General features: G+C 49.3%; 5 protein-coding genes and 3 long non-coding RNA genes across 16 annotated transcripts; 2 read left to right on the top strand and 6 right to left on the bottom strand.

The window, feature by feature from the left end:
* Positions 1-27,587: 27,587 nt before the first annotated feature.
* Positions 27,588-44,767, top strand: ALDH3A2 (aldehyde dehydrogenase 3 family member A2). 2 transcript variants are annotated; one of them, XM_072938490.1, is made up of 11 exons: positions 27,588-27,731; positions 28,079-28,239; positions 29,805-30,036; positions 30,735-30,820; positions 32,436-32,644; positions 33,722-33,839; positions 35,506-35,647; positions 37,260-37,426; positions 38,723-38,822; positions 40,870-41,105; positions 44,013-44,767. In XM_072938490.1, the coding sequence occupies exons 2-11, from the start codon at positions 28,087-28,089 to the stop codon at positions 44,025-44,027; spliced, it is 1,458 nt and encodes a 485-aa protein (XP_072794591.1). In that variant the 5' UTR covers positions 27,588-27,731; positions 28,079-28,086; the 3' UTR covers positions 44,028-44,767. The 2 variants fall into 2 exon arrangements, with proteins under 2 accessions (XP_072794591.1, XP_072794590.1); XM_072938489.1 differs by lacking the exon at positions 27,588-27,731 and adding an exon at positions 27,780-27,983.
* Positions 35,050-36,676, bottom strand: LOC140686040 (uncharacterized). The gene is made up of 2 exons (XR_012059466.1): positions 36,109-36,676; positions 35,050-35,402 (listed from the first exon to the last, which is right to left on the bottom strand). It is a non-coding gene; the product is annotated as an uncharacterized lncRNA (long non-coding RNA).
* A 1,609-nt stretch (positions 44,768-46,376) lies between the features above and the next one.
* LOC102535536 (multidrug and toxin extrusion protein 2) lies at positions 46,377-67,324 on the bottom strand. Of its 2 annotated transcripts, XM_006213832.4 has the most exons (17): positions 65,995-66,322; positions 65,076-65,177; positions 64,773-64,841; positions 64,009-64,157; positions 63,285-63,327; positions 60,905-60,949; positions 60,636-60,733; positions 60,106-60,203; positions 59,089-59,202; positions 58,433-58,500; positions 57,461-57,569; positions 56,855-56,930; positions 56,422-56,491; positions 48,780-48,912; positions 48,614-48,708; positions 47,472-47,556; positions 46,377-46,908 (listed from the first exon to the last, which is right to left on the bottom strand). In XM_006213832.4, the coding sequence occupies exons 1-17, from the start codon at positions 66,115-66,117 to the stop codon at positions 46,688-46,690; spliced, it is 1,698 nt and encodes a 565-aa protein (XP_006213894.2). In that variant the 5' UTR covers positions 66,118-66,322; the 3' UTR covers positions 46,377-46,687. The 2 variants fall into 2 exon arrangements, with proteins under 2 accessions (XP_006213894.2, XP_072794589.1); XM_072938488.1 differs by lacking the exons at positions 65,076-65,177; positions 65,995-66,322 and adding an exon at positions 66,345-67,324.
* A 13,904-nt stretch (positions 67,325-81,228) lies between these two features.
* ALDH3A1 (aldehyde dehydrogenase 3 family member A1) lies at positions 81,229-89,917 on the bottom strand. Of its 6 annotated transcripts, none has more exons than XM_072938483.1 (11): positions 89,813-89,917; positions 87,103-87,266; positions 85,507-85,738; positions 84,956-85,041; positions 84,533-84,741; positions 83,756-83,873; positions 83,118-83,259; positions 82,372-82,538; positions 82,024-82,123; positions 81,503-81,633; positions 81,229-81,423 (listed from the first exon to the last, which is right to left on the bottom strand). In XM_072938483.1, exons 2-11 carry the CDS (start codon positions 87,259-87,261, stop codon positions 81,409-81,411), a joined length of 1,359 nt encoding a protein of 452 aa, XP_072794584.1. In that variant the 5' UTR covers positions 87,262-87,266; positions 89,813-89,917; the 3' UTR covers positions 81,229-81,408. The 6 variants fall into 6 exon arrangements, with proteins under 6 accessions (XP_072794584.1, XP_015103112.2, XP_072794587.1 ...); XM_015247626.3 differs by lacking the exon at positions 89,813-89,917 and adding an exon at positions 89,571-89,625; XM_072938486.1 differs by lacking the exon at positions 89,813-89,917 and adding an exon at positions 88,016-88,364.
* Positions 89,918-99,183: 9,266 nt separating this feature from the next.
* LOC140686039 (uncharacterized) lies at positions 99,184-103,246 on the bottom strand. Its single transcript, XR_012059465.1, has 3 exons — positions 101,904-103,246; positions 100,704-101,319; positions 99,184-100,582 (listed from the first exon to the last, which is right to left on the bottom strand). It is a non-coding gene; the product is annotated as an uncharacterized lncRNA (long non-coding RNA).
* A 2,814-nt stretch (positions 103,247-106,060) lies between these two features.
* Positions 106,061-170,180, bottom strand: ULK2 (unc-51 like autophagy activating kinase 2). 2 transcript variants are annotated; one of them, XM_072938481.1, is made up of 28 exons: positions 169,630-170,180; positions 168,631-168,723; positions 167,502-167,543; positions 157,473-157,505; positions 157,112-157,148; positions 152,996-153,169; positions 151,972-152,045; positions 150,160-150,261; positions 148,606-148,664; positions 147,175-147,257; positions 143,944-143,991; positions 143,525-143,613; positions 138,505-138,673; positions 131,276-131,336; positions 127,480-127,617; positions 124,269-124,414; positions 122,471-122,551; positions 120,363-120,649; positions 119,336-119,523; positions 118,863-118,966; positions 114,875-115,012; positions 113,400-113,590; positions 111,602-111,780; positions 111,081-111,199; positions 110,572-110,729; positions 108,499-108,634; positions 107,592-107,695; positions 106,061-107,425 (listed from the first exon to the last, which is right to left on the bottom strand). In XM_072938481.1, exons 1-27 carry the CDS (start codon positions 169,717-169,719, stop codon positions 107,637-107,639), a joined length of 3,078 nt encoding a protein of 1,025 aa, XP_072794582.1. In that variant the 5' UTR covers positions 169,720-170,180; the 3' UTR covers positions 106,061-107,425; positions 107,592-107,636. The 2 variants fall into 2 exon arrangements, with proteins under 2 accessions (XP_072794582.1, XP_072794583.1); XM_072938482.1 differs by lacking the exon at positions 122,471-122,551 and having other exon boundaries at positions 106,061-107,695.
* Positions 170,181-177,698: 7,518 nt separating this feature from the next.
* Positions 177,699-181,726, top strand: LOC140686293 (uncharacterized). The gene is made up of 3 exons (XR_012060009.1): positions 177,699-177,811; positions 179,401-179,635; positions 181,395-181,726. It is a non-coding gene; the product is annotated as an uncharacterized lncRNA (long non-coding RNA).
* A 5,536-nt stretch (positions 181,727-187,262) lies between these two features.
* On the bottom strand, positions 187,263-232,682 carry AKAP10 (A-kinase anchoring protein 10). Its single transcript, XM_031685916.2, has 15 exons — positions 232,451-232,682; positions 225,384-225,431; positions 220,997-221,179; positions 217,867-218,421; positions 214,514-214,612; positions 211,128-211,212; positions 210,208-210,331; positions 205,854-205,990; positions 204,267-204,411; positions 202,396-202,569; positions 199,730-199,839; positions 196,858-196,940; positions 192,303-192,355; positions 191,596-191,691; positions 187,263-189,071 (listed from the first exon to the last, which is right to left on the bottom strand). Exons 1-15 carry the CDS (start codon positions 232,536-232,538, stop codon positions 189,066-189,068), a joined length of 1,986 nt encoding a protein of 661 aa, XP_031541776.1. The 5' UTR covers positions 232,539-232,682; the 3' UTR covers positions 187,263-189,065.
* Positions 232,683-233,828: the final 1,146 nt, after the last annotated feature.

The raw sequence follows: 233,828 nt of genomic DNA, 5'->3' as shown, positions 1-233,828 counted from the left end.
CTCTCACAGGCCATCGCCACTAGGGGGCGCTGCCAGCGGGGATGCGAGGACAGCATCCGTGGGCGCTCTGCACCGTCTGCGAGACTCTCCTCTGAGCCTAAAACTGATCTACAGGTCTTTTAAAAATGGGCAAAGGATCTGTACCACCATTCCTCCAGAGATGAGATACAGACAATAAACACACGAAAAGACGCCCAACATCTCAGCCATCAGACAAACACAAAGCAGACCCCAAGGCAGGACCGCTCCACGTGCCCCAGGGGCTGCGAGACAGAACACAGCCAGCCTGGCGTGTGTTGGGGGAGCTGGCCCTCATGCACTCCCGGCAGGGAAGGAAAATGCTGCAGCCGCCGTGGGAAACTGAGACAGCTACAGCGGTACTGCTGCTGGTGTACCCCCAAGGGAATTTAGAGCACGTCCACACAGATGCTTCCACGTGAATGTGCCTAGCAGCATTATTCACAATAGCCAGAAACTGTTCAAAGAAAATTTAATATTAAAAATGTCCAGTTTTCAATACAAATTACTATGTATGCAAAGAATCAAGAACGTATGGCCTTTAGTAGGAAGAAAAGATTAGTAGAAACTATCCCTGAATGTGCCAGACAAGGCACAAAGGAAACCAAGAGCATGGCGTCCCAGCAAGCAGAGTATCGGCAAAGAAACAGGACGTACAGGAGCAAAGAGAGATCCGGGGGCGTCTAACAAGGCGGCTGAAGCGCAGCCGTCACCACGGGGCCCTGCCACGGGCTGAGTGGGCCAGAGCGCGCGCCGGCGAGCCCCGAGGGGGACGGTTCCTATACCAGTGATCTGACAGCAACTGGGTGTTTCCCTGCTCAGTTCAGTTCTGGCACTGAGTCAGCACCAGATCCCACAAGTTAAATAATGTCTCTAAAAAGACTGTACTCCTGATGCCAGCCACAAGTAGCCAGTGAGCACGTTAAAAGATACCCAACATCATTAGCCATCGAGGAAATGCAAATTAAAACCACACTGAGATGCCACTGCACTCCTGTTATGATGGCTATAATCAGAAAGTAAACATCTTTCATGTAAAAGTTGGCGAGGATGTGGAGAAATCTGGACTCTTGTGCACGGCTGGTAAGGATGTAAAATGGCGCAGCTGCTGTAAAAAAGTCTGGAGTTCCTCAAAAAGGTAAACACAAAAATACCGTATTATCCAGCTGCAAATCAAAACTACAATGAAGTATCACCTGACACCAGTCAGAATGGCCAACATTAAAAAGTCTACAAGTGACAAATGCTGGAGAGGGACTGGAGAAAAAGGAACGCTCCTGTGCTGCTGGTGGGAATGTGAACTGGTGCAGCCACTGCGGAGAACAGTATGGAGGTTCCTTAAAGAACTAAAAACAGACTTACCATGCGATCCAGCAATCCCGCTCGTGGGCCTATCCTGGAGAAGGCGAGTTTCCCCAAGTGCTAAACGCACACGAAGGAGCGCCACTCGGCTCTGAGGGAAGGGGCCTCCAACGCGTGCTGCGCGCGGGCATGTCTGCAGAGCATTACGTGGAGTGAAACAGCCAGATGCAGAAGGACACACGCTGCAGGATTCCACTTCCACGAGGTCCCCAGAGCAGGAAGCTTCACAGCGACAGCAGAGCAGAAGGCACCGGGAGCTGCGGGAGGAGACGTGGGGGGCTGTCACTCAGTGAGCGTGGGGTTTTTGTTTGGGATGGTGAGAAAGGTCTGGAGATGGATGGCGGTGATAGCTGGACGACATTCTGAATGTACTTAATGCCACTGAAGTCTACACTTAAAAACGACTAACGTGGCATCTTATGCTCTGTATACTGTAGCACAACAAAAAAGATGAACGGCAGAAAAATTAATGCCAATGTACATACTGCTGTTTTTGGAAAAAGGAACAGAAGAAATGGAGGAGAAAATACTCAAACACGCTGCAGCACGAAGTGCGACCACAGGTGCCCTGCACAGACAGGTCAGTCCCCAGGTGCAGCCAGAGGACAGCGGTGCTCTCTGATGGGTGACTTCTCGACCTTTAGGAAGGAGGGGCAAATCACCCACAAAGGAAACAGTCAGGGCGGCTCTGGGATCTCCACGTGGCTGCATTAGTTTCTAGCAGACAGCACAGCAACGCCTGTGAAGTTCGGAGGCAGGAAAACCAAGCCAGGACCACCCGTCCCTCGGATGCTGAATGAAGCCAGCATATAAATGTCCTCGGACATGCAGCAACCCAGCACCCCTAGTTGTTTTTTTTTTTTTTTCATGTGTGCAAAAGAACTCATTGTGATTGAGAACATGAATCAAAACCATTCAAGAACTGGACTCCCTGGTAGGTGGGCCAGCCATGTAGGAATGAGGAAACAAGGCTTACAAGCAACATGAACTGTGATCGTAGAACAGAATTCAGTGTAACTGAGCCCTGACAACGGGAAACAATGCTTTCTGAAAACCAAGAGGTAGGGGAAGGAAAAGAGGGGTAAAGTGTGAAGACTCTAATTTCCTGCGTCTTCACATCAGTAAATCCTGTGTGAGGCTGAGACCTGTGGTGTAGACAAGCTTCAACTGCTTGTTTTCAAAGTAACTTTGTTTTTCAGTAATTGATATTTTAATTAAAAGCCGCCGCCTCTTATGAAACCTCATGTAAAATTCAGGAATCCAGTTTAACCCTAGTCTTCCTCGCCCATTGGGTTTAAGGGTGAACCGAACGCCCCCCCCCCCCCACGCACTTACCGCCCACCCTCCCGCGCGCGCACGAGCCGCGCCTGCCGTCACGGCCACCGGCGTCTGCAGTCAGCACAGCTGCCTCTCCGGGGGCGTCTGGGATTTTCTCCCTTTGCTTTGTACGGCTATGTATGACTTTCGTTTTAAAGAATAGATCTATGTCGTTTTTACCGACCACCACTGAAGTTACTTCCTTATAAGAACTGCCCCTCCATGCCCCAGGAGAATGTGTTTAAGGCCATGAAGTGCTCAGGAACTTTTCAAGGCAGCATTTCTCACGGAAACGAAGACCACAGCAGATACCTCCATCTGCGCTGACCCCAAGCAGGGGCTCACAGTTTGGTGACGGTCCCCTGACACTTTGAAGGCCAGAGTGTCACAATGAGATCTCAGATTCCTTTTTTTTTTTTTAAGTTTGTATGACAGAGGCTCCCAAATTTTCTTGGTTTATGGCACCTTTGCTGTTTCAGTGTCTTCTTCATGGCGCCCCTAGGCCAAAAGCAGTACCTGTGTAGCGGTTAGGTCTGAGCAACTTACTTACACCCAACAACTTAATAGGAGGTTAAATAATGTACATAAATTGGGGGAAAAATACCCAGTATTTTTTGTTTCATTCTTCAATAACCACCACTATGGCGCCTGCACTGGCTAGCCCCTGCACAGCTTCACACTCAAGTCAGGCTGGGCACTGCCACCCTCATCTTCCACACTGGCTGTTTCACACTGACTTTCACACAGTGACTCTTCTTCACAGCAACTGCCAAAAACGTGGTTTCACAAAGATACGGTATCATTAAAAAGTACACACTGCATTCTGCTGTTAGCACCATGAATGTACCTTCAGCTGAGAGCTCACATGGAGTCTGACAGGCATCAAGCCTCATTCTGCTCCCCCTGAAATTTTAAAATACCCTGAAATGTGCCTGTGAATTCACTGTTGTCCCCACAGCACCTTGGCCCAGAGTTTGGGAACCAACTCTGTGAGTATATACAAAGAAAAAAGTCTCAAAGTATACAACACACAACTGCTGTGTGACGGTGTCACAGATAGTTTTTACTTCTCTATACTTTCCTGTATTTATTGAAAAAAAATGCGTTACTTTTACAATCAGGAGAAACAAACAACTAGGCAGCTAACAGATACCCCAAGTTAACGATTAAAGCAACTTCAAGTTTGTCAAGGATGTGACATAACAGGGACTCACACACTACTAGCGAGAGTGTTAACTTCCACCACCACTCTGGAAGGCAGTTTGTGTTACCTAGTAAAACTGAAGATAAATAAATAAAGCCTATGACTCACTAATTCCATTACCAGGCGCAGCCTCCAGAGAAAGCTGTCCACCCGTGCCCGTACGGGCCGTCACTGCAGCACTGGCTGTAACAGCCCCAAACAGGATAACCCCACAGCCTGTCTGCGGTGGGACAGATAACTGGTGTGCGCACTCAGTGCGACCCTACACAGAAGAGGGAATGATGAATTTCGGACACGTGCACTAATGTGGGTGGATTTCACAAACGTAAAGCCAGGTTAAAGAAATAAGGAACAAGAGACAGACAGCTGGCCAACAAGTACATGAGAAGATGTTCAACAGTGCTAATTATCAGAGAAACACAAATTAAATCCAAATGAGGTATCACCTCACACCAGTCGGAATGGCCATCATCAAAAGTCCATGAACAACAAATGCTGGAGAGGCTGTGGAGAAAAGGGAACCCTCCTGCACTGCTGGTGGGAATGCAGTTTAGTGCAGCCACTGTAGAGACCAGTATGGAGGCTCCTTAAATAACTAAAAATAGAGCTATCATGTGATCCAGCAGTCCCACTCCTGGGCACACATCCAGAGGGAACTATAATTCGAAAAGACACCTGCACCCCAATGTTCACAGCAGCACTAGTTACAACAGCCAAGACACGGAAACAGCCTAAATGTCCATCGACAGATGACTGGATAAAGAAGCTGTGGTATGTCTATACAATGGAATACTACTCAGCCATAAAACAGAATAAAACACCGCCATTGGCAGCAACATGGATGGACCTGGAGATTGTCATTCTCAGTGAAGTAAGTCAGACAGAGAAAGAAAAGCACCACATGATATTGCTTACGTATGGAATCTAAAAACAAAGGACGCAAACGAATTTAACTCCAAAACGGAAACAGACTCACAGACACAGAGAACTTACAATTACCAGAGGGGTACGAGGGTGAGAAAAGATAAACTGGGGATTCTAAACTTGCACGTCTCGGAGAGTGATGGAAATGTTAGCTGTCGTGATTGTGGTGGTGGTTTCATGGGTGTAGACATCTATCAAAATTCATCAAACTGTATATTTGAAATACATGTAGTTTACTGTACAGGAACTGTACCACAATAGAGGTGTTAAATTTTTTTTTTATTTAAAAAATAAAATAAATAAGGAAGAAGAGTATGTAAGAACAGCTCCATTTAGGAAAGAGGAAAGAACAGGCAAAACCAAAGGAGAGGACAGCCTGTTACGGAAGCATTTCGCCTACTGAGAAAATGCGGAAAAGCTCAACAATTAATCACTAGAGAGAACAAGAGGTTGCACAGAACTTGTCAGAAGACAAGGTCAACTTCCAAACACCAACGGCTTTCCCACACACCATCAGTTACCAGTTAGAAACCGGCCAAAAAAAAAAAAATCACGTTCAAGGTAGTGAAAACACCCCAGCAGCAAGCCTGAATGCCGAGGAGCGCGACCAGCGCGCAGGGGCAGAGCGCGGGGACACCCGTGTCGGTGTGCACGGCGCCTCCCCTCACCGGGCCACGTGGCGGCGCCACCCCTGCCCCTGGCTCCCCTGCCCTGAGCCACACGTGCTCAGCTCTCTGCCTCTGTCCCCGGGGTCAAAGGCAACAGAACCAACAGACGTCTCCGCCCCTCCTCCCGGCCCGGCCTGGGGGCCGCGGCCTGCCCCGTGGACTTTGAGCTTGGGCAGGGACAGCAGCGTTGGGGAGGCCACCCCTGGAGAAGCAGACGGGAAGAGGTCTGCGCACCTCTGCTCCCCGCCCCGTCTCTCTGGTTGCTCCCTGGTTCATACAGCACAGTTCTAAGACCAGGCGTCAAGTGAAACACTGAACTCTACTACTTGGGCAGAATTTCTTAGGAAATAGGTGGTGTTGATCAGTAGAGCCAGAAATAGATCTCTGGAAAATTACTGAACATTTTTCTGTCTCGATTAGTCTTAGTAGCTGTTCCAGAGTTATAAATGTCAGTGATCTCAATGCCACAGGCATGTAGGATTACCTGAAGCCTTAACTCGACCTCCTTTCACCCAAGTTTCTAGGTTATCTCAGCCAGTGCCGTTACTAAGTAAACAGTAAGATTTACCACGGTTCCCACGGTTCCCAGAGTCTGGCACTTGTGCTCAGAGGAAGACTCAAAATACTGACTCCATCAGTTCTTAGCTCTGTGTCTTTATACAAGTTCCTCACTTTCTCAGTTTGCTCAACTGAAAAGTGTGGACAATGTATTCCCTACCCCACAGCATTTTAGGGACCATTACACAAGATGATTTGTGCAAGCTCTATAGCAAACTGCTTACAGCAAAGCAGAAACAAATGCTAGCAATGATTACTTAGGACATCCTTATTTACTAAACATGCATCTGTAAAATGGACAGATGCCTGAAGTCCGGCACCCCTGGGGCAGAACAGACAAAGCGCAAACCCCCACCCACCCCAGCAGAGCTCTCCGAAAACCAGTTCTGCAGGAGAGCAGGCGGTTCCCCGGGGGCAGGGGACACATCAGAAGTTCCTTCCACTCCTAGATGGTTGAGTGTTGCTTTTTTACCATAAACAGGTACTGAATTTTGTCAAATGCATTTTCTGCATCAGTTGAGGTGACTGTGCAGGGTTTTCCCCCCTCGTTCTGTTAATGCGGTGTATTGATTAATTCTTGTACATTGCATTTCTGGGATAAGCCTCCCTTAGTAAATGGTATATGTTTTCAACACGCTACTGGGTTTCGTTTGCTAGTGTTCTGCAGAGCGTTTCTGCATCAATGCTCGTAAAGAACACTGGCCTGCAGTCTTCTCGTGATGCCTCAGTCTGGTTTGATACCAGGGTAACGCTGGCTTCACAGGATCACTTAGGAGGGATTCCATCCTCTTCTGTTCTCCTCAAAGACTTCGAGAAGGACGGGTGTCAACTCTTCCTTACGCGTTTGGCAGAACTCACCAGTGCAGCCATTCGGTCCTTCGTTTTCAATGCAAGCTGTTTCCTTCCTGAACCAACCTCTTTCCCTGTCACAGGCCCTCTCAGACCTTGTTCTTCTTGGGTCAGTTTTGGTAGCTGGTCTGTCACAGGGATTTTTCTGTTTCATCTACGTTATCTAATTTGTTGGCATAAGATTGTTCACAGTGTTCTCTTAAAATGATCTTTATCTCTGTAAGGTCAGTCAAGAGCAATGTCCCTACCTTCATATCTGATCTGATTGTGTGCTTTCTCTTTCTCTCATCGTCAGTCTAGCTAAAGGTCTGTCAAGTCTTCTCTCTTCAAAGCAGCAACCTGCGCTTTTGCTGGCTGCACAGCTGCTGTCCGCCCGCCTGGACTCTGGCCTGCATGGCCTCCTCCCTCCTCAGGCCTTCGCTTCCCCTGGTCCCCAAGGGGCGATGCGAGGCCGCTGCCTCGAGGTCTTTCACGTTCCTAACACGGACACTCGCAGCTGGGACGCCCCCGCGAGAACTGCTCTCACCGCGCGCTCTTAAGCGTTGGTTTGTTGTTTGTGTCAAACTGGCTTCTAGTCTCCCTTGTGACTGCTTCTCTGGACCAGGGAGGGACACGAACCACCCTCGGACCTGACAGACACCCATCCTGCACCAACCGTGGCAGGATACACGCTCTTTCCTAGTTCACACGGGGTGTGTTCCCGGATAAACCACAAGTCAGGCCTTAGGATGATTCTTAGCTAAAAAGACTGATATCAGGCGTGGGGGAGGGTGTAGATCGAATGGTAGAGCGCATGCTTAGTGCGCACGAGGTCCCGGGTTCAAGCCCCGGCAGCTCCATTTAAAAAAGAAAAAGAACAATAAATAGATAGACCCAATGACCACGCACCAGACAGACACCGCACACAGTATCTTCCACGACAAGGACAGAACGAACCTCGAAATCAGCGACAGAAGGAAAACCTGAAAACTCACAAACATGTGAAACCTGAACCGCCGCAGGCCCGGGTCTGCCAAGCCTGCCAGGGCACTTCCCACAGCGCCGGCCCGCCTGGCGCCTCTGCGAACTGTTCTGGTAGTTCCCACAACACGTTCAACTTGACAAATCCCTACTGTGTTTGTCACAATGACCTCTCACGTCACTACTGTAATTCCTTTGGCATTTATTTAGCAATAAAGGATGTTAAAACTCAGGTATGTAAGTTTTCTTCAGACACACTACTACTTACCACACACTTACAAGGGCACAGTGTTGTGTAAACACAACTTTCATGCGCAGAGAAACGAGAAGTTTACGTGAGCCCCAGTTCTGTGCCACCCACTTCCCAGAGGCGTTCGGAACCAGAGCCACAGGGGCCCCGAGGTCTGCCTCCACACGCAGGCGGCCCCTGAACAGCAGAGCCCCCTCCTTGTAACTGCCACAAACCACACCTTCACACGGTGTGCCTGTTAGCGCGTGTTTGTAGTGCTGCTTTTATGCGTTTATCTTTTAAATTATACCAGAAAAAGAGCAGAGCAGACACAGCGACACTGGCTTTCACACTTAACGCCGCAGTCACCTGTGTCCGCGACCGTCGCTCCCCTGCGGCTCTGCGTCACTACCCAGGGCCCCTCGCTCCAACCTGAGAGACCCCCGCAGCATCTCTCGCAGCGGGCCTACAAGTGACAGAGCCCCGAGCTCTCGTTCATCCGGGAGTGTTTTGCTGTTCCTGCCGTCTGGATAGCCCTCCAGATACAGAGCTCCTTCCCCAGCACCTTCAACACGTCCCCCAGCCGCTGGCCTCCATGGCACTTGCTGGGAGAGTGGCTGTCAACGCCCCTGAGGCTTCCCGTCTACACGGCCAGTCACGTCTTTCCTGCTTGCACAGTTCTTTGTCTTCAGACAGTCTGACTATGTCTCGGCGTGGTCTCTGACTCTGTCTTGCTCTGGGCTGGCTGAGGCCACCTGATTTGCAGACCCCTGTGCTCCACCGCTTTGGGCGGGTTCTGACTTCTCTTCCAAGCTCCCATCTCACCTCCGCCGGCACCCTCGCCGCGGACCCGCTGCGAATGCCGGACGGGGCTCTGCTGGCCGCTGTCCTCACGGGGTCGGCTTAGTCGTCTTCAGTCTTCAGCCTGTCCTCGTTCTCCTCACGCTGGATAACCTCTGTTGACCTGTTCTGATGCAGTTAAGAGTACGTCTTGACTTTGACCCCCAGTTCCTGGCACGGAGCTCTGAGAACCTTTGGAATCCCGAGCGACAGGCGTGTCTGCATCATGAGGTGGCACGTGGTGGGACCCTCAGAGAGCTTCAGGATGGGGGCTGGTCACTAGAAAAGCCAGCCCCATATTTAGAAGGTTGCAGTTTCAGCCTCACCTCCCCAGCCCTCAGGGCAGGGAAAAGAGCTGGAGACTGAGCTGTCATGGGGCCAGTGGTGTAATCAATCATATGTACGTACGATAAACAACAAGTTCACACTGCACAGCACAGGGCACTGAATTCAGTAGCTTGTAGCAACCTATGTGAAAAAGAATATGAGAACGAACGTGTTCCCATACGACTGAAGTACTGTGCTGCACACCAGAAATGAACACATTTTAAACTGACTATACTTCAATAAAAATATATATAAAAAAAATAAGAGAAAAAAGAAAAAAAACCATGTGTATATAATAAAACTCCATATAAAAAACCTGGACAAGAAGACACAAAGGGGCTTCCTGGCTGGGGAACACTCGGTCAGCCGGGACGGTGACGGGCCAGGCTCCTGGGGGAGGGGCCCGGAAGCTCCGCGCCATCTGTGGCCCCCAGACTGCCTCCTGCGAGTCTTCCACCTGGCAGCTCCTGGGCTGTACCCTTTCTAAGACGCATAGCCGTCAGCACAGCATTTCCAGCAAATTCTGTGACACATCCTGGCCAGCTGCAGCCTGGAGGAGGCTGCAGCACGTGCTGACCTGACAGCCGGCTAGGCAGTCGGCAGATGTCCTGGGAGCCCACTGGTGGCTGGGATCTGCAGGAAGTACAGCTGGCTGAGGACGCTGCCCGTAGCTGTGGGGTCGGAGGCTGACTCCAGCTGGCTGGTGTCAGAACTGAACCGAGCTGAAGAAAACTCAGCTGGTGTCACATCGTTTGTGCCCGAAGAGTCCTTCCTTCAAGTTTGGTGACTCTGTCTTCAGCCTGCTGCCGTCTGCTCCTATACCCACGAAGCTGCAGCATTACTCAGCGCCAGGATTTCTATCTGGCTCCCACACTTCCTGTCTTATCAGTATTCTTCACTTGTCGGGACGCCATGCTCGTGGTCTCCTTTAGTCCTCTGAACATATTTAAGACTCTGCGTTGGAGTATTTCTCAGGGAAGGTCACCGTCTGGGCTCCTTCAGGCACGGTGTCTACGGGCCTTTTCTTCTTGTGAAGGGACCATACACTTTCGATTCCTGCATGCCTAGTAATTTTGCGTTGAAAATTGGGAATTTTTACTATTACAATCTGGCAGTTCTGTTACCGGACACTCTCCACTCCCAGTGCTTAGACGGGACTTTTTTTTTTGGACGGTTGTTTACTTTCTGAAACTACTTTTGTTAAAACAGTATTCTTTACTGTGTACGGCCAGAGTCTCTGGTCCAGCACCTCAGTGGTCGCCTGGTGATGTGGCAGGAATTTTCTTACACGGTTTTGGCTACTTTGAGTAGTGCTGCTAGGAGCACCCACGGAGGCGTTTCTGCTGTCTTGGATGCAAACCCAGGTCACATGGGAACTCTGCTTCACCTTTTCAGGAGCTGTGAAATTGTCTTCCGCAGCGGCCAAACCATTCCTCCGAATCTGTGCCGACACTGGTTATTACCTGTGTGGGTGTGCTTTCCTCACTGCCACCTAGTGCGCTGGCGTCTCCTTGGGTTTTCACTGTGCGCGTCGGTGGCTAAGATACTGAGCATCTTCATGCATGTGCTTACTGTCCACTTTCATATTATCTTCACAGGCATGCTGATGCAGATCCTTAACCCATATTAAAAGCAGATGGTTTTTAGAGCAGTTTTCAGTTTACAGAAAAATTTCACAGGAAGTACAGAGTTCTGATAAACGCCGCCCGCCACACACCCATATAGTTTCTTCTATTACTAACGCTGTGCATTAGAGTAATACATTTGTTGCAATCACTGAATGAATATTGCTGTATTATTATTAACTAAATTCCACAGTGAGTCAACCAGGGTTGAGTCTTTACAACCCCCAGTGCCATGGCTTTTGTTGGCAGATGTGTGCGGGGCACACAGCACTGTGCGGAGTCAGAAATGCCCTCTGCCCTGCCCCGGCAGCCACGGGGCGGCCTTTGCGCAGCCTGCCGCCCCTCCTGTCGCCCAGCTGCAGTCACACGCACAACACGGAGCCTTCTCAGACCGCCTGCTTTCACGCAGTGACGCGAACTCACAGTTCCTCCGGGTCTTTTCATGGCTCGACAGCCCTTTCCTTTTCACTGCGGAGTAGAGCCCCGCTGCACAAACGTAGGGCAGTTTGTCTTTCCACTCACTGACTGAAGGCTGCTTCCAAGTCTGGGCAATTAAGCACAAAGCTGCTATTAACATCTGTGTGCAGGTTTTGTTGTGTAGGTGTAAGTTTTCAGCTCATCTGGGTGAACAACTGTGCCATGAGCCCTTGACAACGTGCTCAGCCTACGCTTGGCTTTGTAAGAACCTGTCAGACTCTTCCAAAGTGGCCACCCCAGCCTGGGGTCCTGCCAGCAGGGCGTGACAGTTCTGTCGTTCCACAGCTTCCACAGCACTGGGTGCTGTCAGTACGCCGGGTCCAGGCCGCTTTGATAGGTACACAGTGGTGTCTCGCTGTCTTAACTTGCAGTTCCTTGAAGTCTTTTCCTATCACACCCCCTCATTCACTGTCTGTCTGTGTTCTGAGGCAAGATCTCTGCTCAGATCTTCTGCCCGTTTTTAATTGGGTTGTTTCCATGTTGATGAACTTCAAGTGTCCTTTCTTTTGTATATCTTGGAGACCAGTTCCTTTTCAGATATATTTTTACAAAGATTTTCTCCTAGGCCTTGTCTGTTCATTCTATTAACAGTGCTTTTCTCAGAGCAGTTTTCAATTTTAATGAAGTCCAACTCTCAATTTGGCAATATCTTTACTGTCTAAATCATCAGGCATAATTCCAGTTATTACTTTAAAATGTTGTATGTCACATTTCCTTGTCAAACTTCCTTGCCAATTGCATCTATTGTTTAAAATTGTGAATTCCCATTGAATCTTTAACCATGGTTATTTTTATGTCTTTTGTCACTGACAGTTTCTGCCTCTGATGCTTCTCTGAAAGCGTTCACAGTTACAGGGGGTGCTTCATCTTCAAGGAGAGGCATGGAAGGGACCCTGACAGGAACTCAAGAATATCGGTTTCTGGTAACTTTAAGATCGTATTACTGACCTGGGTAAGAATTTCTAGAACTCTAATCAAGAAACTGGTTCATAACACCGCTAACCCAAGATAGAGCAAAGTAAAAATTACATGTGACAGAGTGAACTGATGTGGGTGATTATAATTTTTGCACTTTTTGTTTGAAGCACTGTTGGTCATTTAACGTTTTGTTTTCCAGATTTATGGAAACTTTCCCCCCTTTTTCTTAAGCTATCTACAACTCACCACAATTTAATAGATTACACTATTTAAAATAAAAATTAAATTATAGAAATGCATGAAATATAGGGAAATGTTCATAATATTAGGTTTAAAAATGCCAAGTATAGGTATACTGGGAAATACGTGAAAACTGTGTGTGCATAAAGTCAATAAATTAAAAAGTAAAATTCAAAAATGAAAAAAACAAAACAAAACAAAATTAAATTCAATAAAAATTGAAACATGCATCTTTTCTCTCTACCTGATCCCTCCAGGACTCAGAAATCCTTAGTGAATATTCTCATTTCTACGGCAGTATATTTGTTTTAGGTTCATTAATACTCTGTTCTCCTTGTAACAGCACAACATTGGAAAAATTGGTTTATTACCGAGGTTTTTACTACAATATCCCATTTGACCTACATGTACACAGAATCAGACATCATCCGACAGATTTAAGGAACTAACGCTGACTCTGCAGAGCCAGCGCATAAAAAATCCCTTGATATCCTGGCCTAGTGTCTTGTTTATAGAATTCTCAGGCTTACAGGTGAGTAAGGGTGGTCACTTCCTGGCAGGCTCAGGAAACTTAAGATACACTGGGGACCTCAAGAAGAAAGGAATTCACCCAAGCCTACAGGTGCACAGGTGAAGTCTGGCGGTAAATGTCTGGCTTGTCAGCCTAAACTTGAAAGGCTCTTGAAGGTCCAATCCTCATTCCTCATTAGAAGTTCCAACAAGGGCGACGTGAAAAGAACCTATTATGATAAATCTCTGTTCTTGCTGCATTTATGTAAATAATCAGGCCAGGATAACTAGACTAAACTTATCTTACAAACAAGTTAGTCTTACAACGATTTCATTTGGGAAAAGTAAGATGACCATAGGGAGAAAACTATGTTTCCATAGAGAACGGTCACACACCCCACTGTGGTTATCAGATCACAGCCCTGTCCGTTTTCTTTGATGTTTTGTTACCTACTTGTAAACTGGACTGGATCCTGATTATTCTAGCTTCCTCCAACATCTAGCCACAACTGCCCAAACTAACAATTCCAATTATGGTTCCACTGTTCAAACCTGGAATCACTACGAATTAAGACTGTCCTCTTCCTGAAACACTAGAAGCTAAAGCTGGATCACATGATACAACCTTCAGAGAAATCGCCACAACAGGCCACGCATGGGCAGCCTTCACGCCTGCTGCCGTGTGGCTCACTAAGAAAATTCACTACAACACACAGTTCCATCGACAGAGACATTCAAACTGCAAACCAGGAGATTCATCCAATTACACCTGCCATCCTCATTCCACGATCTGAAGATGCTCCACGTTCAAATCCAGATAGTTGGACACGGACTCCCACCTGCACCACTGCCTCCGGAGTAAGACACAACAGGTAAACGGCACTGACCCGTGATCCAGACTAACAGACCAGTGTGGCGAGCTCAGTGACAACCTGCCAGCCCCGCTTCTGGACTGCGAAGCTTCTCGAGCACGTTCCACAGTGGGAGTGCAGGGGAAGAAAGACGCCACCAGAAGATGCCACCCCAAATGCACCGCTTTGGCACGGGATTATTCTGCACTAAAGGTACTTGAAAAAGCAGATTTTTTGCTGTTGTTGTTGGAAAGGCATTAGAAGATCACATTCTTTTTGAAGAGAGAACATAAAAGCTCATGTGTGAAAGACGCCATTCCTGTACCAGGAGAAAATACGCCTCGGAGGGGAGCTGAAGCTGAGAGACTGCTTTACGAAGAGACCCTGCAAAATAATTCTCATCTTCCTTTAGCCTCTCCACACAGTTTAGATACTTTCCCACAACTGTCTCTCTGTTTAACTTCACATGAAAACGTGTGGATTTTGCCCCACCTTTGCATCTTTCATTTCCTTATGAGAGTTCCCATGTCACATAAAAATTACACAAATGTGTACACTTTCCTCCTGTTAATTTGCCTGAATGTCAGTTTTATTCTCAGGCCCAGATAAAAAAACTCTAAGAGGGTGGAAGTAAACTTCTGCCTCCCCTACAGGCGCGATGACTTCTGGACCACTTAACCCGTCAGGTGGAAAAATGCACTGTCTTCTGTCTAGTTTTTATTTCTTCCATAATATTTTTATATTCCAACAGCACTTCATTGTTTTTGACAGTTTTGGAAATTGATTCTCAGACATGACACCAAAAGCACAACAATAACAACTACAACAAAAATAAAGTGGATTTCATCAAAATTAACACCTTGTGCAAGAACTCAATTGCAAAAAAACCACATAAGTCATGGGGATGTAATGTACACCACGGGGACTAGAGTTAATCACACCGTACTGAATGCAAGTAGCTAAGAGAGAAAATCTTAAAATCTTTCCTCACGAAAATTTGTATGGTAACGTATGTTAACTAGACTTACTGTGATCATTTCACAGTATACACAAACATCAAATCATTACGTTATCAACCACAGAAAAACATAAATGAGGAAAAAACAACAGCATGGAGCCTAAACAACAGGCTACTGAGAAACCAGTGGGTTAATGATGAAATCAAAGGAGAAATTAAAAAAAAAAAGACAATGAAAACACAACCACACAAAATCTATGGGACACAGCAAAAGCAGTCCAAGGAGAGAGGTTCACAGTGATACAGGCCTTCCTCAAAAAACAAGAACAATCTCAGATAAGCAACCTAACCTCCCACCTAAAAGAATTAGAAAAAGAACAGCAAACAAAACTGACAAACTTCTGGCCAGGCGCACCAAGAAGAAAAGAGAGAGGATCAAATAAAACAAGAAAGGAAAATGGAGACATTACAACCACCACCACAGAAATATAAAAAAATACTATGAACAACTATATGGCAATAGATTGGACAACTCAGAAGAAACGGACAAGTTTCCAGAAACACAGAGTCCACCAAGACTGGATCAAGAAGAAACAGATCATTTGAACAGACTAATCAGTAGAAGTGAAATAGAATCAGCAATAAAAAGCCTCCCTGCAAACAAAAGCCAGGACCAGACAGCTTCACCGGAGAATTCTATCAAACATACAAAGAACGCATATACCAGCCCTTCTCAAACTCTTCCAAAAGACTGAAGAGGAGGGAGCACTCCCAAACTCATTCTATGAAGCCACCATCACCCTGATACCAAAACCAGACAAGGACACACTACCAAAAAAGAAAATTACAGGCCAATGGCACTGATGAACATAGACACAAAAATCCTCAACAAACTACTAGCGAACAGAATCCAATACCACACAAAAAAGATTACACACCATGATCAAGTTGCATTCATCCCAGGGACACCACGATGGTTCAACATACGCAAATCAAACAATGTGATACACCACATCAACAAGAGGAAGGACGAAACCACAAGATCATCTCAACAGATGCAGAAAAAGCATTTGATAAAATTCAACACCCACTTATGATAAAAACTCTCACCAAAGTGGGTATAGAGGGAACATATCTCAACATAATACAAGCCACTTATTACAAACCTACAGCCAGCATAATATTCAACAGTGAAAAACTGAAAGCCTTCCCACTAAAATCTGGAACAAGGCTGCCCACACTCACCACTTCTGCTCAACATAGTCTTGGAAGTCCTAGCCGCAGCAATCAGGCAAGAATAATAAAGGGGATCCAAATTGCAAGAGAAGAGGTAATAGTGTCACTATATGCAGATGACATGATACTATATATAGAAAACCCTCAAGGCTCCACACAGAATTTACTAGAGCTGATAAAAGAATTTGGCAAGGTAGCAGGATACAAGATTAACATACAAAAGTCAGTTGCATTTCTTTACAGTAACAATGAAATATCAGAAAAGGAAAGTAAAGCCATAACCCCTCTTACAATTGTGTCCAAAAAAATAAAACACTTAGAAATAAATCTGACCAAGGAAGTGAAAGACCTATGTGTGGAGAATTATAAAACACTGACTAAGGAAATTAAAGATGACTTAAAGAAATGGAAAGATATTCTATGTTCTTGGATTGGAAAAATTAATATTGTTAAAATGGCCACACCGCCCAAGGCAATCTATAGATTTAAGGTGATCCCTATCAAATTATCCAGAACATTTTTCACAGAACTAGAACAAATATTCCTAAAATTTATATGGAATCACAAAGACCCAGAATCGCCAAAGCAATGCAGAAGAAAAAGAACGAAGCTGGAGGAATAACCCTCCCAGAATTCAGATAATACTACAGAGCTACAGTAATCAAAACAGCATGGTATTAAAAAAAAAACAAAAACAGACATAGGGATCAATGGGACAGAATAGAGAGCCCAGAAATAAACCCACAAACTTTTGGTCAATTAATCTTTGACAAAGGAGGCAAAGAACATACAATGGAGTAAAGACAGTCTCTTCAGCAAGTGGTGTTGGGAAAACTGGACAGCTGCATGTAAATCAATGAAGTTAGAATACTCCCTCACAACATACACAAAAATAAACTTAAGTGGCGTAAAGACTTAAACATAAGACAAGACATGATAAATCTAGAAGAAAACACAGGCAAAACATTCTCTGGCATAAATCTCAGCAATGCTTTCCTAGGGCAGTCTACCCAAGCAATAGAAATAAACGCAAAAATAAACAAATGGGACCTAATTAAGCTTACAAGCTTTTGCACAGCAAAGGAAACCGTAAGCAAAACAAAATGACAACCTATGGAATGGGACAAAATATTCACAAAATATGCAACTGACAAGGGCTTAATTTCCAGAATATAAAAACAGCTCATACAACTTAATAACAAAAACCCCACCCAATCCAAAAATGGACAGAAGACCTAAATAAGCAATTCTCCAAGGAAGACATAAAAATGGCCAATAGGCAAATGAAAAAATGCTCAATATCACTAATTATTAGAGAAATGCAAATCAAAACTACAATGAGGTATCACCTCACACCAGTCAGAATGGCCGTCATTCGAAAGTCCATAGATGACAAATGCTGGAGAGGCTGTGGAGAAAAGGAAACCCTCCTACACTGTTTGGTGCAGCCGTTATGGAAAACAGTACGGAGATTCCTCAAAAAACTAAAAAATAGACTTACCATATGATCCAGCAACCCTACTCCTGGACATATATCCAGAGGGGAATGTTAATGCAAAACGGTACATGTACCCCAATGTTCATAGCAGCACTATTTACAATTGCCAAGACGTGGAAGAAACCTAAGTGTCATTGACAGATGACTGGATAAAGAAGTTGTGGTATATTTATGCAACAGAATACTACTCAGCCATTATAAATAATAAAATAACGCCATTTGCAGCAACATGGATGGACCTGGAGATTGTCATTCTAATTAAAGTAAGCCAGAAAGAGGAAAAAAATACCATATGATATCACTTACACATGGAGTCTTAAAAAAAAAAAAACTTATATACAAAACACAGACTCAAAGACATAGAAAACAAACTTATGGTTACCAGAGGGGGAAGGGGGTGGGAAGGATAAAATAGGAGTTCAAGATATGAAGATACTAATATATATAAAATAGATACACAACAAGTTCAAACTGTACAGCACAGAGAACTATACTCAATATCTTGTAGTAACTTATGGTGAAAAACAAGGTAAACTGACTATACTTCAATAAAAAATATATCTATACAAAAAAGTCATTATGTTGTAAACCTGAAACTAATATAATTTTATGTCAATTTTATCTACTTTTTTAAAAATTTGTGCAACAGAGGATACTATCAAAAAGGGACAAAACAGCACACAGAATGAAAGAAAATACCTGCAAACCATACATCTAATAATGGTCCAGAATGTATTAAAAAACCTCTTACAAATCAACAACAAAAAGAGAAACAATTCAATTCCAAAATGGATAAAGGACCTGAACAGACATTTCTACAAAGAAAGATTTTGGCCAACCAACCAATGAAAAGATGCTTAGCATTAATCTGCATTAATTAGAAGTGCAAATTAAAACCATATTTCACACCCATTAGGATGGCTATAATAAAATACAGTATAATAATAAATTAAATAAATCATGACAATTAAATAAGTGAAAATGTACTAAAATAAAGAAAATTAATAAAGCCAAAACTTGGTTCTCTGGTAAGATCAACAAAACTGACAAACTTTTAGCTAAATGGACTAAGGAAAAATAGGGAAGACTCACATAACTAAGAAAAGAAAATTAGGGCACCACAGCTGACGCTACAGATATAGAAAAGGTTCCGAGCGAGCACTGTGATGAACTGTGCGGTGCTCAACCGGACAGCCTATTTAAAGTGGACAAAGTCCTAGGAACACCAAACCTACCAAGACTAGATCACGAAGAAAGAGAAATTGTGAACAGACCTGTAGTTAGTAAGGAGACGGAATGATGCAATCAAACAGTCTCGACAAACAGCCCTGGACCTCACGGCTTCTCTGGTGGATACAACCGAACATTTCAGGAGTAACCGATCTTTACAAACTTTCCCCAAAAACTGAGGAAGGAAAATTTCCTAATCCATTCTATGAGACCAGCATTGCCTGATACCAAAGCCAGACAAAGACACTACAGACAAAGAAAAGCACAGACCATCATCCCCAGCGAACATTAATGAAAAATACGTCCAACAAAATAGCAAGTCAAACTCCACAGCATATTTCAAAGGCTTATGCACCATGATCAAGTGGGATTTATTCCTGGAATGCAAGAAAGGCTCAACGTAGGGAAACCCATCAGTGTAATACACCACATTACAAAATGAAGGGAAAAACCATACGATTCTCTCAACTGATGCAGAAAAAGCATTTGACTAAATGCAACAGCCTTTCGTGATTAAAAAAATACTCAACAAACCAGGAATAGAAGGAAAGTATCTGAACGTAATAAAAGCCAAACATGAAAAACCCAGCAAACAGAACACTCAATGGTGAAGGACTGAAACTGTCCCTCTAAGATCAGGAACAAGGCAAGGATGCTCACCTTGGCCACTTCCACTCAATATAGCATTAGAATTTCCAGCAAGAGCAATTAGGGAAGAAAAAGAAATGAAAGGCATCCAAATTGGAAAGGGAGAAGGGAAGGCATCTCTGTCTGAAGATACTATGATGTTACGTGAGGAAAACCCTAACGATTCCACAAAAAGCTGTGAGAGCTAATAAATAAATTCAGTGTCACATACACACACACACACACACACACACACACACACACGTTGTATTTCCATTCTATACACAGTGAACAATCAGAAAAGGAAGCTATGAAACAATCCCATTTACAAAAGCATCAGAAGGAAAAAAAATACTTAGAAATTAACTTAATCAAGGAGGTGAAAGACTTGCACAAAAATTTTCAAAATCTTGAAGAAATTCAACTAGACATAAATAAATGGAACTGCATCCCACGTTCAAGGACTGGATGACTTTTTCTTGTTAAGATGGCAATACTACATAAAGCACTCCAGATTCAAGGCCAACCTCTATAAAAATCTAAAGGACGTTATTTGCAGAAATAGAAAAATCCAACTTAAAATTCATGTGGAATCTCAAGGGACCCAGAATAGCCAAAACAATCTCTTTTTTTCACCCTTAACAGAGGCACCGGGGACTGAACCCAGGACCTCATGCCTGCCAAGCATGTGCTCTACCACTGAGCTATATCCCCCCACCGCTGCACCCCAAAACAATCTTGAAAAATATGAAAGCTGGGGGGTCACACTGCAAAGCTCCAGTAATCAAAACAGTATGTTACTGGCATAAAGACAGACTTACAGACCAATGGAACAGAATACAGGGCACTGAATAAACAAACCCTTGCATATATGGTCAAATGATTTTTTGACAAGGATGCCAAGACTTTTTGACAAATGTTTCTGGGGAAATTGGGTAATCACATGTAAAAGAATGAAGCTGGATCCTTACCTAACACTACATAGAAAAATTAACTCAAAGTGGCTCAAGACCTAAAACTATAAAACTCTTAGAAGAAAACATAAGGCAAAATCTCCATGGCCCTGGATTTGGGAATGATTTCTTGGATATGACACCAAAGACACAAGCAATAAAAGAAAAAACAGACAAGTTAGACATCATGAAAATTAAAAATTTTGCTCCTCAAAAGACATTATCACATAGCAGCACTAGTTACAACAGCCAAGACATGGAAACAGCATGAATGTCCATCGATGGATGACTGGATAAAGAAGCTGTGGTATATTTACACAATGGAATACTACTCAGCCATACAAAAGAATGAGGTAATGCCATTTGCAGCAACATGGATGGACCTGGAAATCGTCATTCTAAGTGAAGGAAGCCAGAAAGAGAAAGAAAATACTATATGATATCACTTATATGTGGAATCTAAAAAAAAGGACAAATGAATGTATTTACAAAACGAACAGATTCACAGACATAGAAAACAAACTTACGGTTACTAGAGGGGAAAGGGGGTGGGAAAGGATAAATTGGGAGTTCAAGATTTGCAGATACTGATATACATAAAATAGATAAACAACAGGTTCAAACTGCACAGCACAGAGAACTATACTCAGTATCTTGTGGTGACTTACGATGAAAGAGGCTATGAAAACGAATATATGTACGTTCGTGATGACTGAAGCGTTAGCTGTGCACCAGAAACTGACACACTGTAAACTGACAATACTTCAATTGAAAAAATACATGTACACATATATACACACACACACATATACAGAACAACAAAAACCAGTATCAATGAAGTAAAAAGGAAAGCCACAGAATGGGAGAAAATATCTATAAATCATTTATCCGATAAGGAGCTAATGTCCAGAATATACAAGGAACTCCAAAAACTCAACATCACCACCACCAACCTGGTTAAAAAATTGCACAAAGGACCTGGACAGACACACCTCCAAGGAACATATATACAAATGGCCAGGAAGCACACGGAAAGGTGCTAAACACAGCTGGTCATTAAGGAAACACAAAGCGACACTGGGATGCTCCCTCACGTCCACCGGTTAGGATGGCCATCATTAAACAAAGCAAAACAAAGCAGACCAGAAAACAGCAAGCACTGACGAGGATGTGGAACACTGATCGGAGTGCAAAGCGGTGTGTCGGCATGGAGGATAGCGCAGCGGTTCCTCACAGCACTGAACGCAGGCTGCACGTGGCCCGGCACCCCACGTCTGGGCCCACACGGGGCAGAACTGAGGCAGAGACCCAGGCCCGCAGGACCATCACGCACGCAGCAGCACTACTGACAACAGCTAAAACGGGACCGCAAACCAAGCTTGTGTTCACGGGGGGACAGACAAGCAGGATGCAGCGCGTGTATATGGCGGCATATTATTCAGCCTTAAGACGGAAGGAAATCCTGACACAGGCTACAACGTGGATGAACCCTGAGGATGTTACACTAAGTGAAAACAATCGAGTCACAACAAGACAACGTGCAGACGACTGCCCTCAGCCACAGCGCTCAGGGCAGTCGGAGCCGCAAAGACAGAGCGCAGGGCTGCAGCTTCCAGGGTGCGGGAGACGCCGCAGGAGGGCTCGCGGTCTCTGAGAACTCGCTAAAGTCTGTGTTAGAAGTGCAGCAGCAGCCAAAGCTACTCAGCACGGGAGACTGCTTGTTCCCACAGCTGCAGACGTAGCGCATTTTCTGCACTGTGCCCTCTGCGTCCCTGAGCACGGAGAGAAGGAATGAAGTCCAAGGTCTGATGGTGCAACGGGACGTCCCGCACACCGTGTTCCCTCCGCAGGGCACACCGAAGACGGGAAGGACAGGCCACGTCACCACGAGGAAAGTCCACGGGGACAAGACGCATCAAGGCTGGCCAGACCCCAGGCGTCCTCATCAGAACACTGCCCTGAGCCAGCCGCCCGCCCCTCCTCTGACTCCGACGCAGTAACGGGGCCCAGGCTTGCCCAGAGATGCCCAGAGGGTCAGGAGCCCAGCCCGCTACCCGCAGGCTGTGGCTCTGCCCCCAGGACCGGCCGCTGACCACAGGCACTCAGCAGTTTGCTTTTAGCAGAGCAGGGACCAAACGACTTTTTTTAAAGGTGCCTAGACAGCAAATCAGAAAAATAGGGGTGTTTGTTTTCAGTAAGGTTAGTGCACCAAAACAGCAAAATATTTCCAAAGCTGGTTTTTCCCTGGTTGAAACAAACACCACCACTGTAAAATTCTTAAAGTATTAACAGAATCCAGCAGCTCAATAAAAGGACAGCACATAATACTGCACGTAACAATCAGGACTGTTCAACACGAGGCCAATTCATCTCACTCACCACATAGCAGAGTGAAGGAGACGCTTACAGGGCCGTCCACACAGGCCTTAAGATGTCCCCCGAGGGGGAGGGTGTCGTCCAAAGTGCTCACCATGGTTGGTGTGCACAAGGTCCTGGGTTCAATCCTCGGTACCGCCTCTCAAAAGAGTAAATAAGAAATAAACCTAATTATACCCCCCTAAGAAAAAAACTAAAAAAAAGTCATTTGACAAAATCCTCAATCATTCTTGTTGGAAACATTCAATAAAGCAGACCCAATGGACACTTCCTGGATGTGATTTTTAAAAAGATGCAAACTTATTTACGTGTGTATGCCTGTGTCTGTGTGATGACACACTTAGGATCATTTAAAAATCAAAACAGACTAACTATGGTTCAGGCCCCTCACAGAGCCGGGTGCCCTCCGAGCATGTGGTCTCAGACACACTCCTGCAGCACTGACAGCCAGAATTTCCTGGGCCGTCCCACATCCAAGGACCCCACTAGCCATTCTCACAGCAACACCTGCTGCCAGCTGCCAGCTCATGGCCCCCAGGTCTCCCCCTGGAACTGTGCCACCATACAGACCTCCACCACCCTTGCTTAACCATTGCCCTCACCTCTTGCCAGTCCAGTCCTCACTCTGGACAAACAGCGTACGTAACAGTGCAGTTGTCGCTTTATGAGCCTCCCCCAGCGTGTAGTCTGTGTCTCCCAGGCTAGAGTTCCCAACTTGCCTCAGATAAAACTCTCCCCAACTCCCCAGCAGTGTTTGCTGATTACTGGCGTCCGCAGTGTGTACGTCAGTCTGAGACCCTGCACGCTACTTAGCAGGGAAACATCAGCATTATCTCTATTTTTTAAAGCTTTAAGATCTTCCACTCTGCAGTGGATTCAATCTGAGGCCCTGGATGACATCGTTAAGTGAAGTGTGGCCACTGTATGGTGTTTACGTCTCTTTTGGTAGCAGGCAGCAAAAAAATTCAATTCAAACTGTAGGTCCCTAACATTTGGAAATGTATTATTGGCTTGCGGAGCCGTGAAGATGAACTTCACAGAAGTGCTTTTAGCGTCAAGCCTTATCTGGACACAAATAATCTCACCAGGACTGTCTCTGGGCTCTGCCTTCCCCTGATCAGCTTTATCCTCAGCAAGCCACTCCCCTGGGAGTACCGACCAGTCAGCCCCAGGCGGCTCTAGGAACACCGCAACCCTAGAGCTAGCAGTGCCACGGGGGGAGCACGTCTCTTCCACGACAGTTCTAACTGAAGTCCCAGGGAGGGCTGACCAGTTAGGCGTGGGGCACACTCCTGAATCCATCATGCGGCGAGGAAGACTGGACACTCTGACAAGACAGGTGACCAGGGTGGTCTTACGGAAACCCTGAGGTTGTGATGGGGAGGGGTCATGGTGGGGACCACCCACGGTAAAGAAACATTAACAACAGAAAAGGGAGGAAGGGCTAGGAAAAGGGTGGTGGCCAGGCATCCTCAAAATCCCAGTCTACTGCGGTCCCTGAAAGGAATGCCGTGCGAACACTCACCGCAGCCTCCTGGGTCTGGCCCTAGTGCTCTCACTGGCCCACAGCTGCTTCGCTCAGTGAGCACATCCTGACCCAGAGCTCCAAAGGGAGAACGTTTCAACTTGGGAGCGGTCCTATCTTCAGTTTTATAAACACACCACCTTGTTCTGTTAAAGAATTTGGATGTGGTTTTAAAACATGCCCATCAAAATGCCATCCACTGATTTCTTCAATTAATAGAGAAAAGGTCCAAGAGTTAGTGAAAGAGTCAAACTCTTGGTCATTGTGTCATTAGAATCTCACTACAATTTTTTCTTAAGAGGGGAGCGTATAGCTCAAGTGGTAGAGCACAGGCTTAGCATGCATGAGGTTCTGGGTTCAATCCCCAGCACCTCCTCTAAGAATAAAGAGATCAATAAACCTAATTACCTCACCCACTAAAAAAAGAAGAAAACAAGGGAAACCCTCTGTCTAGTCAGCAGCATCAGCAGCAGGAGAAGCAGGCCTGCTACTCCGACCAGGCTGCCGTAGGTGACACTGATTCCTGCTCTGTTCTCACTCAGCGAATTATGCGTGTTGTCTACATTTTAAAAAATCATAGCGTGATTCATGTCTCAATTCAGTGTCTTTAGTATCTCAATTCATATCTAGTCCCTTATGTAATGTTTACTAGCTCAGAGTTTAAAATGATCACTTGGATTAGACCAGATGAAAAGGACAGTGCAGTATACCCAGGGGTGAGCTCTGAGCCAACTTAAACATTGCTACGCAATTCTAGACACAGTCTGCTCCTGCTTTTTAAAAGCTCGCTTTACACCGCTTTGCTTTTACTAAAGATCTACATTAGTATCTGCTTTCACTAATAAGAAATCCAAAGGAGATTTTTGCTTTTATGAGAAAAGGTGGCATGTGAAAGCAGCCCTCAGCACCTGTAACTGCTTCTTCACTCCACCCAGTTCCAGCTCAGGAAGGGTTGCACAGGAACGCTCCTCTGCAGGACGGCAGGAGCACCTGTGCCGACACTGGACGGCGGGCCTGCAGTGCACACGCGGCCCTGGGGTGCAGAGCTGGTTTAGACGTGGAACGAGCTGGAGGCCACCCCTTGCCTGGTGCTGTCAAAGGCCTGTTCACTGGCATCCTCCCCTCTCACCACGGTCTCTCCATGTGGACTCCATTTTTTTTTTCCTGCCAAAAGAAGGCAAGGGAGAAGGTGAAGGAGAGTTTGATGGTCATGCCAACCTCTTTCCTTCCCTCACCAAGAATCTCTTTAAAATTCTCAAACTACGGTGGCTGCTGAGAACACCACAAACGTGGACAGTGCCCAGGCCAAGACCAGAGTATCTGAGAGAGTATCATTCATTCGTTCCATAAATATTTACTGAGTACCTACTACTGGCCAGGTTCTATACCAGGTCCTGATGCTACAGTGAATGGGAAAGACAGATGTACATCAATGAACTGAAACAGGGTGAGGGCACGGGAGCAAGGTCTGCTATCTCAGGCATGGTGGTCAGCGAAGGCTTCTCCAAGGAGGTGACATTTAAGCAGAGACTGAATCAAATGAGAAAGTTAGCTGAGCGCTCCAGGCCAAGGAGGCAGCAGAGAGCGAAGGCCCTGACGCGGGGAGGGGCTCTGTGCTCTGCAAACAGCAAGGCCAGCACTCCCACCGCGTGGGAGACTCATACAAAATGCAGCTGGAGAGAGGGCTGCAGGCCCGGACACGCAGGCTCACCAGACTCGGTGTGGCTTTGGGTTTTCTTCTAAACGTCAGGGTAAGCCACTGGAAAGTTCTGAGCAGGGAGCTAACATGGTCAAAAATCTCGTGTGAGGCTCACTGACAGCTAGGTGGGGGACAGGCTCTAGCAAAGTGTACCAGTCAGGGTCCAGCCAGGAAGACAAGCCACTCTAATCACTGCAGGCAGTGCGAGTCTGGAGACTAATGTCAAAAGGAAGATGGCGGTGGTGTCAAAGATTAGAAGTTGCTAGAAATACCCCTGTGTGGAACCCACAGGGGCTGCCCCAGCACCTGTGCCATCTGGAGGTGCTGCCATGGTCACCCTGGATTTTCTGGAGAGGTGCCACCCTGACCGAGGAAGGAACTGCCAGAGCCTGGGATCATCCAGCACCACTTCCACTCCAGCAATGGCCAGCAACCACCACGCCGCCGGGTCCAGAAGCAGAGAGCTGCTGTGCTCCTGCGGCCTTCTGACCCCTGCCCACGCCTCCTACTGGCAGGCCTCGACTGGAAGTCAGCAGGCGCGAAAACACTCTGGGTCTGGGTAGGACAGCTTATAAAAGGGCAAGTGTAGGACTGAGAAATGGCACAGCAGTGACCTGCAGAGTCCACAGGAGACGCAGGGAAATGTGCAGGATGAAGTGCAGGTGAAAGGCACTTGGCTTGGACCAGGTAGAAGTGCTTGCATTCCATGTAGTTTCTGAAGCTCGAGCCTGAGTCAAGGGTGATTGCAAGGAGTTTGGCCGAGTACGTCGGATAAAGGATGGTACCATTTATTGGGACTAGGAACACCTGAGGAAGTTTGCATCGAATCTGTTTAGTGGGTGGGGACAAACCAAAACTTCCACGGACGGTTACCCATAAGATGCCGACTGTGAACCCCAGGAGAGATGAGAGGACGCAGCTGAACACACCCGCGGGAGGTCAGAGGGAAGAGTGGGCCCAGAGACGGGTCTGAAGCCTCCTCTGACCGCCATCGGGGGGATTAGATGAGGCCGTGACTGTGACACGAGAAGAGGCCCAACGGTGGAGCTTAGGGCACCTGAACACTTAAGGAGGCCTGGAAGGGGACAACGTCCCAGAAAAGGAAAACCCAGAGGACTCAGGAAGGCCAAAAGAGAACCGGCAGCGCGAAGGGTGATGGCAACCAAGCTGCGGCAGCGTCTCCGGAAGGTGGAAACCGCAGGCGAGGCCAGGCCTCGGCTAACGGCCTACACCCAGAACAGAAGCGAGCTTTCCTCCAGCCACGCTGAGGACTGGCGTCCGGGAGCGCGGTCTCCACGTGCTCCTCGGCGCAGAGCTGCATTTTCTCGGGACAAAGAGCCACCGCCAGAGCCGACGGGACACGCGCGTCGAGGCTTCAGGAGAGCCCGAAGGGCAGGTTCTCGGGGAGCCGGCTGCCCCTGGCGCCCGAGCGGACAGCCTGTCCCCCAGGACGGTGCGGGCGGAGCGACGACGCCCACACAGGCCACGGCGCCCCGGCCCACGGCTGCAGCCTCCCCCGGGAAGACCGCGCGGGAGCCTCCGCGGGAGGAGCCGGGGGGCGGGGGAGAGTCTGGGCGGAGCGGCCCGGCCCCCGCGCGTCCGGCCAGTAAGCGCAGGCCCGGCAGGGCGGTCTTCCACGGGCGCCCGGGGCGGGCGCGGCGGGGGCGGCGCAGGGGGCGCGAGGGGGCCCGGCTTCCGCGCGCGCGCACCGACCTTCACGGGACGCTGCAGGCCGTCCGCGGCGGCTCCCGGGTGAGGCGGGAGGGGGAGCGGGAGCGGGAGCGGGAGCGGGAGCGGGAGCGGCTGTCCCCCGGCCCCTCCGCGCCTCGCGCCGCCCTGGCTCTGTCGGCCTCCGCGGGCGGGGGCCCCGGCTCGACGACGTCCGGCTGCGGGTCACGTGGGCCGCGCCGGCAAATAGGGGCGCGGCTCGGGGTGGAGCCGGCCCGCGGGGCAGCCGTCCGGCAGTTGGCGGCGGAGCGAGCGGGCGAGCGGCCGGGGACGGAGGTGCGGCCGGGGTCGAGGCTGGGGGTGGCGGGGAGGCACCCTCGCCCCGGCGTCCACTCGCGCGCCACGACGCCCGGTCCCCCCTTTCCCCTCAGGATCCACAATGGAGCGCGAGGTCCAGCGGGTTCGCGCCGCCTTCCGGTCCGGCCGGTCGCGCCCCCTGACGTTCCGGCGGCAGCAGCTCAAGGCCCTGCGCCGTATGGTGCAAGAGCGCGAGAAGGACATCCTGGCGGCCATCACCGCCGACCTGAGCAAGGTGCGCCCGCCGGGGCTCCCGATCCCCCCGCCCCGCCTCCGCGGGCCTCCCGATCCCCCCGCCCAGCGCCCCCGGGCGTCCCGGACCCCCTCCCCCCGCTCCCCGGGCCTCCCGGATCCCTCCCCACGCCCCCACGCCCCCGGGCCTCCCGATCCCCCCGCCCCGCGCCCCCGGGCGTCCCGGACCCCCTCCCCCCGCTCCCCGGGCCTCCCGGACCCCGCCCCCCGCCCCCGGGCTCCCCGCCTCCGCGGTTCCCCTTTGTGGATTACCTTTCCCGTTCTTGCGCGTTTTCTTGCTGCATTCACGGTCCCTTCCCTGGCGTTCATAGGAGTCCTTTGTACGTGCCGGTCTCGGTAATTTGTCAGCTTCGTGTACGGCAGATACCTTCCTCCAGGACTGTTTCTTGTCTTCCCTTTGTCTGTGGTTTCCTACAGAGGCAGAGGCTTTGGGGTGGTCGCTGTGGCACTCACATTTCCCCCAGGACTTTATGTCTCTGGCCTGTGCTCCTCCAAGTCCAGTGCACTGGCCAGGCCCCCGGGGATCTTGTTTAAGTGCGCACGACGGTTCAGTAGGTCTGGGCAGGGGTCTGAGGACCCGAGTTTCTAAGGAGCTCCCAGGGCATACCTGCTGCCTGTTTTGGAACCATGCTCTGAGTAGCAAAGTTTTGGGTAGTGTTTAGGGGCTAAATATATTCCCCTGCGTTTTGTAGTAATATTGTTACCATTTTGTTTTTACTTTTTGTCTTCATTCTAGGGGTAACAAGCCTTGCTCTGGCTTTGTGAGACCCCCTTCCTCACTGACCCCCCAAAGATTATTCTGCGGGGTAGTAAATGTGGGTAGTGACAACAGTAACTATGAAATTTCCTTTGTGGTAGTTTGGGTGGAGAGACTGTGACATCTAATAAACAAGGTGGGTTAAGTAAGACTCCAGAAAGTCTGGATTGTTTATTTTCCAAGCATTTGTAAGCATATGTATAACAAAGAAGCACAATAAATGTCTTGCCCCTGAGGGTTTTACGTTTGGCTGGGGAACAGAACATACACAGGTAAATGTGAGTGTAGCTGTAAGCCAGCATAGTAAGGTTGAAATACTAAGATACAAGTGAAAGCATAGTTGCTGTGATTGATAAAGGGCACACTTATGAACTAGGGAAGTCTTCCTGAAAGTTCATTTTTTCTTAAATTGAAGTGTAGTTAGTTTACAACATCATGTCAGTTTCTGGCCTGCAGCAGAAGAGTTCAGTCAGACATGTACATACATAGAATTGTTCTCATGTTGTTTCATTATAGCTTACAACAAGATACTGAATATAGTTCCCTGTGCTGTACATTATGAAAGAGTTACTGTTTAAGCCTGACTTTAAATGACCGATTTAGAGAAAGTGAACATATTACAAAGGGAGTTAGCAAGTCTTTACTGTGGGCTTGGAGAGTGCAGGTGCAGCCTGCCTGGCAGACCAGCTGATCTGATAATGCCAGCTGTCCCCGCGGGTGTGCCTAGCCACGGGTGTTTGACGTTCAGGGCTGAGTTTATCATACTCATGGCTGTGATTCTCTCGCAACAGAGTGAACTCAATGCTTACAGTCAAGAAGTCATTAGTGTTCTTGGGGAAATTGATCTCATGCTGGAGAAGCTTCCCGAATGGGCTGCTGCGACACCAGCCAGGAAGAACCTGCTCACCATGCTGGACGAGGCCTACATTCAGCCTGAGCCCCTGGGGGTTGTGCTGATCATCGGAGCCTGGAACTACCCATTTGTTCTCACCATCCAGCCTCTGATAGGCGCCATCGCTGCAGGTCTGGTGTCAGTGTGTCTCCTGCCTTCTCAGAGGGAGGGGCTTGTCCTCTCAAGGCGGTAGTAAATTAAAGATAGTGTGTAATTAAGTACATCGCTGTGGCGGCTTGCCCTGGTTTGCTTATACACGTGTATTGAGAATTCATTAATCCTAGTATTATGCATTCCGTGAGCTCCAGAGATTTGCACAGTGACTGTTTTTTGAAGCACGTGGGGATGAACCTGTGAGGGTGTAGAGGCATGCGTGAGTTGACAGCCCAGGAGTCTGGAGTCAGGCATCTGTACTCTGACGTGGTTTCCAGTGCCGGCTCTGCATTTGCATGAACCATTTGGTTCTGCCTGGCCAGTCTCATTCAGGTGAGGGCTGTGGGAGCATTGCTAGCTCAGATGTACAGCACCTGCGAGAGACTAGCTTCTCACTTCTCCAGTATCTAGATCAACAGCTTTGTGTTGACAAGGCTTGTTTGCCCAGTAATTCCAGGGTGAGCAGGAAACTCCAAGGGTGGGCATGAGTAAGAGGGAAGGAAAGCTGGAGGCGTCGGGGAAGTGATAGAGCCTCTTGTCCCTGGGCATGGTCGGGGGGGAAGCGGAAGCAGGGGCAGGAGGAGGGGCTTGGCAGTGTCGGAGTACTTTGTCCTCACGTGGCTGTCAGGGTTACTCAAAAATGAGACAACACTGCCCTGCTTTCTGTTCTGTTTAGGAAATGCTGTGATTGTCAAGCCTTCTGAAATCAGTGAAAATACAGCCACTACCTTGGCCGAGCTCCTCCCTCAGTACCTAGACCAGGTAAGAGCGCCTTGGCCTGTCTTCAGCACGTGTGTCTGTCGCGGCGAGCCCACGTGTCGCCTTACGGCCGGGCCTGCAGGTGCAGTCCCCTGGGGCCGCCCTCCGTCGTCTTAGTAGGAGAAAGTAAGTTGAAGATGAGCTGTGAGAAGCTCAGCTGTTTACTTACACGGTTTCCGTGGAGCCTCCTCTGCTGCTTGAAATTTGGATCAACCTGTTTGATCGAACAGGATTTCAGGTGCATTCACTTTGTGAATGACTTAATGAGGGACTGGTACTGTGCTGGGCGCTCTTTGTCTTAATGGCCTGTGGTTATGTAAGAACACTTCTGCTCTTAAGTGGGCATGTTTGTGTGTGAAAACTCCAGAAAGTGGCTTCCTGAACCAGAGTGTGGACCCTCACTCAGAGTCAAGGTGACAGCGTTTAGGTTTCAGAAGCCAGGTAGAGAAAACCGTCTCTGAGCCAGAGTGTGGTCCCTCCACGCAGGAGGCTGCAGTGCTGTGTCAGGAGCACGGGGGGGGGGGGGGGGCTCCGTTTTCTGCACTGAGGGGCGGCTGTGCGGCATCGTGCCTGCTGTTGTACGGTTTACTTTCCAACAGCCCCAAAACCAGCCACGGCTCTTGGAGAAACAGCGTTCTCTGCTGTCTCGTCACCGCTCCGGCAGCCCGCGGGGCAGTTTTTCTCTAAGAGCTGTGGGGCCCAGCTCAGAGGCATGGCGGAGACAGTGAGATGTCGTGGACTGAGCAGGATCGGGAACTGGAAGACAGAGGTTGCAGGGCCTTCTCCGCCCCAACGGGAGAGCGGCTCCTGCCCTGCCCACTCTGCCTGCTGGGGGATCAGCCCCACGTGCTCCGTAGGCTTAGCCATGGGCAGGAGAGAAGGTGAAGCACTTGCTGGGCAGCTGAACTTCGAGTGACGGAGACCGAGTGGCAGCGTGAGGTCGCCAGCTGGCTGGGATCAGCACCCACGCCTGAGATGCTGCCTGCCGCCCTTGGCTTCCGTTCTGGGTCACCACTTTTCACGTTGTTGTCGTCTAAGATGTCCCTCCCCTCTACCAGAAGCTCACAATAGCACAGGGCACGCGAGGCTCAGTCCAGAGCCCTGTGACTTCCCCCGGTGACGAGGGAAACGCAGGCTTGGAGGTGCCAGGCAGCCTGCCAGAGGGGTCACGCTGGTGGCTGACGGGGCCGGGCCTGACCAGCCAGACTTCCACACCGTCCAGTTGGTTCCTACCTTGGGCTGAGCCCCGCACTGTCCAGGCTGGGACCGTCCCCCGTGGCCCGTGCCACAGTCACTGACAGCAGCCTTGTTCTCGCAAAGTCCGCCACTTGCATGGGCTGTCTCTTGTGCTTCATCTGCTCTCTTCTCCTTTGTGTCTCCATTGCTGGGCTCGGGGGGTAAACACTGGGCTCTGGTCAGTCCCACATGGGTTTGGTTCTCAGATGCCACAAGACTCTTCTCCCCGGGCCCCCCGTCGGCCCTTCTTCCGTTCTCCCAGGGGCCAGTCTCCATTTTCTCGTGGTTTTACTGAATGCTTCGTGTCTGTTTTGAAGAAGTGGCTCACGTTAGACGATAGGTTTAATCTGGTGACACACAGATTTGTTTTCCCTTCTTTAAGGACCTATACGCTGTCATTAACGGTGGTGTCGAGGAAACCACAGAGCTTCTGAAGCATCGATTTGACCACATTCTTTACACGGGAAACGCCACTGTTGGAAAAATTGTCATGGAAGCTGCGGCCAAGCACCTGACCCCCGTGACTCTCGAACTGGGAGGGAAGAGTCCGTGCTACGTTGACAGAGACTGTGACCTGGACGTCGCCTGCAGGTGGGACTGGCTCTCTGGTTACCTAGGCTTTCCCAGCTCAGCAGAGACCTTCCTGACGGGCTAGTGTGGGCTCTTTGCGCCGGACCCCGGCGCTCAGGTGGTTGGCGTCTTCGCAGAGAACAGCACTCTTGCACAAAGTCCCCTGGTGCTGCTGCCAGGAGAGGTGAACACTAGGTCTTGAGGCCACGTGTTGTCCTTAGGAGGACTAAAAAGCTCTCTGTGTTCTCGGGATCGCTGATCTGGTGGGAAAGCTTCACTGTTCTGCTTGTAGGTGGTCCAAGGAGACGATGCAGAGTGCTGGGTGTGCCTCATGAAGCCCTTACGTTCCCAAAGAAAGGGCGTCATGCTGCGCTCTTAACTGAGTTCCTTTGTTGAGAAAGCCAGTTCAACTCATGTTTTAATTCCGAGTAGCATCTTGCGTCTGAGAGCTAGGAAATGAAAGGTCTTGGGTCTCTCTGCTAAGGCAGGTTTGGCTCACAGCAAACCCACAGCTGACCATGCTCGGGCGATGCGCTGTCTCTCCCCCACACCGCCCCCCGACAAGGGAGGCGGGCAGGCGGCGTGGGCTTTAGGCCGGGGTCCAGGCTGGCCTCGTGAGTAGACGTCTCCTTGCCGGAACAGGAGCCCCTGGGACAGTGGACTCCCGTCCATGCTTGGACACGGCTTTCCACGGGGCGGGTTCCCGTCCTGCTTGGCCCCGACACCCTGGCAGCAGCCCTGGAGCCCCAGCCAGAGAGCTGCAGTCGTGCGCCGCTCCTGCCCTCCCCGACATCCTCTTGGCTGGGAGGGAGGATGAGGGCGTGGGGCTGCTGTCTTTCCCTGCCCCAGGGAGCGGCGCTGCTGCCGGTGAAGAGCGGCCCCTCGTGAGCTGGCGGAGGCCTTATCTGCTCCTCAGAACATCCTGTCGGCTGAAAATGCGTTCAGAGTTCCAGCCACCTGGTTTGGAGCTGAGTGTTTGAAACGCTTTTGTTTTTCATAAAGATCACCAAGCCAGCTTAGGCACACAGCTAGGTGACAGACGAGAGCACGCAGGGCCGGGGCAGGTGGCTGAGTGCCGTGCCTGTGTGGTTTCCGCAGACGCATCGCCTGGGGGAAGTACATGAACTGCGGCCAGACCTGCATCGCCCCCGACTACGTCCTCTGTGAGCCGGCCCTCCAGGACCAAATCGTGCAGAAAATGAAGGATGCCGTGAAGGTCTGTGTTCAGCGCACCTCAGTCACTGTTTCCTTAGGGAGCAGGGTGAGGCCAGCTCCTCCAGGCGCCACCCCTCCCCCGGCCCCTCCCCCAGAAGATTCCAGCCGCGCCTGAGATGAATCAGTTTCCTGGCTGATGAGCAGTGCCCCGCGCACCTGCCGTAGAAGGCCTGTGGGCGCGGAGTTGGGCTGGTGGTGCGTGCCCTGAGACCGTCCGGGCACTAGTTCCCGATTGATGCGTTAGCTGTAGCACTCGCTTTAAAGACAAGCTCAGTAACCACGTGGTCGGGAGGGCGTCACCAGCCCTTCAGGTGCAGGCCCTTGACAGATGTGGCCGTTACTGGTCAAGGGTCAGTTCTCAGGTGTGCAGAGGGCCAGGGAGGCCAGCAGTCCGGAGGAGTGACTTAAGTTAAACACCTCTCCACAGCGTGCTCTTGACGCAGCCGTCGGTCCTTCTGGGTGTTTGAAGTGACGGTCTCGAGTGAGGGAGTTGAAGGCCGCCTGGTGGTGTCCCAGGCCGAGCCTGACGACGTGCAGGGTTTGGGCTGGAAGGGAGGGTGGGAGAAGTTGCGGGAACAGCGCAGCGCCCCCAACCAGGTGCTGCCTGAGCGCCAGTGGGGAGGCTCAGGGCCCCGAGGCGCACGGCTGTGACTGGGGAGGGGAGGTGCGCGAGATGCGGGGGTCTGAGGGGGAAGATGGGCCAGACAAGGAGACCGTGGAAGGGGGCTCGTCCAGGCTCCGGGAACGTGGGGCTCCAGGATACTCGTGGGACTGGAGACTCCCGGGGATTAGAGACGATGTGCCTGGTAGAGTGCGGTGCTGAACGTGGTTCTGAATGCAGTTCGGGGGGAGGCCCCCTGCCTGCCTTTGAGGCTTTCTGCTCTCAATGCAGGGCTTTTCCACCGAGGTCAGCTAGGAGCCCTTGAGACAGTGTCCAGTCCTCACCCTCCAAAGAATGTGATTCAGGGGCCTGGGGTCTGCAGGGGACTCTGAGGTGCAGCCCATGTTGAAAACCACTGTGATGGCCCCAGAGCTGGGGCCCAGGAGTGGTTTTCACCAGGCTGCCCCGGGCCTTCTCATCACACAGACGAGGCTGGCGGGCGGCGGGCAGTGCTCACTTCCATCAGGAAGTTGAGAGCTCCCACAGGCTTTGAAGTGACTCCACAACTCAGAAGCCTGGTGTTTGTCTTATGTAATAAACACTGATTGAATGGTTTTTGAGGTTCTTTTACTTTGAATAATTTACCAAAACTGTGTTCTGACTTGTTGAGTGGTTTCGCGATGATCTGTGCCATGTGGAGATTCCAGTCTAGAGAAGATACAGTGCGGTGAAGTGCAGAGCTCGGCAGAGGGTCCCGCAGAGCGCCCCGGGGTGGACACTGCTGGTGCAGGGGCAGCGGCTCCCTGCTGCGGGCCCCCAGCTCCCGGCGCGGGGAGCGGAGCCGTGGCTGGTGCGCGGGTGCACGTGCAGCCCTCTGCGCCCCCCGGGTCGATGGGGGATCTGTGTGCGTGCTTCAGCCCTTATCCTTGACCTGCCAAAAAACTTGGGGGTGGGCGTTGTATTCTGTGGACAGAAAACCCGATTCGGGGGCGTGAGTGAATTTTATAATTACTGAAGAAATTAACGTGTGGGTCTTTCATGACAATTAAACACTTATTTTAAACAGGAATTTTATGGAGAAAATATAAAAGAGTCTCCTGACTACGAGAGGATCATCAACCTCCGCCACTTTAAGAGGATTCTGAGTTTGCTGGAAGGACAGAAGGTGGCGTTCGGCGGGGAGACCGACGAGGCCACGCGCTACATAGGTGACGGGAGCCTGCTTGCTCGGGGTGGGGGGGCACTTCCACAGGTTCGTTGACACTGGTTACTGACCCTAAACAAACTACCAGACGTGGAGTGTTTAACGCTGCTTTCTGGTCTGCTGCTTCCTTGTAAACCGTGCAGAGAGGAGTTTATGTGCATGTGTAATGATTGCACCTCTGTTGCACCTGCCATTGATATTCACACACATGCTTTATCTCGCTTTTTCCTTCCTGGCAGCCTTGAGAAGCAGAACTAAGCTGTGTCATTATTTCCAGTTTCGGGCTGGGGAAAGGGCTCAGGGAAGGAGGCAGCTCGGCCACGACCCTACAGCTGGCAGGGGCAGTTCCCGTCCAGAAGCACCGTGCTCCCCTGTCACGCTCGGCCCCATTGCGTGTTTACTGTCTTTGTCGTTTTTATCTTTAGCCCTGAGTAAGCAGTGCTTCTAAATCTTAAACACGCTTACCTAAAGTAACATACGAGGGGACAGAAGAATCACACACAGCTGGGAAAGCGTCTCTGTGTCTCTCTGCTTGCCCTGTCTTATCAGAGGATGCACACGTCACGAAAAATCCCCGCTTCTGAAAAGCAAACTTAAAGGACGTAGATTGCGTGGAGAAGCGTGAGGAGCAGTCCCAGAGTGCTCCTGGGAGTCAGTTCAGTGGCTCAGTCACACCCTCAGGACCCCCATTCTTTTATCTTGTGTCCTACCGTCCTCCACACGTGGACTCTGCCCCCATCTCCACTGGTCAGTGGCCAGAGGTCTGTCATGATCAGCTCAGACCAGCTGGGGACTTTCCCCTGACCTGGGGTCCGGGTCCTCTACACGTGGCTGTGTAGAGCGGGATGGACACCCAGACCATCTTGGTCCTCCAACCCAGGGATGCAGCAGGCAGTGCGCTTGGGGGAGCAGCTGTGCACCCCCGGAGTGTGCTGGAAGGAGCCGTGCTCCGCCACGTGGCCAGGCCAACCTAGTAGAAGAGCGAGGGCGAGCAGAGCAGGCTTGGTGTCGGGTGTCCTCTCCTGCCATTGAACGCCCGCCCGTCTACAGGGGCTCTCTGCACACTGCGGCTTGGGGGCGCCCTTGGTGTGGACGCTGGAGCTCTGCAGAGCTCTTGCGCATCCGTGCGGCCCTCCTCTGTCGCTTCCCCACAGTGCACGGAGCGCTGAGCTAAGGCCTGGGGGACCCCACCCTTTAACTGTTTTCCAAACTTGGCAGAGCTCTGGTACAGTTCAGAGAGCTCATATGCAGGAAAGCACTTGAATTAAGAAGTGTCGGCTGGACCCACAGAGGGACTGTCTGCCTCCCAGAAAGACCCGTCCACGGAAAGATGTAACCTCATGCACCTGTCAACGTGCGAGGGTGGCGCTGACAGGCTGAAACACGAACAGGACTTACTCTCGTCTGTGTCTCTGCCTTGGTTTGCACAGGGACCCCCGGTGCACGTGCTGGGAGATGTGGACTGTGCACGGCTCTTCTGCGCTCTTGGACTCTGTTCAGCAGACACTTGGGTGGGAGTGGGAGGGAGCTGTGGTGACCCAGCGAGGCAGAGCTGCCTGAGGGCTGGCCTGTCTCTCTTCTCCATCAGTGCTTTCGTTTTGCTTGTTTCTTTTCAGCCCCAACAATACTCACTGACGTTGATCCTGGAAGCAAAGTGATGCAGGAAGAAATTTTTGGACCAGTTCTTCCGATAGTGCCCGTGAAGAGCGCCGAGGAGGCCGTGCGGTTCATCAATGAGCGGGAGAAGCCCCTGGCTCTCTACATATTTTCTCAGGACAATAAGGTAAACTTCGCAGCGGACAGGTGGCTCGCTGTCATGAGCCACGATCAGAAATCGTGCTTTCTTTGCCGTAAAGCACATGGTGATTGTTTCTGTGACGCTGGAGGCCCGCCAGCGAGGCTGTTCTCCCGGAGCACCGCCTTGGGTAACGAGGCCCTGGGGTTTTCGCCGTAACCGCTCCCACACTCCCTGGGGCGAGAGCCGAGTCTTCAGCGTAAATGTCACAAGTCTTACGACCCTAACACCCCCTGGTACTTGGGAGACTTTCACAGGCCCAGACGAGAAGCCCTTCTGCTGTGAACCACAAACCCTTCCTGCGGAAGAGCCGTGCCCTCACCCCGTGGTGTCCACGCCCCCCCGGCGGGGCTGTGCGGGTCAGAGATCACCTGTACCGCTGTGGAAGCGGTCGTGAGGGCTCGGACTCGAGTTTCCACAGCTGCCTTACCTTGTTGTTGGAGCGGTGGCCACACCACGTCACACCGGGCCGAGCAGCCCTTCCTCCCCTCTGTGTGGCTTGCTCATCCGTACCCGAGGTGACTGGCTGCTGCGAAGGGACAGTGGCCTCACAGGGGGCCAGTAGGTACCGGAGTCCCCTGAAGAAAGGGGAAAACTCAGAGCGGAAGGTGCGGCCAGGCAGGGTCTGAGGAGTCCCCAAATGATGGGTTTCCTGCAGAGCCTCCGATGGCAACGTGCAGGTGGGCGTGGCAGCTTGTAGAGCGCGGTGCTGGCGGGACCCGGCTCTCAGGCCCGCCAGGTGAGACGAGCATGTGGGGCTCAGTTCAGAACAGGTCAGTAACGCAGCGGTCCGACAGTTTAAATGCCCAGAGAGAGCAGTGGGGGGGACGTGCAGTGCCACAGTCAGCGGTGGCATTCACTACGAAGGACTCTCAGCTGGTTGGTGGCAGGGGATGTGACGTTTACCAGTCAGGTGTCGTTGCACCTCTTTGGGTCTTGGGCCAACCAACAGTTTTCTTCAAAAACAGGATGCCAAATCTGAAACTGGAAATATTTTTCACATTCAATAAACATGAAATGGTATCTGTTAATCATGTGCTGTCATTTAGGGCAGAGATAGAAAAATACTAACATTTTTAAAAACCAGAGTGTAGTCTGAACTGTCCCTGATCAGATGGCTGCAGCCGTGGCCTCCCTCCAGGGACTGGACGGGCATCCGAGCATCAGCTATCCATCACGGTCACTGAACGGACCAACTGTAGGTCCCTGGTGTTGGGCTAGCTGCCCCCAGCCTGGAGGGGGCCGCAGGCCTCGAGCCAGGACTGCGTTCTGTTCTGTCCCCAGCTCACCAAGTGGCTGATCGACCACACGTCCAGCGGGGGTGTCACCGGCAACGACGTGATCATGCACTTCATGCTCAGCTCCCTGCCCTTCGGAGGAGTGGGTGAGTGCCCCCGGTCCGGCCCCCCGACCGCCTGCACAGCGCACCACCCCTCACGCAGACATCAGGTGTCACATGAGTTGATGAGCTTCCTCTTTTTTTTTTTCTAACGGGGACTGAGTGACAGGCTCACCTGCCTGGAGCTGACAGAAGCCGAGGCTTCTGCTGTCCCTCTGCTGGCTGCTCGGTGCCCACCGCGCCACCCCCAGCCCTCCACCGGGAGCGGCTGCTCCTTGAACTGTTGCACGGCTGAGGAGAGCAGGGCTCCCCGTGCTCTCGGGAGGCCGGGCAGGAGGAGAGTCGTTCTTGTGAAGCTCAGGGACACAGCCTGGTGCCCACTGCCCCCTCTCAGCTGTGACCTGTCTTCCTCTCACCCCCGAGATGATTGATACAACTTCTTTTCTTTCCTTCAGGCCATAAGGTGGTAGACTTGTTTGTTATCTAATAGAGATATTCCAAAATAACAAACACATCAAAGTTCTCACAACAAGAAGCAACCGGTATAAAAGCTTCCATCTTAAAAGCTCCTGCTTCAACTCTCCCTCTGTGTTGCACAAACGATCACTCGCTGGGGGTGGGGTGGCCCAGTGTAGCAGGACCACCTGCTCCTGATGGAGGCAGGCCTGTCCCCTGGTTCCCCTGGTAGCCACGTGTCCCTTCCGGGAATGTGAACATACTGCCAGCGTCTGGCCCTGTGCTGGCATGTGTAGGGGCAGGGGAGCTGGCAGGTGCAGGGACAGGGCAGGACCAGGCTGGAGCTGGCGATGCAGGGAGTGGAGACTGAAAGGAAGGAAGGTTGGTGGGGTGGGGGCTGGAGCGGCCATCATCCTGCTGCCCCGATACTTAAAGGATTAGACTCTGCCGCCCCGAACCCACCTCACCTCACCACTGCTGCACTGGGGCTCCCACAGGCACGTCCAGTGACTCTCCTCCGTCACCAGGAGGCTTGTGGCAGCATTGCCGTAGCCTCTCCTCTGACAGAACACACCTTGTTCCCTGAAATGCAGAAGGAATATAGCCTTTTTAAGAAAACTTGGCAAAGATGGAAGAGCCCAAAGGGTAAACGCACAGGTCGCCCGCACCCTGCTAGCTGAAGGTCACCCCTCTCCCTCGGGCGTGCGGAGTGGTGCGGCATTCCCGCGCCAGCATGCTTGTGTCTCCGTCGTCCTGGCTACTCACTGTGCCAGTGTGAACGCGGCACATTTGCTTGACTTCATTCCTGTGTTGTTTTTTTGCAATTTCAGGGGCTTTGGGGGGGTTTATTATGATTCTAATATATTTGGAGGCAATTTCTGACCATTCCCTTAGGAAAAGCGTCTAGAAATATAATTGCTGTACATGTTTTAAATGAAGTACATTTTTACTCTCATTCCAAAAGTAATACAGGCCTCTTGGGTAAGGGGGCAAAACAGGACTGAAAGGCATAAGGAAATGTGGTGCCACCCTGCCCAGGCGTGTGCACGGGTAATACTTTGGCACTTAGTTTAGTTTTTCTTTGACGTGCTTATATTTGATACACATTGCCAAGCTTCCCTGCGGCTTCATCTGTCCCGTAACGGATGCACCAGAGCCCAGGCCCCGTGCACACCGCGGAGCAGAGGAGTGAGCCTGCCCCAGGCACAGCTTTCTCAGCGGGCTGGGCTCCACCCACGTGTGGCCCGCACCCCGGGCTGGGTTACTTCCCCGGAGCCCGGAGGGGAGGGAGCCGTGGCCCAGCCACGTGTGACGGTGGGGAAGGGCACACGCAGCCCTCAGGGTCGGACTGGCCTGGGCTCACGTTCAGACTTTGCACTCTTCACCCTGGGCAGGTCACCTGACCCTGCCCAGCCCCCTTTCCACTCAGGAGTCGGGGTGACGATGCTGTGTGCAGCGGGGTGGGGGGACGGTGAGCCTGGGCCGGCACAGCGATGGGGACCCAGGGAGCTGCGGCCCCTGTGACGGGGTCACCTCGCCGGGGTGCGGGGAGGTTGTGCAGGGCTGGAGGAGTCAGTGGCCGACCGTGGCGCTTACACCCACAGTGGAGCCTGTCCCCTCTGTTCCCTCGTTGCAGGTTCCAGCGGGATGGGAGCTTATCACGGGAAGTACAGCTTCGATACCTTTTCTCATCAGCGTCCCTGTTTATTAAAAAGCTTAAAGAGAGAAGGTGCTAACAAACTCAGATACCCTCCCAACAGCCCGTCGAAGGTGGACTGGGCAAAGTTCTTCTTGTTGAGACGGTTCAGCAGAGGGAAGCTGCGCCTCCTGTTACTCACACTCCTGGGCGTCCTGGTGGCCGTGCTCATCAAGGTGAGTCCCGGGGCTGCCGGCCGCGTCTCTTCTGTCTCAGGGGTGCCTCTGCTTTTATAAGTCAGCTCTCTCCTGCTGCCTCTCGGGCCGGTGAGCTGCAGCCTGCCGGCCAGCCCCAAGCCCTGGGAGCGTCTCTGGGCTTCTGTCCCCAGCGGCAGAGCCAAGCCCTGCGGCCCAGCAGCCTGGTCCCCGGGAGCCGCGTGCGGCCCCAGGCTGAGCGTTTCTGCCCTGGAGGCCGCGCCTGCGGGACTCTGAGCATCCTGCACTGCTGGTGTCTGTTTCAGTTTTGCTCTTTAACGTGCATGAACCCACAGGCCGCGCCGTGGACGGGAGGCTGCTGGTGACAGGCGCGGTGGGGACGCAGCTTTGGCAGAAGCAGCTTGAATGTTTTTCCTATCAAGTTGATGGCCACGTCGAGCTTGTCTTTGTGCCCGGACGTGGGCAGGCCGCGAGGCCCTCGAGACACCTGGTGTCCCCAGGACTACTGGCGGCCTCGTGGCTTGGAGAACGCCCTGGGTGACGGCAGCTGAGATGAGGTGGGGGCGGTGGTGCCCTTGGAGCTCCCGGCCAGCCAGTGAGACACGCGGAGGATTCTGATGACGTCCGTGAACAACAGGCTTGGGAGAGAAGCGAGATCCAAGCAGTTAATGCGAACAGCTGTTTATCTCGTATTCTGTTTAAAATCTGGATGGAGGTTGGCTCACCCTGCAGTTATTACAGCTTTGGTGGAACCAGAGGTCCCAGTTGCATTTGAAGTCCCTTGGGTTTTCTCAGAATTACCAGTCTGAGCTGCAGAGAAGGGCCCTGGTGACTTTCCTGGCGGTTCACAGACGGGGCCGCCCGCCGGGCACTGTCAGCCCAGCTCCATCTGCTGAGAGGAGGTGGGGCTCCTGCCTCCCTCGCTTCTGTGACGTGGGCCCACGGGGGGGCACGCTTCCTTCTAGTTGTTTGCTCGTGTACGCTGGGAGGCTTACAGCTTATTGAGAAAAGGGTGTTTACCTTGCTTGTCAGACATCTGGGACCTGGGCCTGGAAGGAGTGTTAAAGGTTAGCCACGGCTTTTCAGGGTGAGGTGGGTTGCTGGAATCCTGAGAAATGTGCAGGCACAATGGCTGGGTCCGGGCAAAGCGCAGCTCACTTCCAGAAACGGACAGTCACGTGTGCACCAGCCGTCCTGGGGGAAGTGCTCGCTGGCCCGTTCAGACCTAGTCTCCATTCTGTTTCATAATTTGAGGATAATCATAAAAAACTCTAAGTCACTTTCTGTTTTGTTTTGGTTTTTAAGAACAGTTCAACTTTAGAGCTCATGTAGCAAACTTAGTGAATCAGAACATGTGGGATTTAGAATTTTCTGTTCTTTTTGCTGCGCCTTCCTGAGAGGAGGGGTGTGCTTGGGTCGCTGGTCACTATCTGCCTGTCTTGCTCTTTTCCTAAGACATTGGTCTCAGGCATCTTCTTGGTCAGGATGGAATTTCTCAGCCTCCTGGAAAACTCAGTGGTCCAGGCAGGCGTGCTCCGCAGACTGGCCACGTTCCCAGGAAGGCCCCGCAGGTGACGCCCATGCCAACGGGGGGCAGATGGCCTGCCCAGAGTCCCCGAAAGGGTTTGGCAGACAAGCCTTTCTCTGTTAGTGTCTGGGAAGTAGCAGCCTATAAAAACAAGAAAATACAGCTCTGAGGCTGACCTAATTATGGCTGTGGGCAGGGCCTGTTCCGAGGCCACGGCCGGCCGCAGCCCGCCCCTCTGCGGAGGAGGGCATGGGCACCCGGTGCCCGGCCGGCTCCCTGCCCCCCTTGCTGCTGCGGCGGTTTGGGCTCAGTGTGAGGCGAAGACAGGTCTGGGGTTCTCCTCTCCGCTGCTGCTCCGCGCTTCTCTCTGCACCCCTGTGCTCTTCTGATCGAATCGCCTTTAAAGGAAACGAACCTAAATTGAACATTTACTTGAGGAATTTTTATTGGTTATAACTGCAAACAGTTTTCTGTAATTGCTTTTCTGCTCTTAGTTACTTAGTTTTGTGCTTGGATGTGATTTTAGTAGTTCAGTTTACCAGAACTGGAATGGCTTTGGAACATTTTAAAATGGGAAATTGAAAGCAGCGATGATCAGTCTAAAGGTAGCACGTTAGAATCTGAGCAGAGGAGTTTTCTGTGTGCTTTTGAAAGTACAAAACAGCAAGGTCCACTGTCTGACCTACAGTGGAAAAAGTATAAAGGGAGCATCTGCGTATGTATGTGCACAACTGAACCACTGCGCCGCACACCAGAGGTTAACACAGCATTGCAGATAGACTGTACTCCAGTAAAAAGTAAATAAACGTATACACAGAAAGAAAGTAGGCTCCAGTGAAGCCTGTCGTAAGCTGCAGGAGGCACCGTGCGGGTTTTAAAACGCTGAGGAACATTAAGGTTTAAAATGGATAAATGTCACACGACCTTGGAAAATTAAATACGACCTTTGAACTCAGGTTGTGGCTCGCCTCTTCAGCCTCGGGGGGTTTCAGTTAAATTCATTGCTACTTGGAAATTTGAGAAGCAGAATTTTGTATCAGTTTTCAGATTTCATGTGGAAACTTGAACCTCCTGCTTAACAATGCCAAGACAGTGAAAAAGTATTCTCAATCCTGTCCCCACTCTGACGGCGCTCCTTGGCGCCGGCCAGACCCCGACCAGCCCCACCTGCCTTGTTGCTGTTGTCGGGGGCACAGGGGGCGGTGCAGTCTCTCCTCCTCAGCCCACCCCACCCCACTTAGACTCCTTAGGGACCCATGGGCTGTGTTTCTCCAGCGCATTTAGAGTCTCTTAGGATGGGACGTGTTTGTCAGAGTCCCGATAGTGGGCTCGTTTCCAGGGCTGGCTGGGTGGGTTTTTAAACCAGCATAGTAACCTGGATTCCTTTCTGCTCTCTGCAGGCTGGACACTGCTGAAGAGCGATCCTGTTCCACCTCCTCATCTCTACTGAATTATTCTTCTTTTAAATAATTAATGAGCCAATGATTTTTAAATCCTACCAAAAATAGAAAGTATGCAAATGCACTGTAATTGAACCTAAAAGTCATTGCCACTCACCATTAATCAAACCTGCCATCTCAACCAAGCCCCAGCACTCCCCACCAGAAGCGAGGGTGCTCTGAGGATCCGCATTCCACGGTGCTCCCCAGATCCTGGAGCTCTGGGCTGGGGAGGAGAGCATGCTGGGTAAACCCCAGCTCCAGAACCTGCTCCGTGACTCCTGCACTCCAGTTGACGGAACATGGGACCCCTGCCCCCACTGGCATTGCTCTGTGAAGCCGTCCAGAGCTCAGCTGTCCAGGGTCCAGAGCTCAGCTGTCCAGGGACGTGAGGCGAGGTCTTTCCAGCCCCGCATGAGGTTCGAGGACTAGGAGTGGGGGGTGGGGACGTGGGGACGTGGGTCCCTGTCCCTCACCTGCTGGGACTTGACCTGTCCTGCAGGAGGCGGCCCTCCTTTCTCGTCCATTCTCCGTCCTGCCTTGTGTTTGTGACCATCCGTTGTGGGGTCCACTGTGACTGATGTCCCTCAAAGCATCTTGTAAATCCTCGGGTCTCCTGGAAGACAGTTGCCAATTTCATGCAAGTGTCACCTGTCATTTTTATGGTGCCGAAGTTGCAGAATTCTGCCCCTTATTAAAACCTAAATGGCATTTTTTTCATGTTGTAATCAAGGTACTTACAATAGTACTTACCCTTCATAGGGCCTTAAAGTTGCAAGTTAGTGGGTCTTCAAGGACAAATCTTTGTTTCTTATTTCTGTAGCACAAGGGAAGTGAATTTCACTTTTTTAAACTTGAGAGCAAGCTTCTGAATAGATTGGGTCCACAGAACTTACCGAGGGGACTATCTCCCATCGTGGCCAGGAGGTCTTGGATAGTCACCACTGCAGCCTGAGAGCCTCAGGGGGGGGGGGGTCTCCTGGCTGCAGGGCCCCCCTCCCCGCCCTGAACACTCAGCAAGAGAACGTAGCTCACCTTCCACTGCGTGTAATCGGCTCTGTGGAATGAATCTGTTCCATTACCGCTGCCTGAAGCATGTCACGTCTTCATCACGGGGTGAGGTGTCAGGAATTAATCACTAGGCTAGTTTAGGGAAAATCTGCTTAAACATGGCTTTCACTATCAGAATAATCAATCATAAAATGTCTTAAACGTCAAAATGGAATTTTTGTTTGGTATACTAAATTGTACATTACAATTTCTAGTTAAATTATTGGCTTGTCTAGTATATTTCTGCTTCAAAATAAATATATTTGATAAAATTGGCATGAACTGTAATAATATTCTTACTCAGATATGCCTTGTTGGAGCCAGTTCTTTGAGCGTAAGTTTTCTCCAACCCAAAATCCATTTTTTGCCTTTATCTATTGGTCAACTTTAAAATATGTGTTCTCATTTTAAATTCTTAGCTAAGAAGATTTTCACAAGATTTACTTAGTTATTTGTGGAGTTTTTTTAAGTTATCTATATAGTAAATAGGTTTTTTACAACTCATTCTTTCCCATTTGCTGCTCTAAAACAAGTGTTCCTGTAAACTCATGCAAGGACACCAGGCCCGTAAGATCCCACACGCAAGCTGGCCCCGGCACCGACCCTGTCTTGCAGGGGTTTGTGAAGCACACCGGCACGTCACAAATCGGGGTCTATAACTGAGGAGCTCCCATGTGTTGTCTGCTGAGTGCACTTGAGCGTGGAGTCCCTTTTCCTCAGTGCCTGTCAACCTTAGAACGCACGGCATGGCTTGTCTGCTCTGTCTCTGCGGCGCACACGCTAAGGTATGTGTGTTGCTACCGAGGACACAGGCCTCTCTGCCTGTGGGCGGGGCCTGGGGCTGGGTCCACGCTGCTGACCCTTCAGTGCTGGGGTCGCACTCTGCTTCCTTTTCTCCTCCTACCGCAATCAGGAAGTGTTTAGTGAACGTGTATAGTGGAAAGCTATAAGCTACGGACGCTGAAGGGCCTGCCCCCACTGCCTGAAAAGTCACCAGTCCCAGCCTCGAGCATCCTAGGATTTGGATCAGCCTCAGATTCCATCCCGCGGCTACGGCCAAATGCCCTTGTCTCTATCATTGCTACTGTAAACAGGTGTTTCTCAAGGCCTGTGACAAGGGAAAATGCAACAGAACTGGAGCAAAGGTGCAGGCCCGGACCCACGGGCGCAGGGGCAGGACGCACGGGGTCACGGCGAACTGGGCGGCATGCGCCAGCCCCACCGACCCCGTAGGCAGAGCTTCGCAGAGGCTGTGACCAGACCAGGGTGGCGGACTGCCTGGAAATACGTATTTTTAATGTTAACAGTGGCGTTTCCAATTTTGATTTGAAGCCATTTACGTTAGTGAGTAACACTAGGACCCCAGGAGTGTCCGGCGCCCGTGCTGACGTCCTGAGGGCAGTCCAAGCTGGAGGAGGAGGGCAGGTCCGCCGGCCTCAGTGCACGCGCCACACAGGCGCCTGCTCCTACAGAGGTCTGCTCCTACAGAGGGGTCTGAGGGCCCGCCTGCCCCCAGCCCCTGTGTCAGGGCCCAGGGGGGTTGGGTGGGGGCGGCCGCCCTCCCTCCTTGCATCTGGAGCTGTTTGCTAGGGCCTGGCGGTCAGGGCCCTGACGAGCAGCCCCACGATCAGTGCGGCCAGCGCTGCCCCCAGAGCAGCCCCCCGGCGCAGGGCCAGCTGTTTGGCTGGCAGCCTGCTGGCAGGGGCTGCAAGGGCCTGGGCTGCTTCCGGAGTCCTGAAGAGGTCCAGCTGGCACCCGGGCCTGGAGTATGTCGTCAGGGTCACACCCAGGCAGCCACCCGAAGCCACTGCAGAGGCACAGAGGCACGAGCTCAGCCACACAGCCGCACTCAGCAGCCCAGCTGTGTGACCCTCGGTGGACGCCGCGCCTCATGCTGGGAAAGGCCTTCCTTTTCCCCACAGCAGGCTCAGAGGAGGGGGTGCCATGGGAAGGCACCCTAACTGTCAGTCTGGTGAACAGATAAAGCGATCAGTGAGGAAGGGATCTGCCTGGTGATGCATCGAAGGCAGCCTTCACCCGTGGCTCCAGAGCATGTGTTAACTGTTCGGTCCATCTGCCGCCCACGTTCCCTCGCGACAGTTTAAGCTCCCAGAGAGTCAGCGGGCCCCTTACTTCATGGGCCAGGGCACAGCCGGTGACGAGAGGAGGTCACTGAGATGACTGAGGGCCTTGGGGCAGCAGAGCCCTGGGCCCGGCCAGCAGTTGATCACCAAGGCCCTGGGTCTACACCAGAGGTGCCTGTCTGATTAGCATGGACATCACTGTCATGCGCAGAGGAAGAAAGGCAGCTTCGGGCTCGCATGGTTCAGGACAGCCAGGGGCAATGTCAGAACCCGGCAGAGGTGTTACCTGAAGACACGACAGCTTTCTCGGGCCCAGGCCCGGGCGCCATGCTCTCGGTGCTCGGTGGCGGCAGCCCCACGTGCTTCTGAGCCTAAAGGAGGAAGAGCATGTTTGGTTTAGCCAGCCGCCTCCCGTCCAGCCCTGGCCGCAGCCATGCCTGCCTGTGAAGCCCTGCAGGCTAACACAGGTCATGTCCACACACGGGCAGCCTCGGATGCTCCAGGCCACCGCACAAAGGCGCACGTCACAATACAGCAAGTCACGTGCATTTCCGGTTTCCCAGGGCATCTTGAAGTTAGGTTTGCTCCATCCCGTGTTCTGTTAAGTGTGCAACAGCATTGTGTCTAAAAAGCATTGTACGTGCCTTTGTTAAAAAATACTTGACTGCTAAGAACCCTATCACTGGGCCTTCAGTGGGAGGTACGTTTTTGCAATAGTAACGTCAGAGATCCGCGATCACACATAGCCATAAAGGGCGCAGCGATACTGGAAAAGCCTGAAGTGTCGTGAGAATCAGCAAAATGCGACACAGACGGGAAATGAGCTGACGTGTTGAGGAAGTGGCACCGCAGACTTGCCTAACACAGGGTCGCGACAAACCTCCAGTTTACAAACAGTGCGGCATCTGTGGAGCAATACAAGGTCTGCCTGTGTTCCCAGCGGGCCTCACGCTGGTGCTGTTTTAAATCTGCGTCTATCCGTTGTCTCAGATGCCAAGAGGGCTTGATCCACATGCGAGGGCAAAACCATCCCCTGCGACTTGGAGTCTAAGAACCCCCTTCAGGCTCAGCCTTGAGACTGGGCTGTGCCCTTTTTGTGCCCGGGAAGCAAACACCAGCCTGCCCTGCTTGAAAAGTTCTTCCGAGAGGATGGTGGACAGGGTGGCATCGTCACATCTTCCAGTCAGGGCGCACCCTTGGGGCTCACCTGCGTTCAGACGAGTATGACGGAGCCCCTTGCCTGCTTGGTCTTTACCGGCGGGCGTGGCCAAGGACAGTGTCTGGTGGGGTTTCTCTTTGTAACTAGAGGGTGTTCCTCTTGACACTGGCAGCGTCTGGGGTCCAGCCCCTCTGTGACTCCCCCACACCCCCACCTCCAACCGCAGGTCTCTGCCGGGGCCCCAGGCCTTCTGGGGAGCGGCCTCTCACCTCCTCTGCAGCCTGCTTCCAGTCCATCCGGGCAGCATAGGTGACGAAGGCGGCTGCGGCCAGGAGGACACAGACCAGCATGCCCAGCCAGAGGCCTGCAGGACAAGGTGACAATGGCAGTGTCCAGCGACCACTTGGCCTCGCCCCCTCCCTGCACGCCACTTACCGGTGATTCCCATCCCGGCCACGAAGGTCAGCACGATGCCCAGTGGGAGGCCGATAACGTAGTACATGACAGCGTTCACGATGGCCCCGAAGGCCTGCCTGCCTGTTCCCCGCAAGACCCCGCCGTAGACACACTGTGGGGGATGCAGACGGGGCAAGGGGTTGGTGACAATGAGACTGATGGGGGTCTCGCCGCCAGGCCTCATTCGTGCCCGTGGCGCTGGAACTGGGCCATGCCCTCGTCCCCCTTCCCTCCGAGGGGCTGGGGCCGGGCCCACTTGCCCAGCTACACAAGAGCGGCCCCGGAGCCCCGTCTGGGAGGGAGGTGAGGCTGGGGGCCACCCTCCGGCCGGGAACTCGGACAACCTTCACAGAGTGCGCGTGCTGCTCGCCCGCAGCCGCTGCAGCAAGTTACGGCAAACCAGCGGCTTCAGACAACACACGTGTATGACTTCACAGTCCTGAGACGAGAAGGCTGAAGGGGGCTCCCTGCGCTAAAGGTTCCTCCTGGAGGCCCCCGGGGAATCTGCTCCTCGGCCTCTTCCAGCTTCTGGAGCTGCCAGTTCCTGGCTTGTGGGCCCCAAGCAGCAAAGGCATTGCTCTGAACCCTTGATTCTGTCATCACAGCCCCCCACTGCCTCCCCCTCACTTCTCAGGACCCTTGTGCATACACTGGGCCACCTGGATGATCCAGGACCGCCTTAAACTGGCCCTTAGGGTTCACAAAGTCACCTCTCATCTCTGTGGCCCACTGTTGCCATAGCAACAAACCCCTAATAAATTCCTTTCCTGTTCTCAAAAAAAAAAAAAAAAAAAAAAGCAGGGCCAGACTCTGAATGTGCCCCAGCCCACACCTGGATCCTTCGGCAGAAGATGGAAGCCCTACCAGCTGTCAGGGTGCCTGAACATAACTCCCAGTAATCGGCTGAGCACTGAGCTATGCAGACCTAGGGGTGGCCCCATAGGAAGCTACGTTTAAAAATAAAAACAAGAAAAAGAGCAAAATACAAAACGGGCAGAGACAGCAGCTGCAGTCTGCGGAGGAGGCAGGATTCACAGAAACAGTCCACGCGAGTCACTGAACAAAGCAGCAGCCCTTGGGGAAGGGGTGCTCTCAGGGCGGGCCTGTCCTGGGTCACAGCCAGGTCTCAGCACGTTCAGGAAGACCGACTTCATCCAAAATGCGCTCTCTGACCACAACAGAGTTAGACTGGAGAAGCCTACCAGAAAGGAATCCAGGAACACTCCAACATTTGGACATTGAACAGCACTCTAAACCCACGAGTCAAAAAATAAATCACAAGAGAAAGTTTAAATGTCTCGAATGGAAAAACGTGTCAAAATTTAGTAGACGTAGCTAAAGCAATCCTCAGAGGGAAATGTGTAGCTTTACACGCCTGCACTAGGAAAGAAGGACGGACTTGGCTCAGCAGCCTCGCATTCCACCCTAGGAAACCAGGCGAACAGAGCAAACTACTAAATAAAGCAGCTGGCGGGTGAGAGTGGTGGTCACGGTGACAGCGGTGGACACAGACAACAGGGAACAACAAAGGAAGCCCAGGAGACCAAAAGATCCCGGTCTTTGGTAAGAGCCGCGAAGCTGAAAACACTCAAGATTTGACCTTGGCAAAAATAAGGCCAGGAAAACAGGAAAGTGAAGACACGAATTACCAAAATCAGGAGTAAGGAAGGGGCGTTCCTCCTGACCGCAAAGAAGAGTGCTGTAAGGGAAGGTTGGGAGCAACTTCACGCCAAAGGTGCAGACAGGTTAGTTCAAGTGAACAAATTCGCAGAAAGACACAAATCACTAAAACTGACCCAACAGGAAACAGAAAGTGAATAGACATGTAACAAGTAAATAAACGAAATTAATTTTAAATCTTCTGACAAAAGTCCAGGGCCAGATGGCTCCACTGGCGAATTCTATCAAATATTTAAGGAAGAAATCATCCCAGTCCTTCCCAAGCTCAACACGTGTGGGAGGGAGCACGCAGAGTCCCTGTGCGAGGGCGGCGTTGCCCGGGAGCCAGCGCCGGCTCAGAGCAGCACAGGGAGAGGCTACAACACGGACCCATGTCCCTCATGAACGTAAACACAGAATCTCTTTTTTTCAACTGAAGTATAGGTGATTTACGATGTGTTACTTTCTGGTGTACAGCAAAACGATTCAGTCATGTATATGTATATACATATATTCTTTTTCATATTTTTTACGTTATGGTTGATTATAGGATATTAAGTATAGTTCCCTGTGCTGTACAGTAGGACCTTGTTTATTTTATATATAGTAGTTTGTGTCTGCTAATCCCAAATTCCTAATTTATCCCTCCCCGGCCCCCTTCTCCCTTGGATAGCTATAAATTTGTTTTCTGTGTCTGTGAATCTGTTTCTTAAATGCAAAATCTTTAACAAAATATTAGCAAACCAGATTCAGAAATGTACAGAAAAGAAAGGTATACACCAAGGTCAAGGGGTTTATCCGAGGAACGCAAGGTGTAACATCTGAGAGTCAGTTAATGTAATTACACCATTTTAACAGCATAAAGGAGAGAAACCACAGGGTTATCTCAGTAGATATGAAAAAACAGACAAAATCCTGCACATTCATTAGAAAATGTTAACAACAAATAGGGGTAGGAGGGCCCTTCCTTGACCTGCTAAGGGGCATTTACAGAAGACCTACAGATGACGTCTTTACGCTGAAAGACGGAGTGCCCTCCCCCAGCCTCGGGAACACGGCAAAGACGGGCTCTCGCCACTTCTTGTCAATGCTGTACGGGAGGTTCTGGCCGGACGGGAAGGAGAAGTGAATGACGTGGTCCTCCGTGTAGAAAATCTTAAGGAATCCACACGCCAAAAACCTACTAGAATGAGTTTCACAAGGGCACAGGATAAAAGATCAGTAAATACAGACCAACTGCATTTCTATAAACTTGCAACGACCAACCCAAAAAAGGAATTTTTAAGAAAAGAGATACATTCCGAATAGCATCAAAAAGAACAAAGTATTTTGGGATAAATTTAACAAAAATTGGACAAGATTTGTCCATTGAAGACTACAAAACATTGCTGAGGTAAATTTAAAAAGATCTAGACAGCCGGAGAGACGCTCGGCGTCCATGAACTGGAGGCCTCAGTGCTGAGACGACAGCTCTCCCCACAGTGCTCTACCGACTCAACAGTTTTTTTCAAACCCCAGCAGGCCTTTTAGTGGAAATTAACAAGCAGACTCTAAAATACATACGGAAGCACGAAGGACCTAGGAGAGAAAAAGCAATTTAAGGAAAGAGGACCAAGCTGAAGATTTACACCACCTGATTCCAAGCTCACCATACAGCCGCGGGAGGTGTTGGCACAGGACAGAGGTGTAACACCGGGACCGCACTGCGCCTTTCGGGATAAACCACTTCATTTATGAGCAACTGACTTTTGACCAACATGCCAAGAAAATTCACTGGGGAGAGGCTGACCTCTCACCCACCAAGAACAGATGTCCGTAAGCAGAAAAAGTAATTTAGACCCTTTACCTCACGCCTCACACAGAGATGCACCACAGCGAGCTACAGCGGAGTCTAGGGCCTGACACTCACCCGCAGGAGATCTCTGTGACCCTGGACGCCAGCCAGGGCGTGAGCCATAAAGGAGAAGAAACTGGGAAGCTGGGCTGCAGAGAAGCGCAAGCCTTTGCAGCTCAAAAGGCAAGACATGAACGTCCAGCCGCAGGCCAGGCTTGCAGGTCATGTGTCCCACAAGGACTTGCGTGGAGAGGAATTCTGACAACTCGGCACTAAGAAGGTGGCTGTCATGCGTTGGATTCTATCCCCCAGAAGATAAGAATGTGTCCTTAATTGGAAATAGGGTCAGGAAGGGCCATGTAGCTCAGGGGTAGAGCATGTGCTTAGCCTGCATGAGGTCCTGGGTTCAATCCCCAGTCCCTCCATTAAATCAGTCAAAAGACATACAGACACAGACCACACACCCTTCACAAAGAAAGTGAGATGAACCTTAGACGACAACACAGGAGAAGAATCTAGGCGGCTCGGGCCTGGTGATGACTTTCTAGACATGGCACCAAACACATGTGCTGTGAGAGAAGAAAGTGTCAAACTGGACGTCACTAAAAGCAGATGACAGCTGCTCTGTGAAAGACACCAGGAAGAAGACGAAAAGCCAAGCCACGGACTGGGAGAGGAATCTTGGCGAAACGCACAGTGATAAAGGACTGGTATCCAAAGCACAGGAGAGCGCTTCACACGCAGCAGGAAGACAGCAACCCGACGTTAAAACGGCAGCAGCTCTGAATGGGCAGCTCGCCGAAGAAGGTGTCCCTGGGGCAACTAAGCACAGGCAAGGATGCTACATGTTACTCGTCACCAGGAAATTACAAACTAAAACGGCAGTGAGGCACCACCACACGCTGAGGAGGAGGACTCAAATCTGAGACACTGATGACACCGCGTTCTGGCAAGGATGACGGGAAACGGGAATTGTCACTGGCTGCTGATGAACGGCGCAGCCACTTCGGGAGACTGTGGGGCGGACTCCTACAAAGCTTAACGCAGTATTTCCACACTAGTCAGCGATTGCACACCCAGGCGGTGACAGGAAGAGCTGAGAACTATGTCTGCATGAAACCCTGCACAATAGCGTTCAGAGCTTCATTCATAATTGCCAACTGGAAGCAACCACAGCGCCCTTCCGCACGTGAGTGGATGACCTGCGGTAAATCCAGACCATGAAATATCGGGGCTAAAAAGACAGGAGCCATTGGAAGACCCAGCGGAGGGAGCTTACTCAGCGAAGGGAGCCAATCTGAAAGGCTACACGTTGTGCAACTCCAACTGTAAGACATCGGGAGGGACAATTAGGTGGGTGATGGCCGGGCTGCGGGAGGGGCGACATCTGGGGAAGGGGAGGAATGAGCAGGTGGAGCAGACGATTCCTATGGAAAATTACTCGTGTGACACTGAAACAGTGGGTACCTGTCATTATCCATTCGTCAAAACCCCCAGAACACACACCAGGAGTGAACCCTAACGTGGACTGCGGACTCTGCTCAACAACGATGTATCAGTGTTCTTTCATCAGCTTAAACGTGCTGCACTAACACAAGATGTGAACAGCAGGGGAAACGAGGGGAGGAAGAGGGGGCTTATGAGAGCCCCGTATTTTCTCAACTTTTCTATAAACCTAAAACTGCTCTTAAAATCTATTTTTAAAAAGTCTTAAGATGTATACATCAATCAAAATTCATCAAACTGCACATTTGAAATAAATGCAGTTTGCTGTACAGGGACCACACCACAACGAAGGTGTTTAAAGGAAAAAAAAAAAAGAGCATATACCCCAATGGCAACAACGCAGGCCTGTTGTCAGCTTTACCTGACAACGCCAAGTTGTAACATAGTGTTTACGTAACTCATAAACAATGTATATAATACAACATATACATATAATGTTCATGTGCTACGTCAGCACCAGCATTTAATTTTGTTGCACTTCTTAATTTTCACCACTCTAATGGGAATTAAATGATATATAGTATTGCTTTAATTTGAATGTTACTGATTACTAATAAGGTCGAACGTCTCTCAAGAAAAAAAAAGTTTGAAGACAAGCACTACCAGGACCTGGCGAGGAAGCGGAGACGCCGGAATCCTCGTCCTGTTGCCGGAGGAGCGCAGAATGAGCCAGCCACTTGGGAAAAGTTCGGTGGCTTCTTAGAAAGTTAAACATAAACTCACCCTTAAACTTGACACCTCAAACCCCTAGGCTTCTGCCGAGAGGAATGAGAACCCATGTGCACACAGTGGCTTGTCCGGGAGCACTCCCAGCAGCTCGTAGCCGCAAAAGCCAATGCCTGAAACAGCTCAGATGGCCCGCGACGGACCAGCGGGGAGACAGACATGCCAGAGCCACACAACGCGCTGTTGCTCAGCCACGAAAAGGAATGAAGTCCCAAAAAATGTTACGACGTGCAGGAACCTCCAAAACATTACGCTAAGTGAAAGAAACCAGATCCAGAGGACTGCGATGCTGTGCAGTGTTCACAAACAGCAAGTTCCCACTGGCAGAGAGCAGATCAGGGCACTGCCGCTCCGGCCACGGGAGCAGGGGCTGGGGGCAGGGCAGGCACCAGGGGACTGGGGCGGGGGTGGTGAGGAGAGTACTCTACAAGGGGGCTGCAGTGCTGGCTGCACGAGTACGTATTTCTGTAAAATGACTGAATTCTGCACTGAAGATGAGGATATAGCTCAGTGGTAAAGCATGTGCTTAATTAGCATGCACAGGGTCCTGGGCTCAACCCCTAGTTCCTCCATTTAAAAAAGTATAAATAAATAAATAAATAAACCTAATTACCTCCCCCTCCTAATTTTTTTAATAAGTAAAATGAGGGAATTTTATGGCATGTAAATTCTAACTCAAGAACGGTATTAAAAATATAAAGATTAGGTCCATGGGAAGCATAAATGAAGAATAACGTAGCCGGGAGGAAAGCCAGGAGGAGGCAGACTCAGAAGGCACCATGCCCCTCACAACCGTGAGCTGCAGAGTGGCTTCCGAGCCACCCGGCGGGCAGAGAGTGCACCGAGGAGCTGCCCTGGGAGCGGGCAGAGGGGCAAAGCTCCCCCAACACCTGAAGTTGCAGGAGGAAGTTCTCAGCTGCAGCCTGAGAAAGCTTGAGAAAAAGTAATACTAGTGTCCTTAACATGAGTGTCCTGGGACGAAAGCAGGAACAGAATCTAAGGCGGCTGCTTGAATGTTCTGCGTTAGAAGGCAAGGCTCTGACGACAAGGCCCAGCCTGGAGCACAGGACCAGAAGTGCGCTCCAGGCACGCTGCCTTCCGAGAGCCCGGGAGGCTGCAAGGCCAGCCCCAGAGCACGCGGCAACGGGGACAGGGCGCGCTGGGACTGCTGCAAGATCCCTCCGTGAACACCACCTCTCCCGCGGGGTTACTGCTTTTCACAGGAGCTGGCCGCAGTCCTCGGCAGGGGTTCTGCCTCCGTGTTCTGTGCTGGTGAAGACACACTCCACGCGGAGACGTGGACTTAACACCAGGGGTACCTGCCTGGGGAGCTCACGCGACCCAAGACGTCAAGCAGAAGGCAGGACTTCAAGTCCTGCTTACCAAAAGAGAGCCTAGTGTTTGCTTTTTTAAGGTCCTGCCTTGAAGAATTCACCTAGTCCCCACTGCACTCACCGAGGCCTGACCTAGAGCGACCAGAGGGGCAGGAGGCAGCCTTGAGCGACCAGAGGGGCAGGAGGCCGCCCGCCTGTACCCGGGCTTGACTCAGCCCTCAGAAACGCCCTTCGCGCTGCACCTGGCGCGGCTGCTCCTGACCGGGAGAGGCCTGGGTCCGCGCCGAGGCCCCGGCTCCCAAGGAGGCAGGGAGGAGAGGGTCCGCAGACTTACACCCGGCGAGCGTTTAGCATCTGGCCAAACTGCCGGTGTCTCTGAGTTGCTGGCGTCGCAGAGGAGAAGCCAGGTCATTGCCTTGAGTGATAACAGACCCAGCTGGGCAGGCAGGCGCTTTGGGCACTTACTCTAGGGTCAGCCCTCTCTGTGCACTGCCGGGCTAACACCCCCGGCCCTGACCAGCCTCGGGCGGCCCGCGAGCACGGGGCTCAGAGTGGGACTCACACAGACGGCCTCAAACAGGTGGAAGACGACGTAGAGCGGCAAGACCTTGTTCACCAGGGCGACGACGTCTCTGTGGGAGACACAGGAGAGAGCGTTCCCGCGGGGAGCCGAGCCACGCCCACACCCGCAGAGCCCCTTCACAAAGGCCCTTCTGTCCCGCCGCTCCCCCCAGCTTTCGGAGTAAAGGTGGTCACCCCGCGCCAACCCAAACAACACTCTTCACCCACGGGAGCCCCCGCAGCTGTGCACCGCCCTTCGACAGGTGCCTTGTCTGTGGTCAGGCCAGGGGTGGAGGCCCCGGCCCAGGGACAAGACGCTGGCTTCCCCGCAGTGGGAGCACAGCCAGGGAGCCAGGCCGAGCGACTGGTCTCTGAGGACCAGCAGGGACGTGCCCGGCATCCCCCAGAAGTGAGGGGAGAGGACGTTCACCTACTTGTCACTGGTGAAGATGTGCCCCAGCTGCCCTCTCAGGGCGCTCAGCAGGGTCCCCACGAGCAGCGTGGTGCCGACTGCAGGAGACAAAAGGCGTCGCTGTGGAGGGTCAGCCCAGCCCCGCCTTCACCTGCACTAGGGCCCTCGTTTGTGGCCCCGCAGGAAGGGTCACACAGAAAATGCTTTTGCAGAACACCAGCATCCCCTGGGAGCTGCTTGGGAAGACAGGTTCTCATGCTCCATCCCAGCCCACTGAATCAGAAATGGCTGGGCGGGGCTCTGTGACCTGTGTTTCAAGCCAGCCCCCGGGGCGAAGCCCGACACCTCTGCTCTCCACATGAGCAGCTCCGATCTGTCAGCCTCAGAGGGCAGAGGCGGGCGCGGGGTCGGGCAGGCAGGGCCCAGGCTTCTGGGGATGCGGGGAGGGCAAGCTCGCCCCCACCAGGGTCACACTAAGTGATGGAAAATGACAGCCCAGCGCCTGCGGCAGGGGAGGAGCGGGAAGGGGCCCAGCAGGTGGGAGACGCATGTGCGGCCCATCCAACGGGCTGCTCTGGGCCCCATGGCAGGTGGAGCAAACAGGTCTGGAAGGCCGCGACCCACCCACCTACGCAGAGGAGGCCCGAGACAGCTGACCGCTTGGCTTGCACCGTATCTGCAGCTCCCAGGGCCGTCCCCACTCGGACGCAGACGGCGATGCCGAGCCCCATGGGAATCTGGAATCAGAGACAAGACGGTGCTGTCGACGGAGCCCCCACCCGCCCCTGGGCCAAGAGCAAGGAAGGCGGCAGGAGGAGACGGGGCGTTTGTGACTGCTGGGGACGGGCGGTGAGGCCTGAGGCTGGGAGATGCAGCCGGGGTTCCAGCCGAACCCACCCCCGCTGTTCCGTCAGACATCACAGGCAGACTGGCCTTGCAACCAAAATCAAGGTGTTGCCAAAAACTCATGAGTAAATGCATTTTAAAGAGGTGAATGTGGTCTGAAGCATGCCAGAAAAGCTGCCTGCAAGAGAAAAAAAGGTTCTGTGGAAACCTTTGGTGAAAATAAGAATCACCTCATAAATCAGTTTTGTCCACGTAGATTTTTGTGACTCCCTTGCTTAAAGCTGGAGCCACAGACTGCGTGCCCCAGAGGCTGGCAGACACACACAGGACAGTGATGCGGGACAACCCACACCTCTGGGAAGAGGGGGCTGCCGGCACCCTGTGGAGGTGAGGAGACACCGTGTGAGGGGCGCTGTCCCCCAGAGCCCAGCAGCCGGCCGTGCAGGGAAGTGGGCTCGCTGCCACGCGGGATGTCCCATTTTTCACAAGTCTGGGGTTTGGTGTGAAATCTCCCAATTTGAAACTGTGCTAATTCATTCAAAAAAAAAATGTGAACATCGTGGGTTCAGTGCTACCCTCAGCAGAGCAGCCATGGGACACATGCAGGGGTCTGGCAGGGCCTGGGCCTCCTGGGCACAGGGGTCCTCAGGAGACAGGAGGCCTTTGTGGGGACAGTCTCCCCACCCTGAGACCCCCAGGCCATCAGGGGGCTGGGTGAGGGGGGAGCTGGGGAAGCACCCCCAAGGAGCCTCACCATGTAGGTGACGGTGGCCACTTCATAGATGACAGCCTGAGCAGAGAGGTCCAGCACGCTGAGCAGGCCTGCGGGGAGCACACGGTGAGCAGACGGCCCTGCGCAGACAGGACGCCCCTCACTCTGGGCCAAGGGGCAAACAGTTTCCAAGAAAAGTTCCTGCTTGGCCTCAGCCTTCGGGGAAGAGCTGCCCCACTGCTGTGAAACTTCCCGCAGGCCGCTCCCCGTGTGGTCAGGGTCAGGTCTTTCCTGTGGGGGGGCACAGCGAGGGAGGGGGAGTCCGGACCAAGCTCAGGGAGCCTGAGTTCGGGTCTCAGCCCTGCCAGGGTATGACTCTGACGGTCTCTCTTGGGCTTGTGGCTCAATTTTCTCATCTGTAAATGGGGGTCGGGGTGGACGGCAAGGTCTCTCCCAGCCGCTCAGCCCTGACTGTTTGGACTCTGTGCCGAGCGTGCTGATGAGCACAGACGTCCAGGTGATGCCCCGCACCTGCTCACGTGCCAGCAGCGCCCACTCAGTGCCAGGCCTACGCCGGGTGGTGCGGGGCCCAGGCCTGCCTCCTGGGAGCCCACAGCCTGGTGGCGAGACGGCCGGGCTGGTGAGTGGCCCACCCTGGGGAGAGGGCTGCCCAGGCGGTTCCCTGCGCTTCCACGTACCCATGAGGAAGCTGCCGATCTCGTAGGCCCACCACTCGATGCAGGTCATGAGCATGCTGGGCACGGCCAGCGAGAAGAAAGGGCCCCAGTCCTGCAGGCACTGGCTGGACCAGCCTAGGAGCAGAGGCCCCCCGCTGAGCAGCTGGCCGCCCTGCGCCCACCCACCACCAGCCCCGGGCCCTGCCCCCGCCACTCGGCAGCTCGCAGGGTCCGCACAGGGGGCAGGCCAGCCGCTCAGGCGCTGGCAGGGTCGGGTCGGGGGCGAGGAGGCTGCCGGGCTGGTGCCTGGATGGCTGGGGCTGGGAGCCTGGGACACTGCAGAGCCTTGGGCAACTACCCTGCCCCTTCTGGGCCCCATCTCCTCATCGGAAAATTTCAGTTCTTATCTTTGCCCCCCTCCCCAAAGGGTCGTGGAGTGGGTGGCATGACACCAAGGACGCCAGGTTTCGCAAGGCAGGTAGGGCTATGCAAACACAGGGCCTCCCCGCCCACGTCTGGGCCCCAGACCAGGAGAGCTGTTCCTGAATTGCCTGGAGGCGGAAGCCCCGCTCTCAGGGTTGGGTGTCAGGGGCTGAAAGCTTGCAGCCCGAGCCTGGGGGAAGGTCTGCGTCCAGGCCCCACCATACATCAGCTCTGGCATTTGGGGCAAATGACTTAAACTCAGTCTATGCTTCCTCTCCGTAAATAAAAGGGGCAGATAAGGTGTCATCTGAGATAAGGAATGTGGGCCACTGCTTCCACCTAGGATTCTGCCCATGTTATTACTCCACCCTGAGTAGAGCCTGCCAGAAAGCTCCCTGGGCATGGTTCCACCGTGCCCACACGCTGGGTGGGGAGACCTGGGCCTTTGAGGGAGGGGCTGCAGAGGGATGTAGCCAAGTGGACGGGCCCCGAGGGAAGTGGAGGTGCGCCTGGGACAGGCTCCTCCAGCGGACTCCAGCTGGGCCCCCACCTGCAAAGTAGCCCCCAGGGCCCTCCTGGGGGCCCAGCCACCCCACGCTCACTCAGCCCCTGCACCTGCCCACGTCTCCCGGTGCAGCTTCTTCAGGACGATGTGGAGGAAGAGGAAGGCGGTCTGGGCAAACTGGGAGAAGATGTTGGCGTAAGCAGAGCCCCTGGAGGAGGAGGGAGAGCAGGGCTGGGCGGAAGGACGGCCCCCTTCAGAGGGGGACTCCTCTGCTGGAGCGGGGGGCACGGGGAGGAGGGACACAGGGGCACAGGCATGGCTTGATCCGCACCCCCATCCCGGACCAGCCTCATCCAGGAGCCACCAGGGTCCTGGCATCGTTCCTCCAGTGTCCTGGTTCCCACTCTCAGCCTCTCCTGGAAGACCAGCCCAGGGGCTGTGGCACCTCTCCCATCCCCTTGGTGGGGAGTCCCCAGAACCTGAGGGTCCAGCAGCCCCCACTTCTGGATGGCAAGGGCCACCCCCACTGTCCTTGTCATGGGTAAGGCCATGACAGTGACCCGCCTGCCCGCTCAGGGGTGGTGCTTAGTGGGCCGTGCTCCCGGTCCGGCCCCTGCAGCCCACCAGCCCCAGGGCTCACCTGACCCCCCAGCCCAGCACAGAAACCAGGATGTAGTTGGCCAGGCCATTAACACAGTTGCCCACGATGCCGCTGAGGACCTGGGGCCAGACGACGCCCTGAAATGGGTGAAAACCGGCCTCACTACCTGGAGGCGGGGCCAGGGGGGCTCGCTGGGCACCCGGGGGGTTGGACAGGGGCTGGGGACACACAGCTCCTTGCAGAGGTCCAGAGGGGAATAGCAGAGGAGGGACCCCAGGGGCCCCTTCCCCCAGAACAGGGACCTGTACCTGATTTTGCAAGTATTTTGCCAGCAGGCCATAAAGAAAATTCGCCTGTATAAAATAAACACATGCACACAAATCAACAGCTACCAACACAACACCCAACCAGCAGGAACAGTCGTTTCTTAGATGAGTTTAGGGCAACCGCTTGGCCAGAGTGTCAGGGACGCTGCGCCGCCGCGGGCTGGGTGCTGACTCTGGCCAGGGAGGCCCTGGGGAGGGGACCAGCGGCAAGGAGGGAGGCAGGGAGAGGGCGGCTTCAGCGGAAGAGACAAGAATCTGGAGGTGGGTGCTGGGGACAGAGCGGTGGGTCTGTGGAGGACAGAGGGCATGTGTGCCTGTGTGTGTCGGGGTCGCCTTTCCTGTCCTCCATCAAAGCCTGGCCCAGGGCCTGCGCCCCTGCCCCGCCACCCCCTCAGCCCACCACCTCTCGTCAGGGATCGGGATCCAGGAGCCTGGTTCAGACACTGGCCCTGCCTCTTGTGAGCTGTGTGGTCTTAGGCAAGTTACTTAGCCTCTCTGTGCCTCGGTTGCCTCATCTATAAAGGGGATGATAGCGTGTGTGTGTGCTTAATATTCATTCGTACATATATATGCGAAGCTAACATCGCAAAGTGATTTCAAAACAGTACCTGGCACTTTTAAATGTTCCAGGAGGTCAGGTGAACGTTATGTGAGGGTCACTGGTCGTCACTATCATCATTATTACTACTTTATCGACTAAGCTTTGCAGTGCTGTCGTCTGGGAGGGACTTTGTTTATCTGATAAAGGAGTTGCCGCAGGGATAACTTGTTTCCCCCGAAGCAGCCCCAGTGGTCTCATCTGATAAGATACTGTCACTTGGTCTGAGGAGTCAAAGGCACGGAGGAGAAAGACCAGAATTTCCGGGCGCTTCCACTGATACAGGAGAAATCTGGAGCTGGCTGGGCCCCAAAGGGCTAATGGCACTGGCCTGACAGACGGGACGGTGTGGCTGGGCTCACCCTGCCAGGCCTGGTGTCCCCCTCGGGGCATCCACCCAGCCCCTCCCTTCCCTGCTCCCCCCTCAAGAGCTCCGTGCCCAGGGCTGTGCTGTGGAGGATAAGGGGGGTGTCAGAGGTGGGAAGGTGAGCTCTGGTGGAGAGGCCACCTGACACAGCCCCGCCACGTGGTAACTTGTCACTCAGCACCAGCAAGTCAAACAGTGCAGCATGGACTCAGGGTGGACGTGCAGACCACTGCTTCGGGCTAGAAGTCTCAGAAACCAGTCTGAAGGTATGTGCTGCTTACTCAGTAGTTAATAAATTAAGAGGCAGGGGTACAGCTCAGGGGTAGAGCACGTGCTTAGCACGCACACGGTCCAGGGTTTAATCCCCAGTCCCTCCATTAGAAAAAAATCAAGGACCTCTTGCCCATAAATAGAGGAAGGAGAGAATATTCAATAGTCTTAGAAAAAGTTTGTTAGAAAGAGGGGTGAAAGTCTTAAATGCATAGAAGGGTTCAAAGAAAATACAGGCAAACATGTCTACAATCTTGCGATGGGTTAAGTGGTTTTGAGCTCAGACAGACACCATCAAGGGTGGGGTCTAAGGGTCTGTCGTGTAAGCACTGAAAATCCTCCAGGCCAGAAATACCCAAAATTAAAAGACAAGTGAAGGACTGGAAAACGTTTGTGACTTACATGACAAAGGGCTGAGGTATCGTTTGACAAGAGTGATAACAATTAAAAGATTACTCCACTAAAACAAGCGAGGGATGTTGCCAGTTCACAGAAACAGGACAAGTGATCGATAAACGCATGAAACCACACTCAACTCCGTCAGCAATAAGATGCGTGAGGAAACAGCATCTCTAATCGGAAAGAAATGTTCGTAATAGTCTGTGCTGAAGAGGGTGTAGCTGGCAGGGGCAGCACTGGGACAGACTGGGGTCAAGAACCACGGACAGAGCATCTCCAATTCCGATGGTGCATCGCGAGGAAGTCATTGCAGACGTTCACAAAGATTTCCCTATTGAATCACATGCAGAGACTGACGACATGTTTGAAAGGGAAGATTATAAAACAGCCTACACACACGGCCCCGTTTCAAACTGCACGTGTGCCTGTGTGTTTACGAACAGACATAACCCCAGAGAGACATTCACTTGCGTTCCCTCTGGGTGGTAGAGTTACAGGAAAGTTGAGCTTTTTCTTCCCTATGCGTTCCAGAATTTCTCCAGTAAACAGTTTTCTAATCAGAAAAATGTGTTATGCTGCTTTTTAAACGTTCAGTCTGCACCGACCTGAACAGGAACTTTTCTCCAGTCACTGGCATGGGGGCTGATGGCTTCCCCAGCTGATGGGGGGAAAGGCAACAAGCCAGAACCCAGGGGAGTGTGAGCACCCCAGCAGACACAGGCACTTACCGGGAGCGCCGGGATGTAAATCTGCACGTACTCCTGGGTCAGCCTGCGCGACAACCACAGCTCTGAGCGGCCCAGCCTGCGCCCCGCGGCTGGGGGCTGGGCGGCCGCCCCAGGGACACCTTGGGTACCCCAGGTTTGAGGAGAGGCTTCACCCCGAAGGCCTTGGCCAAGACAAGTGGAGCCTCAGCAGGCAGGGTGCTGCTGCCTTGTGCGAGGAAGGTGCCAGGAGGCGGGGTCCAGGGACCCCCACCGCGTGGACTCTGGGCTGGGGAACCCAGACTCGGGGGGACATGAGGTTTGTAAGGGGGGAGAGGCTGTATCGTATTCAGAAAGAACAAGATGTAGTGCACATAATATAAAGCAAACAAGGGGTGCCCATGCGGAGATACATCTAAAATTAGTAACAAGCCATCTAACTCATCAGACGTCAGCCCAGCCCCTTCTCCTGCCCGGAGCACAGGGTGGTGCGCACTTCACTGCTTCAGAAGCAACCGCCAGGCCCCAGCCACAGGCTCCGGCTGCAAGCACCCTGCAGATCCCTGATTTTCCTCCTCAGTTAAAACTGGTCGCTTGCCTGCCCCCTGCTGGTCAGCAGGCTGTGCGGGAGAATCCCCAAACCACGGAAACGTCCCCAGAGGAGATGGGCTTGTGACAGCTCCGCCCTGGAGAAGCTGGGGGCGGGGGGGAGGGGGTCCCCGGGGTCCCTTGGGGGGCAGTCTGGCACCTGGACACGGCCGGGTCCTGCCTGAAGAGCAGCAGGATGTGCTGGGTGTTGAGGAAGAGCGCCCAGCAGGGGAGGCAGCAGAGCAGCAGCACCAGCACACCCCTCTGCAGGATGACCCCCACGTGCTTCTTGTTGGGGCTGCCGAAGCTCTGGAAAACAGCCGGGAAGGCCGTCTGCGCCCTGGCACCTGCCTCCCCCGCCCTCTGTGAGCCCAGCTAGGCTGTGCCTGCGCCGTGCTGGGCGGCCCTCCATCACACCCAGCGGCTTCCTCCGCGTGGGCTCAGCCCGTTCGCCAACGACATCCGATGCGGGAGGCACTCCCCAGGCCACAGGGGCTCAAGAGCTAAGTCTCCCTGGGGTGAGAGGGAGCCAGGGCCAAGCCCAGGTCCCAGACCCTCCCTGAGGCCGGAAACCCTGGGCCCTGAGCCGCGCTGGGCTGAGGGCCCCCAGGGGTGGGAGGCCCCATTCGTGCACCCTCAGCATGGACACCCAAGGTCAGGGGCTGTCTTCCCTCCCATGACGCTCTTGCCCACCTGCCCAGACTACTTTCAAGGGGAGGGTCTGGTCCCTGACGGCATGTGGTCCTCGGGGGTGAGCTCTCCTGGACAGCTCTCCTGCCCAACCCCCACTGCCCCCGCAGCCTACTGACAGGCTCCCACATCCAGGGGGCACTGAGAGGGCTTCGGTGGGCCGCCAGCCCTGCCGCTTCTGCAGCAGCTGAGGGACTGGCTCTGCCCCTGCCCAGCTCCTGGACACCCACCTACCTGGGACATTAAGGTGTCACAGGCCGAGGACAAGCCGAATCCGATGGAAACTCCACAGACATTAACAAACTGGAGCCACATGGGAGAAAACACAGGCTGTCAGGTGGAGCCGAGGGGGAACCCTGCACCTGAGGGGCCACTCAGCACCCAGAGACCCTCCTGGCCAGGCCCTGCCTGCGCACGCTGGGTGCCTACAGTGTGCGAGGCCCTGAGGTCCAGCTGTGACTGCAGTTGGCAGGTCTCAGGCTGTGTCTTCTCCCAGGAGCCCAAGGGAGAGGTCCCTGCAGGCCCGGCTTTACTCACAGCCACCGAGAGGGTCACCGCTGCCAGCTCCACCTTGCCCAGGTGCCCGCAGAACATGGAGCTCACGACATAGATCATGAAGTTCAGCATCTGGAAGAGGAACTGGAGGCCGGTGGCCGGGGTCAAGGGACCTGCCTGGTCTTGTCCCAGCTGCCAGCACACCCCATACCCCTACTCACACAGGAGGTTCTCCAGGTCCTGTGGGGCCAAGCTCAAGACCCGCAAAAGCCCCTCGCAGCCTCCAGGGAGTCGCCCCAGCAGAGAAGCGAACGTGTGGCCGAGGCCCTGCCCCCGCCCCCGGCAGCAGCTGCACCAGCCTGAGCCCTGGTTTCCCTGCACGAGGAGCGCCCAGCGCAGAGGCTGGAGCGGGCACGCTCGGCATGTGGCTGCTGCGGCCGTCTCGTCAGGCCGCCAACCAAGAGGGACTCACACACACCAAAGCCTTAGGAACGGCCCCGCCCAGGTGGTGGGATTAGAAGTAAGTTTCTTCTAACTTTTTGTTTTGTGTGAATCTCTTACAGGAAGCACACATTTATTAGTCCTTAGGGCCAGAAAAAAAAAGTATCAAAAACCACTTTCCCTTTGGAAATAAAACAGGCAGAGGCCCCCCGTCCCCTGCAAACGCCCCACAGGGAGACCCCCAGGCTCCTCACATCAGTGGACCAGACTTCCCGTGAGCTTCCGAAGGAGGACACACTCGCTTCTCCTGTGGGGGGCCGCCAGCTGCTGAGGGAGGCCAGACCCCCCTGCACCCAGGGACTGTCCAGGGACACCTGTTCTGCATCACCAGGCTCTAGGGGGCGGCCCCTGGCACCACCTGGACCTGGTCAAGGGGGTGGTCTCTGGGGAAGCCTGTGAGTGCCCCGGCCCCCTGCGTCGTGCCTGGACGGCAGCTGGTCCCCCAACCCCGCCTCCTTACCAGGGGTCCGGAAAGGACAAAGAGCGTCCACGCCTCAGCTCCAAAGCCCACGGGGACCAGCCTGCGGAGCGCAGGGCAGCGGCGCCCTTGGTCTGGGGGGACCGTGTCTGGGAGACTGTCCATTCCAAGCCCCGCCACCAGCCGCCCTCCACGCCTGAGCGCTCCCTCGGCCGACCTCGCTCAGCTGGCCTGGGTCACCCTGCAGCCTGGCTAATGAGTAAGGGGCCGGAGGAGGGGCCTCCGCGGCCACCTGTGGGATGGGCCCTGCGGCCCTGCCGCCCAGCCCATTGGCCCCAGCGCCAGGGAGGACAGGACAGAGCCCTGGGCCCCCAGCAGTCAATTAGGCTGACCTCTTCCCGGGGTTTCAGCAGCAAAGGCCCGGGAGGAAAAGGTGTAGGGCAGGGCTGAGGTGCTGGGCGCCTTACACCTCGGCACACAAGGGCCTCCAGGACTCCCACTTCACAGATGAAGAAATGGAGACTCAGAGATGCAGCAACAGAGCCCAGGTTCCAGCCAGGGGCCGAGGCAGGAGGCGCAGGGACACAGGGCCCGTTCTAATGAGGGGCAAAATGCTCTCTGCCCCTCCAGCCGGAAGGCGTTCAGTGTACAGGTCGGCAGCAGCTTCACCACGTGGGGTCAGGATGTCCCTGGGTCCCCGCGGTGCAGGGCAGCTCGAGGTCAGCTCATCGCCCAGAGGGCAGGGCCTCGGCTGAGAGTCCTCCAAGTCCAGGCCCACAAACAGCCCCCGGAACTGTTCCGATGTGAACTCACGACTTCCTACTGCTCCTGGGGAGGCTCCCTCGCGCCCCTTTCAGGCCTGGTCAGGAACCAGAGCAGGGCCTAGGGATTCCGGACCTTCCACCAGCGCCGCGCTCCCCCCGGGCACAGGGCTTCGGGGCTCCTCCTGCACCGGGGGGCCTCCCGGAGCGCCCGGAGGTTGACTTGCAAACCACTGTGCCTCCAGCCTTTTTCAGTGAACTCCCTCCTCTCGGGTGCCGTGATTGCAGATTCAACCAGCACCACATTCAGTGGCTGCGCCTCAGCCCCCCAGCATGGTTTTCCAGGATTCGGACCCACGGAAGCTGACAGGCGTCTAGGAGCAGAGCTGCAGCCCGCCTAAGCTCGTCCCGCGGCCGGGCGAGAAAGGCGGGGCCACTTCAGGAGCGCCGCGCAGCCCTGGCCCTGCGTCCCCGCCGCTCTCAGAACCCGCACCGCGGAGATGGGCGGCAGCTCAGCTCAGCCCCTGGGACTGGGGGAACCTCACCCTTCCCAGGCGGGGACTTGTTCCTGAGCCCTTGTTCCCTGGGCACAGCCACCTCCCAGCTCTCCCTTCTGCCAACACTGGTGTCAATCACACTTCACTGGTGGAAAGAGAAGCGACCTGGAGGCCGCGGGGAGGGCGGGGCACTGGCAGGTGCTCTACAAGGAAACTCAGCAACTGCCCTGAGAATGAGAAACTTGGGGTCTTGAGGGCACGCCCGTGAGATGACTCAGCAGCAAACAGCTTCAGTCCCAGAGGCAGGATGACCCGGGCAGAGCCAACCCGCGAGGGGAACAGAGGGGAGGGGTGGGAGGGGTGGGGAGCGGGCAGGTTGGTCACCCAAAGGATGGGATGCCGAACAGATGAAAGCTGGCATCGCCTGTACACCCTGCATCATAAATGACCCCGCAACTTAGCGTCTTGGATCAGCCCCCGCTCATCTCTGGGGGGTTCACTGCCCCTTCACTGTGTGAGGTCACCCCGGGGCTCGCCAGGGGCACAGTCTGTGGTGGGCGCCTGCAGTCAGCGAGTGCTCTGCTGGGGCCCCGTCTTCCTTCATGGGCCCTCTCTGGGCAGCTCGGGCATCTCACCACGTGGAGCTGGCCTGGAGAGGGAAAATTCCAGAAGCGCCAGAGGAAGCTCTGGACCCAAGTCAAGACCCAACCAGGGAAGTTACACAGGTCACTGCTGCCTGTCGGCCAGAGCCAACCACGGGTGCCTCAGGATGGGGAAGGTGGAGAGGCTGCAGCTTCTGGGATTCACCTTCACTCCTGTCTCCTCTCCCGTCCACCCCTCCTCATGCCCCAGCCCTGAGCGAGGGCAGAAAAGTAAGGGGTCAGGACTGCCCAGAACTCTCACAGGGAAGAAGGAGCCAAAGCTACTAGCTCCTGGGGTTGAGGAGGCTTCCAACCAAGGAGAGGGAGGCTTCCTGGAGTTGGTTCCGGTGCCCGGCAGCCTCTGTGTGCCCTGAGACACTGGAGCATGCTGAGAAGGGCTTAGCAACTCACTAAGGAAGCACGTGTGGAACTGGGCCAGAAGCCACTGACCCAGGCACATCGGGTGGCCTAGCAACCCCGGGGGGCCCTTGGGCTCCCTCTTGCCACAGACCAGCTGCAGCGAATGCCAGCAAGGCCACCCCAAGAGGACTCCGTCTCCAGCTGCAACACCTGCAGCATCAGGAGGTCAAGTCTCCCTGGGGGGCCCTGCCCTGAGGAAACTGACAGCCCAGCATCCTGCCAGGCACAGCTGGGGCTGGGCCCCTGCGAACCTTTCTTCGCTTGGTTACACTTTACCAGGCCCGAAGCCACTGCATTTGCCCTTTGGCTGCCCTGAGCCCTGCACCCCCCCAGCCAGGGGGCCGATGTCCCTCTCTCTCTGCCCCCTCCTCCCTGCCCCGTGACTGCCCAACACCCAGCTCTCCACTGGGGAGGGGGGCACTCTGGCTTGGTCTCTCAGCTCCACATACATCTTCAGGGCAAAGGACAGCAGGGCAGGACCACGACCTGCAACATGCCTGAGGCCACCCCACCTCCCATCCCTGGCTCCTAGACTTTGGAGGCAGCTTCCCTCTCTGCCTCCACCTGACACCTCACACCTCCACCCCTCACCCCTCCCTGCTTTCCTCCTCTAGCAAGACTTCACTGGGCACTGCACCCTCCTCCACAGAAATACCTGGGCTGGGTCCTGGCAGGACATCAAGATGGGGATGACAAAGCCAGCCAGCCAAGCCTCAGCAGTGACCCGAGTCCCTCTCGAGGGACCTGCCAAGTGTAAGGGCTCCCAAAGCCCAAAAGACAGGGATGCACATCCAGCCAGGGAGGAGTTTACAAGGATGAAAATGAATACCATTCAGTGCCAAAAAGACACGGATTAACAAGCCATGAAAAGACATGTAGGAACTTTAAATGAATATGATGACATGAAAGAAGCCAATCTGAAAAGACTACGTACTATGTGACTCCAACCACATGACATTCTAGGAAAGACAACACTCCGCCGCCTCTGCGGCCTTGGGTTGAGAACAGACAGCCTTTCTGAGCACTGGCTCCGTGCATGGCTGGGCCACAGGCCAGGAGCAGGGCTTCTATGGTGCCCTTCCACGTGAGCATTCCAGGTGGAACTTAGGGATTCTGACATCACAAGACAGATGCATTCCTTAGCTTCGGGGCAAAATCTTCTGCAGCCTTGTCCCAGTTCTCGGGGGTAAAGGTTGCAAGTTGCAAGAAAGTACAACTTAAGAGAAACAAAAGAGCTAACGTGTCCAACAGAGGATTGGATAAAGAAGATGTGGTGTTTTATACACATGGAATACTACTCAGCCATAAAAAAGAATAAAATAACACCATTTGCAACAACATGGATGGACCTGGAGATCATCATTCCAAGTGAAGTAAGCCAGAAAGAGAAAGAAAAATACCATATGATATCAATTACATGTGGAATTGAAAAGAAAAAAAAAGACATAAATGAAGTTATTTGCAAAAGAAAAACAGACTCACAGACATAGAAAACATATTTACGGTTACCAGGGGAGAGAAGGGGTGAGAAGGGATAAATTGGGAGTTGGAGAGTTGCAGATACTCACTACTATATATAAAATAGATAAACAAGTTTCTTCTCTACAGCACAGGGAACTATATTCAATATCTCATAGTAACCTATAGTGAAAAAGAACATGAAAACAAATATATGTATGTATATGTATGACTGAAACATGTTCTACACCAGAAATTGACACATTGTAAACTTACTATACTACACTTAAAATTTTTAGAAAGAGCTACCCTGCTGATCCCTGGACCTGAACGTCAATAAAGGTGAGGCACTGAGCTTAGAAAATACAGACTCCCAACTGAGTGGCCATCTCGGGGGCATGTGGCTGTGGCCGGCCCTCCACCTGGCGGGGATTCTCAGCACAGGTCACTCCTCCTGGACGGTCTGTGTGGGCACGGGAAACCTCATCGAGAGCCCTGCCCATGCGGGGTTCCCCAGGGCCACCCCCAGTTACCACGCTATAGCTGGGAGATGGACATAAGAGGATGTGAGTGGTCCTCTTCTGGCTGAACTTGAGATTCCCATGCTCAAATCTCTTTGCCTCCTCTGCACCCCAATTTCCAGATTAGTCTCCCCAAGATACCACATTCATCTTGCTGGGAATTGTCATCGGCTGATGGCTACCAATCTGTCACGAGTACTCTCTGGTCTGTTTGTCTCTACTCTGTGGAAGGTAACCCCTGCTACGTGTTTTCTGTTCCTGGGGAAGCAGGGGGCAGTCTGCTCCCCATCACCCCAAACTTCCTCCTCTGTAAGACAGTTGTCTCACGGACAGTTTCATCTCAGTAAAGCAGACTGCACATTCAAATCATCTGGGAAGATGTTTTTAAATTTCCAGGATCTGGCCTGGTCACCTGCATTTTTTCAGTATTCCCTAGGTGTTTGCAATGATGGGAACTTAGCAGCTCAACAGTGCCTGAACTCCCGTCAGTCAGTTCATCTGTGCTCCCTGGCCTTGCCTTCATGACTACCAAATGGCTGCAGCAGCTCCGAGCACCTCATCCCCCGGATCCCCCAATCCTATAATGACACCCATATTCATATATCTGTCTCAGACCCCTGTGGGGAGCAAGATAACTTTCCCAGAAGTTTCCCAATCAGCTTCCTCTAATAGCATAAACACCCACGCTGAGACCCATCTCCAGGGGAAGGGATCACCCAATTTAGAGTTAAACTGGCAATTCTAACCTTTCACTGTACTTCAGAATCACTTGGGAAAACTTTTTCAAAAAAATACCACTACTCAGGCCCCACCCCAGATGTTCTGACTTAAGGCCCTGGCAGCTATTTCTTTTCCTTTTTTCTTTAACTTCTTACTGAAATATAACACTCACACAGACAAGCACACATATCATGGGTGTGCAGCTCCACGAACTATCATAAATTAAATGCACCTGAGTTACAAGCAGCCAGCTCACGAAACTGAATTTTACTAGACTCCTCTGAGACCCCTGGTGACTTCTTCAGTCACTATCCCCCATTAAGAGTGACTAGGGAATTGACTTTTAGCACCAGGGAACTCTTCTGCCGAGCATTACTTTAGACCTGCCCAGGTAATATTCCCAAGTGAGGCTGGGGCTGAGAACCACTGACCTGGACACCTCTACCCACCTTCCCAAGCACACTGCTGCCCTAGCCGACCTCAGTTAGTTTTCTCCACAAAGATGAAGGGGTTTGGTGGCACCAAGTTCAGTTCTAAGTCCTAGGCCTGTGCCATGTGGCAGGGGCCTCCTGAGTCCGCCTACTGTTCCTTCTCCCTGCTGACACTAGTTGCTCCTGATTAGGCCCTTCCAGAAGCTGCCAGAGCTGTCAGGGCTCAGTGACCTGATACTGCCTGCCCCCCCACCTCAGCAGCCCCCTCTCGATGGAAGGTTTGGAAAGCACATGGTGAGCCGGGAGAACCCAGCACTCAGGAAGGCTTATCCTGGAGGAATGCATGGCTAGAAGGCAGCTGCTTACGTGCTGGGGGCGCCTTCCGGGACTCCTCAGCCTTGACAGACGGACGGGCTCTGTCCAGCCCCCACAGGTGCCGTACGGGGAGGGCTTGGCACCCGGCCACAAGGAGCCCTCCCCAGCGCGAACCCCAAGGCTCGAGCCACTGTCGCCAGCAGGCAGGGAGCGGCTGGCCCAAGACAAGGGTGTTTCTGAGGTCAAGGCAGGCCGAGCCAGCGCACGGCCCCGGGGGCCGGAGCAGGGCCCATCTGGGCGCACAAACAGGAAGCCGAGCCTGGGCTGCAGGCGGCCCACGTGGGATTAACCGCCTTGATTTTAAAACGAGCCTTAATTCAGACCAGCCTCGAGCGCGGACTACCGAGGTCTGTGCACCCCTCTGGGGAAGCCACAAGCCAGTCAGGTGTCCGGCAGGGGCAGCACTGAGGCTACCCCGCCCGGCGGAGCCCGCGCCCCGCAACCACCCGGCGGGAAGACCCGGCGGGAAGACCCGGCGGGAAGACCCGGCGGGAAGACCCGCAGGCCCCGCCCACGGCGCCGGCCACGTGACTGCCTCTACGCCGCCGCCGCTGCGTTTATTGGCCGCCTCACCAGGCTGGGCCAATCAGATTCTTCCCCGGGACTTCGAGGGGCGTGGAGACGGGGGTGAGGGAGAAGGCGGGGCCGACACGGCAGGTCTGCGCAGACTCAGCCGGGCTCCAGGCCCCCGCCAAGCTGGAGGGGCTCCCACACCGGAGGCGCAAGGGGCCCGGGGCAGCGGCGCAGCGATGTGGGAGCAGAGACGAGAGGGGCAGAGATGGGAGACGCTGCGCCCCCTGAGAGAGGGGGACACAGTATCGTTCATCCATTCATTCACTTGTTTTTTCCAGTGTCTTTCCACGTCTGGTCACTCTGTGGCCTGGCTGCTCCTTCCACCCCCGTGATTTACTTGAGATGACCTAAGTGAAGGGCTGCTCCCGGCAACCCTGTGCCCCTGACTATGGAGAGCCAGCCAGGAAGCCTGCAGTCCTCTCCCACCTCCAGCCTCTGTCTTCACAGTGACCCCGCTGAGCAAACCCCAGCCTCAACTGCCCTCCACACGGGTCTTGCTAGGAAGGCAGACCTCTCAGGAAGGGCCAGGGACGCTCCCAGACCACCTAGCAAGGCCCTTCCTGACCCATCAGGTCACAGCCTGCCTGGGACAGACGAGGACACCCCCTACTCTCCATACCTGCACCTCTTTTATGAGGTGGTTTGCTGAACCCCACTGATTGCTCGAGGGAGCGTTAAATTAATTAAACAAGGATGCCTCTGTCAGCAAACCAAAACTCAAGACTGTAAATGCCTCGAGGTGAGGAAGTCAAAATCCAAGGGCAACCTGTAACAGCCAAAAGGTGGAGGCAACTGAAGTGTCCATCCAGCGATGGATGGATAAACAGTGTGGTCTATGCATACAATGGACAGTTACTCATCCTTGAAAAGGAAGGAAACCCTGACAGATGCCACATGACATGTGAACAGTGTGAACACTGAGAACATCATGTTAGGTGAAATCAGCCAGTCACCAAGAGACAGACCCAAGCTCAGAGAATACAGAGCTTGCCCAAGCAAACAGCAGGGCCAGAGCAGGAGGCCAGGTCTATGTCACGTCCCAAGTATGCGTTCCTTCTGCTCCCCCTGGGATGGCGAAGAGCTTTTCTCCAGCCTGCCAGCTCTGCTAGTGGTGAACCTCAGACAGTTCGGCAAAAGCGATCAGCTCGCAATGTCTGCCGAGGCAGGGGCAGAGGAGAAACAGCCTGTGTGCTCTGCTGCTGCCTTTCCAACCCATGTCACACTAAGCCCTTGTCTGGAGCAGAAATAGGAAGAAAACTGTCATGTGTCTGTCTGGCCCCTGTTGGCCTGTTCTCTGAGAAAGAGCTCAGGGTTGCAACCCTCTCCTGCTGGGCACCTACCTCGCGTGAGTCTTCTCTAATCTCCCTCCCTCCTCACGAGACAGAGACCCTGTTACGCCCGTGCCTACCAGTCCCCAGCCCTGTCAATGCCTCCCAGGAAGATAAGCTTTGGGCAAAAGAGAGCTGTTGTCTTTCAAGCCAGACAGCTCCCAGCATGAACATGTCTTTCCCAGAAGGTCACACGAGGACTTGTGAGCTCACGGCCGGCCCTGGCTCAGAGGACAGACGGTGCGTGCATGCCGTGCCCTGGAACCAGGCCTGGGCAGCGCTCCCAGGATGGCAAGGCCGCCCCCGGGGAAGCTTGGCACCTGTGTGGCATCACTGTCACATGAGGGAGCCAAGGGTGTGAGCTTTCTCCCCACCTCTCGACTTGGAAGTTTGTGTCCAGCCAGAGGGCTGAGAACACCTCCTCCCTGAGCCCTGTCCTCCTCCCACCCAGCCGGCCATGCCTCCCTCTCCTCCTGCTTTGCTAAAAGGCTGCAGCCAGTCGGAAGAGTTGACAGACGCCTGGAGGGAACCGTCAGGCCCCTGAGTACCTGGCAGAGAACTTCCTGCTAGGCCTGGGCCAGAGCCCAGGCAGCGGCCTGGCCTGTGGTCGCCTCCCCTGCACAAACCATCTCTGCTGCCTTTAAGAAATTGAGCAGCTCAGGCCACATCCACCTTGTACTTTCCAATTTTCTTATAAACAAATTAACTGTGCAGCTTATGTAATACCCCTTGATGGAAAGTCAACAGTTGCTGGCATGACGAGCGGCCAGCGGGAGCCTGGAGGGCAGCGTGCGCAGGGCGCCTGGCGCTAAACCAGGGCCTTGGTCGTCTGTGGTTGTGGCTGGGCCAGCCTCTCTAGGCCATGCGTTCTAGACTTTCTCAAGCAAATTCTCCACCAAGCGAGTGGCCACCGGAGCCCATTTCAGAGCAGGGCTGGAGAACCACGGACTGGGCGGGAGGAGGTCTCAGAAGCAGCGCCGACGCTGACTGGCCCTGGGAGGGCACGGCAACTCAACCTGCCACCTCGCTGACTCCTCACAGTAACCCTGGGAGGTAAGCGTCGAGGTTCGATCACTTGGGGATCAGGAAGCCACTTTGGAGTGTGGCACAGACCCCCCCCATTCCCTCTTCCCGCTAGCTGCTTTCTATGTTGCTGAAACCTGCCTTTCCCAGACGTCTCTGCAGCCGGGCCTCTAGGTGAGAGTTCATTTCCCTCCTTTAGATGCCCTTGTGCAAGGCTGGCTGCTTGGGTTGCAAAGCCAGGGCATGGACGCGTGGGGTTTTCTCCACCAACCATCACGTGTCCAGTCACCACTTCGGTTGGGGTCAAGAGCAGTGATGGCGGCAGTGAGTTCCAGAGGTGATTCCCCAGGCAGAACGCTAACTCTCCGGGTGGGTCGCTCTCCTGTGTCCCGGCAGCCCTTCCTGGAAGCCCCTCCCAGAGCCTGCAGCTCCGGCCCCTCCCGTGTTTCTGTAGAGACCTCGTTCCCACAGCTGAATCTCTTTCTATTGAAAATACCTGCAGTGGTGTCCGTTTTCTGTTCTGACCTGGCTCATGAGGCCCGGGGGAGACGGGAGGCATGGGTCCAGCGGCAGGGCCTCCTCCTGTCTCCAGATGCCCCCTCCGTCTCTCCTGTGGGCTCAGAGCACGGAGCCTGGGGGCCTGAGAGACATCAATATCATATATCTCTTGCATGTGGAATCTAAAAGAATTGCACTTATTTACAAAACAGAAACAGACTCACAGACACAGAAAACAAGCTTAGGGTTACCAAATGGGAAAGGCTGGGGTAGGGGAAGCATGTCGGGAGGGGTAAATTAGGAGTTTGGAATTAGCAAATACCAGCTACTATATACAAAATAAACAACAGGGTCCTACTGTACAGCACAGGGAACTATATTCAATAGCTTGTAATAACACACAATGGAAAAGAATATATATGTGTATGTATGTGAATCTCTGTTGTCAGCTGAAATAAATGCACAGCCTAAAAGCTGAGTTACGGTTTATTTGATGGACGTTTCTGGGGACTCGAACCCCTTCGAGCCCAGGATGCCAGCCTCCCAGATGGCTCTGAGGGACTGCTCCGAAGAGGCAGGGGAGGAGCTAGGATATACAGGAGCTTTACAACAAAGACCAGGGAATTGGAACAATAAAAGGTTACTTGTTAACTAAAGAAAACCAGGCATCTCAAGTTAAAGAATTTAGCGCTTTTCTGTGTACGGGAGGGAGCCAACATTTGGGCTCAGTGAATTCATTCCTTTGACAAGCGCCTCGCTGTCTAGGGCCAGTGTCCTGCCCTTTCTTGTTCTGAGTCCCCTCAGGGTGCACCACTGTGAGTGGCTGCAGAGGCCGGGCTGCAGGCTGGTCTTCACTGGGGGGTGGGGCAGCCGCTGATGACATGATGGCTTCAGCATTCCTTGTTTACTGATGTGGTTTGCAGTATTTTTCGTTCACACTATGCTGTACACCTAAAACTAACACAACTTTGTGAATCAACTATACTTCAATTAAAATAGCAAAAAAAAAAAACCCCAATAATAAAAAATTAATAAAGTAAAACTGCTCTAAGAAATAAAGTCTGTCAAACATTTGTTTTTAAAACCGAGGGTCCTCGGCACTAGTATTTTTTCAGAAGTTCCTAAAATTGTTGCACTGTTCCAGCACGCTGTCAGGGCTGAGGAACTACTGGTTTAGACTATTTGAGGTTTGTCTCTGAGCTGGGGACAAAGTGACTGTCCCTGGAGGCAAATATATGTGCGACATAAGGGGAGGTGTTGGACTTTGTACAGGCAACAAGACACCTGTACCCTCACCAACGTCCATGTGGTCGGTCCAGGCCAGGCAAGGTGACTCCAGAGACGTGCTGGGAAATGGGAGAGTCAGAAAGGGCCGTCCTGATGTTGGCCGGAGGGTAACACTGGCCCCGGAAGAGGCAGAGCTGGGGACAGCCCACCCCAGCACCCGCCCTCCCTCTGGAGTGGGAGACGGTGCATTTCCCCGCTGCTCAACCTTGAGTGGCATCCGAGTGGTGGGGTACAGAGTCTGAGATGCTGCGGGGAGGGAGGCGGGTGGGAAGCGGGGAGGAGGGACGGAAGTCACTGCATGCCCAGGGTAGCTCTCAGGGGCCGGTGACAAGGGGAGCCGGACCTACCTTCCCTCAGCCAGCTCCTCACCTGGTCCTCTCTGAATGCCGGCAGGGTCCCCGTCTTCTGTGTGGCACCCCTTTGCCAGGGACTTTCCTCGTCTGCTTATTCATGTGTTTATTGTCTCTCCATCCACGTGGCAGACAGTGCCTGTCCAGGAACGATGTTCCTCATCTTCCTGCTGGGCAGGGAGGCGAGAGTGGGTGTGGACCACGGGATGTGACTGGTGGTGACCTGTGTGCGCCCCTCTGCATCCTCCTCCCCTGCTTCAGGGGACCACCACGCCTGAGATGATGGGGGCTTCGTTAGTCGGGGGCTGACAGAGCCCCCGTCACGTGAACTGCAGATGCCCCGAGACTAGCGTGTTACTGTAGCGCCACCCAGTCTCTCCTGAGACACCCCAATCAAACGCGGCTCCTTCTGGCTCTTGCTTTTTAATGGAGGAACGAGGAGGTTGAACCCAGGACCTCATGCACGCTAAGCACGCGCTCTGCCCCTGAGCTGTCCCCTCACCCCGAATGCAGCTCCTTGAAAGCACAGACCTTATCTGTTTCTTCCACCACTGCCCCCAGCACGCGGGACAGTCCATTTGATAAATATTTGTTGAATGAACGCATGAGTGGAAGAAACCTTCCCTTGTTTTATAACAACAACGAAAGAAGAGACCGTGACCACAACAGACTGCTCGTTTTTCGTCTGAGAATCTAAACAGGCGAGAAAGCAAACAATGGAACCAAAGCTGATTGCTAAGGTTTGGCTCCTGGGCCGTGAGTCAGAAGTCACAGGCGCAGACTGTGCCTCCGCCCAGCGTGATGGGGACTGTGACGAGACGAGACGTCCGGAACAGCACCTGCCCTTGCTCGTTTGGGACAATAGCAATGTTTATGTTTGGAAAGTTTGAATCAGTTGTGCAAATATTTTTTGTTGGGGCGAGACCAAGGGTTTTGTTTTCTTTTTCCATTGTTTTCTTTTGAGTTTCAAGCTAGTTTGGAAATAGGATTAGTCCAGAACAGGCCACGTTTGGGACCTCATGAATAAATCAGGTTATGTTGTTAAGTGTTGTAATAATGGTACTAAATGGGGAGGAAAGGAGGAGGGAGACAGACAGTGGTGATTTGGGAGATTTTTCGCATAGGCGCTAATCTTCCTCCTGGACCAACACCAGTCAGGTCTCTGGAAACCATCTCCTCTTCAAGCTGAGTATTTCTGCCCTCTCAACATGCCCTCAGGCAAGGGTTTTGAGGAGACACTCAAAATGTCACACCAGGAATTAACACAATGTTACAAATCAGTTATACTTCAACTGAAGAAAAAAAAAAGAAGCCTGCAGGATTCAAAAGAGGGGCCACCTGCCCCCACTTTCTCAAACCAAAGGAAAAAAAAAGTCGGGCAGGCAACACCTCTGCGGTGTTGGGAAGGAGCAGAGGTTCCAGGGACGCCTGTGGCCGGCACGGCGATTCCGGGCGGCGGTGCGCCCCGAGCCTCAGTCTCCTCGTCTGTAAACGGGCGCACAGGGCTGTTGAGGGGTGCGTGGAGGAGAGAGGGCTGGGTCCAGCCAAGGCTCCCTCCCTCCTGGCATGTCTGTCTGGCCGGGCGGCGGCTCCGCCGCGGGGGCGCAGGGGCGGCGCTGGAGCGGGACGCCGTCTTTGTGGTGCTGCGGGTGGACACCGGGCTGCCCCGCCGCCGCCGGCTCAGGTGAGCTCGCAGTCACCCAGAAGCGGGTAACTCCAGGCGAGACCATGGCAGGAAGAGGGGGATCTGGCCCAACACAGCACCAACAAGGAGGCCATTTACTTACATCCCCTGAAGCAGTAGTTGAGCACCTACTACGTGCCCAGCGGACACAGTGGCTACAACAGACAAGGTCAGGGCTCGTGTCCCCCTGGGAGACTGGGGCAGACGGAGAGACAAATCAGCGAGGTGAAGACGGAAGCCAGCAGCCGTGGGAGGCAGCAGAGCAGGGCAGGCGATGAGGGGGAGGTCAGAGCTGAGGGGCGCCACAGGAGGAGCCGGCCCGGGAGACACTGGGAGACAGAGGGCCCCAGCCCCAAGGAAGGGCACGGCTCGCAGGGGCCACGTGTGCGGACCGGGAGTCTGGCGTGGGCGGCGGGCGGGGAGAAGGCAGGGCAGGGTCCTAAATGGGCCGCCGGCGCCGCTGCACGGGTGAGTCCGCCACGCACAGCCCGTTCTCACCCGACCTGGGACTCAGCCACCTGCGGCAGCTAAGGGGCTTGATCTAGAGATGAAACAAACTTCTACTGTCAGTCCGGGAGGTGGTCCTGCACCTGGGACCAGGCACGGCAGCCCCCTCCCCACGGAGAGGGGGGCGCCCCTCACGGCTGGCCCCCAGGGTCCCTGGGGAGGATTCTGAGCGCGTAAAGCTGGGGAAGCCTTGCCTGGCCTCTAGAAAGACTCACCCACGTACCAAAGAAGACGGACACAGAGCACGCAGTGACACGTTTTCTAAAGTAGCTGCTTTAAAAAAGGGAGGGGAGAGGAGAGGGTGTAGCTCAGTGACAGGGCATGTGCCTAGTGTGCACGAGGTCCTGGGTTCCATCCCCAGTCCCTCCACTAAATAAGTAAATAAATAAATACATAAATAAATCTAATTACCTCCCCCTCTAAAAAAATTTTTTAAAAAAAGGGAGGGGAGGGGACCCCTTTATTTCCAACGGGGTGGGTGGGTGGGTGGGGTGGAGCCTCTTGCTTTTAATCACTTGTCCTTGAAGTGGGGTGTCTGCGTTTTGTTTTAGGAATGTCGTCTGGGTGTTCAGGGAAGAGTGTACTTGCTGGTGCTTCGACCAGGGCAGGGATGGGGACAAGGCGGATCTGGACACGGGGGTGGTGGCAGCTACAGGCCCTCCCAGGGGGGCTTGCTGAAGGAAAGAGGGGAGTCGAGGATGCCTCCTGGTTTTGGTGAGCGAGTCTCCGGAGGGTGAAGCCACCTTGGAAAGGGATCGCTTCGAGGGGAAAATCAGGGGTTCTGCTTTGGGCTGCGTTCAGTTTCTGTGGAGAGGCCGAGTTCATGTGTCAAGTCAGCAGTTGGACGTCAAGGAGGCAGGGACCTGTCGCCTAGAGATTTCTTTAAAAGTTTGAAAATGAACCTGTTTGAAATTCACGTCTAGTTGGCCTCAGGGGACACTTCAGCTCAAGTGACGGAAAAAGCCACCCTGGAGGAAGGACCACATAGTTCAGGGTCCCTGGTTGCACGATCTTGTTTTTGCAGAGTGATGGGTCCACGGAGCAGAACAAACTGGAAAGCAAGTGGGAAAAAGGTAGCCAGTGGAAAGAGGACAAGGCGCACCAGCGGAGACAGATGAAAGGACCCCGCTGGCCGGGGGGCCCCAGAGAGAGAGTTCTTACATCAGGCCGCCTGGGCTCACATCTGCCCCTCTCAAGCGTCTTTCCCTTTTTTCCTTTTTTTGTTCAGGAAAGCAGCTTTCACTCTGCCTCTTTGTCTCTGCTGTGAATTCCTTCACGGCCAGAAGACAAGAACCCACTCTTTGGGGTTCTCCCCCTTTTAGGGGGCTTCTCTGCCCCCTAACAAATGCGTGAGTCAGGAGCTCAGGGATGGGGCCACAGAGGCTTCCACTGGGAGGAGAAGGAACTGGGGATGCAGAGGAACGGAAGCTTGGGGTCCCAGGAGCCCAGAGATGAGGGGTGGTGCTGGAAGGAGGGGTGGCTGACGCCGAGATGGGCCCGCCCACACAGGGTCTGCACCCAGACGAAAGCGGGTCCAGCAATGGGGCTCACCCAGAGGGCGAGGAGAGGAGGAGTGGTCTCTCGCTGGGAGGGAGGGAGGGAAATGAGGCAGAGGTGGCAGGTCTTTAGAAGATTTTGATTTTATCCAATTCGTTGGATATTTGCAAAATAAGTAACGGGCACATGGTGGACATCCTGTGACACAGAACCTTTCACTCTCGACCTGGCCCCCTCCCCTCCCCCTCCTAGAGGGGAGGAAGCACAGGTTAACAGCTTAAGGGCTTTGGGGGCTGCCCTTTGGCTCTGGGGGATGGGGTTAAGTAAGATGTGAGATAGACTAGGACCGGTCCAGCACAGAAGGGACTGAGGATGGAGGAGGGGCGGTCATGGGGATGAAGGTCTGGAGCAGGTGGGGCTGGGGGAAGCGACATGGGGGGGGCGGGGAGGGTCCTGAGGCCGGGGCTGGCGCGCCTGGGCCGGCAGCCTGGGGGCTGGCCGTGCTCTCACAGTGAAGTCTCCCGCGAGCACCCTCCCGAATGGAGCTGATGTCCCCAAGCCTAGGGGCTCTGGAGGCTAAGTGAGCCTTCGGGGAGATCTTTACTGCTGGTCCGCTGATAGGGGGCGCGGTTTGGGGGACAGAGGGCTAGGAGCGGAGGGGAGTGGGGTGCAGGGCTGCAGAAGACACACACATTCCTTTGCTGCTTGGAAGCTTTTATTGGTCTCTATGTCTAGCTCAGGGGTGGGGCTCCGGGAGGCTAGGCCCCAGCCATGGGAGCAGGGGCTGCACTGATGCACACAGAGCAAGGAGGGGGTACCCAGGAGCGAGCATTCGAGGGCTGGTGTGCGGGCGAGGGTGCAGTTCGGCAAGGCCACGGCAGAGTTTCAGTGACGGGGCATCTGCGAGGGGACACGAGGGGCAGTGAGGCCTTTGCCCTGCGGGCCCGGCAGCTCCCAGGAGCCCCAGCCCGCCTCTCACCTTGGCCGGGCTCGGTGGGTATCTGGCTTTGAGGGACTCCTCGTTCAGCAGAGGCCTCACCAGGCAGGAGCGGCGGTGGGAGAAGGTCTTGAAGCTCTCCCATCCGCGGTAGGACCCCATGCCACTGCTCCCTGCGGGAGGAGCCGGCTCAGGCCCGGGGGCCTCGAGACCCCAGACCTGCCTGGCAACACCCTGCACCCCTTCTCCAATCCCAGGGGTGTCTGCCGGGGCAGCCATGCCCGGAATGACAGAGGAAGTTTTGTCCCAGCTCTGCCACTAGATGGCTCGTGACCTCTGCCCTCTGGCCTCTCTCACGGCCTCCGTGAAGCAGGCCCCATGCCCCAGGTGAGCTTAGGGAACCCTCTGGGGTCTCAAAGTTACATGTGGATGAGGGACGTGCCAGTCGGGAGAGGGTGGGGGAGTCTGAGGCCCAAGGCTGCTCTGGCCCCTCCTCAATTCCCGGCCCAGGGGTCGGGGCACCTGCTGGGGGCAGCAGGTAGTGAGCTCAGCCCCAGACTCACCCACGCCCCCGTAGGGCAGAGAGTGCACGGTGCTGTGGACCATGATGTCGTTGGCTGTCACCCCACCACTGGATGTCTCTGCGATCATCTTCTTAATCACCTGCAACGGCCCGTGGCCCACCTCAGTCTCCGGCCCCAGGACAGCCCAGCCCCTCCCCACCCTGCCTGGGGCATCCTGGGTCCTCAAGGACCGCAGAGCCCTGGCCTCCGTCTGCTCCCCTGAGCCCCAGTCTGGGTGTTCTGCTCCCCCTGAGAATCAAGAACTTTGTGGGAAACGGCCACAGCAGCAGGCCCCACCCCAGTGCAGTCCTGTTTGCCTCAGGCCCCTGGAGGGGCCACCGGGCCCACCTTGTCGTTCAGGGAGAACACGTAGAGGGCCAGGGCCTTCTCGCGCTGGTTGATGAACTGGATGGCCTCCTCCAGGCCGCGCACACACACGATGGGCATTATGGGCCCGAAGACCTCCTCCTGCATCACCTGGGACTGCGGGTCCACATCCATGAGGATGGTGGGGGCTGAGGCGGGAAGAACCGGGTCAGCCAGCCCCGAGACCCCACCCGCTGGCACGTCCAGGCATCTGCTTTCTCCTCCAGCTCCTTCACAGCGCAGCCAGGGGCAGGCATGAGGCCCTCTCGCCTGGGCTCCATCTTGGCAGATCATGAGGGGAGCCCAGGGTCCACACTTCAGGGGCAGGCACTCGCCCCGCCAGACCCCGAGCCCTGCTGCATGGAGCTCTTCAGCCTCCTGGCAAACTGGGGGCCAAGCGGGCCCCGTCTGCTGACCCCCAAGCCCAGGCTGGGGCTCCTCCAGCCCGGCACCCCTGGGCTCCCGTGGTCTCCGCCGCTTCATCCCCTGCGGATGCTGCAGGGGTGTGGCGGAAGAGAAGCCCCTCTATGGGCCTGCTGGGGAGAGGGGCTTCCAGGCTGGGGAGGGGCTTCCCAGACCCCGCCCACCAGGAGCCCGGGGCCAACCCAGCGGCCACGGTGAAGGTGCTTCACAGCCACCACAGGGCCTGTCTGCTCATCAAGCCCCCGTACTCACTCTGCCACCAGCTCATGGGGAGCCGGGCGGCCCCCGAGGGCCAGCGCACGCACCTATGTACCGCGTGGCCGCATCCCCGGCGCCTCCGTGGGCGACCTTCTGGCCCTCCATCAGGCCCATGATCCTCTGGAAGTGCTGGCAGTTAATGATTCTCCCGTAGTCGCGGGACTTCTTGGCGTCCTCCCCATAGAACTCCTGCGGAGGAGAGACACGGGCTCCAGGTACGGACGGGGCCCCTCGTCATGGCCAAGGCTGCGAGGCAGCCCCGCGACCCCCACCTGCCGACCCTGGGGCGCCCGCGGGCACCGCCCGGCCGAGCGGCGGACAGCGTCACAGCGACAGCGAGACCCGTGGGGGTCGCCACACGTCTGGGCACCCCTCCACCTCCGGGCACATGGAGGCTGCGAGACAGCCTTGTCTGAAAGGAACACGCGCGCGACCATCTGGACGCTGTGTACGGGACAAACAAGAGGGCAAACGGGGGGCACAGCAAGTTAGCTGCGACCGTCTTTAGGTGGTGGGGTTCTGGATGGAGCTTTTTCTCTTCTTTCTGATTTTTAATCTTTTCCCAATTATCCACAGTGAGGGTGGATTACTTTTACAATCAGAAAAAAAAAAATCCAGTATTTTCTGAAGTCCGCACCCACCTCACTGCCCTACAGCCTCATTCAGCCCAGGGGCCAACACTTACTTTCAGGGACTTTTTGAGCTTCTCCACGATTTGGTTCTGGATGGAGGGGTCACAGAGGATGTAGTCGGGGCCCACGCAGGTCTGGCCGCTGTTCATGAATTTCCCCCAGGCGATGCGTCTGTGGAGAGCCCAGATGAGGCTGCACTCCGGGAGACGCCTGGGAAGCGCTCGGTTAGCCCAGGGTCAAGGCATAAGGGGCCGGCGCTGGAGACACCGGGGCTGAGCTTTCCCCCGGGAGCAGGGGTCCCCTGAGCGCCCACTGGTTTCTTGACTCGGTGCTGAGCAGACCACAACCCTGGACACAAGCGGCCTTCGTACCCTTCTTTTCGCACCCTTGAGCCCTGTACCACCGAGTGTCACTGTGCTCGGGGGTCCTCGCCCCCTAGAAGGCCACGTACGCACGTGGGATGTGAAGGCGTACAGAAAGTGGGGGAGGGTACAGCTCAGCGGCAGAGCGCATGCTTAGCATGCGTGAGGTCCTGGGTTCAATCCCCAGGCCCTCTGTTAAAAACATAAAGAAATGAAACTTATTCCCTTACCCCCCCCCACCAAAAAAAAAACCCTGCAGAAAAGAAAGTGGACAGAGCCTGGCTAGACCGTTTCCCTGCAGGAAGCCTCTCCTGTGCCCCTTTGTGAATGTGGGCCCCCCTCCCCAGGGCCTGCCCAGGACTGCAGTGCCCCGAGGGCAGGAGATGTCAGTCACTCGTGAGCCGCGGTCCCCCGGGCTGGGAGGCAGCCTGCACAGCCACTTGCTGCAGACGGGCTGAGCCCCCTCACCTGCAGGCAATGTCCAGGTCACAGTCCTTGTCCACGTAGCAGGGGTTCTTCCCCCCGAGCCCCAGCGTGACAGGGGTCAGGTGCTTGGCCGCGGCCACCATGACGATCTTCCCCACCGCAGTGCTCCCGGTGCACAGGATGTGGTCGAACCTCTCCTTGAGCACCTCTGTGGTCTCGGGGATGCCCCCGCAGATGACCGCGTACAGATCCTTCCACGCGAGGACAGAAGTGAGGCTCAGAGAGGGCCATGGCCCCTCCTCCCCACCACCCGGACAGCTGCCACCCAGTGGACCCCCTCTGCTGGCCTGGGGGCTGCGTTCACACCAACAGGAGAGGCCTGCTGTCCTCATCCCTGGCTGCAAGAATCCACTGCTTCTCACCTGGCCCCAGCCGGCTCTCCCTGTGCCCTGCACCGCATCTCACCTTGTCCAGGTACTGCGGGATGACGGCGGCCAGCAGGCTCGCCGTGTTCTCACTCAGCTCCGAGGGCTTGATGAGCACCGCGTTCCCTGCCAAGCACACAGGGTCAGGGCTCCTCCAGAGGACACCCCAGTGCTCTGCCCGCCCAGTGACCAAGCCTGGGGCCTCCCTCCATCTCCCATGTCCTTGGAGGGGTGGACAGAAGAGCCACCGTTGCTGAGATGGGCGGGGAAGAGGGGAGAAGACGGGGCGGAGGAAGAGCTCGGGGCTGGTGGGAGCGCAGAGCTGCCCCGCCTGGTAAGGAAGCCCTGCTACATCTTAGCTGAGAGCAACCCAGCCCTAGACACACAGGCAGGCTGCGTGGACATGTGAGCTCGGCTGGGCCTCAGGCACCTGGCTAAACACTTCGGTCCTTGCAGCCTGCTGTGAAAGACAGACCCCCTAAACCTGACCCCAGGCCCTGTCTTCTCCCAGGCCTGAGCCCCTGACCCCCAGCCTGCAGTGGGGCACGGTGATCCCTCGTGCTCCCTGCTCCGGAACAGCGCCCACGGTACCTGCAGCAATGGCGCCCACCATGGGCTGGATGGTGAGGCTGAAGGGGTAGTTCCAGGCGCCGATAACAAGCACCACGCCCAGGGGCTCCGAGTGGATGTAGGGCTCATCCTGCTGGGTCTGGGGCGTCTTCTCCACGGGCTCGTCTGCAGCCCACTCAGGGAGCTTCTGGATCACATAGTCAATCTCCTCCAGGACGTACACAATCTCCTCGTAGTAGGCGTTCCACTCGTTCTAGGGCAAGAGGGTTCCCTGTGACTTGCTGGCCCCCAGTGAGGGACGCGCAGCCAGGGCTCCGAGCAGAGTCACCAGGGCTGGCGGTGGATCCTGGCTCGCTGCTTCCTAGCTTTGTGACCCTGAATGAGCTTCCAACCCTCGGTCACCCGATCTGTGAAATAGGAGCATGATCTGTACTGCAAAGATCGTCAGCGCTCTGGGAGGGCACACTGGACAGAGCCGTTCACCTTGGGCTCCCTAGTCCAGGGGGCTGGGCCAGGGAAGGTACTTGGGGGGAAGAGCTGAGGATGAACCTTTGGGGGGTGGGTCTGCAGTGGCCCCTTTCTACCAGTGCTGGATGCCCAGGCAGGTTGGGTATGTCGAGTTCAAGGTGCCAGAGCAGGTCTCAGACCCAGGCAGTGATGTGAGGGTCATTAGTGAGTGAGGGGAACAGAGGATGTCTGGGAAGGCTTATAGATTAAAATGAGACTTGAACCCAGGAAAGATCCCTAAGAGGACCACCCTGAAGAAGTGGGTACAGGAAAGAGGCCAGCAAAGAGAGTCAGAAGAAAACGCAGGAGACCCTCGGCAAGAAGTGGGAGGGCCCGGGCAGCGGCGGGGAGGAAGCCAGTGAGCCGGGGTGGGGGTGCAGGGAGAGAGGTGCAGACAATGGAATAAGCAGCTCTTCCGTGAACTTTGGCTGCAAAGAGGAAGACAAAAGTTGTGAGGTCAACAGTGGGGTTTCTTGCCTTTCTGTTTTAAGATGAGAAATCTTGAGAGATTTAAAAACCAGAAACAAACAAACAAAAAAAAACAGCAAAGTGCCAGGAAACAGTAGGGGGTGGGCTCCAGCCCCTCTGTTCCTCTCCCAGGCCAGACAGAAGGGCGAACGCTGTTCCAGGCGACTTGGGGGCAGTGAGGGGAAGGGGCTGAGAATTTGGAAGGGTCACATTTTGCTCCGGGAGCGGGAGCGGGAGCGGGATGGATGTGGAGGGAGGGGGGACACCCTGCAGAGCAGCACCAGCTGTTCCCTGGTGTGGAGGACCTGGTAGCTGTGTGGGGGGCTGAAGAAGGGGGACCAGAAGCTCAGGATGTCATGTTGGCAGGAGATGGCTGAAGCCGTGGCCCCCTGCTCGGGGCTGAGCGGAGGAGAGAGTGAACCCAGGAGCGCGGATGCGGACCGCGGAAAGGGGTCGAGGGCTCTGCGCTAGGGCGCCACGCGGCACAAGGAGAGGCCAGTGCGCCCAGCTCAGTGGCTGCGCTTTCCCCTCCACAGAAGGGTCCCGAGGTGCGCAGTGTGTGGGGGACTAAGGGGTTCTAGGTAAAGAGCGCCGCGCGGAGCCCCAGGCGCGCAACAGATGCCCCGCGCGCCCTCACCATACCTTGTGGAGGTCGGCGGTCAGCGCGCCCACGAGGTCCTTCTCGCGCTCGCGGATCATGCGCCGCAGCCCCTCCAGCTGCTGGATGCGGAACTGCAGCGGGCGAGCCTTGCCCGAGTTGAAGGCGGCTCTGGCCCGCTGCACGACCTCGCTGATGCTCATGGTGCCTGGGGACAGAGAGCTCGTTGGAGCGGGGAGGAGGATGCACGCTGCCCACCGGCCCCTGAGACCTGGGGGCCCGCGGGCAGCACCCACCCTCAGTGCTCTCCGCGGTGACGATTTCATAGGAAGAGGAAGATGTCTCCAGGAGCACCGAGCAACGGCATTGTTTTGCCTTCTCAGCTCCCTAACCCTGTTGTCCGGACTCCAGCCGCCGGGACACCCCCGAGCAGACAACAGACGCCCTAAGTATGTCTACAGCCCCTGATGGTGGGCTCCTGGCAGCGTGCCGGGGCAGGCCCCGGCGTCACTCAGCGGCCCTTCCCACCTCCACCTGCAAAGCTGGGATGCTCGCAGGCAAGCACTGCAGGCTCTCTGCACAGCCAGCCAGGCCACCCGCCAGGCCCCCGTGGTGCTCCACACCCATGCCAAATAAAGGAAAGCTGGCGTCAGAATGAATACCTGTGCCCACTTTCTGGCTAAGCCGTCACTCCCCCGAGCACTGGTTGCTTCCCAGACAGAATTGGGCTTGGTTTTTGAACCAGTGTGTGCCTGTGACAACTGAGACACAGGGTGACTCACAGCCTCAGCTTCCCGCCTGCAGGTGCAGAGGGGATTCCTGCTGCCCAAACAAGAAAGCAGGCTGGCAGAGTGGGATGGCTCTGCTGAGGGCCTTTGGCCACATCGAGCAAAAGCCTTTAAAGCGTATTTCTCTGTGCCGTTGTAGGCCCACCTGCAAGAGCTTATGGACACTAACGCGTTCCTAAACATTCATGAATAAGAAAGTTGGTCAAGTTCGCGTGTAACAGCGGTGCTGGGAACGTCTTAAAGGGCCGGCAGCAGGAACAATCTCAGTGCGTCAGCTGCACGGTGATGGCGACCGGACAGTAGCTGGGAGAGAGACGGGGCAGGTGTTTCAGCACCTTTACAAGTTCTTTCTGTGCCAGGTGTGTCCTGGGCACGAGGGATAAGAAAGAAGACAGGTTACAGGACAAGAGACACACTAGGCGTTCAGTGTGTCCGCTCACGCAGGAGACCCGAGGGGTGGCCGCAGCCTGGTGACCGTTGGTGGGTGTGGAGTGCTTGGCTTCTCTGCAATAAGCTTGCATTTTAAAAAAAGTTAACTTTTTGAATATGTTATACATGCTTTTGGTAGAAAATATAAAAGATACAAGAGGGACACAGGAAAAGTAAGTGTCCCTCCTCCCTTCTCCCCCAGAAATCCCCACAGTCCTCCAGAGATTTCCACCCACTTTCAGACAAGGCATAACCTCTGATGTCAGGAAAAAACCACAGTGAGGTTATTTCCATTTTGCGAAAAAATTGAACATACCATATAGATACTATGTATGTAAATATATGTATATGTGGTATATACAATATATGGTATATGTGCACAAAGAATATATGTGGTTTACATAACTTTTTGCAAAATGGAAACAGCCATTAATACACATGTGTATATGTGTGTGTGTGTGTGTAGATAATCCTGCCTGAATTCCAGCAGGTGTCTCTGATCTCTTCCATTGCCTCCCCTCTCCACGGTGCTGACCCCCGGCCACCCCCACCTTGATGATGTCCTGTACAGAGAGGAGGGGCCCTGCAGGCATCCAGGGCGCCCCAAGCCTGGGCTGCAGCGACTCCCTCCTGAAGTCTGACGGGAAGTGGGAGGGAGCCCTCTGGGACCTCTTGGCCCACTGCTGACGGTGACCCCAGCCACACAGCCCCGCAGGAGGTGCCGCTCCCCTCCCCCACCTGTGTGAGCAAAGCGAGGCTGGGGCACCGAGGCCAGGCGGCCCAGAGGGCGGAGCCAGGTGTGAGTGGGACCGGGAGGGCTGGCAGTCAGCTCAGCGCTCAGAGCCTCCACTGTGGGCACTGTTACTGACAGTATCACTTCACGGTCACTGCAAAGATTAATGGAGCTGCAGAGCATCTTACGCCGCACCTGACACCCCAGAAGCAGCTGGACTTCCTCTCCCAGGACCAGTCCCCCTCCACATCCCTGCGTCCTGCCTGCCACACCTGTGCCCCCCGACGTCCCCAGGGGTGGGTCCCCCTCCATCATCCCCTCTGAGCCTCACAATCCTTGCTCTGTAGGGGTGCCCATGAAGAAGGAACTGTTACCAGTCCATTTTACAGATGCAGAAAGCGAGGCCAGCAGACATTCAGTGCTCTGTCTTTGGTCTCACAGTTAGCAGGCAGCAAAGTCAGGTTTTGAACCTGCTTCTGTCTCTGTCTGCCAATCTAGATTTTAGCTACAGGGGTCTGCTGCCTCCACATGAGTGAATCAGTGATCAGGGCTTCTCACCCACCGTGTCCCCTCGGTCCCCCTGCTCCGAGGATCCCTGGGGCCTCCACCTCCTGGGGCTGGGGGTGGCAGAGCTGCCAGGCCCAGGGTGAGCTTCAGACCCTCTGGGCACCCAGCCCCGGAGTCTCAGGAGAAGATGCTTGCCTCCCGGGATGGGAGGACCAGCCACGGAGGTGGACCTGCTTCTAGTCAGGCTGCCTCTCCACAGTCCCACCTGCGGGGAAAGAAGAATGGGGAGAGGATTACCTTTGACACAGGCTCTCCTCGCGGCTGGAGCTCCCGGAATGGGTATCAGCCTAGGGGGCACACATTTAAGGCCCTTCTCCCCGCCCACCGGGCCCTGGGAGCCCTTGCCCAGGAAGTTTGCGTCACAAGAAGGGACCAGCACTCAACCGTGGGTGTAGCAGTTCGGCCCTCCCCTCCCCTCCGCTCGGGGCCGGGCCTTGGGCTGTCTGCTTCTGTTCTCTTCTGAAATGCAAGAATGCGTCTGTGGAGGCTTGGGTGGGGCTCAGATCCAGCCTTCCGAAGGAACCCATGTGTTTGCCCTGGGCGTGGGGGCTACTGATCCCCTCAGCCTCACGTGGACTTTCCAAATTTCCAAAGGGCCGTTGCCAGAGGCTTCCTCCTGACCTCCCTGGTTACATAAGGGCAGTGCGAGTGAGTGTGCACACAGCTCTGTGCCCCAAAAAGGCCCAGTCCCCTCACGTCCGGGGCACCCTGTGCACACATGCCAGGGCCCCATCGAGGCAAGAGCTCCAAGCCTGGGGAACCGTGGGTTGGGGGCTTTCTACATGAGGCCTCACTGATACATGAGTCTCCCTCGTGTTGAACAGCAGAGAAGAGGGCCACGAATCAGTACTGACTGCCAGGAACCTCCCTGTCGTGATTGCCCAGGGAACCAGAGATGCTCGGGCAAAAGGACCCTGGGGATGGAGGCAGGTGTGGAAAACCTATCTGGCCACTTCTCACACCTCCCGTGACACCACGGACTCTGGGTGCCCTCCCCCACCAGCCGCACTGGGGGTCCGCCCACCCCTAGTCCTCTGAGTTGCAGAGACGCGAGAGGCTGCAGGCTTGCATCCTGGAGGAGTCTGCGGAAGGAGCAAGAGGGAGCTTCCCCAAAGATGCTGCGAAGGTGACCGTCCCCCCGACCCCGACCTTCCCTCTGTGCTGGTCTCCCGGAACGAAGGGCTGCAGCAAAGTGCAAGTCACGGTGAGTTGGGCATCTCTGCCTGGCCCGGACCCCGCCTAGAGCCCCCAGCCTGCTGGAGGGAGACGGCCGGGCAGGCGGAGGGCAGGCCTGGGCCCGCTGCCCGGGCTCCTGCCCCTCGGAGTGTGGGAAGCCGCACCCCGATTACTGACAAACGCATCGTGTGCACCCCATCACACACGGAGTCTGTTTACCTTCGAACGGCAAGGATCCTTGTGTTTTATTTCCGCACAATGCACACACAGAGACAACTCTGCCAACTTGCATGAGTGTGATGCCTGTTTTTCAGACCAGTCTTTCACACTTACCCGGCCTGCCTCTCCCCTACCCCAGCACCCCGTAAAACTCCAGTGTGCATTCCGTGTTTTCCCCAGCATTTGTAAAATATCCAATAAAGCTGAAATGTCCACGACATTTCATGGACACCTGTTGGAGGTGGCTGTTTTCAAAACAGGGTCTCCTCAAGCACCGTCCCGCACCTTCTGCTGCAGCTCAGGGCGGGGGCACAGCGCCCCTGACCAGGCAGCAGGGGGCAGGGGCCACTCCGTCCACCCCCTGGCTGTTTAGTATTCATATCAACAACGTGTGATGTGTGTGGGGCCATCCTGTCTCTGGTCCATGGGAAGCCACCTTGCTTCTGGTTTTTTACTGATGCTCCCGAAGCTTCCTTGAACCCACTGGTGCCTTTAGGTCTTTGTAATAGACTCCCAGGGGCGTTTGCTCTTCTGACCTGGTACGTGTCACCTGACAGCTTCCTGCAGAGGTGGTCCTCGGGGCCGCAGCCGGTCAGGGCCGGGCTGCTGCCACCTCTCGGCTGTTTCCTGGACCCCCGGGCTGGCCGGGACACCCTCGCCCCAGCGCTGTCCCCTGGCGGCTTGGGCTCTGCCGTGTTTGCCACATCCCGGTGTAAGAGCTGTGCTGCTGGGTCACTGGCGGTTTCCTCCATCTGCCCCTTGTCCGTGCACTGGAGCAGTGGCTTCTTTCACTGTATGCAAGTTTCTGTAAAGCCAACTAGAACTCTTCCGTTCCCATGTGGATGAGGTGGGTCCTCCCCAGTCCTCCTTGGTTCATCTAATCTCCGAATTTCCTTATAAGATTTGTACTATTTTATTAACTCTGAGCCCATCAAGACACTATTTTAGTCTCTGGATGTGAGTTCATTTAATCTTCACAACCGCCTGGGAGGGGGGAGCTACTGTCCATTTTATAAATGAGGAGATAGAAGCACAGAGAGGCTAAGTAACGGGCCTAAGGTCACAGAGCCGGTTAGCGGCAGAGCCAGGGCTCACCCAGCACCTCCCGCCGTGGCTCCCCTGGAGGCCCACACCCTTCCATCTCCTCCAGTCCCTCCAGGCTTTCAGACGTTGGCCATCGTGTTGAGTACAGCTTCCTCAGAATGCTTCCATCTCCCTGGCTCCGCACACACGTCTCCGGTCTGAATCCAGCCTGAAGTGTCCGTGTCCCGTTCCTCCTTCATAAGGGAAGTGCCAGCCAGGGTGGGCTCAGGCCCTCCAGTCTGCTGGCGTTTGCAGGGACCAAGCCACACGCACCCTCTGACAGAAGCCGGGATGTGGTTTTCTGGCTGCTTCATTTCTGTTCTTGTCTTTCATCGACTCCACCTTCCTACTTTCTCTTGGTACTTGGACTGAGTAAGTAGGTCCTCTGATTTTCATCTTCCGACTTCAAGACTGAAGGCCTTTGAGTCTTTTATTTTCCACTGAATGTGGTTTTGCTGTGTCCCTGGGGCTTTGGGAATGAAGCAGCCTTATTTGTGCTGCTCTCCAATTGTTTTTATTAAAATTTTTTTTTCTTTTGAGGGGGGAGATAATTGGGTTTATTTATTTGTTAACGGAGGTGCTGGGGACTGAACCCAGGACCTCGTGGGTGCCACTGAGCTGCACCCTCCCCCTCCAGTTGTTTCTAGTTTAACCCCTTCTTGACGTCCCCTCGAATCTAAGTGTTCCCTAGAAGTGCTTCCTCTCCAAGCAGCTGGTCCTGCGGTCACCACACGTGTCTTGACTGCCAGCTTTGTCAGACTGCGGTTAAAGTCACCTTCCTCTTCTTGTCTGTACTATTGCGCAGGTTTTCTTTGTGGTCAGATCATTTCCCTAGCTCCAGGGACGCAGGAGTGAGGTGTTTTCTGTTTATAGCTGTAAGAATCACCGCCCGTTAAATCAAAGGCACTGATCACACGTCAGTGCCATTCCTTTTTATTTCCTTGGTCCAACTCTGGGATGTGTGTTAAAATCTCACTGTAAGCGTGTCTCTGTCCAGCCCCCCTGACAGGCCAGCACCTCCACTTCGTGTATTTAACCACACTTCTCTTTGCTCGTGCAGGTTTACGACCGATCTTACCGTTTTTGCCTGTCTCCTTCGCGCTGCCTGTTTCAGCCCTAAAGGCTGGCTTCCCCGATGTTCACGTGGCCGGCCCAGCCTTAGCTGTGTGTGCCGCTGTCTGTGCACCCGATTACCTCCCGCCCTGGTCATCCCGCTGCTTCACGGGCACCTCCTGGAAACCACACAGAGGTCAGATCGCGTGCGGTGTGGCCGCCTGCTCTACTCTAAGGGCTGGAACATTCCATCGGGGTCTCTTCATTTCCTTTGTGTTTACTCCTCACATCCGTCTCTACTCTCAGACGGTCTCTGTCCCCTCCCTCCTGGGAGCTCTTCTTCACCTTCCATGGCCTGATGGCCCCCACCTCTCCACATATTCCTACAACATTCCAAGTTTCCCACCCTAAGCAGCTCTGCCCCTCCGCTGGCCCAGGAGGAGCTCCAGGACCCTCCCCTAACCCCACCCCGTCCTCCCCCCTCCTCCCCTCCGCTGCCCCCAGTCCTTCCACAGCATCTCCACCCTCTGCTCTTTCCTCTCTCCTTGGAGAGTTCTGTGCTTTTAACTCTGGACAAGCATTTGGACCCAGGGAGGTATGAATACAAAATGGCTTTTTGAATTTTTCAATTCCTGCCTCCAGCTGCGCCTCCTTCAAGCCCTCTTTTCTGTCCTCTCAAACGTCACTCCCGGGTCGGCTCCCAGGACCCCAGCTCAGTCTGGACCAGTTGGCGGTTTGCTGCCGGTGCAGGCTCCTCTGCTGGGCTCAGCTCCGGCCTGGAGTCCCCAGGAAGGGGTGGGTCTCACTCCCCGCCCCACCACGTCCCCCAACCCCTGGGGCTGGCAGAAGGGACAGGGCAGAGTCTCCTTATGTACCTGGTGGTCCCCCACCTCTGTGGGCTCACAGGGCCCCCAGCCCGGGCGCCCCCCTCGGCCCAGACATTGCTCTCTGGCTCTTTCTAGCTCAGTCTGCTCAGACAACACGGAGGGTGGCTCAGCCAGTCCCCTGCCTGGCAGGCGCCCCGACCTCTACCAGTGGCTCTCTCAGAGCACCCTGTGGCCGGCTTGGAGAGGTGGGAGCTCCATCTTTTGAGGGAGTTAGGAAAAAGGCCACAGTACCTCCCTGAGGCTCACGACTCCCTCGACTTTTACAAATGCTGCAATTTCTAGTTTCCTGTTGACACGGTAGGGAGATGCTGGAGGAGAAACAAGAGGGGCCAGTTCTGGTGCCCTCACCCTTGAGCGAGGTCTCCATGGGGGCGAAGGGCCCTGAGTGAGCGCACAAACGAAGTGCAGAGCCCGAGGGGGCACCTCCCGCCACGGGAGCCTTGGCGAGCCCCACAGGCGACTCCAGACGGGCGCACACACCGTGTCCATCCTGGGGATGCTGGGATACTGGGTGTTCAGAACCACCTGCACAGATGGCACAGCGGGAGGTCACCCAGCCCTGAAAAGGGAGGAAATTCTGACACAGGCACAACATGGTTGAACCTGGAGGACGTGGTGCTGGCCCACTTACTGGAGGTCCCTGGAGTCGGCATTCATAGACACAGAAGGTGGGATGGTGGCTCCAGGGGCTGGGGACGGGGCGTACGGGGAGTGAGGGTCTGATGGGGACAGAACCTCAGTTTCGGAAGATGGAAGAGTTCTGGGTGGCGGGGAATGTTTGCACAACAACGTGAAAGTGCTTGATGTCACTGAACCATACACTTAAAAAGGCTAAGACGGTGAATTTCATGTTATGCGTACTTTACCACAATGAAACCATTTTAATCCCATCCACACGGACCCAGTGAAGTGGCAAATGCATGGACAACATCTGCTGCTCATCCTGCCCCCGCCCCCGGGCGCAGGTGCCCTAGACGTGGTGGGAAAGGGGCAGAGATGGCCCCCGCCCCCATGGACTTCCCACCCCGCAGGGAAGGCAGAGGCTGGCGGGGAACAGGGTGGAGGCCTGCCTGTTACAGAAACCCAAGACGAGACATGCAGGGGGGTCAGAGGAAGTGGCCCCAGCACTCCTCCAGGTGCAAACCAGCTCCGCTCTAAGTGTGCAAGGCTGGACTTGCTGGCAGATACACATGGAGCATGTCAGAGTGAAATCAGGACAGCAGTAACCTTTGGGGGCAAGAGGGGATTAGGTCGGGGGAGAGATGCATGGTTCAACGTAGTTAATTTCTAAAGCTGGGTGGAGGGAACCCAGGTGCTTGTTAAGTATCTTTATACACCTTTGTATGCCTGAAAGACTCCATTTAAAAAAAAATTAGGACTATTCTAGAACACTTCCAGGCACAGCAAAATTGGGGCGAAGGCACAGGGGTTTCCTGTGCACCTCCTGCGCACCTGCCCCCAGCACAGCCTTCCATCAACATCCCCACCAGGTGGTATGTTCGTTACAATCGATGAACCCAAAAGGACCCGTCATCATCATCCAGAGTCCAGAGTTTACATGGGGGTCACTCCTGGTGTTGCATGTTCTGTGGGTTTGGACACATGGAAAATGACACAGACCCACCGTCATAATATCACCCAGAATATTTTTGCTGCTCTAAAGAAGAAAGATGGAGATTTCGAGGTGTCTGCGGGACGTCCAAGCTAAGTGTCTGGTGGATGTGGGAGAGTTTGATGGCCCAGAGCCCCGGCGTCGGTGCGGACGTGGGCTGCCCTGTGATGTGAGGCTGAGGGCAGCCCGAGAGCCACGGAGGGAAAGCCGACTGAGTCATGGAAGCCAAGGGTGTGAACACGGTGGGAGAGAGGTGCTAGGAGAGCGGCTTCAGTGGAGAAGTTTTTCTGCTGGAACCGAGGAAGGCAATGACCCGTAAGTGCCAACAGCCTCACTGGGCATCACTGGACAAGCCCAGAACTGGAGCAGCCCCCAGGCCCGACAAGTCAGCGCCGGTTAAGTGCAGATGAATGGAGGCACAGCCACTCGACAAAAAGCTTCAGAGCCTTTAAACGTGTGTGAAGATGTTCTGAGCGTGTTCATACCTAAGAAAAGCAGGTTTTAAAATAGAGTATTTTCTGTCGTTCTGCTTCTGTAAAAGGTTTTGCTTGCGTGGGAAGCAGCCTGGACAGGAAGAACCAAACCCTTACTATGACCCCTGGGGTTCCGGGGGCTTGTTTTCTTCTTGCTCATTTGCATTTGTGAAGGTTTCAGCCACAGACACAAAAAACTTGAAAAGGGGAAGGTCTTCCACGGGGAGGGGAGCTCCTCCGGGCTCCGTAGGTTCCTGGGACGTTGAGAGAGAAGAGGGGCCCAGCAGCAGAGGGTGCTGGGCACTGAGGGCTCCGGGCAGAGTGCGGGCCGGAGGGGGACCCCGTGGGGCTGCAGCCAAGGGATTGACACTGGCCAACAGGCACCTGCTGCGCACCAGCCGTGCCTGTGTGCGTGTCTGTCTGTGTGTCCAGCGGCACTAAGTACTTCCCACCTGCGGAACTTTTCTACGAACTTCACACCCATTAAACACTTGCTCCCCACCCTCCCTCCGCCCCTGGCCCCCACCCTCCCACCCTCTTTTCTACAGATCTGACTCCAGGGACCTCATGCGAGGGGACCCCCACGTCTTTGTCCCTGTGACCAGCTTATTTCAGCACCACGTCGGCCAGGTTCATCCATGTTTTATCACGTGTCAGAACTGCCTTCCTTCCTAATTCTGAATAATATTCCATTGGATGGACAGACCACATTCTGCTTATCCATTCGTCTGTGGACGGACACTGGGCGGCTCCCATGTTTGGTGATTGCGAATAGAGCTGTTCTGAACGTGGGTCTAAAAATACATGCAAGTCCCTGCTTTCAGTTCTCCGGGGTGTAAACACAGGAGTGGAGCTGCTGGGTCAAAGGGCAGCTCAAGGTTTCATTTTCGAGGGACCTCCACACAATCTCCCACAGATGACACACCCCTTACAGCCTCACCAGCAGTGCACACGGGTTCCCATTTCTCCACATTCTCGCCAACGTTCGCTGCTTTTCAGGCAGACAACTTACTCATCACAATGGACAATGGGCCTCGTCCCTGCCAAAACCCACCCTTCTCCCCCCTCTGACCCGTGAGGTCGCTCTCCCTGGGTGGGTCCCATGACAGTCCTGGTCACTCTGATCATGAATCGACACCCAATTTCAGACAGTTAGGAAAATACCAGGCCAGGTAACCCTCGGGTTAGTTGTCTGAGGTTATGACAGCAACCCCCGCCCCCCCGCTGCCCTGCCCATCCTGGCAGCTGCAGGACCCAGTGGGGACGGGACAGGCTCTCAGCCTCCCTGCCTCGCTTGTCCCCTCCTCCCCAACACCCTGCTGACCACCAGCCCCCAGGATGGAAAAGCGGAGGCAGGCCAGGGTCCAAGGGATGGTCCTGTTTCTCCCGGGTCGTGGATTTGGGGGAGCCCCACAACCTCTCGATCCCTGGGGTCCCCATCTCTCGGGCAGACGGCTGTGCTCCTCCCCCTGCCCTTTGCCTCTGACACCTACCCTGCCAGGACCCCAGCCCACCTCTCCACCCCAGACACTCCTGCGCATCCTTTGCAAACACTACAAAGTATTTGAGAGCAGCCGTCCAGATACAAACTCTTGGCTGTTGGGGTTTTCGGGTGTCAGACACCATCCAGAATGCCCCCGGTTAGAAGATGCACATGGAAGTTCCGCCATGCATGAGTCCTGCTGGGGAGGGTGCCTGGCCCTCCATCTCCGGGAAGAGGCGTAGTTCAAAGCACAGTCTTGGCCTCAGGTCCCAAAAGAGCAGAGCCCGAGATACAGACTCCTGTGCAGGGACTGGGCTGGGGAGTGCGATTCCAGGCAGCCAGGGAGACGGGGAAGGGGCGTCCCAAGGGGGATGGGTGCTGAGCTGGTGACCGCTCTACCAGACGCCAGCTTCTGCAGGACCACCTGAGGGCCAGCCTGGAGGTCAGTGGTGGGGCTGCTGCGAGCCGGGCATAGTGAAGTCAGCCTGTAGGCCCACAACAGCCTCCAGCGTTGCCACTGGGGCAGGCTGGTTGCGGCTCCTGGTTTAAGCACCAGGGGCCCCTGCACAGAGGCTGGGTGACCCTTGGACAAGTCATCCGTTCACTTGGTTTGTTCAGTGCCCCCCCCCGGTGGCCACGGATGGGAACTACAACACTGTGTGCCCACTCCCTAGGCTGTCCACACGCCTCTGCCCCAAAGGGCCACAGATCCAACTTCCCACGTGTCTGTGCAAACCCTTACCCCAGCCTCTCTCCTCCACACAAAGGCAATGACCCACCACAGGCTGGAGACTCTGCCCCTCTTGCCAATGGGGTTTTGCATGTGACCCAGGAGGAGCAAGGGGGCCGCAGGGTCTCCTCTGACACAGGAGTGGTCCCCAGAGCATCAAACCCTCAGAGCAGCAGGGGACGCACGGTTACAGCAGAGCAGGGACGTCCCTCCTGCATCAGTTCTGTGGCCTAATCTGACTTTGTTCCCAGGCCTCCCCAAATTCTTTTTTTACAAATAGTCATTTTATGAATTCCACTCTGCTTACATGAGCCCGAGTCCTTTCCACTTGTGGTAGGCTGCAGAAACGGCAGCAAGGATTCCTCCCACCTGTGTCCACAGGGTTTTGACACAGATCATTGCCACGCTTCCCCAACCCCCACCCCAAGAGGTGGATCTGTATCTTGAGGTGGTGGGTAAGGGCACGGGCTGGGGGCAAGCCTGCCCGAGGCGGAATCCTGTTGTAGGCACTTACCTCCTGTGAGAAATCAGAAAGCTGCTTCGGTCTCCTCCTGGGTGGCTGCGAGTTCACACATACAAGATTCTTGGAAGTGTGACAGCACAAGAGATGTGCACAATATATGTCCACCTGGGACACAGACAATATCACCGTCACCACCACCACCACCAATATCACCACCACCAATATCATCACTGTCACCACCATCACCATCATCATAACCACCACCACCACCATCACCTCCGTCATTATCACCAACATCCTCACCACCACCATCACCATCCTCACCACCACCACCAATACCATCGTCACCACCATCACCGTCGCCAGTATCATAACCACCACCACCATCACCTCCATTATTATCATAGCCAACATCCTCCTCAGCACCACCATCGCCATCACCAGTACCATCACCACCACCTCCACCATCATCATCACCATTGCCAGTATCATCACCATCACCATAACCAATATCATCACCATCCTCACCACCACCACCAATACCATCGTCACCACCATCACCGTCGCCAGTATCATAACCACCACCACCATCACCTCCATTATTATCATCACCAACATCCTCCTCAGCACCACCACCATCGCCATCGCCATCACCAGTACCATCACCACCACCTCCACCATTTGCCACATTTGTTGAGCACCCACTCTGCCAGGCACTGTCCTAGGAGCTAGGGACAAAATTAACAAGACAGTGAGATCCCTGGTTTGAGAGAGCTGACATTTAGTGAGGTGAGTAGAATAATGAGTAGCAGTATAAACACAGTAACTTCAGAAACTGGCTACTGGGCTGCAAAAAGAAAACTGTTGGAAAAGAGAACGACTGTCACATCTTTGTTGCCTCCACTGCTGCGTGTTCCTGCCACGGGGCCTTTGCACATGCTAGTCCCACTCTTAGAATACTCTCCCCTTCTTTCTTAACCTGGTCGATGTCCACGCATCTTTTCCTGACTTTGGCCCTGTCACCCCCGTCACACCACCCCCCACAGCAATAACATTGTTCATCTCTCTTCTGCAGCACTGATCACACTTGAAGTGCGTTTATAACAATCTTGTCAGCAGTGTACACCCCAAGAGGGCAGGGCCACGCCTCTTCCCCTCACTGCTGTATCCCCAGGGGTCAGCACAGTAACAATGTTCCTGCAGGTGCTTAACAGTCTTGAATAGGGAACAAGGTAGGAGAAAAGACCAAATTTGAAGCCAAACATGAGAGACAGTTCCTTGAAATCGACACATCAGCCTCTGGTCTAGTTAACATCTCACAGGGAGGGAGACTCCTTCCTGAAACTGTCCCACACGAGATCCCCTTCCCGACGCTCCAGGCAGTTACCCCTAAATCCAATCATAGATCAAATCAGGGGTTTACCTTCTAACTGGCTGGCTGGTGGTCTTCCCTTCTCTCCTATAAAAGCCCCTCCAGGGCGTCCTCAACACCAGAGCATGAAGCCCCCGGGGGCAGATAAGAGGGAGATTCGAGAGCAGCCTTTCCCCCAGGGGCCCTCTGTGTCTCCGGGGGGCAGCCCCATCCCCACCCTTCCCAAGGGAAAGGCCCATCTCACCAGCCCCAGAAGGGCTTGGGAGATCTTTAGGGCAGTTTCCCTGGAGGAAGGGGTTGCAGGACCCACCTCCCTGCTTCCCTCTGGACGGAGCCAAGCTTCTGGGGAGCTGGACTCAGACCTCTTTCATGGATGAAGATCATGGAGGCCCAGGAAGGAGAGGTGACCCGCCCAAGGCCACACACCCAGCACGAGGAAGAAGTGGAGAACCTTATCTGTCAAAGAACCAGAGAAACAAGTGTTCCCCCGAATGCTCCAGAGCGAGAAAGGTGCAGACTCTGCACCACTGCGTGCTTATTAACAGTTTAACGAGATATTTAGAAGCAGAACTGTCACCTGGTGAGACCCGCTGACACCGGTTCACATCCACGGCATCACGGACGGCGAGGAGCGCGCCCCCAGCGGCCGAGGCTCTGCTGCCACGTGCACCTGGATGCCGGCCACGTTGCAGCTCATCTGAGGCTCATCCTCCCCATGGGCCCAGTCCGGTCCATGGCCTACAGAATAAGAGTGGTTCTCACATCTTTAAGTAAGCAGAAAAAGTTAAAAAAAAAAAAGGGTATTTTGTGACACAAAAAAGTTACATGAAACTCAGCTTTCACTGTGGGTGACTGGTTGTACTGGGACATGTTCACTGCACTTCCTGCCCAAAGGTCCTGCATGGAGACGGTCAGCACCTGGTGTCGTGGACCGTCCCGTCCGATTTCCTCTCTGACACGTGACAGAGGAGCAGATGATGCTTCCATGACCCCGTGAACGGAAGCGGACATCCTCACCCGTAAACAGGCCGCTTATGTAACGAGCATCTGTTTCCCAAATGTCCCCGGTTTTCATACCCCTTCTGAACTGACATGTGTTTGTCTCACTGCCGGCTCCTTCGCTGACCAGTTAATAAATGCTGATGTGCGCTCAGGGTCGCTCGTCCATCCTCAGCGGAAAAGAGGGGTCTCATCTCCAAAAACCAGACACCACAAGAGAAAGGCAGAAAGACCGTGGCTCTGACCAGCCTGGGAGCCGGCAGCCCCCAGCCCCAGGCCCCCTCGCACCACCCGGGCTCAGCCCACCTCTCTGTTCTCAGCCAGCAGCTTACGGATGCTGCTGCCCACACAAGGCTCTGTCTGGACTGGAGAAGGGCTTGGGGGTGGCGGGCTGCCGGGAGGTAAGGGAACTTGCGTACTTCCTCCTGGCATTCCTCCACCCTGACTCCCTTCATCTGTTGTATGTACTGCCAATGCCTTTCCTAGCTGGTTTGCTTTTTAGTTTTTCCAATACCTAAAATACTTCCTTACAGATCAGTTAATTACATGAGCTCACGGCCCCTGGCAAACCTGGGGGGGGCCCCGCCCAGCCAGGAACAGGCAGCTCCCCGTGGAGCAATCTCACCGGCGCACGTGAACACAAACCAACCGGGGAAGGTGCAAAGTGCCCACTTCCTGGCGTGTCCCCCGGGCCCCTCCCCTGGGAGTTCTACAGTGATTTCTGAACCTGCTGCTCTTGGGCCCCGGCTCCTGTTCCAAGGGTGGCAGAGCTGCTAACCTCACCCACGTCTGGGAACTCGCTGCCTCCGCTGGGAAGGCGGGTCCAGTAGGAGACACCTGGACACCAAGTGGCACAGAAGTGCCCTCTCTGCCCCTTCCTGTGCATCAACGGAAGGCGGTCAGAGGAGCAGGGTGAGCGGGGTGAGCAGGGTGGGGCTCCAGGAACACGTGTGTGAGAGAAGCCAGGCCCCGGGCCCAGGCCCCCAGCCCAGCGGCCTGGCCATCCAAGTACCAGCACTGGTCTTCCTCTTGGCCTTTCTCTGCTTTTTCCATCTGTGAAATCAGGCAAATAAGGGTTGGTATGAGGATCAAACAAAACAATAAATACGAGATTGATACCAACCTTTAGTTAAAAGGGCCAGATTGGCCTAAAGAGAAAGCTCGTCTGTAAGCAGGTGCCCAGGGGCCGACAGGGAGGGCGCTGGGTCCACTCAGAAGGTGTCCAGCCACAGCAGACGTGATTCCGGTGAGCCCGAGACCCAGGCCTTGCCCCAGACTAAACAAAACAGCACGGAGCTGCAGGCTGCGGGCACTGAGGACGTACACCGCCCGGGGCTTAGAACAGCCTCACACCTAGTGCCCTGCGTCCTGCTCACCACCTCTGACCAGCTCAGGGCCAGACACGGACAGACTAGAGTGGTCTGGGGAGGAAGGTGTCCCAGGATGTACCGCTGTGCCCGGGGAAGTGGAGAACAGCCTTCCACGACCAAGCGCTCAGCTGGCCCCTCGTGACGTGGGCAAGCCCTCAAAGGCCGGATGGCCTCGGGCAGGAGGGTGAGAGGAAGCCCCTGGGCTCAGTCCCACCTCCCGGGGGTCATTCAAAGAGAATGCCTAGGAGGGCCTTTCCCCTAGGAGTTTTATAGCATCCGGTCTTACATTTGGGCCTTTAATCCATTTTGAGTTTGTTTTTGCACATGGTGTTAGAGAACACTCTCATCTCAGTCTTTTACAAGTAGCTGTCTGGTTTTCCCAGCATCACTTATGAAGAGACTGTCTTTTCCCCATTGATTATTCTTGCCTCCTTTGCTGTACGTTAACTGACCCGTGTGTGGGTTTACTTCTGGGCTGTCTACCGTGTCCCACTGGTCTGTGTCTGGTTTTGTGCCAGCACCACACTGTTCTGATGCCTGTAGCTTTGCAGTATAGTTTGAAGTCAGGGAGCGTGGCTCCCCCAGCTGTTCCTCCTCACGGTTGTTTTGGCTATTTGGGGTCTTCTCTATTTCCATATATACTTTAAAGTTATTCTAGTTTAAAACTGTTCTAATTTCTAAAGTAAAGGAAATAAAAGTAAAAATAAACAAATGGAACCTAACTAAACTTAAAACTTTAAAAGTTTTTGCATGGCAAAAGAAACCACCAACAAAATCAAGACAAGCTACTTACTGGGAGGAAACATCTGCAAATGATACGATCAATAGGAGATTAATATCCAACAATGTAAAAAGCTCACACAACTCAACATCAGAAAACGACCCAGCCAGATGAGCTATACCTATACAACAGAATGCTATTCAGCCATGAAAAACGACAACATAACGCCATCTGCAGCAACATGGATGTCCCCAGAGAAGGTCATTCTAAGTGAAGTAAGTCAGAAAGAGAAAGAAAAATATCATATGAGATCACTCATACGTGGAATCTAAAAAAAAAAAAAAAAGACAAGACAAAGACAAATGAACATAAATATAAAACAGAAACAGACTCATAGAATACAAACTTGTGGTTGCCGGGGGGAGGAAGGTGGGAAGGGACAGACTGGGATTTCAAAAGGTAGAATAGATAAACAAGATTATACTGTGTAGCACAGGGAAATATATACAAGATCTTGTGGTAGCTTACAGTGAAAAAGAATGTGACATGAATATACGTATGTTCACGTATAACTGAAAAGTTGCGCTCAACACTGAAAATTGACACAACATTGTAAACTGACTATAATTCAATAATAGAAAAAAAAGAATACAACCTGAAAAATGGGCAGAAGACCTGAATAAACATTTTTCCAAAGAGGAAACGCAGATGGCCAACCAGGCACGTGAAAAGGTCCTCAACATCACTAATCGTCAGAGAAGTGCATTAAAACCACACTGAGCTGTCACCTCACACCTGTCAGAATGGCCATCATCAAAAAGACCACAAATAACAAACACCGGCGAGGGTGTGGAGAAAAGGGAAGCCTTGCACACTGTTGGTGGGAATGTATACTGGTGCATCTACTATGGAAAACAGCTTGGAGGTTTCTCAAAAAACTAAAAATAGAACTACCATATTGCCCAGCAATCCCACTCTTGGGTGTCTATATCTGAAAAAAAAACCAAACACTCAACTTGAAAAGACACATGCACCCCAATGTTCACAGCACTATTTACAATAGCCAAGATGTGGAAGCAACCTAAATGTGCATCGACAGAGGACTGGATAAAGAAGTTATGGTGTATTTACACGATGGAATACTACTCAACCATAAAAAAGAATGAAAATTTGTCATTTGCAACAATAGGGATTGACCTGGAGGGTATCATGCTTAGTGAAATCAGCCAGACAGGGAGAAAGGCAAATACTGTATGATCCCACGTGTATGTGGAATCTAAATAATACGCAAACAGGTGAACGTAACAGTGGGAACACGCTAAACGATGACAAAAACCTTCATGGCACGATCAGAACTGCGCAGAGGCTCCTGTGAAAGGGGAACCCAGAGCTGGGCGCACTGCTCTGCGGGAGGCTGAGCTGCTGGCAGGCAGTCTCCAGAATGGTCTGGGCACTGACTGCACCTTGACCCTTTGCCTCCTTGGCTGGGCCTCCTCCACGAAAGCTGAGACCTCAGGGGCTGACTCCTCCACATGGATCGCTTCTGACGTGGTTTCCCTCCGACTCAGGTGAGGACAACACTGTCTTGGCCCGTCTCCCAAGGAGAGCGTTCTCACCAGAAAAACGAGGAGACTTGGTCCCAGGAGCCTCCACGGCTGGAGACGTGGGTTCCAGGACAGAGGCGGCCGTGCCTGGCCTACAGAGGCGGGCATTGACATGTCCAAGCTGCACCCGTCAGTGGAGGGGGGATGTGAGCTGCGCGGGCAGCAGACAGTCCTCCTGGAACAACACAGCCTTGCTCTGGTCCAGCGGGAGCGTGAGGTGCTTACGGGAGCTGCTGGGAGCCCTGTGCTCAGCTTGCTGCCCTCACCTCAAGGGTTTTGGAGCTGAGTCAGTGGCTTCACATCCACTGCGTCCAGCTCAACTCCCCTCCTCACTACGTGTGGGGACACAGGTGACACAGGTTCCCCTCATGGACCCCAGGAGGGCAGAACCACGGCTGGTCCGGTTCTTCCTCTTGAGGAAAGGGAGTCGGGGAGCCATCGGGTCCAGCACAGGTGCATTTAAAGGAAACCCGCACGACAGAAACAGCCACTCAGCAAATTCGAGGATCACTACTCTGTGCATCTGTGTGGTCAGTAACTTCCCAGGTTATGGCCTGAATAGAGGTGTCAGCCCATGAGTGTGTGGACTGGTCCATTTCTACTTTATGAACTAGATGCTACAAAATTAAAAAGTACTCGTGGAAACAGAAAGCATTTGTTTATTATTGCTATAATCAAGGCAAAATCTCTCAAAACAACTGGCCTTGATAATGGAAGTATAATCAGAACCATTATTCCATTACTCATGACTTGCAGTCTGTTGTTCTCTGCTGTTCAGACTTGACCATTTCACACAGACCACCCTGAACAAGAGGAGGGATTCCCTTGGAGATCGGAGGGCAGGCCCGACTACTTCCCCAGGTTCTGACTTCAGACCAAGCATTTCCTCGCTCTGAACCTGCTTCTCCTGTGTTTAAACAACAGGCAGGAGAGGGGAGAAGGGGCCAGGAAGTACCCCATCCCCGGCAGGACTGACAGGAATACCACGGGTGGTAACTGAGAGAGCACACGTGAACTTGCCGATTACACTCGAGAAAAACCACACAAAACACAGTATCACGAGTAGCAGTGCCCGTCGGCCCACAGGGAGGGCGGGGGTCCTCACCACGCAGCCATGTCCAGGCAGCCGGCACGGCAGTCACAGGGGACCTGAATCCTGTGGCCGGGCGATGGAGACTCGCACTCAAGCCGCCCAGCGCACTGAGGACGGACCTGGCCCAACAAGCCACAGGGACCCAGCTTCATCCTAGAAACACGTGGTCAGTTTTATTTACCTTAATATACACCTGCACAGGCAATAACCAAAAGGCTCTTACACAACAATTCAGTGAGTTTTACCTAGTTTCAGGAGTAATGCATGCGGTTACAAATGAGAGGTAGAAACACTGTATTAAAGACCTAAACATACAAACATCGTATAAATAAATGTTCAGATTAACTGCTGGGATTTCATACAGATAAATAAGGTAAAAATTACATTACTTTGTCAAAGTAAAGGAAAGCCATGTTCTTGTTTTCACCAGTACACTAAATTAGATGAATGCCAGTGCCTCTGTGCGGCTGGCCAGAGACCAGGTTATACTATCTAGGAGGGCTAAACTAGAGAATGGCTTATTCAAGTATTCAAGCAGGTAAGTAAGAGAAACCAAGTAACACACAACGGAGGAGCCATTCCTGGAGGGACGCTCGCTGCCCGCGTTCTCACGACCAGCTCTTCGGTGAACTGCCGGGATTAACGTGAAAACACACGTTAGGCTGGAGAGAGCGGCCCGTTTTCCTAAGAGAAAACAAAGCTCATTTTCCATCAACTTCATGTAAAACTCCACATCACTAACAAGGCTTTAGATCACTGACTCTGTTTTGGCCTACTAAAATTCTTAAGCGTCTCTTGATTGATACTTGTTCTAATTCTGCCCAAACACACCTCGCCTTTAACAAGCTGGACGTCATGGGCATCTGCTCGTTCTGCATGCACAGTAAAAACGCAAACAAAAGCGAAAGCCAGCGACTCAAAATACCACCAAGAAAACCTGTAGGTGTAGATGAATAGGTTAAAAAAATGCAAACGTTCACATGAACACCAGTTTTTACCACTTGAAAGTCCAAAAGAGATTACATGAAAATTCTGGAAAGGGTACGTATGTATAATCAAGTAAAATATTTCAAACAAGTCCATTGTGCCTCAGTTAGTTTTATACTGCAAAATCCAATACATAGTTGTTTTAATAAATTAGTGCAATATGAAAGATTTGGAAGATTATTAATATGTGTCCATATTAGATCAAATCGAAGATTTCACAATTTCTTCCAAGAACCATCTTCCATTTCTTAGGCTATTTCTTCCCAAGCCATTTATGGACATGTGCTCAGATTCAGAGACTCACCCCGAGCATCAAACTGCCTGGACGCGATGCAGTTTCTTACTTCTGTGCCCCAGTGAACACGCGGAACTTCACACTCTGCTCTGGTGAGCATGTGAAGGGCTGCTCCCTGGCTCCCTCTCAATCATCCTTAAGAAGAGCTGTGCTGACAACTAGTGCTAAGTAAGGTACGTTTATTTACCAAGTTCAGGCTGCGAGCCAAGTGGATACTCTTGCTTCTGCTTCTACAAAGCAAAAGGGGAGGGGTGACTGCTCTGCTAAGGCAGACTTCCTACAAGTAAGTAGTTTGAGGACTGCTTTTCCTTTTTGAAATCACTGCTTGCTCTTTGGTAGTCACCTACAGCTTCCTGGGGTCGGGGCAACGGGACCCGAGCTGCGCCCCCCACGCACCACTGCACACCCCACCACTGGTCCAGGGGGCAGGCCTGCTGCTGGTCATATGGTTGAGGTGCTGTAGCAGAGTGCCGACAATCTTCTCTCAATACTGGATTTATCTGGAAATAACATAAATTCATAATACAAATCATTTATAGTTTCCAAACCAAGCAAAGAAGAACTAATGAAAAAAAAATCACTCTCTACTGACATCCTCACCCCGAAGTTAATAGTTCTGAATACTGTTTCTTCTTTCCACTCGGTGATTGTTTAGATCTGATTTCTAGCTTAGGGTTGCACAGTGGTAAACTATCGATTAGCACGTCAAATAAGGAACATTTTGGTTTTAACAGCTGGTTTGCTCACAACTGCAAATTATTTCAGAATTGCTAACTCCTTGTGGCTCTTCTAAATGTGGCATGACCACATCTACCTCAAGAGGTCCACCACCTCCTCCTCAGAACACCTCACCAGGCTTGTATTTGGCAAGTGGGACACCATCCTGGTGCCCGATCAGGCCCCCTCTGCTCACTGCACCGAATCTGCAGTCCGTGGGGTCTCCACAGGGCGCCTTGGTCACTAAGCCCACAAGGCTTAAAACAGTCCCATCTATTACGTAATAATAAAAACAAAGTTCCCTGCACACATGAACACACACCCACCACCGGGGACGCGGTGCAGAAGTCTAAGACAATGACAAAAGCCATCAGCGCCTCACAAGTGTCTCCGGCCCTCACGACAACTCCGCAAAGCGGGGCATCGTCCCTCATCTCGAGGGAGAAGGCCAGAGACCCCAGGAAAGGGCCGGGACTTGCCCAAGGTTGGAAAGCCAGGACTCAAGCCCAGGCAGGGTGGGTCCAAGCTCCACGCTCCTCCCACTGCACCAGCAGGAGACACTAAGCTGCTTCCTAAGTCAACTTACACTTATGCACGTTCTCAATGTCTGCAGGGTCCTGGAGGATCTTGGTCAGGCCTTCCAGAAGAAGGGCCGCCTTGTGGTAGCGGAACACAACGTCTTCAGTCTGCTGAAACATCTCATCCAGGGCCGCAGCTTGAACCTGGCGCCAGGCGACAAAAACGAGAATAGCCCCGACTTTCCAAGAAAATACGAGTCCATTTGGGCAACAGGGCTTTAATGGAATCTGTCTAAAATCAACAACATTTTGACGAAATCATATAATCTATGAGGTGAGTGAAATAAAGAAAGAGTTTCTTGACAAGAGTTATCCTGCATTCCAACACAGCCTTCTTGAACCTGGAGACTCATAACTTGTAAGATCTGTACTTCCAAACTGGCTCTTCCATGACATCACTAAATAGTTTATTTTAAATATACACTTCCACACTAAGCTGGCATTTCGTTCAAGTGGGTTTTGTTACCGTGAAATAGTCAAACAATATTAAAAGCCACTTATCACCTTCATTTAGTCAAAGAATTTCCTAGTGTGTGGGATTCATCATTCAGAGATATTTACTGGGCACCTACTCAGGATGGCCCCTGAGTATCTGGTGAAGGTGAGCTCACAGTCTGCAGGGAGACATGGGCTGTAAAACTAACCGTCCGATTACGAGGGACATGTGGAGTTACAGGAGGAAGCCCCAGATGGCACAGAATCCATGTGAGGTGCACCCACGTGACTGCGGGAGGAAGACAGGATTTGGGAAGGCCTCCACGGAGGGCCGTCCAGGTGTCCAGGCTGAGTCAGAAGCAGCAGGAGGGGGCTGGGCGATGGGGAAGGTGGTGGGGGCTTCCCAGAAACTGGGGCAGTGGTACTGTTCACCAGGCACAAGTGTTTGTTCTCCCAACAGCATTCTGATTTCCTCTTTACTCAGTAAATCTAAGACTGTCAGAACCCAGTATCCTAATTTGTCAATACACTCCGTGTCTTTAAAAAAATAACAGCACTTCTAACAAGATAAATAAAATGGGTAGAGAAGATCAAAACCCTGAAAAGGCAGGAGGAAGAAATAACTGAACCCAAGTGCAGGGTCCCAGGGCTCTCACTATCGGGAGAGAAAGCAGCCCCACAACTCCTCGTGAGAGAACTTTCTTCTTGCACAAATTTCTAAAAGAAAATGTGTCACGCGAAGTCTTAATTTGGTACAGAATGATACAATGCGTATTATTCAATAGTTTAGAGCAATATAATGTAAATTATTCTCATCAACAGTTTATATTCCAAGATTATTTTCATATGCTTTTTATTATAATGGCTTCAAAATAAGGCCTGGGTGTAATATAACAGTACAGTTCAAAGGAGACAAATCTGGGAGGAGAAGGAAGGCCTATTATCTTCATGTAGTAAAAATTATAAGGGTGCTCAGTAGTTAAATTTCTTCCCATTTAATTAACTTCCTTAACAGTCCCTAGTTTCATGTAGACTTCAGAGCAACTTTTCCTCACAGGACAGAAAGCAAATTATTTCCAGTAATACAAGCAGACGGCTGGAAACGCAGGCCTGACTTTGTGTCTCTGCTGCAGTACGGTCAGCAGGACTCTCAGCCCATCAAGTTTCGCAGACTGGCTAACAGAGCAGTAATTTTTCTAATGTGCTATCAAACCAAATTTCTTAAATAGTAGAAAATGAAGAAACAGATCCAGCTAAAGCTTTTGGATGTAAACTATTAAAAATATTAGATCATGCCTAAAGCTAGCAATTTTTAAGAGGTATATAATAAATGTTGACCAAATGTGGTAACCAGTGGAACTTATGTTGGTTACATATTAAGCCCAGTTCCTCCTTTAAGAAAAGGGAGCCACAAGACTTGGGACCTGGGAGTGGCAGTGCATAAACTCGTTTTGAAAGGACCATGTCAGGTAGGTGATGAGTTCAAAAGCTGCCCTTAAAGACAAGCACAGTATTAAACCTTAAAGGGGCTGCCATCTCCAGGGCACAGTAATCGATAAGGGGTTACCATCCCTACGGCAGTGACAGGTGACGGGCTACCATCTCTACAATGCAGTGACAGGTGACAGTAACAGACAAGGGGTTACCGTCTCCACAGCGCAGTGATAGATGAGTGTCTCCGCGGTCACGCTGTTGATCTCATCAATAAACCTCTGCTTGTCAGAGAAGAAGCGATTCAGCTTTTCTGTAAGTTTCTTGCACATGGTGATGCAAAATTTATATCGTTCATTCAGATTTTTGACAACTGGAAAAAAGTTGAGGTGACAATTTTAATTTTTCTCCAGAAACAGTGACAGTGACATGCAACTTTCCTGCTGATTTCAGGCAAGTGACCCTAAATGATCATTGGAAACAATGCCTGGGAGGCACTCCTCCATGTGTGCTCTCTGCCAGTTCATTAAAGATTGAGAACAAAGCTCTTCTGACTGCTCTTTGTATCAATTAAATGGCAAAAACAAAGAACAGAAAAGCCAGCATCTTTTCCCATTTAAGAATATTTAATAGCACAGTGATTTCCCGTCAAAAACGTCCCTCCCAGTGTCACGGGGAAAGGCGCTCTTGAGTCCCCGGGAGCCACGCTCCGCTCCACCCATACCTTGTTTCACACCTGCGGACGGGCTCAGCTTCCCGGACTTGATCTGCTCTTTGGCGAGGTGGAGAGAGGCTGCCAGCAGCTGTGCGGCCTTCATGTACAACACCAGCTGCTCTACCCGCCTGTAGGGAGACAAACCGTCAGTGCGGCACCCTGCGCCCCCGCAGACCGCCGCCACCACCACCACAGCGCGTCCCCGGGAAGCTCATTTCCTTCATGCTTTCAATGCACAAAGAACTCCCAGAGGAAGAAGGTTCAGCATGGAAAAAAACTGTGAGCTTTGAATACAATGGATACACTCAGATAAAAGTAAAATATCTTCAACAGTGTAATTTACAGGAAAGGCAACACCAAGGCGGCAGACTCTCCAAGGCTTGGCTGGCACAGCAGTGTCCAGCATGGTGAGATAAGAAGAGATGTTCTGAAGCTTCTGCTACTGGGACCTGACCTCCATGGGAGGACGAGGCCTCCAGCTCAGACTCAGAGTGGGAAGACCCTGGAGATGAAAGCCAGGGGGTACCTACCCCCAGTCCTTGCTCAGCTGGCTGATCTGGTCCACCACCACGCTCTCCTGGATCTGGTACAAGGAGACGGCGGACGTGCAGAGCTCTGGGCTCCCCCCGCGCACGGCGGTCAGGTCCAGCACACACTCCGTGAACATGAGCATCATGTTCAGGTGGCGTAAGGTGTCTGTGTGTTCTCGCTGCGGCAAAGTCAGTTTGTCTCAGAAACTTGCTGGTCAAGGAAAGGCGCGTGCTCTGTGCACAGACCACGGCCACTGCTAATGTTTCCTATATTACGAATATGAGAACGCTCAAAGGAGACTGAAATCTTTAAATTCCAGAAAACTAGCGAGAAAGCATACACACATGCACCCAGACGAAGATGTGCCATGCTGTGTGTGTGGATGTATGAGAGGGCCCACAGAGTTAAGCTTCAAAGGTATGAGGTCACTGCGCTCTCACCGGAAAAAAATGGAACACCAACAACGAAATCAACATACACGAGACAAGCACATGACAAAACAGACACTGAGATTATAAGGATCCTCTGTACACTAAACCACACTTCTTGGTAGTTTAGTTAATTCTACTGACTGACTGACAATTTCAGAGATGCTTTATTTTAATTTCTGATGGTTTTTAACATTGATTCTTAACACTAAAGCTCTAAATTTTCTGTGGTCTTTTCAGTTAAAGAGGGGAGTAGAGAAAGATATAATAAGTAGCATGCAATAAAAATGGGTATTCTAAAATTAATGTTGTTTTGAGATTTGTTTTTAGCTAAAAATGTATTTTAAAATCTCAAATAAGACTAAGTTTCCCACTCTCCTTTTATGGTTAAAAAGGGATGAGAATCAGCTCAGTTTCCTAGAGACAGGAGAATAAACCAATCAACTTTTGAAAGACTCTCTGCTCTATGACAGCATATTAGACTTATGTTCCAATATGTATTGGAACATAATTTATGCCTAATTTAATGGAGATTGAAAAAACTATGAAGATTGCTTTTCCAATCTTAGATTATATTTTCAAAATTATAATTTAAACTTACTACAGAATCACTATTAAAGTTTTGCATGTAATATCTCATAATTGCTATTCTCATTCACACAGAACAGAAATAGTAGAGGTCCAGCACGGAGAGAGAATTTTTCTTCAGTTGATCTAAAGAACTGTTCATTTTAGTCTGAAATGCAGGCTGAGCTGCACCGTGTCAGGGACTAAGGTCCCAGTGGAGCCCCCCGAATGCCATCCTAGAGGTGGTGATGAGGGACGGAGGTGGCCCGGGCTCTGGAATCACAAAATTCTTCTTGTTCTGGATTAGTGCTCAGCACGCTTCACATGACGCTGTGTTTTCCCTGCAGAACTGGCTCTGAGGGGAAGAAGCTGGTCTACACTACAGACAGGAGTGTCCAGTCTGCTGGGCAGATTTATTCCTCAGCGTTATGGACTAATCTGGCATTATAATTTTTTTAAACCTAAGTTTAAGTGTATCACTTCTGTCTTATGAAAAAAAGTAAGATTTGAGAATAAAAGTTGTGGTTTTAGGACAAAGATTATGCTTTAAAAGTCCTATAAATAGTAAATAAACTTCAGATAAAAAAACAAAGAACACAAAAATGTTCACATCCCTCCCTACCAACCAGAGCTGTTATGCACGCCACTGTCAACATTATTCTGAAAAGACACCAGCAATGTTTTCCAAATAGAAAAGGAAAGGGAAAACCCGCCAGGCCTTGCTATCGGATTCTGCTCTTTTGTCCCCAGACCACTGTCCTCTGCAGCCACGCTAAATGTCACACCATGACGGCCGTCCCACCTCCATCAGCGTCTCCTCAGGCAGTTCAGGGGCTTCAAAGGTGATGAGCCCCTCCAGACTTGGGGGTGAAGCACCATAAGGCATGTGTCTCAGGCCAGGAGCCGCCTCTGCTCCCGGAGGGGAGGTCCCCGAGCAGGGCCCGGGCGGGGAGCCCGCGCACATGCGGCCGCACAGGGAGCCTCCGGAGCCGGCTGCGGAGAGAGCACACGGGCGAGTGAGCGCAGGGCCAGGGCACAGAAGGGCCCAGGGGAAAGCCACCGAGCCTGTCCGTGCACGTGAAGAGCTTTTATCTTCCCTTTACTCCCTGTCTGCATGTCTGTGTCACAGAATCACCACAGCTACTTTAAAAATATTCCGTTCTGAACAAATTTACAGCATACATGTCTCTCCCTGCTGCTCCACGGTCTTCACAGCTGTAAAACTCAGTGGCTACAAAGCGGCTCACTAAACTTATATACAGAATGCTTATCTGGAGGCATTCATGCTATTTCTGATTTTTCATATCACAAGTAACCCTGTGATGAAATCTCCCCGTCTTTTGAGTCATCTACTTGTGATAAACACTCCAAAGCAGTGTATCAACAGGAGTGGGATGACCACAGATCAAACGCTGCCATGAGCGCATCGGCAGCTCTCTGTAAGCCGCCGCGCCGCATTCTGGGCAGTGAGCACAGAGGGCCCACTTAGCTTCAACGGCAGTGCACATTATGGTTTTTAAATCCTGGCTTAGTTAGTAGGTATAAAATGTTATTTTCTTAATACAGTTTTTATTTTCTAATACTTTAAATAATCCCGAAGTCAAGATCATTGGCTCTTTTTCTTCTCTCGTTGACTATTTATAGCTTTTGCTTATCAATCTACTTATTAATCTACTGGTGTCTCAATTAGTAACTGACTGAGCACAAGAGAACTTAGGGGACACCAGGTGCAACATATGAGATGATGTCAGATGATCACTCCTGTCAAGGACAGTTGGGAAACACTCGTAGTGTTGGTGTTAACTACCTATCTACAGGGCAGATAAAACCAGGCTACCGGCCTGTACACAGGACTAAGGACAAAGACCAGAGCTCAAAGCAGGAAACTAAAACTTAGAGTTCTTAAAAAAAAAAAAAAGATAACAACCACCTATGATTTTCAAAAAATGTACTGGTGCAGGAGAACAAGCCTTCAGCATAAACTGTGAAGCACCGACACGCACAGCTGCCTCACATTGATGTCAGACAGCTACAGTGTTACACACTATCACAAACATACAATACAGGACCTTTTATGTTATAAATTCTTTCCCACAAAGATTGCCTCATTTACCCTTTATAACCCTTTAAGGTAAAGAAAATCATGATCTCCATGTCAGTGGTAAAGAAACTGAAGTCCAGAGAAGTTACGTGACTTAGCTAAGTCACACCACTAAGTCATCCTCAGAACCCACACCCCACGCACAAGCCGAATACAGTACTAAGAGGGCTCCTCACCTGAGGGTCTTGCTCGGAGGACTGTGTGGGCACAAGTGGGGGCCGCAGCACTGTGTGGAGGGGACCCCACGGTGAATAGGACAGCCCTGGAACCTGCCGCCGTTCCCACAGGAGGTGCCAGGGCAACACCACAGGCTCCTGCAGGGGTTGCAATAAGACATTTATAAAATGTGTTATGCATCTGAGGGTGGGACTACAGGGAGACCTGTATTTTCATACAAGGTTTTTTTTTAAGTTAAACAATAAGCATTTATTACTCTTAAAATCAGAAAATTCAGTATAGATCTCCATTAAAAATACTTCATGGTCATCTCTTCACAGCTGTGAATCTTCTCTAACACTAACGCCTAGAATTCAGTTACTTCTGTGTACTTCTAAAATACGTGAACTGCAATCACACTTGAGAAATAATTTGACAAAGTGGAAACCAAGAATTGGAAATAAACACGTGAGTTAACGACCTGATTAAAAAATGGGCAGAGGACCTGAATAGATATTTTTCCAAAAAAGACATACAGATGGCCAACAGGCACATGAAAAGATGCTCAACACTGCTAATCATCAGGGAGATGCAAACCAAAACCACAAGATACCACCTCACACCTGTCAGAACGGCCATCACCAAAAAGAACACAAGTAACAAAAACTGGTGGGGATGTGGAGAAATGGGAACCCTTATGCACTGTTGGTGGGAATGTAATTTGGTGTAGCCATTGTGGAAAGTATGGAGGTTCCCCAAAAAACTAAAAATGGAACTACCATATAATCCAGCAATTCCACTCCTGGGCATGTATCTGAAGAAAATGAAAATGCTAATTCGAAAAAATACACACACCTCAATGTTCACAGCAGTATTATTTACAACAGTCAAGACATGGAAACAACCCAAGTGTCCATCAACAGATGACTGGATAAAGAAGACGTGGTGTATATATGTAATACACACATACACACACACTGGACTGTTATTCAGCCATAAAAAAGAATGAAATTTTGCCATTTGCAACAATATGGATGGACTTGGAGGGTATTATGCTTAGTGAAATAAGTCAGACAGAGAAAGACAAATACTGTTATCATTTACATGTAGAATCAAAAAAAATAAAACAAACTAGTGAATATAAGAAAACAGACAGAGACTCACAGATACAGAGAACACATGAGCAGTCCCCAGCAGGGAGGGGGGAGGGGCGAGACAGAGGCAGAGGATTAAGACATACAAACTACTATATTCAAAATAAAAGAGCCACAAAGGTAGATTACACAGCACAGGGAATATATCCAATATTTTATAATAATAAATGGAGTATTAGCTATAAATATTTTCTATCGCTATGTTGTGCACCTGAAACTAATACTGTAAATCAACTGTACTTCAATTTTTAAAAAAGTGAGGTAAACTGAAGGGAAATCAGGAGTTTCTCCTTAGCAACAGAGCTTGAGAAAGATACAGAAAGTTGAGTCTAAGGCAATGCCTTAGAATCACATCTTCACATCTGTCAGGAAGAAAGGGAGGTGGGACAGGGGTCAAAGGGGCCTGAGGGACTGAGCCTGGGCTAAACCAAGAAAAGGTAAAAACACACCCCCATCCACCGAACAATGCAGAATCAAAGTTGTCCAAAGCTTTTTCAGACTCAAGTGTCACATTACATCACATTACCACAGAATGGAGGCAGGAGTTCACATAAATCATGAATGTAAAACTAGAGAGATACTGAACTAGATGCAGAAAAAATTTACACCTAAGTGTCCATCTTATCTGCAACAGAACATAACAAACTTAAAACATTTAACAGCAGAAGAGAGCTCACAAAAATCTTCCAGGGAGCAAGAGAACAGCAAGTGGAAGTTGATTAAATAGCACCTGTTGTCACACACGATGTATCAAATGGCACAGATTGCTGCTTACTTAATATCGTTACGATTTTATTTTATTAAGTATAAGGAAAGAAGATTGTCATTGGTGTATCTTAAGAGTCAATTACCCTATTTTTTCCCTAAGGTCTTGAGTTTTTATACTATCAACAGTTTTTATTTTCAGACACTGAAATTTCATGATTAGAAAGAGAAAATCTGTGACTTCAAATGATGACAATGAAGTTCAAGAGGGAGAGAGAAAAGTACAAGAGTGTAAATTATCAAAGATGCATTTTATGCCTAAATGCTCTTTCAGAGAAAAAATCTGGTTTCATATCCATAAACAAGCTAAATTAAAAGCAAGCAGAAGGAAGGTAATAAAGTTTAGAGCAGAAATCAATGAAATAAAACAGGAAAACAATAGTGAAAAAAAAATCAAAAGTTCATTCTCTGAAAAAGATCAAAACTCACAGCCTTTAGCTAGACTACTAAGAAAAAAAAGAGAAGACTCAAGTATTAAAATCAGAAGTGAAAGAGTGGACAGCACCACTGCCCTTAGAGAAGTGAAAAAGGAGTTAAGGGACTACTATGAACCACTGTGTGCCAGCTAACTAGGCAACCTGGATGAAGGGAACACGTTCTCAGAAAGCAACTCAAGAAATTAAGAGCAAGAACAGGTGTGCAACAGGTGAAGAGAGTGAGCCAGCCATCAAACCTTCTCACAAGGAAGACCCCAGGCTAAGCCGGCTCAACAGGTGAATCCACCAAACATTTAGAGAAAACCAATTTTTCACAAACTCTTCCAAAAATCTGCACACTTCTCAATTCACTCCATGAGGCTAGTCTTACCATGATACCCAAACCAGACAAGGACATCACAAGAGAAGCACAGGCTCTCGTGACTACAGATGTGAACATCTCAGACACCATGAATCTGGGTCTGGCAAGAGGACTGTATGCAACATAGCCAGGTGGGATTTGCCCCTAGATTGCATCAGGCTTCTCTGCAGAAACCATGCGAGCAAGATGAGAGTGGAGTGAGGCATGAAGCCCCTAGCACACTCCCTTTGGGTTAGAAACTGTGCTCAGCTAGACATGTGCTGGTCCAGATCTCTCCTCCTGAGGAGGCTCATGGGAGAGTCAGTAAAGAATTACAGAGAAAGTAAGAACACAGAGGTTACGACAGTGACTCAAATGTAAGTGCACATAAAAAGCACAAGGGGAGCTTGTTAAAGACCCAGATTCCTATAATCTCCTCCCAGAAAACACGATTAAACATGTCTGGGTTAGGGTCTGGAACCTGCCCTTGGCAATTCTTGACAAGCAGTCCAGAGTAACCAAGATGTGGGTCTGCGGACAGAAAGTTCCCAGAACAACCATGAAAGAGTCGGGATCCCCCAGTGGCCTCCGGTTCTATAGTGAATGGCCTGCTACAAGAAATGCCAGAGCACATGTGTGTTCAGGCTAACTCTGGCCAGTATTAGCCTATGATAAAAACAATCCTGGTCAGAGTTCCTTCTAAACCTCAGGCTGCTGATTATCACGATAAAAAGTCTCTATCTCTCAGCTCTTGAGAAAGAAGGTGAGAGGACAGGGGCTGGATGGAGAAAGCTGGGTCAACAGGTTCCTAAAAGTAGACGGGTGGAGCAATGAGGCCCCAGCCCCAAGCCAAGATGTCCATGCCCTAACCCCTGGCACCCTTCCACAGGCTATGTATGCAACAGGGCAGATGGAACTACTCAGATGACCTTAACATAAAGAGATTATCCAGATTATCCACTGGGTCCAATGTAATCAGAAGGGTCCTTTAAATGTAGGCAGAAGGTCCGAGTCTAGACTGGCCATTGCTGGCTTTCAGGATGGAAGAGGCCACGAGCCAAGGAAGGAGGGCCGTCTCTGGGCTGGAAAAGGCATGGAAACGCATGCTGCCCTAGGGCCTCCGGGAGGGGCATGGCCCTGTCAGCACCTTGACTGCAGCCCAGGGAGGCCCATGCTGGACTTCTGACTCCAGAACTATAAAATAATACATCTGTGTTGTTTTAAGTCACCAAGCTTGTGGTAATTTACAGCAGCAACAACAGGAAACCAACAAACAAATAACCTGCCCCAAAAGAAATCAGGTTTCTCTTACCGATATCCATTGGCCGCTCTGCATTTAAACTGTCTGTGCTGCCCTGGTGTCCACCTAAAGGTGCCTTCGCTTGCTGATCTGATAACTTCCCAGTACTGACAGATCTAAAAAGAAGAGTGATGTTAATAAATGCATACTTTAAAAAAATCCAGACATTTAAATAACAAGGGTGATTTAAGCCAACCTATAAAAGGGTTAATGGAAAAGCAGTGAACAAGGAGACAGAAAATGGAGACCAAGCAACTCAAGGCAGAGGTAAACTTTAACAACCGAAATAAAGCAAAGACAGGAGCAGACAACTCGGGGAGAAGAGCTCAGAACACGCGCAAGGATGGGCGGCATCCACGGTCTCCTTAACAGTAACGGGCCAGTGTCACTGAGCACGAGGCACAAAGCGGCCACTGAGCTGTCTCGGTCTGGCTGTTTCTAGGACGGAAACATGCTGAAGGCTGGAAGGAAACAGGGTTGTGTACCTGCCAAAAGGCGCCTTGATCTGCTGCTCCGGCTTCTGCCTCTCACCTCCTTGTGCTGAGAGACAGCGAGAGCACCCTCGTGGGTCACTCCCATCCTTAGACTGCCCCTCAGGAGGCCCGGGACGAGTGACCAAGGCTAGCAGGTTGGAAGACGCTTGTGTTTTAGGGATTTTGAAAGGAGCTGTGGTCTAAAGAAACATGTAAGCCAGTTACCAGATGTCGGCAGCGTTCAGAAGCATGGGGCCACTCACGGCATGGCCACGGGGAAGGGACAGAGACGCAGGCAGACCCGGGCTCCCATCCCGGCTCTTCTTGCTTCCTACAAATGACCCTGACGGCGCACTCACACTGAACCTCAGCTTCCTTTTTTCAGGACTACACGCACACAAAGCACTCAGCAGGTATCTGCTGTGCCGGTGCACCCCACGTGCTCGTCAAACTGCAGCCCTTCTCCTCTTGAGTCCTTCCCACCAAGGGCTCACTACGCTACCTCAGGACCTGCTGTCCCACGGTACTGCTGCCTCCACGCCCACTCTGGCCACACAGTCTGTGGGAACCTTCAACTGGCACCAACCGCTGGACAAGCACGTTCCCCAGGCAGCCGCCCAGCCACAGGTAAATGGGCGTTCTGGGTACGACTCCCCACCTGCCCTTGATCTGCAGTCCCCCCGTTTCCCCAGGCCGTCCCCCGTGTGCCCTCAGATCAGACCCTGTGGAGCTCACCAGAACCCCGCTATTTGGTTTGGACTGACCAACCCTGCCTCAGCCCAGGAGCCCCCAAGCACTCCACCCACGGATGCTAATAAGGCACGTGCCCCAGGTCCATACTCTGACCTGACAGCCTGGTGTGGCCCCTTGAGGTGTGCTGGGTCCTTCTTCCGAGACCTGGGCATAATCAACTTCTCTAGTTCAATTTCTCTTGTGGTCTGTTGTTGGACCTCAGCTCACCATCCGGAACAAGATGCCCGCTTAACAAATGTTAACTTAACAAAGTTGTAACATCCACAAAAGGGTTTAAGAAACACACCTTAGTAGGAGAGCCAATGATTGTTGGTAAAGGAGTCTTAAAGAACCAGTCAGAACTCCGTGGAGAGGACCCCATGTGCTTGGTGGGATAGGTCCCGAGGCTGCCGGGCCGACTGGGCTGAGGTGAGGCGCTGCACGTGGCCCCGGCGTGGGACGGGCACAGGGGGTCAGAGTGCTGCTTTCTGAGCTTCTGCTTGTTCTGGTAGATGTCGGTGAGGGTGGGGGCGCTCTGCAGCCTAGCACCCAACAAGAGAGATTGTGGTGAGGGAGTCTGCGGCCCTGGAGAACCTGCCAAAGACACAGGCACTGTTCACCAAAGTAGACAAACGCAGGGCACAAGCTGAGGAATTAAGACAGTTCTTAACATGAGAACCCTAATGAATGTCTTGTTTTCCGTGAGATATTCCAAAAGTTGTCCACCTGGCAAGAGACAAGTTCTGGCATCTTTTACAAAGCAGGGACAAGCACATGGTTGCTGGTGTCCTCAGGGGACGGAAGTTAACGAGGATGGGCGTGTCAGCTGTTTTTAACAGCGTCAAGCCAATAACTCAGAGTAACGAAAGGTCTAATTAGCATCAAAGAGAACCAAGTAGCAAATGGTTAAAGTTAACGCAAACAACAAAACCGACACTGAGCAAGATGACTCCTGCTCTGTACGTGAACACACACCAGTGCATCAACATAAATACTCCCTTTCCTCACACAGCAATTTAAAGAAATTTTTCAAACTAACCTAGAATAACCCCTTTTCTTTGCCCCCCACCAAAAATGTTGCAAAGAAAATTAGGAAGATAATATACCTTTCCTGGATTTTATTGTCTAAAGGTAACAAACATATGGATATTTATTTTTGTCAGTTTAATGAAGTTCATTTAAAACCTGAAGTATCATATTCTCTACAAAGGAAACACTTATCCACAGATATTCTTGCCTCTTAAGGGGTCCCCGTATCAACAACCTGGGAGGGGTGTCCCGACACGGTGCACATTTGGCTACAACAAGGGATTTCCCCACACAAATCCTGTGGTTGCCAACCTAACATTCACTAAGCTGGAGCTCCAGTTACAAATTCTTCAGAGCAACTTGCAAGCCAAACTACTACCAATAACATTAAAAACACATAAGTCTTCTCATTGACTAATAACAATCATCGTTCCAAAAACAGGCACCGCTAGGAGCTTTTGCTGCTGACCACTCCCAGCTTCATCTCACCCTAACTCCAGCATAGTATTCTTCAGAACTGGGCTCTGCCATATGTACGCCCACACACAATAAACACTGACAACGTGTTACGATCTGGGGAAAGTTGTCCAAGCTCTACTGTTAAGGAAACACAAAATTTGGAAAACTAACCTAAAAAAGAGTTCTTTTCTAAGTAACACAGCATAAATTCCTTTAATTTTGACAGTTAAATTTAACCCAGTTAAAATTCCTTTAACTGGCCAACTCCTCAAATGCACATAAGATTTATAAAAGTGTGATTTATGCATATCTTTTCAGGCATATATATTTTATATAATAAAGCAAATAAATATCTCTATTTTTTATCTGATGCTAACTGGAAGCTCTTATCAAAAACAGTACTGATCAAAGTAATGAAATTTTATTTTCTGGAGTAATTTTCATTATCTGAGTAACAATAACCAAAATTTAGCTAATTACATTAATTCCTAAGGCTTCGTTTCATAAAAGAATCATAAACTCAGGAGATAACTATGATATATAAAATAGATAAACAACAAGTTTATGCTGTACAGCACAGGGAACTATATTCAATACCTCGCAGTCACTTATGATTAAAAAGAATATAAAAATGAATATATGCATGTTCCTGTATGACTGAAGTATTGTGCTGCACACCAGAAATTGACACATCGTAAACTGACTATACTTCAATAAAACCATTAAAAAGAAAACCTGTCAGAAAAAAAAAAACTCAGAAGATAACTGATTGGCTGTGCTATGCTAGAGCACATTAAACCAAGACCCTAAACAGGATAGCAGAGAAAATATTTCATATAAATTGTTGCTCTGTTAAGACTGGAAAAACATAACTCAAATGTACTTATGGCAGGATCAAAATTATTAAATGGCAAACACGTCTCTGACCTGCCGGGTCTCTGCGCCTGGCCTCGCGGCCCCGAGGGCGCCCACGGCAGCGCTGACTGAGCTGCTCAGGGGTGGTCCCAACTACGAAGAGGGAAACAGCAAAAGGGACGGGGAAGTGGCTCAAAACCAATGAAGGGGGGAAACAGGCAGCACACACAGACCGCACACTGCCGTTCACAAAGCGTAACCAGTGAAGCCTGAGTCCAGCTCACGTGTACTAGGCGACCAAGGCGCTGGGCGGGGGCAAGAGGTGGAAGGACCACAGACCCGGCCGTGAAGCCGAGAGCTGGGGCAGAGCCAGGGAAGCCCTCAGCGCCTGTAAAGGCACGTCGTTAAGGCCGAGAACAGAGACTGGACCGAGTGTCGGGGCCTGCGGAGTGCAGGGCGCAGCCGACCTACAGCCTAGCCGCTGTCCCTCCACCCGCCACGTTCCTGCCGAGCCATGCTCCCCGCTGCTTGCAGCCGAGTGTCTGGGTTGGGGGTGGATGACTTAGTGCTTGGGGACACTCTCTGGGCCAGCTGAAACGGTCTCAGAACTCACTGCGGTCAGTCTCGCCCACGCCTGCCCTGCCCCCTCTCCATCACAGGTGCTCCCAGCCCCTCTCCCGCACATCACCGCATGGACCTCCTCCGTATGCACCTCCGAGAACCCAACTAACAGGAGGGAGAGTCAGAGGGGCTTCCGGGAGTTCAAGCAGACAAGAGACATGTATCTACAAAAGGAGGCACTGACCAAGTGGTGGGGTCGGTAGGTAGAGACCGGACCCCAAGGAAGGGCCTCTTTCTTGAGAGCAAGGATAAGGTTTGGGCCTCCTCTCTGGAGGCCCTGGAGAGCCTCAGGAGCCGCTGATGGGTGAGGGAGGGCGAAGATTTTGTTTGAAGAAGTATTTCAGCTAAAAGCAACTTCAAAATCATTGCAACAGTGGGAGTGGCTATACAAACTTTGAAAAAAAAAATCACTATCCTTGTGGTTTTTGCTTTTTTGAATCGGGGCTCCTGGGCACTACTTCAGCCCTTCCGGCTCTGCCTCCTCCCGAGACATCTCCCCACTCCCTCCAATTTCTGCTCCAGGGGTTGTGATGGAGGCTAGGGGCCCTGTCCTTTCCAAAGCGCGTGCGCGCGTGCGCATGTGCGTTCTGTTTTGCCTGCCTGAGACCTGCCACTGCTGGGCCTCGAGGGCTGCAGCTGGCCCGCGCAGCAGTCCCCCATCGATGCTGTGGGCTGTTTCTCACAGACTCAGCTGAGATGTTGCCATGGCCTCTCTCACACGTGTTCTGAAGGTGGAGCATTTTGTCTTAGTTACACGGAAAATGTGGTTTTAGGTTTGTCTTTCTGTCTGGTTGGGATTTGTTGTTGCTGCTGCTTCTCTGAATTTGGCTGGGTGGCCTGAGAGTCCTCCCTGCTGCTGTGCGGCTTCCGGGAGGTGTGGGGGCCATGCGGTTGGGCAGCTGGGAGGCCTGACGGCCGGGCCCAGGGCTGAGACTGCTCTGCGGGCCTTCAGCCTCCTAAGTCTCAGTGCCAGCGGGACAAGCATCTTACACACGTTGACCTAGCGCTTCTGACTTCACATTTAGAGCCCAAGCCCGATGGAGACACTTCTTATCCGTAAGATCCATGTCTACTATCACGTTTTCAGTAGAGAGATTCTCAAGAGCCAACGAGGAGCTGGGTGGAGCTGGAGGGTGGGCCATGGCCCCAGGCAGGGAGACTCCCCACCACCGCTAGCCAGTGCTTGTAAAGCCAGTGTCAGGTCAGTCATAATGAAAAAAGGCTGGAAATAACCGCTTTAACTTCTCACCCAAAGGGGAAGGTGAATAAGGCCTGGAAGACCCAGTGGAGAGTCTCCGTCCGAAGGTCTGCGCCGTGTCTGCTGGTGCCGGGGAGCAGGATCCCAGCCGGGGGAAGCCCAGGGGGCTGGTGTTGGACCTTCGCACCGCCGCAGATCTACAGAGGAGAACAGCATTACGCCCTTGTTCTCTGGAAGGTTCTAGGGCTCTGCCTTTACTTCTGTCTTTTTTCCTAAAACTTTCTAACAATATGCATCCGGCAGATTTTTTTAAAAATATAGAACACAGTCACACAGAACAAATATAAAATGGATAAAATTACAGAGTGAGGTCTCCCTCCCATCCTGGTATCTGAGTCTCAACACTTTCCCAGTCCTACTCAGAAGGTTACCATTCTTTCTGGTTTCTAATGTATCCTTCTAGAGTTCCTTAATTCCAATACAAGCAAACTAGATAAACCGAATACGTATTATGAATACGTATTATTCTTCTCTTGTTTTGATAAATGTAGCAGATAACATACCAACCACTGTCATGTTTTGCTTTTAGGTCCCCTTTATAGTATTAAAGTTACTGAAGACCCCAGAGAGTTTTGTTTATTTGACTTACACCTATTGATACTTGCTGTATTAAAAGTTAAGACTGAGAAATTTTTGTAATTGTTAATTCACTAAAAAGAATAACCTTATGGTAACACAAGATTATGAAAATGATTATTTTCCAAAACACCCCCTAAATTACTGAGAAACGTGACATTGTTTTTCATTTTTTCAAATCTCTAATGTCTAGCTCAGGAGATGACAGACAGTTGGGCACTCAAACCGTTTCTGCATCCAATCCACTATACAACACGCTACTTTGGGTAACGCAGCTGAAGAAAATCTAGTCTTCAGGTACGTAACTGGAAAAGGGAAGAGTATTCCAGTAGCCTTTTCAGACACTTGTCACACTTTTCTTTGCTGCTACACCAACACTCAGCAAGCGGTCGTTTCTAAGATCAGCTGCAGTGTGGGATCTGAAACCACATCAGTGAAGCTTGTGTTCGGTTCCATTAAACTTCACTCTCTGCAAAGCACCTTGTACCACAAATGGGTCTTAGACTACCATGGACGATTTTTTTTAGTGTTTGGGCCTTTGGAACGTATTGTTGACTGAGCTGTGCAAACGCTGACACACTGCAACATCAAAAGGTCCCATTCATATCAAAATATCACCAACTTAGTTCACTTTCAACAGAACGGCTGCCAACACCCACAGCCAGCTGGTCAGCTGTCCTCTCAAGCACCAGCGGTGCTGCGAAAAGGGGCCAACTCAGCCGGCAGCCACAGCAGCCAGGCCCGAGCTCCCCTGGAGACGGCACCCAGCGCGCGGAAGGCGCCGCGTGCCACGTCCACCCAGGGCCAAGACTCTCACAGAGAAGCAACGCTTTCACCGCTTCACTGACAACACTCCTGGGCACCGCGGGTGTGTGCTGGCGAGGAGACAAGACTAACAGCACAGCTGGAGCTGCCACCCTGATGCGTCCTGAGGCACCGGAAGCTCCCCCATCGCTGCCTGTGCACCGTCAGTGCACACGTCGTCGCAGTGAAGGGAGCAAACGACACCCTAGGACTATGGTGAAAATGGGTTCGACCTCATGGACCTTCTGAAATGGAGCCACAGATCACAGAGAACCACTGCTAACGCGCTGTTACTCCTGTTGCTTTCTTCATTTTATAACATACTTTGGAAATTTTCCTGAGTACACAGAGAGCTTCCTTACTCTTTCTGGAAGGTGTCCCCCTGTCACAGACAGAGCATAATAAACCAGACCCTTACGGCGGGCACCTGGCTCAGCACCCAACCTCTGCCATCATGATAGCTGACCTCTCCGTGCACGCACGCACGCAGCGTGACACACAGGCAGGGACGGTGTCTGCAGACCAAGTTACCAGAAGCTGAGTGCTGGGTCGCAGGACACTCGCATCACTGATTTTCACACATATTGCCAAATGCCCTTCCTAAAAGTTTTCCTAATGATAGGTGTTTTGCAATGGCCCTATCTCTGTGATGTGTAAGCTTGGCTGCATCGTGTAGTATGGTGTGTGGATGTTTGTCCACAAGTATAATTATATGACATCCTGCAGGACAGTGAGGCTCCTTTTCCATTCACTGAGCTACTCGTTTGGTGGGTCCTTTAACCTACAATCTTGTCTCCTCCAATTCTGGGAAAACTTCCTTGATTATTTCCTGGACATTCTCTTCCTTGCTTTTCTAATTTTCTCTCTAGCATGCCTGTATCAAATTACCCTGCAAGAGAATTTTTTAATTTGTATTCTCCATCTTCTGTATTTGATTCACCTATTTCAGATATTTCCTCAACTTTGTCTCTTAGCATTTTTTCATTACTATTATTTTTGTAGGTTTTGGGAAGGGGGAATTAAGTTTACTGATTTATTTTTAGAGACAGTACTGGGGACTGAACCCAGGACCCTACGCATGCTAAGCACGTGCTCTACCACTTGAGCTGTACCCTCCCCACTCCAATATTTAGTTTTATTTCAGTTACTATATTGTGTAACATCCAAGAGGTCTTTTTTGCTTTGGTTGTTTTCAGTAGCATTTCGTTCTCACTTACGGCCGCTCCTCCAGCCTCCCTCTGGGAGCGCGTCCACTTCTCCCCTCACTCTGGCTGTTTCCTGCAGGCGGCTTCCTGCGGAGCCGTCTGGCTGCCTCCACACGCCCCACCGCGCTCACTCAGACGCGTCAGCATCTCCGACAGCACGTAGCCCACCCTGCCCGCGACGGCAGGCGGCCCTCTTCCATTCTGTCTGTCTTCCAGAAACGTATGGTGTCTCTCAGCCACTGAGCATCCGTTCTCGTTTCACTGCCTCTGTGGACTCACACCTTGGCCATGCTTACTACTCTGGTGCGACGCAGAAGGAATAAATCCTGTGTACGCAGCCTGCTGGTGAGATTTCATCTTTCAACAAGTTCTTCTTCGATTGTTAAGTATAATTATACTTGTGGACAAATACATACAAACCACACGACGTGATGCAGCCAAGCTTGCACATCGCGGAAACAGGGCCACTGCAAAACACCTATCGTTACTCAAGTCTGCACACCTCCACCAGACACGTACGCTAGCCAGTAAGCCGGCCATGGGGTCACAGACCTCTCGGGGACGACGACACTTTCAGAGGCAAGGAGAAAGCGGCCGAGAGGCGCGAAGGGGCTCACCTCGGGGAGCCCTGGGGGTGCGCGCCGGAGCCCGCTGCGCCCGTGAGGTGCTGCTCCAGGCGCTGGTAGTTCCTCATCTGAGTCGGGACCGGAATGGGTGTCGCCTCACTGTGAGGGGACACGGTGGGCTGACACGGCCTGCAGACACAAGTCATCGAAAAGGGAAAGAATCCAAGTCAGAGTGTTTCCTTTCATTTACCCACTGGTGAGTTTTAGAGAAAATTCCAGAAGCCGAATGATCACTTCTTGTGAATAAGAAATGATCACCTTAAAATACATATAAAGCCAAAGAAATCCCACGTGTCACTGAAGGAGCGCTCCTGGCAGTCACGTGCGTACTGAGACTTGTACAAGGTGCGTCGACGCCCCCTGCAGCAGCAGGAAGAGCCTGCAGGCCGCCCCGACTCCAGTGCGGCCGCTCAGCCTGCTCTCACTGCTCATGGGAGAGAAAAGCATCTCCAGGAAGGTGCGCTGGGCACAAGAACAGGAAGCTCAAGAGCAAAGATGTCTGGAATGTTTACAAAGCTATGACAGCAGGGAGCGTGCCCAGGGATCTCTGACTCGCGTGAAGACTGAGAATACACTGTGCAGCTCTCAGAGCGCGCAGCTGAGCTGCGGCCCACACTTGGCAGCCTCCTGGGTTTCTTTCCCTGCTCTTCACAAATTCAGGAACTGTATGTCCTTGGACGATTTTCAATCCAATTTACAACATATCTTCGAACATCAGGGACAATACTGGGCCTTAAGAAAGATGACTTACTTCATTCTTCGGCCCTTTCCTAATTCTAAAAAAAGCCACAGAATCTCCCACTCTTCCTCAGCACAACATTACAGATAAAGAGGTTATTATATAGTTACCTAAACAGCATGATTATCTCCTAAAGTATCACTTCAGAACTTTTCCAGCCACTAGAGGATTTCATATTGAAATAAAAATAAAATACCGTCTGTAGCAAAGATGTTAGTTGCTTTCCCAATATCCATTCAATCACTGTTTCTCACTAGCAGCACTCAAAGGTTATGGGTGGCACGATCCGCCCAGCTGAGCGATGACACAGCCGGACTCCCCGTGGCCCCGAGCCGTCAGAGATCTTCCTTGGTCATGAGATGTGAGTCTATTCATCCTTCCTCCTACCGGGAGTCAGGGTGCCTACTGCAGACTCAGCGGCCGCCTTGGGACCAGAGTGAAAAGGCAGAAGGCTTGGAGACATTTTCCTTGAGCCCCAGAAATGAAGGTATCAACCAGTACTCTTGATTTCTCTCTACGTGCGAAAGCTAAAGCTTTGGTGCCCCAACCACACTTGGTGCACCCTGCTGTCTCCAGCCAAGCGGAGCTCCTCCCTGACACACCACCCGGAGCTTCCACAAGCCTAGCGCTCACTGAGATAACTCCAATAAACACAGCGATCTAAGGTTTTAGTATCTGCACCCCTGATTGTGAACTTTGTCTACAACCTGAAACCAAAAAAAGCAAAACAAAAAACTTCCACGACTCAAGACCCAACAGCTGTTCAAGGCTTCCCTCCAGGCAGCCCATGCGCCCCGTGACAGAACCACCGGCACAGCCACACGGCCGCACAGCCAGCAGGACAATGCCGTCTCCCTGCCACTGCGACCTGCTGAGCCATGAACAGGTGGCAGAGCAAGCACTTTTTTAGCCACATATTGTCAAGTTCTAATATTTTTCCTGAACTTGTTAAATCAGTAAAAGGAAATTAAGACGCTGGATAAAGATACCCTACGGAGTAAACCTAGCAACCTCCTAACTCAGAGCGCCTCTCAGGGGATCCCAAGCAGCCAGCCGGCTTCTCTAAGGACCCGGGGCCTCCACCCCTGGCACAGCAGGCGACGGCCAGCCACGGCCGGTGTCCTGTTAACATGTCTCCGCCGGGCTGTGGCCCAACCTTCCAGCAGGCTTGCTCAGGCCAGAAAGCCTTCCATGGACACAGCCCCAGAGTCCTAGCTAGCTAAGACCGCTGCAGCCACTCTTCCATCTAGCTTTATGCTAACAAGGATATTTAACTATTCCCCGACTCCTCAACTTCCAGGGGAGGAGGGGGAGGGTCTGTGTCTGCCCTGGGCACCCCTTCCTCAGTTCAGGGCGATCTCTCCTGCACAGAGTACGAAGAAGCCTAGACAGCTGGCACACACAGTGCCACCGCCACACGTCCTTTATCCGCAGTCACAAATGCCGAGAGGAAGACACGGAAGGGCAGATGACTGGCTGCACGGCGGCTTCCTCAAACTCACAATCTTTACAGCAGGAGATCCTAACTGTTCCCTCTGTTTTAGGAGGACTCGATGAGAAAATCCTAGGACGTCACACTGATCAGGATGGCATGACTACAGCTAGACTGTGAGGCGAGGACAGAGGGAGATGAGGAAAGGGTCTGTACGGAGCTCCCATGGCGCCCAGGCCCTGCACCTGAACGTGGAGCCGGGCTGTGGGGAGCGAGAGGGCAGAAAAATAAGGGCTGGCCCGGCCTAGGACCGCAGCTGCAGATCGACAGCACAAGGCGGGTCCAGCCAGAAGGGGTGAGTGTCCGAGGCCCTTACAAAAGGAATGCACTCAGAGATGACACACCCTAGGGATCGTGGGCCGCACACACAACTGGCCTCCATCTACAGCCAGTAACTCAGTCTTCAAAGGCTGATATCCTAAAACTACTGAAAAAAAAGAAAAGAAAAGAAAGAAGAAATAACAACAAAAACCAAAGTAAAACCAAAAAACGTTTTTAGTTAAAAAGATGTTCTGATATCCTATCCCCTATGCCTGTGTGTACTTTTGGTCTGGGCGCAGAGGAAATACTTGTAAATCATATATCTGATAAATGGTTAATATCCAAAATATATAAAGAACTTTTACAACCAGCAACAAAAAAATAACCTGATTAAAAATTGAGCAAGGACTTGAACAGATAATTTCTCCAAAGACGATCTACGAATGGCCAACAGGTATATGAAAAAAATGCTCAAAACTACACTAGAGAAATGCAAATCAAAACTGCAATGAACTGCAGTTATCAAAAAACCAGAAACTAACATATGTTGGTAAAGATGTGGAGAAACTGGATCCCTTGTGCACTACTGGTAGGAATGTAAAATGGTGCAACTGCTATGGAACTCCTCAAAAAATTAAAACAGAATTACCATATGACCCAGCAGGTCCACTTTTGGGTATCTGTCCAAAAGAACTGAAAGCAGGCTCTTGAACAGATCTTTGCACATTCATCTTTCACAGCAGCATTATTTATAACAGCCAAGAGGCAGACACAAACCAACAAATGATGGATAAACAAAATGTAGCATATACATACAATGGGTAGTACTCAGCCTTAAGAAGGAAACTCTGACATGGATGAAACTTGTGGACATTATGCTGAGTGAACTAAGCCAGTCACAAAAAGAAAAACATTGCGTGATTCTACTTAAATGAGGTACCCGAAGTAGTCAAATTAAGAGACAAAAAACAGTGTGGTGGCTCCCGTGCCTGTGGCTGGGGAGGGGGGAGGGGGTGCGGTTACACAAGAGCACAGAGCTTCAGTTCTGCAGGAGGAACAGTCCTGGAGATCTGGCGCACAGCACTGTGAATACACTTAACACTAGTACTGAACTCAAACTGAAAAATGGTTGCAATGGCAGATTTTATGTGTTTTCTACCACAGTTAAATTTTTTTTAGAAGTAATAAATTGTGAAACAATTTAATTTTAGAATCAAGAACATAAAGTTCTATAACTTCACTCAAACAAAAAGCAAAGTATGTAAAATCTTTTAGTTAAATATATGCAAACATACCCTCCACACACCAAGAACTCACTGGACGCATGTCTGCCAGCAGCTCCCACTGGCGTATCATCTAAAGGAAAAAGAAAAACACAGTCAGTTCTGCTATACCACCTGCTTTAAAATGTACATTGTTCCAACGTGATTATTAGGGAAAACATTTGAGCACAGTACAAATTTATCACTTGATTATCTTGTGTTACAGCATGTGAACACAGAACACTGCACCCAGCTGAACTCACAGACTACAAGCACCAGGCCTTTCCAAGGTCAACTGTCATCACATTTATGAGGTGTGTATGTATTTCTTCACCGTTTAACGTGTGCGGAATTGGTGCTACCGTTTTTATCATGTTCCTTTTAATATATCACTGACAAAGGTTTTGAGTGTTATGCCCCCGATCCCAATCTGCCCATGAACTCTGGTTTTTACTGAACAATTCTGCAGGGTGTGGTGATCTCTAGGAAGACGTTATGTCACGTTCTAGCATAGCTACCTGTAAACCGAGTCTCATTCACTCTAACCCTGGGGTACCCCATTCTCCTGCGAGACCCTCTCTTGGGTCCTGTATGGGTTGCTGAACAAGATGCCATGGAAGCGGGGCCTCTCAGACACAGATGCCCCAGGCCACAGGGCATCTTCCTCTGCTCAGACATCATCCGTTTATGGGAACAGCACAGCTCAGAACGCAGGGGCCCTCACTCGGTCACTGCTATACACTAGGTCACACTGCCCTGTGTGGTCCTTAAATGGCTGCAAAGGTATACTTAGTGTGTGTTGATGTGAAAAAGTACTGTTAATCAAGTAATACAAATTTTAAAAAATAAAATAAACCATGCTAACCTCAAAACACTCAAAAAGGAAAAAACAATCACAAATGTCCCTTTGAATGGGCCCTATGTGAGAAGTGAGAAATGTGTTTACTTCGGCATACAAGGTCCCTGCTCTCATGAAGCTCACACTCCAGTAGGGAAGGAAGCTAATAACGCCAGGGAGTGATGAGATGTAAAAAGGAAAATAAATCAGGGTAAGGGAATGAAGGCAGGAGAAAGGAAGGAGTGATTTTAAAGAAAACAGCTGCCTACGGGGAATGGAGGAGACGGCAGAGTGGCAGGGTTGAGAGCGCAGGCTCACTGAGTGTACCTCTGAGTTTGGAACCATACATCCTTATGAAACAAGATTAAATCAAAGGAACAGAGCAATCCCTAGGAATCAGAAATAAAATTAAGTGAAGAAACCTCATCACATAAGAACTTGGAAGCATGAGCACCGGAGGGGAACACTTTCAAGTGACTTAAACTGGGCAATGTAACGGGACATCCAGAAGACAGAGATCTTGCATGGTCGTTAGGGACCCTAGCGTCACCTCTTTACCACAAAAATGTTATCAGAAACTACAGGCCAAGAGGGAAGGAGAGAAAAAAGGCAAAAGAACAGAGAAGTCAACAGCCATGAACACCTGCAAGCTAGAAAGTCGATGCAGGTGCTGTCTGACAGGGCAGGCCCAGGAACACGGGATCCTTAGCCGGCAGAAGGAAAGCTCAGAAGTAAACCAATGTATACCAGAGGTCCCCAAAAAGCCAAGTAATTAGCAGTGCCAGGTAACTTTCAACGTGGCACTGAGCCCAAGACCGAAAGGATTAGGTCAACTTGGAAGCAGGATTTCTTATCCTTTCTCACCATTTCCGTGCAGACAGGCAATGCCAATCCCCCACTGCAGGAAAAGACAGATGTTTACACTTGGGACAGGGTCTCTGGATTGCGAAATCCTGGCCAAGGTGAAGGCAGTGGTAAACAGGGAGAAGTGGCTGGGGGAGGGGCTGTAAGTGACAGCTTATTCACACAGACCACTGAGACCTCCAGCCTTCTTCCCCCGCTTGGCCCTCACAGGGAATCAGGTGTACACTCTTCACGCAGAAGACTGGCTGAGTCTTCACTGGGGATCTGAACAGCCCTCCAAAAAGGAAGCATTCCAATCCAAGACAATCACTCAGCCATGTCGCCCAGTGTAGACTGGCATTAGACCCACCTGTACAAAGCTTTCAAATGTTTTAATTGCCCATTCTTAATTATGAGCATCTAACAACCACCAAACATCCAAGGAAAGAATCCAAAATGAAAACCAGACTCCAAAACAAACTGGGGGGGGGGGGTATAAAAAAGACTAAACAAATATTTTCCAAGGAAAAATAGAAAAAAAAGTATGTATTTAATACCCTTAGAGATAAAACACCGCACCTTGAAATAAAAACAATACTCAGGGGGGATAAAAAGTGCTTCTGAAAAGTAAAAATATGAGAGCGTAAGTGAGAAACTCAATAAAAGAATGATGAAGTAAAACGCGTATTTTATGGCAAGATGAGTAAATTTTAAATAAAAATTTCCTCTGCCCATTTGGGCCTCCTCCCCTCTCTAGTGTGTGCTGCATCTGCATTAACCAGACCTCCTTAGGAGATAACCCTCCTCCTAATCTTGTGAAGGGTCACAGTGACCCTTGTTCACTCTGTACGTACAGACCCAGATTGTGCAGTGGTCAGTATGTCGTCTGATGTATAACCCCTCATCTCAAAAACTTATACAACTGTGCTTTCACCTCTAATAGGAGGAAAGGTCCTCAGAGCTTCTGAAAGACAATCTCATCGGTTAAAAATCCTCAAGTTGGCACAAATAAAAATTTCCATTTCTTTCTTAGGTTGACTACTGATAACTTTTTTGTCAACAAGAGTTAGAAGAAAACATTAAGGAAGTTTCCCTTAAAGTAGAGCAAAAAAGATGGAAAATCAGACAAAAAAGGTAAGAAAATCAGGAGTGTACTCAGGTGTTTTCTACTAGCGTGTTTTGTACCATGTTGCAAATACCTCTTCTGGGGACTCAGCCCTGGTTTTGCATGTAAGGAGCGCTGAAGTCGCCATGCCATCCCAGCAGCAAGTGAACAGCGGGACAGAACAGAAAATCAACGGCTCTTCTGGGATCCACAGGAGGGGGGAGGGCAGTGGGCTGACCTCTGCCCCCAAGACCGAAGAGACAGGCAGACAGCAGCTGACCAGAGAGGAGCCGCCGGGGGCCAGGCAGGAGCACTGGAGCCGGGACTGACAACTTGCTGGACGCTCAGTGCGCACACCTTTGGTAGTTAAAGGCACCAGGGAGACGCAGTCGTAGGAAGGATCACAAAGCTGTCAGACTGGCCTCCAGGAGCTCATCCCGGCTCCTACAGCTCCCACGGCAAATGCTGGAGAAAACCCCTTCCTACTCCAGGCATGGGAGGGGCAAGGAGCACTCCCTTCTGCTTCACAAGGCCCAAGCTCAGGGAAAAGGGGTTACCCAGAGCTCAATCTGCTGGGGTGAAACTCAGAGCCTAACTGACCTGGGGGGTGGGATACACCCAACTGCAGCTGCCTCTAGCCATCCTGTTCCACCTAAGGCAGGAGGAAGGAACTGAAACACTGGTGACGGTCACAGCCCAGAAGCACCGGGAAGAACAAAGCTGGAGGATGGACACTGCCTGACATCAGGACTGACTGTAAGGCTGTGGTAATCAAGACAGTGTGGAATCGGCAACAGAACAAAGATCAATGGACCAGAACAGGGAGCCCAGAAACAAGACCCCCATAAATAGTCAACTGATCTTTGACAGAGAGAAAGACAATACAATGGAGCAAATACGGTCTTTTCAACATTCACATGCAAAAACAAAACAAAGCAAAATTAATCTAGACAAAGACCTTATATCCTTCAAAAAAAATTAACTCAAAACAACTCACAGACATAAATGTAAAACAAAAAATTATAAAACTCCTAGGCGATAACAGGAGAAAACCTAAATGAACCTGGGTATTGTCATGCCAACACCAAAGACACAATCCATGAAAGAAAGAAACTGATTAATAAGCTAGACTAAATTAAAATTAAAACAACTGCTCTCTGAAAGACAGTATCAAGAGAACTGGAAGAGAAACCACAGACTAGGCAAAAATATTTGCAAAAGCCAGAGCTGATAAAGGACTGTCATCCAAAATATGCAAAGAACTCAACAAATTAGGATAAACAATTAAAGACCAGTTAAACCCAATTTAAAAATGGGCCAAAGATCTTAAGAAACACTTCACCAAAGAAGATACGTGGATAGTGAATCAGAGACACGAAAAGTCCGGCGCGAGGCACCACCACGCACTCACTAGAACGGCGGAAACCTGGACCACAGACAGCACTAAGCCATGCTGAGGGTGTGGAGCAACAGGAACTCTGCTGGTGAGAATGCAACATGGTGCAGCCACTTTGGAAAGCAGTTTGGTGGTTTCTCACAAAACTAAACATAATCTTATCATACCATCCAGAAATCACACTCCTTGGTATTTACCCAAAGGAGCTGAACACTCATATCCACACAAACACATGCACATGGATGTGTATAGCAGACTTACTCAAAACTACCAAAACCTGGAAGTAATCAAGATGTTCTTCAGAAGATGGATGGACAAACTGTGGTCCATCCAGACAATGGAATATGACTCAGCACTAAAAAGAAATGCGCTGGGAAGAAGGGTACAGCTCAGCGGCAGAGCACGTAATTAGCATGCATGAGGTTCTGGGTTCAATCTCCAGTACTTACATTTAAAGAAAAAAAAAATGAGCTACCAAACCATGAAAAGACATGGAGCAATCTCAAGTGCATATCACAAAGTAAAAGAAGCCAATTCGAAAAGGCTACATATTGTTTAATTCCAACTACATGATATTCTGGAGAAGGCAAAAATGTAGAGACAAAAAAAAAAAAAAAGTGGTTTCCAGAAGGTAGTGGGAGAAAGACTAGATAGAACACAAGAGGATTTTTAAGGCAGTGAAAAAGTTCTGTTTAATAGTACAATGATGGTTACATGTCACTAGACATTTGTCCAAATGGACAGAAAGTACACCAGGAGTGAAGGCTAAACCAAGCACTTTGGGTGATGATGACATGTCAATGCAGGTTCATCCTTGGTAACAAACGTACCACCTGGTGAATGAGGCTGACAGTGGGGAGGCTCTGCACATAAGGGGTCGGGGTACATGGGAAATCCCTGTGCCTTCCTCTTAGTTTTGTTGTATAACCTAAAACTGCCCTAAAAAAAGTAACACTTCAAAAACTATCTCAGGGAAGGGTATAGCTCAAGTGGTAGAGTACATGCTCAGCACCCAAGAGGTCAGGGGTTCAATCCCCGGTACCGCCTCCAAGCGGAACTCGACGAAGAAACCTAATTCCCTCCTTCTCATAAAACAAACATTACAAGCCAAAAACTCTCATGTGTATGGTACATTTCACAATAACATGTTTTTAATAATTAAATGGAAAGGTGTGGTTCAACCCTAACAGATGCTGTGGACACATCAAAAAGGACTGAGAAGGGACCCCCAGGATTTGGCAGCACAAAACGACTTCAACAGGAGTAGTTTTCGGGAAAAAAAAATTTAAGACAACATTTACAAAACCACAAAAAGCCAAAAACAAAACAAAACAATAACAACAAAGGTAACTAGAATAAAACAAAAGATGTGAAAGTCCTTTATGCAGAAAAGTACAAATATGCATCCAAACACACTGAGGAAGCCTAAGTAAGGGGAGAAACACACATTTTTGAGTAGACAATACTGAAAAGATTCTAGTTCTCCCTGAATAGATCTTACACGGTCAATACAATTCTGATCAAAATCTCCAAATGGTTTTCTGGAGGATCTGTCAACTTGAAATTAAACTGTGTGGGCTGGGGGTTGGGGGGGTGGAGTAGGTAAGGGAAACAGGACCAGGAATAGCTGGTGATTCCAAAGAATTCCAGGATGCCCTTCACCACTGCCTCCACCCCCACGTCACACAGTAAAACAAATCCTTCATACAAGCCCACAGTGACAAATCTGGAGTCGCACATCTATGACGAAAGGACAGAATATTCAATAAATAATGCTGGGGTAACTAATTCCATCTACAAAAATGAATTCCAGGTAAAGTTAAATACAAAAAAAAACTGAAAAAGATAAAAGTAATTCAAGTCACAATGAAGTTAGGAAATGGATAAAATTACGGTTTAGCTGTACTATAAAATTCATATACTAAAATGAACCAGATACACATCTAGGTATGTATCTAGATACATGGCAAAAATATGAACACAAAAGCAAACTACAGAAACAAACATTCTATATAACATTTACTTAAAACTGTAAAATCACAGAAATGCTGTATGTTATTTATGGACACAAGCATATTGGAATTATTGTATCTCTGGCAAGAGCAGAATGAGGTGAGGGACTCTGGCTGTGCCTGTAGAATTTTATCTTTTAAAAGACAGAAAGCATGGCAAAATGTTAGCATAAATAAAATTAGCATGGTGGATGATTTGAGTATCTGCTGTATTACTATTTTTAACATTTCACAATTTTTAAAGTTTTAATTACTTTTTTTAGCAAAGTAACTACCACCACCATACAGGACGACTTCTAAAGGCCGCTCCTGAGGACAACCCGCCCTGCTGCGATGCGGTGCGTGCTTCCCCTGCCCCGCCAGCGAGTCCTGAAGTCTGTGGGGTCTGGGGATCGGGTCTGCACAACAACTGCACGGCGGCCGACACGGCAGCCACCACACAGGAGTCTGACAAATGACAGAGGCCCCGACACAACCTTCCCCACCATCTGGACCTGCGCACTGTCAACCTGGTGTTATTCAGTTATTAAAGTAGTCAAATTTCCAGCTTTTCCGATCTATTTCGTCTCTTTTTTTGAGGTTTTCCAGTACCCCTCACGATTCCACAAAACCCTGGCTGTATTTAGTCAGCATGGATTCTGCATCCTTTATAAACATTCTTCCTGTGTATTTATGAAGCTCACTCCTGAACTTAGGCCAGTGCCTCCCGTGTTTAAGACCCTTCGACCCCCAGTTTTTTCCAAAAGAGGTCTTCCTTTAATTCATTTCCTTGAATTTAACTTCTCTCTTTCTGCTGGCTTCTCCACTCCTTTCTGTTTGGATACAAAGAGAATTTGAGATCATTTTCTATAGCGTTCTCATCTACCTTCAGAACCCAAAGTTACTGTTTTATGGAAAGTGACTGAGCAGATTACAGGAAGGTAGGTATATAATTCTGGGAATTCCATCAACTAAATAAAATGTCCATTTGAAAAAGTGTCCTACACAAGAGAGCGTGATATAAAAGTTAAAAAATGCTAGTCTAGTAAATTAAGAAATATAACGTGTATAAGCAGAAAAGATTCTCACATGAGTGGTCTGACGAGATGTGTGGAACCAAAACAAAGTCATCCGTGTCACAAGAAGAGTTCTTGCTACTAGTACTGGCAGAATCTTTGGACACTTGTAGGTAGTTGGGAGGACCCAATGGTGGGGAGGATAAGTTTTCTTCCTGAATATGCTGCATATCTGGAAGGGACTAAAATTAACAACATAAAATTAAAAGTGGCCTAGTAATAAAATGCAAGTCAGAATAGCCTTTAGACTAAGGAATATTTTCCTCCTGAAAGTGGGCATAGGGTTCAATTTCATTTAAAATTTTAAAATATCTCTTTGGAAAAATCTTTCCCTTAGACAAGCACAGCTTACAGTGTCTTTGCATAATGACTGCTAAAATGATACTTAAAAATATATCACACCACTTATTGCATGTACATGTCTGCCTCTCCTGAAATGTCTACGGGGGTTTTCATCATCTCAACGTCCCCTGTTTCAGCTCGTGGCCGAGCAAAGCAGATACTCAATAACTGTTCGCTTAATGACGAAAACAAAATGTCCAGGGACTTTAAATTAGTAACATCCTGCACACACACAGTTTCAAATCTCCGAGGAAGAAAACATTCTAAGAGGGAAAGCAAGAGCCCATGTAATATAGAAATGTTAACAGATCAGTAAGGATAGCTGCATGTAAGCCTAGAGATTTACCTACATTCACAGAAAGAAGACACAGAAAACCTTGCAGGTGTGGGCGGTGTTCCTTGTGATTCTGTTTTGTTGGTGGGGAGTTGGTTTGGGGCAGATGGGACAGGAAGGGAAGAAGAGCATATGAATATACCTGAGCAAACACTGGGGCGTAAGCAGCTGTGACCCCCTTGATACTCGCCCAGTTCAAGGACACCAGTGACAACTCCAGTTGAATGTACAACGGTGTCCTGAAACAATCAACTTCGTAACTTACTGTGTTAGGCTCCTACCGCCCTGTTTAACCTTTGTTTCTATCTAAGAAAAGGAAAAATACCGCATAATGCTCTTTAAACCCAAGTCTGAATGTCACTGCACAGTGAAATCAATCTCAAATCTCCTTATTACTCCTGTGGGTGTGTGCGACATACACACAACATGAAATCTCCTTACCACTTTCTGAAAAGAATTTATGCAACAAGGTTACAAAGGGAAGAGAAGGTGGAGGGACTAACATCACAGAGCGTGGGCCGGGCACTGCTAAGAACTTTCCGTGTATTATCTGACTTCAGCCCTATCCTGAAATTCATTTCACATACAAATAAACAAAACTTGGAAGATTAGGAAATTTGCCCGCGATCACACAACTCAAGGGCAGTGGAGCTGGCGGGATTCCAAGTATCTAATCCACAATTTCCTTCCAGGCAGGAGCTCTTTTGGTTTCTTCCTTTGCTCTTTATAAAATCGTCTCCATCCACGACCACTCCAGTGGGGGAGACGCTCCTCGCATTCTAAGCCTGTCTCTCCGCCTGTGCTCTATTTCCACTCTCCCCAGATCCTAAGGACCCAGATCGACTCCCTCTGCTCCTGACACCTTCACCCTCTCCCTTTACTCAGGCTTCTCCCCTCTGCACATCAGCATGGTTAACTCTGTCACATCTCAAATCCCTGCAGCCCTCTCAAGAGCCATCTTCTCACGTCTTCACTTAACAATGTCTCCTGAAATTTCGATCCCCTCTGACCCAGATTCCTCACTGCTGAGAACCCTCAGCCCAGCACAATCCACTTCCTGCCTTCAAGCCTCCACTAAAACTGCCGTTATTGAGCTGACTGATCACTCCCACTGCCCTGTCCCGTGGACACCTCTCTCTGCTCCCCCTGCGCGGTGGCTGTTCTTCCCCTGACCTGCGGCCCCTCCGCTCCAGGACCGGCTCTCCTGTCGTCCCTCCTACTTCTCAGTCTCATGTGCACTCAGAGGAGAGGACTAGAGTGTGGATTCTTCAGGGCACACCCTGGGCCTCCACTCCTCACAGCTTCATCGAGGGCCACCCACTCAGGCAAGCCCCATCAAATCTCCCTCTTCCTTAGGTCCTAAGTTCAAGAAATGTCCAAGCTCCACAAACTGCTACCTTTCTCTTGCCTGGCCCCCCGTCTTTCCCTGCCGTACTGCTGACTTAGTTCAGGCCCTCATTCTCAAAAAAACAGAAACAAAACCAAAAACAAACCAAAAGCTCTGCAGTGGCCATGGCTGATCTCTTTGCTCTACTCGTCTCCAACCTAGCCCTCCCCCTGCTTACAGAAGACTCAGTAACATACAGTGGATTGGAGCACGCCTCCACTTAAAATCATTCAAATGGCTCAGCACGAACGTGTCACCTCCTCTGCTCAGGGCCCAAATCCCACTGAGGCGCAGCCTCTCTGGCCCCTCTGGCTCTGTCGTCCCCTCACCCCATCCCAGCACTCCACACACCTGCCAGACTGGACTGCCGGAGATGGACGCCCTGCAGTGACGGGACAGTTCATACCTGGCTGCCCGGAGTGGCCGCCGCTAGCTACACACAGCTGCTGAGCACAAAACGTGGCCTGGGAGACGAAGGAATTGAATCCATGTTTCACTGGTTCTCACAAACTGAAGTGACCAAGGGGGGCTCCAGATTCCTTCAGCGGGCCATGGGTCCACGGGGACTCCTGTGCTTACAACGCCATTCTTTGACCAATTCACCTTGCTCTTTCCTCAAAACTCAGCTCAGTGCCCTCTTCTGAGCATGCTTCCAAGTTCTCAGTCTGATTTCAAGTCCTCATCCACACTCCTACAGGCAATAAAGCCATGACCACATATGCTCCTAACAGTGCTGGTCGATCTGCCTCTTCCCCACACACTTAGATTAAAAGCTCCTCAGTGCAAGGGACCCCACCCTCTCTTTCACTGGTATCAGCCAGAACTTCACATAAAGCAGGCACTTAACAAATGTGATTAAACCAATAGTACCCAGAGCCATCACCTAAACGGCACGTGGCCTATGGCCAGTATCGTGACTAAAAGAGTGATGTGAACTTCTGGTTACAGTGGTTTTGCTTCTGCTTGTCAAAGACTTCCCTGGGATAGCAAGCAGCTGGATGCATGTGCCTGCAGGGACCGGCCCTCAGCAGCAGGGGCTACTCCAGCCCCAGGAAGGGCGGGAACGCACATGGGAAAGCATCTCACTCTGCAGATTATGGGAAAGGCACGGTTCTCAAACATCCCATTCTCCAGCCTCACCAGCTGGAAGTGATATAGAAACATCCTGCTCGCCTTTTGTTTTCACTTCCCTTTTTATTTCCACTTCAAGCATTAGCTTTTCATAAAGGCCTTCAAAAGAGGCTTTTCCACCAAAGTTCTGAGCATTTAAACATGTCTCCTCCCTCCTCCCAGCAGCAAGCCTCACCCCATCTCCCTCTCCTTTTCAGTGTGTGCCCTCCAATAAAACCCCAACGCGCTCCCCTGTCAAAGCGATCCTCAGGGTGTCTTCCTCATCCCTTCGTCACCCCGCCATCCACGTGGTTCCCACAGTCAGGACCCCCCCGCCTCCGTTCCCCGCTGTCCTTTCTCCAGCAGTCCCTGCTGCCCATACCACATGCCAGCTGGTGGCAGGTGCAGGTGTGGCAGGTCACCCTGGCTAGTTTCCCCAGTGCTCACTGTGGTGCACCTTCCACACGCTACTACCTACCCCGCTCCAAACAAAGGCTAATCAGGCCTACATGACGACGAGGAAGCCAAGGATCCACTCTGGAACTGTCCTGCCCTAAGTCACAGTGGGCACATGGCAGGGCCAGCACCGAGGCCACTCCTGCCTGGCTCCGGATAAAGCCTAGAGTCTTCCCACATCAGTACACTTCCCTATACCTCTCCCCAGTCACTCTAAGCCCAGTGTTTTCCTATATTCCAGACTGGAACAGGAAATATGCAACATTCCGTCTTTGTTTCACCCATTCATGGGAACGTAACGTAAGTCTGATTAGTCCATCTGCTTTTCCTGTTTGGTTGGAGTCTGCAGGGCTGTGCAGAAAGGGTTTTTTGCAGGTTTCAGGACTCATCTGTTTACAACAGGCTGCTCTGGCATCTGCTTTAACTGTGGGTTCCTGGGTTTCCCTGGACTGTAATGACAACAGCGCCTGCAGCTTACTGAGCTTTTACTATGTGCCAGGCACCGCACAGCTTTTGCTCATCTATCCTTAAAACCCCTATGAAGCAGGTAAATTATGCTCACTTCACATATGAGAAACAGGCTCAGAGAGGTTAAGTCACTTGTCCTAGTTAATTTGGCAGGTGAGGCTCCCACACCTCATCCTCTGAAGCCTCAACCTGCTAGTCACACAGTCGCCTCCCTTTACAGCTCCCCAACCCTTCTGCCAGTAAATTTCAAGAAGCGCAGCCCTGCCAGGCCGATGTGGAAAATGCCCGCAGCGGCTGACACAAGAGCCCTTGGACTCTGGCCTATGACAACCCTCTCAGGCGGGGAGAGATGTGGGGAAGTCTAGAAAAGCACAGAACAGGGTGAGGTAAAACCTGGGAGAGAGGAGCAGGAAGAAGTTGTGACGGAAGCGACCAGGAAGAAGCACTGAGACTGGAGGGAAGATGGTCACGGAGGACACAGCTCGGGGAACCCTGGGGAGGGAAGAGGCTGGGGCCAGCGACCATGATGCAGGGGGTCTACGGCAGTGAAGTCCAGCCCAGGGCACCCCTCCACCGCTGGGAATTCTGTGTGCGATGCGTACCCAGACTGATGTTCGTGACAGTCAGACCCAGGAAACACGGACTACCCACCCCTGTCACAGGGTCACTCTCCCCAGCCGCACGGGGTGTGGAAAGGTGAGCGCGCCATGCTCCCTGCTGAGAGGGGACGGCTCACACAGCCCGTGAGAGCAGAGGCCCACGTCCAGGACCCAGCGGCCCAGCAGAAGCGCTCCTGCCCGCAGCCTCAGCTGCGCCAGCTAACGCCGCACACCAGAGGAGCGTCCATACCACGGCCGTCTGCGAATGCCCTCAGGCTCTGTGAGCAGGTGCAACAGCACAGACTCTAATGTGATTTTTAATAAAACCAGAACTTACTGGTGGAGAGGCAAAACGGCAAGGCGGAGAGCTGCCGCAGGTGCTTCTAGACACAGAGCCGGCGCACACAGGCACAGGGACCGGGCAGGCTGCGGAAGACACAGCGGCGGGAGTGCCGCGGTTAGCGCAGTCACGTGACCTGCCCACCAGCGACCCTGTCGAACCCCCACAGCTTTGTGCTGACCCTCACCTACTGCCTACAGCCACCATGGCTGAAAATAAAAGTGCACCAATGACTGAAACCATTTCAACTTAGATTAAGAAGGAAAAACGAACTGGTATTAAATAAACACAGCTACAAGTATTTAAGAAAAGCTCAATGACATTTTGAGAAGCACATAAAAAAGGAATAGCAAATACTAGTTTTTCCTTAAGCTTGTATTTACTCTCCAAGTAGAAATATAAAAAGTGATACTCACATTTTTTTACCGGAACTTGCTCAAGAAAAGGATGGCTAAAAAACGCCTCTGTAATGGAAAATGAGAATGCAGTCTTTAAAGTGATGTGATTAGCAGACAGGTTAACCCTGTCCATGTAGACAACGTGATACCCTTGAGATCATACACAGTTAATATTAACTTCTTTATATAGACCCCATTTCCTTCAAATGTAAAAGCATATTATTTTTATAACTCCTCTGTAAAAATCATCAAGTTATAAGTAATTCTCAATCAATGAAAAATTTAAATGGAGGTGAATTTTCAAAAGGTCCATTACCAACACAGCACCCCCGAGGTGACGTCAGGTGGAGGCGTCCTGGCGTGTGCTGTCCCCGGGCAGACAACCGTATGGGGAACTGGGACCAGGCCCTCCACAAGCACATCTGTGAACAGTGGCTGTCACCTGTCCTAACAGGGTATCTCCAGCAGCTGAATTGTGCATCAAATTCCAGCCCTCTATCCCAGAAGAAGTATTCCTATAGCTAGTTTCTCATTTTTAAGGAAACTATTATTTCATTTCTATCCACCAAGGATAAAATCTACACAATATACATGCTACTTAGATAATGATAAAGAAGTAGGTGAATACATGGCAGTTCATTCCTTTACTCTTTATTTTCTTGTATCTGCAACTTATTTCATTATTTCTTTACAAACCCATGAAGCTCATCTCATTTATTGGTGCGTCTCTGACTTGCACGCTGCTCAGTAGTGCGGAGTGGGCGGAATGGCACAGCACCAGCGTGCAGGCTGACCAGGGGACACAGGCTCAGGAATGAGCCTAACTCAGGTTTCGTCTAAATTACACTTGGAAGGACCCCACGAATTTCACCGAGACAAATACCCAAAATCAGAGTAAGCATCAATCATGAGACTTGCTAAGAAACTGAAGTGTGGAGGATTCTGAAGAGAGACCTGAGTTTTCTACCTTAGATCTTTTTTAGAACAAAAATTAATTTATATATATACAAGATGTTTTTATGCTGACTTTTACAAAGCACACAGAAGGGATGAAATAGAAAAGACAAAAATAAACTAGATTGACTAAATACAAATACTCAGAAACAAGCTTCCGAATCCATCGTCATGGTATGGAAAGTATATGAATATTTAACACAACCGATAATCTTGAAACTGTGAACCTGTATGCATGTTGTCTCACTACCGGCCCACATTTCTCATGGTACAGAGCAGCTCTCAGTTTAATTTCTCCCTCTGAAAGATAAAAATACTTACCAACTACATGAACTAAAGTTTAATTTCAATCTTAACAAAGCTTTAAGAGGTATATTCAGACTCATCTTTCCCCTGTGTAGAAACTACTAGAGCTGTCTCCCCTGAGAACATTTACTGGGACGTCAAGTCCCTGCTCTAGTCCTCACCAACGTCCTGCACCGTATCCCCTTTGTGTATAAGAAAGTTAACCCACATGAGGTCATGTATCCTCCCCAGTGTCAAAAAGCTAGTTAGTAAGTTGAGGGCCTAGAATTCAAACCCCAGAATGTCTCATCCAGAAACTCATGTGAAATTCTATAATACACATTAACAAGCCAAAATTCTGGAATAAATTTGTGCAAATCTCTATTATTATTACAACTATCACTACAGGAAAAATCACTTTTCTCCCCTAAAAATTTGAAGATGAGGATTAATTTGATAAACATTTTCATTAAACATGGTTTACAGTTTTTCTGGCCTGTTATTTTCAAGTCTTGCTGTTTTTATGTAAGATTGATAAGAATAACTTAACAAACTATTACCCAAGAGAGGAGCTGAGATCCAGTTTCAGGGCTTCTTTCAAAACCTTCAAAAACTGGGCAATCTCAACAATATTAAGCATTCCAAGTTCTTTCATTACACATGAAGTAGCAAAATATTACTTGAAGACAGACTGTGCTAAGTTGGAGCACTTAGAGGCAAATTTTTAGCTTTAAGTGCTTATGTTATAAAAGGAGAAAGGCTCGGAATCAGCGATACAAGCTCTCGCCCTGGGAACCATAAATGCTAAGACATGGCCTCCGAGAACCGCCCACAGCCCACCCTCCTAGTTGTGGTGAGCTGCCCCTCCCCAAACCGCATCTTACAGTTGTCATTTTTTCTATCAGAATTCTGGGGGGCTTCTCCTCCATTTCTTCCTCCCAGATCTTTCCCCAAATATGTCCCCAGCCTAGACCTCTCTTCTGAAATCCAAGTGCCCTTCTGACATCTACACTGAGATGTCAAATGGGTATCTTAAATGTAGCGTGTCGAATCTAAACTCCCAATCCTGCCCGCTGGCCTGCTTTAGTGCAGGAGGTCTCTTCATCTCTGACGGACAGTCCCACTTCTGCTGGCGCTCAGGCCAAAAGCCTTGGCGTCACCTTTGACTTCTGTTTCTCTCATACCCACATCCTATCCACCCTTAAATGCTGTCGTCTCCACCTCCAAAAAGATGTGGAGTGTAACCACTTCCCGGCACCACCTCCACTGCTGTGCCCAGTCTCTCACCTGGGCACTGCCACGGGGCCCTGGCTCGTCTCCCAGCTCCTGCCCCCAACCCCAGTGCCCCTCACCACAGTCTGCTCTCAACAAGCAACCAGACTGATCCTTTTTAAAACACTAATCAGGTCATATCAGTCCTCTGCTCAAAGCCCTCCAATGGTTCCCCCCACACTTTGGGCAAAGGCCCAAGTCTTAACTGGCCTCCCAGCTGCTTCTCCAGCTTCTGTGGCATCTCCCAGCTCTGGGCACTTGTACTGGTCTTTCACATGTCCTGAACGCTCTTCCCACAGATAACCACGGGCTCACAACCTCTGCCTGCCAACAAGGTCTCTGTCCAAACGCCATTTGTCAGAAAGGGCTTCACTGACCACCTTATTTAAAATCTCAATCCCCTCCATGCCCATTTCTCCTCCTCCTCCATTTTCCCCACAGGTGATAAATCACCTCCTAATACAGCATGTATTGCAGTTTCTAATTTGTGCCCCCCCTACTAGAATACACGCATCATGAGGACTGAGATTTTGTTTACTTCTCTATCCCCTGCATCTGGAACACAGTAGACACTGAATAAAAGTTTACAAGATATGTGAAAGAAAAAAGAAAAAGAAATAGAAAAAAGTGAAACTGATATTCATTTTCTTCTGAAACCTCTACAGTATCTCTTTCAAAAAATCTTTTCAGAATACACAAAAATGAAATTAGCATACAAAATTTGGAAACATTACTTACCAAAATCCATTCTATCTTTCTGGTTTCTCTGCAGCAAACCCAAAAGGAGATTAGTCAAATAAGGTGATGTTTCTCTGGGAATGCTGGGGGAAAGAGAAAAAAAAAGAACCTAAGTGGTGAGTTGGTATGTATTAACTGCATGACTTTTGCCTTCATTATGGTAAATGAAAATGTATATGCAGTTTCACAAATACCACATTTTATACTAAGACAACCATGGTAAAGCCTCATTTTTTAAAGGGGAAAAAAACCCCACTAAGCAACTGCCTTTAACACTGCACCACTTTGGGAAGACTCTCGTTTTGTGCTTCTTACTGCTGTTCTGGGAACAGCTGTAGGAATAAAGAACTTCACAAGCACAATCTTGAGTTTTAACACAATTTCAACCTTGCACTAATAGTTGCTACAGACTTCTGTTAGAAAAAGAGCCACCTCCAATTCTGCCTGGAAAGGCAGAGCTTAAATAAATACAAGTGAGAAATAACACAGCTTCCTGAAATCCAATTTTAAAAACAAGGGCAAGGCAATAAAAAATGAGTAACAGGAATACACAATTCACAGAATAAAAACTATAAAAGGACGTTTAACAAATAAGAGACCAACCTCACCGGCAAGGAGAAAAATGCCAGTTAAATTAATGGCTAATGGGCCCTTTCTGTGAGGCATCAAGACTGCTAACAGCCCGCGATGGTGAGAATGGGGGAAGGAGCACTCTCTTGCTCTGCTGTGCGAACAGGGACAGTCCATCTGGGGTGGGGGGGGTGTATCCTTCAGCCCAGCAATACCACAGCTAACTCACGAACGTGTGTATACACACACATAGTCTCTCCACTAAAGCCTGTCTGCAGTACCCAAAACAACGAACACAGGGATCTGTTTACTGATTAAACAAAACACAACGCACCTAACTTTGGGACTCTCTGCAGCCTCGTAAAAGGCTGCAGGAGTTCTCTGCACACTGCCTCCGAACAGCGTCCATGCTACACTGCAGAGAGAAAGGGCTGCACAACAATTTGCAGAGCAGTCGCCCTGAACTACGTGTGTGTATAAATGTACAATCACTCAAAAGTGTTAGAAGAACTCACATAAAACAGATACTGAAAAATACACAGCAAGCTCTTGCCATCCCTAGTGAGCCTGGGGATCTATCTCCTGCTTCATCCCATCTACTCTGCATCTCCCGCCCCTCAAAGAACACACTTAGCTTCTGTAGTTTTTTCTTTTAAATATACTTAACATCTTTAAAAAGAAAGAAAATGGTACGGCACACCGGCCTCTATGATGCAGTAGTAATTTTCTAACTTCCAGTTATAATGAATTTCCTGTCAACTGAAAAAAGATTCAACAACAGAAATAGATAAAATGCACAGAATTCAAATAAATAACACCGTATTGACAAATAGTAAAATCCAGTGTAATGAAAAGACATACCTAGGCATTAAGTTCCTGTTTTTTTCATAAAACATCCTTAGGTCTTGAGGACTATTGGCCTGTTTAAAAAAAAAAAAGGTTTAATTTCCTAAACAACCAGGGGCAAAAATTCCAAATCATCTGCTCGACGTTCATGTTCCTGCTACAGAACACAGACTCTGAACTCGGGAGCCTGGGCCTGCTGTGGGAGCCACAGATGCCCACCGGAACCTACACCACCTGTGTGAGAATTCTGCACATCTGGGCCAAACGCATCTTTCCTGAGGTCAGATTCCCAGACAGGCCTGAAAATTAGGAAAGAGCCACTCTTCTGGAGGTCACACAGCCTACCCAACAGGTCTATTTTTATTATGCAAAATCATGGTGTATTTTACCTTCAGGGGATTCAAAGAAGAAAACTAGGATCACTGCTACTTCTCAGTCCCCCGTCCTAGTCACAAGCAGCACGCAGTCAGGGCTGCAGAATTAGCGAAGCTGCCTCTACGTCCAAACCAGGTCGGGAAACTGTTTCATCTGGGAGTGTCACCGATTTTTTTTTTTAATACCATTTTGGGGAAGTAATTTTGCTATTTTAGTTTTCAGATTCAAAAAACTTCTTTGTGGGGAAAGGGGGCAGGGGAAGAAATAAATCGGGGATTTGGGTTTAATAGATACAAGCTACCATATACAAATTAGATAAACAAGGACCTACTGTACAGCACAAGGAACTATATTCAGTATCTTGTCATAACCTACAATGGAAAAGAGTCTGAAAAAGAGTATGTGTGTGCATGTATGGGTACAACCAAATCCCTTTGCTGTACACCTGAAACCTTGTAAATCTACTATACTTCAATAAAAAATAAAAGACTAAAAAACCTCTCTCCAGCTAGGCAGTATGAACCCGAGAGGAATCACCATGATTATATTCTAGAAGGCCTCTTCTTGACAGGATGTCTGGGAGAGGAAGACCTACTGAAAATAATTCCCGTAACACCCGAACAATTAGCTCTCTCATCCAGCAGTGACAGGCGCAGAGCTGGAGGCAGTCCCCAGGGACGCTCTCCCAGGCCAGCCCCAGCCCTCACTTGGACTCCACGTCCCCAAGACCTGGCTGGACAGGAAGCGCCGACGCCACCATTCACACCTGTTCCCCGCCGGCTTTTTACCCTGAGCCTCGCCAGCTGCCGCCAGCCTGGAAACCCTAACGGGCCTGCTTGCCAGGTCGAACTACCAAGGGAGGCAGATAACAATGGCAAAGCAAAAGATGTTCTGGCCTACTACAGCAGTTCTCGCCTATTAGCAAAATCAGAATAAATCACAAAGGAACCAAAACCACTGCTTTCAAAGTACAAGCGACCCTTGGACAACACGGATTTGAACTGTGTGGGTCCACTTGTTTGAGGATTTTTTCAATAAACACATACACAGGATCTGAAGTTGGTTGAATCTGTGGACGTAAAGTTACACTGTGCCCCTAACCCCGACATTGTTCAAGGGTCAACTGCGTTCCCAGTTTTATAGGTCAAAGGGGACTGTCCCCAGACTGAGCACATGAGAAAAAAACGCAGGTACCTGAAAAGGTGGTTTTCCCACGAGGCACTGATATATCACTGTCCCAATGCTCCACAAGTCAGCCTTGGCGTCGTAGTGCTGAGACATGATGACCTCCGGGGCCTGGGGGGGGACAGTTCAGGGCCCGGCGTTACGTCATTTACATAATTCATACGCATGTGTTAATCAACTGGAAAAGGTCACACTCCTCCCAGAACTACCAAAATAAAAACCACACACTGTGATGGTGCCCAAATCAAACGATACTGCAACAAAGACAGAACTGCATCCTTACACTGAGATTTACTGCAAATTTCAAAAGCAATGCTGCATGAAAAGAAGTGAGCTTAGAAACCAGCATTTCTGTATAATATTATGGACACATAAAATACAGAAAGAGTATTAAAATAATAATTAAGGCAAATACACACCAATTACAGGACAGAGATTATGTCCAGAGCATGAGAGGAGGAGAAGGAAACGGGAGAGGGACTACAAAAGGCACGCGGGACTGTCTCTGGAACATTATTTCTTTCTTAAAAAAAAAAAATCAAAGCAAACATGGCAAAATGATTACTTTCTAAAAACGGTGAGTCCATGAGTGTTTGCTATATTATTCCTTTTTCTGTCATTAGAAAACATTCAAAATAATGGAAAATCTGTTATGCAGAACACAATAATAAAAACTGTCTTAAAAGAAGAAAAAAAATTTCTGTTGCTTTATTACAAGTATTTTCCCACTTCTCATGAGATGCTTTTAAAAAACACCATCAAGTCAAGACAAGCATTAGATAGAAATGTCAAATGTCCTTAAAGACAGTAAAACTTTATTTTCCAGGCATAACATTTTTATTTATTGTCCCTTGCTTCTTACTGTATCAATTTCCTTTACTAACCAGCCCAAACATTCTATCCTCAAGGCTATTAGTTCAAGGCTAAACTAATTTCATATTCAAGAAGTGCAAAATAGTATTTAAATTCTACTAAATTATAACTTATTAAATAAGCAAAAAATTATGATGAAGAAACATCAATCCGGGAGACACTGCTTTGGGAAAGACCCCCAGTGTTCCCCACTACTCGCTGCAATTAATACATCCTTCCTTCTCCTGAAGGAAAAGAAAAAAGAAGAAAAAGTAAATCTAATGGAACAGAAAAACTCTGAACTTTGATTACTAGCCTTGATCTCAAAGTTGAGTTTAGACTAGAGGAAATTCTGCTTGAATATAAACCCATTGTAATCTTAAAATTGAAATAGATACATTTATTCAATTTGCAGGATTCTGAAGTTCCAGAATTAAGATATTTACAGGCCTAATACTTGGCATTAGTTCAGAAGTTGCACAGCCTCACCCTATCACACCTCATAATATCCATATGAGAGGATAAAGAGGAAAACCAAGATTGTTCAGCCTTTAAGACACTGATGGAAAACACTTCTACAATACAGGTATCTTATCAAAAGAAACAACATGCAACAGGTGACCACATCCTATAGCTGAAGAGGTGCCCCCCAAAGTTTTTTCACGTACTCCTAAGATCACACATCAGGTACAGCACAACCACACTTCATCACTGTCTATTTTCAGTGTGATCTAACAGGGGATTTCTACCCTAACAACTAATCATTTAAAAAATAAATGCCAATGGGCAAAGATGACTTTTACAGTCCACTGTGCTAAACTGAAAGATGTCTGTATCAGTATGATTAATGCTCCTAATAATTCAGTCTAGATATAAAATCACATCTTACTTGGAAACAAGCACTATATTTAAATCCCAATGCTTACGGTGCTTTACCCTACACACACAAGGACGCACACACCTACTCACCATGTACATTGGAGACCCACAAAGTGTTGCAGCCATCATGTTACTATGCAGGTAACGAGCAAAACCAAAATCCGCTATTTCACAAAATAAAAAGGAGAAAAGCAAATGATACCTTTGCTCACGTTTAACACAGACTATACGATTCTTTAAGATATAAGAAAGCACAAAAGAACTGTGAGAAATTAAAGCTTATTAAATAAGACTGTCTACCAAAGAAAAAAGTAGCTACTTCAACTTCAACAAGCTGAGAAATAGCAATGATCACAAGGCACTGCTCTGCCAGCTCCGTAACCAAGATGGGAAAGCCAAGCTTTGCAAGAGACAATGCTAATTACAATAAATGATTCATGAATACTGCTCTCATTAAACATCAATATCAGCTATAGAATCTGAACTGTTTTTGTCCTTCTCTGGATACCAAATGTAACCTATATAATATCAGAGATTTCTTAAAATACTGCTAAAAACTTATTTTTCTACCAAGAGAAGAGCTTTAAAAAAATCTAGCATTACAACCTGTTTCAAATAATCTTGAGAGCTCTAAAAAAACTGCTGAATAAGAATCCTGAACAACATAATCTCTCAGATCCCTCGTGTTAAAACCCCATAAGCTGTATTTTTGTGTGTGTGGCAGTACTGGGGACTGAACCCAAGACGTCGTGCACGCTAAGCATGCGCTCCACCATGGAGCTATTACCTCTACCCCTGTAAGTTGTAAAGAATAAGGGTTATTAATTTGTTGCCAGCATCCGTAACACATTACCTCCCTCCGAGGAGGAGCAGCAGGCTTTCCCGCTGCGATTCAAGCCAGAGTTCCTAGCAGGAGCCCTTTGGCCCTGTCTGAAATTTAGCACCTGCTGCCAGTAATGTAAAGGGCTCCCACATCCAGATGTACCTCCCGAACTCAATAAAAATGTCAAAAGCCTATCAACAAAACTCATCATTCTAACAAAGCTGAACTAAAATTATCTAAAAACAGAGTCTCAAAAACGTTCTTTGCATGAAATGATACATGGCCATTTACCTATTTTGATGCGAATACCACTGACACTTGACTTCCTGCGATTGGCGTAAGACAGCAAGATGTTCTGCGGTTTGAGATCTCTGTGGATGACGCCCTTGCTGTGCAGGACCCGCATGGCAGCGGCGATCTGATGCAGGAACACTCTGATGGTGTCTTCGCTGAGAGTTCCTTTAGCTGGCGGGAGAGGAGCCACACAAACATTTAACATGCATAGCCAAGTATCACCTGTGTATTCCAGCAACAGAAGCGAGTTGTGAAGGAGAACATGGAGGGAGTAAGGAACTGGGATTCACATTTTTTCATTGTTTCTAACAATTTAAGTCTATGAAAAGATACCAGATATCTCAAAATTTTTAACCAATCTGTTGTAAAGAGAATGGATTTACATGGGCATCTTTTGTTTTCACTTGTGTTCCTTTTTGGTTTTCCTTTCCCATTTTTACTGGCAAGAATGAGCACACAGGTGCTCCATAAATGTGAGTCTCCTCTACAAGCCAAAAATAAGTCCTCTTCACAGTCAAATACCAGGGATAAAGGTCCAACTGTTACCTGAGCACAAACTAAAAACAGGTGAAATGCTCGGCTGGCACGACTAGGGCAATGCCACCACCTGGACATGTCAGAGGTCCGTGGTCCAACACTGTCTCCTTTCATCTCCCCACTCTGTCCTCCACAGCATCTCTCCTGACCAAAGACACCTGTTAAGAAGACAAGTGCCCACCAACACAGAGGCAGCAGAAGCACAACTCGAGGGTGGCCGTTGCTCAGTGAGCAGCAGTGTGCCTACGTGCGCACCAGGGCCTGCAATAGTCAACAGAGCTGGGTCTGTGGTCAGGCTGCCTTTGTTTAAACCCCAGCTCCTGCACCCACCTACTGTGTGACCCTGGAAGATGACCCCTCTGAGCCCACTCCTCAACTATGAAAAGCTGAAAACAGACTAATCACAAGACAGCACATTTAATAAAGACCTTACTAAAAGGCCTGGTACGTAATTAGTACTCAGTATATATACATAGAGTACATTTTATTCCAATGGATCTAAAAGTCTTGACTCTACATTAGGGACTTAATATCCATGACCCCATTTAAATCCTTTGTGAACACACTTCTGCCCAAACAACTCTAGAATATGCTCTTTATAATCTTTTCAAATGCAATTAAGATTAAGACAGATAGAAATAACATCATCACTTGGAACAGGTGAAATACTATAGTTTTAAAATCATTTTAACGACCATGAAGTGACATTTTATGTCCTTAACATCTTCAAATAAACTAAATCCCATGGTTTAAAAAGTATCAAATACTTTCTTATGTGAGGTCTATTCTTAACTGATTCCCTTTTTTAAAATTCTTTGAGGTTCTTTTCCTGATGCTCACTGTAAAAAAAAAATCCAAACACACTAAAACATATAAAAAGCGAACTCTTTCATAATCCTACCCCTGGAAATGAGTGAGCATCGTCTAACTCTGGAGTATACGTATGTTCTTGCAGATCCACTTTCTTGCAGGTGGCAACACAGATTCCTGCACATTAGCAGGTGGGTCAAATCAATAAAACTAGACCTTTATTTTTGCAACACTTTACTTAAATTCCACTGATATGGATAATACGGATAAAGTGGATAATATGTTTTCTCCATTTCATTCATTTGCATTTTCACCCTAGGGTTCAAGAGTTTTGCTACTTTAAATGACTGCAGTTGCTTACAATTTGCAGCCTTGCCCTACGACACACTACTGAACTGAAAAGAACAGAGTTTATCTGATTCAGAGTCCAAACTCTAACATTGCTCCTGTGGAGAAAAGTAATGATCTAGTTTAGGCTGTTTCTGGATACAAATTGTAGTAAAAATTCACGTTTCTATGAACATGGGATGTATGCTCAACACAATCCCATAAACTGAAATTTTCAAGTTAAAAACTTAATATTTTAAAGGCATAGCTACCATCAAAACTTGTTCAAATGAATGAACAAGTGGGCTGGCTCAGCTGTAGCTGCCACACTCAGTGTATCTGCTGCAATTAATGCCAAAATACAACCTACCAACTAGTTTAGATTTTATTTTAAACTTGCTATTAATAGAATGTTTTCCATTTTTTTGAAAATGTGAAAAGCACTGTATTTACCAAAGCAGATAAGAGAACTAAACAATCAAGCTGTGATATAAGGGCACTGGACCTTCAGGACTGGACGTTCCAGATCTTCCAGACCAGTGCTCTCCAACAGAAATACAACGTGAGCCACGTATGTACTTTAAATTTTCTGATAGTTTACATTTTAAAAAGTGAAAAGAAACAGGTAAAATTAATATTATATATTTAACCTAATATTTTCAAAATATTATTTCAACTTATAATCAATATAAAAAGCCTAATGAGATATACTCATTCTTTTCTTCCTATGAAGCGTTCAAAATCCAAAGTGTGTTCTTCACCACAGAACTTCTCAATTCAGACTAGCCACATTTCAAGAGCTCAACAGCCCCGCGTGGTCAGTGGCTACCACATGGAACAGTCCCGCTCTAGATAACTCCCTGAAGACCAAATTTATTTCACACGTCTTTTCAAGTGGCAGACAGGGACCAGGGGAGGTTAACCAAGTCGACCAAAATCATATAGCAATTAATTGATATACACAACGGAACGGTTCAAACCAGCCTGCCTGCCTCCAGCATTCAAGGAAGCGCTTCATTCCTGGTCCCCTGTGCTAACACTGCTGCTCTGGAACATCAAATACGGAGTCCAACCTCAGGGACAAAACTGCTGTCGCAGCTACACCAGTATCAATGCCTGCGTCTTTCTGTTAAAGAAGGAAACTGATATTCCAGTGAGGGCCCTAAACTGATAAAGTGACCCTCAACCTGACCGCAGGGGAAAGGTGCCTTTATCTAGATCACTGCCAGCGTAAAGCATCTCAAGATTCAGAGACCGACTGGAAGGTGGAACAAGGTGTCTTGGAGCTCCAACTCCTGCCTACCAGTAGTGAAGAAAGTGCCTGTCTCTGTATTCCACTAGTAATTGACATTTTGAAGAATCTTTTTACCAAATTAACATAATTTGTTAAAAAAAGAATCTCAGGAAAAATACAAACACACGCATGGAATAAACTACCAAATTCAGGGTAACGGTTGTCCCCAAGCAGGAGGGACAGGAGCAGGACCTCAGAAGGGCCTACGTGGAGCCTCAGCTTTATGTGGAATTCCTTTTTTAACCTGGAGGGAGGAGTAATACAAGTATTCTTCACATCATTCTCTACACAGCTTTTGAAATCTCCCCAATATTTTATACTGGAAAAGTTTTTAAAACCTCATTTTTAACTGCACTCTCTGATGACCAGGTGAACACTTTAAGTACACTATTCCTCTCCTGCGAGCTGTCCAGACCCTTGGTGGGTGTGTCTGGTGACGTCTTACTGTTTTTACCATGAGTTGCCATGATCTATTTCCAGGCTGGGTTATGAACTTTTTACTGTTCTTTTTGTCTGTCTCCCTTGCATCTTCAAGGGGCCAGCAAGGAGGTGCTGGCCTCATCCAACATCATTAAAAAAATACTTTTGAGGGACATAACCTGATCTGAATGCTTATTATCCTATGTGGATATACTCACAGACACAGAATTTCAAAGCAGCATCTAGTACTAAAATCTTACCTTTGTGCCACAAAATAATTTGTTACCCTTAATCCTTTAGAACATTTTGAAAAATTACAAAAATCATTCACATTAATAAATATATTCTTAGATACAGTCTTCCATTATGTTTTATTTTTTAACTCTGAAGGAAATGAAAGGACAAAGGTTCACTGATAACAAGCCACTAGAGTCTTCTGAAGAGAAAGCCTACTGGTTTTTCTCTTCTGGGGAGAGGACCCACCTCTCAAATACTGTGGGAGAGGGGCACACGTACATAAACATTCACACACAATTAAGGCTGAGAAGCAAGACCACAGCAAACAAGAGCCAGTCAGTTAAGTGACCACAGTCAAACAAATACATAAATATTTTACTGACTGTTTCTATACAAGTACAGAAAGCAGGGGTAGCATACTTCAGAAGGAACTGGTGATTAAACAGACTACAGTACTATACTAAACACTGGCGAAGACAAAAACTTACCTTGCAAATAATCTGCCAGGTCTCCACCATTGCAATACTGATATATAAAAGAAAAAGTAATTAAAATGAAAATACTGATTAATTCAATCCATTATCATTTAATTTTAATTAAGAGTACACTTGCATGTAATGTAAATCTGGTCTGAAACAAACCATTTTATAGAATCTACATTTTTAGAAACTACATTATAAAGAATTATAGAATCTACATTTTAAAATTTTATATTCCTTATAAAGTAGGATCTAAATCACTGAATCAACTTTATTAATTCAAATTTTCAAATAACCCAGTCACTTTTAAAGTACATATTAATCAAAAGAAATATGAAGTAAATTAAACAAGAACTTGTATACCACCTACCTCCATCACCAGAAAGACAGAGGTGGGTAATTCCTGAAAAATAAACATATTAAATATGATTTAGATTAGAGAAAAAATTAAGCACAAAATTTAAAAATCACGATAGTTAATAAAAACAGTACACATGTTCATTTTAAACAAGTAAAGTGAAATCACAAAATCCTTCAGAAGTGAAATTTAAAATCCTCCAACGATATAAACATCTCATCCTCAATGATACAAACATAGTTATCAGGAAGTTCAATTTCGTTCATGGAAAGCACTAAAGAAAGATTCAGCTTTTGGTTACAGTTATGGTAAATTTACTACTTGTGAAAAAAAGGATTCTCTGGCCCTCAGGGAAGCACTCCCAGTTTGAAAAGTTTATGATTTGGAGCAATGACTTGATAAATCCTCCCCGGCAACACCAAATGCACAATCTGATTTCTGGAATACATGCTCTAGGACGCTTAGTTCTTTTGTTTTTCTTGTTTTTATGTGTATTTGGAGGCAATCACATTACTCGGGAATTTCTGGCAAAGGGAAGATTTCTTATCACATGTCTCGGTAGCAAATTGATTTTAAGGAACTGATTTGAGAAATTCTACCCAGTCTCTCAGATTCTTTTAACTCCAGGTCTGTTGCCTGTGTAAGTAATTCAAAGGCTGATTTCTTCAATTTTTATAGTGTTAATTAAAATTTAAACTGGGCTTCCCTACAGCTTAACTTGAGCCGATGTTCAAATGTGATTCAAGAGATAACCCTTCCAGTAGCACTTGGCTTCACCAAGACCCAAAATTCAAGGGTATGGTGTCTGATGGGAAAACACAAGGAGGGGAAGGGAAAACGGGGCAGGTCTAGGGCAGTGCTCCTCAGCGTGCAGGTCACGGGCAAGTGCCAGTCAGCACACTATTCTGTACTGGCCACAATGAGATAATTACAGAAATTAGGAGTCAGAACTTTAAAAGGTTTAAAGTAATTTGACAAAGTAATTTTATGTCTGCTGAAACTAATAATAAAAACTCTGGACATCTGTTTATAGGTCCTTTTTTATTGTGTTACTGTGTTTATAACACTGCATTTTTACTAGATCTTATAAAAGCATCAGTTCACACAGATGAGAGACAAAAGCTGGAGGCTCACAACAGCTTGACAGAGCACATCCTGCAACAAGGAGCAGCATGCAGGGCTGCCACAAAGGACTCGGCACATTCCCAAAGGTCTGGACCCGAACTGAATTCTGCACGCCAGAAACTCGGCGACTTAGGTGATTCGCTCCACCCATTTCTCCAGAGGACTAGATAAGAAATCAAAACACAGCACGCCCCATCCTCTCACCCCCTCAGAAGAACGGCGGTGCCTTCTGCTCCCTGCCCCAGCAGGACCCAGTGCACGAGAGCCAGGCCACCTGCCTCAACAGTGGCTCGCCTCCTCCCCACTCCCACCAGGAGCCAGGAAAGCAGCAGAGCAGGCGGCGCCCGCAGGCCAGAAGGGCAAGTCTGCCAGAAGTAAATGCTCCTTCCTTTTATCATAAATAAAAAAGGGGGTGTGTGTAGCTCAGTGGCAGAGCGTGTGCTTAGCATGCACGAGATCCTGGCTTCAATCCCCAGTCCCTCCACCAAAAATATAAACAAACATATAAATAAACAAACTTAATTACCCTCCCCCCAAAAAGAAACAAAAAATAAAAACAAAAATATATTTCTGATTTAGTCATCTCCACTGGGAACTAGTGATAATCACAAAACCTGATCAAATCCAAACCAAACTATCCTGTCATCCCTAAAAACACAGAGAAATCACTAAACGTAACATTCAACAAAAATTTCCTCTTCCCAAGTATAAATGACAAGTATGTTATCTGGAACCAGTGTTGTTTAGTCACAAAACTGCCCCACATCCTGACTACTGAGGAGAAGGGACAGGGCGGAGCTGCTAAGGGGAGGCCAAGGAGACACGGAACTGCTGTTCCCTCCACACGATGAGACCCAGTTCCCTTTCGGTTTTCACAGCCTGGCGGGTACATGCAACCACTTAGTTTCCCCACGCGTTCATTCACTCATTCAATAAGTAGTAAGTAAGGCAGAAATACTTCAACCCTTGACTTCTTGGGCAGACCTTCTTTTGTCCACTTTTAAAGCAATTAAAATCTCAATAGGCTTGATCATTCTCTCTCAGGAAGGCCCTCTTTTCAAAACAGAGCCCATCCTTTAAATGAAGCCCTTGAGTAATCCGGAGCAGGCGTAGCCGCAGAAGCCAGGGAAGAGCCAGCAAAGGAGACAAAAGGTCCACTTCTCAATAAAACCAATCAGCCATCTAGAGACAAATCATAACTCAAACGGTACTGGAGCACCAGGGAAGAACTCGAAGAGATACCTGGAGGGTTAGAAAGGATGAAAAGTGAGGCCAACAGACCTGGGAGTCAGACCATGGAGGGTTTTCCAAAGCTGAACATACATTTGTTCTCCTTTCTAAAATCGAGACATCCTCAACTGACTCCCCAGCACATCCCCCAGCGAAGCTAAACATAGTGGGTTTCCCTACTCAAAGTCCTTATCACCTAAGATAAAAAACCTATTCTCTAAAAAGCAGTGGAGAACGGAAAAGAATCTGAAAAAGTGGGTATGTGTGCATGTGTATAAATTAACTAAATCACTTTCTTGTACGTCTGAAACATGGTAAATCAATAAAAAATAAAAATAAAAAAGTTATGAGGAGGTCTCAAGTTGAAAAGATGCCCTCAACACAGGGCCAATTAAAAAAGAGTGTTTGCTTTCAAAAGTAAGTTGAGTGTATGCAAACACACATATATGCATTAAAAAATAGTTTTGAAGGACACGCAACTTCTGGAAAAAGGAAACAGAGGCATCAGAAAAGGGTGTATCTGTACACACTGTTAGATCATTGGAACTGTTTTTCCACTGAGAGCCTGTTACTTTCATATTTTAAAAAATAATAAATGTAAAGTGAATTTTGTAAGTCAGATAATATGAGTAGATAGTTCTCTTCAGCAGCAGAATTCAAAGAAGCAGAAGCAGAGAAATACAAAATAATAAAAGAGTTAAGCAAACAGTAAGAGAAAGAGAGATTATTAAAGATGATTAAGTAAATAGAAAGAGAAAGAAAATTTTCTGGCTCCTCAGACCCAGACCTCACATTTCTCTGCTACTTTTCCTGATCTGTTCTCTACCCCTCAGGAAAGAGGAAAGAAACACCATTCCTGCGGTCCCGAGACTCGATCCCCTTGGGGTCACCTGGTCCGAGAGCCTCACAGCATCCTGGGAGTAAACAGGGCCGGGTGGACATCCTCGCTTTACAGAGAGGTGCTGTTAACAAGGAAAAAGCGGCTTGACTGACACTGTAAAAGGCGACTGACAGAAACAGTTTCCTTACTCCCGTGAGGACTCTTCCTCTTAGATCACGCTCTGAAAAACTGAGACGCAAAATACAATCCATGGAAGCCAGTTCTAGCTCACTGACCTGACACAAACCAACGAGGGACTGCAGAAAACTTTTCCTTACTCCTTATCTCATTAATACTAATTAAACAAAAGGTTTCCAAAACATTCCGAACACATACATAATGCTGAGGTTTATAATATGGAATACATATGTGGTCTATGTTCCTCTTCCTGGCACAGAGCTCCTAGGCCTTTGGGATTTCCTGAGAATGATCAAGGTCTCTTACACTAATGAGGTGACTTAGGAAAGACCCTAGGCCATGTGAGGACAGGAGCTAGTGACCAGGGGGACCAACCTTGTGATTAGAGGGTTGGAACTTTCAGTCCCAAGCCCTGATCTCTGGAGTGGGGAGACAGGCTAGAGGCTGAGTTAGTCATCAGCAGCCAATGACTTAGTCTTGCCCATGTAATGAAGCCTCTGCAAAACCCCAAAAGGACAGCTTCCAAGAGCTTCTGTGATTGTGAGCACGATGAGATTTGCTGAGTGGCACACCCAGAGAGCATACCCAGCCCTGAGCATCTCTTCACCTGGCTGTTCCTGTGCTATATCCTTTTACAATAAACTGGTAATCCGGTGAGTGACATGTTTCTCTGAGTTCTGTGAGCCGCTGTAGGAGGAGGGCCTGAGAACTGCAGATCTATAGCCAATCTATAGTACATCTATGGTCTATCTAGAGGATTGCCACAAGCACCGGTAACAACCTGAATTTTCAATTAGTGTCTGGACAGGGTGGGGGACAGTCTTGTGGGACTGAGCCCTTAACCTGTGGGATCTAATGCTAACCACAGGGAGTGCCGGAATTGGGTTAACAGCTTGGTGGTGCTGGAAAAAACATACACTGGAACGCAACACTCACTTCCAATAAATTTCTAAGCTGATAACTAAGTACCCACTTAATCTGAACCTGATTTACCCATAATTCTTCACATTGTTTAAGTCCTAACTCTTTTAAACAGTCCTGAAGAAGACAGCATCCTCTTCTACAGTTATACTCAAAACCAGGGAAAAGCTTGGGATAACTTTCCGGGAAAAAACTTCAGTCACTATATCACTCTTTCGCACATCAATAAATTGCAGAAATCAAAGATGTAAATATCGAAAAATCCTAAGTACTAGAAGAAAACGTGGAGGATCATTTGTATAATCTCGAGGTGGAGAAACATTTAACATGATATGAAACCTAGAGGTCATTCAAAAACAGATGGGAACATTTTACTATGTAAGAACTTCCATGTATCAAAAAGAGGCTAAAATAAAATACAGCAAAGAGCTGCCAACTGCGACTCCCTCTTCTTCACCTGCTACAGCTCAAGTACCCGAGTCCTAACAACCCTATCTTCTAACCATCTCGCCAACTTGTCCACGCCTTTCCAACTCCTCTGGTGACATCACCCACCCAAACACCTGCAACGTGGTGACCCCATAGCCAACCTTGCCCACTTTCCCCAAAGCAGCCAGTGTTTTAACATACTTTCACAAGCTCCAACACCCATTCCTTTATAATGGAGAATCCCTTTTCTCCAACCGTAACTGTTCGGTCTAATGCCCTGCATATGTTCTCCCTAACTGGCATGGAAATGCCCGGAATGCTAATAATCAGAAGCCTGCCCAAAGGCTGCAGAATGCAAGCAAGCTAAGGTGGGTTCTCCCTCTTCCCCTCAGAAAGAAAGCTTTTTTTTCTTGATTATATAAAAAAAGTGCCTACTGCAAAAACTTGATCACATTAAAATTTGAAGGAAGAAAGTTAAAGAATCACTTCAATCTCACCATCTGAAAGAAGCCCCACTAACGTGTCAGTGCTTTCATGCAGCTCTTTATACACAGTCACACCCAAAGGAAGCATGCGAGTTTAATTTTAATATAATTCATTTCCATCTTTTTGCTCAATTATCTTCACCTCTCCAAGTAGCCAATGTTTACATCTGGTTTGCAACCTTCCAGGCCTTTCTCCTACTCATATAATCATAAGGTAAACACACACACATATTTTACTTTGAAAAAATGGGATGTCATATATAAATGTTTGACTCTTGCTTTCCTCATTCAATAATACACTAAAGAAACCCCTCCAAGTCAACTGCACATAGATAACTCTTTTTAATAATGTGATATGTCACAGTGTGACCACATTGCCATTTACTGAGCCATTCCCTTACTGAGGGACGTTCTCTGGTTTCCAGCTTTGCCCATTCTAAGCAATGCTGCAATGGTTCTGGGACATCTATCCTACTTCTCATGCGTTTATGGCTACGGGATAGATACCCAGGAGTCTGGGCTGCTTAGTAAAAGCATATGTACTTCTAATGGTGACAGATGTCTCATCTCATTGAAATATTTAACTGCCTTCTATATACAAGACACTGCTCTAGGCACTAAGGATATAGCAGTAAGCCAACAGAGTTACACGCCCTGTTCTCTAAGCTTAAATTCTCAGAGGGAAGGGTCAGGAGAGAGATAACAAACAAGTGAAGTAAGTATATAGAGCATGTTAGAGGGTGACAGGTGCTTTGGAAGAAAAGTAGGAAAGGAGGATAGATAGTGCTGGGGAGGGGCTGAAGTTTTATTTAGGGCAGCTAAAGAAAGCTTCATTGGCAATGCGTTGAGTAAGACCTAAGGCAGGCTGAAACTGTATCTGTGTACACGACAGAGATGCCACATTCTGTGTGTACACTGTACACACAGTCACCAGGAGGAGGGAAAGCGGGGAAAGGCCCACAAGGAGGCCCGAGTGGATGGAACAGAAGCAGGAAGGTGCAGAGGAGGGGGTAACAGGGTTTGGATTTTACTCACAGAAATGGGGGGGGAGCACTGCAGGGGTCCAAGCAGTTAGGATGCCCTAACTTGCATTACCAAGAGCACTTTGACGGCAATGTCAAGAATACTCTTTAGGGTATGGAAGCAGAAGTATCGCCAGACATCATTCCAAAAATATCCTAACAACTCACATTTTTACCTGTGATAACCTGGGAATCGGGGATACCTCCCCAATTCCAGCAGTGAGAACTGCCGCACTTAATGTTCCCATTTGGAGGGTGGGAAGTGACATCCATTACGTTAATTTACATCTCCCCACTTGTTCATGAACGTCATTTCCTACACTTATCAGCCGTTCTTACTGCTCTTATGAGAACCACAATTTATATCCTTCGCTTACTTTCTCTTTGGGTTGTCTTTTCCTTCTCAATCTGTGAGAGGATTTATATGCTTTAGATATTAGCCTGTTACCTGTTGTATTGTAAATATTTTCTCAAGCTATTATTTACTCTTGCATTTTTTTGCATTTCATTGTGGTATAGATTTCAGTGTATAGGTCATGAGTTGTGACAAATGTATACACCTGTGTAACTACCCTTCCAGTCAAAACAAAACACAGCATTTCCATAGCCCCAGAAGGTCCACACTCGCCCAGACATACCATCAGCCCCCGATACCAAGTTGCAGCCTCTCCTCTGCTTTCCCCGAGTTCTGTCTCTTCTTGAAACGCACGCACGCACGCACACAGACAGAATCACACAGTAGCTGTCTGTACCTAGCTTCTTTTTCTCAGCTTAATGTTTGAGATTCCTAACACATTACGGTATGTATCAAGTTTGTTCCTTTTTATGGCTGTCAATTTGTTCCCGGTATTATTTGTCATAAAATAAAATTTTAAAAAATTTTATATGTCCCTACTTATGTGGCTTCCAAGTTTATCTTGATTTAAAATAACTTCCTAGCTCTTAGATTATATACAGTCATCTAAATATTATTCTAAGGTTGTTATTGCTTGTTTTACATATTTACATTCTTAATTCATTTGAAAATCACTTTGGAAAATGATGAGAATAGAGATCCAACTTTATTTTTTCTCAGATGTCTCAATTCGCCAGTGTCATCTACAGAATGAATCTTTTCCTCACTATACTGAAAATTACCAACAGGTGGATGTTCACCCAGATCACTGACATTCATGCAGGTAAGTATTCCCAACTGACTATACCTATCTCATGCTCAGGACGTGAAGATATGCATCTTTTGAAAAACAGACATGACATCACCCTCCTGCCTTTAAAACTCTTATAATGGCTTTGTACTGTCCTTAAAGATCATGCATGGCCCCTACTGAGCCTCCCGCATCACCCATCACCATGTCCCCACTCCCCCTGCGTCCCCATCACATTCCTCCTTCCAGCCCTTCAGACTCATCTCTTCACAGAAGGCTTCGTCTGCCTGGGAAGCTTGCCTCCTCTTCTCCCACTTGATTAAATGACTACAGAGCCATATACGCATTTAGACATGTATGTATGACTCAGTCACTTCACTGTACATCTGAAGCGAACACAACACTGTAAATTAACTATACTTCAATTTTTAAAAAGGTTAAAAAACCCTCTAAAACAAATGTGACAAATGATGATTATACCTGGGAATTACCATTTCCTTTCTAAGTTATTCATTTCAGCAATGTTGGAGAATTTTAAGGCGGGCATGTATTATTTTTGTAATTAGGGAGATGTGTTTCTTTTTAAGCGTCATCTAAACTGAAGCCTGATTATTACAGACAATGTCAAAAGTTCTCAGTTTATAAAAGTGTACACATCAACTTCAGATGGATGTCCACGAATGAATGCCAGGGAAAATGGTGCTCGTTTCCAGTGGATGAAACGACTACCAGTCTCTGTAAGCATCCCACCCTCCTTGGTGAAGTCAGAATCAAGGGAGCAAATCGCAACTATTAGATCCAGACTCTGTTTACTCTATATCCCAATGCTCAAGACTATGTTTATGTGACTAATAGTTCTTAAGTTTATTTTTATAAATTAGTTCCACTAGTGCACAATGTACAAAACATTTTAATGTAGTCACCTTGAAATTTCCAACTGTTTCATAATTCAGGTTTCTGAGTACATGTTGTCCTTAATGGTATCTCATTCTGCAGCCAAAACCTGGACTGAAAAACGTTTTTCATTCTGATAGACAAAATCTAAGTAAACTCTCTACTCTGAAGCAAAGCCTACGCTGCAGCTGACAGGATTTCCTGTACTCTCAAACATGGGGGCATTAAGAGTTAATACGTAACAATTTTTGTACGAGGCACTGACTCGTACCACTTGGTGCCCTCTGTCTACAGAGACTGAGACAACTAACTACACAAACAGCTCGGAGGAGAATCGACATTTCAGTAGGGACTGTGAGATCAGATTGGTTTTGACTGGAAACCTCCCCCCCCCCCGTTCTTTCCACGCTGCTTTGAATGTCTCAAGTGGAGGAGGGAGCTGCGCTTATTTAAATGGGTAATAAAACACACCCACAGCGCGCACATTCTGTGCACGACTTCAGACTGCATTGTTTTGGGAGGGAAGTCACACTACTGTCAAAAACTTTACAACCGTTCATCGATTTGTCCCGATAGTTCCAATTCTAGAAGCTGGACTTACACAAAATAATCAGGTATCTTCAGAAAGTATATATTATCCTCACAGCATTTTTGTATAATGGGAAAAACCTAAACATAACATGGGTTTAGTTACATCAATACTTTGTGGTATGATATGACTCCATGAAAAATGGCGATATATTTTAAAAAGCACGCACAGGCCAGTCCGCTGAAAACAAGCAGGCTGAGAGCAGGGACTCTGCTTTACTCACTGCTTTTCTCCTAGCCTTAGAAATGCCTGGCTCACAGCCGCTGCTCAAACCTCACAAAATGAATGAATCTGAGTAGCACAACTGTATACAGAAATGGTTTTAGCTAGAAAACATACAGCAGAATCACACAACATGTTCACTTCCTTACTGGGATTCAACTGTCCAGACTAAACAAAACACAAGAGGGAAATACAGTAAATCGGGTACCCTGGTCGCTCTGGAGCAGAGTGGAGGGAAAGGCTGATGGGCTGTCCCAGCAGCAGCAGGTCCGCAGGGCTCTCGGGGTGAACACACACTAGCCAAGTGTGACCCCACTATTCAAGGAGGACTTGTTTAACACAATATGGCCTCAAAATATAAGCCAACTACTTGCTCTGGTGCTCCACCCCAAAAACAGTACTTTTCTCCCAAACTGGGCTTTTTAAAAAGATCTCCAGTAGAAATGCTGCCTTAGAAGGTACCTTCAGAACGCAGGCTTCTGACTCTACTGTATGCCACGGTGATAATCACAGAGAGATCTAGGTGATGAATACGCAGTTTCCTTGTTTTTATTTCCTTTATTTTCTAACATCTCTACTGTTAGCAAATGTTGCTTTCAAAGTAAGAAGAAAGCCCTATGTGATTTTTTAATAGCCCACAATAGTCCTTTCTAAATTTATCACAGAAATGCTAGATCCAGCACCAATATTCCTCTACTAGACCAAAAACAACACTAGTCTTGTAGCGTATTAACATTTGTTAATAAGTTTACTCATGCAGTACATTGTTTTATCCTACTGCCCTATGCTATTTTAAACAATTTCATTAATAAACATGGAACTCAAGCTATATTATCTTTTCAACAAGAATAAGGCAACTTTCTATTTCTATTTAGATTCACTTAAAACTTGTATGAAACAGAAAAAAATTTTAAGTTCTTTATTAACATACAAATATTTTAAAAAATCCAAAATAAGGTACCTGAACATCATAGAGTGCTACAATATTTTCATGCTGAAGTTCCTGTTAAGAAAATGGAGAATTCAAAATATTTGCATTTATTCTATTTATAACATTTCCATATGCAAATGAAATTAATTTAAGCATATGCACACACATGAACACATATCCATTTATACTACTTCTAGTATCTATACTTCTGTTACTAGATTAGAACAATTCAGTCTCCTAAGAATAAGAAATGTGGCTGATCAAACTTCACTTGGGGCCTATATATTTTTTCACTGCCGTAATTTTTTAGACTCAACAAGGTGAGTACTCTCATTTACAAAATAAACATCACAGTATGATCACAGGCTTTCTGCTAGTCTCTTAGATTTAATATACAATTTCTAACAACAAAAGAGGCATAAAGTTCCACAGTACTTTTAAAAAGCAGGATCTTACAATGCCTGAAAGAAAACAAAGTCAACAAAGTTCAACAAACTGTAATTCTTACCAAAGAGCTGTCCACGGCATAGTAATTTTGATGAATGTTAGATGAGGGTTCTCTGTTTATGCTGGTTTGCGAAACACTGGGTCAAATACACCTAAAGCAGTTTCTTCACTGCCTAAGTCTCTTGACTTTTTTTAATGAGTGCTTTGTGACTCTCCAAGAAGGATTTAGTAAACAGGATTTTCCACACTGACTTTTTTGCCTCAAAGTGTCCCACTTGGATGACACTGCTTGTGAGTGATCGAAAAAGACCACTTTCAAGGAAAGTAACTTTGTTCAATTTATAAGGAAAAAAAGATCCTGATGCACCCAGTTCTCCAAAAAATACTGTACCATGAAACGGATCAACAGAGGAGATAAATCATGGATAAGAAAGGCCTTCCTCTTCTCAAACAACAATAAAGTAAGTAGGCAAAAGGAATTATGAGAAGCTAAAATCAGTTTTCATCAATCTCTCTAAGGACTGGCCAAGAGCCACAAACATCTATTCTTAAAATAGCTTGTAAGTACTCAGTGTTTCAAAAAATTGAGCAAAAAATGAGAACAACAGGTGAAAATTCTCAAACTCGGGTCCAACTACCAAAACGGCAATGGATGTCATTACATATTCATTTAAGTTTATTCTAGTATGAAACACCACATAGAGAAACATACCTTTAAGATTTTAATTTCCTTCCCAAGCAGTATCTGTGATTTTGACAGGTTCTTTTTATTGATACTTTTAATTGCTACCTCCCAATCAGTTTTCTGGAAGGGAAAAACACCGTTACTCCCAGACATTACTCCACAGGAATAAGTCAACAGAAAAAATATTTCTAAGTATGAAGATGTTTTTAGCAAATTCATGTACAGCACTGAGAAGAAAAATGAACAGAACCTGAATCTCTAATAAGAAAATGGCTTTATAAATTAAAAGCTGCAGCAAGCTAATGTCCCACAAGAGCACCGGTAAAAATAATAAATATGAGGACCGCGTAGTAACAAGCATTAAGGGAAAACAGAACACAGTGTACAACTACTTAAAAGTTATGGAGGATAACCTGGGAGGTGGTATGGTTAACTTAAAACCGTATTTGACAGCCTGGCAGGATGAAGCCGTGTTCCAGCTACTTTTTTCTTGAGTTTTAAGTTATTCTCATGATAAAGGAGAAGTAGGCATTACTTTACGGGACAAGCAAGAAGGCCAGCCCACTTCGGACACGACCCCTGGCAACAATCAGAACTCTCCAACCCCTTTATGATTATTTCCACTCCCGAGGTGCCTTTCCAAATTCTTTAGATTCTGAAGCCTCGTGTGACCCTGTTTGCGAAACAGCAAAAATCTTAAAAATAAAAAAAAAAAAGCTGAACCTGCTTTCCGGTTGATTTGGGCTCCGCGTCCCCGGCCGCCCGCCGGCCCAGCCCCGGGGGAGGACGGGCGGTGGGGCCGTCGGGGGACCCGCGCTGGGAAACGCGACGCCCCGAGTCGGAGGACGCCCAGGACTCGCGGGAAGCCGGCCGGTTTTCCGCCGGGTCTGCAATTACCGACCCCCGGGGGTGGGGTGAGGGGTCCGCCCCGGGTGGGGGAGGGGCCTCCGGAGGGAGGTGCCGCCCCGGCCGCCGCCTCAGATCCGCCGCGGCCCCGCCCGGCCCGGCCCGGCCGGCGGGGCTCACCTGGCGGTGCCGCCCCCGGAAGACCACGGCGAAGGCGCCGTGTCCCACGAGGTCCCGCTTGCTGTACTCGAAGTCGCCCACCACCTCCATGGCCGCGCCCCGGGACTTGGCGGCGGCGCGGGCGGATCAGCACCGCGGGCCCCCCGGCCCCAAGCGCGCCCGCCGGCCGCCGGACTGGGGCAGCCGCGGCCCCGGGCCCCGGCGGGCGCTCATGCCGAGAGGCCGGGCGGAAACGGGGGAGGCTGCCGCGCGGGGCCGGGGTCAGCGAGGCCTGGCCCGACCCCGGCCGCTCCTCATGCCGGCCCACCGCCGGCCGCGGGCTCCTGGCGAAGCCGCCTCGGCGCCGCCGTCACTGGGCGCCCCCGGGGCCGCGCGCGCGCCCGGGAGAGGTGCAGGCCCCGGTGCTGCTCATCCCTGCCCGTCGGCGCCTCAGCCTCTCCGCCCGGGGCGTTGATGCCGCGGCGGCCGCCGCCCTTCACCGGCCCGGCCCAGTCACCGCGCGCCTCTCTGCCCCGCAGGAGTCCCACGCGCGCGCGCGCCGGCCGCTCCACGCCGACTGCCGGCCCTCCGCGACGTCAGCGCTTCTTGTAGGACGCAGCGCGCCTCGTGGCCGGCGCTCCCTCCGCCGGGAAAATGAGTGCCCGGCCGACGGCGGAGGCAGGGAGCGAGCGCGCGAGCCTGGCGTCGCGGGCGGGACCCGCTGGGAGGCGGGCTTCGCGGAAGCGGGTTTTGGAGTCCCGGGAGGGAGGGACCCGGGCATCCCTGTGCAGAGTGGACCCTGGGGATGCGGTGAGGGCGAAGGAACATCTCCCAGAGCCCGGCCTTTCTTGCGCCCTTCAAAGCAGAGTTCATGCTGCCAAACTGCCAGTCTTCCGCGACCCTTCTGCGTTCACCGCTCAGGGTCCCTCAAGAGATGGTGTGCGGCAGGGATCCTGCGCCTTCGGGGTCGCTTGGCTTCTGGGAGAAGCCGATGACAGCTCAGGACCGTCCTCCCCGAAAAATACTTACACACGCAGACTTCGTTTTGCAGGCTTTCAGGGCTCTCGAGAACCCGTGCTCCCAGCCGCCGGTGTGACCTCACACATACCTTGCACGGCTTAAGGAAGCTTTCTTTTCCACCTAATTATTAAAGTTTAAGCTACAAGAAACTTATTTGCTACTTTCCCTCAAGGAAATTGTCTTAGGAAACCATTCTATAAACCGAATGCTTGAAAATGTCATAGAAAACTCAGGCCTCGTCCTTTCCCGTGCCGTGGCCTATTCCTTCAGTCTGATCTCTGAAGACCGGACAGGGACCCTAATAACCTCCAACTTTAGGCAGTCGGCCCCGGAAATCTCTGGAAAGGAATTCCGCCTTCCTCAAACCCTTAAAATGCGGAGTCCTGGGCTTATCCCACCTCTGTGCACCTGCATAATTCTCTCTCTGCTTCAACATCTGACCCAGGTGACTGTTAGACCCTGGGCAAATCTGCAGACTTCAAAATTAAGAGCAAATGAAGCAAGTTTGCACATACACACAAAAAATCATTTGGAGGTGATTCCTTACCCCTTTGAAAGATTCTTTATATTGTATCTTTAACTATGACTATTTAAATAGGATATAGGATTTAATGTGCCAACATTCACTGAAAAGCAGTTCTTTGGGAGATGTATCTTATGGGCCATAGGAACCTGAACCAGCCACTCCATCTCCCTGCCTAGGATTCCTCATCTGTAAAATGAAGATGTAACATCAACGACCTCATTGGCTTGTTAAAAGAGGCTTAACGAGTGAGATGTAGAAAGAGCTTAGACCAGTGCCTGGCTTGTACAAAGCACTGATTGTGGGGTAGGTTAAATGAGGTCGAAGCTGGCCTTAGGCAACACTTACCCAACGCCAGACCAGTGCTGGGATCTTTCCCCTTTCCTCCTCTGTCCTCTCCCCATGTGGTGCTTGGGTGAACAGAATCAGAGCTTTTCGGTTCCAGGGTTGGACCGCTTACACCCCATTAAGGGCGGTTTATCTAATCTGGAGAATTCACTGACTAAAACTTTCTCTGCAGAAGCAATGGATATAAAATTTCTGGAAAGCAGGGAAGCCACAGGAGGGCTGACACGTTGGAACTAAGTCTTACAGCCTTTCCCACCCGGTGTCTGGCAACAGCTAACACCCCAGGGAGGGGAGGAGGAGCTGTCCAGAGGCACGAAAGTTGCTGGTTTCAGGGTTGTCAGCTGAGGTGACTCGTGGGGCCTCAGTCCCCTCTGGGACCTTCCTGCTGGTCACCTCACCATCCAGATGAGGACAGGTGTATCCTCTGTCAGCCGAGTTCATGCATAAGACATAATTCATAACCCAGAGCTGTTCACAAGGTCGCATCCACTAGGAATTGACGCTAATTGAAGCTAGTAATTAATATACAATTTTGAGCTGTTTATATTTAATATCATTAAAATGACATCCCCACAGGACATTATGGAGGCATTTTTAAGAAGCCACCAGACACCCTTAATTCAGACTTGTATCCTGTCCTTTGTATGCAGGCTGAGCACGGGCCCATGAACACTCCGCTGCTTTGAAAAATAAAGTTTGCAGCTTGCACACAGAAGGATTTCTTTTCTTTGTCTTGTTTTTTGGCGGGGAGGGTGCAGAGGGTTGGGGGAGCAGGTTTATTTATCTGTTTTGATGGAGGTGCAGGGGATTGAACCCAGGACACACAGTACCCCTGGGCTAAATGCCCTCCCCAGCCCCAGAGGATTTCTGACCTCAGAGCTCAGTACTGAAGAGAAGTGGTTGGGATGGGAATGTTTAGAATGTTTAAATAGGAATGTTTAGATTGGTAAGCAAATAACCCAGGCCAAAGGCGATAAAGCAAAAAAGTAAAAGAGGAATGGAGACCACGATTCAGGTGTGGCTCTCAGGTTCCCTGACACAAGAAGCACACAGCCAGAAGGACCAGGGGCTGGAAGAGAAATTTGTCTTTCTTCATTCTCAGTGCTCTTTCAACAGGGAGGGAGGAGAGAAGGGCTCACAGCCACCGGCCTCAAACCCTGGTTCTTAAGGAAGGGGTTCTGATCGGCCCCTCTTAGGCGAGATGCTCTGAACGAGCATCTCAAGCCAGGGACTGGGCCTCCCTGATACTGGTCTGTTGTTACCAAACGCACATGCAAGCGGTATCCTGGGTTTGGTAAACTGACTACAATGTTTAGCGCCTCTCTGCTAGTGTCAATCTCTGCTTCTGTGACAATCCTGATTTGAGGATTTTCAGCTGTACCTTCTCTTGACTCTGTCTCTGAAGGTTTGAAATCAGTTGATAGAACAGTAGACAGGCATGTAATCGCAGTTTCCACTGTTTGTTCAAATGTCCTATCAAATGTCTTCTTCCCTTTTTTTTTTTTCCCCAATGAAGCTGGTTAACTCAGTTTGTTTCACTTCTGCTGTGGCGGTTTGACACCGCAGTGGTGACCTGCAGGATTGGTCACTGAGGGCAGTTGGTGGTGTCGTACAAGCCTGCAGGAGCCAGAGGGAAGGACAGGGTTCCCCGGAATCCGGGGCTGCATGTGTCGTCTTGAATTATATTTTTCTCAGACACATGTCCAGGAGTGGGATTGCTGGATCATATGGTAAGTCTATTTTTAGTTTTTTAAGGAACCTCCGTATTATCCTCCACAGTGGTTGCACCAATTTACGTTCCCGCCAACCATGTAGGAGGGCTCCCTTTGCTCCACACCGTCCTCTAGCATTTATCATTTGTGGACTTTTTAATGATGGCCATTCTGACCTGCGTGAGGCGATGTCTCATTGTAGTTTTGATCTGCATTTCTCTGACAGGTAGTGATGCTGAGCACCTTTCCATGTGCCTGTTGGCCATCTGCATTGTCTTCTTTGGAGAGATGTCTTTTTAGGTCTTCTGCCCAGTTTTTGGCTGGGCTGCTTGTTCTTTTGGATATTAAAGTGCATGAGTGGCTTATTTTTGCTACGGCTACCACTGTTGGATCCAAGCCGTGTTCAAAACTTGAATCATTAAAAGTTAAAACTGCTAAGCATGTAGCTCATGGGACTGGCCATCATGTTCTGTTCCTGCTAATGGTTGAAATAAAGAATATTTGCAAACATTACATGGATACACTTCAGGGTACATCACGAGTCAGTTGTCCAAATAAAGCATCTGAAATAGCAAAACTCCTAAAAAATACGTTTGATTGATGTGACGATAAAGGAAATGAACAATTTTTTATTTCAAACAATTTCATTCAAAAACTTGAACAGAATCTACTGCGTTTACAAGGAACAGGGCTTCTTCAACCACAATGGATTCACTAGAACTTCAGAAAAGAATAGGATCAATATCAGCACGTCACCGCAGCCTAGCTTTTTGCTTCCCTTGCAAATTACATATCTATGAAATGCAAACACAGCTGTCCCCGCTGGGTTCTCCAGAAACTCGCTGACTGGAGCTGGGGTGCAAGATGATCGTTAGGGATTGACCAGTGACAGGAGGGGGTGGGACCAAGACTGGCCCAGGGAGGACTGTGATGCCTGGAACCAAGCCTGGGACACCCCAGCAGAAAGCTCTGGAGCAAAACAGAGTTGAGCTCACTCTGTCACCTGCTGGGGCTGCCCAGGAGCATGTGAGCCTGGGTGGGCTCATGCCCTGGAGGAGCAGGGGGCTGGAGGCTGACTGTACTTCCCCCACGGGGCTGCGCATCCTTCCTCCCAGGGGAGTCTGGGTAGCACGTCTCCTCTGCGACTACAACTTACAAGTCAGGCTGGAAAATTTCTATCATGAGCAACAAGTCTACCGTTTCTCATAAAATATCCTTGCTTTGTTTCGTTTTTTGTTTTTAAAGAAAAATACAATTTCTTTTGGAAATATTCAAAGTACCGCTGTCTGTCCACTCCTACCAGGCTGCTGGGGTGGGTCCAGAAACACTCCCTCGCCCAGCTCCCCGAATGCTGATTCCTGGGCTGTTCGCAGGTTGAGCCACAGATAAACAATAAGATATTATTTATTAAGGTCTTAAGCCTCATCCCTGAACTTGGGTGGGATGAAGAGTTTGGATAAAGAGCTCGGAGGAGACAGAAAACAAAGCCTAGGTCCCCCCGTCTGACCATTGGGCCGAGGTCTCAGACTTCTGGAGGGAACCCAGGGCTGGAGGCTGAGCTGCAGGAAGGCAGTGTTTCTGGGAGGTTCCAAGTTCTGGGCAGGGTCAGAGCGGCTTGGTGTGCTTGTATCTGTGGGAGTGCAGCAGGGAGGTGGGGCCAGGGAGGTGGGGGAGAGGGGAGGAGCTGGGGGAGGGGAGGAGGAGGGTGGCGAGCAGGAGGGGTACCTCACAGTTGCTTTCCTTCACAGCTTCACATCTTCACACTCGTCGCCCTTCTGTCGGCATGTTCACCTCACCAGTCCCAGCCCAGCAGGCATCTGGGTCTCTGAGGCTGAGTACGGGTTCTCTGTGGGCCCTCCCACCTGCCCACTGCCAACCAGCCACCCCCACACCCCTCACCCCTCCCTCATCGCATGGACTGCACCCAGGAGGGCTGTGCTGGGAAGCCGGGCCTCATGACTCAGGTGGCAACAAGGCCCAAGGGATGAGGTGAGCGAGGTCCCAAACACCCCAAGACCGAGGACTCCGAGGCCCTTCTTCTCCTCGAGGGAGCTGGAGAATGGAGGGGAATGGAGGAAGGGTGTGGATGGGGTACCCAGCCCAGACGCCCACAGCCTTAAAAAAACTCCTACAAACAAGTGTCAACCAGCAAACAAAGGCCCAGACCATTTCCAGCCGCATCATTTCTTTCTCCGGACTGTGGGCCGGCCATCCTCCACCGTCTCCTCTTCCTCAACAACCCCGGACCACTCGGCCTCCTCCGGGCTGGGCAGGCCCCCAAGGCATTCTCCACTGCGCCCTGCAAGGTGCACCAGGCCTCCAGCGCCCCACCGTCACCAGGCCCCAGAGTGCCTGAGAATCTTCCTCCAACTGGCCACGGACCCCACATACAAGTGGAAGAGTCTCTGTAACCACAGGGGATGAATTTTAGGCCCTATCCACGGATGCTCCAGTCATTACCTAAAATGGGCAGTTCAGTCCACGTTCTGCATCTGCAGGTTCCCGTCCAACCGAACGTGCATTCGCGGATATGGAGGGCCAACTGTACTGTACTTAAAATGCAAAACTGAAGACTTGCAAGATCTTTTGGTGGGCTTTGCGGGTTATGTGGAGCTAGTAGAACAGTATCTAAAATCACACATCGGGGCGGAGGGCATAGCTCAAGTGGTAGAGCGCATGCTTAGCATGTACAAGGTCATGGGTTCAATCCCCAGTCTTAATCTGAAAAAATAAATGAACCTAATTACCTCCTCCCCACAAACAAATAAAAATTAAAAAATAATATCATTAACAAAATATTAAAAAAAGATACCATAAATTAAAGGGAACTGTATTCAATATCTTGTAATAACCTATAATGAAAAAAGAATATAAAAAGGAAGAGAGATATATATAATGGAACCACTATGCAGTACGCCAGAAACTGACACATCATTGTGAATCAACTATACATCAATTAAAAATTAAAAAGTGAAATCATACCTTAAATTTGGTGGTCACTGCTCAAGAAAAACAGTTTCAATCAGAAATACGTATGGCAAAATTTTATTGGCTTCTGTATAGATGGTGCCAGTGTAACGCTGGGGAGAAAGTGTAGCATTTCAGCCAAACAGCCAAATCCAGAAACTTTCAGATGTTTTCATCAGAGGCTTAGTCACTGTGGGCCGTCATCCTTGGATGATGCAAGAGATCTGAATCAATTAACTGAAATCAATTAACTCATTTAAGACTTTCCTTGATAAATTTTACATTTACTACCACATGTCAAATAAACAGTAGGGAGAATGAAATAAAGCATTTGAAAGCTAGGATTGAAATAACGGAACTTGGAAGAAGTCTTCGACCTTGATAAGCAGCCTGTTAGCCCAGAATGACAAAGCAGTTAGGAATTTCTATCAGTCCTGCCCTACAGAATTTAATAAAAGCTGTAAAAATGGGAGTGGCTAGATAAATGCTAAGTAAATGAAAAATTTTAAGAGTTTGGATTGAATAAATGATATTATATATTATCTATTATGTGTTATAATAGAAAAGTCAACACTTCACTTTTTAAAGATATTGTTGAAGCTGGTAGATCAATTCAGTGGTCCTCAAAAGTGGTCTCCTGAAAGGTTTCTGAAATGCTTTCAGAGGTCCGGGTGAGGTCAAAACCATTGCCATAAAAACACAAAGATATGAACTGCCTTTTTTATTGTATCACTTGCTGGCTTTGATGGTGCAAAAGCCAGTTTTCTAAACTTGTTTTTGAAAATACAGTTATTTTTCTTAATAATATGTTATTTTTATTAACTATAATGGGCTTACTGTTATCTTTAAATAAAATCAGAATAAACATATTTTGAATTTCTTAGTTTTAATTTTTAATACAGTAAATCTATTAGGGGTCTCTTGAGACAAAATTTGAGAACTGTCGGATTAATTAAGCAAATGATGAAAGTGACCGAACACAGAAAACTAAGTAAACGAAACTATGAAAAATGAGTAGACGAAAGAGAACTGAAGAGGTATGGTATGCCTCCAGAAATAAAACAAAGAACCAATTCTGAGAGACTTTTAGATTATTTAATTATATGATAATGGATTTATTATTTAACGACAAAAGTGAACATTATAGTAAACTTCTAAACCTTTCCATTTATTAAATTCTGAAATTCATCTAAGTGACGTTTTAGCCTCATGGACTGAAGAGGAGCTAAAATTATGCTAACTAATTAAACAAGATGTACCAATGAATTATTTTATATACACTTAATAATAAAGATGTTGAATATATTCAACTGAGATTATTATAAGGATGAAGAAAGGATTCAGAGCCATGGACAACCTAGATAATATTAAGAGACATTCAGTATTTATTAAGAATACTGAAGTTATTCTGAATTTAAGAATACTGAAACACTTTATGACTTTAAATTTCGTAGAGAAGCCTTAAAAAAGAATTTGCTATTGTTCCTTATTGTTACATCATGCTTCCAACGGAGCCCTCATTAGTGACAGCCACATCGGAGAAATGATTGTGCAACAATTTCAACATATTAACAAATTATTCAGGAATTAAAGTAATTTAATAAGTAATGTATGCTGCATCTTATATACATTGGTAAGAAGCTTTATGGTTTATGCTGTTTAGTTTACTCAGAGAATCAAAAGAATGATTAAAATTATTTGTGTATTAATATACAATATTATTTGTATTAAATATTGTTAAATATTTTTAACATCACTCTGAATACAAGAAAGAGCTGGCCCCTGACCTCAGAAGCCCCTCAAGGATGAAAATTGTTTCAGTAATTGATTGCTGTCTTGCTGGTGTCACTGGTAGAGGACCAGCCACTTAGTTAATACCTGGACTGAAGAGAGGTGTGGGAGCCGTGGGGGGACCTGCAGGAGGCTGAGACAGGAGAGACAGCACAAAGGAGGATGGAGGTGGGGACAGCGAAGCAGCTCATGAAAGGCGGTGGGCGGTATTAGGAAACCTTCCCTGATCTTGTTTACAGTATTATATCTACTTATAATAAAAGCTGTAGCAAATTATTGCAGAAAAAATTGAAAATCAAGGGATAACCAGTCTTGGCGTACTCGTAGTCTCTTGCTCAATTTATTTCCAATTATAGAAAACAAGAGGAATATTGGTAGTGTGTCTGTTCTAAAGTTTATTTGTGTATTCACTGATGTAGATTTTCAAAGAGTAGAAATGGTATTATCCTATACGTGTGGATCGTATGATACACGCTTTCCTGCAATTAATTGGGGCAAATCTAGTTAACCTTTTTTTGTGGGCGGTAATTATGCTTATTTATTTTTACTTTTCATGGAGGTACTGGGGATTGAGCCCAGAACCGCATGCACGTGCTCCACCACTGCGTTAACCAGATATATTCATTCTCTGTCGTTGGACATTCACTGTTTCCTGATGTGTGTGTGTGTATTAGCCACTGTGAACTCTGCTATATCACATTAATTCTTTACCTATAGGTGAATTTTTTTAAATGGTGTTTTTTGGGGGGCAGTAATTAGGTTTATTTATATTTGGAGGAGGTCCTGGGAATTGAACCCAGGACCTTGTGCGTGCTAAGCACACGCTCTACCACCAGAACTACCTCCTCCTCCCTACCGGCGCCTTTATTTCTTGGAATAGATCCCAGGAGTGGGACTGCTTGCTCTAAGAGTATAAGGGTTTTTAAACATAACGAATTTTCCCAGGTTGCTTTCCTAATATGCTGCCGCCATTCCCACTTCGACCTCCCGTTTTCCCAGTCTACTGGCAATAAAATGATGTTTCATTTTCTTTAATAGGCTTTTCCCTGGAAGCTAAGGAGCCGACACAGGTTTTCATATGTTTGTAGGCCATTTGCACCTGCTCTTTTGTGATTTTCCATTTTAATATTTGGAATGTGTCGGAGATCTTTATGGAACTACATAGCACACGCACTTTGTCATTTGTTTTGAAAATAGTGTTTTCCCAAACCCGTAGTTTACCCTTTGGCTTAGTTTATGGCATCCCCCAGGACACATTCGTAATTTTCAGACATGTGTTTCTGTTTTATCCCTCCCTAGCGTCCAGATTTCCTGTGTTAGCTGGGAAATTCTTTTTTTGTTTCACATTTAATTTTTAATCTATCTGAAATTTAGCTTTTCCCGAGGTACAAAAATAAAACTCTTTTAAAAATTGCTCTTTCATTCTTCCAGGATAATGGATTAAATGAGGCACCTCTGTTTCGTGATGTCTCCATCGTTCCTCCAGCCCCATCGGCTGCGTTGGCACTGGGGCTGCCATGGTGGAGGTGGAGGTAACAGACGAGTTACTGGAGGAGGTGCTGCACGGACGGAGGGTTGGCTCTGGGAGTCAAAGTTCTAAATCAGCACTATGGCTCACACCAAAGTTTATGCATGATGTTGTAGAGGGAAAAAAATATGACTCCAGGTCAGTAAGTCCTTAACGTCAAGCATCTCTTAAGAAAGCCAATCAGAAAGGGGCTGGTAACCTGGGAAGAGTAAAAAAGGGCCGTGATCCACACAGACAGTGAGGGGGGAGCACTCCAGGTGGAGGAGTCCCAGGTGCACACGCTCTGAGGCGGGAGCTTGCCTGGAACTCAGTGAGGCAGGGGCTGAGTGGACCTGGGGGCTGTGGTTGGAGATGAAGGGTCCCTCAGGTCCTTATAAGGACGTGGACTTCGCCCCGGGGTCAGATGAGAGGCGTTTGTAAGGTTTTTAACAGAAGAACATCATTTCAGCAAAACTGAGCAGAACGTTGCTCTCACCACCGGAAGAAATAATGATTATGTGATGTAACCGAGGTGTCAGCTCATGCAATCATACTACAATATAAATACTTCAAGTCAATATGTTGTGCCTGTTAAACTTACACAATGCTCTACATCAATGCTATCTCAACTACAGAACTGGGCAGAAAGCAGATTTCCCACATTCCCCTGGCCCCCCCCCCCCCGCATGCAGCTTCCCCACCAGCAACATCCCCAGCAGATGGGAACGTTTGTCACGACTGATGAGCCTCCATGGACACGTCGTCACCACCCGGAGTCCCCAGTGTACACGCGGATTCCCTCCTGGTGGTGTACGTTCCGTGGGTTTGGACAAACGTTCCAGTTGAGGGACATTTCCTTCTCTTCCGACTTTGCTGTGGGGCTTTCTCTTTAATGAGAGTATATTCAACGTCCAACATTACGTAAGTTACAGGGGTACGATGCAGCTATTCGCAACTTTCAAAGGTTCTGTTCCACTTTCAGTTACTGTGAAACACAGGCTGTCGTCCCTGTGTGAAGAGGGTAGCCCTGTGGCTTATGCTGCTGAGAGGTTTCAACAGGAATGAGCGTTGGATTTTGTCAAATGCTCTTTCTGGTTTGCTTTTCGACAGTTGAACTTTTCCTCCTAAATCAATAAATCGGGCCTCTGATGAATATTTGCGTCCCATCCTGTGGGAACTCAATGGATGTAATGGTCCCTGGATCGATCACCTGGACTCCTGGGGGCTCCTGAAATCAGGTTCCTGTGGATTCCCAGTGGGGGACAGCTGGCCCCCAGTGCCCCTCCTGCCAACACCAGTCGTGCGGGGCTGCTGACCTCGCCCCGGATCTCAGGCTTTCCCTCTGCTGTGCTGAGCTCTGCTTTTCTGCTCCAGACCATGTGCACGGGCTTGGTTCCCGTCACCCGTGGGTTCTGCTTCTCTGTTCCTTTGGCTCCATGAGCCTTCTCCCTAAGAGGCTGGGCAGCCGGGCTGGGTCCCCAAGGGGCAGGTGGCTGGGGGCCCTGTGGTCGGGACAGAAGGCTCACTTCCTCTTGCGTTAGGTGAAGTCATCAGATCAGCAATTCTCACCGCAGTGGGGAGAGGAGGAAATCTCCATTTCCCATCGCTGGCAATTACCCCACCACTAGAAGTGAGCCCTCGTGACTAGAGTGGAGTCTCCAGAGGAACCCAGGGCGGCACACACAGCGCTAGGTCTGCACTAGGAGGGCAGCCGTGGACGGAAGATGGTCAGAGTGGGTCTTCTTTGTCATAAACCAAAGAAAACAAACACCCCACCCCTTCTTGGCAACGCATCATCAAAACCTTCTTTTTTTTTTCTGTAGGGGCTGTGTCGGGCCTGTTTTGACACATGCCCTTCTATGAACCAGTAATTGTTTTTGCTTTTTTATATTTGGCTTAACTTTTTTTTTTTTAACAGCGGTATTGGAAATTGAACCCAAGACTTCGTCGTGCATGCGAAGCACGCGCTCGACCACGGAGCTGCACCCACCCTCGATGAGGCCGAACTGGACACTGTGCGAGGACCTGCTTGGGGGACTCAGGTGGACTGGACATCAGGGAAGATTTCTGGAGGAAGGGGAGGGGCGAGCCTTCAAGATGAGAACTTCCTATGGCGGAGTGTGGGGAGGATGCCTGCAAAGCCCACTGAGGAAGAATGTGGAGAGGTGGAGTTAAAAGCACAGGGGTCCGAGGTCTTGGAGGCTAAGTCAGCCAAGGCGTTAAATGCTAAATAAAAGAATTTGGACTTTATTCAGCAGACCACAGGGAGTCCATTCAAGATATAAGTGATCCTACATTTAAGGCAAATCCCGATTTTCCTAAAGAAAAATATTTAAAAAAATCAAGGTATCTGGGGAGGGTACAGCTCAGTGGTAGAGTGCATGCTTAGCACGCATGAGGTCCTAGGTTCGACCCCCAGTCCCTCTGTTTAAAAAAAGAAAAACTAAAAAAGTTAGGGTTTCAATATGAGTATTTAAATTTTTAGGAAAGTTAACAAAACAGTCAGATGTCTAGTTATAATATCTAATTTATTAATTTACTTACACATGCGTATTTAAAATAACATTGTCTACAAGAATACGTTAGTACAAAATATTGCTTTCCCCCCCATTCTCACATTTCAGTTAACAACCTTATTCACACTCTACAAGCCTCTGGGACATCAGTGTCTTCATTGTACCTAGAGCCACGGGTTCTCAAGGCGTTTCCCCCTCACGTGCGTCTAAGGTGTTCGGCGTGCGGCCCTAGGCGCTGGGCTGACAGCGGCCCTGGGAAGCTTGACCCAAGTCACCCCGCAAGGACGGTCCTCCCCCTGCCCCGCAGTGCCATCTATGTGCAGGTCTGTGAGCCTTCCAACAAGACGCCTCACTTGCTGCTTTTGAAATCGCTCTTTGAAAGCTGGCTTGAGAAACCCACCTCTCGGAACAGCAAGGGAACCCCCCGGAGTAATTCCTAAGTTCCCCCCCAACCTGTTCCAGCCGGAGGGCTCTATAACCCTGCAAAGCCTGCACCGCATGCGGCTGCTGTAAACGGCAGCGGAGGGGGTACCAGAGGCAGAGCGGTTGCTGGAGATGATGAAGCCTGGTGACGGGTGTCTGGAGAGTGAAACAGTTCTTGGGGACAGAGAAGCCAAAGAGCTCAGGCCGGGTGGTCACCACGGATAGGGCAGCTTCCCGGGGCAGCAATGAGAGGGCTGGGAGAGCTCTGAAGAAAGGGAGCCAGTGTCATGGAGCCGGGCAGGACCTACGGGGGCTTCCCTGGGACAGACCCACTCCTGCGTCCCCTGCCTCTTGTTTCTAGAAAAGGACTCTAGCCTCCAAGGCCTTCCCCAAGTTACTAAAAGCAAATTTAATCAGAGAAGTAGCAAAGGAAAACAGTCCAACAAGACAAAATAATCATAGTTTAGAGACCATTGGTTCCTCATCAAGGGCTGTAGATAATGTCCTGAGCCGCATCCTTGAGCTGCTTTGCAGATACCGAAACGGCCACCAGATGGAAGAAGTTAACTGCAAGCCGACCACCAGCAAGTAGACCCCGGAACACTTGGAACCAACAGGCTGATGGCTGAGATTCCTGGAACACTGCCCTGTTATCTCACCATCAGCCAGAGAATTGTGCAGGAGCTGATCACACACCCCTTGACCCTCTCCCTCACCCCTAAAGTTGCCTTTAAAACCCCTTCCCTGAAAGCCCTGGGGGAGTTCGGGTCTTCTGAGCCTGAGCTGCCCATTCTCCTTGCCTGGCACCCTGCAAACAATGCTGCACTTTCCTTCATCACTACCCGGGGTCAGTGGGATGGCTTTGCTGTGACGCAGGTGAGAGGACAGTCCCCCGGTTGTGGAAGCAGCACTGGCCAGGGGTGGGCAGTCACAGACAAGGCCAATGTGAAGTCCTGGCCCAGCTGGGGGAGGGGACGGCGTGGCCAGCTTGTGTTGGGACTGTGAAGAAATGGTATCTTGGGGAAAAGACACACCCAGTGGACATGTTCTGGGGAAAGTCTGGGACGCTCAGGGGTCTGCAAACTGCCCAGAGAGCCCCCAACAGGTAACACTCACCCCAGGAATGCATCCTGATTTGGTTCTGAGACTGCAAGGGGGCGGGCAGCGTGCCCGGGGACTTCGTATCCCAGCACTGAGGACAGGCACCCCTGGAAGTGTGGGCTGAAGGGAGAAATGGTGGGGAGGGAGGATATGAAGGAAGGACAGGAGAACGAAGTGCCAGTGCCCCAGGGGAGGGACCTGGAAAAGTGCGGCGAGGGAGGCAGGCAGGATGGCCTGGCCAGGGCCTCAGAGGGCCGCAGTGAGGACCTGGGGGACAAACTGGAAGGAAATGGGCCAGGCTGGGTTTGTGCCAAAGGTTCCACTGGGACCTCAGGTGTGACCCCCACAGCCCAGCCTCAGCCCTGGAGGAACATGTCAGGTGCACTGTCCCCAGCTAAGGCACTGGGGGCCGGGGAGCTAAGACCGGGAAGCCGGGACTGGTCTGACCTTACCCCAGGGGGAGACGCCCACCTTGATGGCCCCAGACCCACCTAGCTACTGACACAGACGGTGGACTGGTGTCTGGGGACTCTTGGCCTTGACAAACATCCAAATACTGATACAGGATTTCTGTACTTGAAGGTCTCAAATTGCACTGCCTTGTAGCACAGACACTTCCAATAAAAGGGAGTGAAGACATTCCTTTCCCAGTTACGGGGAAGGTTTTAAGGCCGAGCAGTAGCAGCAACAGCAGCAGCAGCAGGGCTGGGAACTGGCTACCATGCAAATTCTCAGGTCAGGCCCCACCCCAGATCTCCCAACTGAGTGACTCGGTGGGGGAGGGGTGGTCTTAACCCGTTCTCCGGGGACCCGGATGCACGTGAAGGTTTAAGGTAATGGATGGAATGCTTTTAATTTCACAGGCACAGCCCCCTACCTTTTTGTTAGACCCTGAACATCTGCTCTCCTAGCCTGTAGTGAGGCCTAAGCTGCAGCAGAACGAGAGGCGGGCCCACAGGACGTGCGGAGCAGCCGAGCAGCGTGGGAGATTCCCGGCATGAGGGAGCCGGAGAACTCCTTCACCTCCGAACCGCCAGCCTCCTCGTCCATGGGGGAGGCTCGCCCTCACAAGACCGCACGCCCAGCACATACAAGTGCTGAACGTGATTCCTGTTAAAGACGAGGGAGGGGCTGTCACCACATGGCATCAGCTCAACACAGTATTTGTCAGGACTTTTCTATCACACGCACAGAATTAACCCTTCCCTGGTCTCATTTCCAGCTCCCAGGGTGCCCCAGGGCTGAGATGGCCTGGGCAGCCTCAGGCGCCCAACCCCGCTGTCAGCAGGTGCTCCACACCTGAGTGTGTCCCCCATCAGGAAGGAATGGGGCCGTGCCGCAACCAGTCCTGGGGGGCGGGGGAGCTGGGCTCAGGGGAGCGTGGCACGAGAGGTCACAGCAGCCTGGAGACTTTTGGCAGGACCTTGGGAGGAAGGGGTGTTAAGTCAGGTTCAAAAGGCCATCCTGAATCTGAAACAGCAGCGCCCACTTTGGAGGAACTTCCAGCTTCTGTCCCCTCAGTACAAAGCAAGCTCTGGGGCCAGGAGTGTCCCACCCCTTCCTGTGTCCCTGCACCATTGACATGCCGTAGGCATGTTGGGGGCACATGGCTCACCCAGCAGTCCTGTCACTAGAAGGAACAAGGGCTCTTTGCTGGGAGGAACTGCTGGGTCTGGTGAGCATGGGGGCTGGAGGGCCAGCCCGAGCCTCTCCCAGGGTGCAGGGACCATGGGGTCCTGACGGGATGGAAGCTGAGGCCTGTTTGAGATCACTTGGGGCTGAGCCTGAAGACACAGTCAAAGAGGGGCTCGGGCATCCGAGGAAGTGCCACCGTCACAATCCTCATCGGCTCCTGGGCGAACTCCAGCTCCCCTCAGCTGAACCAAAGCCCGTCTTGGGGCCCCCGCCTGGGCTCCCAGTGTTCCTCTGGGGTGACTGAGACGTGGCCCTGGAGATGCTCAGCCGTGTCCAGGCGGCGCACTAGTGCTCTGAGCAGGGTCGGGACTCCAGGGGCCAGGGCTGGAGCAGAAGGTCCGAAGGGGGCCGAGGAGGGCACACCTGTCACAAGACCCCACGTGACAGGCAGCGGATGGGATGTGAGCACCCTCCAGGCGATGGCTCGCAGGGTCCCGGCAATGCCCCTGCAGGTCACCCCCACCCACCCCTGCCCAAGCTGAGGCCCCTCAGGGCCCACGGGGCTCGTCTGCAGGGGGCCCCGCACGGTCGCTGTTCCTGAGGGTCTCCTAACTTGTAACCTGACGTCCTGCTGGAATCCACTGCCACTGACGGCTCAGCCAGAGGCCAGGCCCCTGGCCCAGGACAGAGGCGGTCAGCACTTACAAACCCCGTGACCACCACGACCCCCTCGTCTGGAGCTTTCACTGGCTCCTCACTAGTAGAAACTCCTGGGTTCTAGGTGCTAAGTGGGAATGGTGTTCACCCTTCAAAGGGCTGCTGGGAAGAGGACAAAGGCCTGGTCCAGGAGGCGACGCCCCACAACAGGCCAAAGCCCTGCCCTTCTCCTGGCCTGAGGGACTCCTCCCTGTAAAAGGGAGGGTGTCTTTTAGCGCCGAGAGCATACACAAAATGACCAAGGAAGGCTTACTGAAGACAAGTTCTCCAGAATTCTGCAGTGCTTTGCAAACATGCTGCGCAGGCACACCCTTAGTGATCAGAGCGGTCTGGTCGAGTTTTAGTCAAGGTCCTTTGGTTACACATAATAAAAACGCACTTCAGACTGACTTTTAAAAAGGCAAAATGCACTCTGAGGACACCTGAAGGGTGACTGGCGTCCAGGGCAAGGATTCAGGACTGGACCCAGGGACCTGCGCGTCCTCCCCAGCGGCGGCTTCCACGCCCACTGGCTCTCCCGTCTCTGGTCTCCAGCTCCACAGACGCCCGCCTGTCCTCCGTAGGGGCCTGGGCGAGCTGCAGCCCCAGGAGGGGACTGGTGTTTCTCCTTCCCCTTGCACAATTCTTAGGATAAAGAATTCTCTTGGGCCTGTTTGGATCAGTTCAACCCTGTCCAGCTGCTGTGGGTGGCGGGGAGGGAGGGGAAGGTCCTCCTGTACACACGCGGCCCCACAGCAGTGCCAGCAGAGCGCCCAGCGCTTCAGAGGGGCCTAGCCAGCAGCACTTAAACACACAGGACCGAGGTCTGCTGTGTCCTGTTCGGAGTGATGCTCCCCTCCGAGTTCTGACCGAAGTGGCCGAAGCTCCAAGACTAGCCCAGAGCCCGGGCGCAGGCGGGGCTGCGGAAGGCGCTCTCCGGTTGGCTGCTCTCCGCTGGACCTGCTGAGACTGGTTTTCAACTTTCATCAAATCTCACAGGAGGGCTGAAGACATACCCAGTCACAAAAGGTACCCCTTTCCACTAAAACCTTCTCTTTTTAAACAATTTGCATTGATGTCAACACCACAGTAAAGACGGGGCTTCACGTGTTTTCTGGAACCTATGAAAACCCTGCCCGAGACTCCTCCTTTGTGCGCACCTGCACAGAGCCTGCAGCACCGCCAGATGCAGCCAGCCCCGCAACGCCAGTGAGAGCGAGGGCTGAGCCAGAGCGCACGTCCGGTAGGCCTCACTGCTTCAGGCCACGTTTTGCTTTGTGTCCTACAGCAGGTGGGGCAGAAGAAAGTCACCGAGTCTCATACGTGCTGTTCTTCTCTTTATAAGAACCTTAGAACCACTGACATCTCTAGCTCAGAAGCACACAACGTACACAGAGAAATGACCAGATAGCATCTTAACTGAAAGCACTAGTTTATGCAGCCTCGAGTTGTACAGAAATTTACTCCCAAACATGCAGAGGCAGTAAGAGTCGCCCAAAATCAGTTTATTCCGTGACCTTTATATTGCTTTTCTGTTATTTAGAGATTGATGCAAACTGAAATGGATGGAAGTACTTGTTAAAAGAACAGACTTGAGTCAATCACAGACTATGCATCTAATAACACCTCAGGTCTAATGCCATTCACTCCAAACACAAGGCTAAGTCCAGGAGCCGCTCACATTCTGGGTTTTGGTAAAGCAAATGGAAGTATCTGGAGGGATCAACACATTTCAATAGAAGAACCATAAATGCCCTGAAAGCAGAAAGTTGACACAATTTTAAATATAATTCATATATATATTTTAAAATCAAACACAATTAAATAGAAGGTGGTTTAGGTACATGAATACTTCGCTTTAGAAGAATAACAGGTGGTACATGGTACCAAACACTTAGACACAGCCTTTTCGCTTCTTCTGTTGATGAAACAGTGTGCCTCTATACAATCAAATATTGCAGTGGAATAAATTCTCTATTCATTCAAGACTTTCTCAAGGACAGAGATGATTAATAATTATATATTTATATGTATATATATATTTTTTGCAAAGTCTGAGCAAAAGCAGTAACACCCTAAGAGAACGTTCCTTCCCCTCTGACAGTCACGGGCGGTGGGGCAGCATTGGCACCGCCGGCCAGTGGAGTGTGCTCGCCATCGGGGCGGCCCTGCTGGTGGCAGCAGGTCGAGACCCAGAAGCCGGCCAGGTGGGAGTGCAGTGAGGGGGTCTCTCACTGCCCAACAGACAGACAGAGAAAAGGCCACGAACTACACACGTCACGGCACACAGCAAAGAAAGGGGAGGCAGTCAAAGTCAAGTGCCTCTCCTCCCTCAACCCTTGCCCACCCATCTTCTTTGAAAAGATTGTACCATCTGGGAATAAACGTTCTGTTCAAGGTACCAAAGGGGAAGAGTGGAGTGATCCTTGCCGGATGGTCCCTCCCCGTGCACTGGGGAAAGGGGAGGAGCTTGGAGGACAGGACCCCAGGGGAGCAAGCCCTAGAGCTCAGAGCTCAGGACGCTCAGCCCTTTGGCGGCAGGGGGGCTGGTTTTAAGCACACTGCATCTCAGGAGCTATTACGACATGAAAACCATACACCGCCGCCAAAGAGAAGGCCAGTGTCACCAAGACTTGCCCCGTGACCCGTCAGCCCCCTCCCACACTGCCGCCTCCGTGCAGGGAGACGCAGGACAAGCCTTCGCCCCGCGCGACCGGAAGGAAGGCAGGCTGCTGGCCGGCGCCCGGCACCGCGGGCCCCCGGAGGGGCCAGCTCCCCCGCCTGCTTGGGCCAAGCACCTCTGCTACCTGCTTCACGCTGCTGTTAGGGATGGGTTACCAGACGTGCACCGGGTCTCAGCTCTGCGCTCCTCTGCCTCGCACAGCACATGGTCCCTGTTGGTTCCAGACTGGAACTCTTCCATAAATGGGTTATTGCCATTGGAAAACTAGTAATTTTCTAGTAATGTAAACAATACCACTTTGTCTGCTTCTGACTTTCACTGTGTGAACACTGTGTGCAGCAGGTGTGTCTACGTGCCGCTCTGCTTGAGGTGGAGGTCTGGGACTGTCTGCCATTCTTTCTCGGGAACAACAGTGATTTTTATCAGTGAAAAGAAATACAGTGCTCTGTTTTCATCGGCTGTGTTGAAGAAACCAACAAAGGGAAAAAGTTCTCTTATCCTCCAAAAGCTGATTTCCTTTATCTCAGGTCTTGAGTCATAGCTGAAAAAAGAAAGAAAAAGGTAAGGGCCATTTCTATAACCAGCGACACATCACCACAGATTAAGGAAGAAGGGAACCAACACTTAGTGAATGCCACCTGTATACTGTGCTCATGATAGCCAGGACCTGACGACAGTCACGGGAGGTAAAGCCCTATAGCTCTCGTCATTCACACGGCAGTGAACAGACGCCTAGAGGTCAAGCACACTGCCACCCTACCCCCACTGTCACACAAGGACTGGCACCCAGACCAGCTTTTATCTTTCTGTTTTGGTAATAAATATCAGAACCAAACACCTACTTTCTGACACAAAATTCTGCTCCTAGGAGTTAGATCTCATGTATCCGTAAGTAAGAGCAGAGCTGCACACACACATTCATTCATTAAAGTACTGTTTGTAACAGGGAGCAACTTGAAACAGCCTAAGTGACCACCTACAAATGACAACAGAGCCACAGCGTGGGACGTGCCAAAGCCTCCAGAAGGAAAGAAGGGAGCTCTGATCATCGTGCCTCCTGGGGCCAAGCGTCCCTCCACTGCACTGGGAGGGAGGCACACATCACAGAAGACGCGGCCTCTGCTGTCTGTGACGGGGCGTCCGCACACGGGATAACTCAGCAGTGCTGCGAGGGCCCGGCGCAAGCCGCCCAGGCCCACTCCACAGGCAAACGCGGGGCAGGGGCTCCCAGCAGAGAGGCACCAGAGCGGGCTGAGGAGGGGCTGGGCGTTCCTTTGTGGACGCAGGACTTCTCACACTTCTGCAGTCACAGAATGAGAATTACAAAATGAGATTTTCTTGTTCAGTTTCCCTGATCAACTGATAAGGAAATGAAGGGCTGCAGAGAAGCAACTTGCGAAAGGTCACACGCACTGACTAGAAGTGGCCTGAACTAGGTCTGCTGGTCCAGGGCCCCTACATTCCAACACACTGCTGATCCCCGCAGACAGGCAGGACGGACACCCCGGCCAGACAGAGAGAAAGCCCAGCAAGGGCAAGAGCGTAGCCCAGCAGAACATGTCTGTATGTCCCAGAAAGGAAAAGCACGTGGTGACAAAACCTGAACGCACGACTCAGATGGAAAGCCTTCCTCTGAAGCATCTGCTTTCCACGGTTTCTAACGAACACGGCCACACCGTCAAACATTTACCACCAACATGATGCGGCATCACAAAAATAACTACCTTGCATTGCTTTATACACCTTTATCTTGCTCTTTGCTATTTTAGGTTTGACTGAGCCAGTGAGGATAAATATAGACAAAAATTAGCACCCTTACAGAGAAAAGAGGATGGAATCTGCCAAAGCGAACTGAGCTTTGGTACGAATCAGCTCAGTGAATAATTCAAAATTAAACCAAGCTCTGGTAGAGACAGTTCTCAGAGTAAAAAGCTGGCTAGGAAGTTGGCCGGGGGAGGTGGGGGGAGTAGGTGTATAGCTCAGTGGTAGAGCACATGCCTAGCATGCACGAAGTCCTGGGTTCTATCCCCAGCACCTCAATCAAAAAATTAAAATTAAAAATAAAATAAAATAAAATAAAATAAGTAAACCTAATTACCGCCCCCTCTACGAAAAAAAAGAAAAAAAGTTGGCAGGGAAGGGGTGATGCTGGACCCAAACCTAAATTCACACCTCTAGACCACGGAGGGTACACGGGATGCCATCTCAGCACAGGTACCTCGGCTTCCTAGCTTTCACCAATCAGACAACAGGGGAGGTGCCTGGTGTCTCCACAGGGTGTGAGCAGATGTTCTCCCAGCTCATTCCTTTAAGGGGGGTTGGCCTGTGTTCTGGCGTGCAGTTGTTATGTGCAGAGCTGTCTGATCCTTTCAGAAGTTGCTTTTAAGCTTGGCTGTGGCGCCTCACTCCAGGGCTAGTCCACGTCTCGTAGTAAGGCAGAGTATTCCCAAGGACACCGCCTTGTGCGCCACAAGGTCTGCCCTCACTGGGCAGCGGGCGCACAAACCGCTCCGAGCCCCCCCCCCCCCCAGCACGAGAGCCATTCAGCCTGCTAACCCCTCTAATTCTCTGCCTAGCAACGGGCATCTCCCCCAACATGTATACAGATCAGCACGTGGCCAAGGACTTAAAAGGACCTCTCTCAGTGCCTCCGGAGCTCCCTCTCTATGCGGGTCCTTCCTTTCTGTGCCTGTTCTGTGACTTCTAGCCACCTTGGGCTCTCCAAACGCTGATTTCTGACTCCTCGGTTCAGCAAGACTCCGACCTTGCTAGGCTTCCCCCTCCCTGCACTTTGGAAACCGCTCCTGGGAAGTGAACTGGCGATCACGACCGTGCCACCCGTCTCTCAGGGACGACAGCTCTCTGCTGCCTGTTGCCTGCTGTCTGGAAACTGCTGTTCCATTTAGTCTGAGAGTTCTCCAGCTGTTTATAACTAGAAGGCAATTCCTATGACGGTCACTCCTTCAAAGGCAGGAGCTCCGTTATGTACGTTCACATTTCTGTATCTCCGGAACCCAATTCCCCGCAGCGTCCCCGACGCCGGGCCAGCGCGCCGCCGCCCTTACCCCTGCGGACTCCGCTTGCGGCTGGCCGCGCTGCGCCTGCTGCATCACGTCGCCGACGATCATCTTAGCGATCTTCCAGGCTAGCTCCTCCTGGGCCTGGAAGAAGGCGTTCAGACTGTTGATAATGCGTATTCACGAGCAGAACCAACACACACTGTTGGTCTGCACATGCACATCATCTCTGCCTAGTGGGAAACACACGCGATCCGTGTGTGAAAGGACCCGGGCTGCCCCCAGGTGCGACACACTGACATGCTCTTCAGCACCTCCCAGACTCAGCCACGGGCCACCCAACTTCCTGACCACTTTCATGTCAGACGTCAAAACAAAACATGTCTCTTTTTCCACTCTCGTCTTTCAATGTACTTAACTACTCAAGAAAGCAAACCTCCACCTCTGAAAGTAAAACTGACAGCGAGGAAGGAACCACCCGAGCTTCTGTTTCTGCACTGACTACCAGTGGCTGCTGGTCAACGGAAACCTGGCCACATGGGTATTTCTCGGGGGCCAGAGTCTCTGGACTGAAGGTACTGCCACTGCCTCTACCAGGCAACTGTGGGATGCTAGGAGGCCCACGCCTTCCAGATACATCGCAGGCAGGGAAGCAGCGATGTGCCCGAGGGAACCAGAGACAGAGAACACCTGAAGTCTTACTTAGGCAAGATGCCCTTACAAACAGGAATCTCTGCAGCAAAAGCAGAATTTACCTCATCAGTATTTCCTTGCACCCACTTCTTCATAGCTTGTGAGAACATGGATCCTAGAAAACAAAGCCAAAGCTGAATGTAGATCTCATGCGTAGTTTTACATTTAAAAAAATGCCCTTATTTAAAAACTATTTTCCAGACATGGATTTTTTTTTGGGGGGGATAACCTCACCCCCAAATTAAGTAAAAACTGATTATATTGTCTCCATAACAGGATACTTAACTTGCAAAGATTAAGGTTTGAAAATTGTGAAAAGCTATTTTAGAGTTCTAGATTTTTCTTCTACTCGCTTCACCCGAGGAAACAAACTATCGAGTGTTAGATTTGCAGCAAACATTCAAAGAGTAAAACAAAACCATGAGGAGGATGTGGTCTTGGGGTAAGAATCTAGCAGCACACCAGGAGGTATCAATCCACCACCAGGGACCCAAATCTTTCCGCTCAGCTCCAAAACAGAAGGGCGTCCAGGGCGGAGTACGCTGCTCAGCGCTGGGCCTCTGGTCCGCGTGAGTTCGCTGGGTAAGACCAGTGTCTTCAAGAGCCAGCCACACTCTGCCCTGGCCACAACACACCTCCGCTTCCTGGGAGACACACAACCTATCTACACCTGCACTCTAGATGCAGAGGGATCACCGAGGACGTGGGTTAGCCTCTACTTCCAGGAGTTAAATACACAGCGTCTCCTTTCATTCATACAAACAGGCTTGCATCCTGACGCTGCCTTAAACCAAGTGGTTGGCAGATCGTTTCCCGGGCAAGGCCCTGACTAGTTCAAGGACTGGGACCCAGCTCTCCAGTTCTATGGTTCCATGCAACTACAGCATTCATGGGAAACAAAAGCCTGGATCCTTCCCCCTGCATAATTGTTATGATTAGCTAAAAGTCTGAACGCTGGTCCGTTAAGTTTAATGCCAGGTAGAGCCACCAGGGCCGCAACACTTCGTGATGTGCCAGACGTCCCTGGCGGCTGTGGGACCCCCAGCCTCGCTGCACTGACGGTCTCCCACTCACAAACCGCCCCAACGTGCTCCAAGGCACCTACTCTCTTCCTTGCAGCCTCCAGCTCAGACATTAGCTTAATCCTCTATTAAAAATTAACATTGTAATTTTTCATCTAGAGAACTCGTGTTAAAACTCATCTACCTTCCTCATTACTCTCCATATGAAATCTGTCACCAAACTCCACCCTGGATGCAGTCTCCTGAATTCCCCCTGGGAAGTCTTATAAACCTGATCTTCTCTCTAATTCCTGCTACCATTACCTACCCTCCATTCTTCTTTTTCTTCTCTCTGCATTACTAGCAAATTCTACTACGTGGCCAGGCTAATTCCGGCCTCTCCCCAACTCCCATTCATTCCTAGACGACGGGCAGAAAAATGCACCTCACCGCTCTCTGCTTACAAACTCTGGTGCCTGAATGACGGTGACGCAGGCTTCTTCCTGTGACAGGCAGGGGCTTTCCCAGCGCAAGCAGGGCTTCACCTCCCGCCACTGCACCCCGGCACAGGGGCTGAGCTGCAGGGACTACCCGCCCACCACGCCCTTCACAATTCCTTCTTGCTACACTTTGTCCCAGACAACTCGAAGGTAACTTTTAAAATTACCTTGCTTGCCCTGAGAGCAAAGTTCTCACATTTGCAAAAGAGAGATATACTGCCTCAAAATTCAGCCCTTTCTTCTGTGCTCTACTGTTGGAGTTTTAAAATCCAAAATGAAACCACAGGTTGGTAAACGACAAAGATTCTTTGCAGCTGCCCCCAGCAAGGAGAGGGAGGGACAGGAAGCAGAGCTGAACTGCAAACAACCCTGTCAACATGGTACTCGGACGCAAAGCCCCAGGGTTGCTATCACTCTGCTCGGTGACCCCCAACAAGTTGCAGCTCCCCTGATCCTCAATGTCCTCACTTGTAGAAGGAGGGGCACCCACAGATGCATCATCTAAGATTTGAATGAGCTTGAAAACGCTCAGAAACCTCCGGCATTTGGGTCTGAGAAGAGGGGAGCGGAGCTCTGAGTACTTTCACAAGAATGAAACAATTTGGATGAGAAAACTTAGTGTCTGTGTCACCAAGAACAATTTTCTTCTTAAATAAAATAAATAAAACCCGTAATCTTACCACGCAGATAACATCCACTGAAATTCTTCACGGTTAATTAATTCAGTGAGTACCTACCACGTGCCAGGCGTAGTTTTAGAATCAGGGAATGCGATGCCAAATAAGATAGACAAAATCTCTGCTGTCAGAGGGGTGATACTCTAGTAATGGAAGAGAAATGAGACTATGAACAAGCATGCAAATAAATGGACAAGATGACTTCAGACCAGGAACAAGAAGACGAAGAAGTGACGTGTTGGTGGGGTGGACGGCCCCAGACCACGTGGGCTGGGAGGTCTCCTCGGGAAGAGGGCGTCTGTGAGGGGAGGGGCCGCAGACGCCCTCAAGGAGGGGGCCTCCGAAGAATGGAGGAGCGTCCAGCTGGAGCTCACTCTGCAAAGGGAAGCACTGTTCGTCGTTCGAGGTGAAGGTGCAGAGGCAGCCAGGGGCCACTCAAGGTCACAGTGAAGGGGCAAGAGGATGCCGTGGGGGGGTGGCTAAGCAGCAAGTGGAGTGAGGAAACTCAGAAAGGAGAGGAATAGGGTACAGTGGAAAGTAAAGGCTCCCTCTTCTCATCTCCAAAGCAATCTAGGCTACATCTTCTTGCGTCCTTTCAGGAGACGGAGATGTAAGTACCTCTCTCTACACATCTATTCTCCTTTTAAAAACACTATGTAGCATCACCCATGACGTAGGCTAACCAAAACGTGTAACTTGAACCATCAGGCCTCAGGTATACCTTCCGCTTTGGAAGAGACATGAGGGAGGAAGCAGTGAGGAAAGGAACACAACCCAGAGCACCCAAAGGCTCAGGTGTCCCCCAGGGCAGCAGCACGACAGGCCTGCCCAGGCAGCGCCGCGGAACAGGGGCCACGCCCTCTCAGCTGCCTCCCTGGGACCCAGCGCAGTGTCCCGCACACAGGGGTCACTCCAGTGCCTGCTGAGCGAGTGAACTGAGTCTGTAAGCTCCTACGCGACGCCACTCACTCACTGAAAAACACCCGACTCACAGACACCTGACAACTAACGGAAGCGCCGGGACAGACAGACGTATCTACTCAGACTGCAGGAACTACCAGTCGTTACCTGCTGTGGTGCATCTCGGTTACAGCAGTAACACCAGTAACCGGAGGCACGGGCTTGCTGGCAGAGACACGATCCTGTTGCCTCCACTTTCAGAGAACCAAACCCCACCATTCCTCCGCTACCGGACCCACGGTCACCGTCCTCGCCCCTTACACGGACCGCGGCGAGAAAGTCGTTTCCCTGCCCCCCGCGCCCCGACAGTCTACGCTCCGAACGGCCGTGGGGTCGCCCTTCTGACAACATCGCTCACATCGTGTGGCTTTCCCGCTCCAGCCTCCCGTGCATCCCCACATCTTCTGCCCGATAAAGACACGCTGGACTGTAAGTCTCTTGACAGCAGGATCTGTGCCCTCTAACCTGCCAGTGTGAGTGCACAGAGGCCTGAAAAAATCATTTACTGAAAGAACTGTGTAGACGTCCTTGCACCTTTATGCTTTTCCCAGCTGTGTACCTCAGACTTCTCTGGCAAAACAGGAATAAAACCAATTATTGGGATGAACTAATGAAGACAAGTAGGTTAACGGGCCCTTTTTTGGTTTATGGTTTAAACTACTTCAACGACTGCTGCACTTTCTGCTCACTCCGTTAATTTCTATCTGACCCCAAAGCAGATTATCCACCAACATAAATCGGTGCGACTCATCCCCCGACGACATGTGTTCAAAACTAAGATAAACACGCTAGGAATGTGGTGCTATTCCATTCAACACCAAGATGAGCAAGAGCTCTTAACTTTAGACACATTTGTCAAAATGGAGCATTTTCTTCTTACGTAAGTTAGTATTTTTTTTTTACTCGAGGCAGCACTGTCAGTTCAACCACACTGGAAAATTTCTAGATATTCTCTGACTGGATCTACACTGGTTCCCAAAATATTCCTGCATAACCAGTTGTTTGGAAGCTGAAGTCAGTCACAAAGAACATACCTGTCAAAAGGATTTCTGTGTTTAACTTTTGGAATTAGTCACACTCTCTTTTGCTGATTAAACAAAGGAACTGAATGTCAACCTATTAGTATTTTCCATATTATTATTTCATCATAATTTTCAGCAATTTAGGAGAAATCTAATACAATAAAGGGTCTCAAGATAAACCTCAAGTCCAACCTGGACTGGATGTACTGCCTTTAAATAGAAAGGTGACAAGTGCCTTTCCACACAGACGTGCCTCTGTGACAGGAAAGCAGGTTCAGTACCTTCTGGTCAGAGCGACTGTACAGCCCTGATACCCACGCATGACTGCAGACGCAGGGTCAGAGACGGCAGTCACTTTGTAAAAGAAACAGTCTGTATCCCAATGGTCCTTCACTTACAGTCAGTGACTAACGTGAGTAGAGGCGAGACGAGAGCAGTAAATAAAAACACCACAAACCTTTTGATTTCTTTACATCAGGTTCAGGCTCAGACTCCCGGATGAACTGCCCCAAGTCACTCACTCTTCCAAACGTCATCTTCCTAGGTAAGGATGAAAAGAATATAATTTATAACATCAATTTTAAATTAAGAAGAAAAAAATCAATTTTTAAGCACCTCATCTAGATCTAGAAAGCCAGAAATACAATTTACGTCTATCCCATGTTACTCAGAGTGGGGCTTACGTCAAAAGAACCACCCCCACAGAAAGTCATCTTTACGTCAAAGCAATTCCACTCAAGGTCCTCAGAAAGTTTATGAAACATGGTGAATTAGTAGATAACTCAGTTATAAAAATTCATACAGAAAAGGCATAAGAATAGCCAAAATAACTTTGTAAAAGAGGCAGGAAGGTAGGACTTGCCCTAACAAGATCAAAATATGTTGTAATTATATACATTGTATAGTAACAGAAAGCAAACTTAGAAGGCAAAGAACACAGTGAAAGGCCTTATTTTTAACAGATGTTAGTAACTGATAATTAATATCCAGAAACACACAGAATTCCGACAAATCGCTATGGAATTACCCAACAGAAAAATGTGAAAAGGAGATGAACAGCCATTCATAGAAGAAAAATCTGAACCACCAACAAACAGCCCAAAAGAAGCTCAATCTCATAAGCAATAACCCCAGATTACTGAAAAAGTTTAAACTTGATATTATTTATTTTGACAAGGATGTGGGGAAAATTAGTATCTTTATTAATGATTGGTAAGAATGGAAAATGTACAGATCCTTTTAAAGGTAAACTGGGAAGGGCTATTAAAATTTTAAATCTGCTTCTTGGCACTAGGAAATAGAAAAATAAGTCCCCTGCTACACGGTTTAACAGTAAGATTGCCAGCAACTTAAATACTCATCAATACCAAAATGGCCAAACAGTAACAAAGCACACTACGGACTATTCTGCCACAGCTACGAGCTATAATTATGTATAGAACACTCTAACATGGTTAAAATGAGGTAAATCTGTGTGGACTAACAGAAAAATCTTCAAAATTCACTGTGAGTGAAAGCACAAGATACAGAGTATCAGTTACATAAACGCAAGAAACAAAAACATACACTACAACATAGCAGTGACCACCCTCGAGGAAGGGAGACAACAGGCCCTGCTGTGCAATAAGGGGGCTCAGCCTCACCTGTAAACTCAGGTTTTCATGAGAGATTAACACATTTGTAACTGAAAGTTAGCTGAAGAAGAAAGACAAATCTTGTGGTGTCTGCAAGTTACTCCATTTCACACAAAGTGGATCTTCTTTTACAGAGGGCCTTCCTAGTGAGTCAGATTCATACATGGGGACCAACGTACCAACTGGTGCAGGCTTGTTTGCCTTCTGGAAAACTGCAGGAAGATGCTAAAATCATAAAGCTAAAACAAACACTGAAAACTACCTCTGAAGATTGAGGAAAATAATTATTCTCTATTTTTGACCCATTTTATAAGTCAAAAAATATGTATTTATTTTACAAATTTAAATTTAATGAATTTTTATATATATTTATTTTACACACACACAAAAAAAACATCTTGCAGCTGATAGACTTTCTCAAGTAAGATTTGAAATAAATGAACCAACCATTCCTTAAGAATGGCATGAAGTCACCAGCTTACTGTCCACCATTTCCTACAAGAAGAAATGAAGACTACTGCAACCCCAACACGGCCGAGGACAACCACCTGCTCTCTCCAAGGTACTTTCCAGACTCCTTGGTCTGTCAACTATCACTTTACTTTCGGATGAACGCAATTGAGCCTGCTGAAATTCCTTTTTGTGGTACTGCTGGGACTGAGGTGGGGGAATCAAGCCTTTACACAGGGTTCTGTGTTTTCAAGCCATCTTTAGGGAAGAGGCAATGATTTCATGATTCAATCCACGGTAAAGTGCAAGAAGTGGTGTATCACAGGAGTATGGGCAAATCTTCCTGTTACAGACAAAATAAACAACCTAGTAATTCTTAAATACAAAGGAATGATTTTATTCCATTTTCCAAGTACAGCTGGCTCTCCATATCTGCGGGTTCACCCTCTACAGAGTCAACCAACTGCTGACTGAAAATATTCAGGAAGAAAAAAAGAATTCCAGAAAGTTCCAAAAAGCAAAACTTGAATTTGCTGTGTACTGTCAACCATTTACATAGCATTTACATTGTGCTCACAACTATTTACACAGCATGGACACTGCATTAGGGGTTATAAGTAACCTAGAGATGACGTACACAGGTTTAAAATACTAAGTAAGCCACTTTAGGTAAAGGACTTGAGCATCCTCAGATTTCAGTATCCGAGGGGGTCCTGGAACCAATCCCCTGCTGCCACTGAGGGATGACTGTGATAGTTGTACAGTCCAGAATAAATCATATTGGTGTCTTGGTACTTGATTTTTGCTTTTAAGGCAGAGACTCTGAAACAGCTGACATGTGAACCAAATGAAAGTGGAAGCGACAGCCTAAAACACACCATGCAAACATGACACTCACCAGTCTCGTGTGCGGTGGTGCAAGGACAGTGGTAATGACATTTATCGAGTGCCCACTGATACCAGGCACTGGTTCAGATGCTTTTCATGTATCATCTCATTCAATCCCCCCAACAACCCAGTAAAGTAGGACACTACCCTCATCTTACAGACAGAGAAACTGAGACACAAAGGGGTCAAAGAGCTTGCCGGTAAGCGGCGGAGCTGAGACGGAAATGCAGGACGTGCCCCGAGCCCTCACTCTGAACTGCCCCACCACGGAGCACTCGTGTGAGAGCGCTGGGCGCATACAGCAGCAATCAGAAACCATTCTTACATTTTAAACTGGAAAATACAAAAGATGCTCACCCTGCGTATGTCCGCTGATATAAAGATTCTGGATCCAGACTTGCAGCATCCACAATTATCGCTTCATCAAAATTTTTCAGAATTTTAACACTGGCTTTTTTCACACTGGACTACAACAGAAGTTGTGAAATTAGTAGTGGGTTATTCAGGAATCAAATCGGTCCTGGCTTTGAATATAACAGATCTGGACAAAATCTTTACTTCTGAAACACCTGTACTTCTCACTCAACCCCGTTACTAGTGAGACACTTGACAGCAGTGACTCTGAAATGGAACCTCAAAGCACGTAATTAAAACATGCGACACGTGCACCCGTACGTCAAGTGTGTTTTTCTTAATGACCTAAGTTCCAACAGACATGCCGACGGTCCCAACCATGCCAAACTCCCATCCTTTGGGGCACGTGTATCTTTGCTAATAAATGTAAAGCCCAACTTCTACATGATAAACATGAACGCTTTTGATTCTCAGTGTGGCCCTGTGACGAACGAGAAGATAAAGGACACTTTCTAAAATGACCAGCTAGACAGAGAGCGGCACACTCCCTCCCACTCACGTCCACGGAAACAAAGCAAGTCAGAGCTGGCGCGTCCATGAGGTACAGGGCCAACCCAGAGACTCCACTTTTAAACATTCAATTGTTGGGGAGAGTATAGTTCAAAGTGGCTGCCTTATACACAAGCTTACTTACTGCAGCACCACTGAAAATAACAGACAGGAACGCACTTAACATCTACAACTGAAGCGTACGTTAAGTTAAAAAAATAACGGAACAGATGCTTACAGAACACTCTACAGTAGGGGTGAAAAGGGCTCTCTCTGTGTGCTGAGAAGGGCGCACAATTAATCAGAAAGAGGCACCAGAATAAGAGAAGAGGGAATTCTTCCATGAGGCCACTGAGGTAAGACACCAAAACCAGGCATCTCAAGAGAAGAAAACTTTGGACACTATCTCTCAGAGTGAAACGCAAAACCCTCAGCCGAAGACTAGCGGCCAAGCCCAGCACTGCACTCGCGCCCCCCGCACCACAGTAGGCGGGGCTGTCCCGAGAACGCAGGGCTGGGCTGATGTCCGAAACCGACAGAGGAAAACCAAACCCACGCAAGTGCCTCAGCTGACAAAGAAAAGACGCCTAACAGAACCCAACACCTTTCATGGTAAAAAAAATTCAACAAACTAAGAATAGTAGGGACGTCAACCTGATAAAGAGCACTGGTGAAAGTTCCACACCGAACATCCCGGTAAACGACGAAAACCTGACCGCCTTCCCGAGAGATCAGGAGCAAGATGCCCACCTTCACGACTTCCCCTAAACACTGTCCTGCGAGTTCTAACCGGAGCAGCTCGGCAGGCAAAGGAAAGAAGCATCCAAAGTGGGCAGGAAGAAAGAAAACTAGTTCCATCCACAGACAGCATAATCTTACATACAGAAAATCCTGACGAATCCACAGGAAAACTATTAGAGCTGACAGATGAATTTAGTAAAGCTGAAGCTACAAAACACACCAAAAGCAGTTCTGTTTCTGCATACCGTCAATGAAGAATCAGAACATGAAATTAAGAAAGCAAATTACAGTAGCATCAAAAAGAATAAAATGCTCAGGAATAAACTGACCCAAGGAGGTGTAAGACTTATACACAGAAAACTACAGAACATGGCTGAAAGAAATGAAAGGCCGCCTACATGGAACGGCAGCCCACGTTCGTGGACTGAGAGGCAGCGTCGTTAAGATGGCAATACTGCCTAAAGCAATTTAAAGACTCAGTGCAACCCTGACCAAAATGGAAAAGCTGATCCTAAAATTCACATGGAATGGCAAGAGACCCAGAACAGCCAAAACTATCTTGCAAATGAAAAAAAGCAAAGTCAGTGAACACATACTTTCTGATTTCAAAACTTACAGAGAGAGCCTTGCTTATGGCAATAAAATTGCTACTGTCTTATAAACTAAGAAAATTGATCCAAGGCCAGGGTTACTTATTTAGTTGTCAACGGGGATGAGGAAACAACTCTGCTACATTATTAAAACCACGGTGAAGAAACTAGACCGGGAACACACCCCCGGTTCTGCCACTCACTGCGTGGCTTTGATAAAATCAGGCACCTTTCTACTATGCCCCCAGAACTCTTTCCTTGGGCACAACCCATTTCGCGTGATTTGGGGAGAATCAGGTCGGGTCTGATGAATGAAAGCACTCCAAAAAGACCAAAGAAGCTTAAGGAGCTGTCCAACGACACCACGGTTCAAAACAAAACCAAAAGCTCTTCAGTGAAATAGTAATAAATCTAGGAGTTCATGCAATCATCCTATAAAAAAGCATTCCAAATTCAGTAACTAAAATTTCTCAAATAATTATACAGAGAGCTTCCTGGAGGCTATAGATATGTCACATCATTTGATTATTAAAAGCAGCAGCCACAGAGCCAGTAAGTGCCAGTGCCAGAACAAAGGCCTGAATGACACACACGCCCCCTTTCAGTGTAACTCGCCAGCAGCCGTCACACACACTCTGGTCAGACTAGACAGTAAGCAGGCTGACTCTGCTTCTCCTTTGTTTTTGTTTCTTCTACAACTTAAAACTTACAAACCGGGTCTGACACGGGTACCTGAACGGAAGGATCTGTACGCCCTCCTTCCTAACAGCAGAGGAAATCGGTGGGTACCTGAGAAGCCAAACCGTCGGAGCCACCTGGGTGAGCGTCATCAGGAGGGCCCCCGGGGCCATGGGCAGTCAGCGACACACCCCCTCCCAGAAACTCGTCTCCGCGAACCGAATGGATGAGATCATTCAAATATTTATAATAGAGATTGCTGGACAAAAAGCCAGGTAAAAAGACCTGAAAGAGAGGATATGCATTATTTCAATGGTGGAATCACACACACCACAACTTTATTTCAAAACACAGTTCTACCTACAATGCTACCAGTCACCACACATGATTTTGCTTCTCCTTGTTACATTCCAAATATCACCCCTTTGTATACAGTTTACTTTCTAATTCAAACTATAATGAGAACTTACAATTTACAGGTACTTTGCCCCCAAAACACTTGCCGTGCAACTACTGAATGGACTTGATATCAAGACTTCTTAGTGACCAGAAACCAGTCCATGGAGTGGATATAATTTGAAACTAGATTTTTCTGCTTTGTTATAAATATTTTTGCATATCCACTGATTTTGACTTTTGAACTGATTTCCTTAAGATGAATTACCAGGGGTGTGATTACTGAGTGGAATGGTCTGAAGGTTTTAGCTCTGATAACGCGGAGGATGTTGAAGACGTATCACTACACATCAGGCTTTCCAACACTGCGTTGTTTTTTTTAAATCATTGTTTAAGAAATGTCTGATGCTACATGATGTTTTTATCTGCATTTAAAAATTATATTGATGCTAAGTTTCCACGTTTATTATTGGCATTTCCCATTACCAACTTTTCCTTCACAACACTTGGCACAATTGTAAATATGTATGCCTGTGTTTAGTATGTGCCTTCCTCACAGACGGAGGTCCAGGAGGGCAGGAACCACGTCCTGCACACCGCTGCACCACCAGCGTCCAGCACAGAGACGCTCAGTGCTACTGGACGAAGCATCCTTGACTGTATTCTTAAAATTGGCTTAAGTTCCTTAAATACACAGTTAGTAAGGAGTATTTTACAGTTTGTTTTTCTGTATTTTAACTTTATTAACCAGAAAGTTTATGTTCTTTGTATGATACAGATCTTGAACTTTTCCTTTACGATCAGAAACTTTTCATTTCAATCATGAAAAAATGATCAACCCTGGGCAATAGCTGATGGTCCATCCAGTTTACCGCTAGCCCTTCAATGATTTTTTTTATGCGTAACTCTTCCATATTCCTGAAACCCAGTTTCTACATGTGGTGTCTCGTAATCCCTTTCTGCCTAGATGCCCAGGAAACATTTAAGCCAAATAAACTCATGGCTCATCCTGGGCCCTGCAATGCTGAGTAAAGCCCGCTCTGGTTCGTTAGAAGACTGATCCACGCACCACTTCTAACACTTGGTTATTAGGCAGTTATTACTGAGGCCCTGTAAGCGACCGCGACGCTGAGAACTAGCGCTCCAGCCCCACAGGGGTCTTGGCGAGACACTTGGATCGTCTCCAGGCTAATGCTGCAGAACACTATGCAGTGACCCACGGGTGTGACAATGGCAGTAAGGAGAGCACTTCACACTTTTAATGCTTACTGAGTCGGATGCTGTGTCCCTAACACGCACTCTATACATCTTACCTCATTTTTACCCTCAAACTACACTGAGGTAAGTATCTGTATTAGTCCATTTCACAGATGAGCAAAGGTAGAGAACGTGAGGAGCTGCCCGAGGCCAGTCAGTCTGTGAAGACGAACGCGCACCACGTGAGACCCAGCGACGCCTCTGCGCCCCACCACTGCCGCGCGGCTTCCACCTTCCACCGTTCTGTTACAACTGGTTTTCCCCACATAGTATTTTGGGTTCCAGCGGTAAAAACTTCTCGTAGTTCAATGCCTTTGAAGTCTGGTTACCTTCTCCATGGTCGTCCAGGCCTGACGTAACGGAGTGGTGAAACAGTTGGGCAGGGGCCCACCTTCCCTGCAGATATTGGATTCAATTTCTAATCGCACAACGTCATCGAATCCAAGAGGATGTGTGGCTTGGAGGGAGAAGTACCTAAGGAAGAAAGACAGCCAAAGTGAAACCGAATGCCACACAATTATTAGCAACTTCTGGCCCCTACACCAGAGAATCTTCTGTGGGGCTACTTGATTCAGCCCGCAGACGCAGGACACAGAGAGGGGCTGCTGACAGCCCTGCCGCAACCTTTATTCCCGCTGCCCCCGAGGTACCTGAGTCAACCCGCCACCATCCTTAGATCCACTCTTCAGTTCCAGCAGGAAAAAACTTTCTTTTTTCTTGTTACCAGCATTTTCTTAACAAAAAGTGAGTCTCCCATCTTGCAACAAATAAGTTGGCAAATATTCCTCTATGATTTAAATTTTGGAGCACTCCAGACCAAATATCTAAATGTAAATGCTTGCTACATTAACATACATATAACAACGTTTCCTATATAACACTTCCCCACAAATACATTATACTAGAATAAACAGTGGACAAACATTAAAAGCTGCAACCCAGTCCAAGTTCTGCCACTAATTCACCCTGTGACTTTGAGAAAGGCACTACCCTCTGAGCCTCAGTTTTCTTATCTGCAAAATGGGAAAAATCAGACTAGATCCCTAATCTGGCTATTTATCGGAATCACCTGGGTGTCTTCTAAAACTAAAGGCTCCTGGGTCACACCTCTAACCGGCTGAGTCAGACTCTCTGAGAGGAGGACCGAGGAGCTCCTGGGCGCTTCTCCTTCTCACAGCCCAGCGCGAGCCTGCGCAGCAGCGGCCAGGACCCCTGGCCCGGACTCTTCTCCATCCTCCAGTCCTCCTCTTACCACTTGCTTATGGACACAGAGACATATTACTTTTCTTTACAGAACAAAGAAAATAAAAAAAAAAAAAAAAAAAGAGGGATAGAGTTTTCCGTTCTGCTCACTGTAAGATTTTGCTGCCCTCTTATTTTCACTGAAAACTACTGAAAGACTATCCCCCTCTGAGTCGTCAGTCTGGCTGAGCAGCTCTGCACCAGAAGACATGGTCACCACCGCACAGGTATTTAAGGCCCTCTGCAGTCCAGTCCAGCGAGTTCCTCCTCCGCTTACACACCCTGCTCAGGTGTCAGTTACCCAGAGCCAAGTGTCTTTAGTGACATGCTCCCCAGGTTCCTATGGCTCTGCTTGTGCTGGTGCCTCTGCCAAGAATGTCCTTTCCCACCTTCTCTGGCCAGCAGAATCCAATCCAAATCCTCCTTCTGTGAAACCCTCAATGAACTCACCGCCACCATCCCACTTGCCACACACACACCTCCCCTTTCCCCATCAACAACTTTTACTCTAAGGACCCCCACACTGTGCACACCCCAATGAAAAGCAGCTTGTACGTGGCTCCCTGTGAGCTCCTTGACAGCAGAGACTGAGTTTATTCTTTATTTCCAAAGAAGACACCAAATACTCAGTAAGTATCTGCGAAATGCTGAATGCACCTATCAATCAAACTCACTTGTCGTATAAAATCATGGCATCGTTCTGTGCTTCCTGTCCATCATACTGGCCCTTTTTGGCAGCAAGCTGAGACTGGAAGTTATCAGCTGCCAACCAGAACTGTAAGATATTCACTGCATCCTCTTTTTCCATGTACTGGGAAGAAAAAATACAGAAGAAGAAAGTAAGACTATAAGCAGATTTCTCTCACCAACTACAATCCATATGTAAGTTCCAACTATTAATATACAAGACACAAAGGAAAAAACAAACACAAAACAAAAAACCAACCTTTCCCACCCCCCTCCAAACAGATCTACATGTTTAGTTAATGTTAGCCAGCAACTTACAGTCATTTGAGATCGAGAAGTTTAAAAATATTCTTTTAGGAGAAAAAACAAAACAAAACAAAACAAAAACCTAAAAACAACAAAAAACCCAACCACCATGCAGCTGAATGCAAACTTTAGTGAACCAGAATAAAAATGACAGTAAAGATGGATTAGTGGCTCCTCACTGGCAAACATTCAAATAGTAAACTAACCAGATCAAATCTTTTTTTCAAACATTTTTTTTATTGAGTTATAGTCATTTTACAATGTTGTGTCAAATTCCAGTGTAGAGCACAATTTTTCAGTTACACATGAACATACATATATTGTCACATTTTTTCGCTATGAGCTACCACAAGATTTTGTATATATTTCCCTGTGCTATACAGTATAACCTTGTTTATCTATTATACATATGCCTGTCAGTATCTACAAATTTTGAACTCCCAGTCTATCCCTTCCCTCCCCCCACCCCTGGCAACCACAAGTTTGTATTCTACGTCTATGAGTCTGTTTCTGTTTTGTATTTATGTTCCCCCCCTTTTTTTTTAGATTCCACATATAAGCGATCTCATATAGTATTTTTCTTTCTCTTTCTGGCTTCCTTCACTTAGAATGACATTCTCCAGGAACATCCAATTTGCTACAAATGGTGTTATGTTGTCGGTTTTTATGTCTGAGTAGTATTCCACTGTATAAATATACCACCTCTTCTTTATCCAGTCACCTGTTGATGGACATTTAGGCTGTTTCCACATCTTGTCTATTGTAAATAGTGCTGCTATGAACATTGGAGTGCAGGTGTCATTTGAAGTAGGGTTCCTTCTGGATATATGCCCAGGAGCGGGATTCCTGGGTCATATGGTTAAGTCTGTTCCTAGTCTTTTGAGCAATCTCCATACTGTTTTCCACAGTGGCTGCACCAAACTGCATTCCCACCAGCAGTGAAGGAGGGTTCTCTTTTCTCCACAGCCTCTCCAGCATTTGTGATTTGTGGACTTTTGAATGATGGCCATTCTGACCAGTGTGAGGTGACACCTCACTGTAGTTTTGATTTGCATTTCTCTGATAATTAGTGATATTGAGCACTTTTTCATGTGCCTGTTGATCATCTGTATGTCTTCACTGGAGAATTGCTTGTTTAGGTCTTCTGCCCATTTTTGGATTGAGCTGTTTGTTTTTTTTATTAAGTCGTATGAGCTGCTCATATATTCTGGAGATCAAGCCTTTGTCGGTTTCATTTGCAAAAATTTTCTCCCTTTCTGCAGGTTGTTGTTTTGTTTTACTTATGGTTTCCTTTGCTGTGCAGAAGCTTGTAAGTTTCATTAGGTCCCATTTGTTTATTCTTGCTTTTATTTCTATTGCTTGGGTAGACTGCCCTAGGAGACAATTTTTGAGATGTATTTCAGATAATGTTTTGCCTATGTTTTCTTCTAGGAGGTTTATTGTATCTTGTCTTATGTTTAAGCCTTTGATCCATTTTGAGTTAATTTTTGTGTGTGGTATGAGTGAGTGTTCTAGCATCATTGATTTACATGCTGCTGTCCAGTTTTCCCAACACCATTTGCTGAAGAGACTGTCTTTATTCCATTATATATTCTTGCCTCCTTTGTCGAAGATTAGTTGACCAAAAGTTTGTGGGTTCATTTCTGGGTTATTCTGTTCCATTGGTCTATATGTCTGTTTTTGTACCAATACCATGCTGTTTTGATTACTGTAGCTCTGTAGTATTGTCTGAAGCCTGGGAGAGTTATTCCTCCAGCCTCTTTCTTCTTCTTCAGTAATGCTTCGGCAATTCTAGGTCTTTGATGGTTCCATATAAATTCTATTATGATTTGTTCTAGTTCTGTGAAATATGTCCTGGGTAATTTGATAGGGACTGCATTAAATCTGTAGATTTGCTTGGGCAGTGTGACCATTTTAACAATATTGATTCTTCCAATCCAGGAGCATGGGATATCTTTCCATTTTTTTAAGTCTTCTTTAATTTCCTTAATCAGTGTTTTATAGTTTTCCATGTATAAGTCTTTCACCTCCTTGGTTAGATTTATTCCTAGGTATTTTATTACTTTGGGTGTTATTTTAAAGGGGATTGTTTCTTCACTTTCTTTTTCTGTTGATTCATCATTAGTGTAAAGAAATGCAACTGATTTTTGAACGTTAATCTTGTAACCTGCTACCTTGCTGAATTCTTCGATTATTTCTACTAGTTTTTGTGTGGACCTTTCAGGGTTTTCTATATATAGTATCATGTCACCTGCATATAGTGACACTTTCACCTCTTCTTTTCCAATTTGGATCCCTTTTATTTCTCTCTCTTGCCTGATTGCTGTGGTTAGGACTTCCAGGACTATGTTGAATAGGAGTGGTGATGGTGGGCAGCCTTGTCTTGTCCCAAATTCTGGTGGGAAGCTTTTGAGTTTTTCACCGTTGAGTACTATGCTGGCTGTAGGTTTGTCACATAGAGCTTTTATTATGTTGCGATATGTTCCCACTTTACCCACTTTGGCAAGAGTCTTTATCATAAATGGGTGTTGAATTTTATCAAATGCTTTTTCTGCATCTATTGAGATGATCATGTGGTTTTTGTCCTTTCTCCTGTTGATGTGATGTGTTAAATTGATTGATTTGCATATGTTGAACCACTCTTGTGTCCCTGGGATGAACCCAACTTGATCATGATGTATAATCCTTTTTATGTGCTAATATTTTGGTAAGGATTTCTGCATCTATGTTCATCAGTGATATTGGTCTGTAATTCTCTTTTTTGGTAGTGTCTTTGCCTGGTTTTGGCATCAGGGTGGTAGTGGCTTCATAGAATGAGTTTGGGAGTATTCCCTCCTTTTCAATCTTCTGGAAGAGTTTGAGAAGGACTGGTATGAATTCTTCTTTGTGTGTTTGGTAGAATTCCCTGGTGAAGCCGTCCAGTCCTGGACATTTATTTGTAGGGAGGTTTTTTATTGCTAATTTGATTTCATTTCTAGTGATCGGTTTGTTCAAGTGTTCAGATTCTTCTCGGTTCATTCTTGGTGGACTGTATGTTTCCAGAAACTTGTCCATCTCCTCTAGGTTATCCATTTTGGTTCCATACAGTTTTTCATAATATTCTTGTATGATATTCTGTATATCTATGTTATTTGTTGTAATTTCTCCATTTTCCTTTCTTATTTTGCTTATTTGTGCTTTCTTCTTCTTTTTGAGTTTGGCCAGAGGTTTGTTGATTTTATTTACTTTTTCAAAAAAACAGCTTTTGGTTTAATTGATTTTTTTCTGTTTTTTTTAAAATCTCTGTTATATTTATTTCCTCCCTGATCTTTATTATTTCCTTCCTTCTGTTGACTTTTGGGTGTTTTTGCTCTTCTTTTTCGGACCAAATCTTTTATACTTGGTCATTTCCACCATTCCACACAGCCATATTAACCAGAACAAATGCTGACTTAAATTTATGGCAAAAAGAGGGAGTGAAAAAATAAATCCACTGAGTAACTGTTTCTGTGAAGAGGCAGGATGCAAGCGTGAGGCTAAGTTGCTGCCTGTGAGACCTGGAATCCTCGCTGCTTAAGAGGCACTTGCTTTGCAATGAAGCGATTTGCTGCGGCCTAACAGCTGCAGAGCCGGAAGCCTCGCTGGGCGGCCCTGCTGAGCAGCTCAAGGAGACTGATGACAGCAGGGAAAACTCCCTGCTTCCCCTCTCTCTTCTGAAGTCTGGCCACAAACATTTATGCACTGGAGTCAAGTACCAAATCTGCGGTTTTAAAACAGTTGTAAATAACTAAATACCTGCATTTTTTATAAGAAGAACTTTAATTAGGTTTTTCAAAATTAGTTGTTGCACACCGAATTTTCATGTTCTCTTTAATCTAATATGCCATTAAGTACTCTTGCCATTATACGCAACGCAGAACAGTAATAAAAGTACTTAAATCCAACTGATCTTTTTGGAAATGATATGTGTGCTATCTTCCACAGCCAGGGGCCGAGCAGTTAGGGTCTAGAGGCCGGAATGCCCTAACGGAGTGCAAAAGGAAATGCAGACTTTACCTCAGAGAAATAAAAGAGGGCTGACTCACAGAAGAGGATATCAGCCAGGTAAACAGCTCCACTGGTCAGCACTTCAATCTGGTATTTACAGAAATGGTGACTTCGGAGAAATTCACTAAAGTGCCTACACATGGACAAAAAGGTAAAACGTGAGGGATCGACCAAGCAAAGCGCTCAACCGGGGTGATACAGTCTTTCCACCCTGCGCCCCTGCAGCTCATCAGCCCAGGCCAGCGCTCCCCCTCTTCTCGCGGTGCGTTCTGCTTCCTCCAGCTGTGAAAGGTCTCCCCACCTCGCACTGGGCGGTAGCTCTCCCCTGATACCGGCCACATGCTACCTTTTATTACAGCAACTAAAGAACATGGCCTATTGCTCTTTTTAGGCTGTAATTTTCCTCAAAGCAGGTCCTACATCCAACTGTGCACAGCACCCTTTTCATAAATGTTACGTGAAAGAATGAATACGTAGATTTTTTTAGAGGGCATGCAGCAAGAATTGATCTAACAAAACTCTGGAGGCAGTTTCAACAAATCTATGTGAATTCAGTGACACAGCATCCATTAAGCTTCAAGCATGCACTAACAAGCGAGGGTGCCCATCTGAAGACACGCACTGTTTACACAGATAAACCAATCACGCATCACACCAATCACAGTCATCCGCAGGTGACTTCAGAATTAAATTCTTTAAATTAGGAAATATCAGCAGTAAAAATAAAAATCTGTTTTATTTTTAATAGAATTCACATTATTTATATTTAAAAGAAACCATTAACCAAGGTAGTCACAGAGTATGCCTATAAGACCCTGTAAACATTCAAAGTACTTAAATCCTCAAAGGTAGTTTGTTTTTAGTTCTATTCTTAAGACTGAACCCAAATTCCCAAGGACGAGAAATGCGCAAGGATGAGGCTGACTTACTCTTGCTCCATCGCACTGAAGACGATGGACTGCGCCAAAACAAAACAGTTGGGATCCACCTGCCCATCTTCTCCACAGATCTTTGCTGCAAAAGAAATGGTGGATACTTAAGTTTTTTTCTAAGTCCAAACTACACATATTTGTAAATCAAACTAGGAAATAACTGTAAATGCATATAAATTAGAAGATTTTTAAATGAAATGAAAACACCAGTGAACAGCTGATCTTGAGGTAAAGAAGGTCTTTTGAAGCATACACGCAAAAGTGGAAATCAAAAGATTCAACAATGTAAGATTTTTATACCTTATAACACCCCCGTAACCAAATAAAAGGGCAAACTGGGTAAAAAAATTTGCAGTATATATGACAGTTTACTCTGTGAACGACATATTATTTTCACTCACGTATCAAGAGCTCTTACAAACTAAAAAGAAAGTCCCAAAAGAAAAATGAATGAAGGACAGAGAAAGAAAACTGACTAAAGAACAAATATAAAATGGCCAACATGAAAAGACACACGTGCTCTCTAGTGAGCACAGAAATATAACTGCGGATCAGAACAAGGAGGATGCCGCCCTCCGTCTAGTCAGTCGGCACACAGCTGTTTCAGCAAACCCTATGCTTGACCGTGTAATGGCACGCAAACTTGGGCAGGGGCGTGGGACAGCTGACCGTTAGTGGGAATACAGACTGGTCTATCTCTGGAGGGCAGTCTGGAAGTTCCTAGCATCAGCTTTAAAAATGTATATACCCCTCCAACAAGCAGTTCTATTTCTAGGATTATAACCCAAGAAATTACAGATTTGTGAAAAGAGCTATCTGTAAGATAAAGTTTATCAAGATGTCATTCGGCACAAATTTTAAAACATAAAATGGGCTAAAATTAGGAGTGGCCTAAATAAACTGTGATGAACCAATGAGCCGCTTCCCCAGCCCGTATGCAAGGCTAGAAAGCCCCGCCACGACGGCTGGGGTCACAGTTCACGGCCTCAGTGGGCTCTGAACGAAAGCCGGGGTGGCGGAGAGCTTCCGGGCCACCCAAGCCCGTGCTCTCCTAGGCAACACACAGTGCACCCTGCCCTCCGGAAACGCCTTATGTCTCGCCTCCTGTGCTCTCTGCTGCCCACTCTGCTTCCTACTGCACTCAGGGAACAGAAGCAATCAGAGCACCGTCGCCATCACCTGCCACACCACCGGCTCCCACGAGCCACCACCTCTCAGTCTCTCCTGTTCCTGCAGACGAACTGCCCTCGCTCCCACCAGACCACTCTCACTCGAGCACTGAGTCCTACCCTCTTCTGCCTCCTGAGGACTTCTCTCCTCCAGCTGCTGTCCCCTCCCTCCCGCATCAACGCCCCCTTCGCTACTGCCTCACTCCCACAGCTGTTGGTACATTGTACACGTGCGCACAGGCAACACACCCCAGAGGCTCCCTCCACACCTTAAAAACAAACCCCAAACCACTGTCCCTTGACTTAACACCCCCTTGCAGCTCACCCTCGAGCAAAATGCCTCATACCTGCTGTTCCCACTCCTCCTCCTCTCTGCTCTTAAGGCTCCCCTAGTTAAGTTTTTGTCCCTAACGGTCCACCGAAATTAAGAGGACCAGTGGCCCAGCTGCCCGCTGGGCTGTAAAATCCATTCTATTCCTGGTGTTCATCTTACTCACCCTGTCAGCCCGACTTAACGCCTCTGGCCCCTCCCTTCCTTCCAGAAACACTTTTTCACTTGGCCTCCAGTAAAGACTGTGCTCTCGACACACAGTTGATGCGGGGGGCCGACACTACCGGCAGCGTCTTCCCTGACTCCTTTGCTGGCTCCTCCTCACCTGCCAGGCTTCCAGGTGCTGGGCCCACCCCAGGCCTCAGTGCTCCAGCCTCTCGTGCTCTCAGTGACCATACTGGGCTCCACGGCTCTAACCCACCCATGTGCCAATGACTTCCAAGCAGACACCTCCAGCCTGCATCTCTCTCTCGAGCTCCTAACCTAAGGTCCCGCTGCCCGCCTGACACTCCCCACCCGGACATCTGAAACCCACACCCCTGACTTCCCCGTCACCACATCTTCATCTTACAAACAGCAACTCCTCTCTCCCGGGTATTCAGGTTTTAAAAAATGAAGTCATGCTGGATTCCTTTTTTCCTCTCACACCACTCACTTCCACACCAACCAATCCCTCCCAGAGCTACGCGCTACTCTGTTCAGACTCCTAACAGTCACGACTAGAACAGCCCAGGGAAGTCTAGGAGGTGGCAGCGACAAACACTCACAAACAGAGGGACGACACAGAAAACCCAAATCCCACGACAACATCTGCGACAAAACCTGGTGGAAACTCCAAACGGCCAGGAGGTGGGGACAAGCCACCAACAGTCACGAGACCCACGAGTTACAGGCGTTCGAGCACGTGGGAGAAGAAAGGAAACCAGTGGGGTGCTCTCCTGGCGGGCCAGGTGGCACGGTGGGCAGGTGCGAGCGCACGGTGGGGCCCGGGGCTGCAGCCCCGCCGAGGAGTGGAGGCCCAGAGCACCCCGGCTGGCGAGAGGCTGCCGGGAGCAGGGCAAGGGGCTTCAGCTCACAGATTGAAAATACTAATTTTTGTAATAAAAATTCAAAACTTAGGAGCAGGACTTGATGGGACTATAACAAATATTTGCTTACTGAATCAATGAACCACTTCTATCTGTGATTTCAGGTGCCCCTGAGGTCTTTCTGAAACAACACAGTAAAAGCTTTCATTCTTCCATTACGACCTACAGAAAACTGTATTTACGTGACTCAGTGTACACATACACGTGCACATATGATGGAAACAGTCCTCTGAAATGGTGTTTGTCTGCCCTGGCTACTATGAAGCGCTTTGATCTTTCTAGTTGAGTCTTTTTTCGGCAGGGGGGTAAGGACATAAGGGGAGACCGGTCCTAACCCACAGTTTGAAAAACACTGCCAACAGCATACTAGTTAACACGTGAGGGTCTGGTTTCAAATCCTGATGCTGTCAGGTCTGAGCCGTGACCCTGGGCACACTACTTACCTTCTCTGTGCTTCCTCGCGTACAGAGTAACAACTGTGTTTATGCCACAAGGTTCTTTAGAAGAATAAACGAGGTTACCCTTGGAAAGTGCTTAGAATGCTGTCCAGGACACAGTGAGTGCTCAGTAAACGCGCACTACTGGTGGTCTTGCTGCTGTTAATTCAACTCAGAATCTACTAATCTGGGCCCAACAAGTAAGAGAGAAACTTTTTGAGTGAGCTACAATCAGACGTACTAAAGTACCCTGAAAACAGACGACCAAGGGACTTGCTGAATTTCACGTTCATGAAAAACTCTCTGAATCAATTACCAAAACCAGGCATTGTGGGGCGTCACTTCAAGCACTGCTTACCTATGATGTCGTTTCTCATTGCTTCTGTAATGGGTATTGGCTTAGCAGCATCTGGAGAGATATATTTGGTAAAAGTATTCACTGCATCTTGTTCTATACCTGCAAGGCAAGAAGAGGACAACTTCAAAAACCACACAGCACCTTGGGTGGCACCGGACCACATTCACGCAGAGCGGGGCTCTGCTGTGTACCCAGGCCCATGCGCACGCACACAGAGATGTACACACTTTTTATTACAAATACTACTTGTTAACATACTTTGGACAAAACACGCTCTATCGTAGTGCTGCTTTCACACTACCCGGTCTGCAGAGCAGAGGCGCGTGACATGTGAACCGCCCCCCACGCCCCATCTGAGCCAACACGCTCCTTAACAGGACTCACTTGTGTGCAGCCTTGTCCCACAGCACTTCTCCAGCCATTACCTGAAGGGCTCACACAGCAGGGGCTCAAAAATTATTTATAAGTCTACATTTAAAATACTTTTACCAAATTGCACATTCATGAATACATTCATTTGACTTTCAACAATCCTGGAAGGTTACAACAATGATTTCAAACTTTTCAGTCTTGGGACTTTGCAATCTTCAAAATTACTGAGGCCCATAAGAGCTTTTGTTTATGTGAATTTTATCTATAAAGGTATTAAAAGTTAAAATGAGAAAAATTATTCAGTTAAATTAACAACATTAAATCTGTTAGAAGTTAACAATAAACACCAATTTCTATAGAAAATAACTGACAAAGTTAGTGAGAAGAGGGCACTGTTTCACATTCTGCAACTCTACTTGTCTTGATAGCAAATACACTCTCATATCTGCTTTGCCCTTCAACCTATTGTGCTACTTAGTTTTGGCTGAAATACATGGGGCTCTGGTGGTGTGAGAAGAAATGCATGCACATGCACAGGCACGTGCACACACATACGCACGTGCACACACAGTCTTTGTCGTGGTTCCTGGCACAGAGCTCCTAAAACCCACGGAGTCTCCAGTGGCAGGGCCAGAGGAGCATCCTTTGTTACCCTTTCCGCCCTTGGAGAGGTATATGGTGATGAGGTGACCAGTGGAGTGGGGCCTGGTTGTGAGAAGGCCCCACGCCCAACCTCCGGGGAGATTGGAGGGGCTGGGGGCCATCAGCTGATCACCAATGGCAGTGATTCCATCAGTTGTGCCGCGTGACGAAGCCGTACCCCTCCCCGCCCCACTTCTGGGCGGGTGACCGTATCCACGTGCCAAGAGGGTGAGGCACCCCAACCCTGTACAGACAGACGCTCCTGCACTTGGGACCCTTCTGGACCTTGCCTTGCGGACCTACCACCTGGCTGTTCCTTTCTATCCTTTATAATACCCTTTACAATAAACCAATAAATGCAAACAAAGTGTTCTCCTGAGTTCTTTGAGCCATTATAGCAAATTGCTGAAACGAGGAAGGGGTAGTGGGAACCCCTGGTTTACAGCTGGTTGGCCAGGACCAAGGTGACAACTTGGGACCTGTGACAAGCATCTGAAGTGGGTAGCCGTCATGTGGGACTGAGCCCTTAACCTGGGGGTCTGCAGTAACTCTGGGTAGTGTCAGGATGAAATGCACTGTAGGATACCCCACCACTATCCACAGAGAACTGGAGAATTGCTTGGTGTGGGAAACCCACACATGTGGTGTCAGGAGTGCTGCGAACACAGAGGTGGTTTTGTTTTATTGATATTAAAAAAATCTGGCCTCAGAGATGTGTAATTGGGAAAAGGAGTATTTTTTTTAACAGCTTTCTGAGATAACTGTGGATATATTCTTCTTTGATATATCAAAACTTGAAAAGTGGTAGTTTCTTAAAGGTTAGAATGTAGAATCTGAAACCACATTAATGAACTTGTATTCTGTTACACTAAAATCTACTGGTCTATCTCCTATGTTGAAAAGTCTTCTACTCACTACATGCTTTCAAGTATTTTAGAAAATATTGATTTACTGACTTATGAAGATCTTCCAGATGCTGAAACATCGCATAATATAGTGTAAAAAAAGAAATCACATCGCCATTACCACCATGATCTTATTGGAACACTCTTTAAAGCTGTCAAGACCCACGGTAATGAATACAAGTTTTCCAAATTCTAAGATTCACTTGAAAAATTTTACCACTGGGCAGCAAACGCTATCAGCTGTTTTCCATGAAATGACAACTCATTTTATGGGGCCAGAAATATGCTGATACAACACCAGATAAAAGCAATGCAAGACAACGGCAGACTGATACCCACGAAAACACAGACACAAAAATGCTCAAGAAATACTAGGAGATCCAGTCCAGCAACGTATGAAAAGGCTGATACTCCACAACCAAATGGGACTTACCCTGGGAATGCACATTTATTCAACATATTTTTAAAAAATCAATGTAGTCCATCATATTAACAGACAAAGAAGGAAAACCACATGGTCATATCAAATGACACGGGTAAAACACTGGACAAAATTCAACACCATTCATGATTCAGACAACAACTCTCAGTAAACAATAAGGGAACTTCATCAGCCTGACACAGGGCATTTGCAAAAACCCACAGCCAACCCCATCCTTGATGGTGAAAGACTGAATGCTTTCCAAGACCAGGAACAAGACAAGAATTTCAAGCGATCTACAGAAAGCATCTAGAGGTAACAAGTGAGAAACACAGTCGTCGAAAATCAACATATAAAAGTCAATCATATTTCTATATACCAGCAATGAAAAACTAGAAACAAACAAACAAAAATGTAAATACTATTTACAATGCCACCAAAAAAGGGGAAATAAAACATGTGAAGGATCTATATGCTGAAAACTGTACAATGCTGATGAAACAAACCAGACCTAAGAAAATGAAGACACATCATATCTGTGGATTTGAAGACTTGATACGGGTAAGAAGTAAATTCTCCTCAAACTGACCTATAGGTTGAATACAATTCCAATAAAAATTCCAGTAGGGTTTCCGGTAGATATAGACAGGATTATTCTAAAATTTATACTGACGGAAAAAATAGCTAGAATAGAAAAAACAATTCTGAAAAAGAGCAAACTTGCAGGACTCATATTATCCAATTGTAAGACTGACCACAAAGCTGCCATAATCAAGACAGTGTGGTACTGGTGAAGGAACATACACATCACGGAACAGAAGAACAGAGAGCCCAGAAATGCCCTGCAGTTACGGTCACGGGACGAAGGCAACCCAGCAGGCTAAGGGTGGTCTTTAACTAACAATGTTGGAAACTATTCCAACTCAACAATCCCCATCTCAAGTTCCACTTTGTGAAATGATCTAAAATTTTTTTTTAAAAAGGATAAAGTGACACAAAAATCACCTACTTACTTTTCATTAATTTTCCAGACAGTTCCTTTAGTGGAGAGGAGGGACTATTTCTACTGGCTACTGTCAGTCTGGAGGACTCCTGGGTGTCTGTGGAACTTGGACGAGCCCCGGTTCTGGCCATTTCCAGGTGGAGAGGAGGAGCACTGTGACATTCCTGGGAGAGCAGCAAGTGATTCTGAGTGTTGCTAGTTCTGGAGTTCAAGTCAGACTCTTCCGATGGAGTCAGAGGCAATGGTGCTGAGCGAGAATCCTCCAATCGCTTGTCAAGAGACTCGGCGACAAAAGCTGCTGTTGTTTCGTGCTTTTTAGATGGAGAGACAGGCTCAGCCAATGAGCTCTGCTTAACTGTGTTCAGACTGTGTGCTCTTATTCGGGACCAAGTTGTAGAGTGAAAACTCTCAGCTTCTAACCAAAATTTAACTAAATGCTCCATTCTCCGAAGTTCCATGAACTGAATGAAATAAGGGAGGACAGCAGTGTCACGCAGGACTTGTTCAAGGGTCTTTGAAAGACTTGATTTGGTCTCTTGAGTCTGGTAGTCCAGACAAGATCTGCCTAAAAGAAGCAGAAGAATTAGCAGTTCAGTAACAGATAACAATGGTCCAAAACTTATTAAAAAGTTACTCAGTTAACCCTGATCATTCTTTTAATGGCAACTCAGACCACGTAAATTCTTAAGGAAAACATCTTACATGATACTAGCTCCAAAGAAAAAAGGCCAATAAAATATGGAAAAAATTTCAACCTCACTAAAAATTCCAGAAAAGCAAATCAATGCAAGAGCATTTTTCCTGTCAAATTGGAAGATTTAAAAAAAAAAACAAGAAGCACTAACAAGAGCACAGCAAAACAGGTAACAGGCTCAAGCCACTGACAATGGAGCCGTAAACAGGCAAGACCCTTCTGGAGGAGCGTTCAGTAACGACGGGACGGCCTCGGCCATCCGCACAACTTTCAGTCCAGTGGCTCCACTTCAGGAACCCACCCCGAGGAAGAACTGTGGATGTGTGGATACAGCTGGAAAGATGTTATCAACTCTTCAGCATTATTTATAACAGAGTAAAGAGTTAGCTCTGGGATTTTATCTTGAAAAATAAAAACTAAACTTAATAAAACATAATAAAAGTTTATTTTATACTTAACTAAATTTAGGTTATAACCACAAGCTGATTATTAGAACAAAGAAAAAAATAAAAAAGTTTTAAATGTTCACAGCATGATGTAAAGAGGCTCATTTTCATAAAATCAACTGGGGGCTTCATCAATTCTTCAAAAGGGCTTTTCTTAACCTTTTGATGTTTCTTCTGAAGCACTTCGTGGATCTCATCCTTGCTGGCTATCTTATTGTCAATGTCAACATCTCTTTCATGAACTGCAGGAAATCTTGATCTTTGCAAGACTTAATTTTTTTTAAATTAAACTTTTAATTTTGAGATGATGGTGGATTCACACACAGCTGTAAGGAGTAATACCGAGAGCTCACATGCACACTTTATCCAGTTTCCCCCAAGGGTAACATCTTTCAAACCACAGTTCAATATCACACCAAGATACTGACACTGATACAATCCACCGATCTTATTCAGATCTCCCCAGTTTTAGTAGTACTCATGCGTGTGTGTGCACAGTTCTATGCAACTTTATCACATGCACAGATTTGTGTAAACACCATGAAGACAGAACAGATCCAGTAACGTAAGGGTCCCTTGGGTGGCCCTTCATAACCAACTCCCACATCCCAAACCTCTGGCAAACACTGATGTGTTCTCCATGTCTATCATTTTGTCATTTCAAGAAGGGACTAACACCTGTTGGCATCATCCCCTTGATTGAGCCAAGTTGTCCTGTGTATCAGCAGTTTGTTCTTCTCACCTCGCTGAGCAGTGCTCTGTGACACGGAGGTACCAGTGTTTAACTGCTCACCTGCTGAAGGATATCCAATTTTTAGCTTTCACGCTGCTATGAACATTGGTTTTTTTGTGAACATAACTTTCCATTTTCTGGGATAAATGCCTAAAACTGCAACTGCTGGGTCACATGGTAATTGCATGTTTAGCTTTATAAGAACCTGCCAAACTGTTTTCTAGGGTGGCTGTGCCATTTTTACATTCCCACCAGACAGATGAGTAATCCAGTAAAACTTACAATTTTACTTTGTGACCAACACGGATGTCATTTGCAGCATACGGCCGAGCGTGACCCACCAAGACTTTGACACCTTGGCTTTGAATACATACAAAATGTTAAGCAGGCAGAGAGAGGTATCGAAAGAGGAACTAATTGTATTAGAATTTAATCCATTCATGGATTTTTTTCAATTTGCGATAAAGTGACACACAATTTCTATACGTGCAGAAATGTGGGCAACAAATGTTCAGAAAACAAGGACCTCTGTGTACCCTTTTTTTTTTTTTTGCAGGGAGAGGGAGGAATTATTTTAACATGACAGAGACCCTGCTGTGTACAGCACGAGGTGACCAGCTCTCCTCCCTTGAGCGTACCTCGACGTCCTCTTCAGACTTCTAAATGGCTACACAGCGCCGCAGAGAACGGCTGCATCACAACTTTACTTCCTTGTTGATGGATATTCATACGTTGCTCCCAAGTTTTTGCCATCATACACAATACTGCAATCGACAGCCTTCTGCGTGTACATGCGTTTTTGTGCACATATGGGAGCATATCTGAGGGCTAGATCTTATATTTTATTTTTGATAAATACTTGCAAACTGTCTTCCAAAAAACTGTTACCAAATTAACACCTCCACTAAATAGGAGTGGCTCATTCTCTGCATCCACATTAACATTCAATTATCAAACTAAGTATCTGCTGATGTATCAGGGGGAACGTTAACTCATCATTTTAATTTGCATTTCACTGAGTACTAGTGAAACGAAGCATTTTTTTCATATATTTAGTAGCCAGATATATTTCTTCTTCTGGAAATGGCCCATTTTTCTGTTGGGCATGTTATTTAAATTTACACAACATGATACCATCCGTTACACTCAGAGCTGTTATTTCAGTTTAAACATGTTTTTTCAAAGCCCAGTCCCTCCGGCAGGAGTTTCACACACCATACTCAAATCCCTCCTCCTACTGGAAGTTAACAAGCACAGAGTCACTTACCCAGGTCCCCAAAATGAGCGGCCTCCATGTGGCTTGGCTGTTTCTTAAGTGTCGCGGTCCTGCTACTTGAAAAGGAGTCCATGTTGGCGGAAATGGCATTGATTGCAACGTGACTTGGTCCTGCAGCCTCCAGCAAGGCATGATTTTTAGTGCTTTTTTGTGGGGAATGTACGGAGATTGAAGCTATAATTTTTCAAAAAATTATTAAAAATTAAACACAAATGATAGCCTAAAACTGTCTCCTAAGGGAACTTTAAAAATTCAATTTTGTAACACTTAAGTACATACACTCAACAAAAAATACTTAGGGAAAAGATAAATTAACCAAGCAGCAGAAAATTGGAAAACACCCTACTATTATTTATAAATCTCAAAATACTGTGCCAAAAATGAAACTTAAGAGAGATCTTTCTTTGAGAACGTTCTCTTTGAGAACTTTTGAGGATAGAAAGTACCAAAGCCAGCATTCTGAAACACGGACCTTTCTCAATTCCTTAATCCTTCTTGCCGAAGGAACAAAACTAAAATCGCAAAATAAAAGCTTAGGGGGAAAAATTAGAAAAATATGCTTCAGAATAACTTATTTTACTTTTTAATTGAGTAACAAAATCTCACCATCTAGTAAAACATTTATGATCAGAGTTCAATGAATTAATAGGAAATAATCAACTCCATACTACAACATGGTCAAAGAACCCTATGAACTTGTTGCTACAGCTGAATTAAAATTCCACCTATTCAATTTATCCCACAGAAATATCAGAGACTCTTCTTAAAGGTTTTTTAAGAAATTTCAGATTAGCGCGTTGCTATAGCAAGAAGGCTAGAAAGGATACAGGTCACTTAGCATTCCACACCCTCAACATAAATACTCTGAGATAACTGAACTTGTGCCTGGCGCCACTTGTTTTACTGAGCAGTTAACAGGTAAGCTGAAGTGCTCTCAACCTGAGCAAACAGTTCCTGGACACAGAGTCTGAGTAATCCCATGCAATATTTCCTATGGAGAATACATGGTGGTGTAATTCAATCTATTCCTCTGAGATGTGTCTACAGGATGGAGCAGGTACACACATCCATACCTGTTTTCCAGGCATTTATTAGTCTATCATGCAATAAAGCTGTCTTTAAATGATTTTTTTCAATTACATAAGGAAGTTTTCTTTGGTTTTCATTTTTATGATATACTGAATGCAGCAAAATCATTTTGGTTTTTTATAATTGGTTTATAAACAATAATATCTAGGGTTTTTTTTGGCAGAGACAAGAAACTACAAATAACATTCTATAAGAACAGTGAGGTTCCCTAAGTGCCTCCTAATTAGATGTGGATGATGGTGTGAAATACCGTGAATTCCTTTGTGCAGGCTTCCTTCCTCCTCCTTACCTTCTCTGTTAGAATGATTTACTTCACATGCTCCTTCCTGACATCCCACCTTCCCAGGTCTCCGTGGCCCTACCCTCCACGTACCTTTTCCTCGCCCTCTGCTCCCCCTCTCAGCCTTTCAGAATCCATTTATTAAATGTGTCAGGTATGGCCTCCTTCCATGAGCCCTCTTCTTCTGCAGGTTCTCTGTTCTTTTATTCTTTCTGCTACAAAGCACATTTATTCTCAAGCCTTCAGTTATTACTAGAGCAATCTTCTTCAAACTTTTTTTTAGCTGTAGGCTCCCCCCACTCAAATAAACTTAAGTGGGACCCTAATATGTCTGTAAATCAGACAGAAGTCCAGGTAAAATAGATATCTAAAATCTAAATGGTTATCTAGAACAGACAAAACAGAGTTAATACTAACTCCGGCTGATTGCAGGGGAAAGCCTCACGCACACCCTGGCCATGGGCCTCTCAGCGACAGCCCCGATGGCACAGCTCTGTGGACTGGAGGCCAGGTGCGAACCCCGACCTGCATCTCAGGCTGACCTCTGAGCTGGGATTCAGTCCCCTGTCTCTTTTATTTGCTACTAGTCGTCCTCACTTAGACTTTACGATCTCAAGACCAATTTGTCCAAATGTCAGACTTCCCACATTCTCTTCCAGACCGAGTCTCCATCTTTAACTTCCCTCTCTCTGCTCAGCCCACTGGTCCCCAAAGCTCAAAATCTGTTGACTTTTTCTTCAAGATACTCACCTGTTTATTCTCAACACCACACCCTTAGTACAGATTTTTCTGTGTTACAGAAGAAGCACTTCTAGGCCTCCACCCTATGTAACTCGCCTTTCACAAAGGCCATATGTAAAGCACCAACATCCTGTTCAAAAGCCCAGAGTGACTCCCCGTTTTCTCTCAACTCTCTTTTCTGGTCCTTAAGACCCTCTACATTCTGATCTTAATCTATCTGTAAAAATTTCCCTTAACTAGTCTGAAGGTCCCTCTGCCCAGTACATACTCAAGAAATAAGAAGCTGGGCTGGTAGGGGAAAAAGAGAAAGAATCAACTCTTCCGTTCAAACCCTTCCTAGTGTTCCCACCGGTCAAGTCTCACTTCTACGAAGTCTTCAGACACCATTTGCTGAGCTCAAACTCCCCCAAACTCCTTGTGATACTATAAACGCCTCTGTTGAAACGAGACAGTAACAGCCCCCAATGTACCATCTACTATGTACCAGGCACTGTACTGGTTTTTTTATTTCACTTATCTCTCACAACAATCTTGCAAGACCAGTGTTTTCCTCATTTTGGAGATGAGTACACAAACAGAAAAAGGTAAGTACTTAGTCGTAGCCATAAGTCAAAGACGCAGGAGTCACTTCAAGAGGCAGGATTTCAACCTTGGTCTGCTAGACTCTAGAAAGTCACTCTCTTATCTTTGGTTAAAAACTCCAACTCTAGAGTTATCGTGGGGACAAGGTAACACATGTATATCAGTCTCAAAAGCACTTCCCACCTCACATCCCAAAACTGAACATGTAATTTCCCAGCTGGGCTCTGCACCAGTCACAGCGTTAGGTAAGCAGAAAGGTGGGTATTAACCTTAACCTTCTCCCCCCATACCTTACATTTAATCAAGAACAAAGCTCTGCCCATTTTGTCTCCTCAATCATCTGCCCAGGTCTCTTTATCTCCATCACTGCTGGCCTCACCCAAGCCATCTGTGGAATCACTGGATTAATGCTGCTCCCCCACCAAACTGTAAGGTGGAGGAGGGCGGGGCCTGGATCTAAGTCTTTTCTTAGCTACAGCCACAGTTCTGGCTAACGCCTGGAACAGAAGAGGTGCTCAATAAACCAAAGCTGTCACTCTTTCGGTTCACCTGCTGCTGCTCTAAGCTCGTCCTTCTAATCAGACTGCAAACTTCTTGAGGGCCTGCGTCCTCTGCTGCTTCTGTCTTATTCTGAAGTCAGTGAATGCTAAGCACAGACTGAGGACTGTCACAAACAGAACAAGCAGGGACTATTTTAGCCTGGTACACACTCAGAGGTTAGGTAGGCCAAACCCCCCCGTCTTACAAAGGAGGGAAGTCCCACGGCTCCCTAAGGTCCCACCGTCAGAGGCAGAGCTTAGAGCAGAAGGCTGGTGTGCCCCAGGCATCAGCATGCCTTCCTTCCACTAGCCTAGTCTCCACAAGCCTCTGCTCACCGAGGGCTTTGAGCCTTTACCAATGCCAATCAAACTCTGCTTAAAGAAGGCAGTATGAATGACATGGAACCCAACCGGTTTTAAATGATCAGAAATAAGCAGGAAATAAGGCTGTAAACCACCCCACTTCTCTAATCTCACAAGTCTCCTAAGTTATAATTAGTGTCTCTCAGGCAAACTGAGCGTATGGGGTTAATATTCAACGCTAGCTACACAACATATAAACACTTAAAAAAATGTAAGCAGCAATCTATAGATTTCATGTAAACAAATTACATTTATGAAGTTTATATATAATGGATATAGGAATAATTTTCATTGTAATTTTCCCACTCCAGTTTTGTGCACTGACATAATGAAACCTCTCAAAGCTACAGCAGGGATTCCAACGTGAAAAGGCACGCTCCTCCCCATAGATAAGGATGTGTTCCGAGTAAACGTGAAGGCCACGCATCCAAAGTAATAAGGTAGTGGAACTGTAAGCCTCACGCTTCCAGACAGACCACGGAAAACTAGGCTTCTCAGGTCAGTTGTCAGGCTGCTCAGTAAAGAGTATTGCTTGCTTTTTGTTTTTTAAAATAAAGTCAACCAACCACTTTTAGGGAACAATCAGATGTGTGACTCACAAGGAGGACACTGGTTCACTGCAATCACTGGGGCAGCCAACAAGTGCGTGTTGGTGAGAGGTTACAATATGCTGGTGCTGAAGAGCATATAAACTAACAGGGAAATAAGTCACAATCACAGGTGATTATTAAAGAAGGCAGAATAGCAGGATTAAAGAGCCCATCCCTGCCAAGCGCTGACTCACCTTTAACTGACTTGACATCGGAGGTCTTGTCTTGTTCCTTGCCTTTCACTGGAAGGTAAGAGAGCATTATGATCAACTTCCACAGTCAGAAAGTTCCATTCCACACACTGTAAAGGTCAGACAAGCTTCATTCTAACAGAGGAGTGTTCAAAGTTCCACAACAATGGACTAACTGCCTTGGGGGGGGGGCAGAGCAACCGTCAGGGAAGCTTCCCTCAGGAAGTGACCTGTGAACAGCATTTGGTCACTGAGTGCCTAAGGAGAGACAGTGTCGGAATATCTGGGTTCAAATTCTGGCTCTGCCATTCCATAGCCCCGTGAGCCTGGATAAGTTACCTTAATTTCCTGAGTCTCAGTTTCCTTGATTTATGAAACTAGGTCACTGTTACAAGCTAGGAAAGAATCATTTCAACAGGGAGGATTTCAACCGCGGTCAGCTAGACTCTAGAAAGTCACTCTTTTACCTTTGGTTAAAAACTCCGCCTCTAGAGTTACTGTGTGGATAACACATGTAAGTGGATATATCAAAAGCACCTCCCACCCCACATCCCAAAACTGAACATGCTGTTTCCCAGTTGGGCTCTCCACCGGTCACAGTGGAGACTTCCTCAGAGCGCTACAGGTGAAAAAATAAATACTTGTAAAGGGCTTAGAAGAGGGACTAGGACATAGGAAATTTAGGACATTGTATGATATCATGACCACGTGCCACTGACTACTGGATGCGTCCTGAAGAAAAAGACAGGCTCTTACTTACTGGGTATTTCCACCACAGCATCAAATACAAACATTTGAAAACTTCGAGTACTCAAGGTTTAACAACTGTCTCTTAAAAAATTATACAATCCCTCCTTCATTACATAAAACACTGGAAATTCTAACGCAGATATACTAACATCCAAGAAGGAAGGTGCATGGCAGCTTAAGCCAAGTGTGAACCTTACAGAATCTGACACAAGACTATTTTTAACCCACTTTACTTTTTTTGTGTCAAATTCTGGGCTCCTATCCACCTGGAATTCATTTCTGTATTATCAGGGGCTGGCGGACTACAGCCCAAGGGCCAGATCCAGCCCACCGTCAGTTTTTTGCAGTGTATACATATGGTCTGTCTGTGGCCACAAGGACAGAGCGAGACAGGCCACAGAGCCTGCAGAGCCTAACACAGTCACTATCTGGCCTTTTACAGAAAGTCTGCCTACCCCTGACATACATAACAGGGGGAAGGGAGGAAATCGTAATTGTTTTTCCTTTTTTTTTTTTTTTTTTTTGCCAAACGGATAACAAACATCACTTACCAATTATTCCAACTCTTCCCAACTGAATAAGAACTCTACATGCCAAGTTCCCATACAGATCGAGGTCTGTCTCTGGGCCTACTGTTGCAATTACTTAACTACATAATAAGCCTCTGGCAGAGCCAAGTCCCCGGTCATTCCTTTTTCAAAAGTACCTTCCATATTAACTATAGGACCAACTTCCTGACCCTAAAACCCCCATGGCAGGTTCTTTTTAAATAGCACTGGCTTAATGACTAATATGGGTGAAAGTTCACATCTTTCTGGTAGGGAGTCTTTCTATTCACGAACATAGTACACCTCCACTTACCTGGGTCTCCCTTTATGTCCAATTACGTTTTGTAAACTCCATAAAGATTTCACAGTCTTTTGTCTATACTGGCATACTGGGATACAACTGAGTTTTAAATCCTTGTTCTATGGTGTATGTGCAGATTTTCTCGAATCTTTTATACACAGTCATATTATCTATGAATAATGGCTCCTTCCCTCCCAAATTCCCTTTCCCTCCCAAAACTGAACTCTTCCATCTTTTTTTATGTGTGTGTAATTGTGAAGACTGTTAGCTTTCTTTTTGCTTATATATCCCTGATACAGTTTTCTATCCTTTTACTTTGAACCTTCCCGAGATCTTTTTAACATCTAAACAGACAGAACAAGAATCTAACGTGAAGGCTGCCATCTTTTTATTGCCTGGGTCAGTTCATTTCTGTATATGGTGATCGCTGCTTTTTATTTCTAAAAATGAACATTCTTAAAGCTCTAACTACAACTATGAATTTGTTGACTTCTCCTGGTAATTCTGTATATTTTGTTTTATGTATTTGGAGACTAATTTTCAGTACAAACCAGCTCAGAATTTTATCTTCCTAGTACCCTGCTCATTTTATTGTAATGTACAGACCTTTTGAGCCCCTAATAACATTTTATGCTTTCAAATACTTCACCTACCAAACAAGCTTTCTTCTGGTCAATATTTGCCTGGTATATCTTTTCCATTTATTTTCAATTTCTCTGTGTCCTTATGTTTTGGTTGTACCTCTGGTAAATAGCTTATGGCTGGATTTTGGTTTATTATCCAACCTGAATCTTTATCTTTTAGCCCACTTATATGGACTCCTGCTAGATTTTCAGCCATACAGATTTTAGTCTATTTACATTTATTGTGATCACTCATCTATTCAGGTTTATTTCTGCCACATTATTTTATACTACTGACTTCTCCTTTTTGTGTATTTCTTTTTATTATGAAACATTTAAAACATAAAGGCAAGACTGCACTTTAATATAAGGAACACTCGGGTTTAGCAAATTTTAACATCATGCCATTATTTGCTTCAGAAGAATTTTTAAAAGAAATAAAACATTGCAGGTACAACTGAAGTCCCTCCCTGATCTCATTCTCCCCTCCCTAGAGAAGGCAGGAACGAGAAGCTTCTCATTCTCTAGAAAAGCAATCTCATAAATTGATATTTATGGTTTCCATCCACATTTTCACTCCATAAATGTTTGTATCCATAAATAATATAAGGCATTGTTTGAAGGTTTTTAAACTTGTATATACAAGTGGTTGTACCAATTGTCGGTTCCAGCAGCAGTGTATCCTAACCAAACTTTGACACGGACAAGCTTCAATCCCAACTCCTAAGGTCTTTTTAAGAACTTCACTCCCGCAAGTAACAACTCTCCTCTGTATCATTTTCTCCCGCTCTACCGGAGCCTTCCTATTAGCAAACAAGCATTCTCTAGCTCTTTCAGCTTAAACAAAAATTGCCTACACCAAAAGCCCCTCCAGCTACTGCCCCTCTTCTCCCTTTCCACTGCAAAGTTTCTGCAAAATTATGTTTTCAGTTATTCTTTGTATTTTCCTCACTCCCCTTTCTCCCCTCAACCTGCTCCACTGACATCACTCTTACAAAAGTCAGGAATTACTTCTGCGTTATCAAACTGAGTGGCTATTTCTATTTATCTTGACCTTCCAAGTGACATTCAATGCAATAGTCCCTCCTTTTTGAAATACTATCTTCTCTTAGCTACCATGACATTGCACTCCTATATCACTGGCGTTTTCTTTTCGATTCTCCTTTGCCAATGGCTCAAGTTCTTCAACTTAACTTCGAAAAGCTCGATTAATCCCAGAGCTCTCCCCTAGTCCACAGAATGGCAGGAAATGCTACCTGGCCACTGAACTCAGTCTCCCCTTCCTAGCAAGAGGGCTGCAGCCTGGCACAAGCTGGCGAGCTTCTCTGCATTTCCCAGAAGCCCCAGGGTTGGCCAGGACCGTCGGACTAGGTTCTCACCAAGAGAAAGTGAGCACAAGTGGTAAGGGCCACTTCCTGGCCAAAGCTTCTCTTTCCTCCATACTCTTTCCCCTGTCACTGGTCAGAAAACTGACAGAGGTAGCTATGATCTGGCTTTGATAAAAAAGACTACGCCCTAAGAGACAGAGGAATAACAAGATAGGAGAAAAATGATCCCTGAATGTGGTGAGACAAAGCCACCTGATGCCCAGGAACTGAACTGTTACACAAGAGAGAAACAGAGGCCTATCTTATTTGAGCCATTATACTTTACGTCTTTTTGTTATGGTAGCTTAGCCTTTCTACGCAACTACTTCATATATCATGTGTATTCCCTAGATGATCTCAAAGAGTCCTGCAAAATGCCTCTAAATCCAGATCCAGAAGTCAAGCTCTGGCCTCCCTTCAGAACTACAGACTTGTACGTCCAGCTGCCTCCTTGATCTATCCACATGGACTGTCCCGGAGTTACTGTAAACTCACAACTGCAGAAGGAGAATTCTTGATTCTTCCTACCTGAGCTCTAAGCTTTCCAAAACTTCCCAGTTTTCCTTCACTCCAATCTCTTGAAATTCAAGTCATGCCATCTCTATCTCCAAAACACACCCCTTTGCCCTCCTCTCCCAGTGAACTTCAGCCTTCTTTCCATCCTTGAGTAAACCCAGCTCCTCCTTGCCTCAGGACATTTGCACTACCAGTTTTCTGGAATGTAGTTTCTTTTATTTCTGCAAGGCTGATGCTCTTTCCTCACTGAGACCTCGGCTTAAATACCACCTTCTCAGACAAGCTTTCCCTTCCTATCTGAGCGCAAACTATCACCTGGGGATCTGCTCCCACATCACTGTTTAAACTCCCTGCACAGCACATACTACTAGCTGATATTTTTCTTATTTTTATTCACTTATTCAACAAATATTTACTAAATTTCTAAGTATATCCCAGGCACTGATCTAGACATGGGGATATAGCCATGAACAAAAATCGGCTTCCATCCTAACAAAACACACAGTAAAGCAGACGGTGATAAATGCTGCAGAGAAAAACAAGGCACAGCAAGGGGGCGAGTGCCTGGGCTGCGGACTGCAATCCTAAGCAGGAAGGTCAGAGAAAGCTTCACTAAGATGTCAATTAACCAAAACCTGAAGGAGATAGGGGAACAAAATAGGTGTGTATCTGTGGGAAGAGGCTTCCAGACAGAGAGAAGTGCAAAGGCCCTGAAGGAGGAATGTACTTGACAACAAGGAGGCCAGTATAAATGGAAGACTAATAGGGAAAGAGAGCAGGAGATGAACAAAGAGAAGAAATGCAATATAACAGGCCTGAAATATACCAGAGGGGTCAAGGATGGAGGAAGGGAAACCAAACTGAAGCCCAGGGCTACATAATGCTGCTTCCTCGGTCTACATATAAAACTGGCTTCCTCTTGACATTTAAGATTGGAATGACATCCCCTCAGAGGACTTCCTTAATCACCCAGCTTATGTAGAGATGACTGTCTAGAGCAGGATGGTAAGAAGTGGTTGGATCTGGATATGTTCTGGGGTCGACGACCTGTCGATGGATCAGATCTAGAGCAGGAGAGAGAGGTTCAAGAATGTACTAAGGTTTTAGCCCGAGCAATCCTTTAAGAGGCAAGAAATGCAATTTATTGAGTTGAGAAAAACTGATGAACTGGTTTGGGAAGACTAAATCTGAAGTTAGATTTCAGATACAGTAACCTAAAGATTTATCTACTAGTCGATCTATTAGACAACTACGAGGTAGAGGTATAAAGTGGACCAGCAGTTGGATATACAGTCCGGATTCAGGGCAGAGAATCCAAGCTGGAGATGTGAATTTGGGACTCACCAGCAGATATGTGGTATTTAGAAGTGGTATTTGGAGACTGGATGGGATCTCTAAATAGGACCATCTTCAGTTTCTATTCTTGCCACATCCAGTCTCCAAAAAGCACCTAGAATGATCTTTTTAAAACATAAAATAAGATCAAATCACTCCTCTTCTAAAATTTTAAAGTAACATTGCCTCTGCACTTGGAATAAAACCTAACCGCGAGCCACAAAGCTCTGAATCACCTGACCCTGGTCCTCCTCTCCGGCCCGAGTTGCTCTGGGCTTCTTTTCTTTCCCGAAGGGCTCCAAACTCTTCTTGGCCTCTATGGTACCTCCTGCGTTCCTGCAGCTCTAAGTTTCAGGGTCACCTGCTAAGGCCTTTGACTAACATCAAACCAAAATATGTGTCTTCTCTCTCATAACACTTTACTCAATTTGTAAAGAGAGAGAGAGAGATTTATTGTCTGTCTACCCCAGAAGACAATAAGCTCCATGAGTAGAGGGACTGTGTCTTGTTCGGTGCTCAGCAGTGAGGGCCTAGCACAGTGCCTGGCAAACAGCAGACTTTCAAAAGTATTTAATAAGTAGAGACAACAGTCTATTGTGCAACATGCCATTCGCCCCATTATACACAGAATGTCTTTGCTGTTTTAAAAAACAAACCCCCCCCCAACTAACCATTTCAACACTGTCAGACAAATTAAAGGGCTGTTAACTGCACCAAGGTTAAAAATATCGGCTTCATTCATTCACAGCGGTTTTCATTCATTCTGAGAGGTTTCATTCACTCATCACATGGCTTCAGTTACTAAACCTCTGTGTGTACTTAAAAGGAATTCTTTAATTTCTAGAGTTTAATGGGGCCTTTAGGAATTATCTGAGTCTCAGATGAGAGAGGAAAGTGGGTTAACATTTTTCTGTCCCAGGTGACACAGTTAGTAGTAGGGCTGTCACGTGAACCCAAGTCCCTGATTTAGTTTAGTCTTTTTCCCAAAACCCGTTTTTGTCCGGGAGATTTTCTCTGAAGCAACAAGAATTGATACAAGAACCACTATCATCCAAAAAAGACCCACACTCGTTCACTGTGGATAGGTACCCCTACTTAAAAGCCGCCTCTACTTAAAAACTAGGCAGCTATTACTACTGAAAACCAGGAATAGAAGGAGCCTGTTTATAAAGTTAGGGTTCCAGTTCGTGGTAAACTTGCTAAGTCATCAAAAGAAGTAGTCGCCTTCATCAAGGAACTTTTAGCCGTAAGTTAAGCAATGTCATTTTAGGAAGAGCAGAATCCCCCTGCTGGAAACTGGAAAAAAAGGGGAAACAGGAAAACAGCACCGGCTGAAGAAAACATTTTTTCACGTGTTGCTTTTACACAGTGACCCCTCGATATTCTCACGAGTCGCAGGAATTCCCTTTTTCTCGTACACACACACGCACAACCGGAAAACTGTCCTGACGAAAAAGGCACTGCCTCGCGCGGGTCGGGGCGCACGAACGCCTCGGGGCAGCGGGCCCAGCGCCCGCCCGCGCGGAGGCCGCGTCCCTCCCGCAGAGCCCGGGCGGGCCGCCGCCCCGAGGCCCCGCCGCCCGCCGCCCCCGGGTCCGGGCCCGGTCGCACCGCCAGCGCCCCTCGCTACCTTTCCGCCGGAAGAAGGACATGGCGGGGCCCGGGTCGGGGCGGAGGGCGCGGGGGGACTGGTGCGGGGAGGGCCCGGCTCCCCTCATTCAGCAACCGACCCGGACTTCCGGGTCCGCAGCGGCCGCCGCGCTAGCCCGAAGAGAGACCCTTCTTCCGGGTGTGGGCCCCGCCGCCTCCTCGCGACACCGCCGCCATATTATCAACAAGCCGCCCGCCCGGAGTTCCGGTCCTTCCCCGCGCGGGGCTTCACGGGAGGCCGCGCAGGCCCCGCCCCCCACCCGCCCACGTGACGCGCGCGCACCGCCTGCGCCTGGCCCGGGGCCCCGCGACTCTCCGGGGCCCCGCGACTTTCCGGTGTCCCGGCGCTGCGGGCGCGGCCCCCCCCCAGGTCAGTCCTCTCCGAGCCGCAGCCCCGCGAGTCGGGGGCCCTGCCTTGGCGCGAGTGTGGTCCGGGCGCCGGCAGTCAGAGGAGCCGCACCCCGTGCTCCCAGCGAGCGGGCCCCGGTGCGGGCCTCGGGATAGGGACTCGGAGCCATCACCCGCTTCGTGAGGCTCCGGGGCCCCGCGGTCACCGCGACCTCGGCCGTGGACAAGGAGAGTGGGCTCATTTCAGGACTCGACTCCTGCCAACGCTCAGCTCCGAAAGGACAGCCACATAAAAGCCTCGCCAGGATTTACCAGGCGTACTCCAGTGGGTCATCCTACGAGCCCTGCTCAAATGCCGGTTTCCCATGAACCTCGACCTTCCTCTGCCCCTAAAGCAGAGTGCCGAGCCTCCCACCCCTGGGGCCCCTGATCCCGGGGCTGGGTGACCACTGCAGGCGTGCGCTCCTGCGGGGGAGGAGCCTGAGTTTTTCAAATCAGTGAAGCCCGCCCTGTGACGGACGGAGCAACTGAGGTCCAGAGAGGAGGCGACTGGTCCAAGGTGATTCAGTGTGTCAGTGTTGAGACTGCAGTCGAGGCAGTCACCGGAACCTGGGGTCCTTACAGTATATAATCAGAGCAGATTAATAGATGGGTCTGTTTTGGTTTGGGGGCATGTAAGGCAATCGCACCTGATATGTATTGGAAATTTACTGTGCGCAGGTGCTGTGCCAAACCCTCCAGACTGGTAATAGTCCTTGGAGTTGATCTTGGTATGGGGGAAACCAGGCATAGAAAAATAACCTGCCCAAGGTCGCAACATAACTGGAGGTGGAGCCTGGGTTTCAGACCTAGAGAGTCGTTTCCAGAGCCAAGGTCAAGCCTCTCCCTGGGTGGGGAGAGTATGTTCGGGCAGGAAGAAGACACTGGCCGCGGCTCTGGACGCCCGAGTATGTCCCTGACCTGAGCAGGTGCGGAGAGTGGACATCTGTCCGACCTTGTCCTCCCCGGCG

Source organism: Vicugna pacos, chromosome 16, assembly GCF_048564905.1.
Source record: "Vicugna pacos chromosome 16, VicPac4, whole genome shotgun sequence".
Taxonomy (NCBI): domain Eukaryota; kingdom Metazoa; phylum Chordata; class Mammalia; order Artiodactyla; family Camelidae; genus Vicugna; species Vicugna pacos.
This window is presented reverse-complemented; position numbering and strand designations above follow the sequence as displayed.

Coding starts and splice junctions, on each gene's coding strand:
- LOC102535536 (XM_006213832.4), bottom strand. CDS start 66,117: ATGGACAGTCTCCCAGACACGGTCCCCCCAGACCAAGGGCGCCGCTGC. Junction 60,204..60,635: donor GTGCTGGGCTGGGGGGTCAG/GTGAGCCCTGGG, acceptor CTCCTCCTCCAG/GGGCTCTGCTTACGCCAACA. Junction 48,709..48,779: donor GGCCGGGATGGGAATCACCG/GTAAGTGGCGTG, acceptor CTTGTCCTGCAG/GCCTCTGGCTGGGCATGCTG.
- AKAP10 (XM_031685916.2), bottom strand. CDS start 232,538: ATGAGGGGAGCCGGGCCCTCCCCGCACCAGTCCCCCCGCGCCCTCCGC. Junction 218,422..220,996: donor CGCTCATTTTGGGGACCTGG/GTAAGTGACTCT, acceptor TGCTTCTTTTAG/GCAGATCTTGTCTGGACTAC. Junction 211,213..214,513: donor AATGAGAAACGACATCATAG/GTAAGCAGTGCT, acceptor TTTCTTTTGCAG/CAAAGATCTGTGGAGAAGAT.
- ULK2 (XM_072938481.1), bottom strand. CDS start 169,719: ATGGAGGTGGTGGGCGACTTCGAGTACAGCAAGCGGGACCTCGTGGGA. Junction 157,149..157,472: donor CTGTCTTTCTGGTGATGGAG/GTAGGTGGTATA, acceptor TTTATATATCAG/TATTGCAATGGTGGAGACCT. Junction 120,650..122,470: donor CAGGCGCAGAGACCCGGCAG/GTCAGAGACGTG, acceptor TGTCTTTGGCAG/GTTCTCCAGGGCCGCAGACT.
- ALDH3A1 (XM_072938483.1), bottom strand. CDS start 87,261: ATGAGCATCAGCGAGGTCGTGCAGCGGGCCAGAGCCGCCTTCAACTCG. Junction 84,742..84,955: donor TCCCGCAGTACCTGGACAAG/GTGAGATGCGGT, acceptor CTCGCGTGGAAG/GATCTGTACGCGGTCATCTG. Junction 82,124..82,371: donor TGTTCTCCCTGAACGACAAG/GTGGGCCCGGTG, acceptor GGGCCGTTGCAG/GTGATTAAGAAGATGATCGC.
- ALDH3A2 (XM_072938490.1), top strand. CDS start 28,087: ATGGAGCGCGAGGTCCAGCGGGTTCGCGCCGCCTTCCGGTCCGGCCGG. Junction 33,840..35,505: donor AAATGAAGGATGCCGTGAAG/GTCTGTGTTCAG, acceptor TATTTTAAACAG/GAATTTTATGGAGAAAATAT. Junction 38,823..40,869: donor CCTGCCCTTCGGAGGAGTGG/GTGAGTGCCCCC, acceptor CCCTCGTTGCAG/GTTCCAGCGGGATGGGAGCT.